The 288,358-nt window shown below is 48.2% G+C and overlaps 2 protein-coding genes across 7 annotated transcripts in view; one reads left to right on the top strand and one right to left on the bottom strand.

The window, feature by feature from the left end:
• Positions 1–32,710, top strand: part of LOC132381202 (DNA damage-regulated autophagy modulator protein 2-like) — an 84,510-nt gene extending 51,800 nt beyond the window's left edge. For both annotated transcript variants that reach the window (XM_059950499.1, XM_059950501.1), the window contains 4 exons: positions 14,207–14,384; positions 19,736–19,818; positions 29,270–29,362; positions 31,995–32,710. In XM_059950499.1, coding sequence (XP_059806482.1) covers positions 14,207–14,384; positions 19,736–19,818; positions 29,270–29,362; positions 31,995–32,105 — 465 coding nt within the window. In that variant the 3' untranslated portion in view covers positions 32,106–32,710. The remainder of the gene's footprint in view (positions 1–14,206; positions 14,385–19,735; positions 19,819–29,269; positions 29,363–31,994) is intronic.
• A 54,424-nt stretch (positions 32,711–87,134) lies between these two features.
• Positions 87,135–266,796, bottom strand: LOC132381201 (DENN domain-containing protein 2D-like). Of its 5 annotated transcripts, none has more exons than XM_059950495.1 (13): positions 266,778–266,796; positions 266,100–266,193; positions 207,044–207,198; positions 199,234–199,346; positions 180,213–180,282; positions 176,256–176,333; positions 167,983–168,123; positions 147,762–147,910; positions 137,804–137,981; positions 107,901–107,942; positions 100,144–100,228; positions 97,271–97,507; positions 87,135–90,105 (listed from the first exon to the last, which is right to left on the bottom strand). In XM_059950495.1, the coding sequence occupies exons 2-13, from the start codon at positions 266,176–266,178 to the stop codon at positions 90,056–90,058; spliced, it is 1,377 nt and encodes a 458-aa protein (XP_059806478.1). In that variant the 5' UTR covers positions 266,179–266,193; positions 266,778–266,796; the 3' UTR covers positions 87,135–90,055. The 5 variants fall into 5 exon arrangements, with proteins under 5 accessions (XP_059806478.1, XP_059806477.1, XP_059806479.1 ...); XM_059950494.1 differs by lacking the exon at positions 266,778–266,796 and adding an exon at positions 266,350–266,462; XM_059950496.1 differs by lacking the exon at positions 266,778–266,796 and having other exon boundaries at positions 207,044–207,195; positions 266,100–266,406.
• Positions 266,797–288,358: the final 21,562 nt, after the last annotated feature.

Below are 288,358 nucleotides of genomic sequence, written 5' to 3'. Positions count from 1 at the left end.
GAGAAGAGATAAGAGGCCAGAATGGGGAGTAGAAAAGGAGGGAGGGGGAGGGGAGAAACCAATAAAAACTTTTAAAATAATAATAGCTTCTTACCTCAGCTCCCACCCACCTGGCTTCACAGATCACCTATCACCTTCCTGCTCCTCCCCAACCTTTTTATTCTGGATTCTTCCCCCTTCCTTTCCAGACCTGACGAAGGGTCTCAGCCTGAAATGTTGACTGCTTCAGCCTGGACGGCTGAGTTCCTCGAGCATTTTGTGTGTGTTGCAGAAACTTGTAAACTCAGCCAGAATGAAAAATAAAGTGTGTGTGTGTGTATGAAGTGAGCAAATAGTGAGGGAGTGTTCATGAGTTCATTATCCATTCAGAAATCTGGTGGTGGAGGTGTTCTTCCATTCACCAGGATGCTGTTCCTAAAAATTTGAATGTTGGAATTAAGGCTCTTGTACCTCCTCCCTGACGGTAGTAATGAGAAGAGAGCATGTCCTGGGTATTGGGGGTCCTTACTGAGGCATGCTGTCTTTTGAGACATCACCTTTTGAAGGTGTCTTGGACGCTGAGGACCTTTGAGAGACTAGTGTTGGCTCACCTGAAGGACATCATGGGCCCCCTGCAGTTTGCTTATGGGGCAAATAGGTCAGTGGATGATGCAGTCAACATGGGACTGCATTACATTTTACAACACCTCAACAACCCAGGAACTTCTGTGAGGGTCCTGTTTGTTGACTTCAGCTCGGCGTTTAACACCATCGTCCCAGAAATCCTCCCCTCCAAACTCACCCAGCTTACTGTCTCCCCCACCATCTGTCAGTGGATCATAAGCTTCCTGACTAACAGGGTGCAGCAAGTGAGACTGGGGAGCATCATCTCTAGCACCTGGACAATCAGTACCGGTGCCCCCCAGGGATGTGTGCTCTCCCCACTGCTCTTCTCCCTTTACACTAATGACTGCACCTCACAGGATCCATCTGTTAAACGCCTGAAGTTTGCAGACGACACAACTGTCGTTGGCCTTATTCGAGTTGGTGATGAGTCTGCATACAGATGGGAGGTGGAACGGCTGGCCCTCTGGTGTGATCAGAACAATCTGGAGCTAAATACGCTCAAAACTGTGGAGATGACAGTGGACTTCAGGAGGATCCCCCCAATACTCCCCCCACTCACTATACTCAACAGTATTGTGTCTGCTGTGGAGACCTTCAGATTTCTGGGTGTCACAATCTCCCAGGACCTGAAGTGGACACCCAACACAGACACTCTTATCAAAGGCTCAGCAGAGGTTGTATTTCCTACGTCAACTCAGGAAGTACAACCTGCCTCAGGAGCTGCTGATTCAATTCTATTCAGGAATAATCCAGTCTGTTCTCTGTTCATCCATCACTGTTGGGTTTGGATCAGCTACCAAACAAGGCAAGAATAGACTCCAAAGAACTGTCAGGGCTGCGGAAAGGATTACTGGTGTGAAGCTGCCCTCGATCCAGGACTTATATGCATCTAGAGTCAGGAAGCGAGTAAGCAGCATTATTGTAGACCCATCACACCCTGGATATCACCTGTTCCACCTCCTTCCTTCTGGTAGGCGCTTTAGATCACTGTATGCCAGGACAAATAGGTACAAGAACAGTTTCTTTCCGTATGCCATCAGTCTTATGAACACTTGAATTTTAGTCTATTATAAATCAAGTCCATCTGTACATTCAATGAGGTGGACCTCATTGTATATAGTTTATGATTATAGTTTACTGTTGTTTTTGTTTGCTTTTAATTCTGTACAGAGAGAGCTCAGGGAAACCGGCATCAAATTCCCTGTATGTGTCCTCATACTTGGTGTTAATAAAGGATTCTGATTCTGAAATTAAAAGAATAATGCCCCTGATACAACTCTCTTCAATTCTGTGCAGTGACACCTCCAGACCACACAGTGATCAGCCAATTAAAATGCTCTCCACAGTGCATCTGAGAAATTTCTGAGAGAGTCTTTTGTGACATACCAAATCTCCTCAAACTCTAATTAATTATAGCCGCTGTTTTAATTGCAGCAATATGTTCAGTACAGGAAAGATCCTCAAAGATGTTGACACCCCAGGAACTTGAAACTGCTCACCCTTTGCACTGCTGATTCCTTGATGAGGACTTCATGTGTGTTCCTGACTTCCCCTTCTTGAAGTCCACAATTAATTCCTTGGTCTTGCTGTCATTCAGTGCAAGGTTGTTGCTGCAGTACCACTCAACCAGCTGATCTATCTCGCTCCAGTCAGCCTCCTCATCAGCATCTGAAATTCTACTGATGATAGTTGTGTCTATTGGAGTGTACTGACAGCACATAAGAAAGTAGGTGCAGTAGACACTCAACCCTTGAAGGATATCGCACATTCCATGTATTCCTGGGAGCAATCTAGTAAAGTCGCTGCTTCTGAGTGCCAGAGATCCAGGTTCCATCGATTTCACAAACTTCCAGTAATGCCTTCCCCTTCACCATTTCCCATCCCCTTTTCCTTCTCTCATATTATCTCCTTGCCCGTTCATCACCCCTCTTGCTCCTTTCACTCTTCCCCAACCTTATTTCTTTCATCCATGGCCTTCTGTCTCTTTCACCAATCAACTTCCCAGCTCTTTGCTTCATCCCTCCCCCTCCAATTTTCACCTGTAGCCTGGTGTTTCTCTCCCCCATCTTTAAAATCTGATCCTCAGCTTTTTTTCTCCAGTCCTGCCGAAGGGTTTTGGCCTGAAATTTTGACTGTACTTTTTTCCATAGATGCTGCCTGGCCTGCTGAGTTCTTCCAGCAGTTTGTGTGCGTTGCTCAGATTTCCAGCATCTGTAGATTTTCAGAGTACTCCAAATGAAGCCTCACCAACATCTTACACAATTTTAACATAACATCCCATCTCCTGTCCTCTGTTCTTCGATTTATGAAGGCCAATGTGCCAGAAGCTTTCTTTATGACCCTATCCACTTGTGACACTACTTTCAGTGATGTTTCCATCAGGAAGGAGATACAGAAGCCTGAAGACACACACTCAGCAATTCAGGAGCAGCTTCTTCCCCTCTGCCATCCGATTCCAAAGTAGACATTGAACCCGTGAACTGCCTCACTTTTTTAATATGAATTTTTTTCTGTTTTTTGTGTGATTTTTAATCTATTCAATATGTATACACTGTAATTGATTTACTTATTTTTTTATATTATGTATTACATTGAACTGCTGCTACTAAGTTAACAAATTTCACCACACATGCCAGTGATAATAAACCTGATTCTGATTTATGTACCTGTATTCCCAGATCCCTTTGTCCCACCACACTCCTCCTTGCCCTACTGTTCACTGTGTAAGCCCTACTCTGGTGGGTCCTATCGAAGTACAACACCCCACACTTGTCTGTATTAAATTCCATCTGCCGTTTTTCAGCCCATTTTTCCAGCTGATCCAGATCCTGCTGCAAGCCATGATACTGTCCACAACACCACCTGTCTTGCTGTCATCTGCAAATTGCTTGTCTAGTTAACCACATTATCAGCTAGATGATGAGTAGATTATGGCTGTACCCTTTGACAATAAGTACTCCTGTCTGAGTACTATTGGGGGGGGGGGGACAGCCTACCTGGGGGAAGCAACAGTGCCTCTGGCACAGAGTCCAACCCTGTAGCTCAGAAGGGTAGAGAAAGGAAGAGGAAGGCAGTAGTAATAGGGGACTCTATTGTTAAGGGGTCAGATAAGCGATTCTGTGGATGCAGTCAGGAGACCCGGATGGTAGTTTGCCTCCCTGGATGTTTCTAATCGTCTCCAAGATATCCTGAAGTGGGAGGGTGAGGAGCCAGAGGTCGTGGTACTTATAGGTACCAATGACATAGGTTGGAAAAGGGAAGAGGTCCTGAAAAAAGACTACAGGGAGTTAGGAAGGGAGTTGAGAAGAAGGACCACAAAGGTAATAATCTTAGGATTACTGCCTGTACCACGCGTCAGTGAGAGTAGGAATGGAATGAGGTGGAGGATAAATGCGTGGCTGAGGGATTGGAGCAAGGGGCGGGGATTCAAGTTTCTGGATCATTGGGACCTCTTTTGGGGCAGGTGTGACCTGTACAAAAAGGATGGGTTACACTTGAATCCGAGGGGGACCAATATCCTGGCGGGGAGATTTGCTAGGGCTACAGGGGAGACTTCAAACTAGAATGGTTGGGGGGTGGGAATCAAATTGAAGAGACTAGGAGAGAAGAGGTTAGTTCACAAATAGAGAAAGCTTGTAGACAGTGTGTGAGGGAGGATAGGCAGGTGATAGAGAAGGGGAGCATTCAGACCGAAGATGTAGGGGAGAAGGAAGAAAAAGAAGATAGTAAAGTTGTCGGCACCGTTAGGGATAAACAGAGAGGAAGATGTGGAGAATTTCTTAAATGCATTTATTTTAATGCTGGGAGCATTGTAAGAAAGGTGGATGAGCTTAAAGCTTGGATTGATACCTGGAAATACAATATTTCTCTATGGAGAGGGTGTAGATGAGATTTACCAGGATGTTGCCTGGTTTGGAGAAACAGTCATATGAAGCAAGGTTATCAGAGCTGGGACTTTTCTCTTTGGAGCGTAGAAGAATGAGAGAGGACTTGATAGAGGTCTACAAGATTATGAGAGGCATAGCTAGGGTGGATAGTCAGTACCTGTTTCCCAGGACACCAATAGCAAACACCAGAGGGCATATGTACAAAATTAATGGAGGCAAGTTTAGAGGAGACATCAGGGGTAAGTTTTTTACATAGACGGTTGTGAGTGCCTGGAATAACTTGCCAGGGATGGTGGTGGAGGCTAAAATATTAGGGGTATTTAAGAGCCTCTTGGACAGGCACATAAATGAAAGAAAAATGGAGAGTTATGGGGTAGTGTGGGTTTTGTACTTTTTTTTTAAGGATTATGTGGGTCGGCACAATGTGGAGGGCTGAAGGGCCTGTACTGTGCTGTAGTGTTCTATGGTTCTGTGATGATGTAGCTATTAGTGAAATATGGTTGCATGAGGGGTGTGATTGGCAACTAAATATTCCTGGATTTTGTTGCTTCAGGTGTGATAGAATCGGAGGGACAAGAGGGGGAGGTGTTGCGTTGCTTGTCAGAGAAAATATTACAGCAGTGCTCTGGCAGGATAGATTAGAGGGCTTGTCTAGGGAGGCTATTTGGGTGGAATTGAGGAATGGGAGAGGTGTAGTAACACTTATATGGGTGAATTATAGACCACCGAATGGGGAGAGAGAATGGAGGAGCAAATTTGTAAGCAGATAGCAGATATTTGTAGTATGCACAAGGTTGTGATTGTGGGAGATTTTAATTTTCCACACAGACTGGGAAGCCCATTCTGTAAAAGGGCTGGATGGTTTGGAGTTTGTAAAATGTGTGCAGGATAAATCGAAGCAACAGGCAGAGAGGGAAAAGGTAAAAGAAGCTTGGAGTGAAACTTTTTTTTAACTGATCGAGGAAAAGAGGCTGGACTGCACAGGCACGTGAGGTAGCGCGCCAAAGGTTTAAAAAAAAGACTGCCATATACAGCGGCCAATGTCGGAGTGGACCGAGGCAGAGTGGGATGGCTTTGGCTCAATTAGACTTTGGCGAGAACAGGCAGAGGCGAGGTTGAACGGGGCACGACTGCACAAGCACGTGAAAGTCGGCCTCTGAGATCAGTGGGGGATTTAAAAAGAGAGCAGAGGCTGAGTACGAGCTTCACTCCAGGTGAGGTAAGTCAGGGTAAGCTCCTTTAATTAATCTAATTAGCTTAGGAGTAGGTAATGGAGGCAGCAGTTAGGGTGGTTGCTTGCTCTGTTTGCAGTATGTGGGAAGTCAGGACGAGCACAGCTGTCCCTGATGACTGCACCTGGTGCATCCAGATGCAGTTCCTGACAAACCATGTTAGGGAACTGGAGCTGGAGCTGGATGAACTTCGGATCATTCGTGAGGCAGAGGCAGAGGCAGAAATAAACAGGAGTTTCAGGGAGATACTCACCCCTGGAGTCAGGAGACTGGTAGTTGCATGACTATCAGGAGAGGGAAGGGGAATAGACAGAAAGAGCAGAGCACCCCTGTGGGCGTTCCCATCAACAATAAGTATACTGTTTTGGATATTGTTGGTGGAGACGACCTACCATAGAACCATAGAACACAGTACACAGTACAGGCCCTTCAGCCCTCCATGTTGTGCCGACCCATATAATTCTTTAAAAAAACTACTAAACACACACTACCCCGTAACCCTCCATTTTTCTTTCATCCATGTGCCTGTCCAAGAGGCTCTTAAATACCCCTAATGTTTTAGCCTCCACCACCATCCCTGGCAAGTCATTCCAGGCACTCACAACCCTCTGTGTAAAAAAAAAACTTACCCCTGATGTCTCCCCTAAACTTCCCTCACTTAATTTTGTACCTGTGCCCTCTGGTGTTTGCTATTGGTGCCCTGGGAAACAGGTACTGACTATCCACCCCATCTATGCCTCTCGTAATCTTGTAGACCTCTATCAAGTCCCCTCTCATTCTTCTACACTCCAAAGAGAAAAGTCCCAGCTCTGCTAAACTTGCTTCATATGACTTGTTCTCCAATCCAGGCAACATCCTGGTAAATCTCCTCTGCACCCTCTCCATAGTTTCCACATCCTTCCTATATTGAGGTGACCAGAATTGAACACAATACTCTAAGTGCAGTCTCACCAGAGATCTGTAGAGTTGCAACATGAACTCTCTACTTTTGAACTCAATCCCCCTGTTAATGAAGCCTAGCATCCCATAGGCCTTCTTAACTACCCTATCAACCTGTGCAGCGGATTTGAACCCCAAGGTCCCTTTGTTCATCCACACTCTTAAGTAACTGACCATTAACCCTGTACTCAGTCTTCTGGTTTGTCCTTCCAAAATGCATCACCTCTCACTTATTCAGATTGAACTCCATCTGCCATTTTTCTGCCCAACTCTGCAGCCTGTCTATATCCTCTTGTAACCTTTGACCACCTACAGCTCCATCCACAACTCCTCCAATCTTCATGTCATCTGCATCTTCGTGTACCAGGGACAAGTTGCAGTGGTTGCATCTCTGGCACTGAGACTGGACCATCAGCTCAGAAAGGAAGGAGGGAAAAGAGGAGAGCAGTAGTGATAGGAAATTTGATAGTTCGGGGGACAGATTGGAGGTTCTGTGGAAGAGATCGAGAATCCCGGATGGTCTATTGCCTCCCTGGTGCCAGGGTCTGCGATGTCTCGGATTGAGTTCTCAGTATTCTCAAGTGGGAGGGTGAGCAGCTGGGTATCGTGATCCATGTAGGGACCAATGACGTGGGTAGGAAGTGTGAGGAAGTCCTGAAAGGTGAGTTTAGGGAGTTAGGCACCGTTAAAGGACAGGACCTCCAGGATAGCAATCTCAGGATTACTACCAGTGCAATGTGCAGGTGAGTTTAGAAATAGTAAGATAGTGCAGATCAACACATGGCTGAAGACATGGTGCAAGAGGGAGGGCTTCAGATTTATAGATAATTGGGCAGTTTTCCAGGAAAGGTAGGACCTGTTCCGGTGGGACAGTTTGCATCTGAACTGGAGGGGGACAAATATTCTTGCAGGTAGGTTTGCTAGAAAGGCTCCAGTGGATTGAAACCAGATACGGAGGGGGGGTGGGGGGGGAACCAGAGTGCAGGAACAGATGTATGGGAGAAGGAAGAAAAAGAAGACAGTAAAGTTCTTTGTACTGTTAAGAGATAAGCAGAGAGGAAGAGGTGGAGAATTTCTTAAATGAATTTAATGTCAGGAGCATTGTAAGAAAAGTGGATGAGCTTAGAGCAGGGGTCGGCAACGTTTACCACTGAAAGAGCCAATATGGACCCATTTCCCACAGAAAAGAAAACACTGGGAGCCACAAAACCCGTTTGACATTTAAAATGAAATAACACTGCATACAACGGTTTTTTTTTGCCTTTATGCTATGTATAAACAAACTATAATGTGTTGCATTTATGAAATTGATGAACTCCTGCAGAGAAAACGAAATTACATTTCTGCATGCAACAAAAACATTTTGAACTCCGAAAAAAAGACGTTGGGTTGAAGGTTACTCCATAGGTAGCCTACCTTGGATCGAAGAATTAAAAGAAAGTGCGCACTGGCGGGTGTCAGGCATTGGCAGTGGTGATGTATATTAATAGTGATAAAAAAACACGTTGTAGCGGTGTAGCGCTACATGCAGCGCTAAAATAAAGACACTGCAGTCAAAGTTAACTTTATTCGAACTAAGCAGCCTTGATTTAAAGCCTCCCTCAACCCGTCCCCGTGGGCGCGGATGCTCCAAAAGACACGTACTCACAAACCCCCGTAGGCTATCTCCCTTAGCCGGAACGGTGGCTAATTGTGAGCCGGTTCGGATATGCCAGGAAATGGGGTCTCCACAACGTTTTTAGATTGTACAAGATCATCATAATCTTCAAATTTCGAATTACATTTCAAAAACTAACAAACCACGGGGAGCCGCAGCACAGAGATCAAAGAGCCGCATGCGGCTAGGAAAGTTGACGAGGGTAAAGCAGTGGATGTTGTCTATATGGACTTCAGTAAGGCCTTTGACAAGGTTCCACATGGAAGATTAGTTAGGAAGGTTCAATCATTAGGCATTAATATTGAAGTAGCAAAATGAATTCAACAGTGACTGGATGGGAGATGCCAGAGAGTAGTGTTGGATAACTGTTTGTCAGGTTGGAGGCCGGTGACTAGTGGTGTGCCTCAGGGATCTGTACTGGGTCCAATGTTGTTTGTCATATACATTAATGTTCTGGATGATGGGGTGGTAAATTGGATTAGTAAGTATGCAGTTGATTCTAAGGTAGGTGGCGTTGTGGATAATAAAGTAGGTTTTCAAAGCTTGCAGAGAGATTTCGGCCAGTTAGAAGAGTGGGCTGAGCGATAGCAGATGGAGTTTAATGCTGATAAGTGTGAGGTGCTACATTTTGGTAGGAATAATCCAAATAGGACATACATGGTAAATGGGGGGGCCATTGAAGTATGCAGTAGAACAGAGTCATCTAGGAATAATGGTGCATAGTTCCCTGAAGGTGGAATCTCATTTGGATAGGGTAGTGAAGAAAGCTTTTGGTATGCTGACCTTTATAAATCAGAGCATTGAGTATAAGAGTTGTGATGTAATGTTAAAATTGTACAAGGCTTTGGTGAGGCCGAATTTGGAGTATTGTGTAGAGTTCTGGTCACCGAATTATAGGAAAGATGTCAACAAAGTAGAGAGAGTACAGAGGAGATTTACTAGAATGATACCTGGGTTTCAGCACGGAAGTTACAAAGAAAGGGTGAACAATTTAGGTCTTTATTCTTTGGAGCGTAGAAGGTTGAGGGGGGACTTGATAGAGGTATTTAAAATTATGAGGGGGTTAGATAGAGTTGACCTGGATAGGCTTTTTCCATTGAGAGTAGGGGAGATTCAATCAAGAGGACATGAGTTGAGAGTTAAGGGGCAAAAGTTTAGGGTAACATGAGGGGGAACACCTTTACTCAAAGGGTGGTAGCTGTGTGGAACGAGCTTCCAGTAGAGGCAGGTTTGATATTGTCATTTAAAAAAAAAATTGTGTAGGTATATGGGCAGGAAAGGAATGGAGGGTTATGGGCTGAGTGCAGGTCGGTGGGACTAGGTGAGAGGAAGCGTTCGGCAATGAGTACAAGGGCCGAGATGGCCTGTTTCCATGCTGCAATTGTTATATGTTTAAATATCATTGATGTCAATGACAAAAAACAATGGACCCAGCACTGATCTCTGTGGCTCTCCACTGGTCACTGGCCTCCACTCAGAGACATCTACTACCACTCTGGCTTCTTAAACAAAGCCAATGTCTAATCTTGGAGTTCGTTAGAAGGTTGGCACAACATCATGGGCCTATCATGATGCTGGACTTAGTGAGAAAGTGAAAACTCTCCTCAACTTGATTAGACTTGGGTTTAAAGGAGATCTTGATAGATCTTGAGATCTTGCTCTGAAAACACCAATGACCAAGAATGGAAAAACCCACAGAAAGTGGTGGATGCAGTCCAGTCCATCTCAGCCAAATCCCTCTCCAAAATAAACACTAGCACATCTGTAAGGTACACTGCCACAAGACCCTATCTACCTCTAACTCCACTTTCAACTCATTAAAGACCTGTTTTCGCAGATCGTTTTGTTCCACTGCACTCCTCAGTGCCCTTTGTAAAACCTGCCTGATTGTGTTACCAAAGTGCAACACCTTGTATTAAATTCCATCTGCCATTTTCAGCCTATTTTCCCAGCTGATTCAGATCCTACTGCAAGCCATGGTCATCCTCTTCACTGTCCACTGCACCCCAAGTCTTGGTATCATCCGTAAACTTGCTGATCCAATTGATCACATTATCATTCAGATCGTTGATAGAAACATAGAAGACCGACAGGCCCTTCTGCCCACAATGTTGTGCCAAACATGGCCCTATATTAGAAATTACTAGGTTTACCCATAGCCCTCTGATTTTCTGAGCTCCATGTACTTACGCAGGAGTCTCTTAAAAGATCCTATTGTTTCCGCCTCCACTGCTGCTGGCAGCCCATTCCACGCACTCACCACTCTCTGCTTAAAAAAAAAACAAACTTGCCTCTGACATCGCCTCTGAACCTGCTTCCAAGCACTTTACAACTATGCCCTCTCCTGCTAGCCATTTCAGCCCTGACTATCCACACAATCAATGCCTCTCATTATCTGGTACACCTCATCCTCTGTCGCTCCAAGGAGAAAAGTTCACTCAATCAATTCTCATAAGGTATGCTCCCCAATCCAGGCAATATCCTTGCAAATCTCCTCTGTACGCTTTCTATGATTTCCATGTCCTTCCTGTAGTGAGGTGACCAGAACTGAGCACAGTACTCCAAGTGGGGTCCTATATAGCTGCAACATTAACTCTCAGCTCTTAACCTCAATCCCATGATTGATGAAGGCCAAAGCATTGTATGCTTTCTTAGCCACAGAGTCAACCTGCGTAGCAGCTTTGAGTGTCTTGTGGACTTGAACTCCAAGATCTGTCTGATCCTCCACACTGCCAAGAGTCTTGCCATTAATGCTATATTCTGCCATCATATTTGACCTACCAGAATAAACCACCTCACACTTACCTGGGTTGAACTCCATCTGCCACTTCCCAGCCCAGATTTCCATCCTATCAATGTCCCACTGTAACCTCTGACAGCCCTCCACACTATCCACAACACCTCCAACCTTTGTGTCATCAGCAAATTTGCCAACCCATCCCTCCACTTCCTCATCCAGGTCATTTATAAAATTCACAAAGCGTAAGGGTCCCAGAACAGATTCCTGAGGCACACCACTGGTCACCCCCTCCATGCAGTATATGACCCGTCTACAACCACTCTTTACCTTCTGTGGGTAAGCCAGTTCTGGATCCACAAAACAACGTCCCCTTTGATCCCATGCTTCCTTACTTTCTCAATAAGCCTTGCGTGGGTTACCTTATCAAATGCCTTGCTAAAATCCATATACACCACATTTATGGCTCTACCTCTTTTGTTGATATAGATGATAAACAACAAAGGACCCAGCACTGATCTCTATTGCATGCCATTAGTCACAAGCACTATCATTCTCTGACTTCTCCGCCAAGCCAATGTCTAACCCAATTTACTACCTCTTATTGAATGCCAAATGACTGAAGCTTCTTTTCCACCTCCCATGTGGGACCTTGTCAAATGCCTTTCTAAAGTCCGTGTAGACAACAACCACTGCCTTGCCTTCATCAACTTTCCTGGTAACTTCCTCAAAAATCTCTATTGTATTGGTGAGACAGGTCCTACCATGCACTAAGCCATGCTGACTATTCTTAATCAGTCCATGACTATCTAAATACTCATATCTGGTTTCTTAGAATACATTTCTAACAATTTTCCCACTACTGATGTCAAATTCACTGGCCTAAATTTCATTGTTTATTTTTAGACCACTGCAGAACAACATAGACTATCCTCCAAACCTCTGCTACCTCACCTGTCGCATTTAAAAATCTCTGGTAGAACCCTGGCAATTTCTGCATTTACCTCCTGTAGGATCCAAGGGAACTCCTTGTCAGGCCCTTAGCCACTCTAATTTGCCTTAAGACAACAAACACTTCCTTTTCTGTAATCTGTATAGGATCCATGAAGTTGATGTTGCTGTGTCTCACTTCTATAGGCTTTTCTCCTGAGTAAATACAGATACAAAAAAATCATTTAAGATCTCCCCTTCTCTTTTGGCACTACGCATGGATTACCATTCTGGTCTTCCAGAGGACCAATTTTGTCCTTGCAGTCATTTTGTTCTTAATGTATCATTAGAATCTCCTTCACCTGTCTGCTAGGGCAACCTCATGCCTTCTTTCAGCCCTTCTAATTTCTTTCTTCAGTGTTCTCTTGCATATCTTAAACTCCATAAGCACCTCATTTGTTCCTACTTGCCTATGCCTGCTATGTCCATTTTTCTCTTAACCAGGGCCTCAATATCTCTTGAAAACCAAGGTTCCCTCGACTTGTTTACAAGGGAACATCCTCGGGATAGAGGGGTGTCCATTTAAAACAGAGATGCAGAGAAATTTCTTTAGCCAGAGGGTGGTGAATTTGTGGAATTGTTACCACAGGCACCTGTGGAGGCTAGGTTGTCGAGTGTATTTAGAGCTTGATCAGTTCTTGATTGGACGTGACATCAAAGGTTATGGGAAGAAGGCTGGGGAGTGGGGCTGAGGAGGGAATAAAAGTATCAGCCATGATCAGACAAGAACATTGCCAGGATTTGAGAACCTGAGTTACAGTGTAGGGAGACGTTAGGCAGGCTGGGATTGAGCTGTAGAATAAAAACCACAGAGGGCATGGATAGGGTGAAAGTCCTTTGCCAGGGAAAGGGAATCAAAAACTAGAGAGGTTGAGTTAAGTTGAGAGGTGGAAGATTTAAAAGACACTGATGGGCCAAATGGCCTAATTCTGCTCCTATGGCACGGTCTTTACCTTTTATTTTGACAGGCACATACAAGCTTTGTACTCTCTAAAGTTTCCTTTTGAAGGCGACCCACTTACCAAGTACACCTTTGCAAAAAAACAGCCTGAGCCAATCCATATTTGCCAGATCTTTTTTGATACCATCAAAATTGGCCTTTTTCCAATTTAGAATCTCAACCAGAGCCATCTTTATGCATATTTACTTTGAAACTGATATGTGTGGTGTGTGGCCAAGTGGTTAAGGCATTGGACTAGTGATCTGAAGGTCGTGAGGTTGAGCCTTTGCCGAGGTTGAGCAAGGCACTTAACCACACATTGCTTCAGTCTACCCAGCTGAAAATGGGTACTGGCAAAGTGCTGGGGGTTAACCTCGCAATAGACTGGCGTACTGTCTGGGGGGGGGCGGGGTGGTTGTCTTGTACCACTCCGCTTCACGCTATGGAAACTGGTGTAAGCACCGGCCTGATTAGCCTATAAGCCTCAGGACAGACTTTAACCTTAACTTTTAATTGATGACGTTATGATCACTAGATGCAAAGTGTTCCCTACACAAGCTTCTGTCATCTGCCATGTCTCATTCCCTAATAGCAGACCCAGAATTGTACACTCCGCCAGTGATTCTAATCTAATCAGCCAGTCATGTGGCAGTAGCTCAATGCATAAAAGTATGTAGACCTGGTCAAGAGGTTCAGTTGTTGTCCAGACCAAACATCAGAATAGGGAAGAAATGTGATCTAAGTGACCCTGGAATTATTGTTGGTGCCAGACAGGGTGGTTTGTGTATCTCAGAAACTGCAGGCCCCCTGTAATGTTCACACACAGCAGTCTCTGGAGTTTACAGAGAATGGTGTGAGAAACACGAAATATCCAGTGAGCGGCAAAACTGTAAGCAAAAGCACCTTGTTAATGAGAGTGGTTAGAGGAGAATGGCCAGACTGGTTCAAATTGACAGGAAAGCAACAGTAACTTGAATAACCATGCATTACAACAGTGGTGTGCAGAAGAGCATCTCTGAATGCACAACATGTTGAAGTGGATGGACCATAGCAGCAGCAGACCGTGAACATACACTCAGTGGCCACTTTATTAGATACAGGAGGTGACCACGCAGTAAATGTGAACCCAGTGCAGTGCCCTAGGCATGAAAGTTTTGCTACCAGAGGAGTCCATTGGTCTTGTAAGCATTAAATTTTATTTGTTCATTTTCCCTGCAGAAGACCACGTTGATTCAAGCCCATGTCGTCGGTGCTGTGTTGACCTTTGGGATGGGAATCATTTACCTCCTCCTCCACACCATCATAAGCTACAAGATGCAGCCTGTTGTCCATGGAGTGGGAATCTTCTGGGTCCGATGTGTCCTCCTAATCTGGTGTGCATCAAGCATCCTTAGCAGTATCCTTCATTACTTCCACTCAGTGGAGACCCCCACCTTCCCAACTGTGTCAAACAATTCCTCTCTGGCAAAACTTCCCAGGGTTAGTGAGAGTAATTGGGTGAACTTAACAAAGATGACATTTCTCTTCCCTAGAAGATCAGTTAGTTAGAATCAGAGTTGGTTATTATCACTGACATCGTCATGGAATTTGTTGTTTTGTGCCAGCAGTACAATGGTTCATTTTGTTATTGTGGAAGTATGCATGTACAATACAACTCTGATAGTTGTCTTCTCCAGACAGCCATGAAATACAGAGAGACCATGGCTGTTGATGGGAAAAAAAACACCAACTCTCCCCCAAACCAGCATGAAAAGAAAGGAAGCAAAACTCTCAGACTCCAAAATGCCTCCCTTTCCCGCAGCCTAAAAAACAGCCACAAGAACAATCAACGACCCCTACACATAACAATCCCCAAACCCCCTCACTCGCAGAAAGGAGCAGTGACAGTAGCACCCTACACAATCCCCCAATCTCCAATCCCCCTACACACAAAAAATTAACGATCACCCACCTGCCAATCATCCTCCAGAAAGAAAACTCCAAAAAACTGACGGAAACCAATATAAAGTACAGGCCAATAATCACATAAATCTCAGAATATCAGAAACATCTTTTCATCTGCATTCGAGAAGAGTGGCCGCACAAACTCAGTCCTTCCATAAAGAGTGACTGCCGACCCAGGTCGAATGTGCCAATCCAGAGCTGGATGCAACAGTCTAGCTGCTGACTGTCTCTGTTGGGAGACGTGCTCCACGTTTAGCTCAGTGGTCCCATCTTTCTCACTGCTTCGGGATGGAGTTGTTGGACGCAGCAGAGCGCTGGATCCTTCCATCGACTTCCAAGCTGTACGTCACAGGCTCCAACAATTTCCGTAACACAGACGAGACAAAAGGAAGGTGTAGGAAAAAAAAGTAATTGGAGAGATTAGTTATCTGAAAGATGTCACCTGTGGAATCCTTTGTTGGTGCCATCTTGACTGGATGTGTGTCTGGACAATACAGTGCAATGCATATGATAAATTAGAATAGGAAATTTAAAATGTATATGAATATGTGTATGTAGTGCAACAACAGGAAAATTAGTGAGGTGTTAGTGCAACAGAAGGAATATACTATAAATTGCAACAAGAAATGGGTTTATCCTGGCTGTTTTCTTGATTTAGATTTCATTCATTAAGTTATCCAAAATAAAGGGCTACTCTGATTAAATAATGGCTCAATTAACTGGAATTCACTGTATTTATATATTATATAATTGAGCCGTCAGTTAATCGGCATAGCCTTTTTATTTTGGACAACTTAATGAACAAAATTCAAATCAACAAAATAGGCAGGATTTCGTAGTTCATTTGGGTCACCAAATTTGGCTGTTACCAAATAGTTTCTAACTAGCTTCAGTCCTGTAGTCATTAGACACTACACTGAGCTTAGAGTGATGTTTTTAAGTGTGTCAGTTGCACATGTTTGTGTTCAAAAAGCAGTGATTTTTGTCATTGGTGAGAAATAAGCAGAAAGACAATTCAGAACTTTTCTGGTCACTGTGGTTTCAAGCATTCAGGAATGAGGATGTCAGAAATGACTGAGAGTGAAAACGAAACAATTTCACTAGTTCAAGGTAGGAATTACAAAGAATTTGAAGGTATCGACAATCATCTGGAATGTTACAATGAAACTGAATATTTGGAGGATGCCATCGTCGACAGCAGTTCATTATCTGCACTAGGTGTTTGTGCTGGTTTTGTTATGTACAGTCAATCAAAAGAATAGGAAGTGATGAATTTTTCTGTCACTATTAGGAACTAATATGCAGTTTTATTACACTGTAGCAGTATTGGTGCTGTAATTTTTTTCAGTATGTTATTTAAATACATAATTAGTTACTCCGTTTGTTTTTTTATATACATTTTTACTATTTCCATGAAACTTCAGCTGATTGGGGTAGCCGATTATCTGGGCCAAAATGTACTGGTTCCAATGTGTCTCAATTAACCAGAATTCTCTTTCCAGACCAGAATCATTCCAGGTACAGACTGAATGACTAAAAGTTTCCAGCATTCTCTATTCTTTCAGTTGTAGCTAAGAAATTCCCAGCTTAGTTGGAAATTCCCATCTGGGAGAGGCAGTTGGAAATTCCCCATCAAGAGGATTTCAGGGAATTTTCATCAGACATGATATTCCCAAAGGCAGTTCATTTGGGGGGGGGGAGTATATGGGAGAGATTTGGAAACTGTGTAATGTATGTGAATATGCTGGCAAAGAATGAGATGGTACTGGGAATCCAAAACACGCCCACTTCCTGTCACATCCCAGTGTGGAAATTCCACAAAAATGCAAAAAGTTCATTCAGAATTTCAGATTCTAGATTCATTTATTATCAAGGGATGTATAAATTATACAACCTTCAGATTTGCTTGCTCACAGATGGCTTCAAAGCATGAAACCTGAAATAACCCAATGAAGGAAAAAAATAAAAGACCAACACTTGATGCACAAGAGAAAGAAAACAAAAGATATTGTGCAAACAATTGAAGCGAGCAACAGTATTCTGAACAAGCAATGGAAGACGTGCAATACTTGGAGTAAGGGTTAAAGCTGGGAATAGCACTCTGGAATGTCAGTGTGTGACATGAAAAAGAATGTAAAATTCCAGTTGTGGGGTTAGGACAGAGTTCACTATGTCCTATACACACTGTGGCAAAACTTTCTCACCTCTCTCTCTTCCTCACCCCGCCACCTATGTCTCTCCACTCCTGTCTCATCTCTCTTATTCACCCCGATCTCACCCCCCCGTCCCCCTCTCACTCTTTCTCTTCACTCCCTCATCTCTCCCTCGATTTTCTGTTACTCTTTTTTATCTCCCTGTCTCTTACCCCCCTGCACCATCTATCCTTAACATCTCTCTCCCCGCATTGTTGTTGCAACAGTTCTCAGCCAGCTGATCTGTCTCAGTCCTGTATTATTGTGAAATTCTGCCAACAATACCTGTCGTCGGTAAGATGTAGATGGTGTGTTTGTGTACTGTCTGGCTCCACAGTCACCGGTGTAGAGAGAGTGCCAGGTCAGGTTGATCCTGGGAATGAAAGTGCTGATGTAAGAGGAGTGCTTGATAGCTTTGGGCCTGTACTTGCTGGAGTTTAGAAGAATGAGACAGGAACTCGTGTGGAGAGGATGTCCAACAGTGGGGGAGTCTAGGACCAGAGGGCAAAGCTCTGAATAGAGGCATGTCCATTTAGAGCAGAGATTAGGGGGAGTTTCTTTAGCCAGAGGGTATTGTATCTGTAGAATACATTGCAAAGTTGGCTGTCGAGGCCAGGTTATTGGGTATATTTATAGAGGAGGTTGTTTGGTACTTGATTAGACAAAGGTTATGGGAAGAAAATGGGAGAATGGGGTGACATCAGCTACGATGGGATGATGGTTCAGGCTCAATGGGCAAAAAGGCCTAAATCTGTTGCTCTGCCTTATGGTAGCCCAACAGGCTAGGATTGGGTGTGTGGGATAATACAAAATGGTAGAAACAGTTAGCAGGTCAGGCAGCATCTGTGGGGAGAGAAACAGTTTAATGTTTCAAATGTGAGATGCTTTATCAGACCAGAATAACAAAAGAGTTGGTCTGAGTGGCATCTAAGTGTGGGGGAGATGTCGGAAATAATGCCTTGTGTTGAACAGAAAGCGGAGGGACAATGTTAGCGGGCCAGAACTAAACACGGAGACAAAGACGATAAAGAGTGGGAAGAGGAAATGGCTGTTACTCTGCCATTCAATAAGATCATGGTTGATGTGCCAAAATGTAAAGATGTCAGTAAACACTCCAGCTTGTTGGTTAGTATATGTCCATGGCAAATTCATGGCAGATGTAATTTAATGTGGATAAATGTGAGGTTATCCACTTTGGTTGCAAGAACAGGAAAACAGATTATTATCTGAACAGTGGCCAATTAGGAAAAGGGGAGATGCAACGAGACCTGGGTGTCATTGTACACCAGTCATTGAAGGTGGGCATGCAAATGGTATGTTGGCATTCATAGCAAAAGGATTTGAGTACAGGAGCAGGGAGGTTCTACTGCAGTTGTACAAGGCCTTGGTGAGACCGCACCTAGAATATTGTGTGCAGTTATGATCCCCTAATCAGAGGAAAGACATTTTTGCCATAGAGGGAGTACAGAGAAGGTTCACCAGATTGATTCCTGGGATGGCAGGACTTTCATATGAAGAGAGACTGGATCGACTAGGCTTATACTCACTGGAATTTAGAAGATTGAGGGGGGATCTTATTGGAACGTATAAAATTCTAAAGGGATTGGACAGGCTAGATGCAGGAAGATTGTTTCCGATGTTGGGGAAGTCCAGAACGAGGGGTCACAGTTTAAGGATAAAGGGGAAGCCTTTTAGGACCGAGATGAGGAAAAACTTCTTCACACAGAGAATGGTGAATCTGTGGAATTCCCTGCCACAGGAAACAGTTGAGGCCAGTTCATTGGCTATATTTAAGAGCGAGTTAGATATGGCCCTTGTGGCTAAAGGGATCAGGGGGTATGGAGAGAAAGCAGGTACAGGGTTCTGAGTTGGATGATCAGCCATGATCATACTGAATGGTGGTGCAGGCTCGAAAGGCTGAATGGCCTACTCCTGCACCTATTTTCTATGTTTCTATGTCCTCTACTTGGCCAGGTACACTGTCTGGGCTGGGTTCTCCCTCCTGAAGGATGCCTTCACGTCACCCTCAGAGACTGAAATCACAGGGTTGGGGTTCATGAAGGTGTGTCCACGTTCTGTCAGTCAAAGTGAGTGAAAAGCCTCTGGTAGAGAAAGCTTGTCACACAAGTTGCAAAAATTCAAAGTAAATTTATTATCCAGGTACATAAACATCACTTTATACTCATTTTTGTGCAGACATTCACAGTAGAACAAAGAAATACAATCGAATCAATGAAAAACTGCACACAAAGAAGACAAAAGAAGACAAACTGTTATAAGTAAAGAAAAAAATAAGACAAGTTAATAATAAATAATACTGAAAGTATGAGTTGTGGAATCAGTGTAGTGTTGAGGTGAGTGAGATGGTTGTAGGGTAATAGTTGTTCCTGAACCTGGTGGTGTAGGAGCAATGAGGAGAGAGCATGGCCTAGATGGTGAGAGGTGGGGTGTAATTGTTGATGGACGTTGCTTTCTTGTGGCAGTGCCTTCCCTGTGATGGACTGGACTGTCATTCATGGCAGGAAGAAAGGGTGTTTTTTTCTAATGTCGGAGAACTCAGTCTTCAATCCATGAGTGCTGAATGTAATTTCTTTGACTCTTTCCTGCACAGTGTTTGTCTCCTCGGTAACTCTTTACATGACAGTCCCTACCATTGAGATGTCTAAGAAGCTGCACTGGAACCCATCTGATAAGGTAAGATTCGAAGGAGCAATGGTAGGAATCCACACTGCATCCTGTGTGGCTTGCATCTCCCAGAATTCCAAACATTCTCTAAGCACTGCTATGGATTGAAGGGCAGCAATTGTAGCCTCATCATTTAAGGAAGAGGTAAAACAGATCTTTCTCATTTCAATTCAACTTTGCCTTCTCATTCTGATATGTTGGGCCATGACCTCCTCTTCTTCCACGATGAGGCCACTCTCAAGTTGAAGGAGCAACACCTCATATTCTGTCTGGGTAGCTTCCAACCTGATGGCATGCACATTGATTTCTCCAATTTTTGGTAATTTCTCTGCACTGCCTTCGGCTTCTCTCTTTTTCCATTCTCCATTCTGAATCTCCTGCAACTTCTCCCTCCTTTGCTTTTGCCAATGGTCACCTATCCTCTAACAGATTTCTTCTTGTTCAGCCCTTTACCTCTTGCACCTATCACCTCCCAGCTTTTCACTTCATCCCCTACTTCTGGCTTCTTCCCCCTCCCCTTCCAGTCCTGATGAATGGTCTTGGCCCGAAACTTTATTCCTCTCCATCGATGCTGTTTGATCTGCTGATCTCCTCTGCCCATTGAGATCGCTGGTCCTATTTGCCTTGGAGCAGTAGTAAGGAATTTGCTGCTGTTTGTGTTATTAATGCCTGAGTTACAGGGATGGCTGAATAGGTTAGAACCTTATTCCTCGGAACATAGGAGAGTGAGGAGAGATTTGACAGAGGTGTACAAAGTTATGAGGGGTATAGATAGAAAAATGCAAGCCGGCTTTTTTTGCTGAGGTTGGGTGAAAGTTCTTCACTCAGAGGGTGGTGAGCATTGCTCGTAGAAGTGGTGGATGTGGACTCGATTTCAGCGTTTAAGAGAAGTTTAGGTAAGTACATGGATGGGAAGTGTGGTCCAGGTGTAGGTCAGTGGGACTAGGCAGAATAACAGTTTGCACGGACTAGATGAGCTGAAGGTCCTGTTTCTATGCTGTGGTGCTCTATGACTCATTACTCCATTTAGAACAGGGATGAGGAGGAATTTCTTTAACCAGAGGGTGATGAATCTGTGGAACACATTGCCACAGACAGTTGTGCAGGCCAAATCATTGGGGATATTTAAAGAGGAGGTTGATAATTTCCTGATTATTAAGGATGGCAAAGGGTGAATGAAGTTGAGAGGGATTATAAATCGGCCATATTTATCCTTTTTTTGATGCATGGCTGGCCTGGGATGTAAAATTTGGAACTGCCTTGTTGGGAGGAGTTTTGTTATGTGACATCCCTGCTTCAAGGTTCAAGGTTGTTTAAATTTATTTCTTGTACACATAACCCTTCAGCCTATGATGTGCTGGTCATTATAAAGACCAAGAGACATAGGAACAGAATTTGGCCATTGAGCCCATCAAATCTGTTCCACCATCAGTACTGGCTGATTTTAATGTCCTTTTCAATTCCATTCTGCTGCCTTCTTCCTGTAACCTTTGACACCTTTGCTAATATATATGGTGACATACACTGTACATATCTTGATAATTTTGACTTTGACTTTAACCTACTGGAAGATCAATCTAGCCCATCCTCCCCCCATTCTTCCATGCATGTACCTAAAAGTGTCTAATGTATCTGCCATCAGCACTGCAACTGGTGGTGCTCTCCACCCACCCAACACTCTTGTGTTAAAAAACACTACCTACCTCTCACATCATCCTATATTTAAAATTAAGCACCCTCATATTAGCCATTCCCATCCTGGCAAAAGTCTTTGCTGTCCTCTCAATCTGTGCCTCCTATAATCTTGTACACCTCTATCATAACAAAAATACAACTCCAGATGCTGTGGATCAAAGAATACGTACACAACGCTGGAAGAACTCAGCAGGTCAGGCAGCATCCGTGAGAAAAGAGTAGCTACTGACCTGCTGAGTTCTTCCAGCGTTGTGTACGTACACCTCTATCAAGTCACCTCTCATTCACCTTCACTTCAAAGAGAAAAGTCCTAGCTCGCTCAGACTATTCTCAAAGATCTGGGTGCCAGGCAGAATCATTCTGTTGCTAGGTTACCAGACAAAGCACCCTTAGACCCAGTGGGATGAGAATGGTGGAGAGTGAGTTTATGTAGCCCTTTATGCCTCTTTGTGAGGGCCCAGAGCGGTTGGGGTGGGGAGGGCCCGGAGTGATGGGGGTGCTATGCGAACCATGGCGACATTTGTGGGCTGCTCTCTGCATATCCTTGTGCTGTGTGGGTCACTGGTGCAAATGATGTCTTCCACTCATCCTGTCAATGTACAAACGTTTGTACATGTGACCACCTCAGGCGACTGATGAAGTATCAAGATGTTCTACAGGTGCACCACTGGGAGCCTCCTGACTGGCTGTATCCTGAATGCCTGGTACGGAAACTGCACCAGCTTTGATCGCTGAGCACTGCAGAGAGAGGTACAGACAGCCCAGCGCATCTGTGGATGTGAACTTCCCTCCATTGAGGACATTTTCAGCAGCAGGTGTGTAAAGAAGGCCTGGAAGATCGTCGGGGACACCATTCACCCCAACCATAAACTTTCAGCTGCTTCCGTCTGGCAAACGGTGCCGCAGCATTAAAGCCAGGACTACACACAGGCTACGGGACAGCTTCTTTCTACAAACCATTAGACTTTTAAATTCACATGTTTGTACATTGCAACAGAGTCATAATGCAAAGAGTTTTACTCTCTTATGTTTGTGGGACAGATGTAAGATATATATATATATATATATATATAAAAACTGAACTCAAATCTTTAAAGAATACAGGACTAAAGAGATAAAATGCTCCTTAGAGGCTAAGACTAATTCTCAGGCTCAATCTTGTGAACCTACAGGCCAGTACATCTTTCCTTAGATACAGGCCCAAAATGTGGTCTAACCAATGTCTAATAAAGCCTTAACAGTGCATCCTTTGATAATCTAATCCTCTGGAAATGAATGCTAACATTGCATTTAATACTAGCTCATCCTGCAAGTTAACTCTGCACCTCCTGATTTTTGAATTTACTCTTCCTTTAGAAACTAGTTTACACTTTATTCAGAGTATTGTCTGAACGGTGTAGAGTTAGGTAAGGGAGAAATGCAAAGAGACCTAGGAGTCCTAGTTCACCAGTCAATGAAGGTGAATGAGCAAGTGCAACAGTCAGTGGAGGGCAAATGGAATGTTGGCCTTTGTTACAAGGGGAATTGAGTACAAGAGCAAGGATGTCCTTTTGAATTTGTACAGGGCCCTGGTGAGACCACACCTGGAATATTGTGTACAGTTTTGGTCTCCAGGTTTAAGGAAGGACATTCTGGCAATTGAGGAAGTGCAGCGTAGATTCACTAGGTTGATTCCTGGGATGGCAGGGCTGTCTTACGCAGAGAGATTGGAGAGATTGGGCTTGTACACACTGGAACTGAGGAGATTGAAACGGGATCTGATTGAAACGTTTAAGATAATTAAAGGATTTGATAGGATTGAGGCAGGAAATATGTTCCAGATGTTGGGAGAGTCCAGTACCAGAGGGCATGGATTGAGAATAAGAGGTCAGTTATTTAAAACAGAGTTGAGGAAGAGCTTCTTCTCCCAGAGAGTTGTGGAGGTGTGGAATGCACTGCCTCGGAAGACGGTGGAGGCCAATTCTCTGGATGCTTTCAAGAAGGAGCTAGATCTGATGGCTAGGGGAATCAAGGGATATGGGGACAAGGCAGGGACTGGGTATTGATAGTGAATGATCAGCCATGATCTCAGAATGGCGGTGCAGACTCGAGGGGCCGAATGGTCTACTTCTGCACCTATTGTCTATTGTCTATTCTACCAGAGTGTTTGACTACACATGTTCCTACACTACATTCCACCTGCCACTTCCTGAACACCACCTGCCCCTTGGCCACAAAGCCATCGGTTCCATCATTTGGATCATTTGCACCTCTGATTTCTGAGTTTGTTTCTTCCCCCCTCCCAGGTTTAGAAAGTAGTATGAACATGAAGTGCTGGAGGAACACAAAAGTCAGGCAGCATCGACGGAGAAGAATAAACAAGCCAGTTAGGAGCCTCCTGCCCTAATAAAGTGACCACTGAAGTTACGTTAAGACTATAAGAGGTAGAGCAGAATCAGGCCATTCAGTCCATCGAGTCTGCTCTGCCATTACATCATGGCTGACTTAACTCTTTCAACCCATTCTCCCCTTCTCCCCTTCTCCCCTTAACCATTGATGCCCTGACTAATCAATCTCAGCTGTCCTGACTCAATGACCTGTGGCCTCCCGTGGCAATAAATTCCACAGATTCACTTTGGTCTGGCTAAAAAATCCATACATCTGTCCGTCCGTAAAAATCTTTATGTTCCGTCCCTGTCGCTATGTAGAATAGAGAGGGGCAGTGTGGGAGGATATTGCCCAAACACTAAGGTTGTATACAGAATTGTTTTGTATACATGCATGTACATTCAGATACAATGTACTGTCACAGTGTTCAGTCAGGCACAATGTTCAGTAGATAGTGTACAGTCAGACACAGTGTACAGTTAGAATGTACGGTTAGACAGTGTATGGTCAGAATGTATGGTCAGACACAGTGTACAGTCAGAATGTACAGTCAGACACGTTGTGCGGTCAGTGTACGGTCAGACAGTGTACAGTCAGACACAGTGTGCGGTCAGACGCAGTGTGCGGTCAGAGAGTGTGTCAAACACAGTGTACAGTCAGACTGTGTGCAGTCAGACACAGTGTACGTCAGTGTACAGTCAGACAGTGTGCGGTCAGACAGTGTACAGTCAGACAGTGTGCAGTCAGACACAGTGTACGTCAGTGTACAGTCAGACAGTGTGCGGTCAGACAGTGTACAGTCAGACACAGTGTATGGTCAGACAATGTACAGTCAGTCACAGTGTACGGTCAGACATTGTGCGGTCAGACACAGTGTACGGTCAGACAGTGTGTGGTCAGACACAGTGTGCAGTCAGACAGTGTACAGTCAGACAGTGTACAGTCAGATACAGTGTGCAGTCAGACACAGTGTGCAGTCAGACATAGTGTACGGTCAGACAGTGTACAGTCAGATACAGTGGGCAGTCAGACACAGTGTACGGTCAGACAGTGCGGTCAGACACAGTGTGTGGTCAGATACACACAAAATGCTGGAGGAACTCAGCAGGCCAGGCAGCCTCTATGGGAAAGAGTACAGTTGACATTTTGGGCCAAAATTCATCTGATGGCCTGGTGAAAGAAGCTGTTCCAGAGCCTGTTGATCCTGGCCTTAAAGCTACAGTACTGTTTGCCAGATGCAAGCAGCTGAATCAGTTTGTTTTGGGACGGCTGCAGTCCCTGATCCTCTGAGCCCTGTTGCTGTAAATGTCCTGAACAGAGGAAAGTTCACATCCACAGATGCGCTGGGCTGTCTGCACCAACCTGTTATTGAGGGGAGTAAATTTCCTGTAGCAGGCGATGACACAAGCCAGTCAGGATGGTGCCCCTGTAGGAAGTCCTGAGGATTTGTGCTGAACTTCTTCAGATATCTGAGGTGAAAGAGGTGCTATTGTGCTTTTTTTTACACAGTCGGTGTACAATTCAGATGACATCCTCGGTGATGTGTATACTGAGGAACTAGAAACTACTCACCCTCTCAACTGCAGTCCCATTGATGTCAACAGGGGAGAGCTGTTCCTCCTCTAGTCCACAATCAACTCCTTTGATTTTTCAACATTGAGTGAGAGGTTGTTTTCTTGGCTCCACTGCGTCAGGGCGTGGACTTCTCCTCTGTCGGCTATTTCATTATTATTGGAAATAAGGCTGATCAATATCATGTCATCTGCAAATTTGATCAGCAGATTGGAGCTGTGTGTGGCAACACAGTCATGGGTGTATAGGGAGTATTTGATAGATTCCAATGAGATCCCCCACTTAGTCTTCAAAATTCCAGCGAGTATAAGCCCAGAGCCATCAAGCGCTTTTCACATGTTAACCCTTTTGTTCCCAGAATCATACTGGTGAACCTCCTCTGGGCCCTCTCCAATGCCAGCATATCTTTTCTTATATATGGGGTCCAAAGCTCCTCACAATACTCCAAGTGTGGTCTAACCAGTGCCTTATAAAGTGCATTATATCCTTGCTTTTACTTTCTAATCCACTTGAAATGAATGCTAACATTGCATTTGCTTTCCTTACCACTGTCTCAACCTGCAGGTTAACTTTAGGGAATTCTGCAAAAGGTCTCTTAAGTCCCTTTCCACCTCTGATTTTTGAATTTTTCCCCTATTTAGAAAATAGTCTACTCTTTATTCCTTTTATACACTTCCAGATGCTATATTCCATCTGCCACTTCTTTGCTTATTCTCCCAATATGTCTGAGCCCTTCTGCAGACCCAGAGCTTCCTCAACACTTTTTGTCCCTTCACGTATCTTCATATTATCCACAAGCTTGGTCACAAAGCCATCAATTCTATCATCCAAACCATTGACAAAAACATGCAAAGGTGGAGTGCCAACATGGACCCCTGCAGAACACCACCACTCACAGCAGCCAACCAGAAAAGGCATGGTTTAATCCCACTGTTTGCCTCCTGCCAATCAGTCTATTTTCTATCCATGCTTGTTAAGCAGCCTCATGTGCAGCACCTTTTCAAAGGCCTTCTGAATTTAAGGAAACAACAACCACTAACCCTCCTTTGTCAATCTTCTTATTTCCTCAAAGAATTCCAAAAGGTTTTGTCAGGCAAGATTTTCCCTTAAGAAAACCATGTTGACTTTGGCCTATTTTATTATGTGCCTCCAAGTACCCTGAGTCCTTAACAATCGACTCCAACATTTTCCCAACCACTGAGGTCAAGCTAACTGGCTTGTATTTTTCTTGCTTCTGCCTCCCTCCCTTCTTGAAGAGTGGAGTGACATGTGCAATTTTCCACTCCTCTAGAACTATTCCAAAATGTAGTGATTCTTGAAAGAGATGCCTGCACTGTCTCTTCAGCCACCTTTCAGAATCCTGGTGTGTAGTCCATTGGGTCTGGTTGATTTATCTTCCTTCAAACCTTGCAGCTTCCCAAGCCCTGTCTCTTTAATGATGGCAATAACACTCGCTCTTGGTCTGTGGCTCTTGAATTTCCGCCCTGGGGAAAAAGCCTCTTACTATCCACACGATCAATGCCTCTCCTCCATCGCTCCAAGGAGAAAAGGCCGAGTTCACTCAACCTATCCTCATAAGAAATGCTCCCCAATCCAGGCAACATTCTTGTAAATCTCCTCTGCACCCTTTCTATGGCTCCACATCCTTCCTGTAGTGAGGCGACCAGAACTGAGCACAGTACTCCAAGTGGGGTCTGTCCAGGGTCCTATATAGGTGCAACATTACCTCTCGGCTCCTAAATTCAATTCCATGATTGATGCAGGCCAATATACTGTACGGCTTCTTAACCACAGAGTCAACCTGCTCAGCTTCTTTGAGCGTCCTATGGACTCGGACTCCAAGATCCCTCTGATCGTCCACACTGCCAAGAGTCTTACCATTAATATCATATTCTGCCATCATATTTGACCTACCAAAATGATCCATTCACACTTATCTGGGTTGATCTCCATCTGCCACTTCTCAGCCCAGTTTTGCATCCTATCAATGTCCAGCTGTAACCTCTGACAGCCCTCCACACTATCCACAGCACCTCCAACCTTTGTGTCATTGGCAAACTTACTAAACCATCCCTCTACTTCTTCATCCAGGTAATTTATAAAGATCACAAAGATTAAGGATACCAGGACAGTTCCCTGAGGCACTCCACTGGTGACCGACCTCCATGCAGAATATGACCCGTCTACAACCACCCTTTGCCTTCTGTGGGCAAGCCAGTTCTGGATCCACAAAGCAATCCCTTGGATTCCATGCTTCCTTACTTTCTCAATAAGCCTTACATGGGATACATCATCAAATGCTTTGTTGAAATCCATATACACTACATCTACTGCTCTTCTTTCATCAATGTGTTTACTCACATCCTCAAAATATTCAATCAGGCTCGTAAGGCCATTGACAAAGCCACACTGATTATTCCTAATCATAATATACCTCTCCAAATATTCATAAATCCTGCCTCTCAGAATCTTCTCCATCAACTTACCAGCCACTGAGGTAAGACTCACTGGTCTATAATTTCCTGGGCTATCTCTACTCCCTTTCTTGAATAAGGGAACAACATCCGCAATCCTCCAATCCACAGAAACCTCTCCCATCCCAATTGATGATGCAAAGATCATCATCAGAGGCTCAGCAATCTCCTCCCTCACCTCCCTCAGTAGCCTGGGGTACATCTCACTCAGTCCTGATGACTTATCCAGCAGGTCAGGCAGCATCCGTTGAAAGGAACAGTCAACGTTTCGGGCCGAGACCCTTCATCAGCCCTAAAGAAGGAGGGGGCGGGGCCCTGTAAAGAAGGTGGGGGGAGGGTGGAATGTACCAGGTGAAAAACCAATCAGAGGAAAGATCAAGGGGAGGGGATAGGCAGGAGAGGTGAAGAAGGAATCTAAGGGGAAAGCACTATGAGTAGCAGAAGAAGGCAGAGTCATGAGAGAGGTGATAGGCAGCTAGAAGAGGAGACAGAGTGAAGGTGGGATGGGGGAAGGGAGAGTGGGGGAATTACCGGAAGTTGGAGAATTCTACGTTGGTGAGACCCAACGCAGATTGGGGGACCACTTCGTCGAGCACCTTTGTCCGCCACAACAGACAGGATCCCGGTTGCTACTCACTTCAACACTCCTTCACATTCCCATTCGGATATGTCCATACATGGCCTCCTCTACCGCCATGATAAGGCCAAACTTCAGTTGGAGGAACAACATCTCATATACTGTCTGGGTAGTCTCCAGCCCCTTGGTATGAACATCGAATTCTCCAGCTTCCAGTAATTCCCCCCCCCCCCCCCCCGACAATTCTAGTTTCAACTCTCCCATACTGATACATCTGACTTCATCTTCTCCCTCTCAAACTGCAGGGGAAATTCGATCATATATTGATCACTGCCTCCTAAGGATTCCTTTACCTCCTTCTACCTAATAAGTGACCACTGACTGTATGTCCGTGGTCTTCTGCTGCTGGAGCCCATTAACTTTGACATGTGTGTTCAGAGATGCTCTTCTGCTCACTGGATTTTTCTGTTTTATTGTTCGCACAGACACCCAAGCTTCCCCATCTGGTACCAACAGTGATTCCATGATCAAAGTCACTTAGATCACTTTTCTTTCCCCATTCTGATGTTTGGTCTGAACAACAACTGAACCTCTTGACTGTGTCTGTATGCTTTTATTTTTGAGTTGCTACTGCATGATTGGCTGATTAGATATTTGCATTAAAGAACAGGTTTACCTAATAAAAGGAGCACTGATTAGAAAGGCTAGTGTGCAGGTCAGTGTGTCTGCGTTAGAGGAAGTGATGCTAACCAGTAATATCACTGTTTTTTCCCAGGGCTACTTGCTGCACATGGTCAGTACCATCTCCGAGTGGTCCCTTGCCTTCTCCTTCCTCAGTTTCTTCCTCACATACATCCGGGATTTTCAGGTGAGCTGTCCAGAGCACAGGAGTCGGGAGTGGGGCAAATTGTGTCCTCGAAACTCCTGGAAGTCCTTGATAAAATAATTATAATAATTTTATTTATAGAGCACTTTTCATACAGATGATGTAATTCAAAGTGATTTACAATGAGATAAAAGTACAAATATGAAAATATAATAAACTATAAAAATTAAAATGAAAATAAAAGACAAAAGTTGGCAGTTAAAAGCAAGGTTAAACAAAAAGGTTTTGAGCTGTTGTGTAAAAGATTCAACTGAGTCTGCATTGCTTATAGTTTTAGATATTGAGTTCCATAGTTCAGGAGTGTAGTTCAAAAGAGTTGACCAATGAATTATGTTTCAAGGGAAATTGTTTAAATTAAAGGGACCAGTGGAAGAAGATCTGAGAGCTTGAACCGGATTATAAAACAAACGTCGTGCTCGTGAAAAGTGCATTGTGGTGACCTAGTGTATTCAATGTAAAGGCATGAATTAGAATTGGATCCCAAAGTGTCTGAAGAACTGCTGAGAACATTGTGCATCATCAGATTATGTCAGGGTTTAAGGTTTGGACTGAATTTAGCCATACAGCTTTGTTTTGAAACAATGTCGGAATAGGCTTAGAGTCTTGAGTTTGAAAGTCATTGGATCTCAAGTTCAAGGTTATTGTCATCTGACTGCACGTTGATAGTAAGCTTTCTGTCGATTGAGGTTGAGCATGGATGTTGCATCTGAGCTGTCTCCACAAGCCAGGGCAGTACGATACGGAGAGCAAGCTGTTGCCCATGTGGCAGGCACCCCCTCTCCACGCAGCTGATGAGCACAAAGGAACGGCCATCACTTCTTTTTCTGTGACAACAGCCCAACTAGCCATTCAAATTCCTTCCTCAATGATTGAGGAGCCATCAATGTACAGAATCAGATCAAGGTTCAATAAAATAAAAGACTTATTAGTCATTTGCATCTTCTTGACATGCTATTGTTCTTACACAGTAATGATCATCATAGTCTTCCATGTCCTTTGGTTACAGTGTAGCTGGATTCGTTGAATGATGATATTTGGTGCCTCAAGAACTGAGGACCATTTGGACCACAGAGCAGCTGTCAGTTGAGAGGCCCTGTTCAGAGTTCACTGAATGCAGTCATCGAATGTATAAAGTCTGATCCAGCACGATGTTAAAAACAACCATGACTGTCAGATAAAATGCTTGCAGTGCTCACAGACATGAATCCCATCCTAATGCAACATTCACAAACTGCTGGAGGAACTCAGCAGGGCAGGAAACATTTATGGAAAAGAGGGAACAGTTGATGTTTTGGGCTGAAATTCTTCATCAGTCCTGACTGTTTACTCTTTTCCATAGATGCTCTTGGCCCCATCCAGCATTTTGTGTGTGTTGCTTGCATTTCCAGCATCTGCAGGTTTTCTCATTTGTGTTTCTAATGCTGTATTGTTCAATGTGGCAGAGTAATAACCAACAGGACACTTATGCTCTCCATGTTCTTAATTCAAAACTGCTGTCCTGCAGCCACACTTCTTGTTGAAAACAGGGTCAAATTTTAAGTTTGCAAAGTTTCATCTGTGCATCATTAAGAGTCACAGGGTCAGAGTGCTTGTTGCTTTTCAGCAAGGGTTGAGCAGTTACAGCATATGAACTGGCCCATGTGCTGTTGTAGTTGCACAAATCCTGACATGATCGAAGTTGCTGGACTGTTGTCGGTGATGTTGCTGATTTAATACCCTTTGCATGATTTTCTGTGATTTCTTGTTTGCTTTGGAAGATTTCCTGTCCCAAGTAAATCATTTACTCTTGTCGCAATTGTGCCTTGTCAAAATTTGCTTTGTGGCCCTTAAAGGCTCGCTAATCAAGCAAGTAGAACGTCTCCTGTTTGTGCTAATCCAACTGTGTGAGATTTGCTTTCTCTGAATGCAAGAGTGCAGTTTAAAGTCAATAGGGCATCCATTCTGAAAAGAGCTTGTGAGATGTCTCCCACTCAGAATTGAATATCTCGTAGATGAGGGCCAAATTGTACTTCAACTTTTGATTAAATCGATTCTCTGTCCTTCAGCACCAGGTACATATCAATAGATGATAGTCAACGGCCTGTGGCACTTTTGGGCAATAGCTTCAGTGATGGATGATAGTTCTGCTGCTGTGTTCAGTAAGAATTCAACACATTCATATCCAATTAAATTAACATATTGGTGTGAATTTCAGTTCCACTTATTCTGTTGGTTAACAAGTTAGACAGTTGGTTCATCTGTACCGATCTTAATTGGACTTTGATATCTGGCTCCACTTATTTGACAGTTTGCACGAGATCACTGCAGTAAACAGTTTTACTCCAATTTGCTCTGTTAGCACAGCTGGTTTCAAACCATCTGTCGTCCATGTGGATTTTTTAATATTACCTTCAGTTATTGCTTGAATTCCTGAGTGGCTGATCATATTCAGAAACATCCTCTGAAGCCTTTTGTTTATAATCAATCACTTTCTTGGGGTAAGTAACATAATCTCTGAATGGAGAAACAGGGCTGAGAAAAAAATTATAAATACGTACTGATGCACCATTTGAATGAAGTTGTGTTGCCTGGTTACAACTTCTCATCTCTTTCTCCTTTCTCTCCCTTTGAACAGAAAATCAGCCTGCACGCTGAGGTGGATTTGCACAATGACACGCTTTATGACTCGTTTCAGGGGCTTGAGCATAACGGAGAGTGTAGTGCACTGCTGGCGGGGAGTTTGTGATCGTGACACCGGCCCCTCCCCAAGATGTGGAGGCCTTTTCCAAACCTCCTCTGTCCCTTCTTCTCCAGATCAAATTATTTTTTTAACCCAGTCCTGCATCAAGTCAACTCATGACGTGTATGGAAATTCGCTCTTAAGTTCATACAGTGTTAACAAAACAATTTAATTGTGAACTTAATGGAAAAATCATGGTTTTGTTGATGTTTTTAACCGTCCTTTCTGGAAGTCCATGTCACCAACTGGAGGTGCAGCGACTTTAACGATATAGCTCAACCTCAAAGAACAGGAATAAGGAAACCCTCAAAATAAGGGAGTTGTCGGTCAGGAACTCTTTGGAAAGGCACTAACGGCACTTAGTAAAGTGCATTGACCTAATCTTCACAGCTTGGACTGAGAATTTTCCGGGTCACCTGCTGGATCCACAGAGGGTGAAATTTGGATGGAGTGTATCAGCATAATCACACCTGTTCAGCTGGATTGAGAATGCCAACTTGGGTCTTGCGTGCTGTCAGAAAGACGTGGACTAACCTTTATGTGTCAACTGCCAGTTGTGATGTTTCTGATAGTCCAACTTTAATAAATAAAATTTGGTTGTTATCCAGTGACTGGGAATTACCTGAAGGAGCAGAGGGTTGAAGATCTTACTCCTTAGTCTTGTCTCCCCATATAACAAAACATAAAGGGAGCAGCTTCAGGTAAATCCGGTCTTTTCTTGGTGGCTCAGGTACGGTCAGTGCAAGTAGGAATGGGGTGATACACAGATGAATGAGTGGCTGAGGAAGAAGGGCACGGAACAGGATTTCAAGTTTGTGGGTCATTGGAACCTTGAAGGGGTGACCTGTACATGAGTGATGGGGAGAAAATTCAAATATCAGAGGATGTTTCTTGAGTTTGGGGTGTCCAGAACCAGAGGGCACAGCCTCCAAATTCAGGGTGACCCTTTAGAACAGAGATGAGGAGGAATTTCGTTAGCCAGAGAGTAGTAAATCTGTGGAATGCTCTGCCACAAACTGCGGTGAAGACCAAGTCTGTGAGAATATTTAAGGTGGAAGTTGATCAATTCCTGATCAATCAGGGCATCATGGGATATGTGAGAAGACAAGTGAGTGGGATCTGGGGTCAGCCATGATGGAATGGTGGAGCAGACTCAATGGGCTGAATGGCCTAATTCTGAACTTAGAGCATGGATCAGTACATGGAACTATAATGCCGTGGCCACTATAGAGACTTGGTTGGGAGAGGGACAGGAATGGGTGGTTAATGTACCAAGTTTTTGTAGCTTTAGGAAAGACAGAGAAGGATATAAAAGGGAGGCACGGTGGAGTGTGAGTGAAGTTTCACTACCAGTAAGGGACAATATCACAGCTACACTCAGGGAGACATAATGAAGGGTTCAGACACTGAGTCCAGTTGGGTAGAACTCAGGAATAGGAAGGGTACAATCATACTGGTGGGATTTGTTGAAAGACCCCACCAATACTCACTGGAACATTGAGGAACAAATATGTAAGCAGATTAAGGAAATGTAGATGTGTTGGGAGTGGTTTAAATTAATATGGCAGGGATGTGATGGAACTGAGGATGAGCCAGCAGGTTTACAAGTAGGTGATGGATGTAACATGAATGTAAGGAAGGACAAGCCAATGACTCGGTACAAATGCAGACGGGGCTAAGAAGCAAAATTCAAAAGGTTGAAGAATGCAGGACTGAAGGTGCTGTATCTAAATGCACATAGCATTCGGAATAAGGTGGATGAACTCATGGGTGCAATTAGAGATTGGTTGTATGATATTGTGGGTACAGCTGGGTTGTGGCTGAAAGGAGGCCAAGGTTGTGAGCTTAACATCAAAGGATAAGCTTTGTATTGAAAGGACAGGCAGGAAGGCATAAGTGGTGGTGTGGTTCTGTTGGTAACAGATGGAATTACATCTTTAGGAAAGTGACAGAGGGTCAGAGAATGTTATGTCTATCTGGGTGGAGTTAAGAAATTGCAAGGGTTTAAAACCCATTATGGAAATCACATAAGCCTCCAGATAGTAGCCAAAATGTAGGGTTCAGATTGCAAAGGGAGCTGGAAAAGGCATGTAATATGGGTAATGACACAATTGTAATGGGAGTCTCCTATGTGCAAGAGAATTGGGAAAATTATGTTAGTGTCAAATCGCAAGAGAGGGTATTTGTTGAATGCCTATGATTTGGCTTTTTAGAGCAGCTTGTGCTTGAGTCTACTTGGGGAAAGGCCATCTTAGATTGGGTGTTGTGCAATAACCCAGATCCCATTAGGGGGCTTAATGTAAAGGAACCCTTAGGAGGCAGTGATCATAATATAATTGAATTTGTGCTGAAATTTGAGAGGGAGAAGCATAACTCATATGTATCTGTATCAATGAAATAAAGGGAATTGCAGAGACATGAGAGAGGAGCTTATCCAGGTGGATTGGAGGAGGATACTGGTGGGGATGACGGCAGAGCAGAGGTGGCTGAAGTTTCTGAAAATAGTTCACAAGGCACAGAGGAAGAAGTTCTCAAGTGGCATGGCTGACAAAGGAAGGCATAAAAGCCAAGGAAAGGGCATATAAGGCAGCAAAAGTGAGTGGGAAGTTGGATGATAGGGAAGCTTTTAAAATCCAACAAAAGGCAACTAAATAAGATACAAGAAGGGAAAAGATAAAATATGAGGGCACACTAGCCAATAATATAAAGCAGGATACCAGAAGTTTTTTCAGTTAAATAAAGAGTAAAGGGGAGTTGAGAGTTGATATTGGTCCACTGGAAAGTGGTCCAGGAAAATGATGAGGTAGTAATGGGGACAAAGAAATGATAGATGAACTGAATGGGTACTTCGCATCTGTCATCACTAAGGAAGACACTAACAGTGTGCCAGAGGTCTGTGAGTGTCAGGGAGTGACATTGCTATTACAAAGAAAAAATTGCTAGGCAAACTCAAAGGTCTTAAGGTGGATAAGTCAGATGGGCTACATTCCAGAGTCCTGAGAGAGGAGGCTGAAGAGATAATGGATGCATTGGTCACAAGCTTTCAAGAACCATTTGATTCTGGCATGGTTGTGGAGGACTGCAAAATTGCAAGTGTCACTCCACTGTTTAAGGGAGGAAGGCAAAAGAAAGGAAATTATAGGCCAGTTAGCCTGACCTCAGTGGTTGGGAGAGTGTTGGAGTCCATTATTAAGAATGAGGTTTTTGGGGTTCTGGTGACGTCATCGTCGAAAATGGCAGCTTAAGTCACTAGCTCCTCTGGAAAAACGCGTATTAAGCACCGTTATCCCATCAAATATAATATTTTTTGAAAAATATTTGAACTGAAAAGGGGCGTGAATGGGGAAAAGGAATGGAAATAAAAAAGCGACACTGTGGAGCCTGCGGCCGAGAGGAGCGCAGTGAGCAGCTCTCTGACCTGACCGCGTGCTAACAAGGTGGACGCTGGGCCTCGTTCAGATGAAGCGGTGAATGAAATCCTGAAAGAAATAATGGAGGTCCAGAAAGTTATAAAGCAGCAGCTCCGTGATATTAAGGCAGAGCTCGCCAGCGTTAATCAAAAAATAGCAGTGGCAGAGACTCAAATTGAGAAGGTGGAAGATCGCGTTCAAAACATGGAACAGATACTGAGTAAGACAATAAAAATATTAAATCACCAAAAAGGTAAACTGCTTGACCTGAAGGGAAGATCACGGTGGAAAAAATATCAGAATATACAACGTTCCCAAAGGAACGGAGGGCTCATCTATGATGGAGTTTGTCGAAAAGTTACTGCGGGATGCGCTGGATATTCCCTCTGCTATGAAGCTGGAAATCGAAAGAGCCCTCTGCGTGCTCGTCCCAAAACCTACCCAAGATAGAAAGCCACGCTCAATAATAATAAAATTCCTTTGGTACAGCACCAAGGCGAAGATTCTATGAAGGGCCTGGGGTAAGAAGAGAGTGTTTTTCGACAATAAATTAATATATTTCGACCAAAATTACCCCCCGGTCCTGCAGAAATGCAAAGAATACTCTGAAGTAAAGTGAGTACTAAAGCAAAAAAAAGATTAAATTTCAAACTCCGTACCCTGCTAAACTTCGAGGGTTTTATGACACTGGGACACGGTTGTATCAGACAGTGGAAGAGGCGACTACAGACATGAAGGGCAGAGGGTTGCCTGTCAGCATGTCCAAAATGAAGGGAAAGCCTGGCTGAGGAGTTATCCCACCGCTTGGGAAATAGTGTGAGAATCGAGAAGCCAGGAGACGGGAGGAGGCCGAGAGAAATATATCAGGAAGAGACCGGGAGTTTCGTAAAGACAGTCTTCACCCTCTTCAGAAGAGCCATAAGGTTTGGCCAACTTTAAAAATGTTGAGAAGCTAAATGGAAGCAAAAGTACACGGTGATATACCTATCTTGAGAAATACTTATTATAATGTGGATTTTGTATTACTTAGTTGTTATTCTTTATTCGCTCACTTACTCCTTTTTCCCCCACCAAGATGAGAATATATATATGTAATGTATCTGTGTGTGTGTGTGTGTGTGTGTGTGTGTGTGTATATATATATATATATATATATATATATGTATGCGAAGAGTACACAGGGAGATCTTTTCTGTGTAATGGATTTGTTCAATTACAATATCTCCCTCTAGTTTATATTCTTTTATAATAGTTTTCCATATTTTAAGAGTCCATTTCACCCACGGGTGATCAATACTATTTATGTACCTTTGCAGGTTGTTATCAGCCAAAATTGCCTGTATGGGGATGGGAAATATCCACTCCTCAATGTTTTTCCATTGAACATCATATGTTGGGTTGCACCAACATATCACAGCTCTCAACTGTGTTGCAAAATAATAATCTCTAAGAGAAGGTAGGCCTCATCCCCCATTTTCCTTGGCTAATTGCAAAGTTTTGAGATGAACTCTAGGGCTTTTACCTTGCCATATATATCTTAATAACATTTTGTTCCATTTATTGAATTGATTTTGATTAATCTCTATTGGTAGGGTCTGAAACTTATATACAGTCTGGGCAGTATATTCATTTTAATAGATTCAATCCTTGAAATGAGACTAAAAAAAAGAATTAGGTTCCATCTTGTTAACTCTTCCTTTTTTTATATATAGGCTGATAATTGCATTCTGATAATTTTGCCAAATCTTTTGGCATAATGATGCCCAAATATTTGAAAGACTCTGTTTGTGATGCCCAGAGATATCTGCTTTCAATTTCTCTTGGTGGGCTATAGTTATATGAAAGTAAATAGGTTTTATCTATGGCAACACGAGTGAATCTGCAGATGCTGGAAATAAATAAAAAACACAAAATGCTGGCAGAGCTCAGCAGGCCAGACAGCATCTATGGGAGGAGGTAATAACGACGTTTCAGGCCGAAACCCTTCATCAGGAGTGAAGAAACATGGGATGGTCAAGGGGGGGATAAGAAGTGGGGGGAGGGATGTAGAGAGCTGGGAAGTGATAGGCTGGAGGGAAATGGGCTAGGAGGAAGGTGGAGAATTATGGGAAATAAAAGAGAAAGAAAGGTAGGGCTGGAGGGAGAGATTATAGTGAGGGGGGAAAAAGAGAGAGAAAGAGAACCAGACTAAAATAATAGGGATGGGGGTAAGGGTGGGGGGCAGGGGTATCAACAGAGTATCTATGTTGATCTTGTATCCTGACCATATTGTTCAAAGGATTGCATCAATATAGGTACAGAGTATGTTGCTTGCCCCAGATAGATCAAAATGTCATCCGCATAACAGGCCAATTTATGCTCTGTCCCTTTAATACTAATTCCCCTGATATCTTCATTTTGTCTGATGTCTTGAGCTAATGGTTCCAGATATAATGTGAAGAGTAGCGGTGACCATGCACAGCTCTGTCTCCTGCCCCTTTCTAGGGTAAAACTATTAGATAAATATCCATTGATTTTAATCCTAGCAGCAGGGTTGTCATACAGTGCCTGTATAGTTTTAATAATTGTGTCATGGAAACCAAATCTATGTAAAACTCTGTAAGGAAAATTCCAATTAATCGAATCAAATGCCTTTTCAGCATGCACGCTATTGCTTCGATTTTATTTTTTTATATATGATCCATAATGTGAAGTGTCCTTCATATATTGTCTTGTGTTTGACATTCTTGTATAAAACCTGTCTGATCCTTATGTATCAGTATGGATAGGAACTCTTCTAATCATTTAGCCAGGATGGAGGTAAATAATCTATAATCTACATTAAGAACGGATATTGATCTAAATGACCCACATTCCATTTTATCCTTGCCTCCTTTCAGTATAGCTAGGATTCTCACTTCCTTCCGGCTGAGTGGCATTTGTGCCTTTTTTTAGAGCCCAGTTCAGTGTGGGGGAGTAAGACAGGAATTAACTAATTTTTAAATTCTTTGTACCACTCTGCCGTATATCCATCTGGTCCAGCTGACTTGCTTAATTTAAGCCTACTAATTGCAGCTTTTAGTTCAACTTCAGTTATGTCAGCAGTCATTGTTCTATTTTGTTCTTCACTTAAAGTGGGTAACTCTAGAGAATTCAAGAAGGTGTCAATTTGGGTTATACTTCCCCCTGGAATTTTGGAGTATAGAGTTTTGTAAAACAATTCAAAAGCTTCTTGAATTTCACTTAGCTTACTTCTTATCATTCTTGTTCTTGGATCCCTAATTCTATGAATTGTATTTTCAGCTATTTTTTTTCCAGTTTCCATGCCAGTATTTTCATAGACTTAGATCCACTTTCATAATGCCTCTGTTTCAGAAACATAAACTTTTTGCTGATTTCTTGTGTAGCCAAGCTATTAATTTCAATTCCTAATTTTTAAAATTTCCTCTAATGTATCCTGTGCCAAATTCAATTTGTGTTTTTTATCTAGTTCCTTCAGCCTATTTTATTATTCCTCTAATGTTTTATTTCTTATTTTTTTCTTATATGAAGATATCGATATAATTTTCCCTCTTCAAACAGCCTTCAGAGTATCCCATAGAATGGGAGGTGAAACCTCTGCATTATCATTGATTTCTAAGTCAAGAGCAATTTCTTGTTTAACTTGTTCCTTAAAGTAGGGATCATTGAGTAGACTTGAATTTAGTTTCCAAATAGTATTCCTTGGTTGTAGGTCAAAATCAACAGATACATATATAGGTGCATGGTCACTTATGTCTATTGTCCCAATTCCACAGGTGTTTATTTTGTCTTTGTCTTTTCCAAATGTTATATAATCCATATAACAATTACGGAAATAGGCCATCTCGGCCCTTCTAGTCCGTGCCGAACGCTTACTCTCACCTAGTCCCACATACCCGCACTCAGCCCATTCCTTTCCTGACCATATAACGATCCAATTTTACTTTAAATGATAATACCGAACCTGCCTCTACCACTTACACTGGAATCTCGTTCCACACAGCTACCACTCTCTGAGTAAAGAAATTCCCCCTTGTGTTACCCTTAAACTTTTGTCCCCTAACTCTCAACTCACGTCCTCTTGTTTGAATCTCCCCTACTCTCAATGGAAAAAGCCTATCCATGTCAACTCTATCTATCCCCCTCATAATTTTAATTACCTCTATCAAATTCCCCCTCAACCTTCTATGCTCCAAAGAATAAAGACCTAACTTGTTCAACCTTTCCCTGTAACTTAGGTGCTGAAACCCAGGTAACATTCTAGTAAATCTTCTCTTACTCTCTCTATTTTGTTCACATCTTTCCTATAATTCGGTGACCAGAACTGCACACAATACTCCAAATTCGGCCTTACCAATGCCTTGTACAATTTTAACATTACATCCCAACTCCTATACTCAATGCTCTGATTTATAAAGGCCAACATACTAAAAGCTTTCTTCACCACCCTATCCACATGAGATTCCACCTTCAGGGAACTATGCACCGTTTTTATTCCTAGATCACTCTGTTCTACTGCATTCTTCAATGCCCTACCATTTACCATGTATTTCCTATTTGGATTATAGAACATAGACTAGTACAGCACATTACAGGCCCTTCGGCCCACAATGTTGTGCCGACCCTCACAACCCTGCCGACCCTGCTTCCCATATAATCCCCCTCCTTAAATTCCTCCATATACCTGTCTAGTAGTCTCTTAAATTTCATTAGTGTAGTAGTCTCTTAAATTTCATTAGTGTATCTGCCTCCACCACTGACTCAGGCAGTGCATTCCATGCACCAATCACTCTCTGAGTGAAAAACCTTCCTCGAACATCCCCCTTGAACTTCCCTCCCCTTACCTTAAAGCCATGTCTTCTTGTATTGAGCCGTGGTGCCCTGGGGAAGAGGCGTTGGCTGTCCATTCTATCTATTCCTCTTAATATCTTGTATACCTCTATCAAGTCTCCTCTCATCTTCCTTCTCTCCAAAGAGTAAAGCCCTAGCTCCCTTAATCTCTGACCATAATCCATACTCTCTGAACCAGCATCCTGGTAAATCTCCTCTCTGTGCCCTTTCCAATGCTTCCACATCCTTCCTATACTGAGGCGACCAGAACTGGACAGTACTCCAAATGTGGCCTAACTAGTGTTTTATAGAGCTGCATCATTACATTGCGTCTCTTAAACTCTATCCCTCGACTTATGAAAGCTAACACCCCATAAGCTTTCTTAACTACCCTATCTACCTGTGAGGCAACTTTCAGGGATCTGTGGACATGTACCCCCAGATCCCTCTGCTCCTCCACACTCCCAAGTATCCTGCCATTTACTTTGTACTCTGCCTTGGAGTTTGTCCTTCCAAAGTGTACCACCTCACACTTCTCCGTGTTGAACTCCATTTGCCACTTCTCAGCCCAATTCTGCATCCTATCAATGTCTCTCTGCAATCTTCGACAATCCTCTACACTATCTAGAACACCACTATCCTTTGCGTCATCTGCAAACTTGCCAACACACCCTTCTTCCCCACATCCATGTCGTTAATAAAAATCACAAAAAGTAGAGGTCCCAGGACAGATCCTTGTGGGACACCACTAATCACAACCCTCCAATCTGAATGTACTCCCTCCATCACGACCCTCTGCCTTATTATTCCTACCAAAATGTAGCACCTCACACTTATCAGCATTAAACTCCATCTGCCATTGTTCAGCCCACTCTTCTAACTGGCCTAAATCTCTGTGCAAGCTTTGCAAACCTACTTCATTATCCACAATGCCACCTATCTTAGGTATCATCTGCATACTTACTAATCCAATTTACCACCCCATCATCCAGATCATTAATGTATGACAAACAACATTGGACCCAGTAGAGATCCCTGAGGCACACCACTAGTCACCGGCCTCCAACCTGACAAACACTTATCCACCTCTACTCTCTGGCATCTCTCATCCAGTCACTGTTGAATCCATTTTACTATAGAAAATACACAACAGACAGTAGGTGCAGGAGTAGGCCATTTGGCCCTTCTAGCCAGCACCGCCATTCACTGTGATCATGGCTGATCATACACAATCAGTACCCTGTTCCTGCCCTCTCCCCATATCCCTTGACCCAGCTATCTATAAGAGCTCTATCTAACTCTCTCTTGAATACAACCAGAGGCTTGGCCTCCACTGCCTTCTGGGGCAGATCATTCAACATATCCACCACTCTCTGGGTGAAAAAGTTTTTCCGCATCTCTGTTCTAAATGGCCTACCCCTTATTTCTTAAACTGTGGCCTCTAGTTCTGGACTCCCCCATCAGCGGAAACATGCTTCCTGCCTCCAGTGTGTCCAATCCCTTAATAATCTTATATGTTTCAATCAGATCCCCTCTCATCCTTCTAAATTCCAGTGTTTGCAAGCCCAGTTGCTCCAATCTTTCAACATATACTACTTCAATATTAATACCTAACAATTGAACCTTCCTAACTAACCTTCCGTGTGGAACCTTGTCAAAGGCCTTACTGAAGTCCATATATACAACATCCACTGCTTTACCCTCATCAACTTAACCAGTAATCTCTTCAAAAAATTCAATAAGATTTGTCAAACATGACCTTCCACACACAAATCCATGCTGACTGTTCCTAATCAGACCCTGTCTATCCAGATAATTATATATACCATCTCTAAGAATACTTTCCATTAATTTACCTACCACTGACGTCAAACTGATAGGCCTATCATTGCTAGATATACTCTTAGAATCCTTTTAAAACAATGGAACCACATGAGCAATACGCCAATCCTCCAGCACCATCCCCGTTTCTAATGACATTTGAAATATTTCTGTCAGAGCCCCTGCTATTTCTACACTAACTTCCCTCAAGGTCCTAGGGAACATCCTGTCAGGATCCGGAGATCTATCCACTTTTATATTCCTTAAAAGCGCCAGCACTTCCTCCTCTTTAATCGTCATAGTTTCCATAACTTCCCTACTTGTTTCCCTCACCTTACACAATTCAATATCCTTCTCCTTAGTGAATACGGAAGAAAAGAAATTGTTCAAAATCTCCTCCATCTCTTTTGGCTGCACACATAGCTGTCCACTCTGATTCTCTAAGGGACCAATTTTATCCCTCACTATCCTTTTGCTATTAATATAACTGTAGAAACCCTTCAGATTTATTTTCACCTTACTTGCCAAAGCAACCTTGTATCTTCTTTTAGCTTTTCTAATTTCTTTCTTAAGATTCTTCTTACATTCTTTATATTCCTCGAGCACCTCATTTGCTCCATGCTGCTTATTTTTATTGTAGATCTCTCTCTTTTTCTGAACCAAGTTTCCAATATTCCTTGAAAACCATGGCTCTCTCAAACTTTTAATCTTTCCTTTCAACCTAACAGGAATATAAAGATTCTGTACCCTCAAAATTTCACCTTTAAGTGACCTCCATTTCTCTATTACATCCTTCCCATAAAACAAATTGTCCCAATCCACTCCTTCTAAATCCATTTGCATCTCCTCAAAGTTAGCCTTTCTCCATTCAAAAATCCCTCTCCATGATTATATTGAAACTAATGGCATTGAGTTCACTGGACCCGAAGTGCTCCCCAACACATACCTCCGTCACCTGACCAATTTCATTCCCTAACAGAAGATCCAACACTGCCCCTTCTCTAGCGGTATCTGTATGTATTGCTGCAAAAAACTATCCTGCACATATTTTACAAACCATCCCTTTTACAGTATGGGCTTCCCAGTCTATGTGTGGAAAATTAAAATCTCCCACAATCACAGCCTTGTGCTTAGTACAAATATCTGCTATCTCCTTGCAAATTTGCTCCTCCAATTCTCGCACCCCATTAGATGGTCTATAATACACCCCTGTAAGTGTTACTACACCTTTCCCATTCCTCAATTCCACCCAAATAGTCTCCCTAGACGAGCCCTCTAATCTATCCTGCCAGAGCACTGCTGTAATATTTTCTCTGACAAGCAATGCAACACCTCCCCCTCTTGTCCCTCTGATTCTATTATACCTGAAGCAGCAAAATCCAGGAATATTTAGTTGCCAATCACATCCCTCCTGCAACCATGTTTCACTAATAGCTACAACATCATATTTCCAGGTATCAATCCATGCTCTGAGCTCATCCACCTTTCTTACAATGCTCCTAGCATTAAAATTAATGCAGTTAAGAAATTCACCACCTCTTCCTCTCTGTTTATCTCTAACAGTACAAAGAACTTTACTGTCTTCTTTTTCTTCCTTCTTCCAAACATCTGTTCATACATCTTTTATGAAATAGTCTATTCTTGTATATGTAGAATGGTGGGGGAGGGTGATGGCAGAATAATGAGTGTAATCCCTTCTGTTGGGGAAAGGGTCTCTCCATATATCAATTAGACCAACATCAAAAAGTGTATTAACTTTCTTATGTAAGGAGTTTGTTTCATAGGTTTTTCTATTGGAAGAGTCCAACTTTGGTGTAATTGTAAATATAAGTCTCCCCCACCTATCAGGAGACCTTCTGTTTCCGTTACCATAATATTAGTAATTTTCTGAAAGAAACTAATATCACTTCCTGGGGGTTCGTATATATTCTATAGAGTAACTGAATTTACCCCCTTACCAGAAAATATCTGCCCTCCTTCTCTCCTATTTCGAATACTTTTTCAAAATTTAGCTTGCTTGAGATAAAAATAGCAACTCTACTTCTATATCCTGATTTATATGAGGAGAAAAACACATTTCTGTTTCTCCATCCATTCCTGTCACTGTCCTCACCCCTGTTAACCCCCATAAATCTCCCCCCTCTCACTCTCCCTCTCACACACACTCACACACTCTCCCTCTCCCTCCCTCTCTCTCTCTCTCTCTCTCTCTCTCTCTCTCTCTCCAACTCTCTCACACACTCTCTCTTATGTTGTGATGTAAGAAATACAGCAGTCGACTTATCTGGAGCAAGTCACCTCTCATCTTTTGCTCCAAAGAGGAAAGTCAGAGCTCACTCAACCTATCCTCAGAAGACATGCACTCTAGGCAGTATCCTGGTGTTGTACAGAAGCACATTTGCAGTTTCGATAAGTGAAACAGCAGTATGTATAACAACTGTTATAACCATAAGATATAGGAGCAGAATCAGACCACTCAGCCCATCGAGTCTGCTCTGGCATTTTATCATGGCTGATTGCATTTTTATTTCAGCCCCAATCTCCTGCCGCCTTCCCATATCCCTCCACACCCTGACCAATCAAGAATCTATCAACCTCTGGCTTAAATATACATTAAGACTTGATCTCCACAGCTGCCTGTGGCAAAGAATTCCACAGATTCACCACTCTCTAGCTAAAGAAATTTCTCTCATCTCCATTCTATTCTGAGGTTTAGACTCTCCCACCATAGGAAACATCCTCTCCACATTCACTCCATCAAGGCCTTTCACATTCTATAGGTTTTAATAAGGTCACCCCTCACTCTTCTGAATTCCAGCAAATACAGGCCTTGAGCCATCAAATGCTCTTCATATGACAAGCCATTCAATCCTGGAATCATTTTCATGAATCTCCTTTGAACCGCCTCCAGTTTCAGCACATCCTTTTTAAGATAAGAGACCCAAAACTGTTCACAATTCTCCAAGTGAGGCCTCACCAGTGTTTTGAAAAGCCTCAGCATTACATCCTTGCTTTTATATTCTAGTCATCTTGAAATGAATGCATCATATTTGCCTTCCTCACCTGCAAATTAACCTTTAGGGAATCCTGCACAAGGACTCCCAAGTCCCTTTGTACCTCAGTTTTTTTTTTGTATTTTCTCTCGATTTAGGAAATAGTCAACCCTTTCATTTTTTTTACCGAAGTGCATGACTATACATGGTAAATGGTAGGGCATTGAGGAATGCAGCAGAACGGAGTGATCTAGGAATAATGGTGCATAGTTCCCTGAAGGTGGAATCTCATGTGGATAGGGTGGTGAAGAAAGTTTTTGGTATGCTGGCCTTTATAAATCAGAGCATTGAGTATAGGAGTTGGGATGTAATGTTAAAATTGTACAAGGCTTTGGTGAGGCCAAGTTTGGAGTATTGTGTACAGTTCTGGTCACCAAATTATAGGAAAGATGTCAACAAAATAGAGAGAGTACAGAGGAGATTTACTAGAATGTTACCTAGGTTTTAGCACCTAAGTTACAGAGAAAGGTTGAACAAGTTAGGTCTTTATACTTTGGAGTGTAGAAGGTTGAGGGGGACATAATTTTATGTTGACGTGGATAGGCTTTTTCCATTGAGAGCAGGGGAGGTTCAAACAAGAGGACATGATTTGAGAGTTAAGGGGCAAAAGTTTAGGGGTAACACGAGGGGGAATTTCTTTACTCAGAGAGTGGTAGCTGTGTGGAACAAGCTTCCAGTAGAAGTGGTAGAGGCAGGGTCGGTATTGTCATTTAAAGTAAAATTAGATAGGTATATGGACAGGAAAGAAATGGAGGGTTATGGGCTGAGTGCAGGTCGGTGGGACTAGGTGAGAGTAAGTGTTTGGCATGGACTAGAAGGGCTGAGGTGGCCTGTTTCCGTGCTGTAATGGTTATATGGTTATATACACTTCCCGGCATTTCTTTGCCCATTCTCCAAATCTGTCCAAGTCCTTCACCTAATTTCCTATCATTTGCAAACTTTTCAACAAAGTCATCAATTCCATCATCTAAATCATTGACATACAATGTAAAAAGAATCGGCCGAACACAGACCCCTGTGGAACACACTAGGCACTGGCAGCCAATGAGAAAAGGCTCCCTTTATTTGCACTCTTTGCTTCCTTCCAATCAGCCACTGCTTTATCCATGCTAGAATATTTCCTGTAATACCATAGGCTCTTAGTTTGTTAAGCAGCCTTAAGGCAACATTTTCCCTTGAGGAAATCATGATGACTATGGCCTATTTTATCATGTGCCTCCAAGTACCGTGAGACCTTACCCTTAATAATCGATTCCAACATCTTCCCAGCCACGGATGTCAGACTAACTACCTATAGTTTCCTTTCTTCTGCCTTTTTTATTCCTCCTTGAAAAATGGAGTGACATTTGCAATTTTCCATTCTTCCAGAACCTTTCAAGGATCTAGTGATTCTTGTTTGTCCGCTATTTCATTTATTCACAAGCAAGCAATGTTAGTCAAACAAGAACTCATCCAAGTCACCCAGACTATTGAAATTACAACACTAAACATTCCAATGTCCAGGTTACTCAACAAGATTAAGCAAGTCTTAACCAACTACTTAACTCGGTGCACACTCAAAACATGAGAGCTTCCTCTTCAACACACCTTCCAGATGGTTTCACCAGTGTTGCCCACGGTTCACTGGCTCAGGGTCGAGGGAGCTGCTGACACATATGCCTGAGGACCGGAAACCAGTTGCAGCATCACAGCAAGTGACATGGGGCCAGAAGCCAGTGCCACAGGACATGGAGGCGAACGAGTGGGAGGGTGGCTGTATACCTTGAACATATCTCAATGGTTAGCACACTTGAAGTGATTTTGGGAACTATGTTTGATCAGCAAATAATTTAACCAGTTAACCTTCCATATTACATGGTACCCCTTGAAAGATGAGACACCCTGCTAGCATGACCCTTACACTAACTGACTCCCAGCGAGCGCCCCACTGGACTATATACACGGTGTGTTCTACAAAGAGGATCAATAGCCCTTCACTTGATTTGAAATTATATGGTCAAACTCTTGAAGTGTCAGTGATAAGATTTCTAGGCATTTAACTGACATGGAAGCACCATATTAATAAAATAATTGATAAATGTAAAGGAGTATTAAATATCCTCAGGAGTCTGTGTGTGTATTCTTGGGGTGCTACACTAAAAGCTTTGTTAACCATTTATATTTGTTTAATTAGATCTGTTCTTGATTATAGCTGTGTGGTTTATGGATCAGCTTCATTTTCAGATGTAAAATGTTTGGATGTGATACAGGCACAGGTTTTAAGACTGTATTGTGGTGCTGTAAAGTTGTCCTCTGTTTCAGCTTTACTGGTTGAAATGGGACAATTGCCCTTACAGTTGCAGAGGTTGAAGTTGCCATTAATGTACTGGGTTAATTTGAGGGGCAGAGAAATCATCACCCTGTTAAAGGTGTGGTGGAAAACTGTTGGGAACATCACAAGAAGTGATGTTTTGGGTAGCTGGGTTTGTATCACACTCGTAATATGGGTTTCACAAACAAGAGAAAATCTGCAAATGCTGGAAATCCAAGCAACACACACAAAATGCTGGAGGAACTCAGCAGGCCAGGCAGCATCTATGGGAAAAAAGCAGTCGACATTTCGGGTCAAAACCCTTCGGCAGGACTTTAGCTGACTTTAGGTTGCATGTTTTAATGAAGTCCAAGGATCCTGATATACCTGAGGGTTTGATGTTTCATCAATATGTTAAGGAAAATTATTGTGATATGTTACACTGATATTTATACTGATGGATCAGAAGATAATTTAACTGGGAATGTTGGTGTGGCTGATTTTGCGTCTGAATTACAGGTGACAATAAAGAAATGTCATACTAACCAAAAAGACCCTAATGGGAGTTAATTACAGGCCCCCAAACAGTAGCCTGGATATAGGGCGCAAGTTGAATCAAGTTAAAATTGACATATCGCAAAGGTAATGCTGTGGTTGTTATGGGGGATTTCAACATGCAGGTAGACTGGGAAAATCTGGTTGGTACTGGACCCCAAGAAAGGGAGTTTGTGGAGTGCCTCTGAGATGGATTCTTAGAGCAGCTTGTACTGGAGCCTACCAGGGAGAAGGCAATTCTGGATTTAGTGTTGTGTAATGTACCGGATTTGATTAGGAAACTCGAGGTAAAGGAGCTATTAGGAGGTAGTGACCATAATATAATAACTTTTAATCTACAATTTGAGAGGGAGAAGGGAAATTCGGAACTGTCAGTATTATAGTTGAACAAAGGGGACTATGGAGCCATGAGGGAGGAGCTGGCCAAAGTTGACTGGAAAGATACCTTAGCAGGGAAGACAGTGGAACAACAGTGGCAGGTATTTCTGGGAATAATACAGAAGTTGCAGGATTAGTTCATTCCAAAGAGGAAGAAAGACTCTAAGGGGAGTAAGGGGCGACCGTGGCTGACAAGAGAAGTCAAGGATAGTATAAAACTAAAAGTATATAACATAGCAAAGATGAACGGGAAGTCAGAGGATTGAGAAACTTTTAAAGAGCAACAGAAGATAACTAAGAAGGCAATACGGGAGAAAAAAATGAGGTATGAAGGTAAGCTAACCAAGAATATAAAGGAGTATAGTAAAAGCTTCTTTAGGTATGTGAAGAGGAAAAAATTAGTTAGGACCAAACTTGGGCCCTCGAAGACAGAAACGGGTGAATTTATTATGGGGAACAAAGAAATGGCAGACAAGTTGAACAGGTTGTCACGTACCCCATGACCGGGTTACCAAACCAGAAGAAATGGAATAATATGTTGGAGTCTGGTATTACTGTAACTAAAAGTGTTTATTAGTAAACTAAGTAATACAGTACTATAAAATGCAAATATTTAAAACAGGTTAGCAATGATTTATACAGAAGTGTAGAAATAGGAATCAAAACCAAGCTCTATCAAAGTCTAGGGGTCTTACGATGGTGCAGAGTTCAGTTCACTTAGTTTAAGTCGAGGTAGTTGCTGTTGTACCATTGGGGGGGGGGAGAGAGAGAGAGTGAGAGGTGAGCAGTTGCAGCAAGCAAACCTTCCGTTGTCTTCTTGTCCTGTTGTGGTCACTTACTGTGACCCCTCCGTAACAGGCCAGACCATTCTTCAGTGGTGAGCCTGTCACCCAGGCGAGGGTGGACACACACACACAAGCTCCCACCAGTCTGCCTTCACACACTCTCTGATCAATTCCCCCGAATCGATCCTCCAAACCCCCACTTTCACGTGGGTGCACAACGTTCTTTCAGTGTCCCGTGGTGTGTCTGCCTGTGTCTCAGCAGACTTGACTTTTATCTCCCCTGCCAGGGTACCAGCCATCCATCAACTCCATGTCCATCACCTGGTACCGCCTTGCTGGCTCAGCAAGAATCTTACAAGCAGGCAAAGAAAGTATCCTTGGAGCAAAAGTGAATAATCAGCTATGGAGCCATAACTTTAAATCTTTGTCTCTCTCTCTCTCTCACATCTGTGCTGGGTGCCCAACCCCTCTTCTTCTCTTTCTTTCATTAGCAGCACAAACATTGTCCAAAAGCCAGTATCATTCTCCCGCCATTTTAAAGTGGTTGTCCACAGAAAATATGAACCCTAGGGGTACCTAACAAGGTACTTTGGATCTGTCTTCACTAAGGAAGACACAGACAATCTCCCAGATGTAATAGTGGCCAGAGGACCTAGGGTAACAGAGGAACTGAAGGAAGTTCACATTAGGCAGAAAATGATGTTGGGACTGAAGGCTGATACATCCCCAGGGCCTGATGGTCTGCATCCCAGGGTACATAAGGCTCTAGAAATTGTGGATGCATTGGTAATCATTTTCCAATGTTCTATAGATTCAGGATCAGTTCCTGTGGATTGGAGGGTAGCTAATGTTATCCCACTTTTTAAGAAAAGAGGGAGAGAAAACAGGGAATTATAGACCAGTTAGCCTGACGTCAGTGGTGGGGAAGATGCAGGAGTCAATTATAAAAGATGAAATAGCAGCACATTTGGACAGCAGTAACAGGATCGGTCAGAGTCAGCATGGATTTACAAAGGGGAAATCATGCTTGACTAATCTTCTGTAATTTTTTGAGGATGTGACTATGAAAATGGACAAGGGAGAGCCAGTGGATGTAGCGTACCTGGACTTTCAGAAAGCCTTTGATAAGGTCCCACATAGGAGATTAGTGGGCAAAATTAGAGCACATGGTATTGGGGGTAGGGTACTGACATGGATAGAAAATTGGTTGGCAAACAGGAAACAAAGAGTAGGGATTAATGGGTCACTTTCAGAATGGCAGGCAGTGACTAGTGGGGTACTGCAAGGCTCGGTGCTGGGACCACGGCTATTTACAGTATACATTAATGATTTAGATGAAGGGATTAAAAGTAACATTAGCAAATTGGCAGATGACACAAAGCTGGGTGGCAGTGTAAAATGTAAGGAGGATGTTATGAGAATGCAGGGTGATTTGGACAGGTTGGGTGAGTGGGCAGATGTATGGCAGATGCCATTTAATGTGGATAAATGTGATGTTATCCACTTTGGGGCAATAACAGGAAAGCAGATAATTATCTGAATGGTGTCAAGTACACCAAAGGGGAAATACAATGAGATCTAGGTGTTCTTGTTCATCAGACACTGAAAGTAAGCATGCAGGTACAGCAGGCAGTGAAGAAAGCTAATGGCATGTTGGCCTTCAGAACAAGGGGAGTTGAGTATAGGAGCAAAGAGGTCCTTTTGCAGTTGTACAGGGCCCTGGTGAGACCACACCTGGAGTATTATGTGCAGTTTTGGTCTCCAAATTTGAGGAAGGACATTCTTACTATTGAGGGAGTGCAGCATAGGTTCATGAGGTTAATTCCCGGGATGGCAGGACTGTCATATGTTGAAAGATGTTGACTGGGCTTGTATACATTGGAACTTAGAAGGATGAGAGGGGATCTCATTGAAACATATACGATTATTAAGGGATTGGACGTGCTAGAGACAGGAAACATGTTCCCGATGTTGGGGGAGTCCAGAACCAGAACTAGAGGCCACAGTTTAAGAATAAAGGGGTAGGCCATTTAGAATGAAAAATGTTTTCACCCAGAGAATTGTGGATCTGTGGAATGTTCTGCCTCAAAAGGCAGTGGAGGTCAATTCTCTGGATGCTTTCAAGAAAGAGTTAGATAGAGCTCTTAAAGATAGCGGAGTCAAGGGATATGGGGAGAAGGCAGGAATAGGGTAGTGATTGTGGATGATCAGCCATGATCATAATGAATGACAGTGCTGGCTTGAAGGGCCAAATGGCCTGCTCCTGCACCTATTGTCTATTGTTTAACCATTTATTAGAAAACACAGCAGAATTGGTTCCATCATTTTGAGCTTACAGTGGGTGAAGGAAACTTGTCCTGGAAAAGTTGTAATTTGTTCAGATTCTTTTTCAGTTTTGACTAGTCTTCAAACAGGTCATTCTTGTAGTAGGTCAGATTTACTGCCGGGAGCTCTTCAAACTTTATTTCATATTCAAATAATTGGTTTCCATGTCTACTTCCTCTGGGTCCCTGAGGGAAATGAGGGGGCTGAGTGTTCAGCTTAAAAAACTTTTAAAAGTTCAACTGTGCCCATGGAAGCTAAGGGGTTGGTGGGGCTAAAAATCAGAGAATTATGACAAGACTTGTGGGTAATGGGCATAAGGGAGACACCTTTACAGAATTTACAGAATGAGAATGACTTTAATTCACAGTATTGTCTTTCATTATTTACAATCTATAGGACTTTTTAGGGTAATATAGTTTTCAGTTGACAAAGAACTAGCAGGGGTTTTCTTTCCAACTCTCCACACCACACTCCAGTCCAGTTGGTGGCAGTAATGCACCTTTAAGTTGGACTGCCAACTGCCATTGAAAGTCAAAAGAAGTTGTCACTACCTACTGTACAACAGTCGACCACCATCCTCCCTTTGCCCCAAAAAACCTCAAACTTCCCCAGGAGTGTAATGGTTACAGAACTGGTCCCTTGTTTAATTTTAGCAACACACACAAAATGCTGGCGGAACGCAGCAGGCCAGGCAGCATCTATAAGGAAGAAGCATAGTCAACGTTTCGGGCCGAGACCCTTCGTCAGGACTAACTGAAAGAAAAGATCGTAAGAGATTTGAAAGTAGGAGGGGGAGGGGGAAATCCAAAATGATAGGAGAAGACTGGAGGGGTTGGGGTGAAGCTAAGAGCTGGAAAGGTGATTGGCAAAAGGGATACTGAGCTGGAGAAGGGAAAGGATCATGGGATGGGAGGCCTAGGGAGAAAGAAAGGGGGAGGGGAGCACCAGAGGGAGATGGAGAAACAGGCAAAGAGTGATTGTGAGAGGGGCAGAGAGAGAGAAAAAAAAGGGGGATAAATAAATAAATAAGGGATGGGGTAAGAAGGGGAGGAGGAGCATTAACAGAAGTTAGAGAAATCAATTTTCATGCCGTCAGGTTGGAGGCTACCCAGACAGAATATAAGGTGTTGTTCCTCCAACCTGAGTGTGGCTTCATCTTGACAGCAGAGTAGGCCATGGATAGTCATATCAGAATGGGAATGTGACATGGTCACATGGGAATGTGTGGTCACTGAGAGATCCTGTGGACAGAGCATAGGTGTTCAGCGAAATGATCTCCCTCCCAGCACTTATCCTTGTAAGTGGAACCAATGCTACACCTGCCTTTACACTTCCTCCCTCACCACCATTCAGAGCCCCAGACAGTCCTTCCAGGTGAGGCAACACTTCACCTGTGAGTCGGCTGGGGTGGAATACTGTGTACAATGTCCTGTGTATGTTAGTCAAAATGGCTCCTCTGGTTTGTTACGAGTAGGAATGCTTCTTTGTCAGGTAAGTTTTTCTCTCGCCGTTGTTTCGCTTTAGAATGGCTGATATGGTAATTGTATTCATTTGTTAATCAATGGAGAATGTTATTGTGTCTTGTGAGGCTGGGAACTTAGGGGAGGGTTTTTCGCGGGTTTTTGGTGTGAGGGGAGTCGGGAGGAAGACGCCGAGGAAGGTGGACGTGCGCTGGACTGCTTGTAAGACCACCGGGGTGGTCCCAGGTTTGACAGCGTGGCGGTTGGATGGGTCATTGGTTTGTTCATTGAGCTCCAACGAGTGCACTAAACAGACTGAACTTTGATAAGTTGGCGCCTTTTGTTTTTTTCCTTTTATATATATAGTATTGCCTAATACTCTTTTAATTTTAATAAACTCTTTAAAGTGTATTTCTTAACGGTATTTGTTGTGGGTTTGATATTGATGGCGGGCGCGAGGCATAAACTCGATTCTCACAGCATCTGTGCAAACGGGAGGTGGGTTGGTGAGTGGCTGTATCTCCGTTTCCCCTAGACATATACCAGTCTTTTGGGTAAGTGTTACATTTGTGGGGTACTCGTCCGGGATTGGATTGTCAGGGGCTGTGGAATCGCGCAGGCAGCAGAGAAAGATGGACAGAGATAAGATTGCTTGTTGGTCGAATTTGAAGGTGTACCGGTGCAGTACGCATGCATAGTGAGCGGAGTGGATTTTCGAGTTTTGGGAGACGCGATAGTGCGGGGCTTAAGTTTGGTGAAGGGTATTGGGCAGGTAGAATTGGTAGCTAGACGGTGTGGTAAAGAGGTGGAGTCTAGCTGGGTGTTGGTTAGTATGAGTGCTGACGTCAGGACGGTGGAACTGCCGGCGATGGTCAGTGTACCAGGGGGGGAGGGGCTGTGGGGGCTCCACTCCTTCTCCAAGGATGAGGCTGAGGAGACATCGGAGGAGGAGCTAGAGCTAGAGGTGGACCCCAGAGAGGTGCCTGGCACTAGTAAAGGGAGGTGGGAGGAGGGAGTCGGGACTAAGCCCTGCTCCCCAGGTAGGGTGGAAGCCTCGGAGCTGGCAACCGCACTTAACTCCCTGGTGCAGGTGGCCGAGAGGCCATGGCTGAAGCTGGGGGTGTTCTCCGGAGCCAAGCCTACTCCGGACGGGGAGGTGGACTATGAGACCTGGATCGAGCATACGTCTTTGATGTTAGAGGAGTGGCCAGGCTCGGAGGAGGAGAAGAGGCAGCGATTGGTGGGAAGTTTGAGGGGTTTAGCAGCCAAAACCGTCCGGGAGTTGAAAGCTGAGAAGCCTGGGGCCTCAGTGGAGGAATGTATAGAAGTTTTGGAGGGAGCGTTTGGGTTGTCACGGGAACCCTGGCTGCTTTTAGCAGAGTTCCAACGCCTGGAACAACGGAGAGGGGAAAAGCTCTCCGAGTACATATTTAGGATGGAGGGGATGCTCTCAGGGCTGCGGCGCCGGTGGGTAGTGAAGGCGACTGACGTGGCTAGCGTGAGGATGAGTCAGATATTCAGTGGCTCTCTGGAGGAGGACAAGGTGGCGTGGACTATCCGGCAGGCTTATAGAAAGGGCCCCCCTCCATCATTCGGGCAACTGATTAGAGAGGTGCGAGAGGAAGAGAAAGCGTTGGAGCAGAAAAGGGACGCGGGCCTACGGGAGCGATCCTCAGCGATACAGAAAATGGTGGCTGGGTGGAGGAATGACAACCCCCTGGGGAGTAGGGAACCCCCTCTGGAGGGGAGGGACAGGGGAGGTACCCATTCTCAGGGGCGATCAGTGCAGTGGGTTGGGAGTGGGAGCCGTCCTGGGAGAGGAGGGGCGGCAGGCAGCGTGTGCTTTAACTGTGGGAAAGAGGGGCATTTCAGGCGGGACTGTGGGCGGCCGAGGGTGTGCTATAGCTGTGGAGAGGAGGGACACTTTAGGTGGGATTGTGAGAGACAAGGAGTCCAGCGGAGGACGCCCCCCTACGACTAAAAAGGGAGAGGTGTCGGGAAACTTAGGAGAGGCTCAGTGAGGGAACGGACTGGAGCCTCTGGAGGAACACGTTCCCAGAGATCAGCCAGGGGACCACTGGGTGCACACGCCTCTATTCCGGATGGGCTGGTAGGACCCTGTGCCAGTGTGGGTCTACGGATAGAGGGAGTTTATGCAAAAGCCGTTCTTGATATGGGATCGCAGGTGACCTTATTGTACCGGTCTTTCTACAATCGATATCTAAAGCATTTGCCCGTAACCCCATTTGATGCCCTGCAGATTTGGGGTGTGAGCGAGGGTGACTACCCGTACGATGGGTACCTATCAGTGAGATTGGAGTTCTTGGTGGGCGATGTGAGAGTGTCCGAAGCTATTGAGACGTTGGTGTTGGTGTGCCCTGACCTGGTGGAAACCGGTGGTGCTGCTCTCCTGGTGGGCACTAACTCCCCCGTTGTGCGACGGCTCCTGGGAGCTTGTGAGGAGAAAGGGGGGGAGCACTTTCTGGAGACCCTCTCGGTGCATCCAGTGTTTCGAGCGGTGTTTGAAGAAGGGGTTTCCTCCCTAGGGCTGGACCCGGAGTGCAAACGAGGGACGGTGTGGTGTACGCAGGCGAGGCCCAAGGTGATCCGACCCGGGGAGGTAGCCCTAGTGATGGGGACCCCCAGATTCCCAGGAGTGCCGACGGGAGAAGCCCTGTTAGTAGACGCACCAGACGATCTTGAAGGGGAGACACGATTTCCGGCGGGGGCACTGGTGAGGCCCGAAGTGCAGAGACCAGGGGTGGTACATGCGAGGCGTATAGCTATAAATGTCAGGAACACCACGGCAAGAGAAATCACCCTTAAGAGGGGAATGCCGCTGGCACATCTGTTCCCGGTGACGTTAATGTCTAGCGCACCAGTGAGGACCCCTAATGGGGAGGGATCGGAGCATCGAAGGGAGCTGACTGCTGAAGTCTTTAACTTCGGGGATTCCCCTGTGTCGCCGGAGTGGAAACACCGGCTAGTGGAGAAGATGCTGAAGATGGAAGCTGTTTTTTCTCGGGGCGAGTTTGACGTTGGCTGCTCCAAAAGCACTCGCCAGACCATCTGGGTGACGGAGGACACCCCGTTCCGAGAGAGATCCCGGCGGCTGGCTCCAGCAGATGTTGAGGACGTGCGACAGCACTTGTGCAAGTTGAAGGAGGCCGGAATCATAGCTGAGTCCCGAAGTCCTTATGCGTCCCCAATAGTGGTGGCACGGAAGAAGAATGGGCGAGTGCGCATGTGTGTTGACTACAGGACGTTGAATCGGCGAACTGTCCCTGATCAATATACTGTCCCAAGAGTCGAGGATGCGCTGGTCTGCCTGAGCGGTGCGAAGTGGTTCAGTGTGCTGGATTTAAGAAGTGGGTATTACCAGATCCCGATGAGTGCGGGCGATAAAGAGAAGACCGCTTTTATCTGCCCGCTGGGGTTCTTTCAGTTCGAACAAATGCCCCAAGGCATATCAGGAGCCCCAGCCACCTTCCAGAGGCTCATGGAGAGAACTGTGGGGGATATGAATCTGTTAGAGGTGCTGGTGTACCTGGACGATTTGATAGTGTTTGGATTGACTTTGGAGGAACATGAGGAGAGGCTGTTGAAGGTGTTGGGCCGGCTTAATGAAGAAGGGTTGAAGCTTTCCCTGGACAAATGCCAGTTCTGCAAGTCTTCGGTTAGCTACGTTGGTCATATCATTTCGCAAGAGGGAGTGGCTACTGATCCAACCAAGATAGAGGCCGTGACCACCTGGCCGAGACCCCAGAAAGTGGGCGCTCTGCGCTCATTTTTGGGGTTCTGTGGGTATTACCGGCGATTTGTGAAAGGATACGCCAAAGTGTGTCACCCGTTGACTCAGCTGTTGTGTGGTTATCCCCCGGTGGGAAAGAAGAGGACGGGGGACCAGAGGCAGGACGCTGGAGGATACTGGAACCCGGCGGAACCTTTTGGCTCGAGATGGGATGATCGATGTGAAGAGGCGTTCCGATCTTTGGAAAGTGCACTGACCCAGACCCCGGTGTTGGCTTTTGCCGATCCCCAGAAGCCATATGTGCTGCACACGGATGCCAGCCGAGAGGGTCTCGGGGCTGTTCTGTACCAGGAGCATGGCAAAGCATTGAGGCCGGTAGCCTTTGTCAGCCGAAGCTTGTCGCCATCGGAGAGAAACTATCCCATTCACAAGTTGGAGTTCCTGGCGCTGAAGTGGGTGGTGGTGGACAAGCTGGGCGATTACCTGTATGGAGCCAAGTTTGAGGTGAGAACGGATAACAATCCTCGCACTTATATTTTGACTTCGGCGAAGCTGGATGCCACAGGACATCGGTGGCTGGCGGCCTTGTCTGTATATGAGTTTAGCCTGAGGTACCGCCCCGGAAGCAAGAATGTCGATGCGGATGCATTGTCTCGTCGGGAGCCGGGGGAGGAGGAGAGAGACGAGGAGTGGGAGAGTGTCCCTGCCCCTGGAGTGAAGGCGATGTGTCAGTTTGCTATCACCGTGAAGGCCGAGGGAAGAGGGAGGCTGGAACGAGCCGTGGACCATTTGGGGGTTTTTGATGACGCCATACCCCTAGTTTACTGTGACCTGACCGCACTGCGGACTAAACAGTTGCCGGAACTGAGTCCGGGGGAAGTGGCAACTGCTCAGCAAAATGACCCGGGCATTGGCACAGTGTGGAGAGCGGTCGAGAAGGGGGATGGGGCGTTGGCTGAGAAAGTGAAACACCCATTTGTGCCTCTGTTATTGAAGGAGTGGTCTCGGTTGAAGTTAAAGAACAAAATCTTGTACCGGGTAACGGCGCCTCCGGACCAACCCCGCTGTTGGCAACTGGTCCTGCCGGAGGAGTTTCGCCAGACTGTACTCCAGGCCTTACATGATTCTGGACACTTGGGGGTGGAAAAGACCTATGGATTGCTCAAAGACCGGTTCTACTGGCCCCGGATGAGGGGGAAGGTCGAAGAATACTGTCGTTGCATCCGGAGGAAGACCCTGCCAGCGTCGGCGGCTCCACTGTCGCACTTGCAGAGTGCGGGACCTCCGGACCTGGTATGTATGGATTTCCTGTCGATTGAGCCTGACACCAACAACACTGCGAATGTCTTAGTCATCACCGATCATTACACTCGCTATGCTCAGGCATTTCCCACCAAGGATCAGAAGGCGACGACAGTGGCGTAGGTGTTCTGGGAGAAGTATTTTGTGCATTACGGCCTTCCCAGGCGAATCCATAGTGATCAGGGGCGGGACTTTGAGAGCCGCCTTATCCATGAATTACTGACTATGCTTGGGGTTGAGAAATCCGGGACTACCCCTTATCACCCACAGGGAGATCCTCAGCCAGAGAGGTTTAACAGGACCCTGTTGGATATGCTCGGGATGCTGGAGATTGGGCAGAAAAGCAGGTGGAGTCATATTGGACAATTGGTTCACTGTTACAATTGTACTCGCAATGATGCTACAGGGTATTCGTCCTTTTATCTGATGTTCGGGCGGGAAGCAGGGTTGCCCATTGACTTGTGTTTTGGGGGTGGAGTGGGTGAATTACCCGGGAAGTCCCATCTAAAGTATGTGTCCGACATGAAGAGGGAGTTACAGCGGGCGTACGAGTTGGCCGAGGCGGCGGCTACCAAACAATATCAGAGGAATAAGATGCGGTATGATCGAGAGGTGAAGTTTGTCCAATTATTGCTGGGCGACCGGGTCCTTTTATGGAATTTGGGACTCCCTGGGAAGCACAAGTTGGCAGATCGATGGGCGGCCAGCCCCTATGTAATAGAGAGCCAGATGCCGAACCTGCCAGTTTACCGGGTGAAACCTGAGGATGGGAAAGGGCCTATCAAGGTACTCCATCGGAATCACCTGCTGCCACTGGGTCAAGCGGTGCAGGTGGATAAGGAGCCGAGTGGGAGGTTACGCCTAGTACAAGGACTCTGCGAGGGCGCGGAGAAAGGGAAGTGCCTGCTGCTGAAGAGCGGGGACGAGTCCCTCACCTGGGAATGGCTACCGATTCGGAAGAGGACGACTCAGATGAGTGACCCCTGTTCCCATTCGTTGGTGTTCCAGTACCAGGAGAGGAGGCTCCTGGCCCTTCCCATACTGAATTGGGTGAGAGGAGGGAAGGTCTTGAGGGTCAGATGGAGAGGCAGCCAACATTGGTGGGAGAGAGGGTGGAACCCGAGCGTGAGCCGGAGAGATTTCAGGTGAGGGAGGATCCCCGTGAGGAAGGGGGTGCGGGTCTGTCAGGTAGACCTGGGGTGTCCAAGACAGTGGGTTCGCAGGTGTCGAGGGAGCACAGTGGGGCAGAAGGGGTATGGAGATCTCAGAGGATTAGGCGCCCCCTGGAGCGGTTGACATATGTGGTACCGGGAGAACCAAGTGTGATTTCTACTGCTCTGGGTAGTTATGTCACTGCTTTCTGCACCTGGGTTGGGTTTTGTGTGTTGCAAGAAGCTTTGGGGAACTCTAGTAATGCCATGAGGGCATGACATTTGCTGGTGGGGAGAGAATGTACAATGTCCTGTGTATGTTACTCAAAATGGCTTCTTTGGTTTGTTACGAGTAGGAATGCTTCTTTGTCGGATAAGTGTTTCTCTCGCCGTTGTTTCGCTTTAGAATGGCTGATATGGTAATTGTATTCATTTGTTAATCAATGGGGAATGTTATTGTGTCTTGTGAGGCTGGGAACTTGGGGGAGGGGTTTTCACGGGTTTTTGGTGTGAGGGGAGTCGGGAGGAAGACACCGAGGAAGGTGGACGTGTGCTGGACTGCTCCTAAAACCACTGGGGTGGTCCCAGGTGCGATGGCATGGCGGTTGGATGGGTCGCTGGTTCATTGATTGAGCTCCAACGAGTGCACTAAGCAGACTGAACTTTGATAAGTTGGTGCCTTTTGTTTTTTTCCTTATATATATATATATATAGTATTGCCTAATACTCTTTTAATTTTAATAAACTCTTTAAAGTGTATTTCTTAACGGTATTTGTTGTGGGTTTGATACTTTGGCGGGCGCGAGGCATAAACTCGATTCTCACAGCACCTGCGCGAACAGGAGGTGGGTTGGTGAGTTGCTGGATCTCCGTTTCCCCTAGACATATACCAGCCTTTTGGGTAAGTGTTACATTACTGTGTCGGGTGCTCCCGGTGCGACCTTTTTATATATTGGTGGGACGACGCAGACTGAGAGACCGTTTCGCCGAACACCTACGTTCTGTCCGCCAGAGAAAGCAGGATCTTTCTCTGTCCGATTGAGAGAGAGGCATTGATCGTGTGGCTAGTCAGAAGCTTTTTCCCAGGGCTGAAATGGTAGCCAGAAGAGGACACAGGTTTAAGGTGCTGGGGAGTAGGTACAGAGGAGATGTCAGGGGTAGGTTTTTTACTCAGAGTGGTGAGTGTGTGGAATGGGCTGCCAGCAACCGTGGTGGAGGCGGATACGAAAGGGTCTTTTAAGAGACTTTTGGATAGGTACATGGAACTTTGAAAAATAGAGAGCTATGGGGAAGTCTAGTACTGTAATTTCTAAGGTAGGGACATGTTTGTCACAACTTTGTGGGCCGAAAGGCCTCTATTGTGCTGTAGGTTTCTGCAATGCCACCCTCGGGTCTCCACTTGCTCTGTGTGCTTGACAGCTCATTAGCCAGTGTTTCCATCACAGAGGTCATACATTAGCCAGCCCTGGGGTTAAATGTCGGCAGGTCAGACAGTTAACAGTGGCCATTTTATTCTCATCATACGTTAGTGCATTCTGCCCATTTTCTTGTCCCATCCACCCATGGACTAGTGTGCCCAGACTGCCAAGCAGCTGCAATCCTCTTCCGTGGCCCACACAGTGGCCGTACAGATCTGTGCTGCATTGCGTAAAGCCTCTGCAAGAGCTGTGGGATCTACATTGTGGGTTGTAACCTGCCCTGATATGTTCCCAGTAGGTGTGCCCCCAGAGAGGTCACTCATTCACTGACCACTGGCCCGGAGCTGGTATGGAGTCCTGTCCTCTCGTGGAGAGGCAGGGTTATAGCTACCAACTCAGCCAACTGGCTGGAATCCCCCCTCCCTCCTAACATTCCATGGCAATTTTTACCGAAGAGCTGTAACCTTCCACCACTGCTTGCCACCCCACCGTCAGCGAACCAAGCTTGTTTCTCCTCGGGGTCAGATTGTCAAATGGTTTACCCCACTCTATGGGTGAGGGAACTTCATTATCAGGCTCACTTCATCTCTGTCCTATCTGTGAAATACCATTTGCATTTCAAAATCAAGGACGTTGGGCACAGCCTTCCTTGTTGGATTTCACCCACTGCACGATAGGGAGGTGCACGACTGGCTCAGAGGTTGTCTTGTGTTCGGTAGGAGAGCCAAAAGCAAGCCAACACAGGCTGTAGGAGGGGGTATTCCACCTGGTCCAAAATCCGAAGGGGATGTGACACCCCTTCAACACTTGCCTTTTCAGATATCTCCTGCTGCCTGGAATGCCACTGTATTCCCAGGAATAAAATATTTTGACTGAGTTTAATAAACTTACTTCCCTAGGAAAGTGACCACTTCAACCCATCACAAACAAGGGAAAATCTGCAGGTGCTGGAAATCCAAGCAAGACACACAAAATGCTGAAGGAACTCAGTAGACCAGGCAGCATCTGTGGAAGAGTAAAGTCGATGTTGCGGGCAAAGAACCTTCATCAGGACTGGGGGAGAAAGATGAGAAGTCAGACTGAGAAGGTTGGGGAGAGGAAGGAAAAATACAAGGTGATAGGTAAAAGCGGAAGGGGAGAGGGTGAAATAAAGAGCAGGGAAGTTGATTGGTGAAAGAGATACACCTTGTATTCCATCTGCGTCGCCTCCAACCTGATGGCATGAATATCGATTTCCTGAAGTTCCAGTAGTACCCTCCTCCACTCCCCTTCACCATTCCCCACCCTCTCTTACCTTACCTCTTTACCTACCATCACCATCCACTTCCAACTCATTCTTTAAATTTGCTACCTCCTGCTCTTGTGTTGGTGCTTCAGGGAAACTGCCAGCAGCCAAAAAGCAACCCCTTGGCTTCCCTTAACATCTGGGAACCCTGACTCGGTTAGCAAGGACACAGTGTGGTGTCTGATCTTCTCCCCATGGGGTTCCAAGCTGTTTGACCAATCCAATGGCTTGCCATGATCTGACATTAGATTGGTGAGACTACCAAACCCAGCACTATTATTGGTCCATCCCGGGACTCAGCATTCCACGCACGTGGAATTCTTTTGCTTACTCTTATCCCTGAGCATTTTGAACTCATGCTCCCTGCTCGCAGCACCAAATGTTGTAGGAAAGCAGATCTGCGGATTCAGTAACACTGGCTGCGGTACATACAGCAACTGCTTCTTCACAACACTTTACTCATACATCAGTTGAACAAGCACTCATCCAAGTAGCCCAAACTATAGAAACTACAACACTAAGCATTCAATACAGACAGACATACTTTATTGATCCTGAGGGAAATTGGGTTTTGTTACAGTCGCACCAACCAAGAATAGTGTAGAAATATAGCAATATAAACCATAAATAATTAAATAATAATAAGTAAATTATGCCAAGTGGAAATAAGTCCAGGACCAGCCTATTGGCTCAGGGTGTCTGACACTCCGAGGGAGGAGTTGTAAAGTTTGATGGCCACAGACAGGAATGACTTCCTATGACGCTCAGTGTTACATCTCGGTAGAATGAGTCTCTGGCTGAATGTACTCCTGTGCCTAACCAGTACATTATGGAGTGGATGGGAGACATTGTCCAAGATGGCATGCAACTTGGACAGCATCCTCTTTCCAGACACCACCGTCAGTTCCACCCCCACAACATCACTGGCCTTACGAATGAGTTTGTTGATTCTGTTGGTGTCTGCTACCCTCAGCCTGCTGCCCCAGCACACAACAGCAAACATGATAGCACTGGCCACCACAGACTCGTAGAACATCGTCAGCATCGTCCGACAGATGTTAAAGGACCTTAGTCTCCTCAGGAAATAGAGACGGCTCTGACCCTTCTTGTAGACAGCCTCAATGTTCTTTGACCAGTCCAGTTTATTGTCAATTCATATCCCCAGGTATTTGTAATCCTCCACCATGTCCACGCTGACCCCTTGGTTGGAAACAGGGGTCACAGGTGCCTTAGGCCCACCACCAACTCCTTAGTCTTTTTCACATTAAGCTGCAGGTGATTCTGCTCACACCATGTGACAAAGTTTCCCACCATCACCCTGTACTCAGCCTCATCTCCCTTGCTGATGCATCCAACTATGGCAGAGTCATCAGAAAACTTCTGAAGATAGCAAGACTGTGTGTTGTAGTTGAAGTCTGAGGTGTAGATGGTGAAGAGAAAGGGAGACAGGACAGTCCCCTGTGGAGCCCCAGTGCTGCTGACCACTCTGTCTGACACGCAGTGTTGCAAGTGTACGTACTGTGGTCTGCCAGTCAGGTAATCAATAATCCATGACACCAGGGAAACATCCACCTGCATCACTGTCAGCTTCTCACCCAGCAGAGCAGGGCGGATGGTGTTGAACGCACTGGAGAAGTAAAAAAACACAACCCTCACAGTGCTCGCCGGCTTGTCCAGGTGGGCGTAGACACGGTTCAGCAGGTAGATGATGGCATCCTCAACTCCTAGTTGGGACTGGTAGGTGAACTGGAGGGGGTCTAAGTGTGGCCTAACCATAGGCTAGAGCTGCTCTAGAACAAGTCTCTCCAGGGTCTTCATGATGTGGGAGGTCAAAGCCACCGGTCTGTAGTCATTGGAGCCACTGGGGTGCGGCGTCTTCCACAGCACAGGAACCCTGTGCACTTGTTGAACCTGTTCTAGTTATACAATAAAATTAATCAAGTGATAACAACTTAAATAGGTGTACACCCAAAATACGAATCCAATTAATGCAGAACAGAACACTTTCCAAATGGTTTCTCAGCACTACCCGCAGCTCAGGGACAAGAGGGAGATGAGCACACGTGCATTCAATTTTATACACCTGAAGACTGGAAACCAGTTGCAGGTACGGCATGCGACCTGGGATGAGAAACCAGGTAATGGAGGGAGCACAGTGGTAGTGACTCTCAGAAAAATGTTTGATCAGCAAATCAGTTAACCTTCCCTATCACACCTCTCTAAGCTTTCACTTCCTTTCCATAATGACATGACCAGAACTGACACAATTGCTGACAGATTCCTTCCTGGCATGGTCTGAAGAACAGAAAACAGTGGATGACAAGCCAATGTGATGTGCCAGGTTTACTGAAGCCCACAATGGTGCTTGGAGTCCATGTAAGGTTTCTCCAATAATATCCAGCTCTCAAAAACACCATGACAATTCTTCTTTCCACAATGGTGTCTGTGGTACGGGAAACTGTGTGTCTCTACGGTCGGGGTTGGGTAATTGGAAACCCGTGGTAAGCGGAGGTGTGTGTCTCTACGGACGGGGATGGGTAATTGGAAACCCGTGGTAAGCGGAGGTGTGTGTCTCTACGGTCGGGGTTGGGTAATCGGAAACCCGTGGTAAGCGGAGGTGTGTGTCTCTACGGTCGGGGTTGGGTAATTGGAAACCCGTGGTAAGCGGAGGTGTGTGTCTACGGACGGGGATGGGTAATTGGAAACCCGTGGTAAGCGGAGGTGTGTGTCTCTATGGACGGGGATGGGTAATTGGAACCCGTGGTAAGCGGAGGTGTGTGTCTCTATGGACGGGGATGGGTAATTGGAACCCGTGGTAAGCGGAGGTGTGTGTCTCTACGGACGGGGATGGGTAATTGGAAACCCGTGGTAAGCGGAGGCGTGTGTCTCTACGGACGGGGATGGGTAATTGGAAACCCGTGGTAAGCGGAGGCGTGTGTCTCTACGGACGGGGATGGGTAATTGGAAACCCGTGGTAAGCGGAGGTGTGTGTCTCTATGGACGGGGATGGGTAATTGGAACCCGTGGTAAGCGGAGGTGTGTGTCTCTACGGACGGGGATGGGTAATTGGAAACCCGTGGTAAGCGGAGGTGTGTGTCTCTACGGACGGGGATGGGTAATTGGAAACCCGTGGTAAGCGGAGGTGTGTGTCTCTACGGACGGGGATGGGTAATTGGAAACCCGTGGTAAGCGGAGGTGTGTGTCTCTACGGACGGGGATGGGTAATTGGAAACCCGTGGTAAGCGGAGGTGTGTGTCTCTACGGACGGGGATGGGTAATTGGAAACCCGTGGTAAGCGGAGGTGTGTGTCTCTACGGACGGGGTTTTCTATTTTCTATATTTTCTATTTTCAGTGGGTGAACAGTGAATAAAACTCCTTAACTTTCAGGATTGGTATGGGTTAGCATCCTGTAGGTACAGTTGTTGATAAGTTTTAAATTGAAGTGGGGCAAATTACGAGTGCGTATGTCAGGAACTGTTCCAGAGTTAATAGGGAACACTTTTGTCTGGCAGGTCCATGTCAGACATGTGGAAGATAGTTGAGGATCAATTGCACAGAGTACAGGAAAGGTATGTTCCTGTCAGAAGGAAGGATGGGGATGGAAAGATAAGAGAACCTTAGAAGTGATGAATTTAATGAAGAAGAAAAAGGAAAAGTACGTGAAGCTTCAGAAGTCAGGGTCAAATGAAGCACTTGAGGAATATAAAGAAGCCAGAAAAGAACTGAGGAGTGGGCATTAGGAAAGTGTGAGGGGCCATGAAAAATCCTTTGCAAGTAGGATTAAAGTAAATCCAACGGCATTCACATCAAGAGCAAGAGGATAACTAGGGAAAGGGTGGGACCATTTGTTTGGATGCAGAGAATGTGATTGAGGTACCTAATGAGTGCATTGCTTCAGCATTTTGGAAGGAAAAGAACAAGGAGAACCAGGAGATCAGTGCTATGTTCATAAATACATTAGGGTGTGTAGGGGTCAAGGAGGAGGAAGTGTTAGGTCTTGAAATAAGGGATGTCCTCAGGACCTGATGGTATTCAGCCCAGGTTATTGAAGGAGGCAAGAAACATGATTGCTGGGGCCTTGACAGTATCTTTGTGTCCTCTCTAGCCACAGGCAAGGACTCGGAGGACTGGTGAGTGCCTAATGTTATACCTCTATTTAAGATGGGCACAAGGGAGAGTCCTGGAACCATAGACCAGTGAGTCTCTAGTCAGTTGTAAGGAAATTGCTGGATATCTTAGGGATAGGATACAAAAACATCTGGAAATTCATGGCCTAATTAGGGAGAGCCAGTGTGGCTTTGTGTGGGACATGTCATGTCTTATCAACTTGACTGAGTTATTTGACAAGACATGGTGTTGAGAGAGTTTGATGAGGGTAGGACATGGTGTTGAGAGAGTTTGATGAGGGTAGGACATGGTGTTGAGAGAGTTTGATGAGGGTAGGACATGGTGTTGAGAGAGTTTGATGAGGGTAGGACAGTGGAAGTTGTCCACATGGATTTTAGTAAGGTGTTTGACAAGTAGGGTAAGTAGGTTTTAGTAAGGTGTTAGCATGGAGGTTAATGCAGAAGATAAGGATGTATGCGGTCCGGAGGGTGCGTTGGCAGTCTGGATTCAGAGCTGGCTTACAGATAGAAGACAGATGGTAGTGGTTGAAGGGACATTCGAGCTGGAGGTCTGTAATTAACGGTGTTTGCAAGGATCTGTGCTGAGTCCTCTTGTTTGTGATGTATATAAATGACCTGGATGAAAATGTAGATGGGTGGTTTAGTAAGTTTTCAGATTATATCAAAAGTGCTGGAGTTATGGAAAGTGTAGAAGACTGGCAAAGAATACAGCACGATACAGATCAGATGCAGACATGGGCAGAGAAATGGCAGATGGAGTTAATGTGAGGTGTTGCACCTCAGTAGGGCATATGCAAGGAGACAGTACACTGTCAAGGGCAAATGGTACCTGGTATGGTGGTACTTTACTTTATTGTCACCAAACAATTGATACTATTGATACAATTGATACAATTGAATCATCACAGCAATATTTGATTCTGCACTTCGTGCTCTCTGAAGTAGAAATCCAAGTAAACATAATAAAAAAATTAAATTATAAATCATAATTAGAAAGTAGAAAAGGGAAAGTAAGGTAGTGCAAGTTAGGTCCAGATATTTGGAAGGTACGGCCCAGATCCGGGTCAGGATCCATTCAGCAGTCTTATCACAGTTGGAAAGAAGCTGTTCCCAAATCTGGCCATATGAATCTTCAATCTCCTGAACCTTCTCCCAGAGGGAAGAGAAGGCAAATACTTTAGAGTCTTTTAAGAGATGTTTAGATAGGCACATGGATATAAGGAAGATGAGGGATGCAGACACTGTGGTTAGGAGGGATTAATCTTTAGCTGGTTGGGCTGCAGGGCCTGTTCCTGCGCTGTACTCTTCTGTGTTCCATGTTTAGCGATAAATGCAGAACAGGCCCTTCCAGCCCACAGAGCCGAAAACGACCAATTTAGCCCTAGCCTAATTACAGGACTATTTACATTGACCAATTAACCTACTAACCAGTATGTCTTTGGACTGGGAGGAAACCAGAGCACTCAGAGGAAACCCCCACGCTCACAGAAAGAATATACAGTACAAACTTTCTTATAGAGGATGCTGGTATTGAACTCTGAACTCTGATGCCCTGAACTGTAACAGTGCCACATGGGTTTATAATCACTATAATCATGTTGTGTTTCCTGTTTTTCCTAGTGCAATGCCAAGGCATACACTCAGTGGTCACTTTATTAGGTACACCTGCTTATAAATGCAAATATCTAATCAGCCAGTCATATGGCAGCAACTTAATACATAAAAGCACACAGACATGGTCAAGAGGTTCAGTTGTTCAGACCAAACATCGGAATGGGGAAGAATGTAATCTGAGTGACTTTGACTGTGGAATGATTGTTGGTGCCAAGTCGGGTGGTTTGAGTATCTCAGAAAATGCTGATCGCTTGGGGTTTCAACACACAGCAGTCTTTAGAGTTTGCAGAGAATGGTGTGAAAAATATCCAGTGAGTGACAGTTCTATGTGTGAAAATGCCTCATTAATGAGAGAGGTCAGAGGGGAAAGGCCAGACTGGTTCAAGCTGACAGGAAGGCAACAGTAACTCAAATAAGAGCATAAGATATAGGAGCCATTAGGCCCATTGAGTCTGCTCCACTACTTCAAAGCAAATTTATCATCCAGACCATATATGGATACAGTTGAATGGGACAGTGTTCCTCTGGGAACAAGGGGCATAATATCCATGCAAAGTTGCAAGAGAGAGGGAAAAAGTATGCACACACACACACACTGTCACACACTGTCACACTCTCACATACACACACACACTGTCACACACTCACACACACACACACTCTCTCTCCTTTCTTCGGCTGTCCATCAATTTTCAATGATGACTGAGGTTGTATAGAAGACCTGCAGTTGCCCATGCTGCAAGTCTCCCCTCTCCATGTCACCGATGTTGTCCAAGAGAAGAACATTAGGACTCATACAGCTTGGCACAACACTCACTCACTCACACACGCATTCACATTGCTACATAAGAAAACACATATCTTTGAGTAACATGCATTTGTACAGCTCTTGGCAATGCAGCCTGTCATTCAGCTGGTCGAACACTGTAGGGCAGCTTGATGGGAAAGGCCAGCTCCCAACTTCCAGCGTCATCTCACTTGCAGCAGCAGCAGGCAAGTCCTTGCTACCACCGAGGCCATGCTGTCTTGTCACCTGTCTTGCCACCAAACAAGGGAAACTAACTTGTAGCATCTCACATTATTGAAGTCCAACAGGGTCTTGTAATTGCAAGAGAAACATGGCTGATCCAATTTTCCTCTCAGCCCCAACCTCTTCCCTTCTCCCCGTATACCTTCATGCCCTAACCAATTTAGAATCTATCAATCTCAGCCTTAAATAACGGCCTCCACAGCTGCTTGTGGCAACAAATTCCACAGATTCACCACTCTCTGACTGAAGAAATTCCTCCTCATCTCCGTTCTAAAAGGATGTTCCTCTATTCTGAGGATGTGTCCTTCACTTAGATTCTCTCACCAGAGGAAACATGCTCTCCACATCCACTCTACCAAGACTTTTTACCATTCGATAGGTTGCAATGAGGTCACCTCTCATTCTTCTGAATTCCAGAGAATGCAGGCCCAGAGCCTTCAAGACCCCTTCATATGACAAGCTGTTCAATCCTGGAATCATTTTCGTGAACCTCCTTTCAACTCTCTCCAGTCTCAACATATCCTTTCTAAGACGAGGGGCACAAAACTGCTCGCAATACTCCAAGTGAGGCCTTACCAGTGGTTTATAAAGTTACATTATATTCGTTTGCGGATGCAGCGTGTAGTGTAAATGTCTGTGATGGTGGGAAGAGAGACCCTGATGATCTTCTCAGCTGACCTCACTATCCGCTGCAGGGTCTTGTGATCTGAGTTGATGCAATTTCTGAACCAGGCAGTGATGCAGCTGCTCAGGATGCTCTCAATACAACCCCTGTAGAATGTGATGAGGATGGGGGGGGGGGTGGGAGATGGACTTTCCTCAGCCTTCACAGAAAGTAGAGGTAGAGATGCTGCTGGGCTTTCTTTGCTATGGAGCTGGTGTTGAGGGACCAGGTGAGATTCTCCGCTGGGTGAACACCAAGAAATTTGCTGCTCTTTACGATCTCTACCGAGGAGCCATCGATGTTCAGTGGGGAGTGGTCGCTCCATGCCCTCCTGAAGTCAACAATAGACTTCCTGACACTGTATTCCATCTGACTTTCTTTGCCCATTCTCCTGAGCTGTCAAAGTCCTTCTGTAGCCTCCCTTCTTCCTCAAAACCATCTGTTTCTTCCCCCACCACATACCTTCATATCGTCTGCAAACTTTGCAACAAAGGTATCAATTCCATCATCCAAAGCTTTGACATATAATGTAAAAAGTATCAGTCCACAAGACCATAAGACATATGAGTGGAATTAGGCCATTCAGCCTATTGAGGCTGATCCTAGATGCCACTCAACCCCATACACCCGCATTCTCGATATAACCTACGATGTCCTGACCATAAGGAATCTGTCAATTTTTGCTTTAAATGTACCCACAGTTTTGGCCCTCACAACTATCTGTTGCTGAGCATTCCACAGATTCACTGTTCTCTGGCAAAAAGAATTCCTCCTTATCTCTGTTCTAAAGGGACGCCCCTCAATTTTGAGGCTGTGTCCTCTATTTCTGGATACCCCCATCAGAGGAAACATCCTTTCCATATCCTCTTTATCTAGTCCTTTCAACATTTGTTAAGTTTCAGTGATATCCCCACACATTCTTCTAAGTACAGGCCCAAAACAGCCAAACACTCCTCGTACATTAACCCCTTCATTCCTGGAATAATCCTCATGAACCTCTTCTGGACTCACTCCAATGACAACAATCCTTTCTGAGAAATGAGCCCAAAGCTGTTGACAATATTCCAACTGTGGCCTAACCACACAATGAGACAATGCCTCAGCATTGTCTCCTTGCTTTTATATTATGTTCCTCATCTGTGGCACCTTATCAAATGCCTTCTGAAGTCAAAGTAAATGGCATCCACTGTCCACTCTGCTTGTTACTTCCTTGAAGAACTCTAACAGATCTTCCTTGACAGAAACCATGCTGACTTTGACTTTTGACTTTAATGACTTTATCATTAGTTCCTAAGTACCCCAAACCTCACCCTTAATAATAGACTCCAACACTTTCCCAACCACTGAGGTTAGGCTAACTGGCCTATAATTTCCTTTCTTTGCAATCTCAACCCCACATCTTAGCCACTATTTGGAGATCTATATATGATTCCCATAATGCTTTTTTCACCCTTGCAGTTTCTTAACTCCACCCACAAAGACTCAACATTGTTAAGCAGCCTCATATGTGGCAGCTTGTCAGAGGCCTTCTGAAAATCCAAGTACACACCATCAACCGATTCTCCTTTCTTTATCCTGCTTGTTATTTCAAGGAATTCCAACAGGCAAGATTTTCCCTTGAGGAAACCATGCTGGCCTATCATGTGCCTGCAAGTGACCTGAGACCTCATCCATAACAATGATGAGAGGCATTGATCGTGTGGATAGTCAGAGGCTTATTTTGCTTGGAAGTAGGTACAAGAGGAGATGTCAGAGGTAAGTTTTTTACACAGAGTAGTGAGGGCATAGAATGGGCTGCCGGAGACGGTGATGGAGGCAGATAGGTACATGGAACTTAGAAAAATAGAACGCTATGAAATTACCCTAGGTAATTTCTAAAGTAAGTACATGTTTGGCACAGCATTGTGGGCTGAATGGCCTATATTGTGCTGTAGTTTTTCTATGTTCTATATTCTGTGTTCTAATCGACTCCAATATCTTCCCAACCACTGAGGTCAGACTAACTGGCTGAGTTTCCTTTCTTTGTCCTGATGAAGGGTCTTGGCCCGAAACGTTGATTGTACTTCTTCCTATTTGCTGCCTGCCTGCTACGTTCCACATCATTTTGTGTGTGTTGCTTGAATATCCAGCATCTGCAGATTTCCTCATGTTTGAGTTTCCTTTCTTCTGCCTCACTCCCTTCTTCAAGAGTGGAGTGACATTTGCAATTTTCCAGTCATATGGAACCATTCCAGAATCTAGTGATTCTTGAAAGATCATTACTAATGCCTTCGCAATCTCTTCAGCCACCTCCTTCAGAACCCTGGGGTGGACACCATCTGGTTCATGTGACTTATCTACCTTCAGACCATTCAGTTTCCCAAGAACCCTCTCTAGTTATGGTAACTTCATACACTTCATGACCTCTGACACCTGGAACTTCCACCATACTGCTAATATCTTCAATAGTGAAGACTAATGCTCCTTTCCGGGGAACGCGCTAGACGGTAGCGCGATATTAATACGCAGCAGCTTCTCCAGACTCTGGATTGGGGATTGCCAAACGTTACGTGGATTTTCTGGTGTAGTCTGTTTTGTCATATACTTCTGTGATATCATTCTGGAGGAACGTTGTCTCATTTTTTAACTGCATTGCATTTGTGGTTTCTAAATGACAATAAACTGAATCTGAATCTGAAAATACTTATTCTGTTCATCTGCCATTTCCTTGTCCCCATTACTACCACTCCAGAATCACTTCCAGTGGTCTGACATCCATTCTCACCTCTCTTTTACACATTATGTAAAAACTTTTGGTACTCCCTTATTGGGAAGCTTACTTTCATATTCCATCTTTACCTTAATGACATTAGTTACCTTCTGTTGGTTTTTAAAAACTTCCCAATCCTCTAACTTCCCACTATGTTTTTGCTTTATTATATGTCTTCTCTTTGGGTTTTATGTTGGTTTTGATGCTCGTGTTAGCCACGGTTGTGTCATTTTGCCTTTAGAAAACTTCTTCTTCTTTGAGGTGTATCTATCCTGTGCCTTTTGAATTTCTTCCAGATATTCCAGTCATTGTTGCTCTGCCATCATCCCTGCCAGTGTTTTTTTCCAATCAATTCTGGCCAACTCCTCTCTCATGCCTCTGTAATTCCATTTACTCCATTGTAACACTGATATGTCTAACTTTAGCTTCTCCTTCTCACATTTCAGGGTGAATTAGGTCATATTATGATCACTTGCCCCTAAGGGTCGCCTTAAGCTCTCTAATCAATCCAGAGTAGCAGATCAGCCATGATCTGCTCTAAAAAACCATCTCATTGGTATTGTAGAAATTTCCCCTCTTGGAATTTAGTACCAACCTAATTTTCCCAATCTACAATCTCCTTTACCGTAGCATTGGAGAAGGATAGGAACAGACAATTTAGGAAAGCGTTTTACTGGAGTAAGGGGAAATATGAGGCTATCAGGCAAAAACTTGGAAGCACAAATTGGGAACAGATGTTCTCAGGGAAATGTATGGAAGAAATGTGGCAAATGTTCAGGGGATATTTGCATGGAGTTCTGCATAGTTATGTTCCAATTTGATAGGGGAAGGATGGTGTACAAGAACCATGGTGTACAAAGTCAGTTGAAACTCTAGTCAAAAAGAAAAGAAAGCTTACGAAAGGTTAAAAAAACTAGGTAATGATAGAAATTTAGAAGATTATAAGGCTAGCAGGAAGGATCTTAAGAATGAAATTAGGAGAGCCAGAAGGGGCCATGAGAAGGCCTTGGCAGATAGGATTCAGGAAAACCCCAAGGCATTCTACAAGTATGTGAAGAGCAAGAGGGTAAGACTTGAGAAAATAGCACCAATCAAGTGTAACAGTGGAAAAATGTGTATAGAACCGGGTATTTAATGAGTACTTTGCTTCAGTATTCACTGTGTAAAAGGATCTTAGCAGTTGTAGGGATGATTTACAGTGGACAGAAAAGGTTGAACATGCAGACATTAAGAAAAAGGATGCACTGGAGATTTTGGAAAGCATCAAGTTCGAGATATACCTCAGGCTACCGTGGGAGGTGAGCAAGGAGATTGCTGAGACCCTGGAAATGATCTTTGCATCATCAGTGGGGATGGGAGAGGTTCTGGAGGATTGGAGGGTTGCAGATGTTGTTCCCTTATTCAAGAAAGGGAGTAAAGATAGCCCAGGAAATTATAGACCAGTGGTTGGTTACTTAAGTGGTTGGTAAGTTGATGGAAAAGATACTTGCGAGGCAGGATGTATGAACATAATATGATTAGGAATAGTTAACATGGCTTTGTCAAAGGTAGGTCATGCCTTACGAGCCTGATTGAATTTTTTGAGGATGTGATTAAGCACATTGATGAAGGTAGAGTAGTAGATATAGTGTATATGGATTTCAACAAGACATTTCATAAGGTACCCCATGCAAGGCTTATTGAGAAAGTAAGAAGGCATGGGTTCCAAGGGGACATTGCTTTGTGGATTCAGAACTGGCTTGCCCAAAAAAGATGGGTCATATTCTGCATGGAGGTCGGTCACCAGTGGTGTGCCTCAGGGATCTGTTCTGGGTCCCTTACTCTTCGTGATTTTTATAAATGACCTGGAGTGATGGGTTAGTAAATTTGCTGGTGGTGTTGTGGATAGTGTGGAGGCCTGTCAGAAGTTACAGCGGGACATTGATAGGATACAAAACTGGGCTGAGAAGTGGCAGATGGAGTCAACCCAGATAAGTGTGAGGCAGTTCATTTTGGTAGGTCAAATATGATGACAAAATATAGTATTAATAGTAAGACTTGGCAGTGTGGAGGATCAGAGGGATCTTGGGGTCCGAGTTGACAGGACACTCAAAGCTGCTGCACAGGTTGACTCTGTGGTTAAGAAGGAATACGGTGCATCAGCCTTCATTAATCATAGGATTGAGTTTAGGAGCCGAGAGGTAATGTTGCAGCTAAGTAGGACCCTAGTCAGATCCCAGTTGGAGTACTGTGCTATCTGTGCTAGCTGCTATCTGGAGTATCTGGTCACCTCACTACAGGAAGGATGTGGAAACTATAGAAAGGGTGTAGAGGAGATTTACAACAATGTTGCCTGGACAGAGGATGAGAGGTGACCTGATAGAGGTGAATAAGATGATGAGAGGCATTGATTGTGTGGATAATCAGAGGCTTTTTCCCAGGGCTGAAATGGCCAACATGAGAGGGCACAATTTTAAAGCACTTGCAAGTAGATGTCAGGGGTAAGTTTTTTACGCAGAGTGGTGAGTGCATGGAATGGGCTGCTGGCGATGGTGGTGGAGGCGGATATGATTTTAAGAGACTCCTGGATAAGTACATGGAGCTTAGAAAAATAGAGGGCTATGGGTAACCCTAGGTAAAGACATGTACAGCACAACCTATTGTGCTGTAGGTTTTCTATGTTTCTACATTTAATAATAATAAATAAACAATAAATAACAAGAACATGAGATGAAGAATCCTTGAAAATGGATTGTCGAACAGTTTGGTGTTGGGGTGATGTTCAGTGAAGTTAACACAAAGTACACTGCAGGTGCTGTGGTCAAATCAAGTTGTGAGCAGTCAACGGATGCTGCCTGATCCAGCTTGTTTGTACATGTTGATCAGTAAAGTTATTGCCTCTGGTTCAAGATCCTGATGGTTGAGGGGTAATCACTGTCCCAACCTCCTCCCAACAAGTGGTGTTCAATAAAATATGTCCTTCTTTGCAACTTCATGTTCTGGTCTAACCTGAGGAAAGATCATCTGGCTTTGGAGGTGGTGCAGAGGAGGTTCACCAGGTTGATTCTGGAGATGAGGCAATTAGCCTTTAAGGAGAACTGAGAATGAGACAGACAGAGACAGAATGTTTTTGTTGTTGATGCAAATGACACATTTCGTTTTGTGTTCTGATTTACACACCAGGACTATAGACTTAAAAGCAATTACTTACCCCAAGTAGCAAGGCTGATCAGCACCTCCACCACTACATTCAGTTTACCGAGTGTCACTTTATGTATATAATCAGTCTATGTCCTTTTATTTGTACTTGTGTTTTATAGGATTGCTTTAATATTTATAATATATCTGTTCTGCTTTTTTCCATGATGAGTCCACTCTCAGGTTGGAAGAGAAACACTTCATATTCTATCCGGGTAACCTCCAAACTGATGACAGGAACATCGATTTCTTCTTCAGGTATTTTTCTTTTTTTCCTTCCCCCTTTTCTCTCTTCTTCTATTTCCCACTCTGCCCATCACCTTCCTCTGGGTCCCTTGCCTGTTCCCTTTCTCCCATTGTCCATTCTCCTTTCCTATCCGATTCCTTCCTCTCCAGTCCTTTACCTTCCTGGCTTCACCTATCACCTTCTAGCTTGTCCACTTGTCCTTCTTCTCCTCCCCATCTTTTTATTCTGGCATCTTCCCCCTTCCTGTCCAGACCTGATGAAGGGTCTCAGCCTGAAATGTCAACTGTTATGCTACCTCACCTGCTGAGATCCTCCAGCATTTTGAGTATGTTGCTCTGGATTTCCAGCATCTGCAGGATCTCCTGTATTTATGTTTTTTTAATTGTATTCTTTATACTTTTTTTTATTAGATCTTGACTGCAATCTTCTCATTTGTGTACTGAAGTATGACAATAAACAATCTCCAATCTTGAATGTGACAAGTAAAGCTGTGTGTGTGTGTGTGTGTGTGTGTGTGTTCACTGTGGAGAGAAAGAAACTGATCTTGAAATGATGAGTGTGTGTCTTCAGGCTGCTGCACCTCCTCCCTGATGGTAGCAATGAGAACAAAGCATGTCCTGGATGATGGATGTCACTTTTTCGAGGCACTGCCTTTTAGACCAGGAGACTTTGGAGCAGAGTTAGGCCATTCTGTTTGTCGAGTCTACTCCACCATTTGATCATGCCTGATCCATTTCCCTCTCATCCTCAGCATTACATCCTTGTTTTTATATTCTAGTCCTCTTGAAATGAATGCCTCGCATTTTAACCTCTGATTCAACCTGTAAGTTAACCTTTAGGGAATCTTACACAAAACTCCCAAGACCCTTTGCACCTTGGATTTTTAATTTTCTTCCCATTTAGAGAATAGTCTATGCTTTTATTCCTTCTACCAAAGTGCATGACCATGTACTTCCTAACATTGTATGCCATCTGCCAGTTCTTTGGCCGTTCTCCCAATCTGTCTAAGTCCTTTTGCAGTGTCCCTGCTTCCTCAACACTATCTGCCCATCCACTTCTCTTTGTTTCATTCACAAACTTGGCCATAAGGCCATGAATTCCACCATCCAAATCATTGACATGCAACATACAAAGAAGTGACCAAAACTGACTCTAGTCACTGGCAGCTAATCAGTGTCTACCAATTCTCCTTTGTCTATCCTGCTTGTTACTTCCTCAAAGAATCCCAACTGAAAGGAATCCCAAAGAGGAAATCATGCTGACTTTGCCCCATTTTATCATGAGCTTCCAAGTACCCCAAAGCCTCATCCTTAACAATCAGCTCCAACATCTTCCCAACCACTGAGGTTCTAACCTAAATGGCCTATAATTTACTTTCTTCTGCCTCCCTCTCTCCTCATCACATTCTACAGGGGTTGTATTGAGAGCATCCTGAGCAGCTGCATCAGCATCCTGAACAGCTTCCTGGTTCAGAAATTGCACCATCTTGGATTGCAAGACCCTGCAGCGGATAGTGAAGTCAGCTGAGAAGGTCATCGGGGTCTGTCTTCCCACCATCACAGACATTTACACTACACGCTGCATCTGCAAAGGGAACAGCATTATGAAGGACCCCATGTACCCCTCATACAATCTCTTCTCCCTCCTGCTATCTGGGAAAAGGCTCCAAAGCATTCAGACTCTCACGACCAGACTATGTAGCAGTTTCTTCCCCCAAGCTATAAGACTCCTCAATACCCAGAGCCTGGACTGACACCTTGCCCTATTGTCCTGTTAATTATTTATTGTAATGCCTGCACTGTTTTTGTGCAGTTTGCGCAGTCCTGTGTAGGTCTGTATTCTAGTGTAGCTTTCTCTGTGTTGTTTTTTTTTACGTAGTTCAGTCTAGTTTTTGTACTGTGTCATGGTCCTGAAAAAAGTTGTCTCATTTTCACTATGTGCTGTACCAGCAGTTATGGTCAAAATGACAATAAAAGTGACTTGACTTGATGCACTTTGGTAGAAGGAATAAAAGGTTTGACTATTTCCTAAGTGGAGAGAAAATACAAAAAATTGAGGTGCAAAGGGACTTGGGAGTCCTTGTGCAGGATTCCCTAAAGGTTAACTTGCAGGTTGAGTGTGTGTTGAGGAAGGCAAATGTGATGTTAGCATTCATTTCAAGAGGACTAGAATATAAAAGGAGATTATAGTCAATGTCGATTAGTAACTCAATTTAGATGGCCGATAAATGGTATAAGAGTTAATAATGATATAAATAATTTATATAAATTGAATTATTTGCCATTATTGGAAAAAAATTCAAAAAGATCTTGATAAATGGATGATATTACCAATAACATTAGTAGGTAGAGTTAATTTATCAAAAAATGAATATATTTCCTAGATTACAGTATTTATTCCAAGCATTACCAATACAACTGCTGCAGAAGTTTTTTTCAAGAGTTGAACAAATGTGTGAGGAAGTTTCTTTGGAAAGGTAAGATGTCAAGAATATTGTTGGAAAAATTGACATGGAAATTTGACCTAGGAGGGTTACAACTTCCAAACTTTAAGAATTATTATAAAGCAAATCAACTTAGATTTATTGCATCTTTTTTTTGATGAAGATAAACCGGCATGGATTAAAATAGAGTTAGATAAGATAGGAGAAAATATACCAGAAGATTTTATATATAAATGGGAATCAAAATGGATACGGGAAAAGAAAGAATCCCTTAGATTAAAACATTTGATTGATTTATGGAACAAGACAAATGATAAAGAAATCTTTATTAGCAAAGAGACCTCTAATTCAAAATAGACTCATTCCCTTCACAATGGATAACCAACTTTTATATAATTGGGTTCAAAAAGGGATTAGATATGTAGGAGATTGTTTTGAAGGAGGTATATTGATGTCATTTGATCAATTAAAGAATAAATATATCAAATAACATTCTCTTCTGTTATTTCCAATTAAGGGCTTATTTAAGAGATAAACTGGGTTTAAAATGCTAATGCCGAAACCTAATGAAATAGAAATTTTAATTCAGAAAGGAAAAATTAAAAAAATTACTTCTTGTATGTGTTACGCCTGCAGCCCCCTCCTTTGTGAGAATCACAAGATCACTGTTGGGTTGGGTCAGGAGGCCCAGGAAATGAGAGAGAGACGTGCGGAATGCCTCGTTCCCCCCCCCCGGCGATACAAAGCTACAGGACATGGCCATTGTCTCTTGGAGACGAACTTGTGGATTGGAAATACTATGCTACGTGGAAGCCCTCAGGCAGAGTGGGCTGGTTGAGGGAGGGATTGCATCACCCCCAACCTGATTGACATCTGCGACCCTGTGAGTCAGGATAAAAGAGGGTCTGTTGGAACAGCCCCTCAGACGCACCAGAAGAAATGCTAGCGATCCCGTAATAGCGGGAGCCAGTAGGGAGGAAGCCACGTGCGTTCGGTTCCATTCGCCACGGAGCCGGTGGCTCTTCTCACGGGAGACTGGCTTTTAGCTAACAACGGGGAAACCAACTCCCACGACTCAAAGGATTGGCATCATAAAAGACCTGGGCAAGTTTAACCCAAAACCCAAAACCCAAAATGCTCCGACAAAGTGCAACACAGCGACAACCAAAAGGCTGCAGCCTGAATGAACTGAGTGACTTTTATATTTCCATCGGACAATACATTATCCCCTAGACAACGATAGAGCTATTTCTTATTGGTTATTATTATACCCGCACTTTTAGATTTAGTATTGACAACGTATATTATCTGTATGTTTGCATTAATCTTACTTTTGTGCCCCTTTTTCAATAAATTCTTTTAAAAAATAGTACCATCAGACTTCAACGAACCTCTCTATCTTTGCTGGTAAGTGACCCAGTTACAGGGTTACGTAACATATGTATAATTTGATTCAAAAACAGACAATTAAACAAGGAATAAGATGGTCAAGACTATGTCTTGACAGTATGACAAATACAACAAATGTCCGACTTAGATTAGTACAATACAATTTTTTACCTCAACTATATATTACACCACAAAAAATAAATAGATTAAACCCAATGATCAATGTTTTCAACGTAATCAAGAAATTGGTACTTTTTTACACTCTACTTGGTCTTGTTTTAAAATTCAACCTTTTAGGATAAATTTAAGAGTTTTATTGGAACACAACTTCCACATAACCCAATATTATTTTTACTAGGTGACATTGAAGGGATAAAACCGAAACCTAAATTGAACAAATATCAGAAAGAATTTATAAAAATTGCATTGGCCGTAGCCAAAAAGGCTATTGCAGTTACTTGGAAATTGGATTCATACTTAAGTATGGATCGTTGGAATAACGAAATTTTTAGCTGCATTCCACTTGAAAAAATTACTTATAATTTAAGAAACAAATATGACATATTTCTGAGAATTTGGCACCCTTATTTACAAAAGATAGGATCAAATATATAGGTGCTCCAAAGATAAAGTTATTGGTCATCTGGGGAAAGAAAGAAATAAATACATATATTAAAGCTATTTTGAAATCCATGGAGCACGTGGGGATCTTCCGATTTCCAGGCAGTCTTTCTTTCTACTTTTTTTCTTTTTTTTCTCTTTTTAGATAGGGATGTTAAGGGGGGAGGGCTGATATTATATTACTTATTATTCTATGTAATTATCTTAAAAATTGAATACATTTTTTTAAAAAAAAGTGACGACTTGAAATGAGATTTACAGTTTTCCTGGAATCATGCCAGGATTCATGAAAGATCATTATTAATGCCTCCACCATTTCATCCAGGTGACTTATCAATCTCCAGACCTTTCAGCTTCTCAAGCACCTTCTCCTTAGTAATACCAACTACACTCATTTCAGTCCCGACACTCTGAAATCTGGCATACTGCTGGTGTCTGCCTTCTGCAGTGAAGACAGATGTGAAATACTTACTCAGTTCATCTGCCATTTCCTTGCACTGCATTGCTACCTCTCCAGCTTCATTTTCTTGTGGTCAAATATCTACTCTTGTGTCCCTTTCACTCTTTTATATATCTGAGAAAACCTTTATATCACTGAGATGCTTCCCTTCATATTTCATGTTTTCACTCCTTATGACTTTTTAGTTGCCTTCTGTTGGTTTTTAGAAGTTTCCCAATGCTCTAATTTCCCACTAATTTTTGCTCTATTATATACCCCTCTTTTGCTTTGACTTCTTTTGTCAGCTACGATTGCATCACCCTACCTTTAGAATACTTCTCCTTTGGGATGTATCTATCCTGTGCCTTCCAAATTGCTCCCAGAAACTTCAGCCATTGCTGTTCTACCATCATTTCCGCTAGTGTCCACTTCCAATAAATTTTAACCAGCTCCTCTCTCATGTCTCTGTGATTTGTTTTATTCCACTGTAATACTGATACGTTGCTTCTCTCTCTCAAACTGCAAGATGAATTCTACCATATTATGATCACTTCTTACTGAGGGTTCCTTTGCCTTAAACTCCCTAATCAAATATGGTTCATTACACAACATCCAATCTGGAATAGGTGATGGGCCCAAACAAGAGCTGCTGTAAAAATCCACTTCATATGCATTCTACTAATTCCCTCATTTGGGTTCCAGCAGGAAAAGACACCTTCCATCAGAGGCAGTGAGGAATTCCCTCCTTGATCCCTGAGTGACCAGCTCTGAAACAGAGACCCTGTTACCCATAGAGTGACAAAGGCAGGAGTCCTGTCATCACTGTCACAATGTCCAATTATGACCATTGAAATGTCCATTGAAAATTTTCAAGGATTGTGCCGGGACTTGAGGACCAGAGTTATAGGGAAAGGTTGAATGGGTTATCACTGTATTCTCTGGGGCATAGGAGAATGAGTGGAAGTTTGACAGAGTATACAAATCATGAGGGCTAAGTACAAACAGGTTTTTTCCTCTGAGGTTGGGTGAGATTGGAACCAGAGGTGATAGGTTACTTAGGTGAAAGGTGAACTTCACTCAGGGCAGAATGAGCTGCCATCAGAAGAGGTGGACATGTGTTTGATTACAACATTTAGTTGAAGTTTGGGTAGGTACATGGATAGGAGGTGTAGAAAGGGCTATGGTTGATGGGACTAGGCAGAATAACAGTTTGGCATTTTCTAGATGGGCCAAAGGGCCTGTTTCTGTCCTGTAGTGTTCTGGAGACCCTCTGTTTGTCGAGATCGGCCATAGATGTTGCATCCCAGCTGTCTATATGATATGCAAGCCAGGGCAGTATGACATGGAGAGCAAGATGTTACCCTTGTAGCAGGCTCCACCTTGCCACACAGCGGATGAATCTGAAGGACAGAGAGACTGATACAGTTCAGGACCAACAGCATCACAGCAGTTGCCAGTTAGCGTCAAACTCAACATAGGACTGCCTTAGAAAATATGACTCTGATTTTCCCTCAAGGTTTAATCCTGAAGTGGGTTTCCCCATGAATGGTTATACCTGGAAGGCAGTGGAAGTTCTCCTTCTGGATGAACTGGTAACTATGACTGACGAGCCCCATCTGCCCAAAGCAACTGGTTTTAAGGTGCCAGTAACCCCTCCTGTCAGTAGAAATGGTTCTTTTGGGCTTAGTAGCTAAGCCACAAGTGAAGGTCAGGACCTGGAATTGGTTGTCAGAGGCTACTTAAAATGCACACCACCACTGGCTATAGCAACCCAAGGAACTTGTAGTGTTCTGTGTTTCTATAATAAATCAGGCCATTACCATTTTCATGATTCATCCTCTTTAGCAGATTGGATCTTTGATGATTGTGACAGGACCCTAATTCTCCTGCTCACCTTGCCCAGTTAGTCACACTGCCTCGTTCTGCCCCTGGTCAAGACTTTGCCCTTCTGTTCTGCAGTTCTTGGGGCTCACTGTTTACACACCCCAACAGCAAAACAATCACTAGCTTGGCTAATCAAAACAATGTGCTCTACTGGTTTATAACTCATAAAAATAAGGATTCTAGACACAGGCATTGCCAACAGTTTCATTTATTTTCACTCACATCCTTACATTGGTTTGTAGACAGCAGAATGGCCTGAGAGGACCAGAGGGACAGAGCGGGTCATCCTGAAATAATGCCTGGGTTAGTGGGAGCAACGCCACTGGTGGGGAGGGGGAGGCATTATTCTTTTAGGTTTTCTTTTGTGGACACTAACTGAGGCATTTGTTAGACCATAAGACCATATGATATAGGCGCAGAAGTAGGCCATTCGGCCCATCAACTTTTCTCTGCCATTCAATCATGGGCTGATCCAATTCTTCCAGTCATCCCCACTCCCCTGCCTTCGCCCCCCTACCCTTTGATGCCCTGACTAATCAAGAACCTGTCTATTTCTGCCTTAAATACACCCAATGACTTGGCCTCCACAGCTGCTCGCAGCAACAAATTCCACAGATTTACCACCCTCTGACTAAACTAATTTCTCCACATCTCAGTTCTATAAGGATGTCCTTCAATCCTGAAGTTATACTTCTTGTCCTAGACTCCCCTACCATGGGAAGTAGCTTTGCCATACCTAATCTATTCAGGCCTTTTAACATTCAGAATGTTTCTATTAGATCCCCCCTCATTCTCCTGAACTCCAGGGAATACAGCCCAAGAGCTGCCAGACGTTCCTCATACGGTAACCCTTAAGAGGAATCCTGGAATCATTCTTGCAGATCTCCTCTGAGCCCTCTTCAATCCTTTCTAAAATAAGGAGCCCAAACTGCAAACAATACTGTGTGGTCTCACGAGTGCCTTATAGAGCCTCAACTTCACATCCCTGCTCTTATCTTCTATACCTCTAGAAATGAATACCAACATTGCATTTGCCTTCCTCACAAACAACTCAACTTGGAGTTTAACATTTAGGGTATCTTGCACAAGGACTCCCAAGTCCCTTTGCAAATCTGCATTTTGAATTCTCTCTCCATGTAAATAATAGTCTGCCTATTTATTTCTTCCACCAATGTGCACGGCCATACACGTTGTATTTCATTTGCCACTTTCCCATTCCCCTAAACTATCTTGTCTCTCTGCAGGCTCTCTGTTCCCTCAACACTACCCGCTCCTCCACTTATCTTTGTATCATCGGCAAACTTAGCCACAAACCCTTTAACACCGTAGTCCAAATCATCGACATACATCGTAAAAAGCAGTGGTCCCAACACTGACCCTTCTGGAACTCCACTGGTAACCGGCAGCCAGCCAGAATAGGATCCCTTCATTCCTACTGTTTTTCTGCCAACCAGCCAATGCTCCACGCACATTAGTAACTTCCCTGTAATTCTATGGGCTCTCAACTTGCTAAGCAGCCTCTTGTCAAAGGCCTTCTAAAAATCCAAGTACACCACGTCTACTGCATCTCCTTTGTCTACCCTGTTTGTAATTTCCTCAAAGAATTGCAATAGATTTGTCAGGCAGAATTTTCCTATCTGGAAACCATGCTGGCTTTGGCCTATCTTGTCACCCTTCTGTCTCCCACCCTTCCTAAATAGCGGAGTAACATGCAATTTTCCAGTCATCCGGTACAATGCCAGAATCTATCGATTCTTGAAAGATCAACGTTAATGCCTCCGCAGTCTATCCAGCTACTTCCTTCAGAATCTGAGGGTGCATTCCACCAGCTCCAGGATATTTATCCACCCTCAGACCATTAAACTTCCTAAGCACCTTCTCACTGTACAAACTTCACTTCCCTTACACTCTTGAATGTCCAGTATACTGCAGGTGTCTTCCACTGTGAAGACTGATGCAAAATATGAATTCAGTTCCTCTGCCATCTCTACATCTCTCATTACAATATCTCCAGCATCATTTTGTATTGATCCTCAACTCTCTTTTACCCAATATATACTTAAAAAAGTATCTTCTTTAATACTCAGCATTCTCTCATAATTAATCTTTTCCTTCCGAATTACCTTCTTAGTTTCTTTCTGCAGGTTTTTAAAAGCTTCCCAATCCTCTATCTTCCCACTAGCTTTGAATTCTTTGTATGCCCTCTCTTTTGCTTTTACTTTGGCTCTGACTTCACTTGTCAGCCATGGTAGTGTCCTTCTTCCCTTTGAAAATTTCTTATTTGGAATAAATCTGTCTTGCACTTCCCTCATTTTTCACAGAAACTCCAACCATTGCTGCTCTGTTGTCCTTCCTGCAAATGTCCCTTTCCAGTCAACTTTGGACAGGTCCCCTCTCATGCCATTGTAATTTACTTTATTCCACTGAAATACCAACACACTGGATTTTATCTTTTCACTGTCAAATTTCAAAGTGAACTCCATCATATTGTGATCACTGTTCTCTAAGGGTTCCTTAAGCTTAAGCTCTCTTTTCACTTCCGGATCACTGCAGAACTCCCAATCTAGCATAGCCAATCCCCTAGTGGGCTCAACAAGCTGTTCTAAAAAGCCAAACCTTAGACATACTACAAATCAAACACAAGGAAATCTGCAGATGCTGTAAATTCAAACAACACACACAAAATGCTGGTGGAACACAGCAGGCCCTGGCATCTATCTGTCGACGTTTCGGGCCGAGACCCTTCGTCAGGACTAACTGAAAGGAAAGATAGTAAGAGATTTGAAAGTAGTGCGGGGAGGCAGAAATGTGAAAAATTCTACAAATTCTCTCTCTTGAGGTCCAGTACTGACCTGGTTTTCCCAATCCACTTTCATGTTAAAATTATGACATGCCTTTTCTATCTCCTACTGTAACTTGTAATCCACATCTCGGCTGCTCTTTGGAGGCCTGTATACAACTGCCATTAGGGTCGTTCGGCATGGACTAGAAGCGTCAAGATGGCCTGTTTCCATGCTGTAATTGTTATACGGTTATATGGTCTTTTTACACTTGCCACTTCTTAACTCAACCCATAGAGACTCTACACTTTCCAATCCTATGTCATCTCTTTCCAAAGATTTATTATTTCTTATACACAGAGCCATACCACCCCCTCTGCCTGTTAACCTATCGTTCTGATACACCGTATATCCTTGGACATTCAGCTCCCAATGGCAGCCATCCTTTAGCCAAGTTTCAGAAATGGCCACAACATCATATTTGCCAATCTGTAGCTGATTTCAAGATCAACCACTTTATTCCTTATGTTGCGTGCATTCAAATACAATACTCTCAGTCCAGTATTTGTTGCTTTCTGTTTTAACTGCATCATGCCTCTATTGCCCTGTTACTCATCTCACTGGCTGTGGAATGTTAGCATGTAGCATGTTAGAACCCCTGTTTAAAATATTCCAATTCTGCTTCTGAAATAATTATTATGGTCTGGTTACATTATTCCCCTGCACCCCCTGCCCCATCCACAATCAACAGTAAAGTTTCTAGGCCAGGAGGAGGCAGAATTAAACTCTCAGTCTGGCTTTGCCAGAGAGGTATGGAGGCTGGATTCCATGGCGGTGAATAGTTAAATTGGAAAGAGAGAAACAAAGTGTGTCATGGAGAAAGCCTCTGTATATTTGTGTTTTGTACAGATGTGTTTGCTTTCATGTGTCTATTTGCAAATACTTTCTTTCTTCACAACTTTTGGGGAGCTTTTGCGATTTTTCACCTGGCACTAAATAAAACCACCTGCAGTAACGTGTTGCTGCAGCTCATCATTGTTTTTTACAACTGATGACCCTCGCCGTGTGCTCTTACCCACACCTGATAGTGAGGTGTGACAATGATATTTGCATTTTCATTGTTTTTATTGTGCTGCTTTGCTTTGCGGTTAACTGCCATAGCCAGAGGAGGGGTTAGGTGGATAAGTGCCCACTACTTATTAAATGCTTCGGGAGTAAATCCGGAGGAATACCTCAGAGTTGGAGTCCTTAGGGCATTCCTATATTGATTTCAATGCTGACTGGCAACACCTGAAATGCCGCTGGTGCCAAACTGGATTGGTCTCTGCTGTCCCGAAGGAGGGCCTAGTCTCGCTTGCAAAGAGATGAATCTCATGGTTGTACATGGTATAGTTAATAAATTTACTTTGAACTTTGAAACATCCAGCCACATTCCCATTCACCTGGTCTCATTTCCTTTCCAGTCCTGATGAAGGGCTTCTGCCGGAAACATTCCTCTCCATAGATGCTGCCTGACCTGCTGAGTTTCTCTAGCATTTTGTCTGTTACTCTAGTGATTTTTCTGTCTTGCACTGCACTGCATAACCACAAACATAGAAAACTTATAGCACAATACAGGCCCTTCTGCCCACAAAGCTGTGCTGAACTTGTCCTTACCAGAGAGATTACCCATAACACTCTATTTTTCTGAGCTCCACACGCCTGTCCTGGAGTCTCTTAAAAGACCCCGTCGTGTCTGCCTCCACCACCATCGCCGGCAGCCCATTCCATGCACTCACCACTCTCTGTGTAAAAAACTTAGCCCTAACATCTATCTCCTCTGTAGCTACTTCCAAGCACCTTAAAACTGCACCCTCTCCTGCTAGCCACTTCCTGGCATACGTTAGTGTTAATAAACCTAATTTTTGTTTAAACCCTTAAGACAGTGTTTAAGCACGATTCACACTGAGCATAGCAAGGCTGGAAATCTAAAAGATGAGGCTGCCCCAGACAGATACAGAACCTGGATAGGAAGACACTTCATCAGTTTTGTTTTCACTTATAGAAATACACCATGGTGTTTGAATCGGGCCTTTATTTTAAATCTCCATCTAAAAATTTCTTCACAAATTATGTACAAACAGTGTAATATGAATTAATAGAAATTTCACATTAAAATCTGAAGAACAAGTCAATGCAGATTGTACAATAGTCTCTCTCTATATACACCCAGTGGCCACTTTTATTAGATACAGCTGTACACTTGTTCATTAATGCAAAACTCTTAATCAGCCAATCAAATAGCAGCAACTTAATTCACAAAAGCACGCGGATATGGACAATGGGTTCGGAACAAACATCAGAAAAGGGAAGAAATGTCATCTGAATGACTGACCGTGGAATGATTGCTGGTGGCAGATGGGGTAGTTTGAGTATCCCAAAACTTGGGACCTTCTGGCAGTTTTGTGGGAGAAAACACTTTGTTCATGAGAGAGTTCAGAGGAGAATGGCCAGATTGGTTCAAATCGACAGGAATGCCACAGTAACTCGAGTAACCACGTGTTACAACAGCGGCGTGCAGAAAAGCAATTCTGAACACACATGTCAAACCTTAAATTTGATGGGCTGCAGCAGCAGAAGACTACAAACACACACTCAGAGGCAAACAGTAAGGAAGTACCCAATAAAATTGCCACACAGTGTATACGCTGTATAGAAAATATACAGTGTATAGAAAACTTTCAACACTGTTGGAACTGATGATATGTCACTGAAAGGCCTCAACAGGTTCAAAGCCCCAGGGTCTCCATTATCCTATGCCAGGCTTCTGGCTGTATTTCATTAGGACTGTGAGAAGGATTGGTATGTCGCCAAAGGCACTCACAAGTTTCTACAGACGTACCATGGAGAGCATGGTTGTATCACTGCTGGGGATCAGAAAGTTGTAAACTCAGCCACCTCCACCACAGGGTTGAGCATCCAGGACACTTTTAAAAAGTGATGCCTCAAAAAGGTGGCATCCATAATTAAGGACACCCATCACCTAGGACACACCTTTCTCATAGCTGCCATTAAAGAGGAGATACAGGAGCCTGAAGGCAGACATGTCTCAGGAAAAAGCTTCTTCCTGTCTGCTATCAGATTTCTGAATGGACAATGAACCCATGAACACTACCTCAGCATTTTCCCTTTCTTCATGTCCTACTTATTTAATTTAGTCAACCAATGGTGTAGAGGCATCTGCATCGGATTCAAAAGGCGAGTGGTCCTGGGCTCGAGTCCAGCAAGCTCTCTCTGTGTTGGGTTGAGCATCAAGCTAGCAACTCTGGCTTGTAAGAAATAGACAAAAATGCTAAAGAAATGGCATGGTTGCCACCTGATGTGCCACAATATATATACTGTACCTATTATAATTTATCATTTAATTATTATGTATTGCAAAACAACAAATGTTACAATATGCCAGTGATATTAAACCCGATTCTGATTCTGATTTTGGCTTTCCAATTCTCACTTGCAAAAGGTGACTCAGGAGAGATTTGGACTGATATGGCACCCCTTACCCACCCCAGGACATATCACCATTCTGAGAAAAAAGTGGCAACTCTCCCAGAAATATTTCACCAACTATCGATGTGGTGAAAGACAGTAAGACAAAGGAGCAAAGTCAGGCCATTCGGCCCATTGTCTGCTGTCATTCCATCATGGCTGATTTGTTATCTCTTACCTTCTCCTCATAACCATTACTAATTAAGAACCTATCAACCTGTGCTTTAAATGTTTGTAGCAATTAATTCCACAGTTTCACCACCCTCTGGCTAAAGAAATTCCTCCTCATCTCTGTTCCAAAGGGATGTCCTTCTGTACTGATGCTGTGTCTTTTGTCTAGATAGAGTGGATGTAAAAAAGGTGTTTCATGTAGTGGGGGATACTAGGACCAGAGGGAGAATGGATTGAGGGGGAAATAAATCAGCCATGATGAGACGAGCTGCCTAATTCTACTCCTATGTGCTATGGTTATGGTCTTTCCTTGGAGCAAAACAGGTGACGATAGATGTTACAGGGACCACAGAAATGATAGAGGTTAAAAATAAAAAACACAAGAAATTCTGCAGATGCTGGAAATCCAGAGCAACCTACACACAATGCTGGAGGAACTTGACACGTCAGGCAGCATCAATAGAGGGGAATAAAGAGTCAATCTTTTGGGTTGACCCTGCATCAGGACTGGAAAGGAAGGGGACAGAAGCCAGAATACGAAGATGGGGGAGGGGAAGGAGTACAAGCTGGAAGGTGATAGGTGAGACCGGGTGAGGGGGTAGGTGGGAGGGTGAGGGAGGGTGGATGAAGTCAGAAGCTGGCTGGTGATAGTGGAAGAGGTAAAGAGAGGAAGAAGAAGGAATCTGACAGGTGGACCATGGGAGACAGGGATGGAGGAGGGAATTAGGGGGAGGTGATTAGCAGGTGAGGAGAAAAGAAGGGGTGAGAAGGGAGCGAGAATAAGCAGTGTAGATGGATCAGCATGGTTACTATGAGCTGAAGCTGCACAATGTTACAAAAACAAAGATATCAAGCATACACTGCTCCGCTCCCGATCAGACACCAGGCAGTGTGGGCTTGCCCAGATGTTGGTACCCTCTCGAGAACACGAAGCCCAGAGGTGACAGGACTGTTGCTAGCAACAGGCAGAGACAATCTGGCATTGACTACAGTGTTTGCACAAGAAGATCACAAGAAGATCAATGAACAACCATGATGTTTTAAGTTTTTCCCCGGTCGCATCCTCTTTTCCACACAGTTCTTCCTGAAAATATTTCCAGTTAAATACAAGCAGTAGCATTCACAAGCTACTGAATGAGGCTCTGCCTATTTGTATGAACAGCAAGACATTGTTCTTTTGGTGTTGCAGCAGCCCATCTTTCAGCCACAGGCAGAGGTCAGAGACTTACATCAGATGGTCCCTAGAGATCATTTGCTCTGTCTGAAACCTGATCTATTTCACTTTTTTTTGTTCTCGTTATATTCCTTTATTTTCTGCTCAAAGAACCCTGTGGAGAGAACGAGAGAAAATGAGAGACTGAAGACAAACATTCCTCATATTACTTTACAGTTCTGTAGCTTAAAGGACTGAAGATTCATGATTGTTTGATTTGTTTCCTACAAGGCGAATGAAATAATTGTACTCCTGATCCGACGCAGCACAAAATACACAAAAGATAAAACACAAAACAATAAAAATACACACAATAAATATAAATGTAGTGCATAAAATAGCTTAAATACATAAATTGATTTTACATCCCTAAAGAGATGCCAGGTGACTGATTGGAAAAATCAAGTAGTTGCTGGAGGTGTTTATCAATCTTATTACTTGAGGAAAGTAACTGTTTATCATTCCGCTGGTCCTCGAATGGTTGGTACATAGCCTCCTCTCTGATGAGTGGGAGTGGGGCAGGAATCCTTCAGGATGTTATGGCACCTTCTGTATCTACGTCCTTGACACCAGGTAGGCTGGTGTAGGCACTGGTGATGCATTTCCCCAGATGCTGCCCGACCTACTGATTATTTCTAGCACAGTTTGTTTCTAGGTTTACCTGACAGAACTGTATAAAATTATGACAGGGAGACCATCCTTTACTGAAAGGGTAAAATGTCATTCTAGAAGGCACAGCTTCAAGGTGAGAGGGGGAAGTTTAATAGAATAAAAATGAATCTCGGGGTTGTATATGGTGACATATATGTACTTTGATACTAAATTTCCTCTAAACAAGGATATATGAAAACATAGAACATTACAGCATGGTACAGGCCCTTTGGCCCATGAAGTTGTGCCGACCCTTTAACCTAATCTAACCCTTCCATTTTTCTTTCATCCATGTGCATATCTAAGAGTTCCTTGACTGTCCCTAATGTTTCTGCCTCTATCACCACCCCTGGCAGGATGTTTCACACTCCGACCACTCTCTGTGTAAAAATCTTTCCACTATACTTTCCTCCAGTCACTTTAAAATTTGTATTCACCTTCTCCTCCCTGGCTGACCACTCTGTCTATGTCCCATTACAGAACTTCACACAAATATCCCCTGAACATTTGCCACATTTCTTCTGTACTTTTCCTTGAGAACATCTGTTTCCAATTTAAGCTTCCAATTTCCTACCTGATAGCCTCATAATTCCCCTTACTCCAATTAAACATTTTTCTAACTTGTCTGTTCCTATCTCCCTCCAATGCTATGATAAAGGAGATAGAATTATGATCAGTATCTCCAAAATGCTCTCCCACTGAGAGATCTGACATCGACCAGGTTCATTTCCCAATACCAAATCAAGTACAGCCTCTCTTCTTTAGGCTTACCTACATATTATGTCAAGAAACCTTCCTGAGCACACCTAACAAACTCCACCCCATCTAAACCCCTTGCTCTAAGGAGATGCCAATCGATATTTGGGAAATTAAAATCTCCCATCACGACAACTCTGTTATTATTACACTGTTCCAGGATCTGTTTCCCTATGTGGTCCTCGATATCCCTATAAAATATACTCAAAAAAAGCCTATAAAAAACACTCAGTAAAGTTATTGACCCCTCCCTGTTCTTAATCTCCACCCACAGAAACTCTGTAGACAATCCCTCCATGACGTCCACCTTTTCTGCAGCCGTGACACTATCTCTGATCAACAGTGCGATGCCCCCACCTCTTTTGCCTCCGTCCCTGAAACACCTGTCTATTTCTGTCTCTGCCTCACGAATGATCTGAAGTTCATCCAGCTCCAACTCCAGTTCTCTAACTCAGTTTGTCAGGAGCTGCAGCTGGATGCAGCTTTTGCAGGTGTAGTCATCAGGGGCAATTGTGCTGTCCCTGAATTCCCACATCCTGCAGATAGATCATTCGTCTGCCCTAACTGCTGCTTCCATTACCAACTAAGTTAATAAAATTAATTAAATGAACTTACCCAGCCTTACCTCACTTGGAGCAAGCTTGTCCTCAGCCTCTCAAACCAAATCCTCAAAGCTGCACTCCTACCCTGAGCCACTCACACCACTGGCTGCTCCTCTTCAGATACCTGTCCTTTTCTTTGACCCTGCCAATTATCTCACTCCTCTTCTTCCTGCTGCAACAGTTTCTCGATCACACTGTGATCGAGTATACAGTCGGCCCTCCTTATCCGTGGGTTCCGCATGCGTGGATTCAACCAACCGCGGATCAGGAAAACCCGGAAGTTCTCTCACCAGCACTCATTGTTTGAGCATGTACAATCTACTTTTTCTTGTCATTTTTCCCTAAACAATACAGAATAACAACTATTTACATAGCATTTACATTGTATTAGGTTTAATAAGTAATCTAGAGATGATTTAAAAGTACAGGCAGTCCCCGGGTTACGAACAAGTTCCGTTCCTGAGTCCAGCTTTAAGTCGGATTTGAAGTTGGAACAGGTACATCCGGTATTATGTAGCCTCAGTTAGTAAAACGTTTGTCTTAGTTTGTAAAATGTGTGCAGGATAGCTTTTTGCAGCAACACATAGAGGTACTGACTAGAGAAGGGGCAGCGTTCTCCTGTTAGGGAATGAGATAGGTCAGGTGACGGAGGTACGTGTTGGTGAGCACTTCAGGTCTAGTGATCACAATAACAATAGTTTCAATATAATTATGGAGGACTGGACCCAGGGTTGATATTTTTGATTGGAGAAAGGCTAACTGAGGAAATGCGAAAGGATTTAGAAGTAGTGGATTGGGACAATTTGTTTTATGGGAAGGATGAAATAGAGAAATGGAGGTCATTTAAAGGTGAAATTTTGAGGGTACAGAATCTTTATGTTCCTGTTAGGTTGAAAGGAAAGGTTAAAGGTTTGAGAGAGCCATGGTTTTCAAGGGATATTGGAAACTTGGTTTGGAAAAAGAGAGAGATCTACAATAAACATAGGCAGCATGGAGTAAATGAGGTGCTCGAGAAATATAAAGAATGTAAAAAGAATCTTAAGAAAGAAATTAGAAAAGCTAAAAGAAGATATGAGGTTGCTTCGGCAGGTAAGGTGAAAATAAATCCAAAGGGTTTCTACAGTTATATTAATAGCAAAAGGATAGTGAGGTCCCTTACAGAATCAGTGTGGTACATTAATGATCTGGATGATGGGGTGATAAGTTGGATTAGTAAGTATGCAGATGATACGAAGATAGGTGGCGTTGTGGATAATGAAGTAGGTTTTTAAAGCTTGCAGAGAAATCTAGGCCAGTTAGAAGAGTGGGCTGAAAGATGGCAAATGGAGTTTAATGCTGAAAAGTGTGAGGTGCTACATTTTGGTAGGAATAATCAAAATAAGACATACATGGTAAATGGTGCATAGTTCCCTGAAGGTGGAATCTCATGTGGATAGGGTGGTGAAGAAAGTTTTTGGTATGCTGGCCTTTATAAATCAGAGCATTGAGTATAGGAGTTTGGATGTAATGTTAAAATTGTACAAGGCATTGGTGAGGCCAAATTTGGAGTATTGTGTACAGTTCTGGTCACCGAATCATAGGAAAGATGTCAACAAAATAGAGAGAGTACAGAGGAGATTTACTAGAATGTTACCTAGGTTTTAGCACCTAAGTTACAGAGAAAGGTTGAACAAGTTAGGTCTTTATACTTTGGAGCGTAGAAGGTTGAGGGGGACTTTTTACTTTTCAATGCATATAAAACACTTAAGAATCATATGTATTTCAATAATTAAACCACTGCCTTGCTTAGTAATAATTGTAGCTTTCATCGGGGCAGGGTCTTTCAAATGCTCCATTAAAATTGTTCTGATCGTTGACCGACAGTAGTCTAACAGTTTTCTAATGACCAATGACTTTTCACCTCTTTCCGATCACTGAACTTAAGAGGGAGGTGTTGAGACTCAGCGATTCTCCCTACCAATTTCTGGGGTATGACGGTGTTGAACGCTGAACTGAAGTCTATAAACCTCAGTCTGGTTTCCTCTGTAGAGGAGACCTCAATCAATATTGAATCTTTGTGGATGGAATTAAGAAATTGCAAGGGTAAAAGAAAATTATAGAAATCATATGTAGGCCTCCAAATGATAGCCAAGACGTGGGGTTGAGATTGCAGAGGGAGCTGGAAAAGGCATGTAATAAGGGAAATAACAGAATTGTAATGGGGGACTTCAATATACAAGGGGATTGGGAAAATCAGGTTGGTGTCAGATCGCAAGAGAGGGAACTTGTTGAATGCCTATGAGATGGCTTTTTAGAGCAGCTTGTGCTTGAGTCTACTCGGGGAAAACTTATCTTAAGTTGTGTAATAACCCAGATCTTAACAGGGAGCTTAGTGTAGGAGGTAGTGATCACAATATGATTAAATTCAGACTGCAATTTGAGAGGAAGAAGTATAAGTTACATGTATCAGTATCACAATGGAATAAAGGGAATTACAGAGGCATGAGAGAGGAGCTTCCCAGGTGGATTGGAGGAGGATACTGCTGGGGATGACGGCAGAGCAGAGGTGGCTGAAGTTTCTGGGAATAGTTCACAAGGTGCAAGATAGATATATCCCATAGAGGAAATAGTTCTCAAATGGCAGGGGTAGGCAACCGTGGCTGACAAAGGAAGTTAAGCACTGCATAAAAACCAAGGAAAGAGCATATAGGGTAACAAAAGTGAGTGGGAAGTTGGATGATTAGGAAGCTTTAAAAATCCAACAAAAGGCAATCATAAAAGCTATAAGAAGGGAAAAGCTAAATATGAAGGCAGACTAGCCAATAATACAAAGCAGGATACCAAAGGTTTCTCAGTTATATGAAGAGAAAAAAGGTGAGAGTTGATATTGGACCACTGGGAAATGATGCTGATGAGGTAGTAATGGGGTCAAAGAAATAGCAGATGAACAATGGGTACTTTGCATCTGTCTTCTCTGTGGAAGAGATTATCAGTGTGCCAGAGGTCTGTGAGTGTCAGGGAACAGGAGTGAGTGCCATTGCTATTACAAAGGAAAAAGTACTAGGCAAACTGAAAAGTCTAAAGGTGGATAAGTCACCTGGACCAGATGGACTACATCCCATAGTCCTGAGAGAGGTTGCTCATGATTATTGGTCATGATCACTTGGTTCTGGCATGGTCCCAGAGGAATGGAAAATGGCAAATGTCACTCCACTCTTTAAGAAGGGAGGAAAGCAAAAGAAAGGAGGTTATGGGCCAGTTGGTTGGGAAAATGTTGGAGGCTTTTATTAAGGATGAAGTTTTGGAGTACTTGGAGACTAATGATATAATAAGTCAAAGTCAGCATAGTTTCTGTAGAAGGAAATCTTGTCTGACAAATCTGTTAAGATTGACTGTTTATTTCTCTCCATAGATGCTGCTTGACCTGCTGAGTTCCTCCAGTGTTTCAAGGAAGTAATAAACAGTGTCTACAAAGGAGAGGCAGTGGATGTAATTTACTTGGATTTTCAGAAGCACTTGATACTGTGCTCAGTTCTGGTTGCCTCACTACAGGAAGGATGTGGAAGTCATAGAAAGGGTGCAGAGGAGATTTACAAGGATGTTGTCTGGATTGGGGAGCATGCCTTATGAAAACAGGTTGAGTGAACTTGGCCTTTTCTCTTCGGAGCGACGGAGGATAAAAGGTGACCTGATAGAGGTGTATAAGATGATAATAGGCATTGATCGTGTGGATAATCAGAGGCTTTTTCCCAGGGCTGAAATGGTTGCCACAAGAGGACACAGGTTTAAGGTGCTGGGGAGAAGGTACAGGGGAGATGTCAGGGGTAAGTTCTTTACTGAAAGAGTGGTGTGGTGTGGTACTGGAATGGGCTGCCAGCAATGGTGATGGAGGTAGATACAATAGGGTCTTTTAAGAGACTTTTAGATAGGTACATTGAGCTTAAAAAAATAGAGGGCTATGGGTAAGCCTAGTAATTTTTTAAGGTAGGGGCATGTTTGGCACAACTCTCTGGGCTGAAGGGCCTGTATTGTGCTGTAGGTTTTCTATGTTTCTATGATATGGTGCCACACATGAGGTTGCTTAACAAGATAAAATCCTATAGTATTACAGGAAATATACTGGCATAGATAGTGGAATGACTGACAGACAGGAGTGGAAATAAAAGGGGCCTTTTTTGGTTGGCTATCAGCAACTATTGGGGTCAGTATTGCAACCACTGCTTTTCACATTGTTTGTCAGTTATTTGGATAATGGAATTGATGGTTTTTTGGTAAAGTTTGCGGATGATACGAAGATAGGTAGTGTTGAGGAAGCAATGCGATTGCAGCAGGACTTGGACAAATTGGAAGAATGAGCAAAAAAGTGTCAGATGGAATGCAGTGTTGGGAAATGCATGATAATGCATTTTGGTGAAAGGAACAATAGTGCAGAATATTATCTAAATGAGGAGAAAGATCAAACATCAGAGGTGCAGAGGGACTTAGGAGTCCTTGTGCAAAATTCCCAGAAGTTAATTTACAGGTTGAGTCTTTGGTAAAGAAGGCAAGTGAAATGTTGGCATTCATTTTAAGGGGACTAGAATATAAAAATAGGGAGATAATGCAGAGCCTTTATAAGACACTAGTCTGGCCACACTTGGAGTATTGTCAACAGTTTTGGGCCCCATAATTGAGAAAGGATGTTTTGTCATTGGAGAGAATCCAGAGGAGGTTCAAAAGGATGATTCCAGGAATGAAAGGGTTAACATATGAGGAGCATTTGGCAGCTTTGGGCCTGTACTCTCTGGAATTTATAAGAATGCAGAAGGATCTCATTGAAATCTACTGAATGTTGAAAGGACTCAATAGGGTAGATCTGGAGAGGATGTTTCCTCTGGTGAGGGTCTCCAGAACAGGAGGGCACAGCCTCAAAATTGAGGAGCAACCTTTTAGAACACAAGAAAGGAGGAATTTTTGAGCCAAAGAGTAGTGAATCTCTGGAATGCTCTGCCACCGACTGTAGTGGAGGCCAAGTCTGTGGGTATATTTAAGGCGGAAGTTGATCGTTTCCGGATTGGTGAGGGCATCAAAGGATATGGTGAGAGGGCAGGTGCATGGGGTTGAGTGGGATACGGGATCAGCCATGATAGAGGGGCGGAGCAGGCTCGATGTGCTGAATGGCATAATTCTGCTCATATGTCTAATGGTCTTATGACCAGAACCACACACAATACTCCAAATTAAGAACAACAATTTCTTATGTAACTTCATCCCAAACCTGTACTCAGTTACCCAATAATTCTCCTGCCTTACCTTCCTCAGAGAATGGGTGGCCCTGAAGGTCCTCAACAAACAACGAGAACATCTGGGTTGCCATGAACACTTTGAGAAACCTCCGTATGGACTTGGACGCAATGGATTTCCGGAAATCTTTCTCCTGGAAGATGGTGCAGTCCTTGTTTCGCTTGAGGTGTGCGGAATAGTGGCCAACAATTTTAACAAAAAAAAGCACAAAGGTGTTTTTCACCAATTCATTCAACTCCTCATTCGCTGTTGGGAAACAAGTGCAGAGGCATGTCAATAGTATCACTCTGAAGTCAATGTCATCTGAAAGATCAGTTCCATCCCCACCCACACATGCCCTAATTTACCAAGCCATTGGGTGTATTTAAGGCAGTTATTAATTGGTAAGGGGTGAAAGGGTATGAGAAGAAGGTGGGACAATGGGGTTGGGAAAATCAACCATGATTGAGTGGCAAGCAGACTCAATGGACCTATGTCTTAACGTAGAGAGAAGATAAGCCCCTGAATTAGAGAGCATGTCTTATAAGGAAAGGTTGAGAGAGCTAGAGTTTTCTCTTTGCAGTAAAGGAGGATGAGAAGTGAGTTGTTTGTAATGTACCAGATGATAAGAGGCATAGATCGAGTGGGCAACCTGAGGCATTTTCCAGGGATGGAAATGGCTAATATGTGGGGGCATAATTTTAAGGTGATTAGTAAGGGGGGAATGTCAGAGGTAAGTTTTTTAAACAGAGTGGTTGGTGCTTGGAATGTCATGCCAGGCATGATGGTAGAGGCAGACAGGTTAGGGACGGTTAACAGACTGTTAGATAGATACATGGATGATAAGCATTCCACCTATTAAGTCTACTCCACCATTCTATCATGGCTGATTTCTCAACCCTGTTCTATTGCCTTTTCCCAGTAACTTTGATGTCCTAACTAATAAAGATGTTACCAACCTCCATTTTAAACATACTCAATGACTAGGCCTCCACAGCTGTCCATGGTAATGAATTCCACAGATTCAACACCGTCTGGCTAAAGAAATTCCTCTGCACCTCTGTTCTAAATGAATGTCCCTCTATTCTGAGGCTGTGCCTTCTGGTCCTAGACTCACTTAGGAAACATCCTCTATCTAGGTATTTCAATATTCAAAAGAGATTCTACAGGTGCTGGAAATCAAGAGCAACACACACAAAATGATGGAGCAACTCAGCAGATCACAAAGCATTATGGAAATGAATAAACAGTCGATGCTTCGGGCCGAGACCCTTCATCAGGACTGGAAATGAAGGGGAAGACACCAGAATAAAAAGGTGGGGGAAGGAGGACTAGCTAGAAGATGATAGATGAACCAGGCGGTTGAGAAAGGTAAAGGGCAGAAGGTGAAGGAAACTGATAGGAGAGGAGAGTTGACCATGGCGGAAAGGAAAAGAGGAGAGGCACCATGGGGAAAATGATAGGCAGTTGAGGTCTGAGTGGGGAATGGAAGAGGAGGGAAGGGGGAGGGAAAAATACCAGAAGGAGAAATCAATGTTTATGCTATCAGGTTGGAGGCTACCTGGGGAGAATATGAAGTGTTGCTCCTCCACCCTGAGAGTGACCTCATCTTGGCACAAGTGGGGGCCACGTTCCGATGTGTTGGAATAGGAATGGGATAGCAATTAAAATGACTGACCAGTGGGAAATTCTGCTTTTGGGAGATGGAGCGATGGAGCAGAGGTGCTTGTCAAAGCAAGCACCCAGTTAATTCAGGTCTCACCAGTGTAGAGGAGGGTATACTGTGAGCGTCAAATACAATGGATGACCCCAGCAGATTCATAGGTGAGGTGTTGCCTCACTTGGAAGGACTGTTTGGGGCCTTGAATGCAAGTAAATGGGCAGGTGTAGCACTTCTATCACTTCCCCTGTGGAAAGTGGGGAAGGTAAAGATGTGTTTGGCGGTAGGATCCCATTGAAGATGGCAGAAGTTGCAGGGAATGATGTGTTGGTTGGGTAAGCTCATGGGTTTATAGTTTCAATATTCAATAGATAGGTTAAAGAGCTGGTACAACGTTGTGGGCTGAAGAGACTATACAACGCTGTATTTAATGTTCTTGGAGAACTTTTAAAGGTGTCACTCAGAGTGCTACTGAAGATCAGTTGAGACCAAGGCTGTGTGAGGGGGCATTGGAGGGCTGTGCCACTAGGCTCAAAGCATGATAGGATTGAAGCAAGGAAAGAAGGCGTCAGCCTCAATGACTCATTCTACTTCAGAAGGAGGCAGAAAGCTTAGGAAAATGACAGCGAACAGCTAGGGAGTCTGCAGAGATTCCTGTGTACAGAAAGGGGAGTGAAAGGGAAGGAAAAAACATCCAGCAAACCTTAGTTCTGTGGGCTGAAATGCCTTGTTAATGAGAGAAGTCAAAGGAGTATGGCCAGACTGGTTCAAGCTAACAGGAAAGCAACAGTAACTCAAATAACCATGCATTACAACAGTGACATCTCTGAATGTACAACACGTTGTGCCTTGAAGTGGAAGCTGAAGATCACAAATATACAGAAATACTCTCAGTGGCCACTTTGTCAGTTGCAGGAGGTTCCTAATAAAGAGGTCAATGAGGATTTGGAAAACCCCAAGGTGAAAAATTTCTGCAGAAGGAGTTGGAGAGAATGAACAGGTTGAGAAGAAAAGATGACAGAAAGATCTCAAAATGTGCTATGGCAGGAAAACAGGTGACATAAGAACATTAAGGAACTAACAAAGATTATTTCACCCTACAATTCTTTCTACAAGGAAGACGCTAGCCAGATTTGGCCAAACATGGATCTCCTAGCAGAACAAATCCAAGTATTGCAGGACAATATTCCATTGCTTGAGGATCTGACGATTTTAGACAAGGGGTAGCAACCAGCCCTCTTACATTGGCATCTCTGCCTCTCATTCTGCAAGGTGTTCAGAAGTTCCTTATAGAGCTTGTTGGGTAGAACCTCATGCTCATCTCCAACCTGCAGGGAGAGAAGCAGAAGTGGTGAGATGCCCTTAATCAGATCCCACCACTCTAACCACAACCCCCTGTCCTGAGGTACATGGTTCACTGAGCCCTCCAAGTGGAGTGGGTGGATTGGGACCTCCCGCCAGGGATCCAGATCTGGTTGGCTTGGGACCACCCAATGGAGGATCAAATCAAGCTGGTTCAGGACCATCCACAAGAGGTGCAGGTCTGGCCAGGTTGGGATCTCATGTCTGAAGTCTAGATCCGTCCGGTTCCGGACCACCTGCTGGAGGTCCAGGTCTGGCCAAGTTGTGATCTCCTGCCTGAGACCAAGTCTGGTTGGGATGAAGTTTCCCACTGGAGGACCAAATCTGGTTGGGTTCAGACCTCTCGCCAGAGTTGCAAGACTGGCCAAATTGGGACCTCCCACTGGTTGGTTGGTTTGGGATTTCCCACCAAGGGTTCCTGGTTTGGCTGGGTCAGGACCAGAGGTCCAGGTCTGCCTGAGGTGGGACCACCCGCTGGAGGTTCATGTCTGGTCAGATTCATCTCGTTGGCTTCCCATTTAAGATCGAAATGAGTTGGAAGCCTTGTCCCACCAATGCATTGCAACTCACTGTTGGCATGTCACATTCCACACTGTATCTGGACAGACAGTACCAATCTGGCACCGTTCACTAATGAGCTGCTGTCATCCACAGAGCGGACCGATGGTTTAATGCTCACTCTTGAGTGGGCATCTTAACACAACACCCTCTCTCTGTCCCAACTGAGAACTTGGTGCAATCCCCAAGTTCTCAGCACTGGCACCAGCCTACCCGCCATCAAGGACATAAATACAGAAAGGTGCTGGAAAAGGGCCAGTTACATCATGAATGTTCCTACCCACCCTGCTCATGGGCTGTTTGTCCCACTCCCTTCAGGAGTGTGGCATTCTCACCAGGGCCACCAGATGCAAAAATGGACTTTCCCTGAGCAGTAAGGCTGAACAACACCCCTTCCCACTTACCCACCCATCCACAGCCACAACCACCACTACGCTATAATCTCCTCTCAGTCACTTAATGTCCAAACTCTACTCTGCCCAGTGTCACTTCATGGACACACAATCAATCCATGTATACATGCTATCTTATATATTGATATTTATTCTGTTTTTTTATTATTCTGTTCTTGAATTTATTATGTTTTTTTTGTGCTGCATTAGATCCAGGATAATAAATATTTTTATTCTCCTTTACACTTGTGTACAGGAAGTTAAATGAAATAATCTTGAATCTTGAATAAGAAAGGAAGTGGGTGTGACTTCCACCCCTCCCATCCTCTGAAGGAGGAACTTGAGCAATTCTCACCCCTCCCACCTCATGGGAACTTGGTGCAATCCTTCCTCCTCATCTGATGGTGAATGGTGAAACTTCCCCAACCCTACTTCCTGTCCCCAGGAACAGATAATGGGGCCCCTATCCCACCTCACTACTGTTTCTCTGTTCTACAAGACTATCCTTATCTCAGCATGGGAAGACAACCTTCTGCAACTGTGATGAAACTTGTCTATGCAGCCAGTATTCAATGCAGCTGGCAGATTCCACGCCCCACCCCCCTGGCTCATTCAACACCCAACTCCCTGTCCCCAGCTTATTGTAGCCACCAGGACACAAGCATGGAGAACCTCATCTAAAACTTTGACAAATATCAATAGATGCACAGCGGAGAGCATCCTAACTGGTTGCATCACAGCCTGGTATGGTAACACCAATACCCAAGAATGGAAAAGTTTACAGAAAGTGGTGGATACTCAGTGGGTAAAGCCCTCCCAATCACTGAGTACATCTACAAACCTCATTTCCAGAAAAGCTGGGGTATTTTCCAAAATGCAATAAACAAAAATCTATGATATGGTAATTCACGTGAACCTTTATTTAACTGACAAAAGTACAAAAAAAAGATTTTCAATAGTTTTACTGACCAACTTAATTGTATTTTGTAAATATACACAAATTTAGAATTTGATGGCTGCAACACCTTGTTGCAGTTGGGACAGAGGCATGTTTACATGATGTGTTACATCACCTTTCCTTTTAATAACACTTTTTAATCATTTTGGAACTGAGGATACTAATTGTAGTAAATTTGCAATTGGAAATTTTGTCCATTCTTGCATGATATAAGACTTCAGCTGCTCAACAGTCCGTGGTCTCCGTTGTCTGATTCTCCTCTTCATGAAGCGCCATACATTTTCAATAGGAGATAGATCTGGACCGGTAGCAGGCCAGTCAAGCACAAGCACTCTGTGTCTACAAAGCCACGCTGTTGTAGCCCGTGCAGAATGTGGTCTGGCATTGTTCTGCTGAAATAAGCATGGATGTCCCGGGAAGAGACGTCGCCTTGATGGCAACATATGTCTCTCTAAAATCCTAATATACGCCTCAGAGTCAATGGTACCTTCACATACAAGCAACTCACCCATGCCGTGGGCACTGATGCACTCCCATACCATCACAGATGCTGGCTTTTGCACCTTTCGCTGATAACAATCAGGATGGGCGTTTTCATCTTTGGCACGGAGAACTCGATGCCCGTTTTTTCCGAAAACTAGCTGAAATGTGGACTCATCTGACCACAGCACACGGTTCCACAGTCTTTCGGTCCATCTGAGATGCGCTCGGGCCCAGGGAACTCACCGGCATTTCTGCATAGAGTTGATGTATGGCTTCCTCCTTGCATAATACAGTTTCAAGTTGCATTTCTGGATGCAATGACGGACTGTGTTAAGTGACAATGGTTTTCTGAAGTACTCCCGAGCCCAGGCGGCTGTAATTGTCACAGTAGCATGACAGTTTCTTAGGCAGTGCTGTCTGAGGGCTTGAAGATCATGCGCATTCAACAGTGGTTTCCGACCTTGTCCTTTACGCACTGAGATGTCTCTGAATTCTCTGAATCTTTTCACAATATTATGTACTGTAGATGTTGAAAGACCTAAATTCTGTGCAATCTTGCGTTGGGAAATGTTCCTTTTGAACTGACTAAAGGTCAGTAGGGTAGGGATAGAAGAAAGAGGACCATAGTAATAGGGGACTCGATAGTCAGGGGTTCAGACGGGCGGATCTGTGGAGGTGATCGGGAGTCACGGATGGTAATTTGCCTCCCTGGTGCCAGGGTTTGGGACGTTTCTGATCGCGTCCAAGATATCCTGAAGTGGGAGGGTGAGGAGCCAGAGGTCGTGGTACATGTAGGTACCAATGACATAGGTAGGAAAGGGGAAGAGGTCCTGAAACGAGAGTATAGGGAGTTAGGAAGGCAGTTAAGAAGAAGGACCGCAAAGGTAGTAATCTCTGGATTACTGCCTGTGCCACACGACAGTGAGAGTAGGAATAGAATTAGGTGGAGGATGAATGCGTGGCTGTGGGATTGGAGTAGGGGGCAGGGATTCAAGTTTCTGGATCATTGGGACCTCTTCTGGGGCAGGTGTGACCTGTTCAAGAAGGACGGGTTACACTTGAATGCTGGGGGGACCAATATCCTAGCGGGGAGGTTTGCTAGGGCTACAGGGCAGACTTTAAACTAGTAAGATGGGGGGTGGGGTGGGAATCAATTTGAGGAAACTATGGGAGAGGAGGTTAGCTCACCAGTAGAGCAAGTAAATAGACAGTGTGTGAGGGAGGAAAGGCAGGTGATGGAGAAGGGATGCGCTCAGCCTGAAGATGTAGGGGAGAAGAAAGAAAAGGATAATAAATTTGAATGCATTGTTAGGGATGGAAAGAGAGGAGGAGGTGGAGAGTATCTTAAATGTATCTATTTTAATGCTAGGAGCATTGTAAGAAAGGTGGATGAGCATACCTGGAATTATGATGCTGTAGCTATTAGTGAAACATGGTTGCAGGAAGGGTGTGATTGGCAACTAAATATTCCTGGATTTAGTTGCTTCAGGTGTGATAGAGTAGGAGGGGCCAGAGGAGGAGGTGTTGCATTGCTTGTCCGAGAAAATCTTATGGCGGTGCTTTGGAAGGATAGATTAGAGAGCTCCTCTAGGGAGGCTATTTGGGTGGAATTGAGGAATGGGAAAGGTGTAGTAACACTGATAGGAGTGTATTATAGGCCACCTAATGGGGAGGGTGAGTTGGAAGAGCAAATGTGTAAGGAGATAGCAGATATTTGTAGTAAACACAAGGTGGTGATTGTGGGAGATTTTAATTTTCCACACGTAGACTGGGAAGCTCATTCTGTAAAAGGGCTGGATGGTTTAGAGTTTGTGAAATGTGTGCAGGATAGTTTTTTGCAACAATACATAGAAGTACTGACTAGAGATGGGGCAGTGTTGGATCTCCTGCTAGGGAATGCGATAGGTCAGCTGACAGATGTATGTGTTGGGGAGCACTTTGGGTCCAGTGATCACAATAGCATTAGCTTCAATATAATTACGGAGAAGGACAGGACAGGACCTAGAGTTGAGATTTTTGATTAGAGAAAGGCTAACTTTGAGGAGATGCGAACGGATTTAGAGAGAGTGGATTGGGTCAAGTTGTTTTATGGGAAGGATGTAATAGAGAAATGGAGGTCATTTAAGGGTGAAATTATGAGGGTACGGAATCTCTATGTTCCTGTTAGGTTGAAAGGAAAGGTTAAAGGTTTGAAAGCACCATGGTTTTCAAGGGATATTAGAAATTTGGTTCGGAAAAAGAGGGATGTCTACAATAGATATAGGCAGCATGGAGTAAAGGAATTGCTCGAGGAATATAAAGAATGTAAAAGGAATCTTAAGAAAGAGATTAGAAAAGCTAAAAGAAGATACGAGGTTGGTTTGGCAAATAAGGTGAAAGTAAATCCGAAAGGTTTCTACAGTTATATTAAAAGCAAGAGGATAGTGAGGGATAAAATTGGCCCCTTAGAGAATCAAAGTGGTCAGCTATGTGTGGAGCCGAGGGAGATGGGAGAGATTTTGAACGATTTCTTCTCTTCGGTATTCACTAAGGAGAAGGATATTGAATTGTGTAAGGTGTGGGAAACAAGTAAGGAAGTTATGGAACCTATGACAATTAAAGAGGTGGAAGTACTGGCGCTTTTAATAAATTTAAAAGTGGATAAATCTCCGGGTCCTGACAGGATATTCCCCAGGACCTTGAGGGAAGTTTGTGTAGAAATAGCAGGAGCTCTGATGGAGATCTTTAAGATGTCATTAGAAACGGGGATTGTGCCGGAGGATTGGCGTATTGCTCTTGTGGTTCCATTGTTTAAAAAGGGTTCTAGAAGTAAGCCTAGCAATTATAGACCTGTCAGTTTGACATCAGCGGTGGGTAAATTAATGGAAAGAATTCTTAGAGATAGTATTAATAATTGTCTGGATAGACAGGATCTGATTAGGAGTAGCCAGCATGGATTTGTGCGTGGAAGGTCATGTTTGACAAACCTTATTGAATTTTTTGAAGAAGTTACGAGGAATGTTGATGAAGGTAAGGCAGTGGATGTAGTCTATATGGACTTCAGCAAAGCCTTTGACAAAGTTCCACATGGAAGGTTAGTTAAGAAGGTTCAGTCGTTAGGTATTAATGTTGGAGTAATAAAATGGATTCAACAGTGGCTAGATGGGAGATGCCAGAGAGTAGTGGTGGATAATTGTTTATCGGGATGGAGGCCGGTGACCAGCCTCCATCAGGGATCTGTTTTGGGCCCAATGTTGTTTGTAATATACATAAATGATCTGGATGATGGGGTGGTAAATTGGATTCATAAGTATGCCGATGATACTAAGGTAGGAGGTGTTGTGGATAATGAGGTGGGTTTTCAAAGCTTGCAGGGAGATTTATGACGGTTAGAAGAATGGGCTGAACATTGGCAGATGGAGTTTAATGCTGAGAAGTGTGAGGTTCTACATTTTGGCAGGAATAATCCAAATAGAACATACAGGGTAAATGGTAGGGCATTGAGGAATGCAGAGGAACAGAGAGATCTAGGAATAACAGTGCATAGTTCCCTGAAGGTGGAGTCTCATGTAGATAGGGTGGTGAAGAAGGCTTTTGGAACACTGGCCTTTATAAATCAAAGCATTGAGTACAGAAGTTGAGATGTAATGTTAAAATTGTACAAGGCATTGGGAAGGCCAAATTTGGAATATTGTGTGCAGTTCTGGTCACCGAATTATAGGAAAGATATCAATAAATTAGAGAGAGTGCAGAGACGATTTACTAGGATGTTACCTGGGTTTCAGCACTTAAGTTACAGAGAAAGGTTGAACAAGTTAGGTCTCTATTCATTGGAGCGTAGAAGGTTGAGGGGGGATTTGATCGAGGTATTTAAAATTTTGAGAGGGATAGATAGAGTTGACGTGAATAGGCTGTTTCCATTGAGAGTAGGGGAGATTCAAACGAGAGGACATGATTTGAGAGTTAGGGGGCAGAAGTTTAAGGGAAACACGAGGGGGTATTTCTTTACTCAGAGAGTGATAGCTGTGTGGAATGAGCTTCCTGTAGAAGTAGTAGAGGCCAGTTCAGTTGTGTCATTTAAGGTAAAATTGGATAGGTATATGGACAGGAAAGGAGTGGAGGGTTATGGGCTGAGTGCGGGTAGGCGGGACTAGGTGAGATTAAGAGTTCGGCACGGACTAGGAGGGCCGAGATGGCCTGTTTCCGTGCTGTGATTGTTATATGGTTATATGTTATATGGTTATAACAATTCTCTCATGAATTTTGGCAGAAAGGGGTGAGCCACGACCCATCCTTGCTTGCAAAGACTGAGCCTTTGATGGATGCTACTTTTATACCCAGTCATGATACCTCACCTGCTACCAATTAGTCTGCTTAATGTGGAGTCTTCCAAACCGGTGTTACTTGAATATTCTGTGCACTTTTCAATCTTATTTTAACTCTGTCCCAACTTTTGTTGAGTGTGTTGCAGCCATCAAATACTAAATTTGTGTATATTTACAAAATACAATTAAGTTGGTCAGTAAAACTATTGAAAATCTTTTCTTTGTACTTTTGTCAGTTAAATAAAGGTTCACGTGAATTACCATATCATAGATTTTTGTTTTTATTGCATTTTGGAAAATATCCCAACTTTTCTGGAAATGAGGTTTGTACATGAAGCACTGCCACAAGAGTACATCATCCATTATCAAAGAACCCCCACCACCCAGGCCATGCTCTCTACTCATCGGGCAGGAGGTATAGGACCCTCAGGTCCCAACAGCACTACTGGAACAATTATTACGCCTCAACCATCAGGTTCCCAAAACAGCGGGGATAACTTCATTCACCTCTTCACTAACTGACTCCATGACCTGTGGACTCAGCATTATTTATTTACTTTTTATTATTTGATGATTTGTCTTCTTTTGCACATTGGTTGTTAGTCAGTATTTGTCATTTATAGTGCTTAATAAATTCTATTATATTTTTTATTTTTCTGTAAAAGCCCACAAGAAAATGAATTTCAGGGACATGAATATAGTGACATGGTGACATGCTTTAATAATAAATTTACTTTGAACTTGAACATCAGTTCACATTCTCCCTCTCACGTCCATCTCACATTCAATTTAAATATTGCCCAAGACCCAGTTTAATTATGATGACAGGGAGCAGCAATACTGGCCAAGATAGTGACTGAAGATTGCAAACATTTATTGTCAACATTTTTGTGCAGCTTGCTGAGCTTTGCCAAGACCCAAGATTCAGAGGTCGGGTACTTACTTTTATCAGGAAAGCCCCTGCTTGTAGGTCAACCATTAAACCCTAAGAGAGAAGGATGTATTTAAATTAATCAAATCATTCATTCCAAAGACTCCACCAGATCAGTGGCACAGTGGGTAGAGCTGTTGCCTTGCAGTGCCAGAGATCCAGGTTTGATCCCGAGCTTGTGTGCTGTCTGCAAGGAGTTTGCACACTGTGTCTCTGTGACTGTTTGTGTCTGTTCCTACTGGTGCTCTGTTTTTCTCCCACCTCGCCTCTCATTCTACTCTGAGAAAAGCCCTAGCTTGTTCAACTTAGCTCACGAACACGTTCTCTAACACAGGCAACATTTCTAAAGCTTCCACATCCTTCCTATTGTGATGAGTGTAGGTTGATTGGTCCTGGATGCAAAAAAATGGGGGGGAAATAGCATTTTGCAGGACTACAGGGAAACAAGATGGGGAGGGAAGTGTTGGGACTTTTCCCCTGGGAGCTAACACTGATCTGATGAAATGAATGACTATGCTGTGTAATTAGGTACAAAAGTTGAGATTTTTATAAGTGACTTGGATAAATAAGTGGAAAGGTGGGTTAGTAAATTTACAGTTGACACAAGGTGGTGGAGTTATGGATAGTGTAAAACGTTGTTATAGGTTACAATGGGACATTGACAGGATGCAGAGCTCGGCTAAGAAGTGGCAGATGGAGTTCAACTCAGAATGTGAAGTGATTCACTTTGAAAATTTGAACTTGAAGGTAGAGTAGAGGGTTTTTGGCAAGTTTCTTAGCAGTGTGGAGGAACGGAGGGACCTTAAGGTCCATGTCCATAGATCCCTCAAAGTTGATTGGGCAAGTAACAAGGCTTATGGTGTGTTGGCCTTTAATAGTTGGGAGATTAAGAGCCACAAAGTTATGTTGCATTTCCATAAAATTCTGGTTAGACCACACTTGGAGTACTGTGTTCACTTCTGGTTTCTTCATTATAAAGGAGGTGGAGAAGGAGCAGCAGAGATTTACCAGGATACTGCCTGGATTAGAGAGCAAGTGAGCTAGGGCTTTTTTCTTTGCAGTGAAGGAGGATGACTGAAAGAAAACTGGTGGGGCTATGTAGGAGAGAAGGGTTAGATTGGTTAAAAAGTTTGCACAACATTGTGGGCTGAAGGGCCTGTATAGTGCTGCGAAGTTCCAGGTTCCAGGCTTTAAAAAGGTACCTGTTGTCAAGTTCCCTGCAACCCAGGATCATCACGATTTATTTTTACTTCCTATTTCCATTCAGCCCATCAAATCTATGCTGTCTCTCAATCCAATCCCATCAACTCACTTATATCGCCGTAACTTATTCCTTAACACAGGCTCCTGCCTGATGGTAGGGGTCAGAGATTGATGGATGGACGGAAGGAGGGATCATTGACAATGCTAAGGGCACTGCATTGGCATTCCTCCTGATAAATATGGGTAGGAGAGGGATCCTGACAATCTTCTCACTCAGTAGCCCTTGCAGAGCGTTGTAGGGATTTGCTGTCAGATGCCTTGCAATCCCCGTACCAGGCAACAACTGATTATGGCAAAAGGGATGGTGTGTATTCAGCTGGGCTGTGGGGTGTTGGATGGGAAGATGGAATAATCCGTGTCTACACGATGGCATAGTGGCTGTCTGACGAGGATCACGGCTGCTCACAATGGGCAGGCGGAACTGTGGTCTGACACAAAACCAGCATGGAGGGATTGCTGGGTGCAATGGTTAGCGCGATACAATTACAGCTCAGAGTTCAATTCCGACACTGTTTGTAAGGAATCTCTGTACGTCTTCCCTGCGGAATGTGTGGGTTCTCTCCGGTACCTCCCACAGTCCAAACATGTAAATTGTCCCATGGTTAGACTAGAGTTAAATTGGGAATGTCGGGGGTTGCAGGGTGCCACAGCTTGACGGGCTGGAAGGGCCTGTAATAAATAAAATTACATCACACACAGAGACACAGACACACACACACTGCAGGTATCATCAATGGAAATGAATAAACAGTTGGTTCCTTCTTCTTCAGGTCTGGAAAGGAAGGGGGAAGACACCAGAATAAAATGGTGGGGGAGAGGCAGGGGAGGAGGACCAGCTGAAAGATGACAGCTGAAGCCAGGTAGGTGGGAAAGGTAAAAAGCTGGAGAAAAATGAATCTGATAGAATAGGAGAGTGGACTATGGGAGAAAGGGAAGGAGGGGCACCAAGGAGAGGTGATAGGCAGGTGAGGAGAAAGGTTTAGAGATCAGAGTGGGGAATAAAATAGAATTTCAGGTTTTTGCTTAAGTGATGAAAGATTGCACCATACTGTTGTGCAGGGGGACTTGGGAGTGCTTGTGTATGAATTGCGAAAGGGTTGGACTGCAGGTTTAATTAGTTATCAAGAACACGAGTGGAATGTTGAACTTCATTGCTGGATGGATAAAATTTAAGAGCAGAGTTATTGTGTTCCAAATGTACAGGGTACACCTGGAGTAATGAGTCCAGTTCTGGTCTCCTTACTTGAGGAAAGACTTATTGACTTCGAAGGCAGTGCAGAGGAGTTTCACCAGGTTAATTCCAGTGATGAGGGGCTTAGAAAAATGAAGACAGACTGAGTCATCTAAGACTATACTAGTTGTAATTCAGAAGAATAAGAAATAATCTTATAAAACATAAGAAAGGGACTGGGTGCGATAGAAGAATGAGAATGGAATTAGGACACATTGCCTCAAGATTTGGGGGAATGTATTTAGGATGGAGATGAGGAGGAACCATTTTTCCCAGAGTGTGGTGAATCTCTGAAATTGTCTGCCCAGGGAAGCAATGCAGGCTACCTTATTAAATGTATTTCTGACACAGCAAGATAGATTTTTGCATAGCAGGGGAATTAAGGGTTATAGGGAAAAGGCAGGTTAGACCCTAAGAACATTAGACATAGAATGAGTCCATTTGGCCCATTGAGTTTGCTCCCCCATTCCATCATGGCGGATTTATTATCCCTCTTAATCCCATTCTCCTGCCTTCTTCCCACAGCCTTTGATGGCCTGACTAATCCAGGACCTATCAACCTCAGCTTTAGATATACTCAATGACTTGGTCTCCACAGCATTTGCAGCAATGAAATTCCACAGATTCACCACTCTCTAGCTCATCTCTATTCTGAATGGATGTTCTGCTATTCTGAGGCTGTGCTTCTGTTCCTGGACATCCTCTCCACATTCGCTTAATCCAGACCTTTCAAAATTTGAGAGGTTTCAATGAGATTTCCCCCTCTACCCACCATTTTACTAAACTCTAGTGAATACAGGCCCAGAGCCATCAAATGCTCCTCAAACTCTAACCCTTTCATTCCTGGAATCATTCTCATGAACTTCCTTTGGACCCTCTCCAATGCCAGCACATCCTTTCTTAGATAAGGGCTCACAATACTCCAAATGCAGTCTGACCAATTGCATCCTTGCTTTTATATTCTAGTACTAACACTGCATTTGCCTTCCTCACCACCAACTCAGCCTGCAGGGGCCACAACCAGAATAGTCATGATCTTATTGAATGGTGGAGCAAGCTCAATGGGTCAGATTCTGTACTCCTGATCCTGTTCCTTATGTTCTTCTTTTTAAAGGATTGACTGATGAGGTGAGGTGAGGTCAGACAGACTGGACTTGCACTTTCCTGGACGTGGAGGGTCAGAGGACAACCTCGCTGAAATGTGTACAAAGAACAAATTGGGTACACAGGGTATCCAAACCACGGAGTGCATTACCACCATCTACTGAGCATCATTCAAGCCCACCAAGTACTTTTGTAAGACTGGGGCCACGCCACCTTTCATCCTACTGCCTGTCTGCAAGGGCCGTCTTCACCGTGACTAGAAAATCACCAAATTAGGTGGGAGAATATTCCAACTTCTTGAGATTGAGGGTGGTGAGCAGTTCCTTGACTTCATAATTGCTACGGGTGCCACTGCCATTGCCGGAAAAGAGCTAGACTCCAACGACCCCTGGATTGGGCCAAATTCCACTGCTCCTTATTCAGAGGCCACTCTAGACAAAGCAGGTGAGCCCTGGATTTTACTGGGAACCAGGCCAGTTTAACTCCATGCTTGGCAGGGAATGTTGTAGGAAGGTGTAAGTGCTCCATCTCTCAACCTACATGGCAAGAAATCTAACTACTGAATAAATTGGATAAGCAAGAGCTTTCCCCACTCAGCTCCATCGCATGGGTCATCAAGGAACCAACAGTAAGTGATGAGACACTGCTGGCAGTTCCCCGCCAGTCAAGACTGCCAGTAGTTTCTCCCTGCCTCCACTCTGCCTTAAATGGGATAGCTTTCAGGGTACCTCTCGGGGCACAGGTTCCACTGTCTTCTCCCCCGCTGACTCCATCATCAGGAACATCAAGTGAAAGCTAAGTGTGACCGTTTGTTTTCCCGGCACTGAAGTCTCTGACAACGTACAAGCTTCATTGCCTGCTAACTGACTACCCCTCTGTGAACAGGCTTGTTCCCGTTGGCACAAATACCGTTGTTTAGTAACAACCTGAGCTGCTCAAACCTGACTCCAGTGGTCTCTCTGAATTTTTAAAAACTAGTAGTGAGGACCTTTATATCTCCAGACCAATTCCCACCCAGGGCTGTGGCTCTGGACATTTTAACAGGCTCCGCAGACTGCATGTTTGGCTTCAGACTTGATGTGGAATACTGAACTTTGGCTCCACTGACAATTTTAATCTATTTTGGGAATGTGCCACAGTTTTCAAACCCGATGGTCGTCACCCGGTCTGGGCTCACAGATGCTGTCTACAAACATATTCCACTGCACACTGTCAAACCCACACTGATGGCTATTTACAATCAATGGCGTGTGTGATCCTTCCCGAACTACTTCCTCCTCACTGTCCACCAGTTCTGTCCACGTTACCAATCCAATTCAGACCATTGTCTCTGAAAGGGTCCCCAGACTGAACTGCCCTATTGAATATGGTAACAGAAGTAGCCTTTACTCTTAAAATCTACCTCCCTGTTGCACCACTCCAAGCTGCTCTTCGGAATGTGACATCCCTTTCAAATAAGACTTTTATTATCTCTACAGACCTTGATTTTTTGTCCTTAACTGAGACCTGGTTAAAGCCAGTTGTCTGAAATGTATCCCCTTGGCTATGACAGTTTCAGCATACCGAGGCCCAGTGGCTGAGGTGGCAAGCTTGCCACAGTGTTCAAAAACCATTTTGGTGCTTTTTAAAAAAGTTTTGACACACGTATGTTTAAAATTTGTGGTATGGATCCTGTCTTCTGCGTTATCATTTATTGCCCACCTGAATCCAATGCTTGCTTTCTCTCAGAGTTCTAACGCTCTATTGTATTGAACCATGATAGCATTCTCTTCTCTGGTGATTTCATATTAATAATCTCTCAGATGCAAACTCAGTGACAGCTTAATTCTTGATGCAGCCCAGCATGTCACCCATCGACTTGCAAAGACTCTTGACTTAGTAACTGCAAAAATTTTATTGATGTCTCTATGTCTGATCATTTTTGTGCACTTTTTGCTGACCTACTGCCCCACCTGTAGCCAATACCATGAAAGAAATTACAGTTAAAAAACTGTTTTTTGGTGCTGCAAAACAACTTCAATTCTCTGAGTAGGCTAGTTTATTTGATCCATGTGACTTAAACTGCTCAGTAAATTAAATAATTGAATCTTTCAACAATAATTTGACAAATACAGTGGCCCCACTAAGGGTAAAAAAAATCACAGTAAAACGTCGCCACTGTTAAACAATCCTGTCAGGGAAGTCAAGAGGGCGTGAGGAGCAGCTCAGAGAAAATGGGAGGAAACTGGACAGGAAGTCTATCATAATATTTTCAAGTAAAAGCTCACCTACTTTAAAACTGCTATATCCTCTGCAAGAAGGGACCATTTTCCCAAGATTATTAGAAGATAGTTATGATTCAAAAATATTGTTCTCAACTATAGTATAACAAAGTATTCTTAGAGATGGTATATATAATTATCTGGATAGACAGGGTCTGATTAGGAACAGTCAACATGGATTTGTGCGTGGAAGGTCATGTTTGACAAATCTTAGTGAATTTTTTGAAGAGGTTACTAGGAATGTTGACAAGGATAAAGCAGTGGATGTTGTCTATATGGACTTCAGTAAGGCCTTTGACAAGGTTCCACATGGAAGGTTAGTTAGGAAGGTTCAATCGTTAGGTATTAATATTGAAGTAGTAAAATGGATTCAACAGTGGCTGGATGGGAGATGCCAGAGAGTAGCGATGGACACAAAGTACACTGCAGATGCTGTGGTCAAATCAACACGTCCAAACAAGCAGACAGAGACAGAGTGAAAGTGGGATGGGGGAAGGCAGAGGGAGGGAATTACATTGAATTCTCCATCTTCCAGTAATTCCCCCTCTCTCTTCCCCCATCCCACTTTCACTCTGTCTCCTCTTCTAGCTGCCTATCACCTCTCTCATAATTCTGCCTTCTTCTACTACCCATAGTGCTTTCCCCTTAGATTCCTTCTTCACCTCTCCTGCCTATCCCCTCCCTGCCTCCCCTCCCCCACCCCATGACCTTTCCTCTGATTGGTTTTTCACCTGGCACCTTCCCCCTCCTCCCACCTTCTTCATAGGGCCCCTGCCCCCTCCTTCTTCAGTCCTGATGAAGGGACTCAGCCCGAAACGTTGACTGCTCATTTCAATGGATGCTGCCCGACCTGCTAAGTTCATCCAGCTTGTTTGTACGTAGTGTTGGATAACTGTTTGTCAGGTTGGAGGCCGGTGACTAGTGATGTGCCTCAGGGATCTGTATTGGGTCCAATGTTGTTTGTCATATACATTAATGATCTGGATGATGGGGTGGTAAATTGGATTAGTAAGTATGCAGATGATACTAAGATAGGTGGCGTTGTGGATAATGAAGTAGGTTTTCAAAACTTGCAGAGAGCTTTCGGCCAGTTAAAAGAGTGGGCTGAAAGATGGCAGATGGAGTTTAATGCTGATAAGTGTGAGGTGCTACATTTTGGTAGGAATAATCAAAATAGGACATACATGGTAAATAGTAGGGCATTGAAGAATGTAGTAGAACAGAGTGATCTAGGAATAATGGTGCATAGTTCCCTGAAAGTGGAATCTCTTGTGGATAGGGTGGTGAAGAAAGCATTTGGTTATATATGATTATAAACCATCTGTTGAACCCTACCCCGACCTATAATGTCCTCAGTCAAGTGTCTGCCACAAAATATGAGAAATTTGCAATACTTTTCGTCAACAAATTAATTCCATTAAGGAAGAGTATAGCTATAGAGACTGGTGATCTCCACAGTCAACCCTGTAAAGGACGGCAACTGTCCTTTACATAGCTGCTATCTTTTTTGTGATGCAGAACTATGTAAGATTGTAACAAAGACTAAACCATCTGTTTGCTGCCTCGACCCTGCATGTGCACACAGTTTAAGGGCTCTGAGCTGCACTTTCAATTCTGTAGGAATACTATTAACACTTTCCCTTGAAACTGGAGTTTTTCCAGATTCCTGTCAAAACTGTGGCCATCAAATACCGGCTTAAAGAGCCAAGGCTTCATGGTGAGGCAGTAGCTAACTAAAGCCCTGTATCAAAACTTCCTTTCCTGAGAAAGTCACTTCCAACCAGCTCTAAATGAGAACAAACCACAGCACCAAAATCACAAGCAAGAGAAAATATGCAGATGATGGAAATCCAAGCAACAGACTGTCGAAAGAGCTCAGCAGCAGAGGTGGTAGCTATGGAGAAGAGCACAGTTGATACTTCTGGGCAAGTGGGGGGGAAGGGAGAAATAAAGAGCTGGGAAGTTAATTAGGCTGGAGAAAGGAGGGGGGAGGTATTTGATAGGAGAGGACAGAGGGCCATGGAAGAAAGAACAGGGGGGATGAGCACCAGAGTGAGGCAATGGGATGGGCAGGTGAGGAAATGTGAGAGAGAGAAAAGGGGATGGGGAATGGAGATGAGGGCATTACCAGAAGTCTGAGAAATGGATCTTCACGTCATCAGATTGGAGGCTACCCAGACAGAATGTAAGGTCTTGCTCCTCTGACCTGAGGGTGGCCTCATCATGACATTAGAGGAAGCATGGATTGACATGTCGGAATGGAAATGGGAAGTGGAATTAAAATAGGCAGCCACTGGGAGATCCCACTTTTTCTGGCAGATGGAACGTAGGGTCTCACCAATATACAGGAAGCAACACCGGGAGCGCTGAATACATATATAATCATATAACAATCACAGCACGGAAACAGGCCATCTTGGCCCTCCTAGTCCGTGCCGAACTCTTAATCTCACCTAGTCCCACCTACCTGCACTCAGCCCATAACCCTCCACTCCTTTCCTGTCCATATACCTATCCAATTTTACCTTAAATGACACAACTGAACTGGCCTTTACTACTTCTACAGGAAGCTCATTCCACACAGCTATCACTCTCTGAGTAAAAAAATACCCCCTCGTGTTTCCCTTAAACTTCTGCCCCCTAACTCTCAAATCATGTCCTCTCGTTTGAATCTCCCCTACTCTCAATGGAAACAGCCTATTCACGTCAACTCTATCTATCCCTCTCAAAATTTTAAATACCTCGATCAAATCCCCCCTCAACCTTCTACGCTCCAATGAATAGAGACCTAACTTGTTCAACCTTCCTCTGTAACTTAAGTGCTGAAACCCAGGTAACATCCTAGTAAATCGTCTCTCTACTCTCTCTAATTTATTGATATCTTTCCTATAATTCGGTGACCAAAACTGCACACAATATTCTAAATTTGGCCTTACCAATGCCTTGTACAATTTTAACATTACATCCCAACTTCTGTACTCGATGCTTTGATTTATAAAGGCCAGCATTCCAAAAGCCTTCTTCATCACCCTATCTACATGAGACTCCACCTTCAGGGAACTATGCACTGTTATTCCTAGATCTCTCTGTTCCTCTGCATTCCTCAATGCCCTACCATTTACTCTGTATGTTCTATTTGGATTATTCCTGCCAAAATGTAGAACCTCACACTTCTCAGCATTAAACTCCATCTGCCAACGTTCAGCCCATTCTTCTAACCGGCATAAATCTCCCTGCAAGCTTTGAAAACCCACCTCATTATCCACAACACCTCCTACCTTAGTATCATCGGCATACTTACGAATCCAATTTACCACCCCATCATCCAGATCATTTATGTATATTACAAACAACATTGGGCCCAAAACAGATCCCTGATGGAGGCTGGTCACCGGCCTCCATCCCGATAAACAATTATCCACCACTACTCTCTGGCATCTCCCATCTAGCCACTGTTGAATCCATTTTATTACTCCAACATTAATACCTAACGACTGAACCTTCTTAACTAACCTTCCATGTGGAACTTTGTCAAAGGCTTTGCTGAAGTCCATATAGACTACATCCACTGCCTTACCTTCATCAACATTCCTCGTAACTTCTTCAAAAAATTCAATAAGGTTTGTCAAACATGACCTTCCACGCACAAATCCATGCTGGCTACTCCTAATCAGATCCTGTCTATCCAGATAATTATTAATACTATCTCTAAGAATACTTTCCATTAATTTACCCACCACTGATGTCAAACTGACAGGTCTATAATTGCTAGGCTTACTTCTAGAACCCTTTTTAAACAATGGAACCACAAGAGCAATACGCCAATCCTCCGGCACAATCCCCGTTTCTAATGACATCTTAAAGATCTCCATCAGAGCTCCTGCTATCTCTACACAAACTTCCCTCAAAGTCCTGGGGAATATCCTGTCAGGACCCGGAGATTTATCCACTTTTAAATTTCTTAAAAGCGCCAGTACTTCCACCTCTTTAATTATCATAGGTTCCATAACTTCCTTACTTGTTTCCCACACCTTACACAATTCAATATCCTTCTCCTTAGTGAATACCGAAGAGAAGAAATCGTTCAAAATCTCTCCCATCTCGCTCAGCTCCACACATAGCTGACCACCCTGATTCTCTAAGGGACCAATTTTATCTCTCACTATCCTCTTGCTTTTAATATAACTGTAGAAACCTTTATACAGTAGATGGACTCAACAGACTCACAGGTAGCATTGTCTCACCTGGAAGGACTACTTGAGGCCTGAATGGTAGTGAGGGAGGTGGCATTATGGCAGGAATTATGGGAAATAAAAGAGAAAGAAAGGTAGGGCTGGGGGGAGATTATAGTGAGGGGGAAAAAGAGAGAGAAAGAGAACCAGACTAAAATAATAGATAGGGATGGGGGTAAGGGGGGCAGCGGTATCAACGGAGGTCTGTGAGTTGGATGTTCCTGCTGGCAGGTAGGAGGCTACCTAGGCGGGAGATAAGGTATCGACACATCGACCTGTGTGTGGCCTCACCTTGACGGTAGAGGAGGCCATGGACAGACATGTCGGAGTGGGAGTGGTCTGTGGAATTGAAGTGTGTGGCCATAGGGAGATCCCGCCACTGCTGGAGGACTGAGCGCCAGTGTTCGGCGAAACGGTCTCCCAGTCTGCGGCAGATCTCCCCAATGTATAAATGGCCACATTGGGAGCAAAGACTTATCAAAGACTGTTGGAGTGGGATACATAATGCCCTACAAGACATCTTTAAATGTGAAATACCCTTAGAGAGTAAGACCACATATTTTGGGTATATACCTCAAGAAAGGTTGAAAAGAGATAAATATTTAATGAATATACTGCTGGTGGCTGGTAAAAAGTGGTTATCACAGGAGAGTCCAACTTTAAATGTATGGATGGAAATTACAATGGACATTTACAAAATGGAGAAGATAACAGCATCTGTTAATCATAGGTTGGAACAATTGGATTCATGCTGGGAAAAATGGTTTAACTACATAACACTTCATAGGCCTGATTTTATTCTCACAAATCAATGAATATGTTGTAAAAAAAAAGATCACTCCCTACTTTGTACAGTTTTCTTATTTTGATTGTTCTTTCTCTCCTCTCCTTTCTACAAGTGTACACCTCAGATAATTATCATGTGGAGATCTGTGACAAATATGATTATATGATATATATGTACAGTATCTGAAATACATTGTTTGCTTGATGATAAACTTCAATAAAAAGTAAATTACAAAAAAAGGAAATAGACCACATAAATTTGAGGGCAGGGTGCAAGTTGGAGGCAAAGTTGATGAAGTCAACAAGTTCTGCATGGGTGCAGGATGCAGCACCAATGCAGTCATCGATGTGGCATAGGAAAAATTTTGAAGTGATACCGGTGTAGTCTTGGAACACAGACTGTTCCACGTAGCTAACTAGCAGGCGTAGTTAGGACCCATGTGAGCGCACATTGCTACACCTTTTGTTTGAAGGAAGTGGGAGGAGCTGAAGGAGAAATTATTGAGAGTGAGGACAAGTTCTGCCAGACGGAGGAGAGAGGTGGTGGAGGGGAACTGGTTGGGTTTGGTATCCAGAAAGAAACAGAGAGCTTTGAGGCCTTCCTGGTGGGAGTGAAGGTGAATAGGGACTGGACATCACAGTGAAAATAAGATGATAACGTCCAGGGAAGCTGAAATCATTGAAAAGGTCAAGAGCGTGTGAGGTGTCATGGATGTAGGTAGGAAGGGACTGAACTAGGGGGTGTAAAACAGCCGAGGTATAGATATATCAGTTTAGTGGGGCAGGAACAAGCTGAAACAATGGGTCTACCTGGACAAGCAGGTTTGTGGATCTTGGGTAAGAGATAGAAACGGGAGATGCAGGGTGCAGGATCTATGAGATTGAGTGGCAGGAGATGGGAAATCGCCAGTTAATAAGGTTGGTGATGGCGTGGGAGACAATGGCTCCTTAGTGGGGTGCTGTTTGAGGGGTAAGAAGGAGGAGGTGTCTGACTGCTGTCGCCAAGGCTCAGCAGCCAGACCACTACAGCACTCCCCTTATCTGCAGGTTTGATCATGAGGTTAGGATTAGTGCGAAGAGAGTGGAGAGCAGTGCACTTGGAAGGAGTGAGGATGGAATTGGAGAGAGGAATGATGCTTCCAACATAATGGCATGAACATCGTTTTCTCGAACTTCTCCCCCCACCAATCCTCATTCCTATTGCCCTCTCTCACCTCATCTCCTCACCTGCCCATCGCCTCCCTCTGGTGCTCCTCCTCCTTTTCGTTCTTCCATGGACTTCTGCCCTCTCCTATCAGATTCCCTCTTCTCCAGCTTCCCAGCTCTTTACTTTACCCATCTCCACCTCCCAGTTTCACCTATCACCTTGTCTTTCTCCCTCCCCTCCCCTCCCCTCCCCACACTTAATTACTCTAAATACTCCTCTTTTTTCCAGTCCTAGCGAAGAGTCTCGGCCTGAAACATCGGCAGCCGGTCTGCTGAGGAGCTTCAGCATTTTGTGTGTCACAACATAGAGATGGCTGTCACAAAGATTGTCAGCGTCTTTCGGCTCAGCACTCATTCTAACAGGGTCTCAGTTCTAATTCTTCAAGATCTAAGTGCTGCCTTCAAAACAACTGATCACTGCATTCTCCTAGATAACATTGAGAACTGCGATGGCCTCTCTGGTAGTGTCCTTAATTGGCTCTATTCATACATCTTAGAGGGAAAAATATTGTCTGGTTTTGGAGACCAGGGAAGCTGTCTTGGTCCCTTACTCTTCTGATATATGTTCCCCTTAGGAGACATCATTAGAGAGCATAAACTTGAACTCCACAGTTATGCAGGTTGTACATCTCCATTGAGCCTGGCAATGGTAACATCCTATCTTCTCTGAGCCCTGGTATGGCTGTAATAGAACATACAGCTTAACAACGGCCCACAATGTTGTGTCAACCATGTAACCTACTCTAGAAACTGCCTAGAATTTCCCTACCGCATAGCCCTCTATCTTTCTAAGCTCCATCTACCTATCTAAGAGTCTCTTAAAAGACCCTATTGTATCCACCTCCACCAACACTGCTGGCAGTGCATCCCATTTTCACACCATTCTCTGTGTGAAAAACTTAGTCCTGACATCCCCCTTCTACCTACTTCCAAACACCTTAAAACCGTGCCCTCTCGTGCTAGCCATTTCAGCCCTGGGAAAAAGCCTCTGACTATCCACATGATCAATGCCTCTCATGATCTTATAGACCTCTATCATATTATATCTCATCCTCCATCGCTCCAAGGAGAAAAGGCCAAGTTCACTCAACCTATTGTCATAAGGTACTCCCAATTCAGGAACAATCTTTGTAAATCTCTTCTGCATTCTTTCTGTAGTATCCACATTCTTCCTGTAGTGAGTTGACCAGAACTGAACACAGTACTCCTAGTGGGGTCTAACTAATGTCTTATATAGCTGTAACATTACAATAGACAATAAACAATAGACAATAGATGCAGGAGTAGGCCATTCAGCCCTTCGAGCCAGCACTGCCATTCAATGTGATCATGACTGATCATCCACAATCAGTACCCCGTTCCTGCCTTCTCCCCATATCCCTTGACTCCGCTATCTTTAAGAGCTCTATCTAACTCTTTCTTGAAAGCATCCAGAGAATTGGCCTCCACTGCCTTCTGAGGCAGAGCATGCCATAGATCCACAACTCTCTGAAAAAGTTTTTCCTGAACTCCATTCTAAATGGCCTACCTCTTATTCTTAAACCATGGCTTCTGGTTTTGGGCTCCTCCAACATCAGGAACATGTTTCCTGCCTCTAGCATGTCCAAACCCTTAATAATCTTATATGCTTCAATCAGATTCCCGCTCATCCTTCTAAATTCCAGTGTTTACAAGCCCAGTCGCTCCAACCTTTTAACATATGACAGTCCCGCCATCCTGGGAATTAACCTCGTGAACCTACGCTGCACTCCCCCAATAGCAAGAATGTCCTTCCTCAAATTTGGAGACCAAAACTGAACACAATACTCCAGGTGTGGTCTCACCAGGGCCTTGTACAACTGCAGAAGGACCTCTTTGGTCCTATACTCAACTCCTCTTGTTATGAAAGCCAACATGCCATTAGCTTTCTTCACTGCCTACTGTACCTGCATGTTTACTTTTAGTGACTGATGTAGAAGAATACCTAGATCTCGTTGTACTTTCCCTTTTCCTAACTTGACACCATTCAGATAGTAATCTGCCTTCCTGTTCTTGCCACCAAAGTGGATAACCTCACATTTATCCACATAAAACTGCATCTGCCCACTCACCCACCCTGTCCAAGTCACCCTGCATTCTCTTAACATCTTCCTCACATCTCACACTGCCACCCAGCTTTGTGTCATCTGCAAATTTGCTAATGTTACTTTTAATCCCTTCATCTATACCATTAATGTATATTGTAAACAGCTGCGGTCCCAGCACCGAGCCTTGCAGTATTCCACTAGTCACTGCTTGCCATTCTGAAAAGGACCCGTTAATCCCTACTCTTTGTTTCCTGTCTGCCAACCAATTTTCTATCCATTATAGTACCCTACCCCGAATACCATGTGTTCTAATTTTGCCCACTAATCTCCTATGTGGGACCTTATCAAGGGCTTTCTGAAAGTCCAGGTACACTACATCCACTGGCTCTCCGTTGTCCATTTTCATAGTTATATCCTCAAAAAATTCCAGAAGATTAGTCAAGCATGATTTCCCCTTCATAAATCCATGCTGACTCGGACCAATCCTATTACAGCTATCCAAATGTGCCGCTATTTCATCTTTTATAATTGATTCCAGCATCTCCCCCACCACTGATGTCAGGCTAACTGGTCTATAATTCCCTGTTTTCTCTCTCCCTCCTTTCTTAAAAAGTGGGATAATATTAGCTACCCTCCAATCCTCAGGAACTGATTCTGAATCTATAGAACATTGGAAAATGATTACTAATGCGTCCACGATTTCTAGAGCCACCTCCTTAAGTATCCTGGGATGCAGACAATCAGGCCCTGGGGTTGTACCAGCCTTCAGTCCCATCAGTCTACTCAACACCATTTTCTGCCTAATGTGAATTTCTTTCAGTTCCTCCATTACCCTAGTTCCTCTGGCCACTATTACATCTGGGAGATTGTTTGTGTCTTCCCTAGTGAAGACAGATCCAAATTACCTGTTCAACTCGTCTGCCATTTCCTTTTTCCCCATAATAAATTCACCTGTTTCTGCCTTCAAGGGCTTAACCTTGGTCTTAACTAATTTTTTCCTCTTCACATACCTAAAGAAGCTTTTAATATCCTCCTTTATATTCTTGGCTAGCTTATCTTCGTACCTAATCTTTTCTCCCCGTATTGCCTTTTTAGTTATCTTCTGTTGCTCTTTAAAAGTTTCCCAATCCTCTGGCTTCCCACTCATCTTTGCTATGTTATACTTCTTCTGTTTTAGTTTTGTACTGTCCTTGACTTCCCTTGTCAGCCACGGTCTCCCCCTACTCCCCTTAGAATCTTTCTTCCTCTTTGGAATGAACTGATCCTGCACCATCTGTATATTCCCAGAAATACCTGCCACTGTTGTTCCACTGTCTTCCCTGCTAGGGTATCCTTCCAGTTAACTTTGGCTAGTTTCTCCCTCATGGCTCCATAGTCCCCTTTGTTCAACTGTAATACTGACACTTCTGATTTTCCTTTCTCCCTCTCAAATTGTAGATTAAAACTTATCATATTATGGTCACTACCTCCTAAGGCTCCTTTACCTCGAGTTTCCTTATCAAATCTGGTTCATTACCTTGTGGCTCTTGAACTTAATCACATAGCTGAAGAAGGCCAACACACTGTACATCTTCTTAACAACACTGTCAACTTGCACAGCAGCTTTGAATATCCTATGGACACTAGACACTACACACCAGACATCAGAATACTACAGCATAGTACAGGCACTTCAGCCCTTGATGTTATGCCGACCCATATATTCCTTAAAAAAAAGTACTAAACCCACACTACCCCATAACCCTCCATTTTTCTTTCATCCATGTGCCTGTCCAAGAGGCTCTTAAATACCCCTAATGTTTTAGCCTCCACTACCATCCCTGTGAAGTCATTCCAGGCACCCACAACCTTCTGTGTAAAAAACTTACTCCTGATGTCTCTGCTAAACTTCCCTCCCTTAACTATGTACATATGGTGTTTGCTATTTGTGCCCTGGGAAACAGGTACTGGCTATCTACCCTATCTATGCCTCTCATAATCTTGTAGACCTCTATCAAGTCCCCTCTCATTCTTCTACACTCCAAAGAGAAAAGTCCCAGCTCTGCTAAACTTGCTTCATATGACTTGTTCTCCAATCTAGGCAACATCCTGGTAAATCTCCTCTGCACCCTCTCCATAGCTTCCACATCCTTCCTATGAGGTGACCAGAATTGTACACAATACTCTAAGTGCGGTATCACCAGAGATCTGTAGAGTTGCAACATGACCTCTCTACTCTTGAACTCAATCACCCTATTAATGAAGCCTAGCATCCCATAGGCCTTCTTAACTAGCCTATCAACCTGTGGTGACCTTGAGGTTTTGAATCCCAAGGTCCTTCTGTTCATCCACACTCTTAAGTAACTGACCATTAACCCTGTACTCAGGCTTCTGGTTTGTCCTTCCAAAATGCATCACCTCTCACTTATTCAGATTGAACTCCATCTGCCACTTTTCTACCCAACTCTGTATCCTGTCTATATCCTCTTGTAACCTTTGACAACCTACAGCTCCATCGACAACTCCTCCAATCTTCATGTCATCTGCAAACATACTCACCCATCCTTCCGCCTCTTTATCGAGGTCATTTATAAAAATCACAAAGAGCAGGGGATCCTTGCAGCACTCCACTAGTCACCAACCTCCAGGCAGAATACTTTCCTTCCACTACTACCATATACTTTCTTCCTGTAAGCCAAGATCTCGCTGATCCTCCACACTGCAAGTGTCTTACCATTAATATTATATTGTCTTCAAGTTTGACCTACTGAAGTGAACCACCACACTTACCTGGGTTGAACTCCACCTGCCACATCTCAGCTGAGTTCTGCATCCTATCAATGTTGCGCTGTAACCTCTGACAACCCTCCAGACTATCCATAGCACCCCCAACTTTGGTGTCATCAGCAAACTTACTAACTTACCCTTCTAATTTCTCATCCAGGTCTTATATAAAAATCACACAAGTCCCAGAACAGATCCCTGTAGAACACCAGTAGTCAATGTCCATCAAACAAATGGATGAGCAACAATTTCCAGAAACTAAAGGAAGAAAAAACATTATGAAGGACCCCATGCACCCCTCATACAATCTCTTCTCCCTCCTGCCATCTGGGAAAAGGCTCCGAAGCATTCAGGCTCTCACGACCAGACTATGTAACAGTTTCTTCCCCAAGCTATCAGACTCCTCAATACCCGAAGCCTGGACTGACACCTTGCCCTATTGTCTTGTTTATTATTTATTGTAATGCCTGCACTGTTTTTGTGCACTTTATGTAGTCCTGTGTAGGTCTATAGTCTAGCGTAGCTTTCTCTGTGTTGTTTTTTTAAATGTAGTTCAGTCTAATTTTTGTACTGTGTCATGTAACACCATGGTCCTGAAAAACGTTGTCTCATTTTTACTAAGTACTGTACCAGCAGTTATGGTCAAAATGACAATAAAAGTGACTTGACTTGATACTCCTGATTGGTCCCACAGCCAAAACTTTAGAACTTGGCTCTCCTTGTAAAACCACAAGTTAACTAGCCTGGGTCTTACCCTTGATTCAGATTTGAATTTTAAATCATGTAAAGAAAATGAACAAAGCAACATTTCTGCACTTAAGAAATATTGCAAAGGTACATTTGTTTTTGTCATGTAATGATGCTGAAAAACTATTTCACGTCTTTACATTGAATACATTAGGTTACTGCAATACACTTTTTACTGGCATTCCAATGCAATCTATTAATAAACCAACTCATTCAGAACACCGCTGATAGACTTCTAACCAATAAAAGGATGAGGGAGCATATCACATGGATGTTTTGCATTGGGTTCCTGTATCTTTTAGAATTCATCTTAAAAGTTCTCTTAATTGTTTTTAAACCTCTCAATGGTCTGGGACAAGAGTATATCACAAGTCTTTTTCCACTGGTTTCTTAAATTTAAACACTCTCACTCAAAATGTAATTGACAAGTTGGCTTTTTGGAACGATGGTCCTGAACTGTGGAATTCAATACCTAAAACTATAAGCAATGCAGACTCAGTTGATGCTTTCAGACAGCAACTCAGAACCTATTTATTTAACCTTGCTTTATATTGACATCTTTTTGTCTTTTATTTTCAAGTTTATTATTTTCATATTTGAACTTTTATCCTATTGTAAAGCATTATTTGTATGAAAGTGCTGTAATAAATAAAATTACCATTATTATTCTTTATATTTTTCTCAGCTCAAGCTGGTCAAACTTGAAGTACAGCCTCCCTCATTCCTCAATTGCTCAGAACATTCGGACTGTTAGAGACATAGAAAACCTACAGCACAATATAGGCCCTTCAGCCCACAAAGTTGTGCCGAACATGTCCCTACCTTAGAAATTACTAGTGGTAATTACTTAGAAATTGCTGTTCTGGTGGTGTTTTGTATTGTGGCTTTTTGCAGATTTACATAAATATTGTTGTGTGGGCACAACAAAATTGTTTAATGCTATTGTGTAGACTCTGTGGGATGATACCAGTTGTAGATATTAATATCAGGACAATGTAAACCCTGTTTATGTTCCACAGTCTTTCAATTTCCTCTTTTTTTGTAGGACTCTGAATCAGGCTTGTATAGTAAGGTATGGTTGTGGTAAACTATGTCTGGACACACCCCTCTGCTGACTGCTCCTGTGGCTCCTCCCACAGACCCCTGTATAAAGGTGATTGGAGGCACTGCTCCTCCCTCAGTCTCCAAGATGTTGTGGTCACGTTTGCAGCTAATAAAAGCCTATCTTTTGCCTCCCATCTCCGAGAGTTATTGATGGTGTATCAATGGTATCTTTAATGAGTTTGTATTTTAAAGCAAGACTGTGCTGAATGATGTTTGCCACTTGATTGTGCCTGTGTAGGTAATCAGACCGAGTTAAACTGCTGCAGGATCCTGTACTTTGTGGGATTGTTTCTGGTTTCTCTTGATGTTTTTTGCATTTTTTGTCTTGAATTTGTTGGTCTGTTATTATGCATTTTTGGTAATCTTTGAGTTAATCACCTGACTCTGTATTGCCACACAAGAACCCCTATGTGTCTGGGAAGAGGTCCCTGACTCTGCCAACATCTCATGGGAAAGTTTTCCATGGAGGATCATGCTCTTTCATTGGTTAACTTTTTCTTAAGTAGTGGTAATTTTTCATTTTCATATTTCTGCTTTTATTTACATTTAGCTGTGTGTATTTATCAGAAATTCATATGCTTGCATGAAGTGCTGTCTTGTTTTTATGATGAAAATATATCCTTAGAAGTTTTATCTGACTTGTGTATATATTTTTAATATTTGTTATTCATCTTCCTCCTTCTGTCCTAGATAGTGTTAATTCTAAGTATATTCAAGTGTTTTCTAAAATTTGTTATTTCAGTTCTTCTTTTTCTTTGTAAACTTTACAGTTCAATTTTGGACCAAGATATTATGCCAAAAGAATATATTAATTAGGGTCTAGAAAAAGTGTTTGTTGCCTTTGTTATATTTTTAATGTTGGGCTCTGTTTGGCAGATTTTCTTCAGCCTTCAAGTTCGTTCTGTGAAAAGTTTTACCTTTATCGCACTATGATCTATTTTCTCTGCATCTTGGTATCACAGATACCGATCTGTTTCATATTCATCCATCGGTTGTATTGCATCCTGCTGCTCTGTTTTCTATTCTATTAGCTCCATTGCACCTTTCTTTATGTTTATGTTACATGTATCCAGTACAAAGTTCATATTAATATTTTTAGAAAATAGATCTTCTATTTGGATTAGTTGCTTTATCTTTACTGAAGGAGCACATAATTTCAAATTTTCCATATAGGCATGTCAACATATAATTCATTTGGTTGTCTCTGATTTAATACTCAATTTTCATCTGATTCAGTAAATTAGAGAACAGGTTCAAAGCTAGACAAAACCATAGTGGCATCTTATAGTATGCCAAAGATTCATCAGATGTTGTAAGAATTTCACAAGTTCTGTGTGTAGTGTGTTTGAGTGTATGTGTATGTGTATGTATGATTTTGACCCAGTGACAATGAGGGAATGGTGACATGTTTCTAAGTCAGGATGGTGAGTAACTTAGAGGGGGATTTCCAAGTGAGGGTGTTCCCAGGTATCTGCTGTTCTCGTCCTTCTATATGGTAGTGGTTGTGGGTCTGGAAGGTGCTGCCCTAGGAACTTTAGTGCGTTGTTGCAGTGCATCTTGTAGATCTGTTGCAACTGAAAGAACTGCTGCAATCTGCTGCAACTGTTCGTCGATGGTGGAAGGGGTACCAATCAAGTGGGCTGCCTTGTACTGGATGGTGTCGAGCTTCTTGAGTGTTGATGGAGCTGCATTCATCCAGATGACTGGCTAATATTCCATTACACTCCTGACCTGAGCCTTGTAGATGGTGTACAGGCTTGGGGGAGACAGGAGGTGAGTTTCACGCCAGAGAATTCCTAGCCTTTGACCTGCTCTGGTAACCATGATGTTTATATGGCTAGACCATTTCAATTTCCTGTCAATGGTAACCCCCGGGATGTTGATAGTAGGGGATTGATTCAGTGATGGTGATGCCACTGAATGTCAAGGGACGTAGGTTAGAGCCTCTCTTGTTGGAGATGGTCATTGCCTGGCACTTGTGTGGCTCGAATGTTACTTTCCACTTGTCAGCCCAAGCCTGGATGTTGACCAGGTCCTGCTGCATTTGGGTATGAATTGCTTCACTATCTGAGGAGTTACGTTCAGAACATTGTACAGTCATCTGCGAACATTCCCACTTCTGACCTTAGGATGGAAGGAAAGTCACTGATGAAGCAGCTGAAGGTGGTTGGTCCTAGGACACTCCCCTGAGAAACTCCTTCAGTGATGTCCTGAGGATGAGATGATTGACCTCCAACCACCACAACCATCTTCCTTTGTGTCAGGTATGATTCCAACCAGCAGAGGGTTTTCCTCCTAATTCTCATTGATTCCATTTTAGCTAGGGCACCTTGATGCCATACTTGGTCAAATGTTGCCTTGATAGCCCTCGAGGGCTAATCTCACATCACCTCTGGTATTTAGCTCTTTAGTCCATGTTAGGATCAAGGAGTTGATGAGGTCAGAAGATGAGTGGCCTTGACGAACCCGAACAGGGTTATTGCAGGTTATTGCTGAGTAGGTGCTGCATGATAGCATCGTTGATGACCCCTTCCATTACTTTGCTGATGATTGAGAGTAGTAATTAGCTGGGTTACACACACAAAATGCTGGTGGAATGCAGCAGGCTAGGCAGCATCTATAGGGAGAAGCACTGTCAACGTTTCGGGCTGAGACCCTTCGTCAGGACTAACTGAAAGGAAAGATAGTAAAATAGTTGAAAGTAGGAGGGGGAGGGGAAAATGTGAACTGATAGGAGTAGACTGGAGGGGGTGAGGTGAAGCTGAGAGCCAGAAAGGTGATTGGCAAAAGGGATACAGGGCTGGAGAAAGGAAAGGATCATGGGATGGGAGGCCTAGGGAGAAAGAAAGGGGGAGGGGAGCACAAGAGGAAGATGGAGAACAGGTAGAGTGATGGGCAGAAAGAGAAAGTAAAAAGGGGAGTGGAAAAAATAACCAAATATATCAGGGGTGGGATGAGGAGGGGGCATTAACAGAAGTTAGAGAAGTCAATGTTCATGCCATCAGGTTGGAAGCTACCCAGCCGGTATATAAGGTGTTGTTCCTCCAACCTGAGTGTGGCTTCATCTTGACAGTAGAAATGCGTTCCACTGGCACTTTGTGTGTGTTGCTTGAATTTCCAGCACCTGCAGATTTCCTCGAATTAGCTGGGTTAGACTTGTCCCGTTTCTTGAGTACAGGACATACCTGGGCAATTTTCTACATTGCCGGGTAGTTGCCGGTGTTGTAGCTGTACTGTAACAGCTTGGCCAGTGGCGTGGCTGGAGCACAAGTCTTCAAGACTGTTTTGTCTGGGTTTTTGTCTGTCCCCTTGCAGTATCCAGTACTTTCAGCCGTTGCTTGATGTCACATAGAGTGAATCAGATTGGCTGCATACTGACATCTGGGATGCTGGGACTTCTGGAGGAGGCCGAGTTGGATCATCTACCTGACACTTCTGACTGAAGATTGTTGCAAATGCCTCAGCTTTATCTTTTCCACAGGTGTGCTGGGCCTCTCTATCATTGAAGATGGGGATATTTGTGGAGCTTCCTCTTTCAGTGAGTTGTTTGATTGTCCACCACCATTCATGGCTGGATGTGGCAGGACTACAGAGCATACATCTTATCTATTACAGAGCAGGTGCAGAGCACCCCTGTGGCCACCCCCTCTCACCAACAGGTGACCACAACGTTAATAGTTTCAAATTAAATATGCAAAGAGATAGGTCTAATTCTGAATTGGAGAAAGGCCAAATTTGATGGCATCAGAAATTATCTAGTAAGTATGGATTGGGACAGGCTGTTTTTATGGTAAAGATGCATTTGGAAAGTGGGAAGCTCCCAAAAATGAAATTTTTAGAATACAAAACTTCTATGTTCCTGTCAGAATAAAAGGTAAAGATAACAAGTGGAGGGAACCTTGGCTTTCAAGAAATATTGAGGCCCTGGTTAAGAGAAAAAAGGAGGTGCATAGCAGGTTTAGGCAAGTAGGAGGAAAATGAGGTGCATATGGAGTACAAGAAATGCAAGAGGATACTTAAGAAATGAATCAGGAAGGCTAAAAGAAGGCATGAAGTTGCTCTAGCAGACAAGGTGAGGGAGAATCCTCAGGGATTCTACAGGCATGTTAACAGCAAAAAGATTGAAGGGGACAAAATTGGTCCTCTGGAAGATCAGAATGGTAACCCACAAGTGGAGCCAAAACAGATTGAGGGGATCTTAAATGAATTCTTTGCATCTGTATTTACTCAGGATATGGATACAGAGTCTATAGAAGTGAGGCAAAGAGGCATCAACTTCATGGACCCTGTACAGAGGAGATGTTTGGTACACTGAGGCAAATCAGGGTGGATACATCCCCAGGGAAAGGTAGAATAGGTTTGGACTGTATTCCTTAGAACATAGAAGATTGTGAGGAGATCTAATAGAGGTATTATGAGGGGTATAGGTAGGGTAAATACAAGCAGGTTTTTTCCACTGATCTTGGGTGGGACTACAACCAGAGGTCAAGGGTTAAGAGTGAAAGGTGAGAAGTTTAAGGGGAACATGAGGAGAAACTAATTCACTCAGAGGGTCGTGATAATGTGGGATGAGCTGCCAGCACAAGTGGTCCACGCAAGCTCAATTTCAACATTTTAGATAAGTTTTGATAGTTACATGGATAGTAGAGATATGGAGGGCTATGGTCATTGGGAGTAGGCAGTAGAAATAGTTTCAGCATGGACTAGATGGGCTGAAGGGCGTTTCTGTGCTGTGGTTCTCAACGACTCTCTATAGTTTGTAAACAAATAATATTTGATGGGTCATTTGTGATTTCTCCTTTAGGCAAGAGATATGTTTTACCTTCTGTCAAAAATTCAGGCACTTTTTCAGGATTTTTCAGAAAATTGTGGTACATATTAATAGGTATGGATGAAAGTACTCTTTTAACCAATAATTACGAATATTATAGGCTTTTCCAGTGGTGGGTATTTTTTATAATTTATTGTAGCATATCCATTGTAACCAGGTGTTTGCATGTCTTCAATTGTGTGAGTTTTCAATTTTCTCTCCCTAATTCAGCTTGCTTTTTTTATAATTGATGAATGTTTGATTAGATATTAGACCAAAAGTTCATTATCTCAAATTTAGTTTCAATGTCCTGTATAAACCTTGTCCATGTTTCTGAACTGAAAATTCAGTTTTCTTTGCCTGGCACATTTCATGCATCTACTCAGTCTGGCTTTGTACGCATCCAAGCTTTTGTGTTAGTGTAAATTATCTTAATTGGCTGGCTTTATCTTGTATGAACCTGGTATTTCCTTAGCTTTCCTTCTCTTAACTTTCTTGCACAGATTATTCATTTTATACTCAATTAGGTGGGCTCAAGGTTTCAAATTTGTTTCTTAACCTTTTCTGCCATTTCTTATTTCATTACTTAGTCTTTGGTATCTATTAATGTGTGCCTCTACTTTGGAGTGATTGCACTGAACTGCTGTTAATGCAGTGCAGTATGTTATTATGTGTAGTTCTTCAAATTTTCAAGTTTTCCTATCATGGTAATAATATTGTTGAAAGTAACAACTTTGGACGTTGTGATCTGGTAATGTTGGGTCTTTTCATTTTTGTAGTACCCATATATTCTGTTAGTGTGATGTTAAGTGTAAGGATAACTTTGTCTGCAAGCTCAGCTTCACCATTCTCAGCATTCTGCGGAGGCTCTACATCTGCGGTTTTGCTATTACCATCAGGGTGTGTTGAAGAAATTCTATTTTTATCAATGGGTGGCATCTTTATTATTTCCTTGTGGTCTTTAGGTTGGTTTCTTTCTAGCTGTTGTGCCACAAGGGGTGATTGATACGTTCGTGGCCTAAGTTAAAAGAAATCAATTTTAGAAAACCTAGCACATTTATTTTTCAACATAGTCCCCTCCTACATTTACACACTTAGTCCAGCAGTTGTGGAGCATACAGATCCCTTCTTTGTAGAAGTCAGCATCTTGGACCTCCACAAAGTGGCCCACAGCAAGGGTGATTGATGAGTTTGTGGCCTAAGGTAGAAGGAGATGAGTTATACAGCTCTTGTTACATGCACGTGCAGTTCAACTCTGAGTGATTATGCAGAAAGTTTGAAGTTAATAACTCAATGGTACTCAAAGCTCCATTGCTATCAAGCAGAATCATTGATAGGATAGTTCTGTAGTACTTTATGTTCTTTGTATCAAGCAGTAACTTGTGACCATAAAAAAAAACGTACAGGACAAACAAATACACTTTTGATTGGAGCCAGAGTGGATTTTGAACACGCTGCCATCTTACCAGACGATACTTAATATCTGTCAGAAAATAATCTGACAATGTGCTCAATGTCCCATCTGCCTGTCCCCAACTTTGCCACCACCCCCCGCCAAACCTTCCCCCTTTCCTACTGCCCCTACCCTCTCCTCACCTACGATCCCAGCTGCTTATTTATTTAGAGATGCAGATTGTAATGGGCCCTTCCGGCCCAATGAGCTCATGCCATTCAATTACACCCAGGTGGCCCACTAACCCTCTTGTCTTTGGAAATTGAAGCACCCAGAGGAAACCTACGTGGTCACGGGGAGAAGGCACAAACTCATTGCAGACAGCGACAGGAATTGGGTTGCCAGCGCTGTAATAGTGTTATACTAGTCACCATTCTGTTCCCGACCTAGATCTCTGTATACACGCACACATACATACACAGACACACACACACAAACGCAGACACACATACATATATACATACACACACACACACACACACACACATACACACACACACATAGACACAAACGCAGACACACACACACAGCACATACACACAGCACATACAGAGATACACACACAAACACACACACATACAGACACACACACACACACACACACACACTGTCACAGAATGGTTGCAGCACAGAGGGTGGATGGATCACAGTGATGCAGAGATCATTCTCCCAAGGTGTTTTGCAAACTTTACATTACAGTGGATTCCAGTTCATTAGGTGTCAGTTAATTGGGGCAGTTGCTTATACACGACAAACACTAACTGAGAAAATTATTGGGATTCCCTTCATTTATTTGGGACATGATGCCGCTTGTTGGGGTAGGAGACGGTTGCCAAGCAGGTCCTAACTAGCATCAGTATTAGACGCTACACCATGCTTGCAGAAAACAGATTTTAAATAGTGCTAGTTGAGTGTGTTTTGTGTTCAAAAAGCAGCAGATTTTGTCACTGAGGTTTGCTGAGAAATAAACACTAGGACAATTCAGAACTGCTTTGGTTCACTGTAGTTTCAAGCATTCCAGCCATAAACAGCTGGGAGTGAAAATGAAATGATCTCACTAAATCAGCAAGTTAGGAACTATGAAGATTTTGAGGATGGCATTAAATGAAGGCACCCATCTCTACTAGGTGTTAGTGTGTTTTGTATTTGGCGTACACTGGAGGAACTGCTTCATTGATAATACACATTGGCATTGGTAGAGTTATACTACGTTCTGAATTTCATTTAAATACATCATTTGTATCTCAGTATGTCTGATTTATACCTTTTTAACTATTTCCATGAAACATCGCTAATGGGGCAGCTGCTTAATTGGGCCAAAATGTACTGGCCCTGATGCATTGCAATTAACTGGAATCCACTATGAAATCCTCTCGAAAGGCCACCATAGAACTTCCCTCCCAACCACGCTGCAGGAAGTGTGATCTACATTCCAACCACACACTCTTTGTTTTTAAATCTCACGTCACGCTTAATTCTCCTAGCCACGAGCTCCTATCCTCAACCCTGGCACCAACCAGCACTGTTCACTCTATCCTGAATTGGACCCTACTAAATGTCTTCTTGTTTTTCTACAAAGGAAGTAATAACTTTAATTATACAGCACTTTTCATACAGAGCACATAGTTCAAAATGCTTTTCAATGACAGAAGAACAAGTACAGAAATAAAATAAAAAATGTGATTCTGGAACTGTTGGGGCCTGTGTTTTGCTGTTTGGAGATCGTTTGGGTGCTTCAGAGCTCTACAGTCTCTGACAAGATTCTGGGAGGCAGAGGCAGAGGCAGTGTGCGGGAACCCCTCAGGCTGCAAGCTGATGTTTGGCAGATTGAAGCATCGAAGTGAGTACAGAGGGTGAACATGGCTGCTTGATTTTGATTGCTCTGTACCGGAGAGGGAAGAGCCTGCAGCTGCTCCCAGTGAGTGTTGTCCAGGACTCTCTCTTTCAGTCTTATGCTCTGTGCTTTTTTGACTAATCTTCTTGGGCTTTTATTGTGCAGGGTGGGGGAGGGGGGATTTGGGGGTAGCCTTTCTTTCCCTTCTTGGGTTCACAGCTACCCAGAGAAGAAGAATTTCAGAGTTGTATACTTTGATAAGAATGAACCTTTGAACCTACTATGAGCTCCTGGTTTTATTTAAAAGTCTTTCAGCGGCATTCTGAATATGTTGAAGTTTGTCAATAGATTGCTTTGGAAGGCCGGTATTGCAGAAATCTAGTCGATTTGATATAAAACTGTGAATTAGTTTTTCACAGTCACATCCTCTCTAATCAGTCCTTGTAACCACAGTCACACATCCCAAGGAACTTCATGTAAATATTTTCTGGACCCTCTCTAAAGCCTTTGCTAATTCCTTTCTGTGGCAACCTGAACTGAATACAGAAACTCAGTGCAGACTGGAGCAGTATTTTCAGTTTAATTTCCTTGTTTTTAAGTCCTTTTTGACAGAACACAGAAGTGCAGGCGCCTCATCAGTCACTTTCACTACCTGTCCATAAGACCATGACATAAGACGCCAATTTAGGCCATTCCATTATGACTGATTCATTATCACTCTCAACTCTACTCCCCTTCCTTCTCCCCATAACCTTTGACACACTCACTAATCAAAAACCTATCACCTCTGCTTCACATATACCCAATACTTGGTTTAATCCTTGAGGAGATCACCCTCTCCTTGTGTGGGCTAGGACAGTGATTACGTGTTCCCATACCCGCCGAGGGGGAGCATCAGCCTGCATATTTGTCCTCTCAGGAGGGGGAGGGGAGGAGGCTCAGGAATGTGGGGAGTGGGTGGAGATGGTGTAATGGACACCTTTGAGACAACAGAGCCCACAGAATTCTCCACTAACGAATTAATGAGCTTGGAGCAACACACACAAAATGCTGGAGGAACTCAGCAGGCCAGGCATGCTATGGAATAAAGTACAGTCAACATTTTGGGCCGAAACCCTTTGAGGGGAAAGGTCATTCTTCAAGCCCTCTGTGGATCAGGATACCTTTCGTCTTCTGCCACATTCCTCACCTTCCACTCAGGGTTCCCTGCAAAGGATATCAGCTAAAGTTTGCCAGCAGTGGGAATTGGGGGGTGGGGGGTGGGTTACTGCCTCATTGTTGTGGGTGGGCGGTCATTTAACCGGCATCCCTCTCTCTGTAAACAGAGTGTAAATGATGGAGGGATGGGGAGGGGTAGAGAGGGAGGGGGCGGGGTGAGAGTGGGGAGAAGGAGGGGAGGGGAAGGGTGAGAAGAAGAAGGGGAGGGGGATGGGGAGAGGGAGAGGGGGGAGATAGAGGAGGGGGAGAGAGGGGGAGTGACGGGGAGAGAGGTGGGAGAGGGGGCAGGGAGAGGTGGGAGAGGGGAGATAGAGGCGGGAGAGAGGGTGGGGGGAGAGAGAGGTGGAGAGCGAGAGAAAATGAATGGAGATAAAACAGAAAAAGAGAGATTATGGGACAGAGGGGATATGGGGAGGGGAAGAGGGGGATGGGGGCATGAGATTGAGAAGGGGCATGGGGAGGGGGGTGGATGGGGAGAGGGGGATAGGGAGGGGTGGATGGGGAGAGGGAGATGGGGAGAGGTGGAGAGCGGTGGGCGCGAGAGCGGCTGGCGGGGGGGGGCTGAACTATTTTTCTTTCCAATGTGGACGACTTCATATTTACCAGCATTGTATATTTGCCAGACCCTTGCCCACTGCCTTAAACTGTATCTCTCTGCAGATTTTCCACATCTTCTGCACAATTTGTATTTGCACTTAAGTCACACACAAAAATGCTAGAGTAATTCAGCACATCAAACAACATCTATGGTAAGTAATAAAATGATGTCTCATGCCCATTTCTTTTCATTAGGACTAGAAAAGAAAGGGACAGAAGCCAGAATAAAATGGTGGGTAGAGGGACTGGAGTATAAGCGAAAATGTGATAGGTGAGACCAGGTGAGGGGGATTGAAGTGAGAATCAATACAAAAACGATGGATGAACTCAGCAGGTCAGGCAGCATCCGTTGAAAGAAGCAGTCAATGTTTCAGGTCGAGATCCTTCATCAGGACTAAAGAAGGAGGGGGCAGGGGCCCTATAAAGAAGGTGGAGGGAGGGTGGAAAACCAATCAGAGGAAAGATTAAGGGGTGGGGGAGGGGAAGCAGGGAGGGGTTTCAGTCTCCAGCCCCTTGGTACGAACATCGAATTCTCCAGCTTCCGGTAATTCCCTCCCTCTCCCTTCCCCCATCCCATCTTCACTCTCCTCTTCTAGCTGCCTATCACCTCTCATGACTCTGCCTTCTTCTGCTACCCATAGTGCTTTCCCCTTGGATTCCTTCTTCTCCTCTCCTGCCTATCCCCTCCCTGCTTCCCCTCCCCCACCCCTTGATCTTTCCTCTGATTGGTTTTCCACCCTACCCCCCCACCTTCTTTATAGGGCCTCTGACCCCTCTCTCTTTAGTCTTGATGAAGGGTCTCGACCTGAAACGTTGACTGCTTCTTTCAACGGATGCTGCCCGACCTGCTGAGTTCATCCAGTGTTTTTGTACGTCTTGATTTGACCACAACATCTGCAGTGTACTTTGTGTTTGAAGTGAGAAGCTGGGAGGTGATAGGTGGAAGAGATAAAGGGTTGAAGAAGATGGAATCTGATTGGAGAAGATGGGTGGACCATGGGAGAAAGGAGGAGGACACCAGAAGGAGGTGATGAGCTAAAACTGGTCCCGTCTAACTAATGCATATCGTGTAGTCAGCCAGGGAGAAAGATACAGGGACCAATAAATCCTCAGAATTAACCACAGTGCTCCAGAGGCCCCCTTGGAACCAACCCAGTGCGCCTCCATGTTATGGTTGCCTCTGACACTGTATTCTGCTCCCTCCAGCATGCTGGGGTCCTCTTTCATTCCCCACACTCACCTCTTCGATGGGCATCTCCTGAACCTCTTCGAGGAACTGCCTCTGTACACCGACCACAAAGGGGGTGGGGGAGCACACTGTGTCCAGCATCACCCTGGGCAGCACGGGGATGTAGGTGTGTTGCCAGGTGAATGGGTAGAGCAGGGCGGCCAGTCCATGGATGCACTGTGACAGGGTGCTGTGGGCAGAGCAGGAACAGAGATCACCGTCAGTCAAAGTTCTTACTAAAGTACATGCACTCTGTGGCCAGTTTATTAGCAACAGGAGTGGAACCCAGTGTAGTCTTCTGGGAGAAGTCAGAGAGTGGTAGTGGAGGATTGCTTCTCTGAGTGGAGGTCTGTGACTAGTGGTGTGACTAGTGCTGGGTCCATTGTTAATTGTCTAGGAGCTGGATAGGTATCTTATGGATAGGGGAATCAAGGGATATGGGGACTAGGCGGGAACCAGGTATTGATAGTAGATGATCAGCCATGATCTCAGAATGGCGGTGCAGGCTCAAAGGGCCGAATGGTCTACTTCTGCACCTATTGTCTATTGTCTATTGCCTATCTATATCAATGATCTGGATGATAATGTGGTAAATTGGATCGGCAAATTTGCTAATGATACAAAGATTGGAGGTGTAGTGGACAGTGAGGAAGGTTTTCAAAACTTGCAGAGGGATTTGGACCAGCTGGAAAAATGGGCTGAAAAATGGCAGATGGAGTTTAATACAGACAACAGACAGACATACTTTATTGATCCTGAGGGAAATTGGGTTTCGTTACAGTCGCACCAACCAAGAATAGTATAGAAATATACCAATATAAAACCATAAATAATTAAATAATGCCAAGTGGAAATAAGTCCAGGACCAGCCTATTGGCTCAGGGTGTCTGACACTTCGAGGGAGGACTTGTAAAGTTTGATGGCCACAGGCAGGAATGACTTCCTACGACGCTCAGTGTTACATCTCGGTGGAATGAGTCTCCGGCTGAATGTACTCCTGTGCCTAATCAGTACATTATGGAGTGGATGCAACTTGGACAGCATCCTCTTTTCAGAAACCACCATCAGAGAGTCCAGTTCCACCCCCACAACATCACTAGCCTTACAAATGAGTTTGTTGATTCTGTTGGTGTCTGCTACCCTCAGCCTGCTGCCCCAGCACACAACAGCAAACATGATAGTACTGGTCACCACAGACTCATAGAACATCCTCAGCATCGTCCGGCAGATGTTAAAGGACCTCAGTATCCTCAGAAAATAGAGACAGCTCTGACCCTTCTTGTAGACAGCCTCAGTGTTCTTTGACCAGTCCAATTTGTTGTCCATTTGTATCCCCAGATATTTGTAATCCTCCACCATGTCCAAACTGACCCCTTGGATGGAAACAGGTCACCGGTGCCTTAGCCCTCCTCAGGTCCACCACCAGCTCCTTAGTCTTTTCACATTAAGCTGCAGATGGTTCTGCTCACACCATGTGACAAAGTTTCCCACCGTAGCCCTGTACTCAGCCTCATCTCCCCTGCTGATGCATCCAACTATGGCAGAGTCATCAGAAAACTTCTGAAGATGGCAAGACTCTGTGCAGTAGTTGAAGTCTGAGGTGTAGATGGTGAAGAGAAAGGGAGACAGGACAGTCCCCTGTGGAGCCCCAGTGCTGCTGACCACTCTGTCTGACACACAGTGTTGCAAGTGCACGTACTGTGGTCTGCCAGTCAGGTAATCAATAATCCATGACACCAGGGAAGCATCCACCTGCATCACTGTCAGCTTCTCACCCAGCAGAGCAGGGCGGGTGAACACACTGGAGAAGTCAAAAAACATGACCCTCACAGTGCTCGCCAGCTTGTTCAGGTGGGTGTAGACACGGTTCAGCAGGTAGACGATGGCATCCTCAACTCCTAGTTGGGTCTGTTAGGCGAACTGGAGGGGGTCTAAGTGTGGCCTAACCATAGGCTGGAGCTGCTCTAGAACAAATCTCTCCAGGGTCTTCAAGTGTGAGATATTGGACTTTGGAAGGACAAACCAAGGTAGAACATACAAGGTAAATGGTAGGGCACTTAGGAGTGCAGTAGAACAGAGGGATCTGGGAATACAGATACAAAATTCCCTAAAAGTGGTGTCATAGGTAGATAAGGTCGTAAAGAGAGCTTTTGGTACATTGGCCTTTATAAATCAAAGTATTGAGTATAAGAGTTCGAATGTTATGGTAAGGTTGAATTTGGAGTATTGTGTGCAGTTTTGGTCACCAAATTTCAGGAGGATATTAATAAGGTTGAAAGAGTGCAGAGAAGGTTTACAAGGATGTTGCTGGGAATTGAGAAACTGAGTTACAGAGAAAGGTTAAATAGGTTAGGACTTTATTCCCTGGAGCATAGAAGAATGAGGGGAGATTTGATAAGGGTATATAAAATGGGTACAACCATATAACCATATAACAATTACATAGGCCATGTCGGCCCTTCTAGTCCGCGCCAAACGCTTACTCTCACCTAGTCCCACTAACCTGCACTCAGCCCATAACCCTCCATTCCTTTGCTGTCCATACACCTATCCAATTTTACTTTAAATGACAATATTGAATCTGCCTCTACCACTTCTACTGGAAACTTGTTCCACACAGCTACCACTCTCTGAGTAAAGAAGTTCCCCCTTTTGTTACCCCTAAACTTTTGTCCCTAACTCTCAACTCATGTCCTCTTGTTTGAATCTCCCCTACTCTCAATAGAAAAAAGCCTAACCACGTCAACTGTATCTGTCCCCCTCATAATTTTAAATACCTCTATCAAGTCCCCCTTAACCTTCTGCACTCCAAAGAATAAAGACCTAACTTGTTCAACCTTTCTCTGTAATTTAGGTGCTGAAACTCAGGTAATATTCTAGTAAATCTTCTCTGTACTCTATCTATTTTGCTGACATCTTTCCTATAATTCGGTGACCAGAACTGTACATAATACTTCAAATTTGGCCTTACCAATTCCTTGTACAATTTTAACATTACATCCCAACTCCTATACTCAATGCTCTGATTTATAAAGGCCAGCATACCAAAAGCTTTCTTCACCACCCTATCCACATGAGATCCCACCTTCAGGGAACTATGCACCATTATTCCTAGATCACTCTAGTCTACTGCATTTGTCAATGCCCTACCATTTACCATGTATGTCCTATTTTGATTATTCCTAACAAAATGTAGCACCTCACACCTATCAGCATTAAACTCCATCTGCCATCTTTCAGCCCACTCTTCTAACTGGCTTAAATCTCTCTGCAAGCTTTGAAAACCTACTTCATTATCCACAATGCCACCTATCTTCATATCATCTGCTTACTTACTAATCCAATTTACCACCCCATCATCCAGATCATTAATGTATATGACAAACAACATTGGACCCAGTACAGATCCCTGAGGCACACCACTGGTCACCTGCCTTCAATCTGACAAACAGTTATCCACCACTACTCTCTGGCATCTCCCATCCAGCCACTGTTGAATCCATTTTACTACTTCAATATTAATACCTAACGATTGAACCTTCCTAACCAACCTTCTATGTGGAACCTTGTCAAAGGCCTTACTGAAGTCCATATAGACAACATCCATTGCTTTACCCTCGTCAGCTTTTCTAGTAACTTTTTCAAACAATTCAATGATTTGTCAAACATGACCTTCCACGCACAAATCTATATTGACTGTTCCTAATCAGACCTGTCTATCCAGATAATTATATATGCCATCTCTAAGAATACTTTCCATTAATTTACCCACCACTGACGTCAAACTTACAGGCCTATAATTGCTAGGTTTACTTTTAGAACCCTTTTCTTAAACCATTCTGTTGTTGATTTACTCTTGTGTTTCAGATTATTGTTTTGTTGCATCATCCAACTTCTATTAAGCTTCAGTTGACAGACCGCTACCCTGACATTCTCCTGTATAATGTCTTGATACAATTTTGAATTCATTGTTCCTTCAATGACTGTGAGCCATCCAGGCCCTGAGACAGCAAAGCAGCCCCAAACCATGATGCTTTTTCCACCATGCTTCACAGTTGGGATGAGGCTTTAGTGCTGGTGTGTAGTGCCCTTTTTCCTCTAAACATTGGGTATTTCTGTCTCATCTATCCACAGGACATTGTTACAGAAGCATTGTGGAGCATCCAGGTGGTCTTGCAAACTTGAGACGTACAGCAATGGTTTTTTTTGGTGTCCTTCCATGAATGCCGTTCTATAGTGGAGACATGAACAGAGACTTTGGAAAGTTTTAGAGGCTTCTGCAGGTCTTCTGTTGTTACCCTTGGGTTCTTGTTCACTTCCGTCAGCATTGCATGTTGTGCTCTTGGTGTGATCTTTGCAGGACACCCATTCTTAGGGAGAGTATAACAATACTAAATTTTCTCCATTTGTAGACAATATCACTTACTGTGGACTGTGGTCTTTAAAAATGCTCTTGTAGCCTTTTCCAGATTCATGCATCTCTACAATTCTTCTTCTAAGGTTCTCTATAAGTTGTTTTGATTGAGACATGGTGAAAATAAAGAGATCTTTCTTGAGAACCACTATCAGCTTCCTGAGAAGCTGTCAGTAACCTGACTTTGTGTGTCTTTTTTTTATATATATATAGGGCAGGGCACCTCTACAACCCACACCTCCAAACTCATCTCATTTATTGGAACACCTGACTCCAAATATCTTTTGTAGAAGGCATTACCCCAGAGGTTCTCATACCTTTGTGAACCTAGACTGTGATTGTTTAAATGGTGTACACAATAATGTTGAGAAGTAGTATAATTGTTTGTGTGTTTTAGTTTAGGCAGACTATGTTTGTCTTTTACTGTAACTTAGATGAGGATCAGACCACATTTTGAGTTATTAATGCAGAAAACCAGGTTTGTGAGCAAAGGGCTTACAAACTTTTTCTTGCAACTGTATACCCCTGTCGTCTGTCCTTCCTGATTGGCTAGTCCTCATCCAATCAGGTTTCTGCTGCCACGCCTTGTTTAAAATCAAATTCTAGTTCTTACTTAGAGTGGGACTTTCATCTTTGTTAAAAATTTTTTTCCCATAATTTCATTTCAATGGCTTCCTTCACCAGGCCGATGAGAAAGACCAGGAAATCTAACAAGGAGGAAGCCTTTGCTATTTTCATGGTTTCCAGAAGGATCACCAGGATCTTGAAGAAATACCAGATTAATACCATCCACAAATCAGTAAGGAAGCTCAAATCACAGCTGATGCGGGCCAAAGGTGACCTGGGACTCAGGTCGGCTGGCATGTACAAGAATCTCTGTGAATGCTGATCAGCCAAACGGGACACACAGTGAAAACCCACATCAAGGAGCACAGGTGATGTATCAGTTTGAGTTACCCGGAGAAATTGGAGGTAGCAGAACATTGAATTCACAATATCCATAGGATTGATTTTGGCACAGAACTACTGTGCTGTGCCAATGGCTTTTGGGACCTCCTGGTGAAGGAAGCATTGAAATTAAACTAGAGGAAAAGAATTTTAAACAAAGACAATGTTGTAAACAAGGTGGGAGAGTAGAAACTTGATTGGATGAAGACTAACCAATTGGGAGGGATGGGGGTGTAAATACCATCCGACTAGACATGCCCAGGCATCATCCTTGATGATGGCAGAGTTTGTCATCGAAATGTCAGTTATAACCGGCTGGAAGCCAAGAAGAGTTTATTCATCATATAGAATGGGGAAGTACTAGATCCTTTTTCACTTCAGATAGCTATATTCATAGTGCAGGAGCCATGCATCTGTATTCTATCTGTGTTGTATTCTGCGTTGTGTGTTCTGTTTACCATGGCAACTAGTCACATGACTGGTGGAATAAGTCATGTCTTCATGCTTTGTAGGAGCTGAGGGCCAGTGGATGTCATATCTTCTGCTGGCTGCTCAATCATGCTTAGCTTATGCTTTAGTTTCATCGCTTCAAGATTGTATGTTTGCTTTTGCAAATATAAAAAATCCGGAGTACACAGCTTGGACTTTTGGAGCAATCATTACAGGAGTGTGGGCACATCTTGCAATGGCCATTGTTTTGGTTCGGCCGTTACATTTTACATCTGAGGATCAAATGTGTGTGAGCCATGAGTTTGAGCCCCAAGGGGTAGTTCAGGGTGCTCATTCTCAACCTGCACCAAGGAGGCATTCTGAACCTCTCCCATATCCAATAGTACAAGGGGCTTCTGAGGACACTGATTTACAGTTTGATGACATGTGTTTCAGGTCTGGAGGCCTTAGGGATGCAAAAGGAAATAACAAGCATGGTGATGCAATAACGTATTACATCTTTGCGTAAAGAAAGACTCAAATCTTCAACAGTGATCCCCAGCATCATCTATAGAACCATAGAACATCACAGCACAGAAACAGGCCTTTTGACCCTTCTTAGCTGTGCCGAACCATTTTTCTGTCTAGTCCCCTGACCTGCATCTGGACCATATCCCTCCATACATCTCTCATCAATGTACCTGTCCAAGTTTTTCTTAAATGTTAAAAGTGAGTCCACATTTACTACTTCATCTGGCAGCTCATTCCACACTTCCACCGCTCTCCTTGTATGTTCTACCTTGGTTTTTCCTTCCAAAGTGCAATACCTCACACTTTTCTGTATCTACGAGGCCTTTCAAGAGTAGCATTGAAGACGAGACCGACAATTATGGTGGCTGTATTTTCTTGAACAGTTAACCTGGAGTTTGTCAAAAGTTGCCAGTGGGCTGATCCAGAGGAAAGACCCAAGCCTTTAGGAATATTTTGGTGATGAGAACAAAATTGCTGTGGCTTACATGGAAAAGGCTCTTCCTTGGTCACATATTAAATCAGAAGACTGAAATCACTTCAAGATTACAGGCCTTTTCTTACAAGCTGTTGCAATGCTATGGAAGATGTGCAGGACATGTGAGTTGGACATGCTTGATAATATGAAGATTGTTGTAGATAAGATGCCCGAACTTTGGGAAAAATGGAGATCGTTAGTCTAAAAACTGCCAGAAAGGCACAACTGTAAGGTTACTTTCACTGTCATTGTTGATTTTATTGAAAGCTAAGTAAAGATTGCTATTCACCCAATGTTTGGAAAAAAAATACAATGCTACATCACCAGCAGTAAGTGAAGGTGTGAACGAAACTGGGTCACAAACTGGCTGTCAAGCTAAAGGAAGCAGCTTTGCCACTACTGTGGCTACTGTGGAAAGCAAAGATAAAACTGAGCCTGGAACTGATGAAAAGGCTGCAGATTCAAAAGAAGCTGTGAATGAAGCAAACACAGCAGCGAATACTGCTTTAGCATCTAATGGCATTAGGGGACTGGTGATCATGATTGTAAACTTCCTATATTTCCAGTTTGGGTGAAGTCAAAGAAGAGTAACAAGACAGTGGTTATTCACACTTTCCTCGATCAAGGAAGTACAGCAGTGTTCTGCACAGAGAGCCTCATGAACAAGCTCAACCTGACAGGAAAAGGAACACTCGTTCAATTACGCATGAAGGGTCAAGAAAAGGTCGTGAGCAGCTATGCTGTTTTAGGATTGGAAGTGGCTGGCTTAAACTGTGAATGCTTATTGTGAATTGCCTAACATCTGAACACAGGAACGTATGCCCATCTACAAAGGGAACATTCCTCATCAGATCTCAGGAGTGGTCTCACCTGAAGCATATACTGTACATTTGCTGGAAATTGAGCTGGTGATGGGAGTGAATGTGTCCGAGGCTTTGGTGCGGTTGCAAGTGATTTGTATTGTTAATGATCGACCCCATTCAATCAGAACAATGTAGGGTTGGACTGTTTACGGACGTTTGAAAGGGGATGGTGATGGTAATCCAGGATAGTCTGCTTACCAAAAGAGGACATTTGTGTAAATGTTGAGATTTCATGTCTCCTGTGTCTTAGTAGTATGTAGCTGTAACTACTCAAGTACAATAATTAGGGGGCAGGAATGCAGGAGTTACACATCTGTATGTATCTGTAATCATTACATGAATGCAGGAGCCACACATCTGTATGTATCTGTAATCATTACAGGAATGAGGGCACACATCTGTATGTATCCGTAATCATTACAGGAATGCAGGAGCCACACATCTGTATGTATCTGTAATCATTACAGGAATGCAGGAGCCACACATCTGTATGTATCTGTAATCATTACAGGAATGCAGGAGCCACACATCTGTATGTATCCATAATCATTACAGGAATGAGGGCACACATCTGTATGTATCTGTAATCATTACAGGAATGAGGGCACACATCTGTATGTATCCGTAATCATTACAGGAATGAGGGCACACATCTGTATGTATCCATAATCATTACAGGAATGAGGGCACACATCTGTATGTATCTGTAATCATTACAGGAATGAGGGCACACATCTGTATGTATCCGTAATCATTACAGGAATGAGGGCACACATCTGTATGTATCTGTAATCATTACAGGAATGAGGGCACACATCTGTATGTATCCGTAATCATTACAGGAATGAGGGCACACATCTGTATGTATCCATAATCATTACAGGAATGAGGGCACACATCTGTATGTATCTGTAATCATTACAGGAATGAGGGCACACATCTGTATGTATCCGTAATCATTACAGGAATGAGGGCACACATCTGTATGTATCCGTAATCATTACAGGAATGAGGGCACACATCTGTATGTATCCGTAATCATTACAGGAATGAGGGCACACATCTGTATGTATCCGTAATCATTACAGGAATGAGGGCACACATCTGTATGTATCCGTAATCATTACAGGAATGAGGGCACACATCTGTATGTATCCGTAATCATTACAGGAATGAGGGCACACATCTGTATGTATCTGTAATCATTACAGGAATGAGGGCACACATCTGTATGTATCCGTAATCATTACAGGAATGAGGGCACACCACACAAGTAGAACAAATCCGTAAGGCTGCTGGCAGCGACTATTCATTTTTCTTGTTTTGGTATGGTTTGGCTACTAGGCTACTATTTTGTCCATGCTAGGCTGCACATAAGATGACTGACGGGAAATAATAAAGTAGTGGTGGGGTTTGTGGGTGAAGGTGTTGATCAGCCTTACTGCTTGGGGAAAGTAACAGTTGCCACACAGCCTCCTCCCTCATGGGAGTGGGACAAACAGTTCTGGAGCAGCATGGGTGGCATTCTTCTTCATGTTACTAGCCCTGTTCTCACCTGGCCTCATCTATCACCTGTCAGCTCATATTCCTCACCCTCCTACTCACCCTCTTCTGCCCCTTCCTTTCTTTTCCTCTACCTGCCCATCACTTGCCTCTGGCACTCCTCCTCCTTCCATGGTCCACTCTCCTCTCCTATCAAATTCCTCCTTCTTCATCCCTTTACCTCTTCCACCCATCACCTCCCAGCTTTTTCTTTCATCTGCCCTCCCCCACCCTACCACCCCTCACCTAATTTCACCCATCATCTGCCAACTTGTACTCCCTCTCACCCCCTCACCTTATTTTGGCTTCTGCCCCCTTCCAAACACAGGTTGGAGGAACAATGCCTCATATTCCATCTGGATGGCCTCCATCCTAACTGGGTGACACGGACAGCTACACAGCTAGCTTCTGGTAACTTGTTCACCCCTCCCCCTCCTCTCTTTTTCCATTCACTATTCTGGTTCACCTCTTACTTCTCATCTACCCACCCTCTTTTCATGTTCCCTTTCTCCAGTGCTCCGGCCTGTCCTATCAGATTGCTTCTTCTTTAGCCCTTTACTTCTTCCACTAATTCTCTCCCAGCTTCTGACTTCAACACACTCACTCACTTGCAGACACTTAAACAGTTGCATGCATGCACTCATAAGACACAGACACTCACACACATACTCAGACATACACAAAGACACACGTACTCACACACACACCACACCTTATTGCTAGAGTTGTGCCCATGCCTTGTGCTACATTTTGTTCCTGTTTGTGTACCTGAGCTCCTCAGCCAGGAAGATGACCCTCCTCTCGAGCAGCATTGAGGCAAATATGTCAATGATGTGTTTCTCTGATAAGTATTTGAAGAGTGACGCAAAGTCCACGTGTTCGAGGCGAGAATCCGATGGCCGCGTCAGTTCAATGATCTGAGGAGGAACAGAGGAACAAGACCCATGAGACATAGGAGCAGAATCAGGCCATTCTGCCCATTGAGACTGCTCTGCCATTCCATCATGGCTGACTTAGTATCCCCCTCAACTCATTTTTCCTGCCTACTCCCCATAACCTTTGATGCCCTGAGTACTCAAGAACCTGTCAACCTCCATTTTAAATACACCCAATGACTTGGCCTCTACAGTCGCCTATGGCAATAAATTTCTCAGATTCACCACCCTCTGGCTAAAGAAATCTCTCCTCATCTCTGTTCTAAAGGGACATCCTTCTATTCTGTGCTGTGCCCTCTGGTCCGAGACTCCCCTACCATATGAAATATCCTCTCCACATCCACTCTATCTAGGCCTTTCAATATTCAATAGGTTTCAATAAGATTAAAACCATTCTTCTAAATCTCAGTGAGTAAAGGCCCAGAGTTATTAAACACTCCTCATACATTAACCTTTTCATGCTCAGAATAATTCCCATTGACTTCCTCTGGACCCTCTCCAATGCCATCACACTCTTACTTAGATGTGAAGCCCAAAAATGATCACAGTGGTTAAACTATGGTTTTGCCAATGCCTTATAAACCCCAGCATTAGGTCTTTCCTTTTATATTCTAGTGCTCTCGAAATGAACGTGAACATCGTGTTTGTTTCTTCACCACCGACTCAACCTGTAAGTTAATTATTAGGGCAACTTGCAAGTCCCTTTGCACCCCTGATTTGTGAATTTGCTCCCCATTTAGAATATAGTCTAGGTTTTTATTTGTTCTACCAAGTGTATGGCCATTTATTTCCCTACATTGTATTCCATCGGGTACTTCTTTGCCCATTATTCTAGTCTAAGCCCTTTTGCAGACTCCCTGCTTCCTCAACGCTCCTTGCCCCTCCACCTCTCTTTGTATCATCTGCAAACTGCTGCCAGTACAGGAATGACACTGAGGCTCCTCAACAGGCAGTCATAGAGCCCAACTCATCACCACTAGGCACCAGGGATGTACGTAGAAAGGTGCCGAGAAAGGGCCAGTAACATTATGAAGGATCCCACCCACCCTGCTCTTGGACAGTTTGTCCCACTCTCATCAGGGTGGATGCATCCACTTTAGGACCACCAGACCCAAAAACAGTTACTTTCCCCAAGGAGTAAGGCTGATCAACACCTCCACCCATTAACCCACCCTTCTAAACCCACTTACCCGGCCTCCCCGCACCCACTAACCACCCCTCTGCACCCACTAACCACCCCTCTGCACCCACTAACCACCCCTTCGCACCCACTAACCACCCCTTCGCACCCACTAACCACCTCTTCGCACCCACTAACCCACCTCTTCGCACCCACTAACCACCCCTCTGCACCCACTAACCACCCCTCCGCACCCACTAACCCACCCCTTCGCACCCACTAACCACCCCTTCGCACCCACTAACCACCCCTCCCCACCCAGTAACCACCTCTTCGCACCCACTAACCACCCCTCTGCACTCACTAACCACCCCTTCGCACCCACTAACCACCTCTTCGCACCCACTAACCACCCCTCCCCACCCACTAACCCGGCCCCTCCGCATCCACTAACCACCCCTTTGCACCCACTAACCACCTCTTCGCACCCACTAACCACCCCTTCGCACCCACTAACCACCCCTCTGCACCCACTAACCACCCCTCTGCACCCACTAACCACCCCTCCGCACCCACTAACCACCCCTTCGCACCCACTAACCACCCCTCTGCACCCACTAACCACCCCTCCGCACCCACTAACCCGGCCCCACCCCACCCACTAACCACCCCTCCGCACCCACTAACCACCCCTCCGCACCCACTAATCACCCCTCCGCACCCACTAACCACCCCTCCGCACCCACTAACCACCCCTCCGCACCCACTAACCACCCCTCCGCACCCACTAACCACCCCTCCGCACCCACTAACCACCCCTTCGCACCCACTAACCCGGCCCCTCCCCACCCACTAACCACCCCTCCGCACTCACTAACCACCACTCCGCACCCACTAATCACCCCTCCCCACCCACTAACCATCCCTTTGCACCCACTAACCACCCCTTCGCACCCACTAACCACCCCTCTGCACCCACTAACCACCCCTCCCCACCCACTAACCCACTCCTCCGCACCCACTAACCTGGACCTCCCCACCCACTAACCATCCGTTTGCACCCACTAACCATCCCTCCCCACCCACTAACCATCCCTCCGCACCCACTAACCACCCCTCCCCACCCACTAACCCACCCCTTCGCACCCACTAACCATCCCTTCGCACCCACTAACCACCCCTCCGCACCCACTAACCACCCCTCCGCACCCACTAACCATCCCTCCGCACCCACTAACCATCCCTTTGCACCCACTAACCACCCCTCCACACCCACTAACCACCCCTCCACACCCACTAACCATCCCTTTGCACCCACTAACCACCCCTCCACACCCACTAACCATCCCTTTGCACCCACTAACCACCCCTTCGCACCCACAAACCACCCCTCTGCACCCACTAACCCACCCCTCTGCACCCACTAACCACCCCTCCGCACCCACTAACCACCCCTCCGCACCCACTAACCCACCCCTCTGCACCCACTAACCCACCCCTCTGCACCCACTAACCACCCCTTCGCACCCACTAACCACCCCTCTGCACCCACTAACCACCCCTCTGCACCCACTAACCACCCCTCTGCACCCACTAACCACCCCTCCCCACCCACTAACCACCCCTTCGCACCCACTAACCACCCCTCCACACCCACTAACCACCCCTTCGCACCCACAAACCACCCCTCTGCACCCACTAACCACCCCTTCGCACCCACTAACCACCCCTCTGCACCCACTAACCACCCCTCTGCACCCACTAACCACCCCTTCGCACCCACTAACCACCCCTTCGCACCCACTAACCACCCCTCTGCACCCACAAACCACCCCTCTGCACCCACTAACCACCCCTTCGCACCCACTAACCACCCCTCCCCACCCACTAACCCGGCCCCTCCGCACCCACTAACCATCCCTTTGCACCCACTAACCACCCCTTCGCACCCACTAACCTACCTCTTCGCACCCACTAACCACCCCTCTGCACCCACTAACCACCCCTCCGCACCCACTAACCCACCCCTTCGCACCCACTAACCACCCCTTCGCACCCACTAACCACCCCTCCCCACCCAGTAACCACCTCTTCGCACCCACTAACCACCCCTCTGCACTCACTAACCACCCCTTCGCACCCACTAACCACCTCTTCGCACCCACTAACCACCCCTCCCCACCCACTAACCCGGCCCCTCCGCATCCACTAACCACCCCTTTGCACCCACTAACCACCTCTTCGCACCCACTAACCACCCCTTCGCACCCACTAACCACCCCTCTGCACCCACTAACCACCCCTCTGCACCCACTAACCACCCCTCCGCACCCACTAACCACCCCTTCGCACCCACTAACCACCCCTCTGCACCCACTAACCACCCCTCCGCACACACTAACCCGGCCCCACCCCACCCACTAACCACCCCTCCGCACCCACTAACCACCCCTCCGCACCCACTAATCACCCCTCCGCACCCACTAACCACCCCTCCGCACCCACTAACCACCCCTCCGCACCCACTAACCACCCCTCCGCACCCACTAACCACCCCTCCGCACCCACTAACCACCCCTCCGCACCCACTAACCACCCCTTCGCACCCACTAACCCGGCCCCTCCCCACCCACTAACCACCCCTCCGCACTCACTAACCACCACTCCGCACCCACTAATCACCCCTCCCCACCCACTAACCATCCCTTTGCACCCACTAACCACCCCTTCGCACCCACTAACCACCCCTCTGCACCCACTAACCACCCCTCTGCACCCACTAACCATCCCTTTGCACCCACTAACCACCCCTCCGCACCCACTAACCACCCCTCCCCACCCACTAACCCGGCCCCTCCGCATCCACTAACCACCCCTTTGCACCCACTAACCATCCCTTTGCACCCACTAACCACCCCTTCGCACCCACTAACCTACCTCTTCGCACCCACTAACCCACCCCTCTGCACCCACTAATCACCCCTCCCCACCCACTAACCATCCCTTTGCACCCACTAACCACCCCTTCGCACCCACTAACCACCCCTCTGCACCCACTAACCACCCCTCTGCACCCACTAACCATCCCTTTGCACCCACTAACCACCCCTCCGCACCCACTAACCACCCCTCCACACCCACTAACCACCCCTCCGCACCCACTAACCACCCCTCTGCACCCACTAACCATCCCTTTGCACCCACTAACCACCCCTTCGCACCCACTAACCTACCTCTTCGCACCCACTAACCCACCCCTCTGCACCCACTAACCACTCTTCTGCACCCACTAACCACCCCTCTGCACCCACTAACCGCCCCTTTGCACCCACTAACCCACCCCTCTGCACCCACTAACCACTCTTCTGCACCCACTAACCCACCCCTCTGCACCCACTAACCAACCTCTTTGCACCCACTAACCACCCCTTCACACCCACTAACCCACCCCTCTGCACCCACTAACCCACCCCTCTGCACCCACTAACCACTCTTCTGCACCCACTAACCCACCTCTTTGCACCCACTAACCCACCTCTTTGCACCCACTAACCACCCCTCTGCACCCACTAACCCACCCCTCTGCACCCAATAACCACTCTTCTGCACCCACTAACCCACCTCTTTGCACCCACTAACCCACCTCTTTGCACCCACTAACCACCCCTCTGCACCCACTAACCCACCCCTCTGCACCCACTAACCCACCCCTCTGCACCCACTAACCACTCTTCTGCACCCACTAACCCACCCCTCTGCACCCACTAACCACCCCTTCGCACCCACTAACCCACCCCTCTGCACCCACTAACCACCCCTCTGCACCCACTAACCACCCCTCCGCACCCACTAACCACCCCTCTGCACCCACTAACCATCCCTTTGCACCCACTAACCACCCCTTCGCACCCACTAACCTACCTCTTCGCACCCACTAACCCACCCCTCTGCACCCACTAACCACTCTTCTGCACCCACTAACCACCCCTCTGCACCCACTAACCGCCCCTTTGCACCCACTAACCCACCCCTCTGCACCCACTAACCACTCTTCTGCACCCACTAACCCACCCCTCTGCACCCACTAACCAACCTCTTTGCACCCACTAACCACCCCTTCACACCCACTAACCCACCCCTCTGCACCCACTAACCCACCCCTCTGCACCCACTAACCACTCTTCTGCACCCACTAACCCACCTCTTTGCACCCACTAACCCACCTCTTTGCACCCACTAACCACCCCTCTGCACCCACTAACCCACCCCTCTGCACCCAATAACCACTCTTCTGCACCCACTAACCCACCTCTTTGCACCCACTAACCCACCCCTCTGCACCCACTAACCACCCCTCCCCACCCACTAACCCACTCCTCCGCACCCACTAACCTGGACCTCCCCACCCACTAACCATCCGTTTGCACCCACTAACCATCCCTCCCCACCCACTAACCATCCCTCCGCACCCACTAACCACCCCTCCCCACCCACTAACCCACCCCTTCGCACCCACTAACCATCCCTTCGCACCCACTAACCACCCCTCCGCACCCACTAACCACCCCTCCGCACCCACTAACCATCCCTCCGCACCCACTAACCATCCCTTTGCACCCACTAACCACCCCTCCACACCCACTAACCACCCCTCCACACCCACTAACCATCCCTTTGCACCCACTAACCACCCCTCCACACCCACTAACCATCCCTTTGCACCCACTAACCACCCCTTCGCACCCACAAACCACCCCTCTGCACCCACTAACCCACCCCTCTGCACCCACTAACCACCCCTCCGCACCCACTAACCACCCCTCCGCACCCACTAACCCACCCCTCTGCACCCACTAACCCACCCCTCTGCACCCACTAACCACCCCTTCGCACCCACTAACCACCCCTCTGCACCCACTAACCACCCCTCTGCACCCACTAACCACCCCTCTGCACCCACTAACCACCCCTCCCCACCCACTAACCACCCCTTCGCACCCACTAACCACCCCTCCACACCCACTAACCACCCCTTCGCACCCACAAACCACCCCTCTGCACCCACTAACCACCCCTTCGCACCCACTAACCACCCCTCTGCACCCACTAACCACCCCTCTGCACCCACTAACCACCCCTTCGCACCCACTAACCACCCCTTCGCACCCACTAACCACCCCTCTGCACCCACAAACCACCCCTCTGCACCCACTAACCACCCCTTCGCACCCACTAACCACCCCTCCCCACCCACTAACCCTGCCCCTCCGCACCCACTAACCATCCCTTTGCACCCACTAACCACCCCTTCGCACCCACTAACCTACCTCTTCGCACCCACTAACCACCCCTCTGCACCCACTAACCACCCCTCCGCACCCACTAACCCACCCCTTCGCACCCACTAACCACCCCTTCGCACCCACTAACCACCCCTCCCCACCCAGTAAACACCTCTTCGCACCCACTAACCACCCCTCTGCACTCACTAACCACCCCTTCGCACCCACTAACCACCTCTTCGCACCCACTAACCACCCCTCCCCACCCACTAACCCGGCCCCTCCGCATCCACTAACCACCCCTTTGCACCCACTAACCACCTCTTCGCACCCACTAACCACCCCTTCGCACCCACTAACCACCCCTCTGCACCCACTAACCACCCCTCTGCACCCACTAACCACCCCTCCGCACCCACTAACCACCCCTTCGCACCCACTAACCACCCCTCTGCACCCACTAACCACCCCTCCGCACCCACTAACCCGGCCCCACCCCACCCACTAACCACCCCTCCGCACCCACTAACCACCCCTCCGCACCCACTAATCACCCCTCCGCACCCACTAACCACCCCTCCGCACCCACTAACCACCCCTCCGCACCCACTAACCACCCCTCCGCACCCACTAACCACCCCTCCGCACCCACTAACCACCCCTCCGCACCCACTAACCACCCCTTCGCACCCACTAACCCGGCCCCTCCCCACCCACTAACCACCCCTCCGCACTCACTAACCACCACTCCGCACCCACTAATCACCCCTCCCCACCCACTAACCATCCCTTTGCACCCACTAACCACCCCTTCGCACCCACTAACCACCCCTCTGCACCCACTAACCACCCCTCTGCACCCACTAACCATCCCTTTGCACCCACTAACCACCCCTCCGCACCCACTAACCACCCCTCCCCACCCACTAACCCGGCCCCTCCGCATCCACTAACCACCCCTTTGCACCCACTAACCATCCCTTTGCACCCACTAACCACCCCTTCGCACCCACTAACCTACCTCTTCGCACCCACTAACCCACCCCTCTGCACCCACTAATCACCCCTCCCCACCCACTAACCATCCCTTTGCACCCACTAACCACCCCTTCGCACCCACTAACCACCCCTCTGCACCCACTAACCACCCCTCTGCACCCACTAACCATCCCTTTGCACCCACTAACCACCCCTCCGCACCCACTAACCACCCCTCCACACCCACTAACCACCCCTCCGCACCCACTAACCACCCCTCTGCACCCACTAACCATCCCTTTGCACCCACTAACCACCCCTTCGCACCCACTAACCTACCTCTTCGCACCCACTAACCCACCCCTCTGCACCCACTAACCACTCTTCTGCACCCACTAACCACCCCTCTGCACCCACTAACCGCCCCTTTGCACCCACTAACCCACCCCTCTGCACCCACTAACCACTCTTCTGCACCCACTAACCCACCCCTCTGCACCCACTAACCAACCTCTTTGCACCCACTAACCACCCCTTCACACCCACTAACCCACCCCTCTGCACCCACTAACCCACCCCTCTGCACCCACTAACCACTCTTCTGCACCCACTAACCCACCTCTTTGCACCCACTAACCCACCTCTTTGCACCCACTAACCACCCCTCTGCACCCACTAACCCACCCCTCTGCACCCAATAACCACTCTTCTGCACCCACTAACCCACCTCTTTGCACCCACTAACCCACCTCTTTGCACCCACTAACCACCCCTCTGCACCCACTAACCCACCCCTCTGCACCCACTAACCCACCCCTCTGCACCCACTAACCACTCTTCTGCACCCACTAACCCACCCCTCTGCACCCACTAACCACCCCTTCGCACCCACTAACCCACCCCTCTGCACCCACTAACCACCCCTCTGCACCCACTAACCACCCCTCCGCACCCACTAACCACCCCTCTGCACCCACTAACCATCCCTTTGCACCCACTAACCACCCCTTCGCACCCACTAACCTACCTCTTCGCACCCACTAACCCACCCCTCTGCACCCACTAACCACTCTTCTGCACCCACTAACCACCCCTCTGCACCCACTAACCGCCCCTTTGCACCCACTAACCCACCCCTCTGCACCCACTAACCACTCTTCTGCACCCACTAACCCACCCCTCTGCACCCACTAACCAACCTCTTTGCACCCACTAACCACCCCTTCACACCCACTAACCCACCCCTCTGCACCCACTAACCCACCCCTCTGCACCCACTAACCACTCTTCTGCACCCACTAACCCACCTCTTTGCACCCACTAACCCACCTCTTTGCACCCACTAACCACCCCTCTGCACCCACTAACCCACCCCTCTGCACCCAATAACCACTCTTCTGCACCCACTAACCCACCTCTTTGCACCCACTAACCCACCTCTTTGCACCCACTAACCACCCCTCTGCACCCACTAACCCACCCCTCTGCACCCACTAACCCACCCCTCTGCACCCACTAACCACTCTTCTGCACCCACTAACCCACCCCTCTGCACCCACTAACCACCCCTTCGCACCCACTAACCCACCCCTCTGCACCCACTAACCACTCTTCTGCACCCACTAACCCACCTCTTTGCACCCACTAACCACTCTTCTGCACCCACTAACCACCCCTCCGCACCCACTAACCCGGCCCCTCCCCACCCACTAACCACCCCTCCGCACCCACTAACCCGGCCCCTCCCCACCCACTAACCACCCCTCCGCACCCACTAATCACCCCTCCGCACCCACTAATCACCCCTCCGCACCCACTAACCCGGCCCCTCCCCACCCACTAACCACCCCTCTGCACTCACTAACCACCCCTCCGCACCCACTAACCCGGCCCCTCCCCACCCACTAACCACCCCTCCGCACTCACTAACCACCCCTCCGCACCCACTAATCACCCCTCCCCACCCACTAACCACCCCTTCGCACCCACTAACCACCCCTCTGCACTCACTAACCACCCCTTTGCACCCACTAACCATCCCTCCCCACCCACTAACCATCCCTTCGCACTCACTAACCACCCCTTTGCACCCACTAACCACCCCTCCGCACCCACTAACCACCCCTCCCCACCCACTAACCCACTCCTCCGCACCCACTAACCTGGACCTCCCCACCCACTAACCATCCGTTTGCACCCACTAACCATCCCTCCCCACCCACTAACCATCCCTCCGCACCCACTAACCACCCCTCCCCACCCACTAACCCACCCCTTCGCACCCACTAACCATCCCTTCGCACCCACTAACCACCCCTCCGCACCCACTAACCACCCCTCCGCACCCACTAACCATCCCTCTGCACCCACTAACCATCCCTTTGCACCCACTAACCACCCCTCCACACCCACTAACCACCCCTCCACACCCACTAACCATCCCTTTGCACCCACTAACCACCCCTCCACACCCACTAACCATCCCTTTGCACCCACTAACCACCCCTTCGCACCCACAAACCACCCCTCTGCACCCACTAACCCACCCCTCTGCACCCACTAACCACCCCTCCGCACCCACTAACCACCCCTCCGCACCCACTAACCCACCCCTCTGCACCCACTAACCCACCCCTCTGCACCCACTAACCACCCCTTCGCACCCACTAACCACCCCTCTGCACCCACTAACCACCCCTCTGCACCCACTAACCACCCCTCTGCACCCACTAACCACCCCTCCCCACCCACTAACCACCCCTTCGCACCCACTAACCACCCCTCCACACCCACTAACCACCCCTTCGCACCCACAAACCACCCCTCTGCACCCACTAACCACCCCTTCGCACCCACTAACCACCCCTCTGCACCCACTAACCACCCCTCCCCACCCACTAACCCACCCCTTCGCACCCACTAACCATCCCTTCGCACCCACTAACCACCCCTCCGCACCCACTAACCACCCCTCCGCACCCACTAACCATCCCTCTGCACCCACTAACCATCCCTTTGCACCCACTAACCACCCCTCCACACCCACTAACCACCCCTCCACACCCACTAACCATCCCTTTGCACCCACTAACCACCCCTCCACACCCACTAACCATCCCTCTGCACCCACTAACCACCCCTTCGCACCCACAAACCACCCCTCTGCACCCACTAACCCACCCCTCTGCACCCACTAACCACCCCTCCGCACCCACTAACCACCCCTCCGCACCCACTAACCCACCCCTCTGCACCCACTAACCCACCCCTCTGCACCCACTAACCACCCCTTCGCACCCACTAACCACCCCTCTGCACCCACTAACCACCCCTCTGCACCCACTAACCACCCCTCTGCACCCACTAACCACCCCTCCCCACCCACTAACCACCCCTTCGCACCCACTAACCACCCCTCCACACCCACTAACCACCCCTTCGCACCCACAAACCACCCCTCTGCACCCACTAACCACCCCTTCGCACCCACTAACCACCCCTCTGCACCCACTAACCACCCCTCTGCACCCACTAACCACCCCTTCGCACCCACTAACCACCCCTTCGCACCCACTAACCACCCCTCTGCACCCACAAACCACCCCTCTGCACCCACTAACCACCCCTTCGCACCCACTAACCACCCCTCCCCACCCACTAACCCGGCCCCTCCGCACCCACTAACCATCCCTTTGCACCCACTAACCACCCCTCCGCACCCACTAACCTGGACCTCCCCACCCACTAACCATCCGTTTGCACCCACTAACCATCCCTCCCCACCCACTAACCATCCCTCCGCACCCACTAACCACCCCTCCCCACCCACTAACCCACCCCTTCGCACCCACTAACCATCCCTCCGCACCCACTAACCATCCCTCCGCACCCACTAACCATCCCTTTGCACCCACTAACCACCCCTCCACACCCACTAACCACCCCTCCGCACCCACTAACCATCCCTTTGCACCCACTAACCACCCCTCCACACCCACTAACCACCCCTCCGCACCCACTAACCATCCCTTTGCACCCACTAACCACCCCTCTGCACCCACTAACCATCCCTCTGCACCCACTAACCATCCCTTTGCACCCACTAACCACCCCTTCGCACCCACAAACCACCCCTCTGCACCCACTAACCCACCCCTCTGCACCCACTAACCACCCCTCCGCACCCACTAACCACCCCTCCGCACCCACTAACCACCCCTCCGCACCCACTAACCCACCCCTCTGCACCCACTAACCCACCCCTCTGCACCCACTAACCACCCCTTCGCACCCACTAACCACCCCTCTGCACCCACTAACCACCCCTCTGCACCCACTAACCACCCCTCTGCACCCACTAACCACCCCTCCCCACCCACTAACCACCCCTTCGCACCCACTAACCACCCCTCCACACCCACTAACCACCCCTTCGCACCCACAAACCACCCCTCTGCACCCACTAACCACCCCTTCGCACCCACTAACCACCCCTCTGCACCCACTAACCACCCCTCTGCACTCACTAACCACCCCTTCGCACCCACTAACCACCCCTTCGCACCCACTAACCACCCCTCTGCACCCACAAACCACCCCTCTGCACCCACTAACCACCCCTTCGCACCCACTAACCACCCCTCTGCACCCACTAACCACCCCTCTGCACTCACTAACCACCTCTCCGCACCCACTAACCCGGCCCCTCCCCACCCACTAACAACCCCTCCGCACCCACTAACCAACCCTCCGCACCCACTAATCACCCCTCCGCACCCACTAACCACCCCTCTGCACCCACTAACCACCCCTCCGCACCCACTAACCCGGCCCCTCCCCACCCACTAACCACCCCTCCGCACTCACTAACCACCCCTCCGCACCCACTAATCACCCCTCCCCACCCACTAACCACCCCTTCGCACCCACTAACCACCCCTCTGCACTCACTAACCACCCCTTTGCACCCACTAACCATCCCTCCCCACCCACTAACCATCCCTTCGCACTCACTAACCACCCCTTTGCACCCACTAACCACCCCTCCGCACCCACTAACCACCCCTCCCCACCCACTAACCCACTCCTCCGCACCCACTAACCTGGACCTCCCCACCCACTAACCATCCGTTTGCACCCACTAACCATCCCTCCCCACCCACTAACCATCCCTCCGCACCCACTAACCACCCCTCCCCACCCACTAACCCACCCCTTCGCACCCACTAACCATCCCTTCGCACCCACTAACCACCCCTCCGCACCCACTAACCACCCCTCCGCACCCACTAACCACCCCTCCGCACCCACTAACCATCCCTCTGCACCCACTAACCATCCCTTTGCACCCACTAACCACCCCTCCACACCCACTAACCACCCCTCCACACCCACTAACCATCCCTTTGCACCCACTAACCACCCCTCCGCACCCACTAACCACCCCTCCGCACCCACTAACCATCCCTTTGCACCCACTAACCACCCCTCTGCACCCACTAACCATCCCTCTGCACCCACTAACCATCCCTTTGCACCCACTAACCACCCCTTCGCACCCACAAACCACCCCTCTGCACCCACTAACCACCCCTCTGCACCCACTAACCACCCCTCCGCACCCACTAACCACCCCTCCGCACCCACTAACCCACCCCTCTGCACCCACTAACCCACCCCTCTGCACCCACTAACCACCCCTTCGCACCCACTAACCACCCCTCTGCACCCACTAACCACCCCTCCCCACCCACTAACCACCCCTTCGCACCCACTAACCACCCCTCCACACCCACTAACCACCCCTTCGCACCCACAAACCACCCCTCTGCACCCACTAACCACCCCTTCGCACCCACTAACCACCCCTCTGCACCCACTAACCACCCCTCTGCACCCACTAACCACCCCTTCGCACCCACTAACCACCCCTTCGCACCCACTAACCACCCCTCTGCACCCACAAACCACCCCTCTGCACCCACTAACCACCCCTTCGCACCCACTAACCACCCCTCTGCACCCACTAACCACCCCTCTGCACTCACTAACCACCCCTCCCCACCCACTAACCCGGCCCCTCCGCACCCACTAACCATCCCTTTGCACCCACTAACCACCCCTCCGCACCCACTAACCTGGACCTCCCCACCCACTAACCATCCGTTTGCACCCACTAACCATCCCTCCCCACCCACTAACCATCCCTCCGCACCCACTAACCACCCCTCCCCACCCACTAACCCACCCCTTCGCACCCACTAACCATCCCTCCGCACCCACTAACCATCCCTCTGCACCCACTAACCATCCCTTTGCACCCACTAACCACCCCTCCACACCCACTAACCACCCCTCCGCACCCACTAACCATCCCTTTGCACCCACTAACCACCCCTCCACACCCACTAACCACCCCTCCGCACCCACTAACCATCCCTTTGCACCCACTAACCACCCCTCTGCACCCACTAACCATCCCTCTGCACCCACTAACCATCCCTTTGCACCCACTAACCACCCCTTCGCACCCACAAACCACCCCTCTGCACCCACTAACCCACCCCTCTGCACCCACTAACCACCCCTCCGCACCCACTAACCACCCCTCCGCACCAACTAACCCACCCCTCTGCACCCACTAACCCACCCCTCTGCACCCACTAACCACCCCTTCGCACCCACTAACCACCCCTCTGCACCCACTAACCACCCCTCTGCACCCACTAACCACCCCTCTGCACCCACTAACCACCCCTCCCCACCCACTAACCACCCCTTCGCACCCACTAACCACCCCTCCACACCCACTAACCACCCCTTCGCACCCACAAACCACCCCTCTGCACCCACTAACCACCCCTTCGCACCCACTAACCACCCCTCTGCACCCACTAACCACCCCTCTGCACTCACTAACCACCCCTTCGCACCCACTAACCACCCCTTCGCACCCACTAACCACCCCTCTGCACCCACAAACCACCCCTCTGCACCCACTAACCACCCCTTCGCACCCACTAACCACCCCTCTGCACCCACTAACCACCCCTCTGCACTCACTAACCACCCCTCTGCACCCACTAACCACCCCTCCGCACCCCTCCGCACCCACTAACCACCCCTCTGCACCCACTAACCACCCCTCCGCACCCACTAACCCGGCCCCTCCCCACCCACTAACCACCCCTCCCCACCCACTAACCACCCCTCCGCACCCACTAACCACCCCTTCCCACCCACTAACCACCCCTCTGCACCCACTAACCACCCCTCCGCACCCACTAACCCGGCCCCTCCCCACCCACTAACCACCCCTCCACACCCACTAATCACCCCTCCCCACCCACTAACCATCCCTCCACACCCACTAACCACCCCTTCACACCCACTAACCCGGCCCCTCCCTACCCACTAACCACCCTTCCTCACCCACTAACCCGGCCCCTCCCCACCCACTAACCACCCCTCTGCTCCCACTAACCACCCCTCTGCACCCACTAACCACCCCTTCGCACCCACTAACCACCCCTCCGCACCCACTAACCTGGCCCCTCCCCACTCACTAACCCACCCCTTCGCACCCACTAACCACCCCTTCGCACCCACTAACCACCCCTTCGCACCCACTAACCACCCCTTCGCACCCACTAACCTACCTCTTCGCACCCACTAACCCACCCCTCTGCACCCACTAACCCACCTCTTCGCACCCACTAACCACCCCTCCTCACCCACTAACCCACCCCTCCTCACCCACTAACCCACCCCTCTGCACCCACTAACCCACCCCTCTGCACCCACTAACCCACCTCTTTGCACCCACTAACCCACCTCTTTGCACCCACTAACCCACCTCTTTGCACCCACTAACCGCCCCTTTGCACCCACTAACCCACCCCTCTGCACCCACTAACCATCCCTCTGCACCCACTAACCACTCTTCTGCACCCACTAACCCACCCCTCTGCACCCACTAACCCACCTCTTTGCACCCACTAACCACCCCTCTGCACCCACTAACCCACCCCTCTGCACCCACTAACCACTCTTCTGCACCCACTAACCCACCTCTTTGCACCCACTTATCCACCTCTTTGCACCCACTAACCACCCCTCTGCACCCACTAACCCACCCCTCTGCACCCACTAACCACCCCTCCTCACCCATTAACCACCCCTTCGCACCCACTAACCACCCCTTTGCACCCACTAACCACCCCTCCTCACCCACTAACCACCCCTCCTCACCCATTAACCACCCCTTCGCACCCACTAACCAATCCTCCCCACCCACTAACCACCCCTCCCCACCCACTAACCACCCCTCTGCACCCAATAACCACCCCTTTGCACCCACTAACCACCCCTCCTCACCCACTAACCACCCCTCCTCACCCATTAACCACCCCTTCGCACCCACTAACCACCCCTTTGCACCCACTAACCACCCCTTCGCACCCACTAACCACCCCTCCCCACCCACTAACCACCCCTCTGCACCCACTAACCACTCTTCTGCACCCACTAACCAATCCTCCCCACCCACTAACCACCCCTCCCCACCCACTAACCACCCCTTCGCACCCACTAACCACCCCTTCGCACCCACTAACCCACCCCTCTGCACCCACTAACCACTCTTCTGCACCCACTAACCAATCCTCCCCACCCACTAACCACCCCTCCCCACCCACTAACCACCCCTCCGCACCCACTAACCACCCCTTCGCACCCACTAACCCACCCCTCCGCATCCACTAACCACCCCTCCTCACCCACTAACCATCCCTCCGCACCCACTAACCACCCCTCCCCACCCACTAACCACCCCTTCGCACCCACTAACCACCCCTTCGCACCCACTAACCACCCCTCCGCATCCACTAACCACCCCTCCTCACCCACTAACCATCCCTCCCCACCCACTAACCATCCCTCCGCACCCACTAACCATCCCTCCGCACCCACTAACCACCCCTCCCCACCCACTAACCATCCCTCCGCACCCACTAACCACCCCTCCCCACCCACTAACCACCCCTTCGCACCCACTAACCACCCCTTCGCACCCACTAACCCACCCCTCCGCATCCACTAACCACCCCTCCTCACCCACTAACCATCCCTCCGCACCCACTAACCACCCCTCCCCACCCACTAACCTCCCCTCCTCACCCACTAACCCACCCCTCCGCATCCACTAACCACCCCTCCTCACCCACTAACCATCCCTCCCCACCCACTAACCATCCCTCCGAACCCACTAACCATCCCTCCGCACCCACTAACCACCCCTCCGCACCCACTAACCCACCCCTCCGCACCCACTAACCCACCCCTCCGCACCCACTAACCACCCCTTCGCACCCACTAACCACCCCTCTGCACCCACTAACCACCCCTCTGCACTCACTAACCACCCCTTCGCACCCACTAACCACCCCTTCGCACCCACTAACCACCCCTGTGCACCCACTAACCACCCCTCTGCACCCACTAACCACCCCTCTGCACTCACTAACCACCCCTCCCCACCCACTAACCCGGCCCCTCCGCACCCACTAACCATCCCTTTGCACCCACTAACCACCCCTTCACACCCACTAACCACCCCTCTGCACCCACTAACCACCCCTTTGCACCCACTAACCACCCCTCCCCACCCACTAACCACCCCTCCGCACCCACTAACCACCCCTCCGCACCCACTAACCACCCCTCCGCACCCACTAACCACCCCTCCGCACCCACTAACCCGTCCCCTCCCCACCCACTAACCATCCCTCCGCACCCACTAACCACCCCTCCCCACCCACTAACCACCCCTCTGCACCCACTAACCACCCCTCTGCACTCACTAACCACCCCTTCGCACCCACTAACCACCCCTTCGCACCCACTAACCACCCCTCTGCACCCACTAACCATCCCTCTGCACCCACTAACCATCCCTTTGCACCCACTAACCACCCCTTCGCACCCACAAACCACCCCTCTGCACCCACTAACCCACCCCTCTGCACCCACTAACCACCCCTCCGCACCCACTAACCACCCCTCCGCACCCACTAACCCACCCCTCCGCACCCACTAACCCACCCCTTCGCACCCACTAACCACCCCTTCGCACCCACTAACCACCCCTTCGCACCCACTAACCACCCCTTCGCACCCACTAACCTACCTCTTCGCACCCACTAACCCACCCCTCTGCACCCACTAACCCACCTCTTCGCACCCACTAACCACCCCTCCTCACCCACTAACCCACCCCTCTGCACCCACTAACCACTCTTCTGCACCCACTAACCACCCCTCTGCACCCACTAACCCACCTCTTTGCACCCACTAACCGCCCCTTTGCACCCACTAACCCACCCCTCTGCACCCACTAACCACTCTTCTGCACCCACTAACCCACCCCTCTGCACCCACTAACCCACCTCTTTGCACCCACTAACCCACCTCTTTGCACCCACTAACCACCCCTCTGCACCCACTAACCCACCCCTCTGCACCCACTAACCACTCTTCTGCACCCACTAACCCACCCCTCTGCACCCACTAACCAACCTCTTTGCACCCACTAACCACCCCTTCGCACCCACTAACCCACCCCTCTGCACCCACTAACCACCCCTCTGCACCCACTAACCCACCCCTCTGCACCCACTAACCACTCTTCTGCACCCACTAACCCACCTCTTTGCACCCACTAACCCACCTCTTTGCACCCACTAACCACCCCTCTGCACCCACTAACCCACCCCTCTGCACCCACTAACCACTCTTCTGCACCCACTAACCCACCCCTCTGCACCCACTAACCACTCTTCTGCACCCACTAACCCACCCCTCTGCACCCACTAACCACTCTTCTGCACCCACTAACCACCCCTCCTCACCCACTAACCACCCCTCCTCACCCATTAACCACCCCTTCGCACCCACTAACCACCCCTTTGCACCCACTAACCAATCCTCCCCACCCACTAACCGCCCCTTTGCACCCACTAACCACCCCTTCGCACCCACTAACCACCCCTTCGCACCCACTAACCCACCCCTCTGCACCCACTAACCACTCTTCTGCACCCACTAACCAATCCTCCCCACCCACTAACCACCCCTCCCCCACCCACTAACCACCCCTTCGCACCCACTAACCACCCCTTCGCACCCACTAACCCACCCCTCTGCACCCACTAACCACTCTTCTGCACCCACTAACCAATCCTCCCCACCCACTAACCACCCCTCCCCACCCACTAACCACCCCTTCGCACCCACTAACCACCCCTTCGCACCCACTAACCCACCCCTCCGCATCCACTAACCACCCCTCCTCACCCACTAACCATCCCTCCCCACCCACTAACCATCCCTCCGCACCCACTAACCATCCCTCCGCACCCACTAACCACCCCTCCCCACCCACTAACCACCCCTTCGCACCCACTAACCACCCCTTCGCTCCCACTAACCCACCCCTCCGCATCCACTAACCACCCCTCCTCACCCACTAACCATCCCTCCCCACCCACTAACCATCTCTCCGCACCCACTAACCATCCCTCCGCACCCACTAACCACCCCTCCCCACCCACTAACCATCCCTCCGCACCCACTAACCACCCCTCCCCACCCACTAACCCGGCCCCTCCGCACCCACTAACCACCCCTCCTCACCCACTAACCCACCCCTCCGCATCCACTAACCACCCCTCCTCACCCACTAACCATCCCTCCCCACCCACTAACCATCCCTCCGCACCCACTAACCATCCCTCCGCACCCACTAACCACCCCTCCCCACCCACTAACCCACCCCTCTGCACCCACTAACCATCCCTCCGCACCCACTAACCCACCACTTCATTATTTTGTCAGTCACACTCCTGTGTCCAGCCTCACTTTATGGACATACAATCTATGTATATAAGCTTTCTGACATTATTGTTCATTTTTATTATCCTGTTCTTGATCTTGCTGTGATTTTTTTGTGCTGCATTAGATCTGGTGCAATAATTATCTCATTCTACTTTACACTTTTGTACTGGAAGTGACATGAAACAATCTCCAATTTGAATTTTTGAATCTTTGAGTAGTTTCCCAGAGAAGCTTTCCTCAGCACCTTGGTACACGTGACAAAGACAACACCACGATTCTGCATGGCAGGGCACTCTGGAGGCTCACCTTTCTCCACCACAGGGGACTTCCAGCACCTCAGTTTGAAAGCAGCAGATCACTGAGGGTCTCTCTTCCACCCATCTGAGATATTTATCAGGAGCACCTAACATACATTACCAATGATCCCCCCCCCCCCACCACCACCAGTCCAACAAACTCTTTGCCCCCGAAGCAAGGCAGGAGGTTCACAGCATTTGGACAAGAACTGTAAGAAGGGGAAACCGTTTCCACAGAACTCTGTGCCACCATCCAGGTCTCAACACGCATGAAGTGTCAGTAGCGTTAGACTGTTCCCTTTGGACCTGTGTGGCGGTTACACCACATTATTTGTGGCAATATCACTTTGTGTTGTGTGAGATGTAATGCATTGTGCACCTCAGTCTGGAGGAACAAACATCTGGCGGAGTGCCGGTATGTATTACCCACCTCCCCCCACCCATGTCAGGAACAACATCCCTGAGCTCCAGCTGCCATTGACTCACCTCTGTCCCTGACTCCGGGATGAAGCTCTTCACACGAACAGTCTTCCCAGGGGCAGGGAATGTGGCTTCCCGTAACCCTTGCATGAAGGGGTAAATGACAGCCATGCAGATCTGCCTCCGCTTCTCCACCTCATCCAAGATCTGGGAGGAGGGGAGTGAGAGTGGATCCAGTGAGAAACAAGCAGGCCTCCGCACTAATCCGCATTCCCAAAACATTCACAATGTTCATACCACGGTAATCCCTACACCAGGGGTTGGCAACCTTTACCACTGGAAGAGCCAATATGGACCCATTACCACGGTAATCCCTACACCCACACTCCTCTCCTTCTCCTCCTCCACCATCAGCCCTTCCACACCCGCACGTCCATGCCTGTAACCCCCTATATCCTCACGGATGTACCTGTAGCCCACCCACACCCACACGGATGTGCCTATAGCCCCCACCATCCACACGGATGTGCCTATAGCCCCCCCACACCCACACGGATGTACCTGTAGCCCACCCACACCCACACGGATGTGCCTGTAGATCCTCCTACTCCCACACGGATGTGCCTGTAACCACCCCCCACATCCACACGGATGTGCCTGTAACACCCCCTACACCCACACGGATGTGCCTGTAACACCCCCTACACCCACACGGATGTGCCTGTAACCACCCCCCACATCTACACGGATGTGCCTGTAGCCCTCCCACACCCACAGGGATGTGCCTGTAGCCCCCCCTACACCCACACGGATGTGCCTGTAACAAGCTACATCCACACAGATGTAACTGTAGTCCCCTACACCTACACGGATGTGTCTGTAGCCCCCCCCCCTACATCCACACAGATGTACCTGTAGCCCCCCCTACACCAACACGGATGTACCTGTAGTCCCCCTACATCCACACAGATGTATCTGTAGCCCCCTACACCAACACGGATGTGCCTGTAACCCCACCTACACCCACACGGATGTGCCTGTAGCCCCCACCATCCACACGGATGTGCCTATAGCCCCCCCACACCCACACGGATGTACCTGTAGCCCACCCACACCCACACGGATGTGCCTGTAGATCCTCCTACTCCCACACGGATGTGCCTGTAACCACCCCCCACATCCACACGGATGTGCCTGTAACACCCCCTACACCCACACGGATGTGCCTGTAACACCCCCTACACCCACACGGATGTGCCTGTAACCACCCCCCACATCTACACGGATGTGCCTGTAGCCCTCCCACACCCACAGGGATGTGCCTGTAGCCCCCCCTACACCCACACGGATGTGCCTGTAACAAGCTACATCCACACAGATGTAACTGTAGTCCCCTACACCTACACGGATGTGTCTGTAGCCCCCCTACATCCACACAGATGTATCTGTAGCCCCCTACACCAACACGGATGTGCCTGTAACCCCACCTACACCCACACGGATGTGCCTGTAGCCCCCACCACCCACACGGATGTGCCTGAAAACTCCCCCACATCCACACGGATGTGTCTGTAGCCCCCTACATCCACACGGATGTATCTGTAGCCCCCCCTACATCCACACGGATGTACCTGTAGTCCCCTACATCCACACGGATGTGCCTGAAAACTCCCCTACATCCACACGGATGTGTCTGTAGCCCCCTACATCCACACGGATGTGCCTGTAGCCCCCACCACCCACACGGATGTGCCTGAAAACCCCCCTACATCCACACGGATGTGTCTGTAGCCCCCTACATCCACACGGATGTGCCTGTAGCCCCCACCACCCACACGGATGTGCCTGAAAACTCCCCTACATCCACACGGATGTGTCTGTAGCCCCCTACACCCACACAGATGTACCTGTAGCCCCCTACATCCACACGGATGTACCTGTAGCCCCCCCTACACCAACACGGATGTACCTGTAGCCCCCCCTACACCAACACGGATGTACCTGTAGTCCCCCTACATCCACACAGATGTATCTGTAGCCCCCTACACCAACACGGATGTGCCTGTAGTCCCCTACATCCACACGGATGTACCTGTAGTCCCCCTACATCCACACGGATGTACCTGTAGCCCCCCACATCCACACGGATGTGTCTGTAAACCCCCCCCCCACACCCACACAGATGTGCCTGTAACAACCCCTACACCCACATGGATGTACCTGTAGTCCCCTACACCCACACAGATGTGCCTGTAGCCCCCCTTCACAACCACACGATTGTGCCTGTAAACCACCCACATCCACACGGATGTACCTGTAGCCCCCACCTACACCCACATGGATGTAACTGTAGCCCCCCCCTACACCCTCACTGATGGACCTGTAGCTCCCCCCACACTCACATGGATGTACCTGTACCCCCCCCCCTCCACAGCCACACGGATGTACCTGTAGACCCCTACACCCACACGGATGTACCTGTAGCCCTGCCCCACATGCACACGGATGTGCCTGTAACCACTCCCACATCCACACGGATGTGTCTATAGCCCCCCCACATCCACACGGATGTACCTGTAGCCCACCCACACCCACACGGATGTGCCTGTAGATCCTCCTACTCCCACACGGATGTGCCTGTAACCACCCCCCACATCCACACGGATGTGCCTGTAACACCCCCTACACCCACACGGATGTGCCTGTAACACCCCCTACACCCACACGGATGTGCCTGTAACCACCCCCCACATCTACACGGATGTGCCTGTAGCCCTCCCACACCCACAGGGATGTGCCTGTAGCCCCCCCTACACCCACACGGATGTGCCTGTAACAAGCTACATCCACACAGATGTAACTGTAGTCCCCTACACCTACACGGATGTGTCTGTAGCCCCCCCCCCTACATCCACACAGATGTACCTGTAGCCCCCCCTACACCAACACGGATGTACCTGTAGTCCCCCTACATCCACACAGATGTATCTGTAGCCCCCTACACCAACACGGATGTGCCTGTAGCCCCCACCACCCACACGGATGTGCCTGAAAACTCCCCCACATCCACACGGATGTGTCTGTAGCCCCCTACATCCACACGGATGTATCTGTAGCCCCCCCTACATCCACACGGATGTACCTGTAGTCCCCTACATCCACACGGATGTGCCTGAAAACTCCCCTACATCCACACGGATGTGTCTGTAGCCCCCTACATCCACACGGATGTGCCTGTAGCCCCCACCACCCACACGGATGTGCCTGAAAACCCCCCTACATCCACACGGATGTGTCTGTAGCCCCCTACATCCACACGGATGTGCCTGTAGCCCCCACCACCCACACGGATGTGCCTGAAAACTCCCCTACATCCACACGGATGTGTCTGTAGCCCCCTACACCCACACAGATGTACCTGTAGCCCCCTACATCCACACGGATGTACCTGTAGCCCCCCCTACACCAACACGGATGTACCTGTAGTCCCCCTACATCCACACAGATGTATCTGTAGCCCCCTACACCAACACGGATGTGCCTGTAACCCCACCTACACCCACACGGATGTGCCTGTAGCCCCCACCATCCACACGGTTGTGCCTATAGCCCCCCCACACCCACACGGATGTACCTGTAGCCCACCCACACCCACACGGATGTGCCTGTAGATCCTCCTACTCCCACACGGATGTGCCTGTAACCACCCCCCACATCCACACGGATGTGCCTGTAACACCCCCTACACCCACACGGATGTGCCTGTAACACCCCCTACACCCACACGGATGTGCCTGTAACCACCCCCCACATCTACACGGATGTGCCTGTAGCCCTCCCACACCCACAGGGATGTGCCTGTAGCCCCCCCTACACCCACACGGATGTGCCTGTAACAAGCTACATCCACACAGATGTAACTGTAGTCCCCTACACTTACACGGATGTGTCTGTAGCCCCCCCCCCCCTACATCCACACAGATGTACCTGTAGCCCCCCCTACACCAACACGGATGTACCTGTAGTCCCCCTACATCCACACAGATGTATCTGTAGCCCCCTACACCAACACGGATGTGCCTGTAACCCCACCTACACCCACACGGATGTGCCTGTAGCCCCCACCACCCACACGGATGTGCCTGAAAACTCCCCCACATCCACACGGATGTGTCTGTAGCCCCCTACACCCACACAGATGTACCTGTAGCCCCCTACATCCACACGGATGTACCTGTAGCCCCCCCTACACCAACACGGATGTACCTGTAGTCCCCCTACATCCACACAGATGTATCTGTAGCCCCCTACACCAACACGGATGTGCCTGTAGTCCCCTACATCCACACGGATGTACCTGTAGCCCCCCACATCCACACGGATGTGTCTGTAGCCCCCTCCACATCCACACGGATGTGCCTGTAAACCCCCCCCCCCACACCCACACAGATGTGCCTGTAACAACCCCTACACCCACATGGATGTACCTGTAGTCCCCTACACCCACACAGATGTGCCTGTAGCCCCCCTTCACAACCACACGATTGTGCCTGTAAACCCCCCACATCCACACGGATGTACCTGTAGCCCCCACCAACACCCACATGGATGTAACTGTAGCCCCCCCCTACACCCTCACTGATGGACCTGTAGCTCCCCCCACACTCACATGGATGTACCTGTACCCCCCCCCCCCCTCCACAGCCACACGGATGTACCTGTAGACCCCTACACCCACACGGATGTACCTGTAGCCCTGCCCCACATGCACACGGATGTGCCTGTAACCACTCCCACATCCACACGGATGTGTCTATAGCCCCCCCACATCCACACGGATGTGCCTGTAACCCCCCCTACACCCACATGGATGTACCTGTAGCCCCCCCCCCTACATCCACACGGATGTACCTGTAGCCCCCCCTACATCCACACGGATGTGCCTGTAGCCCCCTACACCCACACAGATGTGCCTGTAACCCCCCTACACCCACACAGCGTAGCCAATTCCTATTTACATGGCTGTGTAAGTAGCCCCCTCTATACCCACGTGCCTCTAACAACCCCATACAGCTTCAGGCCCACATCCAGCCCACCCACAACCACATGCCTAAAGTGCCCCACACAGACTGCTACACCCACATGGGATGTTAATCGGATCATATAACCACTCAACGGTCCACAGAATTTACAAGAACAAACAAGAAGTGTGAGATGGTACACTTTGGAAAGACAAACTCCAAGGCAGAGTACAAAGTAAATGGCAGGATACTTGGTAGTGTGAAGGAGCAGAGGGATCTGGGGGTACGTGTCCACAGATCCCTGAAAGTTGCCTCAAAGGTAAGATAGGGTAGTTAAGAAAGCTTATGGAGTGTTAGCTTTCATAAGTCGAGGGATAGAGTTTAAGAGTCGTGGGGTAATGATGCAGCTCTATAAAACTCTAGTTAAGCCACACTTGGAGTACTGTGTCCAGTTCTGGTCGCCTCACTATAGGAAGGATGTGGAAGCATTGGAAAGGGTACAGAGATTTACCAGGATGCTGCCTGGTTTAGAGAGTATGGATTATGATCAGAGATTAATGGAGCTAGGGCTTTACTCTTTGGAGATAAGGAGGATGAGAGGAGACATGATAGAGGTGTACAAGATATCAAGAGGAATAGATAAAGTGGACAGCCAACACCCCTTCCCCAGGGCACCACTGCTCAGTACAAGAGGACATGGCTTTAAGGTAAGGGGAGGGAAGTTCAAGGGGGATAGTAGAGGAAGGTTTTTCACTCAGAGAGTGGTTGGTGCGTGGAATGCACTGCCTGAGTCAGTGGTGGAGGCAGATACTCTAGTGAAGTTTAAGAGACTACTAGACAGGTATATGGAGGAAGTTAAGGTGGGGAGTTATATGGGAGGCAAGGTTTGAAGGTTGGCACAACATTGTGGGCCAAAGGGCCTGTAAAGTGCTGTACTATTCTGTTACATGTTGTGAGAGTAGGTGATTTTAACTTTCCACATATTGACTGGGGCTCCCATACTGTAAAGGGCAGGATGGGATAGAGTTTGTCAAATGAGTTCAGGGAAGTTTCTATAATCAGTACATAGAAGTCCCAACAAGAGAGTGTGCAATACAATATCTGCTATTAGGGAATGAGGCAGGGCAGGTCGGGGAACACTTTGCATCTAGTGATCATAATGCCTTTAATTCCAATGTAAATATGGAGAAAGGTAGGCCTGGTCCTTTGGTGGAAATTCTAAATTGGAGAAAGACCAATTCTGATGGTATCGGAAAGGATCTGGCAAGTGTAAATTGAGACAGGCTGTCTTTATTTTGGCAAAGATGTTCTTGGTAAATGTGAGGACTTCAAAAGTGAAGTTTTGAGAATGCAAAGCTTGTATGTGTCTGTCAGAATAAAAGGGAAGGAAAACAATTTTGGGGAACCTCGGTTTGAGAGATATTGAGGCCCTGGTAGGTGCACAGCAGATAGGCAAGTAGTAATGAATGTGGTGCTTGTGGAGTATATGAAATGCAAGAGAACACTTTAGATATCAAGAAGGTTAAAAGAGGGAACGGGCTTGCTCTCAAAGACAAAGTGAAAGGGAACCCTAAGGGTTTCTGCAGGTACTTTAAGAGTGAAAGGATTGCAAGGAACAAAATTGGTCCTCTGGAAGATCAGTTTGGTAATCCATGTTTGGAGCCGAATGAGACGGGGGAGATCTTAAATGGATTTTTTGCATCTGTAGTTATCGAGAGACAGACAGAGTTAATAGAAATTGGGCAAAGCAGCAGCAAGGTCATGGACCTATACAGGTTACAAAAGATGAGGTGTTTACTGTCTTGAGGCAAATTAGGATGTACAAATCCCTAGGGCCTGACAAGGTGTCCCCTTGGACCCTGTGGGAGGCAAGTACAGAAATTGCAGGGGCCCTGTTGTTTTAATAACGGCTTTAAGAATATACTAGGAAGTGCAGCTGAGCCTGACGGCAGAAGTGGGAAAGAAGGTATTCTAGGCAACTGGATATGAGTATTGGGTAGACATGGACTGATTAGAGATAGTCAGCATGGCTTTGTACACATAGGTCATGTCTAACGAGATTTTCAGGGAAGTTACCAGGAAAGTTGATGAAGGCAAGAGAGTGGATGTTGTCTACATGGACTTTAGTCAGGCATTTGACAAGGTCCCGCATGGGAGATTGGTCAAGAAGGTTCAATTGTTTGGCTTTCAAATTGGATTAGACATTAGCTTTGTGGGAGAAGCAAGAGAATGGTAGTAGAGGGCTGCCTTTCTGACTGGAGGCCTGTGACTAGTGGCATCCAAAAGAGAATGGTACAGGGCCTGCTGTTATCTATCATCTACATCAATGATGTGGTTAACTGGATCAGCAAACTTGCAAATAAGACCAAGATTGGGGGTGTAGTGGATGGCGAGGAAGACTATCATAGCTTGCAGTGGGATCTGGACCAGCTGGTTATATGGGCTGAAAATGGCAGATGGAATTTAATGCCCACAAGTGCGAGGTATTTCTCTTTGTGTGACCAATAGGTCTTACACAGTGAGTGGTGAGGCTTTGGGGAATTAGTAGAACAAAGGAATATGCGCATACAGGTTTAGTATTCATTGAAAGTGGCATCACAGGTTGATAGGGTCGTATAGAAATATTTTAGCATGTTGGCCTTCATAAATCAAAGTATTGCGTAAAGGAGATGGGATGTTATGTTTAAGTTTTATATGATGCTGGTGAGGCCTAATTTGGAATATTGTGTGTCGTTTTGTTCACCTACAGGAAAAAAATGTAAAAATAAGATGGAAAGAGTACTGAGAACATCTACAGGATGTTGCTGGGACAGGAGGATCTGAGTTATTAGAAAAGGCTGAACAGGTTGGGACTTCATTCCCTGGAAAGATCGAGGGGTGAATTAATTGAGGTATACAAAATTAAGAGGGGTATACGTAGGGTAAATGCAAGCAGGCTTTTTCCACTGAGGTCTTGGGCTGAAAGGTAAAAGGTGAAATGTTTAATTGGAATATGGGAGGAATCACCTTCACTCAGAGGGTGGTGTGATTTTGACTTCAACGTTGAAGAGAAGTTTAGATAGGTACTTGGAAGGAGGGGTATGGAGGTCAATGGTCCAGGTGCAGGTTGATGGGAGTAGGCAGCTTAAATGGTTTAGCATGGACTGGATGGGCTGAAGGATCTGTTTCTGTGCTGTAGTTTTCTATGACATCTGTGTCTGCTTGTAGCCACACCCCACCTACACCAACACACCCGCCTGTAGCCCCCTACACCCACACTCCAATGCTCGTCACCCCACCCCAATCCTACATGCCCACGGCTGTAGCCCTGAGGCCTACCTTGGAGAACAGGCCAAAGCATCCCAGGCAGCTGATGATACAGAAAACCTCCGGCAGCCGAGCATCACCTCCTCGAGGCTATGGTTGGACAGAATCACTCCATTATCCAGGGAAAGTTCCACAGACAGAAAACACACACCTCCGCTTCCCCAACCAGGAGAATGCCATCCTGCCCACCGAATCTATGCTGGCTCACAGTGGTACCACCAATCGCTGTAACTTGTAACCCATCTTTTATCGGGTAACTACCAGCACAGGGCTGGTGGGCTAAATAGCCTCACTCCTGGGCCACAGTCTTTGCAATCAAGCACACAAATATCAGGCAGTTCACCATGGAGTAATCACCATCAACCACAATGACAGACTTAGTAGAACACTGGCCTGGTGGAAGCCACTGCCCAAAATATAAACCATTTATTCCCCTTCATAGATGCTGCCTGACCTGCTGAGTTCCTCCAGCATTTTGTGTGTGTTACTCTGGATTTCCAGCAATCTCTTCCATTCAATTATACCAATTCACATCTGGTTGTGGTAAATTCATTGTAAATGATCCACAGACTGCAGACTCAACTTGTCAACATAACCCACCCAGTAAGATTTCCACACTGTGGTTGTTCTTCCATTCCCGTTCTCTTCTCTCCACCCCTCCTTCCCTTTCCCCCACTCCCCTGTGGTTCACTCACTTCTCCCATCAATTCCTTCTGCCCTTTACCTTTTCCACCTATCACCTCCCGGCTTCTTCTTTTACCCTCCCTCCTCTACCCTCTCAGCTGGTGTCACTCATCTCCTACTCGCCTGTACACCTCCCCTCCTCCATCTTATTCTGGTGTATTCCCCCTTCCTTTCCAGTCCTGATGAAGGGTTTTGTTCCAAAATGTTGACTACTTATTAAATTCCTTACATCAGGGCATTTTTTTCAATGCCATGGACCCCTGCCATTAACTGAGGGGTGTATGGAGCCCAGAATGGGAAACCCTCCCATGGGTGCTGCCTGACCAGTTGAATTACTCCAACTGCTCCCGATTTCCAGCATCTGCGGAATCTTGTATTCCATCAGAGAATAGAATTTTATTTTCATTTTGGGAGTGGCAAACTTGAGTTGTAAACTGAGTCTTAATCAGTAGTGAAAGTCTAAATTAAATTTAACTACTGTAACAATATTTTAATTTCATTTATTTTTATGTTACTTTTATTTATTTAGAGATACAGGCAGAATCGGCCCTTGCAGCCCACCAATTTAACCCTAACCTAATCACGAGACAATTTAGCCCCCGGATTGGCTGCAGTGCTGAACCGGCTCCCTGGCTGTGGCCAATAGCCATTGGGCTCCGGGATTGGCTGCAGTGCTGAACTTGCTCCCCGGCTGTGGCCAGTAGCCATCGGGCTCCGGGATTGGCTGCAGTGCTGAACCGGCTCCCCGGCTGTGGCCAGTAGCCATCGGGCTCCGGGATTGGCTGCAGTGCTGAACCGGCTCCCTGGCTGTGGCCAATAGCCATTGGGCTCCGGGATTGGCTGCAGTGCTGAACTTGCTCCCCGGCTGTGGCCAGTAGCCATCGGGCTCCGGGATTGGCTGCAGTGCTGAACCGGCTCCCCGGCTGTGGCCAGTAGCCATCGGGCTCCGGGATTGGCTGCAGTGCTGAACCGGCTCCCTGGCTGTGGCCAATAGCCATTGGGCTCCGGGATTGGCTGCAGTGCTGAACTTGCTCCCCGGCTGTGGCCAGTAGCCATCGGGCTCCGGGATTGGCTGCAGTGCTGAACCGGCTCGCCAGCTGTGGCCAGTAGCCATCGGGCTCCGGGATTGGCTGCAGTGCTGAACTTGCTCCCCGGCTGTGGCCAGTAGCCATCGGGCTCCGGGATTGGCTGCAGTGCTGAACTTGCTCCCCGGCTGTGGCCAGTAGCCATCGGGCTCTGGGATTGGCTGCAGTGCTGAACTTGCTCCCCGGCTGTGGCCAGTAGCCATTGGGCTCCGGGATTGGCTGCAGTGCTGAACCGGCTCCCCGGCTGTGGCCAGTAGCCATCGGGCTCCGGGATTGGCTGCAGTGCTGAACCGGCTCCCCGGCTGTGGCCAGTAGCCATCGGGCTCCGGGATTGGCTGCAGTGCTGAACCGGCTCCCCGGCTGTGGCCAGTAGCCATCGGGCTCCGGGATTGGCTGCAGTGCTGAACCGGCTCCCCGGCTGTGGCCAGTAGCCATCGGGCTCTGGGATTGGCTGCAGTGCTGAACTTGCTCCCCGGCTGTGGCCAGTAGCCATTGGGCTCCGGGATTGGCTGCAGTGCTGAACCGGCTCCCCGGCTGTGGCCAGTAGCCATCGGGCTCCGGGATTGGCTGCAGTGCTGAACCGGCTCCCCGGCTGTGGCCAGTAGCCATCGGGCTCCGGGATTGGCTGCAGTGCTGAACCGGCTCCCCGGCTGTGGCCAGTAGCCATCGGGCTCCGGGATTGGCTGCAGTGCTGAACCGGCTCCCCGGCTGTGGCCAGTAGCCATCGGGCTCTAGGATTGGCTGCAGTGCTGAACCGGCTCCCCGGCTGTGGCCAGTAGCCATCGGGCTCCGGGATTGGCTGCAGTGCTGAACCGGCTCCCCGGCTGTGGCCAGTAGCCATCGGGCTCCGGGATTGGCTGCAGTGCTGAACCGGCTCCCCGGCTGTGGCCAGTAGCTATCGGGCTCCCGGATTGGCTGCAGTGCTGAACCGGCTCCCTGGCTGTGGCCAGTAGCCATTGGGCTCCCGGATTGGCTGCAATGCTGAACCGGCTCCCCGGCTGTGGCCAGTAGCCATCGGGCTCCGGGATTGGCTGCAGTGCTGAACCGGCTCCCCGGCTGTGGCCAGTAGCCATCGGGCTCCGGGATTGGCTGCAGTGCTGAACCGGCTCCCCGGCTGTGGCCAGTAGCCATCGGGCTCCGGGATTGGCTGCAGTGCTGAACCGGCTCCCAGGCTGTGGACTTGCATTCTGAGACTCTGAGGTTCATTTTCTATGGATTGTTTTTTTTTGCAGGACTTATTCTTGCTTTTACACACATTGATGTATGACTGTCTTCGGGTGATGGGTTTTTGTGGATTCTACTGTGTTTCTTTGTTTTGTGGCTGCCTGCAAGATTATGAATCTCAAGGTTGTATATGGTATACAATAATTTCTAGTTAATCGGGGCAGATGTTTATTTGGGACAACTCTTAAAGGACCAAATCAAAATGTAGAAAATAGTCTGATTTCCCTTGTTTATCTGGGACAAAATGCCACGAAATTGGGGTAGGATACTATTGCTGAACAGTTTTTAACTAGTGTCGGTTGTGTGGTTGTTAGACATGACATTGTGCTCAACCAATCAGTTTTTAAATAGCATCAGCTGTGTGTGTTCAAAAAACAGTGAATCTTGTCACTTGTAGTTGATGAGAAATAAGCAGCAAAACAACTCAGAACTGTCTTGCTCATTGTGGTTTCAAGCATTCAGACTGGGAAATGCCAGAAACAGCCAGGTGAAAATAAAACAATTTCACTACTTCAACAAGTTAAACATTTTGAAGTTAACGACAAGCATCCTGAATGTTATAATGAAAATGAATATTTGGAAAATGCAGTCTTCCGAAGTGTTGTTTGCACAAGGCGACTGCACTGATTTTATTCATTTAAAGTCAATCAAAAGAACATGGCAGTGAATTCCTCCTTTGATAACTATTTAGAACAAATACAGTTTTATAATACCATTGTGTTTCGATGAGTTCTGTATTTCATTAATTATACATAATTTTTTCCCAGTTAAATAGTAGCTTGTCTTTTTTTTAATATGCCATTTTTAACTATTTCCACGAAACTTAGGCTAATTGGGACTGCAACTTAATTGGGCCAAATTGTACTTCTCCCGATGTGTGCCAATTAAGCAGAATCCATTATACATACTTTGATAATCAATGTACTTTGAACTTTGATCTTAATTTTCAACCTTGAATTAAAATCTACCCCATTACCAGGAGGCGTCGGCAGTATCCAAACTTCCGGCTTCCATCCACATTTGTAAGGACGAAGGAAAAGGTTTCACTGAAAGGAAACAAAAATCTTCAATAGACGAAGCCTAGGCAGGAATATGCAATTCTACACTCAGAGGCCACTTTATTAGGGACACCTGTACAGTAATGCCAATCTTGTGGAAGCAACTTGATGCACAAAAGCATTCAGATGTGGTCAAGAAATTTAGTTATTGATCAGACTAAACATCAGAATGGGGAAGAAATGTGATCTAAATGCCTTTGACCATGGAATAATTGTTGATGCCAGATGGGGATCAATTGTTGAATATCAAAGGAATTGTTGCTCTTCTGAGAGTTTCACACACAGATATCCAGAGCTATCTAGATATCTAGTGCGAAAAATAGAAAAGCATCAAGTTTTGAAGGCGAAGACACTTGTTAATGAGAGAGATCAGAGGAAAATGGCCAGACTGACAGGAAGGTAGCAGTAAATCAAATAACCATGTGTTACTCCAGTGGTGTGCAGAAGGTCATCACTGAACACACAAACTGAAACTTGAAGTGATGGGATACAGCAGAAGACCACGAACATACACTCAGTGGCCACTTTATTAGGTATCTCCCGTGCCAAATAAAGTGGCCACTGAGTGTATATCTGCTTTAATGTAGGAAGTGATCCGAAAAGTTGGAATTTTTATAAGTTCGTCAAAGTTTAGTGTAAAGTTTTAGTTGAAGTTTTCAGTCAAAGGAAAAGCAATAATATTCTACATTCTGTTATTACTGTTCCCCTTGTACTATCTCCTTAAGCATATCATCCCTACAAGGGCACAGGCCACTGACAGAAGCTCAGCAGGCTCCTCTGTCCTGGGCCAGTCTGGTGGTCCTGGATGATAAAAGGCCGATCGACCCTGTGGCTTCTGTTGACCTTCAGCCTTCACCACAATTCATACATCTTCTAGCTGAGGATCCTTCCTCTACCAGGGATGACAGCTTTGGAGTTTCTGTAGCACTGAGTTTTCATGGGATGCGATGGGATGGGATGGCTAGTCTCATGTTCAACCTTCTTCCTTTCACAGCCTAGCTTGGGACCATCATGGTGCAGTTCCCCTTATACAATAGCAACCTACTTGTGCTTTGAAATGATTCATGTGGATGGCATGTAAAACTAAGTTTGGTATTGGTATTAGTTTATTATTGTTACATCAACTGAGATACAGTGAATAGCTTGTCTTGCAGACATTTCATACAGATTAAATCATTTTGTTTAGAGATACAGTGTGGCGACAGCCTTTCCAGCCCAACGAGCTGCAGCACCCAGCAACCCCTCAATTTAACCCGAGCCTAATCATAGGACACTTTACAATGACCAATCAACCTACCAACCCATATGTCTTTTGGATTGGGGAAGAACTGGAGCACCCGAAGGAAACTCACACACAAATGGGAAGAATGTACAAATGTTCTTACAGTGGACACTGGAATTGAATTCGGAACTCTGGTAATGATTTGTAGTAGAGTGGTGCTGACTGCTGTGTTACTGTGGCACAGTGCATCAAGCCAGAATAAGGTCATACAATAACAATGCAGAATAAAGTGTAACAGCTACAGGGAAAGAGCAGTGCAGGTAAATAGTAAAGTGCAAGACCATAACAAGGTAGATTGTGAGGTCAAGAGTCCATCTTATTGCACTAGGGAACCATTTAATGGTCCGATACTGGTGGGATTGAACATGTCCTTGAGCCCGATGGTATGTGCTTTCAGGCTGCCCAATGGGAGAGGGAAGAAATGAAAATGTCTGGGGTGTGCGGGGTCCTTGATTATGCTGGCTGCTTTACTGAGGCAGTGTGGAGTGTAGACAGTGTCCATGGAGGGGAGGCTGCTTCCTGTGATGTGCTCAGCTGTGTCCAGTGTCCCAGGAAGGATGACATCATCAGGTCCTGAAGAAGATTCACAGCCTGAAAATGTGACTGTTTCTTAATCTCTGAGTAGAATCAGTCCATTTGGCCTATTGAGTCTGATCCACCATTTCATTACGATTCATCAGCATGAGGGGTATTAACATCTTATCCTGTGTTTTTTGATTTTGATTAACTGCACCTGCCCAGTGACTGCTGTTAAAGGACAGCTGACAACAAGGGAATATAAGGAATATATTGACAACAAGGAATACCTTGTATGGGAGGACAGCTGACAGGAGGGGATAGACCCCAATGGGGGCAGTCATGGGCTAGCTACCTATGGTTGTGGTCCTCAACGCTGTTTTAGCATGGTGGAGACACCCTGAGGGACCCGCCCAACCACCAACACCTCCCAAGGAGAGAAAGATCAAAGGGCACAGACTCTTGTGAAGTGGCCCAACACTGCTGAGATAGAATGGGAGACCATCAACAATGACAATGAAAACTGTGGAGCAATTAAAAGGAACAACAGGAAAGAAGTTAGATGCAATGAGAGGCATCATCTACTGCAATGGGGAAGAGCGGTTTGGAGTCAGTGCAAGGAAGAGTGGAAATTTTTGACATGATCACAATCAATAAATTCCAGGAGGCAGCAGGAGACTGAGCGATTGGTTCGAGAAATGAGACAGTGGAAGAAAGCCCCAGACAGTGAGACAGATGGCCTCAACCAACTTAGTTGTTTTACCAATTTAACATAGACTATTTACTCCCCTCCAAAGATGCTGTCTCACCTGCCGAGCTCCCCCAGCATTTTGCACATGCTTCTTCACAGTCAGTTGCCATATCAAACTGTGATGCAAGAGGCTGGAACCTTTCTTCCCCTACTGAAGTCCCTGCCTCCACCCAGGTCTCATCACAAAATCGTTATACCTTTGTACTTGTGTTGTGTTAAATGTCAATCTTCAGTAATATATTTATTATTTGTGGTAGTATTACATTATGTGCTGTGTGTGAGTTCTATGTACTCTGTTAGTCGGGGGACCATTGTTTCATTTGATGGTTATACATGTAGTGTGGTGGTGAGTGCAAAGCTGTTTGTGTTCAGCTCATGGGCAGTTCATTCCCAGTATGGAATGCACGGGTTTCCTCCCACAGTCCGAAGTCATACCAGTTATTAGGTTAATTAGTCATTGTAAATGGTCCTGTGATTAGGCTAGGGTTAAATTGGGGGGTGCTTGCAGTGCAGCTCGTTGAACTGGAAGGGGCTGTTCTACCTGAAGCTACATCCACACAGACCGGATATTTTTTGAAAAAGCCGGTTTCGCGTAAAAACGATAGGCGTCCACACTAGGCGTTTTAAAAAATATCTCCATCAACATTGAAACGGAAATTTCGGCAAATCTCCTTCTACTGGGCATGCGCAGGACACATCTATTGAAAACAAGCAACATGGTTGGTGTCGAATCTCACTGTGAATGTGCGCTTTTGTGTAGTTACAGACTAGAAAAGCTTAAAACGACGGACAGCTGTTGGCTCTTGCGCAGGAGAACTTAAAAGTTAAAAAAACACAAATACTGGAGCATATGGAGGCAACTGACAGGGAATTCATGGACAGTATGACCCGGCTGACGATGAACATTGAAAAACTGACTAACTCTGTTGCATTAATAAAGCACTTTGTTAAATGTATAAAACATGTCTGCATCAGTGTTATCTTATATTTCCATACAATGTTACATTAGGCTATTGTCAGAGAAGTACTTGCATTAATAGGTAAACCACCTTCATACGAGCAAAGACAGAAAACAGGGCAAAGTGAGTATACTTATTCAGTAAGTTATGGGTAAAAGTATTTGGTGAGTACATTTCTAACTCTTCTGGCATCAGTTTCATTGCCGTCTGTTCTGAAATTGTTAGGTTGCGTTCAGGAAAACAATGAAATATTGCGCTGCAATCTGACAACATTTTCAGAAGTTTCCGGTTACCCTGTCCACACTGCTCCTGCTAATCCAGCGTTTTCAAAAATACACACTTTGGAGAACGTTTCTGAAATTCTCCGGTTTCGGGGGATGAAAACGCTGTTTTAGTGTGGACGGAGGATAAAAGCGAAGAGAAAAAGCTTCGGTTACGGATTTATCTGGCATAGTGTGGACGTAGTCTGAATCTCTAGACAAAATAAAATGTAACTGATCTTGACCCTGAACACAGAACCTGACAAGGTGGTGGTGGCAGCAGGGATTTTCATGATGTTTAATCACCGTAGAAATCTATGGACCAAATGAATATACATGGGGCCAGCGTAGCAGGAATCTGATGGACCAAAGTGGCTGTTTCTGGCTACCACCGATGGAATGCATGGGGGCAGCAATGATGGGGATGGTAAACTGGAGGATCACAGTGATATGGAGGGCAGGACAGCTGTTGGAGGATTCAAGTGAGGGGGAACATACAGGCCCTTTTGCCCAAAATGTTGTGCTGACCACTTCACCTGCTCTATGGTCAAGCTAATCTTTCCCTCCCAGTGTTTTACTTGCCCTGGGAGGGTGTGTGGGGACAGTGTAGGGCGATTCTCTCTGTAAGCTTTTACCTGCTCTGGGAGGGTGTGTCGGGTCAGTTCAGAGAGATTCTGTCTGTAACTGTAGTGCTTTACCTGCCCTGGGAGGGTGGATGGGTAGGTACATTCCTTGTTGCATGGTGGACAGCTGGCACCTATCTGTTGAATTTGGCATCTATCTTGCTCGTTAAGAGATCTGTAGCATGACATGATTCACTCAGTAGAAGATGGCAGGCTCTTGTTTTTGTAAATGTGGAGACCAAGCCATTGGGTGCAGTTGAGAACGAGTTTGGTAGTTTCTTGATTAATCAGGGCATGGAAGGTTATGGGGAGAAGACGGGAGAATAGGGTTGAGAAAGAAATAGCAGTGCAGACTCAATTGGCGGAATGGCCTAATTCTGCTCATATTTTCAGGTATAGGGCATATACCTTTAGCAATGGACTTTAGCTACCAGTCTTCACAGCTGAGTATGTACTTGGAGAGTAGCTCTGAACAATGGGTTCCTAAAAACTGTGAATCTCAGCCCAGACAATGATGATGAAAATTCATTTGGATGTCTGTGTTGAGTGTGCAAGTCAGGAGGTGTAAAGTTTGTGTGTAGTTTCAAAGAAAGCATTGTGTATACATTGTAAATATGGAGTTGTCCTTTGATGCTTGACACATAACATATGGAGCCCCACTCTGGGCCAGCAGACCTTTCTACCAAAAGTGTCTCCACATGACGCCTGGTGTACTTTGCTTTGTCGAACAAAGAAACTGCTTTGTATCTACTGGTAATTTCCTCCAGTGACTTCATTTACAACACAACGATGTCATGGCCTTACTTTGAGATAGAGCACAGAACAGACCTTTCTGGCCCAACACCCAGCAACCTCTGATTTAACCCCAGGACAATTTACAACAAACAATTCATCTACTAGCACTCTTTGGAGTGTGAGGGGGAATCCAGAGCACCTGGAGGACCCCCACCTGCTCACAGGAAGAATGTCCAAGCTTTCCTACAGGAGATGACAGAACTGAATTCCAAACCCTGAGCTGTGTCACACTAACCACAGTCCACATCATTCCAATGTGACAGCAGTCCACACTGTCATTCAAAGATTCCAAAGATGGTGCCAGCCGACAACGGACCCTCAGTCGACATCCTCCAGATAGCTCACGAAAATTACTTTTTTTAAAACTTCATTTACGTTTAATTTTCAAGTTAAATATGTCTTTCAGACTGTTAGAGCCTGCGATTTATAGATTGGAGATTGATTGAGTGATCCTGCAGTTTGCTGTCTTCGAGAAGATTCCAGCAAATGAATGCATACTCAGACTGCCTCAATGTGAAAGAAACTCCGAGCCAATATTTGATTCCATTTTGCTGGTTAAAACACCCACTAATCACTGATTACAGTATCAAGGAGACACTGGACCAATGTGGAAGGTGAGTGAGAGTTCATAGCTGTTTGCCTTCCTTTTGATTGCTGCTGGGAATGAGTCTGCAGCTCAGTGTGGGAGGCAGGTAGGCCTCTGCACTTGTGTGGTGTCTCTTTTGATTAATATCAGTGATATCAGAGGATGGTATCATGGATTTGCATTTATGGATTGGATTATTGTGTTTATGGACCATGGACTTTTTTTATAATTTATTTTTTTATTGGAATTCATCATTAAACAAACATTTCCATAAGATGTATTTCAGATATTGTACATATATATCATATAGTCATATATACCACAAATCTCCACATAATATTTATCTGAGGTATACACTTATAGAAAAGAGAGAAAAGGAAGAACAACCGAAAGGAGAAAACTATGTATAAGTAGGGAGTGATCTTTTTTTACAACCTATTCATTGATTTGTGAGGATAAAATCAGGCCTATGAGGTGTTAGGTAGTTAAACTATTTTTCCCCAGTATGAATTAAATAGTTCCAACTTATGATTAACAGATGCTGTTATCTTCTCCATTTTGTAAATGTCCATTATAATTTCCATCCATGCATTTAAGGTTGGGTTCTCCTGTGATAACCATTTCCTAGTAATAGTCTTTCTACCAGCCACCAGCAGTATATTCATTAAATATTTATCTCTTTTCAACCATTCTTGAGGTATATACCCAAAATATATAGTCTTACTTTCTAAGGGTATTTCACATTTAAGGATGTCTTGTAGGGCATTGTGTTTCCCACTCCAATAGTCTTTGATAACTGAGTATTCCCAGAAATTATGATAATAGTTAGCATTTTGATTTCCACAATTTCTCTAGCAAACAGGGAGGTTACTATCATAATAGGATTTCTGAGAGGGTGTAATAAAACATCTTATCAAGTTTTTCCATCCGAACTCCCTCTATTTCTGTGAACTGGTACAGTTCCATTGATACCTCCATATTATTGTCCATTCTTCCTCAGGTATAACTATCCCTGCTTCCTTCTCCCATTTTGTTTTAATGTATGAAGTCGAATGTGTTTTAAAATTTGACAAACCCTTATACACGCTTGAAATGATACAACTACTTTATGTTCCTGTTAGGTTGAAAGGAAAGGTTAAAAGTTTGAGAGAGCCATGGTTTTCAAGGAATATTGGAAACTTGGTTTGGAAAAAGAGAGAGATCTACAATAAATATAGGCAGCATGGAGTAAATGAGGTGTTCGAGGAATATAAAGAATGTAAAAAGAATCTTAAGAAAGAAATTAGAAAAGCTAAAAGATACGAGGTTGCTTTGGCAAGTAAGGTGAAAATAAATCCAAAGGGTTTCTACAGTTATATTAATAGCAAAAGGATAGTGAGGGATAAAATTGGTCCCGTAGAGAATCAGAGTGGACAGCTATGTGTGGAGCCAAAAGAGATGGGGGAGATTTTGAACAATATCTTTTCTTCGGTATTCACTAAGGAGAAGAATATTGAATTGTGTAAGGTAAGGGAAACAAGCAGGGAAGTTATGGAAACTATGATGATTAAAGAGGAGGAAGTGCTGGTGCTTTTAAGGAAAATAAAAGTGGATAAATCTCCAGGTCCTGATGGGATAATCCCTAGGACCTTGAGGGAAGTTAGTGTAGAAATAGCAGGGGCTCTGACAGAAATATTTCAAATGTCATTAGAAATGGGAATGATGCCGAAGGATTGGCGTATTGCTCATGTGGTTCCATTGTTTCAAAAGGGTCCTAAGAGTAAACCTAGCAATTATAGGCCTGTCAGTTTGATGTCAGTGGTGGGTAAATTAATGGAAAGTATTCTTAGAGATAGTATATATTATATGGATAGACAGGGTCTGATTAGGAACAGTCAACATGGATTTGTGCTTGGAAGGTCATGTTTGACAAATCTTACTGAACTTTTTGAAGAGGTTACTAGGAATGTTGACAAGGGTAAAGCAGTGGATGTTGACTTCAGTAAGGCCTTTGACAAGGTTCCACACGGAAGGTTAGTTAGGAAGGTTCAATCGTTAGGTATTAATATTGAAGTAGTAAAATGGATTCAACAGTGGCTGGATGGGAGATGCCAGAGAGTAGTGGTGGATAACTGTCAGGTTGGAGGCCGGTGACTAGTGGTGTGCCTCAGGGATCTGTACTGGGTCCAATGTTGTTTGTCATATACATTAATGATCTGGACGATGGGGTGGTAAATTGGGTTAGTAAGTATGCAGATGATACTAAGATAGGTGGCATTGTGGATAATGAAGAAGGTTTTCAAAGATTGCAGAGAGATTTAGGGCAGTTAGAAGAGTGGGTTGAAAGATGGCAGATGGAGTTTAATGCTGATAAGTGTGAGGTGCTACATTTTGGTAGGAATAATCCAAATAGGATGTATATGGTAAATGGTAGGGCATTGAGAATGCAGTAGAACAGAGTGATTTAGGAATAATGGTGCATAGTTCCCTGAAGATGAAATCTCATGTGGACTGGGTGGTGAAGAAAGCTTTAGGTATGCTGGCCTTTATTATTATGTACAGAGGAGATTTACTAGAATGTTACCTGGGTTTCAGCACCTAAGTTAGAGAGAAAGGTTGAACAAGTTAGGACTTTATTCTTTGGATCATAGAAGGTTGAGTGAGGACTTGATAGAGGTATTTAAAATTATGAGGGGGATAGATGGATTTGACTTTGATAGGGTTGTTCCATTGAGAGTAGGGGAGATTCAAACAAGAGGACATGAGTTGAGAGTTTAGGGGTAACCATATAACAATCACAGCACGGAAACAGGCCATCTTGGCCCTCCTAGTCCGTGCCGAACTCTTAATCTCACCTAGTCCCACCTACCCGCACTCAGCCCATAACCCTCCACTCCTTTCCTGTCCATATACCTATCCAATTTTACCTTAAATGACACAACTGAACTGGCCTCTACTACTTCTACAGGAAGCTCATTCCACACAGCTATCACTCTCTGAGTAAAGAAATACCCCCTCGTGTTTCCCTTAAACTTCTGCCCCCTACTCTCAATGGAAACAGCCTATTCACGTCAACTCTATCTATCCCTCTCAAAATTTTAAATACCTCGATCAAATCCCCCCTCAGCCTGCTACGCTCCAATGAATAGAGACCTAACTTGTTCAACCTTTCTCTGTAACTTAAGTGCTGAAACCCAGGTAACATCCTAGTAACATGAGGGGTAATTTCCTTACTAAGAGGGTTGTAGCTGTGTGGAACGAGCTTCCAGTAGAAGTGGTAGAGGCAGGTTCGATATTGTCAATTAAAGTAAAATTGGATAGGTATATGGACAGGAAAGGAATGAAGGGTTATGGGCTGAGTGCAGGTTGGTGGGACTAGGTGAGAGTAAGTGTTTGGCACAGACTAGAAGGGCCGAGATGGCCTGTTTCTGTGCTGTAATTGTTATATGGTAATTACCATTATCTGAATTATATACTTTTCTAAATAGCTCTATCAAACATGTTCTTGCTTTGGTTACATTTTTAAGTGTCCTATTAACATATTGTCACATCTGTAGATACTGATAAAAGACTTGTTTTTCTAGTAAGTGTTTCTCTTTAAGCATTTCAAAACTGAAAAGTGTTCCTTCTTTCATTATATTGCAAAGAACTGTTATTCCTTTAGCTGTCCAGTCCTTAAATCTAGCATCCAGTTTATTCGGTGTAAAATCCAAGTCATTTGCACACCTTTAAGAATTGCAATATCTCCCTCTAGTTTATATTCTTTCATAATAATTTTCCATATTTTAAGAGTCCATTTCACCCATGGGTTATCAATAGTATTTATGTTCCTTTGTCGGTTGTATTCAGTCCAAACTGCCTGTATGGGGATGGGAGGTATTCCCTCCTCAATGTTTTTCCATTGAGTGTCACATGATGGGTTGCACCAACATACCACAGCTCTTTGCTGCAAAATAATAATCTCTCATCCCCCCTTTTCCCTTTTGAGACGAACTCTATAGGCCTTTTACCTTGCCAAATATATTGATTTTGATTAATCTCTATTGGTAGGGTCTGGAAGATATATAATAGTCTGAGCAGTACATTCATTTTAATATATTCAGTCCTTGAACTAAGACTAAGGAATTAGGTTCCATCTTGTTATATCTTCCATAATTTTTTTTATATATATATAGGCTGATAATTCCATTCTGATAATCTTTTTTTTGGCATAATCATACCCAAATATTTGAAACACTCTATTTGTCATGCCCAGGGATATCTACTTTCAATTTCTCTTGGTGGGCTATAGTTATATGAAAGTAATTGGGTTTTATCTATGTTGATCTTGTATCCTGATAATTGGCCATATTGTTCAAAGGATTGCATCAATTTAGGTAAAGAGTATGTTTGTAGCCCTAGATAGATCAAAATGTCATCTGCATAACAACCCAATTTATGCTCTGCCCTTTTAATAGTAATTCTCCTGATATCTTCATTTTGTCTGATGTATTGAGCTAATGGTTCCAGATATAATGCAAAGAGTAGCGGTGACCACGCACAACCCTGTCTTATGCCCCTTTCTGGGGTAAAACTATTTGGTAAATATCCATTGATTTTAATCCTAGCAGTTGGGTTATCATATAGTGCCTGTATAGTTTTAATAATTCTGTCATGGAAACCAAATCTATGTAAAACTCTGTAAAGAAAATTCCAATTATCTGAATCAAATGCCTTTTCAGTGTCCACACTTATCACTATTGCTTCGATTTTACTTTTTTTGTATATGATCCATAATGTGAAGTGTCCTCCATATATTGTCTTGTGTTTGGCGTTGTTGTATAAAACCTGTCTGATCATTATGTATCAATATAGGTAGAAACTCCTCTAATCGTTTGGCCATGATGGCGGTAAATAATCTATAATCTACATTAAGAACAGATATTGGTCTAAATGACCCACATTCCATTTTATCCTTGCCTTTTTTCGGTATAGCTGAGACTATCGCTTCCTTCCAGCTGGGTGGCATTTGTGCCTTTTTTTAGAGTCCAGATCAATGTGGGGAGTAAGACAGGAATTAACTCATTTTTAAACTGTTTGTACCACTCTGCCGTATACCCATCTGATCCTGGTGACTTGCTTAGTTTAAGTCTAATTACAGCTTTTAATTCAACAACAGTTATGTCAACAGTCATCATTCTATTTTGTTCTTCAGTTAAGGTGGGTAACTCTAGAGAATTCAAGAAGGTGTCAATTTGGGTTTTGCTTCCCCTTGGATCTTTAGAGTATAGAATTTTGTAAAACACTTCAAAAGCTTCTTGAATTTCACTTAGCTTATTTTTTTTTAATCATTTTCATTCTTGGATCCCTAATTCTATGAATTGTATCTTCTGCTATCTTTTTTTTCCAGTTTCCACACCACTATTTTCATAGACTTAGATCCACTTTCATAATGCCTCTGTTTCAGAAACAGAGGCATTATTTTATTCCTTATTTATTCCATTCTTTTATTCCTTATTTTTTTCTTATGCAAAGATATCACTATAATTTTCCCTCTTAAGACCACCTTCAGAGTATCCCATAAAATGGGAGGTGAAACCTCTCCATTATCATTGAATTCTAAGCAAAGACTAATTTCTTTTTAATTTGTTCCTTAAAGTAGGGTTCATTGAGTAGACTTGAATTTAGTTTCCAAATAGTATTCTTTGGTTGTAGGTCAAAATCAACAGATAACTATATAGCTACATGGTCACTTACATCTATTGTCCCAATTCCACAGGTGTTTATTTTATCTTTGTCTCTTCAAAATGTTTCAAAATAGTCTATTCTTGTATATACAGAATGGTGGGCAGAATAATGAGTGTAATCCCTTCCGTTGGGGAAAAGGTCCCTCCATATATTAATTAAACCAACATCCTCACAAAGTGTATTAACTTTCTTATGTAAGGATTTTGTTTCATAGGTTTTTCTATTGGAAGAGTCTAACTTTGGTTGTAATTGTAAATTTAAGTCTTCTTCACATATCAGGAGACCTGTTTCCATTACCATAATATTATTAACTTTCTGAAAGAAGCTAATCTCACCCCTTACCAGACTATGTCTGCCCTCCTTATTTCCCATTTCAAATACTTTTTCAAAATTTAGCTTGCTTGAGATAATAGCAACTCCTCTCCTATATCCTAATTTATATGAGGAGAAAAACAAATTAGTGAAGCCCATTCTCTTTAGTTTTCCATGCTCATTATCACTTGTGAGTTTCCTGTAAATATATACATGTTCTTTTTTCATTTTGGATAGACATTGACATTAAAAGAAATTAATTTTACTTTGTCCTTAGCCATGTGTATTTATCTGTCAATATATCATAGAAATTAGCAGAATAAAACTTAATCTACTCCCTGAACAAATAAGAACCAAGAAACAGGAATAATAAAAAAAAAGGCAATGAAGTTGTGATTCCAAGGCTGAGGTCTCTAGTAGATGACCCTTGGTTGAGCGAGAGGAAATGTCTAGCTGTAGGAGACAGCCCCTCCTACCTGTGAGTTGAAGTCCCCCATCGCAGTACCCATAAAAGTAAGTGAATAAAGCTATGTCCATTACACAGAAAAGATTTCCCTGTGTATTCCTCCCAGATATATATTCTCATTTAGGTGGGGAAAAAGGAGTGAATGAATGAATAAAAAAAAAGATTAATTGAGTGATATAAAATCCACATTGTAATAAGTATTTCTTCAGATAGGTATAACACCATCTATTTTTGCTTCCATTTTTGAAGTTAGCCAAACCTTCTGACTCTTCTGGAGGGGGTGAGGACTGTCTTCGGAAAACTCACAGTCTCTTCCTGATGTACTTCTCTCGCCCTCCTCCCGTCCCCTGCTTTCTCGATTCTCTATTTCCCAAGCACAGCGGGATAATTGCTCAGCCAGGCTTTCCCTTGGTTTGATCCCACTGACGGGCAACCCTCTGGCCTTCATGTCTGTAGTTGTCTCTTCCACTGTCTGATACAGTTGGATCCCATCTTCATAAAACACTAGCAGTTTAGCAGGGTACAGAATTTGGAATCTAATCTTTCCTTGCTTTAATATTCACTTTACTTCAGAGTATTCTTTACATTTCTACAGGACTGCCGGGGGGAGGGGAGTAATCTTGATCGAAATATATTAATTTCCAGTCTAAAAACACCCTCTTCTTTCCGCAGGTCCTTCGTAGAATCTCTGCCTTGGTATTGTATTGAAGGAATCTAGTTACTATTGAGCGTGGCTTATCTTCTCTGTCTCCAGTAGGCTGTGGGGCAAGCACACAATGCGCCCTCTCAATTTCAAACTCCATAGTCGAAGGAATCTCCAGCGCATCCCGCAGCAACTTTCCTACAAACTCTATCATGGACAAACCCTCTGCTCCTTCGGGAAAATTTTATAATCTGATATTTTTTCACCGTGATCTTCCCTCCTGGTCAAGCAGTTTATTTTCTTGTTGATTTAATATTTTTATTATCTTGCTTAGTATCCATTCCACATTTTGCACATGATCTTCCACCTTCTCAATTCGTGTCTCTGCCACAGCTGTTTTTTGATTGACGTTGGCAAGCTCTGACTTGATATCATTTAGTTGCTGTTTTATACTTTTTTGGAATCCCCGTATCTCTTCCAGAATTTTTATCATATTTACCATTTTGCCTGAACAAGTCCCATCGTCAGCCTCACTACCACGTGCTTGGGTAGGAGAACCTCTCGCTGCACCCCTCTCGTCCATAGGCTCCACAGAGATGCTTTTTTAAATCTCTATTCTTTTTCCCCATTCTTGCCCCCCCCTTAACAATTTAGATATTTTCAAAAGATCTTATATTTAATGGATTAACGGGGCAAAATATGTTTTTTTCCGGAGGAGCTATTGACTTAAGCTGCCATTCTGGACAATGACGTCACTGGAACGCCTGACTTTTTTCAGACTTATGGTTTTTGTATATTTGTATTTAATTTTTTTAATTGCCTGTTCTTCTGTTTTGTGAGGAGAGGATGTTTGGCTGTTGATGTTCTGCTAGTTTTTTTGTGCAGGAGAGGGTTATTTTTGGGGGGTTTATGTTCCTGTTCTGCTTTGTGCAGGGGAGGGGGCTTTAGGGGGTTGACGTTCTGAAAGCCATTTTTTTTGTGTGGGGGGGTGGGTTTGATGTTCCTCTCTGAATGACTTTCATGTCCTTTTTTGTTTGAAGGCCGTCAGGAGAAGACAAATTTCAAAGTTGCACATAGACACATGCTTTGATAATCAATGAACCTTTGGACAGAAGGTGTACAAAACCTTTATACAGAATGATGTTCGAAAAGGGCCAGAGTTCATGAAAAATCCCACCTACCCTGCTCAGAGACTGTTTGTCCTATTCCCAAAAGAGGAGGCTATGTAACAGTCACACCCGGACCACAGGACTGAAAAAGTTATTTTCCCAAGCAGTGAGGCTGATGAACACTTCCACTCACTAAGACCATAAAATATAGGAACAGAATTAGGCCATTTGGCTCAAAGTGTCTGCTCCACCATTTCATCATGGCTGATCTAATTTTCCTCTCAGCCCAATCTCCTGCCTTCCCCCAGTATTCCTTCATGCCCTGACCAATCAAGAATCTACCAACCTCTGCCTTAAATATCCATAAAGACTTGGCCTTCACAGCTGCCTGTGACAAAGAATTCCACAGATTCACCACCCTCTGGCTAAAGAAATTCCTCCTCATCTCCATTCTAAAAGGACACCTGAGGTTGTGTCTCGTGGTCTTTGACTCTCCCATCCTCTCTACATTCACTCAATCAATGCCTTTCACCATTCAATAGGTTTCAATTAGGTCACCCCTCACTCTTCTGAATTCCAGTAAATACAGGCCCAGAGCCATCAGACACTCTTCGTATGACAAGCCATTCAATCCTGGAATCAATGTCAATGAACCTCCTTTGAACCCTCTCCAGTTTCAGCACATCCTTTCTAAGATAAGGGGCCCAAAACTGCTCACAATACTCCAAGTGAGGCCTCACCAGTGCTTTGTAAAGTCTCAACGTTATATCCTTGCTTGTATATTCTAGTCCTTTTGAAGTGAATGCTAACGTTGCAGTTGCCTTCCTCACCAACCTGTAAATTAACCTTTAGGGAATCCTGCACAAGGACTCCCAAATGCCTCTCTTAGTGCCTCAGTTTTTTGTGCTTTCACTCCATTTAGAAAAGTCAATTCTTTCATTTCTTCTACCACAGTTCATGGTCATACACTTCCTGAAACTGTATTCCATCTGACTTCTGCCCATTCTCCTAATCTGCCTAAGTCCTTCTGTAGCCTCTCTACTTCCTCAAAACTACCTGGCTCTTTCCCTAACTTTGTATCATCTGCAAACTTCACAACAATGCCATCAATTCCATCATCCAAATCATTGACTTGTAACATAAAAAGAACTGGCCCCAACACAGACTCCTGTGGAACATCACCAGTCACCGGCAGCCAACCAGAAAAGGCTCCCTTTATTCCCACCCTTTGCTTCCTGCCAATCAGCCACTGCTTTATCCATGCTTGAATCTTTCCCGTAATACCATGGGCTCGTAGCTTGTTAAACAGTTTCATGTGTGACACCTTGTCAAAGGCCTTCTGAAAATCATAAGTACGCAACATCAACCAATTCTCCTTTGTCTATCCTGCTCGTTACTTCTTGAAAGAATTCCAACAGATCTGTCAGGCAAGATTTTCTCTTCAAGAAACCATGCTTACTATGGCCTCCAGGTGCCCTGAGACCTCATCCTTAATAATCGACTCCAACATCTTCCCAACCACTGAGATTAGACTAACTGGCCTATAGTCTCCTTTCTTCTGTCTCTCTCCTTCTCAAGGAATGGAGTGACATTTGCAATTTTCCAGTCTTCTGGAACATTTTGAGAATCTAGTGATTCTGAAAAGATCATTACTAACGCCTCCACAATCTCTTCAGCCACCTTTTTTAGAACCCTGGGGTGTATACCATCTGGTCCAGGTGACTAACCTGCCTACAGACCTTCCAGTTTCCCAAGAACCTTCTTTCCAGTTATGGTAACTTCACACACTTCATGATCCCCGACACCTGGAACTTCCACTATACTGCTATTGTCTTCTACAGTGAAGACTGGTGCAAAATATTTATTCAGTTCTTCTGCTATTTTCTTGTCCCCCATTATTATCTCTCCAGCATCATTTTCTAGCATTCCAATACCCTCTCTTATCTCTTTTACATTCTACTCTGTTATCAGAAGAAACTTATGGTATCACCTTTAATATTATAAGCTAGCTTACTTTCGTATTCCATCCTTACCTTCCAACTTTCCACCAATTTTTCCTCTATTTTATGCCCTCTTTTTGGCTTTAATGCTGGCTTTGACTTCTCTTGTTAGCTACAGTTGTATCATTTTGGGATGTATATATCCTGTGCCTTCCAAATTGCTTCCAGAAATTCCAGCCATTGCTCTCTGCCATCATCCCTGCCAGTGTTCTTTTCCAATCAATTCTGGCCAACTCCTCTCTCATGCCTCTGTAATTCCCTTTACTTCACTGTAATACTGATACATCTGACTTTAGATTCTCCAAATTTCAGGGAGAATCTGATCATATTATGATCATTCCACCATCACTACTTGATTATTTCCCATCAGTCACCTTATGTACATTCTGGTGTCACTTCCACAATGTATAATCAATGTATACAGCTACCATCACACTACCATCTGCATCCAACACATAATTCTCTGTAACTACTGCCATCTCCAAAGGATCCCATCACCAAGCACATCTTTCCCTCTTCTCCCTCTCCACCATTTCTGCAGCAATCACTCACTAAATTGCTCCCTTGTCCCTCCCATCCCTCCCCACTGATCACCCCCTTGGTACTTATCCTTGCAAGCGGAACACGTTCCACACCTCCTCCCTCACTATCATTCAGGTCCCAAACAATTCTTCCAGGTGAGGTGACACTTCACCTGTGAGTCTGTTGGGATCATCTCCTGTATCTGGTGCTCCCAGTGTGGTGTCCTGTACATCGGCGAGACCTGACATCGATTTCCACCAGAAAAAGCTGGATGTCCCAATGGCCACCCATTTTAATTCTACTTCCCATTAAGACCTGTCAGGCCATGGCCTCTTCTACTGCCTCAACGAGGCCACATTCAGGCTGGAGGAGCAACAGCTTAGGTGGAAGGTCCTGATGGGGTACCTGGTAAGGCTCTGAAAACCTGTGCCAACCAACTAGCGGGAGTATCAAAGGACATTTTCAGCCTCTCACTGCTATGGGAGAGTTCAACTCTATGCAAGTTCCCACTTGATTCAAAAAGGCAACAATTATACCAGTGCCTAAGAAGAGTAATGTGGGCTGCCTTAATGACTATCGCCCAGTAGCACTCACAACCACAGCGATGAAATGCTTTGAGAGGTTGGTCATTATTAGACTGAAATCCTGCCACAGCAGGGACCTGGATCATTGGAATTTGCCCATCAATGGCAGACACAATCTCAATGGCTGACACAATCTCAATGGCTCTCCACGCGGCTTTAGACCATCTGGACAACACTAACACCTATGTCAGGCTGCTGTTCATCGACTAGCTCAGCATTTAATAACATCATTCCCACAATACTGATTGAGAAGTTGCAAACCTGGGCCTCCGCACCTCCCTTTGCAATTGGATCCTCAGCTTCCTAACTGGAAGACCACAATCTGAGCCGATTGGTGATAACATCTCCTCCTCACTGACGATCAACACTGGCGCACCTCAGGGGTGTGTACTTAGCCCACTGCTCTACTCTCTATATACCCATGACTGTGTGGCTAGGCATAGCTCAAATACCATCTATGAATTTGCTGATGATACAACTATTGTTGGTAGAATCTCAGAAGGTGACGAGAGGGCGTACAGGAGTGAGATATGCTAGCTAGTAGAATGGTGCTGCAGCAACAACCTGGCACTCAATGTCAGTAAGACAAAAGAGCTGACTGTGGACTTCAGGAAGGGCAAGATGAAGGAACACATACCAATCCTCATTGAGGGATCAGAAGTGGAGAGAGTGAGCAGTTTCAAGTTCAAGGATGTCAAGATCTCTGAGGATCTAACCTGGTCCCAACATATTGATGAAGTTATAAAGAAGGCAAGGCAGTGGCTATACTTTATTAGGAGTTTGAAGAGATTTGGCATGTCAACAAATACACTCAAAAACTTCTATAGATGTACCGTGGAGAGGATTCTGATGGGGTGGGGGGGGGGGGGTGCTACTGCACAGGACAGAAAGAAGCTGCAGAAGGTTGTAAATCTTGTCAGCTCCATCTTGGGTACTAGCCTACAAAGTACCCAGGACATCTTCAGGGAACAGTGTCTCAGAAAGGCAATGTCCATTATTAAGGATCTCCAGCGCCCAGGGCATGCCCTTTTCTCAGTGTTACCATCAGGTAGGAGGTACAGAAGCCTGAAGGAGCACAGAGCAACTCAGGAACACCACACAGAGCAACTCAGGAACACCTTCTTCCCCTCTGCCATCCGATTCCTAAATGGACATTGAATCTTTGGACATTACCTCACTTTTTAAAAAAATATACAGTATTTCTGTTTTTGCATGTTTTTTTAATCTATTTGATGTACATATACTGTGATTGATTTACTTGTTTATTTATTATTATTAGTTTTATTTTATTCTTTTTCTCTACTAGATTATGTATTGCATTGAACTGTTACTGCTAAGTTAACAAATTTCACGTCACATGCCAGTGATAATAAACCTGATTCTGAGTATAGGGTAGCCTTCAACCTGATGGCATAAACTTCTGGTAACTGCTCTCCCCCGTCTCCTACCTTCTCCTTTGCCATTCCCCATTCCTGTTTTCCTCTCTCATCTTTTTACATTCCCGAGCAGCTCTCTATGGTGCTCCTCCCCATTCCTTTTCTTCCATGGTTTGTCCTTTCCTCTCAGAATTCCTCTTCTCCAGCCCTTTCTCTTCCACCAATCCATTTCCAGCTCTGTGCCTACCATCTTACCCTGCTTTCTCACTTCCTCTCTTGTATTTTGCTTTCCTTACACTTGCATATAGGAAATGATATTACACAATCTTGAACACACTTCCCTTTTGTAAATACTGTGGGCTGGCTAGAAACTCTTAATTGTGCATAAGAGGCAGGGAGGTTGGTGTCGCTGGAGGAATTGCCAGACTGTGAAGGAGACGTGTACAGACCTTTCGTACTCGGTGAGTGGGGCCCACGTGTTGCCATCGGGAAAGCAGAACAGCGGGATCGCTCTCAGGAGACTTTCCTCTTCCTCCTTCTGAGAACGGATCAGGTTCTCCCTCTGAATGGGATACAAAAAACTCTGGCAATAAGCAACATGTACTCTTACAACCCCTAAATACTCTTACAAACACCTGATACCTGGGAGCCAACACTGAGATGCAGTCACAAAGGCCAACTACTTTATTTCATTAAGAGTTAGCATAGAACATAGAACAGCACAGCCCTTCAAGATGTTGCGCTGAACATTCAGCTTCCCCTAAGATCAATCTGACCCTATCCTTCTACACTAGTGGTTGCCAACCTGTCAATTGCAATCGACTGGTCGATCTTTGAGACTTTCCCAGTAGATCCTGAAAAAAAAAAGAAAAATAAATACACAAATACTGTTGAGAGATTATTTCCGGGTTGCAGGGTTTTAGTTCCGTTCTTTCTGCCCAGTGCGCGTGCGTGTAGCTCCCCCGCCATGCACTACAGTGTACTTCAGTGGTGAGGCTGTCTAATGAGGCAATGAAGCACTCAAAACTGCTTCGGTACCCTGAGTCCAAGCACCCTGCACTTAAAGACAAACCCACACAGTTTTTTCAACGGAAAAAACGAGAGCAAGCCGGACAGAAGCTAGGTGCTGAGAGCCACGTAAATTGTGGAATAGACTGGACATAAGGAACCCCCTTTGAGTATCGCTGTATTCCGGTTGTGTTTAACACCACTGTGGTGCAAAAATGGGTGGTGACCCCTGGTGTACATATGTTATTTCTACTTCTGGGTTGCTGGATTTTACTTCCAGTCTTTTCTGCCTGGTGCGCATGCGTGTGACTGACTGATTTAGTAGGTTGATCTTGCCTTTCACAAAGGCCGAGGTAGGGGATCTTGGGCTTAAAAAGGTTGGTGACCACTGTTCAACACAGCTGTCCCTTTTACCACAGATGTAATGTAGACAGCATTCTGACTGCATGCATCACTGCCAGGTATGGAATGTCTAATGCACAGAAGTGGAGGGTTGTAGATTCAGTGAGCACAAGCCTCCTCATCACTGAGCACATCTTCAAAAGGAGGAGGCACCTATCATTAAGAATCCTTACCTTAAGACCATTAGATATAGGAGCAGAATTGCACCATTTGGACTATTAAGTCTGCTCCACCAATCCATCTTCTCTCTCAACTCCATCCTCCAGCCTTCTTCCCATAGCCTTTGACGTCTTGACTAATCAAGAACCTGTCAACCTGTGCTTTAAATATACTAAACGATGGCCTCCATCGCTTTTTGTGGCAAGAATTCCACAGATTCACCACTCTCTGGCTGACAGAAATTCCTCCTCACCTCTGTTCAAAGGGATGAGCTTCTAATCTGAGGCTGTGCTTTCTGGTCCTAGACTCCCCCACTTTAGGAAACATCCTCTCCACACCCACTCCATCTAGACCTTTCAATATTCAATAGGTTTCAATGTGTTCCCCTCATTCTTCTAAACTTCAGTGAATACAGGCCCAGAGCCATCAAATGCTCCTCATATATATAACATTTGTGGTGATTTCTTTTGAACTTATAGTCCTTTAACATCTTTGGATTATTTTTACCGTGCCCATGGTCTGTTTTTTATCAATTATGCTATTGTTTGCACTGTTATAACTATATGTTGTAACTATGTGGTTTTGTGCAGGTCTTGTAGCTTTAGTTTTTGGTCTTGTTTTGTCAGGTGGATTTTGGAGCTCCTTTCCGGGGAACATGCTAAGACGGTAGCATGATGTTAATATGCAGCAGACTCTTGATTGGGGATTGCCAAACGTTATTGTGGATTTTCTGGTGTAGTCTGTTTTGTCATACGCTTCTCTGATATCATTCTGGAGGAAAGTGGTGTCATTTTTTAGCTGCATTGCATTTGTGGTTTCTAAGTGACAATAAACTGAATCCTAATTTACATTCCTGAAATCCTTCTCGTGAACCTCCTCTGGACCCTCACATCTTTTCTTGTATAGGGGGTCTAAAACTGCTCACAATACACCAAGTATGGTTTGCCCAATGTCTTATACAGCCTCAGCATCACATCCATGCTCTTTTATCCGAGTCTTCTCGAAATGAATGCTAACATTGCATTTGCCTTCCTTACCATCATCTCAACCTGCAATTTCACCTGCATGAGGACTCCCACCCAAGTCCCTTTGCACCTCTGATTTTTGAATTTGCTCCCCATTTAGAAAATAGAACCATAGAACATGATAGCACAGAAACAGGCCTTTTGGCCCTTCTTGGCTGTGCCGAACCGTTTTTCTGCCTAGTCCCACTGACCTGCACCTGGGCCATATCCCTCCAAACCCCTCTCATTCATATACCTGTCCAAGTTTTTCTTAAATGTCAAAAATGAGCCCGCATTCACCACTTCATCTGTCAGCTCATTCCACACTCCCACCACTCTCTGCGTGAAGAAGCCCCACTTAATGTTCCCTTTAAATTTCTCCCTTTCACCCTTAACCCATGACCTCTGGTTTTTTCTCCCCTGGCCTCAGTGGAAAAAGCCTGTTTGCGTTCACTCTATCTATACCCATCATAAATTTATACACCTCTGTCAAATCACCCCTCATTCTCCTACGCTCCAGGGAATAAAGTCCTAACCTATTTAACCTTTCTCTGTAACTCAGTTTCTCAAGTCCCGGCAATATCCTTGTAAACCTTCTCTGCACTCTTTCAACCTTATTAATATCCTTCCTGTAATTAGGTGACCAAAACTGCACACAATACTCCAAATTCGGTCTCACCAATGTCTTATACAACCTCACCATTACATTCCAACTCTTATACTCAATACTTTGATTTATAAAGGCCAATGAACCAAAAGCTCTCTTTACAACCCTATCTACTTGTGACGCCACTTTTAGGGAATTATGTATCTGTACTCCCAGATCCCCCTGTTCTACTGCACTCCTCAGTGTCCTACCACTTACCTTGTATGTTCTACCTTGGTTTGACCTTCCCAAGTGCAATAGCTCACACTTGTCCGCATTAAACTCCATCTGCCATATTTCAGCCCATTCCTCCAACTGGTCCAAATCCCTCTGCAAGCTTTGAAAACCTTCCTCACTGTCCACTACACCTCCAATCTTTGTATCATCAGCAAATTTGCTGATCCAATTTGCCACATTATCATCCAGATCATTGATATAGATGACAAATAATTATGGACCCAGCACTGATCCCTGTGGTACACCACTAGTCTCAGGCCTCCACTCGGAGTAGCAATCCTCCACTACCACTCTCTGGCTTCTTCCATTGAGCCAATGTCTAATCCAATTTACTACCTCTCCATGTATACCTAGCGACTGAATCTTCCTAACTAACCTCCCATGCAGGACCTTGTCAAAGGCCTTACTGAATTCCATGTATACAACATCCACTGCCTTCCCTTCATCCACTTTCCTGGTAACTTCTTCAAAAAACTCTAATAGATTGGTTAAACATGACCTACCACGCACAAAGCCATGCTGACTATTTCTAATACGTCCCTGTCTATCCAAATACTTGTAGATCCTATCTCTTAGTATTCCTTCCAATAATTTACCTACTACCGATGTCAAACTCACCGGCCTCTAATTTCCCGGCTTACTTTTTGAGCCCCTTTTAAACAACGGAAATACATGAACTATCCTCCAATCCTCCAGCACCTGACCCGTGGATATCGATTTTTTAAATATTTCTGCCAGGGCTCCTGCAATTTCAACACTAGTCTCCCTCAAGGTCCGAGGGAATACCCTGTCAGGTCCTGGGGATTTATCTACTCTGATTTGCCTCAAGACAGCAAGCACCTCCTCCTCTTTAATCTGTATGCTCCATGACCTCCCTACTTGTTTGCCTTGTTTCCATAGACTCCATTCCAGTTTCCTTAGTAAATACAGATGCAAAAAACCCATTTAATATCTCTCCCATTTCTTTTGGTTCCATACATAGCCGACCACTCTGATCTTCAAGAGGACCAATTTTATCCCTTACTATCCGTTTGCTCTTAATATACCTGTAGAAGCTCTTAGGATTATCCTTCACCCTGACTGCCAAAGCAACCTCATGTCTTCTTTTAGCCCTCCTGATTTCTTTCTTAAATATTTTCTTACTCTTTTTATACTCCTCAAGCATCTTATTTCCTTCCTGTTGCCTATAAATGTTACACATCTCTCTCTTCTTCTTTATCAGAGTTCCAATATCCCTCGAGAACGAAGGTTCCTTATCCTATTCATTTTGCCTTTAACCCTGACAGGAACATACAAAATCTGCACTCTCAAAATCTCTCCTTTGAAGGCCTCCCACTTACCAATCACATCCTTGCCAGAGAACAATCTGTCCCAATCTACGCGTTTTAGATCCTTTCTCATTTCTTCAAATTTGGCCTTTTTCCAGTTTAGAACCTCAACCCGAGGACCAGATCTATCTTTATCCATGATCAAGTTGAAACTAATGACGTTATGATCACTGGAACCAAAGTGTTTCCCTACACACACTTCTGTCACCTGCCCTAACTTTTCCTAATAGGAGATCTAATATTGTATCCTCCCTCGTTGGTACATCTATATATTGATTTAGAAAACTTTCCTGAACACATTTCACAAACTCTAACCCATCTAGACCTTTAACAGTATGGGAGTCCCAATCAATGTGTGGAAAATTAAAATCCCCTACAATCACCACTTTCTGTCTCCTGCAGTTGTCTGTTATCTCTCTGCAGATTTGCTCCTCCAATTCTCGCTGACTATTGGGTGGTCTATAATACAACCCTATTAATGTGGTCATACCTTTCCTGTTTCTCAGCTCCATCCATATGGCCTCAGTAGACAAGTCCTCTAATCTGTCCTGCCGGAGCACTGCTATAATATTTTCCCTGACTAGCAAAGCCACTCCCCCCCACCCTTCATCCCTCTGCCTCTATCACGTCTGAAACATCGTAACACTGGAACATTGAGCTGTCAGTCCTGCCCCTCCTGCAGCCAAGTTTCAGTAGATATGCCTTTATTCTTTCTATGAAAGTTCATGACCATACACTTCCCAACATTATCTTCCATATAACAACTACATCCCGGAAACAGGCCATCTCAGCCTTTCTAGTCCGTGCCCAACGCCTACTCTCACCTAGACCCACTGACCTGCATTCAGCCCAGAACCATCCATTCCTTTCCTGTCCATATACCTATTCAATTTTATTTTTAAATGACAATATTGAACCTCTATCACTTCTACTGGAAGCTCATTCCACACAGCTACCACTCTCTGAGTAAAGTAGTTTATCCTCATGTTACTCCTAAACTTTTGCCCCTTAACTCTCAAATCATGTCCTCTTGTTTGAGTCTCCCCTACTCTCAATGGAAAAAGCCTATCCATGTCAACTCTATCTATCCCCCTCATAATTTTAAATACCTCTATCAAGTCCCCCCTCAACCTTCTATGCTCCAAAGAATAAAGACCTAACTTGTTCAACTTTTCTCTGTAACTTAGGTGCTGAAACCCAGGTAACATTCTAGTAAATCTTCTCTGTACTCTCTCTATTTTGATGACATCTTTCCTATAATTCGGTGACCAGAACTGTACACAATACTCCAAATTTGGCCTTACCAATGCCTTGTACAATTTTAACATTACATCCCAACTCCTATACTCAATGCTCTGATTTATAAAGGCCAGCATACCAAAAGCTTTCTTCACCACCCTATCCACATGAGATTCCACCTTCAGGGAATCTCTGAACCATTATTCCTAGATCACTCTGTTCTACTACATTCCTCAATGCTCTACCATTTACCATGTATGTCCTATTTTGATTATTCCTACCAAAATGTAGCACCTCACACTTATCAGCATTAAACTCCATCTGCCATCTTTCAACCCACTCTTCTAACTGGCCTAAATCTCTCTGCAAGCTTTGAAAACATACTTCATTATCCACAATGCCACCTATCTTAGTATCATCTGCACACTTACTAATCCAATTTACCACCCCATCATCCAGATCATTAATGTATATAACAAACAACATTGGACCTAGTACAGATCCCTGAGGCACACCACTAGTCACTGGCCTCCAACCTGACAAACAGTTATCCACCACTACTCTCTGGCATCTCCCATCCAGCCACTGTTGAATCCATTTTACTACTTCAATATTAATACCTAACCATTGAACCTTCCTAACTAACCTTCTATGTGGAACCTTGTCAAAGGCCTTACTGAAATCCATATAGACAACATCCATGGCTTTACCCTCGTCAACATTCCTAGTAACATCTTCAAAAAATTCAGGAAGATTTGTCAAACATGACCTTCTACGCACAAATCCATGTTGACTATTCCTAATCAGACCCTGTCTATCCAAATAATGAAATATACCATCTTAAGAATAAGTTCCATTAATTTACCCATATGCCACTTCTTTGCCAGTTCTCCCAATCTAAGTTCCTGGATGAGGACGTAGAAGGGTGGGTAGTAAGTTTGCTGATGACACAAAAGTTGGGGGTGTTGTGGATAGTCTGGAGGGTTGTCAGAGGTTACAGTCGGACATCAATAGGATGCAGAACTAGGCTGAGAAGTGGCCGATGGAGTCTAACCCAGATAAGTGTAAAGTGGTTCATTTTGGTAGGTCAAATGTGATGGCAGAATATAGTATTAATGGTAAGACTCTTGGCAAGTGTGAAGATCAGCACAATCTTGGGGTCCGTGTCCATAGGATACTGAAAGCTGTTGCACAGGTTCACTGTGTTATTAAGAAGACATATGGTGTGTTGGCCTTCATCAACCATGGGATTGAGTTCAAGAGCCGTGAGGTAATGTTACCGCTATATAAGACCTTAGCTAGACCTCCATTTAGAGCATTGTGTTCAGTTCTGGTCACCTCACTACAGGAAGGATGTGAATATTAAAGAGAGAGTACAGAGGAGATTTACAAAGATATTGCCTGGATTGGGGAGAATGCCTTCTGAGAATAGGTTGAGTGAACTTGGCCTTTTCTCCTTGGAGCAATGGAGGATGAGGGGTGACCCGATAGAGGTGTATAAAATGACAAAGGGCATTGATCATGTAGACAGCCAGAGGCTTTTTCCCAGCGCTGAAATGGCTAACAAGAGGGCACAGTTTTAAGGTGCTTAGAAGGAGGTACAAGGAGGATGTCAGGGGTAAGTTTTTTTTTACACAGAGAGTGGTGGGTGCGTGGAATGGGCTGCTGATGAAGGTGGTGGAGGTAGATACAATAGGGTCTTTTAAGGCACTCTTAGGTACATTGAGCTTATATGTACCTTTGAAATCTCCTTCGGCCTCCATGCTTCCTCAATACTACCAAACCCCCACCCCCCCCCACCAATTTGTGTATCATCAGCAAGCATGAGTACAAAACCATCAATTCCATTACCTGAATCATTGACATATAATGCGAAAAGAAATGGTTTCAAAAATGACCCCTGTGGAACACCACTTGTTACTGACAGCCAACCAGAGTAGGCCCCTTATATTCTGACTCTTTGTCCCCTGCCAATCAGTCAATCTCCTATCCATGCTCTCACTTTTCTTGTAATACCATGGGCTCTGATACACTCCTAACAGCTACTATTTCTAAGTATTGCTCCTGTAGATTGATACCTCATTTCACTTAAACCCATTTCAAAAGAATTGACACCCAGAAGGAAGTTACTGAGCAATCTTCACGACACAGATTACTCAACAACACACTTCACTTCCTCTCTCAGTCGAGAGAGAGGATGATTGACAGGATGTGACAACTAGATTCAGCAACATACCTTTGGAAACTGGTAAGCGATCTGTGGCTCATACACATCACCAGATTTCTTTAGCGAAACAACCACCAGGTATTCGAAGAAGAACTGGCTGGAACACCGGGACAAATCCTTCTCGGGCTTTGATTCTTTCTCAGAAACGGTCCTTTCGATGCCTGCTTTTGAAATACAGTGCATGCGTTTGGTAAACTTCCATTGCAAACTTGTTGATTTTACATCTGGCATTGCCCTTGGTCTCAGGAATGTTCTGTCTGACTAGTTTGCTCCAGCCTCTGGGATCCCCTGCCCAGTCTCCCAGACTCTGATCTTCCTGCTTGGTCTCTGAGACTCTGCAATCTCCTGTCCTGTGCTTTTCTTTATAAGAGAAATCAGCACATAGGGTTTTCCCCAGGGCCTCTCTCCACAGCTATTTACTATTCAACCTTTGGCAAGCGTACTACAAATTGAATAATTCAACATTCTAAACAGCATTTAGTAGAAATGAGACTGATAGCTCAGATGCTTCCTGGATTATGAGTCAGCGTTGGTTAATGTTAGAGGTGAAAGGATCATGGTTCACGACGTTTAATTTGCATGGACTTCAGATGATGGGGAGATCTATGCAGTCAGGGTGCCAGAACACGCACACAGTAATTCATTCAAAAATAACATAGCACAGTGATAAAGTACAGTCTAGGCAAACCCTTTAACCCTTTCCAAGTCCAATCTCACTCTTCCCTCCCATAAGGCACTCCATTTTTCTACCATCCATGTGCCTATCTAAGAACCTCTTATTACGAGGAATTTCTCAAAGAAACAATGTAGGACATACTTGTAAAAATATGTATGGACGTGGAAAACAGTACAGGCCCTTCGGCCCACAATTTTGTGCTGACCTTTAATCCAAGATCAATCTAAACCTTCCCTCCCACATAGCTCTCCATTTTTCTTTCATTCATGTGTCCATCTAAGAATCTCCTAAAAGTCTCTGAATTGATTTCATTTGATTTACAGACACAGTACGAAATAGGCCTTTCGAGCCACACCGCCCAGCAACCCCTGATTTAACCCTAACCTAATCACAAGACAATTTACAATGACCAAGTGATCTACTAACCTGTGCATCTTTGGAATGTGGGAGAAAACTCACACATTCCACATGGAGGATGTACAGATTCCTTACCGAGGAAGCTGGCATTGAACTCCGAAAGAGTATCTGCCCTCACCACCACCCCTGACAACATGTTCCATGCACCCACCACTCTGTAAAAACCCACCTCTGAATCCCCTCCATAATTTCCTCCAATCATTTTAAAATTATGCCCACTAGCAGCAGGACTTCATCTCACTATTTAGGGAATGGGATTGTGGATAAGGGATTTGGTCCAGGGGAGGAGTTTGCTGAGCTCATCTGAAACAAAAAAATCACATTGAGAGATCTGGGTGAGAGCAAGGAAATAGATTCAAAGTGGAAAATGAGGCATGATTCAGTCTGGTATGGGAATTGCGATATATCTGACCACGTCCCTACAGGATCATCAGGGTCTCTCTTCTACCCATCTGAAATATTTATAGTTCTATGCAAAACTCTTAGGCACACTACATTTTTAAATAGGTTTCAAATAGTCTGGCCTCCACAGAGCCCTGATCTCAACATCATTGAGGCCGTTTGGGATTACCTGGAGAGGCAGAAGCAAACACTACAGCCAAAGTCTGCAGAAGAACTGTGAGAAATTCTCCAAGATGCTTGGAACAACTGACCAGCTGACTTTCTTATAAAACTGCACGATAGTTTACCAAAGAGAAGAATACCCACGATCTAGGACATGTCCTCTTCTCATTACTACCATCAGGGAGGAGGTACACGGGACTAAAGATCCCTCTTCTCATTACTACCATCAGGGAGGAGATACAGGAGCAAAGTGCATCACCAGACACTTCGCAACACTATATTCCATCTACCTCTTCATCCATTCTCCTAATTTCTTCTGCAGCCTCCGTTTCCTCAACATGACCTGCCCCTCCACCTATCTTCATATCGTCTGCAAACTTTGACACAAATCATTGACATACAACACTACATGTCACAGGCAGCCAATCAGAAAAGTCTCCCTTTATTCCCACTCTTTGTCTCCTGCCATCAGTCAATGCTCTAGCCTTGCTAGAATCTTTCCTATGATACCATGGACTCTCAGCTGCCACATGTGTGGCATTTTAACCCAATCCAATAGGTTGCCTCCCTGATTGGAGGCCTGTGACTAGTGGTGTGCCTCACAGATCGGTGTTGTGTTCTTTGTTGTTTGTCATCATAATAATGTTGGTAACTAGATTAGCAAATTTGTGGATTACATGAGTTTGGAGGTGTAGTGGACAGTGAAGAAGACCATCATGGGTTGCAGAGAGATCTGCATCAGCTAGAAAATGGCTGATGGAATATAATGCAGACAAGTGCAAGATTTTCCACTTTGGTATGACCAACCAGGATAGGTCTTACACAGTGTAGGGAACTGAAGAGTGTGGTAGAACAAAGGGATCTGGGAATACAGGTCTATAATTCATTAAAAGAGGCTTCACAGATAGATAGGGCCATAGGGTCACATTGGGTGACATCTGTTCTACGGTAAATGCTCCCACGTTAGTACCACATGTTCCAGTGTAGTATGGAAAGTGATGGGCCAACAAGGAGTTTGATCCCTTTATGAGGACTTGGTCCTGACTCAATGTAATGTTATCTGAAAAATGGGAAACTAATGGAAGGTCCCAAGCCGGCCAGATCCAGACCTCTGGTGGCAGCCCCTGATCTGAACGCACCAAGACCTCTGTGGGGTGTCCCTTTGGCAGGAGGTCCCAACCCGGCCAGACTTGGATGTCCAGTAGGATGTCCTGACCCGGCCAGACCTGCACTTCTGGTGGGACGTCCCAACTTGTCCAGCCTTAGACATTTGGCAGGAGGGCACAACCCTTTTTAATAATTTCCTGTCAGAGTCACCTAATGTACAGGCACTCCTGTACCTAGCATCACTTAACGTACATACAATCAGGGAGGAGGCTAGGTTGCATCCACACCAAGACCAGCAGACTCAAAAGCAGTTACTTTTCACAAGCAGTAAGCCTGATCAACATCTTCACCCACTAACTCCATATCCCCAACCACCATTGCTTTATCATTTTCTGTCAACTGGCATTGGTGTGGGACTGTAAGTGTTCCTAAGCCTGTGGCACAACTTGACGGGAGAGAGGGAGACCAGTCAAACGCAGACAGAAGGCACTGAGTTTACACTCTCATCCTCAGAGATTTTCATCTTGCTTGATGCTTTAATCATCGCAAAGTAATAGAGCAAAATTCTAACATCAGTTATTAAAAGCGTACAACCCCAACGAAGGCCACCCTGGCACTCTCGAGTCTAGTTCGCAGAATTCCCCAGCGGATCACAAAACACCAGATCACTTAGTCAGTTCAAAAGTCCATCCTTAAAAGGGAAATGGCAGACTGCAATTGATCACATGTTAGACTATCTGACAGCTGTCTGCAATATTGGTTGCTGGCACCTTCTTACTCCAACATGCCATATAAATACATAAGGTACCTTCTGTAGTCTGATTATATTTCCATAAAGTGACACTAGGCACTCAGGACTGGTCTCCCTCTCTCCCGTCAAGTTGTGCCACAGGCTTAGGAACACTTACAGTCCCACATCAATGCCAGTTCTGCAGAACAGAAAGGGCTGCTGACTTTCAGCAGTTCTGTAGTTCACGCCCATGTGTTTTTGTCCATATTTACTATTTGTGCTTCAGTGCTGACCTGACTGGGCAGCTGTGGGCTGCGGCCATGGTCATCCTTATGCACTTCAGATCTGAACTGGCTACAGACTGTCCACTCACTTTCTGTTGACTCTGCAGTTAATGTTCTGTGTGATGTTTGATTATTTGACCAATTTGATCTTTGGACACTTGACAGTCTCATGGGGTTTTTTAAAATGGGTTCTATTGTGTTAGTTTTGTGGCCATCTCCAAGAAGATAAACCTCAATGCTGTAAACATACTTTGATAATAAATGTCTTGGAATTTCATTTATTGTGTTTTTATTCTTGTGTTCATGATCTTACTGTGTTTTCTTTTTGTGTTGCATTGGATTCGGAGTAACAATGATTTCATTCCTCACACTTGTGTACTGGAAATTACATGAAACATTTTGAAATTGGCATCTTCACTGGAGCATACAGCCTGAAAATATCTTCCAGAATTCGGCCAGACTGTTTGGACATTAAACCCGTGACTTCCAGGAACTAAGCCCAGTTCCACAATAGGAACACATTTTCCCGAGGGAAGGGCGGTACTGGGCTGGTCACAGGCATCATCGGCCCAGTGCAAATCTGTTCCTGGGGAGACTTGCCGGGCTGTCTTGGCAACTATACTCATCTTCTGTCAGTCCACAATCATCTTGTAAATATTCCCAGTGCTGATGGACCCCAGCTGTGGAATGCAAGGGATTTTCCAGCATTGCTGGAGGCCTGGAAACCAGGGGGGGGGGGGGGGGGGAAGTTCCCCATTACTCTCGGGGAGGGGTGGAGGAGAGGGAGGTGGGGGGGAGAGAGACACACACACACATACACTGAGGAGAGTGGGGTGCGCGTGGAGTGCGGGGGAGTCAGGGGCAGCTCAAAGGATCAGGGGATATTCCTCCTTCTTTCTCTTGATGGATGCTGACTGACCAACTGGCAATTTTTCTTTGTACATGGAGTTTTTGAACTGCGGTTATGTTGCAAATCTCAAAGTTGATGCTTTGCATTTGGTTTGCTGTGTGTAATTCTGTCCACCAGCGAGTTCACTGCAGATTCATCATGACGTGGCTGGATTGCAGGCCCTTTAACTGGGGTAGAGATTAGATATTCTGGACACAGTTGCTGGAAATCATGAAGCCAAAAGGAAGGTGACAGGAACATGTTATAAACGTGGTGTGCAGAAGAGCATTTCTGAAGACATAACATGCTGAATCCTGAAGCAGTAGGAGACAGCAGCAGACCATGAACATGCACAATGGCTACTTTCTAAAGTAAGGACATGCTCGGCACGGCATTGCAGGCCAAACAGCCTGTATTGTGCTGTAGGTTTTCTATGTTTCTGTTCCACTAAATATGACCAGAGTGACTTTGACTGTAGGTGCCAGATGGAGTGGTGTGTACTCCTCAGGTGCCTTCTGATCTCCTGGGATTTTCACACATAACACTTTGGAATTTACAGAGAATGGTGTGAAAAACAGAAAAACAAGAGGGCAGAGGATTGTGGCCTCACTGGTTCAAGCTGACAAAAAGGTGACTCTCTCTGCCCTCCACTCCTCTGAGGGTGGAAGGGGGCAAAGATAGAGGTAGGAGCGAGGGGGAGGGTGGGACTGAGGGAAGGGGAATCCAGGAAAGAAAGCTTTGCCTTGTGAGGAGTGTTAGATGGCTCTGAGCCTTACTTGCTGGAGTTTATAATAATGAGCGATATCATTAACTCCTCTTGAATATTAAAAGTCTTAGACAGCATAGATGTAGACGGGATAATTCCTGTTGTGGGGAAGTAAAGGACCAGAGAATCAAAACCTCAGAATAGAAGGCCATCTCTAAAAAAACACAGATGCGCTGTACAGTTCCACGTTCTATAAAAGTTCAATATGAGGAAAATGGAGGGATAAGAGCATTGTGCTTATAAGAGGAACTAGTTTTTGTTTCTTTTTCTTTAGAGCTGGGTGACAGAGAAATGCCCCGAATGCCCGCACTCACTCCCAGAACACGCTGAATGCCCGCACTCACTCCCAAACCTCCCTGAAAGCCCGCATTCACTCCCAACACACCCTGAACGCCCGCACTCACTCCCAAACCACCCTGAACGCCCGCACTCCCTCCCAAAACACCCTTAATGCCCACACACACTCCCAAAACTCAACGCATACAACCCCATTGACTCCCAAAACAACCTGAACGCCCGCACTCACTCCCAATACACCCTGAACACCCGCACTCACTCCCAAAAAACCCTGAATGCCCGCACTCACTCCCAAAACACCCTGAACGCCCGCACTCACTCCCAAAACACACTGAACGCCCGCACTCACTCCCAAAACTCCCTGAATGCCCGCACTCACTCCCAATATACCCTGAACGCCCACATTCACTCCCAATACACCCTGAACGCCCGCACTCACTCCCAAACCACCCTGAAAGCCCGCACTCACTCCCAAAACACTCTGAACGCTCGCATTCACTCCCAAAACACCCTGAACGCCCGCACTCACTCCCAATACACCCTGAACGCCCGCACTCACTCCCAAACCACCCTGAACGCCCGCACTCACTCCCAAACCACCCTGAACACCTGTACTCACTCCCAAAACACCGATTGCCCGTACTCACTCCCAAAACCCTGAATGCCCACACTCACACCAAAACACCCTGAACGCCCGCACTCACTCCAAAATACCCTTTTCTCCATGCCAACTCACTCCAAAACAGCCCTTTCATCCAGAAACTCCAAAACACCCTAAACGCACACACACACTCCCAAAACTCAACACAAATACCCCCATTGACTTCCAAAACACTCTGAACGTCCGTACTCTCTCCCAAAACCCAGAGAACACCTGCACTCACTCCCAAAACACTCTGAATACACACAATCTCTCCCAAAACATGCTGAACATTACCACTCACTCCCAAAACCCCCTGAATGCCCGCATTCACTCCCAAAACACACTTAACGCCCGCACTGACTCCCAATACACCCTGAACACCCGCAGTCAATCCCAAAACACCCTGAACGCCCGTACTCACTCCCAAAACACCGAGTGCCCGCAATCACTCCCATAACCCCCTGAATGCCCACACTCACACCAAAACACACTGAATGCCTGCACTCACTCTCAAAACCCACTGAACGCCTGCACTCACTCCCAAAACTCCCTGAACGCCCGTACTCACTCCCAATACTCCCTGAATGCCCGCACTCACTCCCAAAACACCCTGAACGCCCGCACTCACTCCCAAAACACCCTGAACGCCCACATTCACTCCCAATACACCCTGAACGCCTGCATTCACTCCAAAAACTCCCTGAACGCCCGCACTCACTCCAAAAACTCCCTGAACGCCCGCACTCACTCCCAAACCACCCTGAACACAAGCACTCACTGCCAAAACACCCTGAACGCCCGCATTCACTCCCAACACACCCTGAACACAAGCACTCACTCCCAAAACACCCTGAACGCCCGCACTCCCTGCCAAAACCCTGAGAACACACACACTCACTCCCAAAACCCTGAGAACACACGCACTCACTCCCAAAACCCTGAGAACACACGCACTCACTCCCAAAACCCTGAGAACACACGCACTCACTCCCCAACCGGGCAGACTGCCTGGCAATGTTTAGGGGGTATGTTCGTGCCCGGGTAGCTATTGAAAAGGAACACGCGCAGTCCACAGCGGCCTTGGAGGAGTTTCGAGACCGTTGGGCTCCGCGGGGTGTAAATGCCATTGTAGATAGGGATGGCAACATTCTTGTGTAATGTCTATTGTCTATTTGTAGTGCAGTAATTGTGTTTGCCACTGTTTTGTATATATTGTATAGCAAGGAAATTTGTAATAAAGGATTTTGTAATAAAAAAAAACAACCCTGAGAACACACGCACTCACTCCCAAAACCCTGAGAACACACGCACTCACTCCCAAAACCCTGAGAAAACACGCACTCACTCCCAAAACCCTGAGAACACACGCACTCACTCCCAAAACCCTGAGAACACACGCACTCACTCACAAAACCCTGAGAACACACGCACTCACTCCCAAAACCCTGAGAACACATGCACTCACTCCCAAAACCCTGAGAACACACGCACTCACTCCCCAACCGGGCAGACTGCCTGGCAATGTTTAGGGGGTATGTTCGTGCCCGGGTAGCTATTGAAAAGGAACACGCGCAGTCCACAGCGGCCTTGGAGGAGTTTCGAGACCGTTGGGCTCCGCGGGGTGTAAATGCCATCGTAGATAGGGATGGCAACATTCTGGTGTCTATTTGTAGTGCAGTAATTGTGTTTGCCACTGTTTTGTATATATTGTATAGCAAGGAAATTTGTAATAAAGGATTTTGTAATAAAAAAAAACAACCCTGAGAACACACGCACTCACTCCCAAAACCGAGAACACCTGCACTCACTCCCAAAACCCGGAGAACAACCGCACTCACTCCCAAAACCCGGAAAACACTCGCACTGACTCCCAACACCCTGAGAACACATGCACTCACTCCCAAAACCCGGAGAACACACGCACTCACTCCCAAAACCCTGAGAACACACGCACTCATTCCCAAAACCCTGAGAACACACGCACTCATTCCCAAAACCCTGAGAACACACGCACTCACTCCCCAACCGGGCAGACTGCCTGGCAATGTTTAGGGGGTATGTTCGTGCCCGGGTAACTATTGAAAAGGAACACGCGCAGTCCACAGCGGCCTTGGAGGAGTATCGAGACCGTTGGGCTCCGCGGGGTGTAAATGCCATCGTAGATAGGGATGGCAACATTCTGGTGTAATGTCTATTGTCTATTTGTAGTGCAGTAATTGTGTTTGCTACTGTTTTGTATATATTGTATAGCAAGGAAATTTGTAATAAAGGATTTTGTAATAAAAAAAAAACAACCCTGAGAACACACGCACTCACTCCCAAAACCGAGAATGCCTGCACTCACTCCATAAACCCGGAGAACAACCGCACTCACTCCCAAAACCCGGAAAACACTCGCACTGACTCCCAACACCCTGAGAACACTCGCACTCACTCCCAAAACCGAGAACGCCTGCACTGACTCCCAACACCCTGAGAACACACGCACTCACTCCCAAAACCCTGAGAAAACCCGCACTCACTCCCAAAACCCTGAGAACACACACACTCACCCCCAAAACCCTGAGGACACACGCACTCACCCCCAAAACCCTGAGAACACTCGCACTCACACCCAAAACCCTGAGAACACACGCACTCACCCCCAAATCCCTGAGAACGCCCACACTCACTCCCAAAACCGAGAACACATGCCCTCACTCCCAAAACCCTGAGAACGCCCGTAGTCACTCCCAAAACCCCCTGAATAACCGCACTCACTCCCAAAGCCCCCTGAATACCCACACTCACTCCCAAAACCCAGAGAACACTCGAAATGACTCCCAAAACCCTGAGAACTCTCGCACTTACTACCAAAACCCTGAGAACACTCGCGCACACTCCCAAACCCCTGAGAACACCCGCACTCACTCCCAAAACCCCGAGAAAACCCGCACTCACTCCCAAAACCCCGAGAAAACCCGCACTCACTCCCAAAACCCCGAGAAAACCCGCACTCACTCCCAAAACCCCGAGAAAACCCGCACTCACTCCCAAAACCCCGAGAAAACCCGCACTCACTCCCAAAACCCCGAGAAAACCCGCACTCACTCCCAAAACCCCGAGAAAACCCGCACTCACTCCCAAAACCCCGAGAAAACCAGCACTCACTCCCAAAACCCCGAGAAAACCAGCACTCACTCCCAAAACCCCGAGAAAACCCGCACTCACTCCCAAAACCCCGAGAAAACCCGCACTCACTCCCAAAACCCTGAGCAAACCCGCACTCACTCCCAAAACCCTGAGAAAACCCGCACTCACTCCCAAAACCCCCTGAATACCCACACTCACTCCCAAAACACTGAGAACACTCGCACACACTCCCAAAACCCTGAGAACACCCGCACTCACTCCCAAAACCCTGAGAACACCCGCACTCACTCCCAAACCGGGCAGACTGCCTTGCAATGTTTAGGGGGTATGTTCGTGCCCGGGTAAACATTGAAAAGGAACACGCGCAGTCCACAGCGGCCTTGGAGGAGTTTCGAGACCGTTGGGCTCCGCGGGGTGTAAATGCCATCGTAGATAGGGATGGCAACATTCTGATGTCTATTTGTAGTGCAGTAATTGTGTTTGCCACTGTTTTGTATATATTGTATAGCACCGAAATTTGTAATAAAGGATTTTGAAATAAAAAAAACCCTGAGAACACACGCACTCACTCCCAAAACCGAGAACGCCTGCACTCACTCCCAAAACCTGGAGAACAACCGCACTCACTCCCAAAACCCGGAAATCACTCGCACTGACTCCCAACACCCGGAGAACAACCGCACTCACTCCCAAAACCCGGAAAACACTCGCACTGACTCCCAACACCCTGAGAACACCTGCACTCACTCCCAAAACCCTGAGAAAACCCGCACTCACTCCCAAAACCCTGAGAACACACGCACACACTCCCAAAACCCTGAGAAAACCCGCACTCACTCCCAAAACCCTGAGAACACACGCACACACTCCCAAAACCCTCAGAACACCCACATTCACTCAAAAAATCCTGAGAACACACGCAATCACTCCCAAAACACGGAGAAAACTCGCACTCGCTCCCAAAACCCGGAGAACATTCGCACTCACTCCCAAAACCCTGAGAACACCTGCACACACTCCCAAAACACTGAGAAGACCAGCACTCACTCCCAAATCCCTGAGAACACACGCACTCACTCCCAGAACCCTGAGAACACCCACACTCACTCCAAAAACCCCCTGAATACCACACACTCCCAAAACCCTGAGAACACTCACACCCAAAACCCTGAGAACACATGCCCTCACTCCCAAAACTCCCTGAATACCCACACTCCCTCCGAAAACCCAGAGAACACCCGCACTCACTCCCAAAACCGAGAACACACACACTCACTCCCAAAACCCTGAGAACACTCGAAATGACTCCCAAAACCCAGAGAACACCCGCACTCACTCCCAAAACCCTGAGAAAACTCGCACTGACTCCCAAAACCCAGAGAACACCCGCACTCACTCCCAAAACCCGGAGAACACATGCACTCTCTCCCAGAACCCTGAGAACATTCGAAATGACTCTCAAAACCCTGAGAACACTCGCAGTCACTCCCAAAACCCTGAGAACACTCGCACTCACACCCAATACCCTGAGAAAACCCGCACTCACTCCCAAAACCCGGAGAACACTCGCACACACTCCCAAAACTACTGAGAATACCCGCACTCACTCCCAAAACCCTGAGAACACCCGCACTCACTCCCAAAACCCTGAGAACACACGCACTCACTCCCAAAACCGAGAACGCCTGCACTCACTCCCAAAACCTGGAGAACACTCGCACTCACCCCCAAAACCCTGAGAACACCCGCACACACTCCCAAAACCCTGAGAACACCCGCACTCAAGCCCAAAACGCTGAGAACACGCGCACTCACTCCCAAACCCCCTGAATACCAACCCACAGTCCCAAATACCTGAGAACACTCCCACTCACACCCAAAACCCTGAGGACACACGCACTCACCCCCAAAACCCTGAGAACACACGCACTCACCCCCAAAACCCTGAGAACACACGCACTCACCCCCAAAACCCTGAGAACACACGCACTCACTCCCAAAACCGAGAACACATGCCCTCACTCCCAAAACCCTGAGAACGCCCGTAGGCACTCCCAAACCCCCCTGAATACCCACACTCACTCCCAAAACCCTGAGAACACTCGAAATGACACCCAAAACACAGAGAACACCCGCACTCAATCCCAAAACCCGGAGAAAACTCGCACTGACTCCCAATACCCTGAGAACACTCGCACTCACTCCCAAAACAGAGAACACACAAACTCACTCCCAAAACCCTGAGAACACTCGAAATGACTCCCAAAACCCAGAGAACACACGCACTCACTCCCAGAACCCGGAGAAAACTCGCACTCACTCCCAAAACACGGAGAACACACGCACTCACTCCCAAAACACGGAGAACACACGCACTCACTCCCAAAACACTGAGAACACACGCACTCACTCCCAAAACCGAGAACACACGCACTCACTCCCAAAACCCTGAGAACACTCGAAATGACACCCAAAACACAGAGAACACCCGCACTCAATCCCAAAACCCGGAGAAAACTCGCACTAACTCCCAATACCCTGAGAACACTCGCACTCACTCCCAAAACAGAGAACACACAAACTCACTCCCAAAACCCTGAGAACACTCGAAATGACTCCCAAAACCCAGAGAACACACGCACTCACTCCCAGAACCCGGAGAAAACTCGCACTCACTCCCAAAACACGGAGAACACACGCACTCACTCCCAAAACACGGAGAACACACGCACTCACTCCCAAAACACTGAGAACACACGCACTCACTCCCAAAACCCTGAGAACACACGCACTCACTCCCAAAACCCTGAGAACACACGCACTCACTCCCAAAACCCTGACAACACACGCACTCACTCCCAGAAACCTGAGAACACTCGAAATGACTCTCAAAACCCTGTGAACACTCGCAGCCACTCCCAAAACCCTGAGAACACTCGCACTCACACCCAAAATCCGGAGAACACTCGCACTCGCTCCCAATACCCTGAGAAAACCCGCACTCACTCCCAAAACCCGGAAAACACTCGCACACACTCCCAAAACCCTGAGAACACTCGCACTCACCCCCAAAACCCTGAGTACACCCGCACACACTCCCAAACCCCTGAGAAAACTCGCACTCGCTCCCAATACCCTGAGAAAACCCGCACTCACTCCCAAAACCCTGAGAACACACACACTCACTCCCAAAACCCTGAGAACACTCGCAGTCGCTCCCAAAACCCTGAGAACACACGCACTCACTCCCAAAACACTGAGAACACCCGCACTCACTCCCAAAACCGAGAACACCCGCAGTGACTCCCAAAACCCTGAGAACACTCACACTCACTCCCAAAACCCGGAGAACACACACACTCACTCCCAAAACCCTGAGAACACTCGCACACACTCCCAAAACCCTGAGAACACCGCACTCACTCCCAAAACCCTGAGAACACTCACACTCACTCCCAAAACCCTGAGAACACTCACACTCACTCCCAAAACCCTGAGAAAACCCGCACTCACTCCCAAAACCCTGAGAACAACCGCACTCAAGCCAAAAACCCTGAGAACACGCGCACTCACTCCCAAACCCCCTGAATACCACCCCACAGTCCCAAATACCTGAGAACACTCGCACTCACACCCAAAACCCTGAGGACACACGCACTCACACCCAAAACCCTGAGGACACACGCACTCACACCCAAAACCCTGAGAACACACGCACTCACCCCCAAAACCCTGAGAACACCCGCACTCACTCCCAAAACCCTGAGAACACACGCACTCACTCCCAAAACCCTGAGAACACCCGCACTCACTCCCAAAACGCTGAGAACACACGCACTCACTCCCAAAACGCTGAGAACACACGCACTCACTCCCAAAACCCTGAGGACACACACACTCACCCCCAAAACCCTGAGGACACACGCACTCAACCCCAAAACCCTGAGAACACTCGCACTCACTCCCAAAACCGAGAACACATGCCCTCACTCCCAAAACCCTGAGAACGCCCGTAGTCACTCCCAAAACCCCCTGAATAACCGCACTCACTCCCAAAGCCCCCTGAATACCCACACTCACTCCCAAAACCCTGAGAACACTCGCACACACTCCCAAAACCTTGAGAACACCCGCACTCACTCCCAAAACCCTGAGAACACTCACACTCACTCCCAAAACCCTGAGAACACTCACACTCACTCCCAAAACCCTGAGAAAACCCGCACTCACTCCCAAAACCCTGAGAACAACCGCACTCAAGCCAAAAACCCTGAGAACACTGGCACTCACTCCCAAAACAGAGAACACACAAACTCACTCCCAAAACCCAGAGAACACCCGCACTCACTCCCAAAACCCGGAGAAAACTCGCACTCACTCCCAAAACCCTGAGAACACACGCACTCACTCCCAAAACCCTGAGAACACACGCACTCACTCCCAAAACCCTGAGAACACACGCACTCACTCCCAAAACCCTGAGAACACACGCACTCACTCCCAAAACCCTGAGAACACACGCACTCACTCCCAGAACCCTGAGAACACTCGAAATGACTCTCAAAACCCTGTGAACACTCGCAGCCACTCCCAAAACCCTGAGAACACTCGCACTCACACCCAAAATCTGGAGAACACTCGCACTCGCTCCCAATACCCTGAGAAAACCCGCACTCACTCCCAAAACCGAGAACACCCGCAGTGACTCCCAAAACCCTGAGAACACTCACACTCACTCCCAAAACCCGGAGAACACTCACACTCACTCCCAAAACCCTGAGAACACTCACACTCACTCCCAAAACCCTGAGAAAACCCGCACTCACTCCCAAAACCCTGAGAACAACCGCACTCAAGCCAAAAACCCTGAGAACACGCGCACTCACTCCCAAACCCCCTGAATACCACCCCACAGTCCCAAATACCTGAGAACACTCGCACTCACACCCAAAACCCTGAGGACACACGCACTCACACCCAAAACCCTGAGGACACACGCACTCACACCCAAAACCCTGAGAACACACGCACTCACCCCCAAAACCCTGAGAACACCCGCACTCACTCCCAAAACCCTGAGAACACACGCACTCACTCCCAAAACCCTGAGAACACCCGCACTCACTCCCAAAACGCTGAGAACACACGCACTCACTCCCAAAACGCTGAGAACACACGCACTCACTCCCAAAACCCTGAGGACACACACACTCACCCCCAAAACCCTGAGGACACACGCACTCAACCCCAAAACCCTGAGAACACTCGCACTCACTCCCAAAACCGAGAACACATGCCCTCACACCCAAAACCCTGAGAACGCCCGTAGTCACTCCCAAAACCCCCTGAATAACCGCACTCACTCCCAAAGCCCCCTGAATACCCACACTCACTCCCAAAACCCTGAGAACACTCGCACACACTCCCAAAACCCTGAGAACACCCGCACTCACTCCCAAAACCCTGAGAACACTCACACTCACTCCCAAAACCCTGAGAACACTCACACTCACTCCCAAAACCCTGAGAAAACCCGCACTCACTCCCAAAACCCTGAGAACAACCGCACTCAAGCCAAAAACCCTGAGAACACTGGCACTCACTCCCAAAACAGAGGACACACAAACTCACTCCCAAAACCCAGAGAACACCCGCACTCACTCCCAAAACCCGGAGAAAACTCGCACTCACTCCCAAAACCCTGAGAACACACGCACTCACTCCCAAAACCCTGAGAACACACGCACTCACTCCCAAAACCCTGAGAACACACGCACTCACTCCCAAAACCCTGAGAACACACGCACTCACTCCCAAAACCCTGAGAACACACGCACTCACTCCCAGAACCCTGAGAACACTCGAAATGACTCTCAAAACCCTGTGAACACTCGCAGCCACTCCCAAAACCCTGAGAACACTCGCACTCACACCCAAAATCTGGAGAACACTCGCACTCGCTCCCAATACCCTGAGAAAACCCGCACTCACTCCCAAAACCGAGAACACCCGCAGTGACTCCCAAAACCCTGAGAACACTCACACTCACTCCCAAAACCCGGAGAACACACACACTCACTCCCAAAACCCTGAGAACACTCGCACTTACTCCCAAAACCCTGAGAACACTCGCGCACACTCCCAAAACCCTGAGAACACCCGCACACACTCCCAAAACCCCGAGAAAACCCGCACTCACTCCCAAAACCCCGAGAAAACCCGCACTCACTCCCAAAACCCCGAGAAAACCCGCACTCACTCCCAAAACCCCGAGAAAAACCGCACTCACTCCCAAAACCCTGAGAAAACCCGCACTCACTCCCAAAACCCCCTGAATACCCACACTCACTCCCAAAACACTGAGAACACTCGCACACACTCCCAAAACCCTGAGAACACCCGCACTCACTCCCAAAACCCTGAGAACACTCACACTCACTCCCAAAACCCTGAGAACACTCACACTCACTCCCAAAACCCTGAGAAAACCCGCACTCACTCCCAAAACCCTGAGAACAACCGCACTCAAGCCAAAAACCCTGAGAACACGCGCACTCACTCCCAAACCCCCTGAATACCACCCCACAGTCCCAAATACCTGAGAACACTCGCACTCACACCCAAAACCCTGAGGACACACGCACTCACACCCAAAACCCTGAGAACACACGCACTCACCCCCAAAACCCTGAGAACACCCGCACTCACTCCCAAAACCCTGAGAACACCCGCAATCACTCCCAAAACCCTGAGAACACCCGCACTCACTCCCAAAACGCTGAGAACACACGCACTCACTCCCAAAACGCTGAGAACACACGCACTCACTCCCAAAACCCTGAGGACACACACACTCACCCCCAAAACCCTGAGGACACACGCACTCAACCCCAAAACCCTGAGAACACTCGCACTCACTCCCAAAACCGAGAACACATGCCCTCACTCCCAAAACCCTGAGAACGCCCGTAGTCACTCCCAAAACCCCCTGAATAACCGCACTCACTCCCAAAGCCCCCTGAATACCCACACTCACTCCCAAAACCCTGAGAACACACGCACTCACTCCCAAAACCCTGAGAACACACGCACTCACTCCCAAACCGGGCAGACTGCCTTGCAATGTTTAGGGGGTATGTTCGTGCCCGGGTAACTATTGAAAAGGAACACGCGCAGTCCACAGCGGCCTTGGAGGAGTTTCGAGACCGTTGGGCTCCGCGGGGTGTAAATGCCATCGTAGATAGGGATGGCAACATTCTGGTGTCTATTTGTAGTGCAGTAATTGTGTTTGCCACTGTTTTGTATATATTGTATAGCACCGAAATTTGTAATAAAGGATTTTGTAATAAAAAAAAACTCCGAGAACACACGCACTCACTCCCAAAACCGAGAACGCCTGCACTCACTCCCAAAACCCGGAAAACACTCGCACTGACTCCCAACACCCTGAGAACACTCGCACTCACTCCCAAAACCCAGAGAACAACCGCACTCACTCCCAAAACCCGGAGAACACTCGCACTGACTCCCAACACCCTGAGAACACCTGCACTCACTCCCAAAACCCTGAGAAAATCCGCACTCACTCCCAAAACCCTGAGAACACACGCACTCACTTTCAAAACCCTGAGGACACACACACTCACCCCCAAAACCCTGAGGACACACGCACTCACCCCCAAAACCCTGAGAACACACGCACTCACCCCCAAAACCCTGAGAACACTCGCACTCACTCCCAAAACCGAGAACACATGCCCTCACTCGCAAAACCTTGAGAACGCCCGTAGTCACTCCCAAAACCCCCTGAATAACCGCACTCACTCCCAAAGCCCCCTGAATACCCACACTCACTCCCAAAACCCAGAGAACACTCGAAATGACTCCCAAAACCCTGAGAACTCTCGCACTTACTCCCAAATCCCTGAGAACACTCGCGCACACTCCCAAAACCCTGAGAAAACCCGCACTCACTCCCAAAACCCCGAGAAAACCCACACTCACTCCCAAAACCCCGAGAAAACCCACACTCACTCCCAAAACCCCGAGAAAACCCGCACTCACTCCCAAAACCCCGAGAAAAACCGCACTCACTCCCAAAACCCCGAGAAAACCCGCACTCACTCCCAAAACCCCGAGAAAACCCGCACTCACTCCCAAAACCCCGAGAAAACCCGCACTCACTCCCAAAACCCCGAGAAAACCAGCACTCACTCCCAAAACCCCGAGAAAACCCGCACTCACTCCCAAAACCCCGAGAAAACCCGCACTCACTCCCAAAACCCTGAGAAAACCCGCACTCACTCCCTAAACCCTGAGAAAACCCGCACTCACCCCCAAAACCCGGAGAACACACGCACTCACCCCCAAAACCCTGAGAACACACGCACTCACCCCCAAAACCCTGAGAAGTCACGCACTCACTCCCAAAACCGAGAACACACACACTCACTCCCAAAACCCTGAGAACACTCGCACTGACTCCCAATACCCTGAGAACACTCGCACTCACTCCCAAAACCGAGAACACTCGCACTCACTCCCAAAACCGAGAACACACACACTCACTCCCAAAACCCTGAGAACACTCGAAACGATTCCCAAAACCCAGAGAACACCCGCACTCACTCCCAAAACCCGGAGAAAACTCGCACTGTTTCCCAATACGCTGAGAACACTCGCACTCACTCCCAAAACAGAGAACACACAAACTCACTCCCAAAACCCTGAGAACACTCCAAATGACTCCCAAAACCCAGAGAACACCCGCACTCACTCCCAAAACCCGGAGAAAACTCGCACTCACTCCCAAAACCCTGAGAACACACGCACTCACTCCCAAAATCCTGAGAACACACGCACTCACTCCCAAAACCCTGAGAACACACGCACTCACTCCCAAAACCGAGAACACACACACTCACTCCCAAAACCCTGAGAACACATGCACTCTCTCCCAGAACCCTGAGAACATTCGAAATGACTCTCAAAACCCTGAGAACACTCGCAGTCACTCCCAAAACCCTGAGAACACTCGCACTCACACCCAAAATCCGGAGAACACTCGCACTCGCTCCCAATACCCTGAGAAAACCTGCACTCACTCCCAAAACCCGGAGAACACTCGCACACACTCCCAAAACCCTGAGAACACTCCAAACGATTCCCAAAACCCAGAGAACACCCGCACTCACTCCCAAAACCCGGAGAAAACTCGCACTGACTCCCAATACCCTGAGAACACTCGCACTCACTCCCAAAACAGAGAACACACAAACTCACTCCCAAAACCCAGAGAACACCCGCACTCACTCCCAAAACCCGGAGAAAACTCGCACTCACTCCCAAAACCCTGAGAACACACGCACTCACTCCCAAAACCCTGAGAACACACGCACTCACTCCCAAAACCCTGAGAACACACGCACTCACTCCCAAAACCCTGAGAACACACGCACTCACTCCCAAAACCCTGAGAACACACGCACTCACTCCCAGAACCCTGAGAACACTCGAAATGACTCTCAAAACCCTGTGAACACTCGCAGCCACTCCCAAAACCCTGAGAACACTCGCACTCACACCCAAAATCCGGAGAACACTCGCACTCGCTCCCAATACCCTGAGAAAACCCGCACTCACTCCCAAAACCCGGAGAACACTCGCACACACTCCCAAAACTACTGAGAACACCCGCACTCACTCCCAAAACCCTGAGAACACCCGCACACACTCCCGAAACCCTGAGAACACACGCACTCACTCCCAAAACCGAGAACGCCTGCACTCACTCCCAAAACCTGGAGAACACTCGCACTCACCCCCAAAACCCTGAGAACACCCGCACACACTCCCAAAACCCTGAGAACACCCGCACTCAAGCCCAAAACCCTGAGAACACGCGCACTCACTCCCAAAATCCTGAGAACACCCGCACTCACTCCCTAAACCCTCAGAAGACCCACACACACTCCCGAAACCCTGAGAACACATGCACTCACACCAAAAATCCTGAGAACACTCGCACTGACTCCTAAAACCCTAAGAACACTCGCACTCAATCCCAAAAACCAGAGAACAACCGCATTCACTCCTAAAACCCTGAGAAAACCCGCACTCACTCGCAAAACCCCCTGAATACCCGAACTCACTCCCAAAACCCTGCGAAAACCCGCACTCACTCCCAAAACCCTGAGAACACACACACTCACTCCCAAAACCCTGAGAACACTCGCACTCGCTCCCAAAACCTGGAGAACACTCGCACTCACCCCCAAAACCCTGAGAACACTCGCACTCACCCACAAAACCCTGAGAACACCCGCACACACTCCCAAAACCCTGAGAACAACCGCACTCAAGCCCAAAACCCTGAGAACACGCGCACTCACTCCCAAAATCCTGAGAACACCCGCACTTACTCCCAAAACCCTGAGAAGACCCACACACACTCCCGAAACCCTGAGAACACAAGCACTCACACCAAAAATCCTGAGAACACTCGCACTGACTCCTAAAACCCTAAGAACACTCGCACTCAATCGCAAAAACCAGAGAACAACCGCATTCACTCCTAAAACCCTGAGAAAACCCGCACTCACTCGCAAAACCCCCTGAATACCCGCACTCACTCCCAAAACCCTGCGAAAACCCGCACTCACTCCCAAAACCCTGAGAACACACGCACTCACTCCCAAAACCCTGAGAACACACGCACTCACTCCCAAAACCCTGAGAACACTCGCACTCGCTCCCAAAACCCTGAGAACACACGCACTCACTCCCAAAACCCTGAGAACACCCGCACTCACTCCCAAAACCCTGAGAACACACGCACACACTCCCAAAACCCAGATAAACACACGCACTCACTCCAAAACCCCTGAGAACACCCACACACACTCCCGAAACCCGGAGAACACCCGCACTCACTCCCAAAACCCTGATAAAACCCGCACTCACTCCCAAAACCCTGAGAACACCCGCACTCAAGCCTAAAACCCTGAGAACACGCGCACTCACTCCCAAGCCCCCTGAATACCACCCCACAGTCCCAAATACCTGAGTACACTCGCACTCACACCCAAAACCCTGAGGACACACGCACTCACACCCAAAACCCTGAGAACACATGCACTCACCCCCAAAACCCTGAGAACACACGCACTCACCCCCAAAACCCTGAGAATACACGCACTCACTCCCAAAACCGAGAACACATGCCCTCACTCCCAAAACCCTGAGAACGCCCGTAGGCACTCCCAAACCCCCCTGAATAACCGCTCTCACTCCCAAAGCCCCCTGAATACCCACACTCACTCCCAAAACCCAGAGAACACTCAAAATGACTCCCAAAACCCTGAGAACTCTCGCACTTACTCCCAAATCCCTGAGAACACTCGCGCACACTCCCAAAACCGAGAACACACACACTCACTCCCAAAACCCTGAGAACACTCGAAAAGATTCCCAAAACCCAGAGAACACCCGCACTCACTCCCAAAACCCGGAGAAAACTCGCACTGACTCCCAATACCGTGAGAACACTCGCACTCACTCCCAAAACAGAGAACACACAAACTCACTCCCAAAACCCAGAGAACACCCGCACTCACTCCCAAAACCCGGAGAAAACTCGCACTCACTCCCAAAACCCTGAGAACACACGCACTCACTCCCAAAACCCTGAGAACACACGCACTCACTCCCAGAACCCTGAGAACACTCGAAATGACTCTCAAAACCCTGTGAACACTCGCAGCCACTCCCAAAACCCTGAGAACACTCGCACTCACACCCAAAATCCGGAGAACACTCGCACTCGCTCCCAATACCCTGAGAAAACCCGCACTCACTCCCAAAACCCGGAGAACACTCGCACACACTCCCAAAACTACTGAGAACACCCGCACTCACTCCCAAAACCCGGAGAACACTCGCACACACTCCCAAAACTACTGAGAACACCCGCACTCACTCCCAAAACCCTGAGAACACTCGCACACACTCCCAAAACTACTGAGAACACACGCACTCACTCCCAAAACCGAGAACGCCTGCACTCACTCCCAAAACCTGGAGAACAACCGCACTCACTCCCAAAACCCGGAAATCACTCGCACTGACTCCCAACACCCGGAGAACAACCGCACTCACTCCCAAAACCCGGAAAACACTCGCACTGACTCCCAACACCCTGAGAACACCTGCACTCACTCCCAAAACCCTGAGAAAACCCGCACTCACTCCCAAAACCCTGAGAACACACGCACACACTCCCAAAACCCTGAGAACACACGCACACACTCCCAAAACCCTCAGAACACCCACATTCACTCAAAAAATCCTGAGAACACACGCAATCACTCCCAAAACACGGAGAAAACTCGCACTCGCTCCCAAAACCCGGAGAACATTCGCACTCACTCCCAAAACCCTGAGAACACCTGCACACACTCCCAAAACACTGAGAAGACCAGCACTCACTCCCAAATCCCTGAGAACACACGCACTCACTCCCAGAACCCTGAGAACACCCACACTCACTCCAAAAACCCCCTGAATACCACACACTCCCAAAACCCTGAGAACACTCACACCCAAAACCCTGAGAACACATGCCCTCACTCCCAAAACTCCCTGAATACCCACACTCCCTCCGAAAACCCAGAGAACACCCGCACTCACTCCCAAAACCGAGAACACACACACTCACTCCCAAAACCCTGAGAACACTCGAAATGACTCCCAAAACCCAGAGAACACCCGCACTCACTCCCAAAACCCTGAGAAAACTCGCACTGACTCCCAAAACCCAGAGAACACCCGCACTCACTCCCAAAACCCGGAGAACACATGCACTCTCTCCCAGAACCCTGAGAACATTCGAAATGACTCTCAAAACCCTGAGAACACTCGCAGTCACTCCCAAAACCCTGAGAACACTCGCACTCACACCCAAAATCCGGAGAACACTCGCACTCGCTCCCAATACCCTGAGAAAACCCGCACTCACTCCCAAAACCCGGAGAACACTCGCACACACTCCCAAAACTACTGAGAATACCCGCACTCACTCCCAAAACCCTGAGAACACCCGCACTGACTCCCAATACCCTGAGAACACTCGCACTCACTCCCAAAACAGAGAACACACAAACTCACTCCCAAAACCCAGAGAACACCCGCACTCACTCCCAAAACCCGGAGAAAACTCGCACTCACTCCCAAAACCCTGAGAACACACGCACTCACTCCCAAAACCCTGAGAACACACGCACTCACTCCCAAAACCCTGAGAACACACGCACTCACTCCCAAAACCCTGAGAACACACGCACTCACTCCCAAAATCCTGAGAACACCCGCACTCACTCCCTAAACCCTCAGAAGACCCACACACACTCCCGAAACCCTGAGAACACATGCACTCACACCAAAAATCCTGAGAACACTCGCACTGACTCCTAAAACCCTAAGAACACTCGCACTCAATCCCAAAAACCAGAGAACAACCGCATTCACTCCTAAAACCCTGAGAAAACCCGCACTCACTCGCAAAACCCCCTGAATACCCGAACTCACTCCCAAAACCCTGCGAAAACCCGCACTCACTCCCAAAACCCTGAGAACACACACACTCACTCCCAAAACCCTGAGAACACTCGCACTCGCTCCCAAAACCTGGAGAACACTCGCACTCACCCCCAAAACCCTGAGAACACTCGCACTCACCCACAAAACCCTGAGAACACCCGCACACACTCCCAAAACCCTGAGAACAACCGCACTCAAGCCCAAAACCCTGAGAACACGCGCACTCACTCCCAAAACCCTGAGAACACCCGCACTCAAGCCTAAAACCCTGAGAACACGCGCACTCACTCCCAAACCCCCTGAATACCACCCCACAGTCCCAAATACCTGAGTACACTCGCACTCACACCCAAAACCCTGAGGACACACGCACTCACACCCAAAACCCTGAGAACACATGCACTCACCCCCAAAACCCTGAGAACACACGCACTCACCCCCAAAACCCTGAGAATACACGCACTCACTCCCAAAACCGAGAACACATGCCCTCACTCCCAAAACCCTGAGAACGCCCGTAGGCACTCCCAAACCCCCCTGAATAACCGCTCTCACTCCCAAAGCCCCCTGAATACCCACACTCACTCCCAAAACCCAGAGAACACTCAAAATGACTCCCAAAACCCTGAGAACTCTCGCACTTACTCCCAAATCCCTGAGAACACTCGCGCACACTCCCAAAACCGAGAACACACACACTCACTCCCAAAACCCTGAGAACACTCGAAAAGATTCCCAAAACCCAGAGAACACCCGCACTCACTCCCAAAACCCGGAGAAAACTCGCACTGACTCCCAATACCGTGAGAACACTCGCACTCACTCCCAAAACAGAGAACACACAAACTCACTCCCAAAACCCAGAGAACACCCGCACTCACTCCCAAAACCCGGAGAAAACTCGCACTCACTCCCAAAACCCTGAGAACACACGCACTCACTCCCAAAACCCTGAGAACACACGCACTCACTCCCAGAACCCTGAGAACACTCGAAATGACTCTCAAAACCCTGTGAACACTCGCAGCCACTCCCAAAACCCTGAGAACACTCGCACTCACACCCAAAATCCGGAGAACACTCGCACTCGCTCCCAATACCCTGAGAAAACCCGCACTCACTCCCAAAACCCGGAGAACACTCGCACACACTCCCAAAACTACTGAGAACACCCGCACTCACTCCCAAAACCCGGAGAACACTCGCACACACTCCCAAAACTACTGAGAACACCCGCACTCACTCCCAAAACCCTGAGAACACTCGCACACACTCCCAAAACTACTGAGAACACACGCACTCACTCCCAAAACCGAGAACGCCTGCACTCACTCCCAAAACCTGGAGAACACTCGCACTCACCCCCAAAACCCTGAGAACACCCGCACACACTCCCAAAACCCTGAGAACACCTGCACTCAAGCCCAAAACCCTGAGAACACGCGCACTCACTCCCAAAATCCTGAGAACACCCGCACTCACTCCCAAAACCCTCAGAAGACCCACACACACTCCCGAAACCCTGCGAACACATGCACTCACACCAAAAATCCTGAGAACACTCGCACTGACTCCTAAAACCCTAAGAACACTCGCACTCAATCCCAAATACCAGAGAACAACCGCATTCACTCCTAAAACCCTGAGAAAACCCGCACTCACTCGCAAAACCCCCTGAATACCCGCACCCACTCCCAAAACCCTGCGAAAACCCGCACTCACTCCCAAAACCCCCTGAATACCCACACTCACTCCCAAAACACTGAGAACACTCGCACACACTCCCAAAACCCTGAGAACACCCGCACTCACTCCCAAAACCCTGAGAACACCCGCACTCACTCCCAAAACCCTGAGAACAACCGCACTCACTCCCAAAACCCTGAGAACAACCGCACTCAAGCCAAAAACCCTGAGAACACGCACTCACTCCCAAACCCCCTGAATACCACCCCACAGTCCCAAATACCTGAGAACACTCGCACTCACACCCAAAACCCTGAGGACACACGCACTCACACCCAAAACCCTGAGAACACACGCACTCACCCCCAAAACCCTGAGAACACCCGCACTCACTCCCAAAACCCTGAGAACACCCGCACTCACTCCCAAAACCCTGAGAACACCCGCACTCACTCCCAAAACCCTGAGAACACACGCACTCACTCCCAAAACGCTGAGAACACACGCACTCACTCCCAAAACCCTGAGGACACACACACTCACCCCCAAAACCCTGAGGACACACGCACTCAACCCCAAAACCCTGAGAACACTCGCACTCACTCCCAAAACCGAGAACACATGCCCTCACTCCCAAAACCCTGAGAACGCCCGTAGTCACTCCCAAAACCCCCTGAATAACCGCACTCACTCCCAAAGCCCCCTGAATACCCACACTCACTCCCAAAACCCTGAGAACACACGCACTCACTCCCAAAACCCTGAGAACACACGCACTCACTCCCAAACCGGGCAGACTGCCTTGCAATGTTTAGGGGGTATGTTCCTGCCCGGGTAACTATTGAAAAGGAACACGCGCAGTCCACAGCGGCCTTGGAGGAGTTTCGAGACCGTTGGGCTCCGCGGGGTGTAAATGCCATCGTAGATAGGGATGGCAACATTCTGGTGTCTATTTGTAGTGCAGTAATTGTGTTTGCCACTGTTTTGTATATATTGTATAGCACCGAAATTTGTAATAAAGGATTTTGTAATAAAAAAAAACCCTGAGAACACACGCACTCACTCCCAAAACCGAGAACGCCTGCACTCACTCCCAAAACCCGGAAAACACTCGCACTGACTCCCAACACCCTGAGAACACTCGCACTCACTCCCAAAACCCGGAGAACACTCGCACTGACTCCCAACACCCTGAGAACACCTGCACTCACTCCCAAAACCCTGAGAAAACCCGCACTCACTCCCAAAACCCTGAGAACACACGCACACACTCCCAAAACCCTGAGAAAATCCGCACTCACTCCCAAAACCCTGAGAACACACGCACTCACTTTCAAAACCCTGAGGACACACACACTCACCCCCAAAACCATGAGGACACACGCACTCACCCCCAAAACCCTGAGAACACTCGCACTCACTCCCAAAACCCTGAGAACACACGCACTCACTCCCAAACCCCCTGAATACCACCCCACAGTCCCAAATACCTGAGTACACTCGCACTCACACCCAAAACCCTGAGGACACACGCACTCACACCCAAAACCCTGAGAACACATGCACTCACCCCCAAAACCCTGAGAACACACGCACTCACCCCCAAAACCCTGAGAATACACGCACTCACTCCCAAAACCGAGAACACATGCCCTCACTCCCAAAACCCTGAGAACGCCCGTAGGCACTCCCAAACCCCCCTGAATAACCGCTCTCACTCCCAAAGCCCCCTGAATACCCACACTCACTCCCAAAACCCAGAGAACACTCAAAATGACTCCCAAAACCCTGAGAACTCTCGCACTTACTCCCAAATCCCTGAGAACACTCGCGCACACTCCCAAAACCGAGAACACACACACTCACTCCCAAAACACTGAGAACACTCGAAAAGATTCCCAAAACCCAGAGAACACCCGCACTCACTCCCAACACCCGGAGAAAACTCGCACTGACTCCCAATACCGTGAGAACACTCGCACTCACTCCCAAAACAGAGAACACACAAACTCACTCCCAAAACCCAGAGAACACCCGCACTCACTCCCAAAACCCGGAGAAAACTCGCACTCACTCCCAAAACCCTGAGAACACACGCACTCACTCCCAAAACCCTGAGAACACACGCACTCACTCCCAAAACCCTGAGAACACACGCACTCACTCACAAAACCCTGAGAACACACGCACTCACTCCCAGAACCCTGAGAACACTCGAAATGACTCTCAAAACCCTGTGAACACTCGCAGCCACTCCCAAAACCCTGAGAACACTCGCACTCACACCCAAAATCCGGAGAACACTCGCACTCGCTCCCAATACCCTGAGAAAACCCGCACTCACTCCCAAAACCCGGAGAACACTCGCACACACTCCCAAAACTACTGAGAACACCCGCACTCACTCCCAAAACCCGGAGAACACTCGCACACACTCCCAAAACTACTGAGAACACCCGCACTCACTCCCAAAACCCTGAGAACACTCGCACACACTCCCAAAACCCTGAGAACACCCGCACTCAAGCCCAAAACCCTGAGAACACGCGCACTCACTCCCAAAATCCTGAGAACACCCGCACTCACTCCCAAAACCCTCAGAAGACCCACACACACTCCCGAAACCCTGAGAACACATGCACTCACACCAAAAATCCTGAGAACACTCGCACTGACTCCTAAAACCCTAAGAACACTCGCACTCAATCCCAAAAACCAGAGAACAACCGCATTCACTCCTAAAACCCTGAGAAAACCCGCACTCACTCGCAAAACCCCCTGAATACCCGCACCCACTCCCAAAACCCAGCGAAAACCCGCACTCACTCCCAAAACCCCCTGAATACCCACACTCACTCCCAAAACACTGAGAACACTCGCACACACTCCCAAAACCCTGAGAACACCCGCACTCACTCCCAAAACCCTGAGAACACCCGCACTCACTCCCAAAACCCTGAGAACAACCGCACTCAAGCCAAAAACCCTGAGAACACGCGCACTCACTCCCAAACCCCCTGAATACCACCCCACAGTCCCAAATACCTGAGAACACTCGCACTCACACCCAAAACCCTGAGGACACACGCACTCACACCCAAAACCCTGAGAACACACGCACTCACCCCCAAAACCCTGAGAACACCCGCACTCACTCCCAAAACCCTGAGAACACCCGCACTCACTCCCAAAACCCTGAGAACACCCGCACTCACTCCCAAAACGCTGAGAACACACGCACTCACTCCCAAAACGCTGAGAACACACGCACTCACTCCCAAAACCCTGAGGACACACACACTCACCCCCAAAACCCTGAGGACACACGCACTCAACCCCAAAACCCTGAGAACACTCGCACTCACTCCCAAAACCGAGAACACATGCCCTCACTCCCAAAACCCTGAGAACGCCCGTAGTCACTCCCAAAACCCCCTGAATAACCGCACTCACTCCCAAAGCCCCCTGAATACCCACACTCACTCCCAAAACCCTGAGAACACACGCACTCACTCCCAAACCGGGCAGACTGCCTTGCAATGTTTAGGGGGTATGTTCGTGCCCGGGTAACTATTGAAAAGGAACACGCGCAGTCCACAGCGGCCTTGGAGGAGTTTCGAGACCGTTGGGCTCCGCGGGGTGTAAATGCCATCGTAGATAGGGATGGCAACATTCTGGTGTCTATTTGTAGTGCAGTAATTGTGTTTGCCACTGTTTTGTATATATTGTATAGCACCGAAATTTGTAATAAAGGATTTTGTAATAAAAAAAAACCCTGAGAACACACGCACTCACTCCCAAAACCGAGAACGCCTGCACTCACTCCCAAAACCCGGAAAACACTCGCACTGACTCCCAACACCCTGAGAACACTCGCACTCACTCCCAAAACCCTGAGAACAACCGCACTCACTCCCAAAACCCGGAGAACACTCGCACTGACTCCCAACACCCTGAGAACACCTGCACTCACTCCCAAAACCCTGAGAAAACCCGCACTCACTCCCAAAATCCTGAGAACACACGCACACACTCCCAAAACCCTGAGAAAATCCGCACTCACTCCCAAAACCCTGAGAACACACGCACTCACTTTCAAAACCCTGAGGACACACGCACTCACCCCCAAAACCCTGAGGACACACGCACTCACCCCCAAAACCCTGAGAACACACGCACTCACCCCCAAAACCCTGAGAACACTCGCACTCACTCCCAAAACCGAGAACACATGCCCTCACTCGCAAAACCCTGAGAACGCCCGTAGTCACTCCCAAAACCCCCTGAATAACCGCACTCACTCCCAAAGCCCCCTGAATACCCACACTCACTCCCAAAACCCAGAGAACACTCGAAATGACTCCCAAAACCCTGAGAACTCTCGCACTTACTCCCAAATCCCTGAGAACACTCGCGCACAGTCCCAAAACCCTGAGAACACCCGCACACACTCCCAAAACCCCGAGAAAACCCGCACTCACTCCCAAAACCCCGAGAAAACCCGCACTCACTCCCAAAACCCCGAGAAAACCCGCACTCACTCCCAAAACCCCGAGAAAACCCGCACTCACTCCCAAAACCCCGAGAAAACCAGCACTCACTCCCAAAACCCCGAGAAAACCCGCACTCACTCCCAAAACCCCGAGAAAACCCGCACTCACTCCCAAAACCCTGAGAAAACCCGCACTCACTCCCAAAACCCTGAGAAAACCCGCACTCACCCCCAAAACCCGGAGAACACACGCACTCACCCCCAAAACCCTGAGAACACACGCACTCACCCCCAAAACCCTGAGAACACACGCACTCACTCCCAAAACCGAGAACACACACACTCACTCCCAAAACCCTGAGAACACTCGAAATGACACCCAAAACACAGAGAACACCCGCACTCACTCCCAAAACCCGGAGAAAACTCGCACTGACTCCCAATACCCTGAGAACACTCGCACTCACTCCCAAAACCGAGAACACACACACTCACTCCCAAAACCCTGAGAACACTCGAAACGATTCCCAAAACCCAGAGAACACTCGAAACGATTCCCAAAACCCAGAGAACACCCGCACTCACTCCCAAAACCCGGAGAAAACTTGCACTGACTCCCAATACGCTGAGAACACCCGCACTCACTCCCAAAACCCGGAGAAAATTCGCACTGACTCCCAAAACCCTGAGAACACACGCACTCACTCCCAAAACCCTGAGAACACCCGCACTCAAGCCCAAAACCCTGAGAACACGCGCACTCACTCCCAAAATCCTGAGAACACCCGCACTCACTCCCAAAACCCTCAGAAGACCCACACACACTCCCGAAACCCTGAGAACACATGCACTCACACCAAAAATCCTGAGAACACTCGCACTGACTCCTAAAACCCTAAGAACACTCGCACTCAATCCCAAAAACCAGAGAACAACCGCATTCACTCCTAAAACCCTGAGAAAACCCGCACTCACTCGCAAAACCCCCTGAATACCCGCACCCACTCCCAAAACCCAGCGAAAACCCGCACTCACTCCCAAAACCCCCTGAATACCCACACTCACTCCCAAAACACTGAGAACACTCGCACACACTCCCAAAACCCTGAGAACACCCGCACTCACTCCCAAAACCCTGAGAACACCCGCACTCACTCCCAAAACCCTGAGAACAACCGCACTCAAGCCAAAAACCCTGAGAACACGCGCACTCACTCCCAAACCCCCTGAATACCACCCCACAGTCCCAAATACCTGAGAACACTCGCACTCACACCCAAAACCCTGAGGACACACGCACTCACACCCAAAACCCTGAGAACACACGCACTCACCCCCAAAACCCTGAGAACACCCGCACTCACTCCCAAAACCCTGAGAACACCCGCACTCACTCCCAAAACCCTGAGAACACCCGCACTCACTCCCAAAACGCTGAGAACACACGCACTCACTCCCAAAACGCTGAGAACACACGCACTCACTCCCAAAACCCTGAGGACACACACACTCACCCCCAAAACCCTGAGGACACACGCACTCAACCCCAAAACCCTGAGAACACTCGCACTCACTCCCAAAACCGAGAACACATGCCCTCACTCCCAAAACCCTGAGAACGCCCGTAGTCACTCCCAAAACCCCCTGAATAACCGCACTCACTCCCAAAGCCCCCTGAATACCCACACTCACTCCCAAAACCCTGAGAACACACGCACTCACTCCCAAACCGGGCAGACTGCCTTGCAATGTTTAGGGGGTATGTTCGTGCCCGGGTAACTATTGAAAAGGAACACGCGCAGTCCACAGCGGCCTTGGAGGAGTTTCGAGACCGTTGGGCTCCGCGGGGTGTAAATGCCATCGTAGATAGGGATGGCAACATTCTGGTGTCTATTTGTAGTGCAGTAATTGTGTTTGCCACTGTTTTGTATATATTGTATAGCACCGAAATTTGTAATAAAGGATTTTGTAATAAAAAAAAACCCTGAGAACACACGCACTCACTCCCAAAACCGAGAACGCCTGCACTCACTCCCAAAACCCGGAAAACACTCGCACTGACTCCCAACACCCTGAGAACACTCGCACTCACTCCCAAAACCCTGAGAACAACCGCACTCACTCCCAAAACCCGGAGAACACTCGCACTGACTCCCAACACCCTGAGAACACCTGCACTCACTCCCAAAACCCTGAGAAAACCCGCACTCACTCCCAAAATCCTGAGAACACACGCACACACTCCCAAAACCCTGAGAAAATCCGCACTCACTCCCAAAACCCTGAGAACACACGCACTCACTTTCAAAACCCTGAGGACACACGCACTCACCCCCAAAACCCTGAGGACACACGCACTCACCCCCAAAACCCTGAGAACACACGCACTCACCCCCAAAACCCTGAGAACACTCGCACTCACTCCCAAAACCGAGAACACATGCCCTCACTCGCAAAACCCTGAGAACGCCCGTAGTCACTCCCAAAACCCCCTGAATAACCGCACTCACTCCCAAAGCCCCCTGAATACCCACACTCACTCCCAAAACCCAGAGAACACTCGAAATGACTCCCAAAACCCTGAGAACTCTCGCACTTACTCCCAAATCCCTGAGAACACTCGCGCACAGTCCCAAAACCCTGAGAACACCCGCACACACTCCCAAAACCCCGAGAAAACCCGCACTCACTCCCAAAACCCCGAGAAAACCCGCACTCACTCCCAAAACCCCGAGAAAACCCGCACTCACTCCCAAAACCCCGAGAAAACCCGCACTCACTCCCAAAACCCCGAGAAAACCAGCACTCACTCCCAAAACCCCGAGAAAACCCGCACTCACTCCCAAAACCCCGAGAAAACCCGCACTCACTCCCAAAACCCTGAGAAAACCCGCACTCACTCCCAAAACCCTGAGAAAACCCGCACTCACCCCCAAAACCCGGAGAACACACGCACTCACCCCCAAAACCCTGAGAACACACGCACTCACCCCCAAAACCCTGAGAACACACGCACTCACTCCCAAAACCGAGAACACACACACTCACTCCCAAAACCCTGAGAACACTCGAAATGACACCCAAAACACAGAGAACACCCGCACTCACTCCCAAAACCCGGAGAAAACTCGCACTGACTCCCAATACCCTGAGAACACTCGCACTCACTCCCAAAACCGAGAACACACACACTCACTCCCAAAACCCTGAGAACACTCGAAACGATTCCCAAAACCCAGAGAACACTCGAAACGATTCCCAAAACCCAGAGAACACCCGCACTCACTCCCAAAACCCGGAGAAAACTCGCACTGACTCCCAATACGCTGAGAACACCCGCACTCACTCCCAAAACCCGGAGAAAATTCGCACTGACTCCCAAAACCCTGAGAACACACGCACTCACTCCCAAAACCCTGAGAACACATGCACTCTCTCCCAGAACCCTGAGAACATTCGAAATGACTCTCAAAACCCTGAGAACACTCGCAGTCACTCCCAAAACCCTGAGAACACTCGCACTCACACCCAAAATCCGGAGAACACTCGCACTCGCTCCCAATACCCTGAGAAAACCCGCACTCACTCCCAAAACCCCGAGAAAACCCGCACTCACTCCCAAAACCCCGAGAAAACCCGCACTCACTCCCAAAACCCTGAGAAAACCCGCACTCACCCCCAAAACCCGGAGAAAACCCGCACTCACTCCCAAAACCCTGAGAACACACGCACTCACCCCCAAAACCCTGAGAACACACGCACTCACTCCCAAAACCCCGAGAAAACCCGCACTCACCCCCAAAACCCTGAGAACACACGCACTCACCCCCAAAACCCTGAGAAAACACGCACTCACTCCCAAAACCGAGAACACACACACTCACTCCCAAAACCCTGAGAACACTCGAAATGACACCCAAAACACAGAGAACACCCGCACTCACTCCCAAAACCCGGAGAAAACTCGCACTCACTCCCAAAACCCTGAGAACACACGCACTCACTCCCAAAACCCTGAGAACACACGCACTCTCTCCCAGAACCCTGAGAACATTCGAAATGACTCTCAAAACCCTGAGAACACCCGCACTCACTCCCAAAACCCGGAGAAAACTCGCACTGACTCCCAATACGCTGAGAACACTCGCACTCACTCCCAAAACAGAGAACACACAAACTCACTCCCAAAACCCTGAGAACACACACACTCACTCCCAAAACCCTGAGAACACTCGAAATGACACCCAAAACACAGAGAACACCCGCACTCACTCCCAAAACCCGGAGAAAATTCGCATTGACTCCCAAAACCCTGAGAACACACGCACTCACTCCCAAAACCGAGAACACACACACTCACTCCCAAAACCCTGAGAACACTCGAAATGACACCCAAAACACAGAGAACACCCGCACTCACTCCCAAAACCCTGAGAACACACGCACTCACTCCCAAAACCCTGAGAACACATGCACTCTCTCCCAGAACCCTGAGAACATTCGAAATGACTCTCAAAACCCTGAGAACACTCGCAGTCACTCCCAAAACCCTGAGAACACTCGCACTCACACCCAAAATCCGGAGAACACTCGCACTCGCTCCCAATACCCTGAGAAAACCTGCACTCACTCCCAAAACCCGGAGAACACTCGCACACACTCCCAAAACAGAGAACACACAAACTCACTCCCAAAACCCAGAGAACACCCGTAGGCACTCCCAAACCCCCCTGAATAACCGCTCTCACTCCCAAAGCCCCCTGAATACCCACACTCACTCCCAAAACCCAGAGAACACTCAAAATGACTCCCAAAACCCTGAGAACTCTCGCACTTACTCCCAAATCCCTGAGAACACTCGCGCACACTCCCAAAACCCTGAGAACACTCGAAACGATTCCCAAAACCCAGAGAACACCCGCACTCACTCCCAAAACCCGGAGAAAACTCGCACTCACTCCCAAAACCCTGAGAACACACGCACTCACTCCCAAAACCCTGAGAACACACGCACTCACTCCCAAAACCCTGAGAACACACGCACTCACTCCCAAAACCCTGAGAACACACGCACTCACTCCCAGAACCCTGAGAACACTCGAAATGACTCTCAAAACCCTGTGAACACTCGCAGCCACTCCCAAAACCCTGAGAACACTCGCACTCACACTCAAAATCCGGAGAACACTCGCACTCGCTCCCAATACCCTGAGAAAACCCGCACTCACTCCCAAAACCCGGAGAAAACTCGCACACACTCCCAAAACTACTGAGAACACCCGCACTCACTCCCAAAACCCTGAGAACACCCGCACACACTCCCGAAACCCTGAGAACACACGCACTCACTCCCAAAACCGAGAACGCCTGCACTCACTCCCAAAACCTGGAGAACACTCGCACTCACCCCCAAAACCCTGAGAACACCCGCACACACTCCCAAAACCCTGAGAACACCCGCACTCAAGCCCAAAACCCTGAGAACACCCGCACTCACTCCCAAAACCCTCAGAAGACCCACACACACTCCCGAAACCCTGAGAACACATGCACTCACACCAAAAATCCTGAGAACACTCGCAATGACTCCTAAAACCCTAAGAACACTCGCACTAAATCCCAAAAACCAGAGAACAACCGCATTCACTCCTAAAACCCTGCGAAAACCCGCACTCACTCGCAAAACCCCCTGAATACCCGAACTCACTCCCAAAACCCTGCGAAAACCCGCACTCACTCCCAAAACACTGAGAACACACACACTCACTCCCAAAACCCTGAGAACACTCGCACTCACCCCCAAAACCCTGAGAACACCCGCACACACTCCCAAAACCCTGAGAACAACCGCACTCAAGCCCAAAACCCTGAGAACACGCGCACTCACTCCCAAAATCCTGAGAACACCCGCACTCACCCCCAAAACCCTGAGAACACTCGCACTCACCCCCAAAACCCTGAGAACACCCGCACACACTCCCAAAACCCTGAGAACAACCGCACTCAAGCCCAAAACCCTGAGAACAACCGCACTCAAGCCCAAAACCCTGAGAACACGCGCACTCACTCCCAAAATCCTGAGAACACCCGCACTTACTCCCAAAACCCTGAGAAGACCCACACACACTCCCGAAACCCTGAGATCACAAGCACTCACACCAAAAATCCTGAGAACACTCGCACTGACTCCTAAAACCCTAAGAACACTCGCACTCAATCGCAAAACCAGAGAACAACCGCATTCACTCCTAAAACCCTGAGAAAACCCGCACTCACTCGCAAAACCCCCTGAATACCCGCACTCACTCCCAAAACCCTGAGAACACACGCACTCACTCCCAAAACCCTGAGAACACACGCACTCACTCCCAAAACCCTGAGAACACTCGCACTCGCTCCCAAAACCCTGAGAACACACGCACTCACTCCCAAAACCCTGAGAACACCCGCACTCACTCCCAAAACCCTGAGAACACACGCACACACTCCCAAAACCCAGATAAACACACGCACTCACTCCAAAATCCCTGAGAACACTCACACACACTCCCGAAACCCTGATAAAACCCGCACTCACTCCCAAAACCCTGAGAAAACCCGCACTCAAGCCTAAAACCCTGAGAACACGCGCACTCACTCCCAAAACCCTGAGAACACCCGCACACACTCCCAAAACCCTGAGAACACCCGCACTCAAGCCCAAAACCCTGAGAACACGCGCACTCACTCCCAAAATCCTGAGAACACCCGCACTTACTCCCAAAACCCTGAGAAGACCCACACACACTCCCGAAACCCTGAGAACACAAGCACTCACACCAAAAATCCTGAGAACACTCGCACTGACTCCTAAAACCCTAAGAACACTCGCACTCAATCGCAAAAACCAGAGAACAACCGCATTCACTCCTAAAACCCTGAGAAAACCCGCACTCACTCGCAAAACCCCCTGAATACCCGCACTCACTCCCAAAACCCTGCGAAAACCCGCACTCACTCCCAAAACCCTGAGAACACACGCACTCACTCCCAAAACCCTGAGAACACACGCACACACTCCCAAAACCCAGATAAACACACGCACTCACTCCAAAATCCCTGAGAACACCCACACACACTCCCGAAACCCGGAGAACACCCGCACTCACTCCCAAATCCCTGAGAACACTCACACACACTCCCGAAACCCGGAGAACACCCGCACTCACTCCAAAATCCCTGAGAACACCCACACACACTCCCGAAACCCGGAGAACACCCGCACTCACTCCCAAAACCCTGATAAAACCCGCACTCACTCCCAAAACCCTGAGAACACCCGCACTCACTCCCAAAACCCTGAGAACACGCGCACTCACTCCCAAACCCCCTGAATACCACCCCACAGTCCCAAATACCTGAGTACACTCGCACTCACACCCAAAACCCTGAGGACACACGCACTCACACCCAAAACCCTGAGAACACATGCACTCACCCCCAAAACCCTGAGAACACACGCACTCGCCCCCAAAACCCTGAGAATACACGCACTCACTCCCAAAACCGAGAACACATGCCCTCACTCCCAAAACCCTGAGAACGCCCGTAGGCACTCCCAAACCCCCCTGAATAACCGCTCTCACTCCCAAAGCCCCCTGAATACCCACACTCACTCCCAAAACCCAGAGAACACTCAAAATGACTCCCAAAACCCTGAGAACTCTCGCACTTACTCCCAAATCCCTGAGAACACTCGCGCACACTCCCAAAACCCTGAGAACACTCGAAACGATTCCCAAAACCCAGAGAACACCCGCACTCACTCCCAAAACCCGGAGAAAACTCGCACTCACTCCCAAAACCCTGAGAACACACGCACTCACTCCCAAAACCCTGAGAACACACGCACTCACTCCCAAAACCCTGAGAACACACGCACTCACTCCCAGAACCCTGAGAACACTCGAAATGACTCTCAAAACCCTGTGAACACTCGCAGCCACTCCCAAAACCCTGAGAACACTCGCACTCACACTCAAAATCCGGAGAACACTCGCACTCGCTCCCAATACCCTGAGAAAACCCGCACTCACTCCCAAAACCCGGAGAACACTCGCACACACTCCCAAAACTACTGAGAACACCCGCACTCACTCCCAAAACCCTGAGAACACCCGCACACACTCCCGAAACCCTGAGAACACACGCACTCACTCCCAAAACCGAGAACGCCTGCACTCACTCCCAAAACCTGGAGAACACTCGCACTCACCCCCAAAACCCTGAGAACACCCGCACACACTCCCAAAACCCTGAGAACACCCGCACTCAAGCCCAAAACCCTGAGAACACCCGCACTCACTCCCAAAACCCTCAGAAGACCCACACACACTCCCGAAACCCTGAGAACACATGCACTCACACCAAAAATCCTGAGAACACTCGCACTGACTCCTAAAACCCTAAGAACACTCGCACTAAATCCCAAAAACCAGAGAACAACCGCATTCACTCCTAAAACCCTGCGAAAACCCGCACTCACTCGCAAAACCCCCTGAATACCCGAACTCACTCCCAAAACCCTGCGAAAACCCGCACTCACTCCCAAAACCCTGAGAACACACACACTCACTCCCAAAACCCTGAGAACACTCGCACTCACCCCCAAAACCCTGAGAACACCCGCACACACTCCCAAAACCCTGAGAACAACCGCACTCAATCCCAAAACCCTGAGAACACGCGCACTCACTCCCAAAATCCTGAGAACACCCGCACTCACCCCCAAAACCCTGAGAACACTCGCACTCACCCCCAAAACCCTGAGAACACCCGCACACACTCCCAAAACCCTGAGAACAACCGCACTCAAACCCAAAACCCTGAGAACACGCGCACTCACTCCCAAAATCCTGAGAACACCCGCACTTACTCCCAAAACCCTGAGAAGACCCACACACACTCCCGAAACCCTGAGAACACAAGCACTCACACCAAAAATCCTGAGAACACTCGCACTGACTCCTAAAACCCTAAGAACACTCGCACTCAATCGCAAAACCAGAGAACAACCGCATTCACTCCTAAAACCCTGAGAAAACCCGCACTCACTCGCAAAACCACCTGAATACCCGCACTCACTCCCAAAACCCTGAGAACACACGCACTCACTCCCAAAACCCTGAGAACACACGCACTCACTCCCAAAACCCTGAGAACACTCGCACTCGCTCCCAAAACCCTGAGAACACACGCACTCACTCCCAAAACCCTGAGAACACCCGCACTCACTCCCAAGACCCTGAGAACACACGCACACACTCCCAAAACCCAGATAAACACACGCACTCACTCCAAAATCCCTGAGAACACTCACACACACTCCCGAAACCCGGAGAACACCCGCACTCACTCCCAAAACCCTGATAAAACCCGCACTCACTCCCAAAACCCTGAGAAAACCCGCACTCAAGCCTAAAACCCTGAGAACACGCGCACTCACTCCCAAACCCCCTGAATACCACCCCACAGTCCCAAATACCTGAGTACACTCGCACTCACACCCAAAACCCTGAGGACACACGCACTCACACCCAAAACCAAGAGAACACCCGCACTCACTCCCAAAACCCGGAGAAAACTCGCACTGACTCCCAATACCCTGAGAACACTCGCACTCACTCCCAAAACAGAGAACACACAAACTCACTCCCAAAACCCAGAGAACACCCGCACTCACTCCCAAAACCCGGAGAAAACTCGCACTCACTCCCAAAACCCTGAGAACACACGCACTCACTCCCAAAACCCTGAGAACACACGCACTCACTCCCAAAACCCTGAGAACACACGCACTCACTCCCAAAACCCTGAGAACACACGCACTCACTCCCAAAACCCTGAGAACACACGCACTCACTCCCAGAACCCTGAGAACACTCGAAATGACTCTCAAAACACTGTGAACACTCGCAGCCACTCCCAAAACCCTGAGAACACTCGCACTCACACTCAACATCCGGAGAACACTCGCACTCGCTCCCAATACCCTGAGAAAACCCGCACTCACTCCCAAAACCCGGAGAACACTCGCACACACTCCCAAAACTACTGAGAACACCCGCACTCACTCCCAAAACCCTGAGAACACCCGCACACACTCCCGAAACCCTGAGAACACACGCACTCACTCCCAAAACCGAGAACGCCTGCACTCACTCCCAAAACCTGGAGAACACTCGCACTCACCCCCAAAACCCTGAGAACACCCGCACACACTCCCAAAACCCTGAGAACACCCGCACTCAAGCCCAAAACCCTGAGAACACGCGCACTCACTCCCAAAATCCTGAGAACACCCGCACTCAAGCCCAAAACCCTGAGAACACCCGCACTCACTCCCAAAACCCTCAGAAGACCCACACACACTCCCGAAACCCTGAGAACACATGCACTCACACCAAAAATCCTGAGAACACTCGCACTGACTCCTAAAACCCTAAGAACACTCGCACTAAATCCCAAAAACCAGAGAACAACCGCATTCACTCCTAAAACCCTGAGAAAACCCGCACTCACTCGCAAAACCCCCTGAATACCCGAACTCACTCCCAAAACCCTGCGAAAACCCGCACTCACTCCCAAAACCCTGAGAACACACACACTCACTCCCAAAACCCTGAGAACACTCGCACTCACCCCCAAAACCCTGAGAACACCCGCACACACTCCCAAAACCCTGAGAACAACCGCACTCAAGCCCAAAACCCTGAGAACACGCGCACTCACTCCCAAAATCCTGAGAACACCCGCACTCACCCCCAAAACCCTGAGAACACTCGCACTCACCCCCAAAACCCTGAGAACACCCGCACACACTCCCAAAACCCTGAGAACAACCGCACTCAAGCCCAAAACCCTGAGAACACGCGCACTCACTCCCAAAATCCTGAGAACACCCGCACTTACTCCCAAAACCCTGAGAAGACCCACACACACTCCCGAAACCCTGAGAACACAAGCACTCACACCAAAAATCCTGAGAACACTCGCACTGACTCCTAAAACCCTAAGAACACTCGCACTCAATCCCAAAAACCAGAGAACAACCGCATTCACTCCTAAAACCCTGAGAAAACCCGCACTCACTCGCAAAACCCCCTGAATACCCGCACTCACTCCCAAAACCCTGAGAACACACGCACTCACTCCCAAAACCCTGAGAACACACGCACTCACTCCCAAAACCCTGAGAACACTCGCACTCACTCCCAAAACCCTGAGAACACTCGCACTCGCTCCCAAAACCCTGAGAACACACGCACTCACTCCCAAAACCCTGAGAACACCCGCACTCACTCCCAAAACCCTGAGAACACACGCACACACTCCCAAAACCCAGATAAACACACGCACTCACTCCAAAATCCCTGAGAACACTCACACACACTCCCGAAACCCGGAGAACACCCGCACTCACTCCCAAAACCCTGATAAAACCCGCACTCACTCCCAAAACCCTGAGAAAACCCGCACTCAAGCCTAAAACCCTGAGAACACGCGCACTCACTCCCAAAACCCTGAGAACACCCGCACACACTCCCAAAACCCTGAGAACACCCGCACTCAAGCCCAGAACCCTGAGAACACGCGCACTCACTCCCAAAATCCTGAGAACACCCGCACTTACTCCCAAAACCCTGATAAAACCCGCACTCAAGCCTAAAACCCTGAGAACACGCGCACTCACTCCCAAACCCCCTGAATACCACCCCACAGTCCCAAATACCTGAGTACACTCGCACTCACACCCAAAACCCTGAGGACACACGCACTCACACCCAAAACCCAGAGAACACCCGCACTCACTCCCAAAACCCGGAGAAAACTCGCACTGACTCCCAATACCCTGAGAACACTCGCACTCACTCCCAAAACAGAGAACACACAAACTCACTCCCAAAACCCAGAGAACACCCGCACTCACTCCCAAAACCCGGAGAAAACTCGCACTCACTCCCAAAACCCTGAGAACACACGCACTCACTCCCAAAACCCTGAGAACACACGCACTCACTCCCAAAACCCTGAGAACACACGCACTCACTCCCAAAACCCTGAGAACACACGCACTCACTCCCAGAACCCTGAGAACACTCGAAATGACTCTCAAAACCCTGTGAACACTTGCAGCCACTCCCAAAACCCTGAGAACACTCGCACTCACACTCAACATCCGGAGAACACTCGCACTCGCTCCCAATACCCTGAGAAAACCCGCACTCACTCCCAAAACCCGGAGAACACTCGCACACACTCCCAAAACTACTGAGAACACCCGCACTCACTCCCAAAACCCTGAGAACACCCGCACACACTCCCGAAACCCTGAGAACACACGCACTCACTCCCAAAACCGAGAACGCCTGCACTCACTCCCAAAACCTGGAGAACACTCGCACTCACCCCCAAAACCCTGAGAACACCCGCACACACTCCCAAAACCCTGAGAACACCCGCACACACTCCCGAAACCCTGAGAACACACGCACTCACTCCCAAAACCGAGAACGCCTGCACTCACTCCCAAAACCTGGAGAACACTCACACTCACCCCCAAAACCCTGAGAACACCCGCACTCAAGCCCAAAACCCTGAGAACACGCGCACTCAAGCCCAAAATCCTGAGAACACACGCACTCACTCCCAAAACCCTGAGGACACACACACTCACCCCCAAAACCCTGAGGACACACGCACTCAACCCCAAAACCCTGAGAACACTCGCACTCAGTCCCAAAACCGAGAACACATGCCCTCACTCCCAAAACCGAGAACGCCCGTAGTCACTCCCAAAACCCCCTGAATAACTGTACTCACTCCCAAAGCCCCCTGAATACCCACACTCACTCCCAAAACCCAGAGAACACTCGAAATGACTCCCAAAACCCTGAGAACTCTCGCACTTACTCCCAAAACCCTGAGAACACACGCACTCACTCCCAAAACCCTGAGAACACTCGCACACACTCCCAAAACCCTGAGAACACCCGCACACACTCCCAAAACCCCGAGAAAACCCGCACTCACTCCCAAAACCCCGAGAAAACCCGCACTCACTCCCAAAACCGAGAACACATGCCCTCACTCCCAAAACCGAGAACGCCCGTAGTCACTCCCAAAACCCCCTGAATAACCGCTCTCACTCCCAAAGCCCCCTGAATACCCACACTCACTCCCAAAACCCAGAGAACACTCAAAATGACTCCCAAAACCCTGAGAACTCTCGCACTTACTCCCAAATCCCTGAGAACACTCGCGCACACTCCCAAAACCCTGAGAACACTCGAAACGATTCCCAAAACCCAGAGAACACCCGCACTCACTCCCAAAACCCGGAGAAAACTCGCACTCACTCCCAAAACCCTGAGAACACATGCACTCACTCCCAAAACCCTGAGAACACACGCACTCACTCCCAAAACCCTGAGAACACACACACTCACTCCCAAAACCCTGAGAACACTCGCACTCACCCCCAAAACCCTGAGAACACCCGCACACACTCCCAAAACCCTGAGAACAACCGCACTCAAGCCCAAAACCCTGAGAACACGCGCACTCACTCCCAAAATCCTGAGAACACCCGCACTCACCCCCAAAACCCTGAGAACACTCGCACTCACCCCCAAAACCCTGAGAACACCCGCACACACTCCCAAAACCCTGAGAACAACCGCACTCAAGCCCAAAACCCTGAGAACACGCGCACTCACTCCCAAAATCCTGAGAACACCCGCACTTACTCCCAAAACCCTGAGAAGACCCACACACACTCCCGAAACCCTGAGATCACAAGCACTCACACCAAAAATCCTGAGAACACTCGCACTGACTCCTAAAACCCTAAGAACACTCGCACTCAATCGCAAAACCAGAGAACAACCGCATTCACTCCTAAAACCCTGAGAAAACCCGCACTCACTCGCAAAACCCCCTGAATACCCGCACTCACTCCCAAAACCCTGAGAACACACGCACTCACTCCCAAAACCCTGAGAACACTCGCACTCGCTCCCAAAACCCTGAGAACACACGCACTCACTCCCAAAACCCTGAGAACACCCGCACTCACTCCCAAAACCCTGAGAACACACGCACACACTCCCAAAACCCAGATAAACACACGCACTCACTCCAAAATCCCTGAGAACACTCACACACACTCCCGAAACCCGGAGAACACCCGCACTCACTCCCAAAACCCTGATAAAACCCGCACTCACTCCCAAAACCCTGAGAAAACCCGCACTCAAGCCTAAAACCCTGAGAACACGCGCACTCACTCCCAAAACCCTGAGAACACCCGCACACACTCCCAAAACCCTGAGAACACCCGCACTCAAGCCCAAAACCCTGAGAACACGCGCACTCACTCCCAAAATCCTGAGAACACCCGCACTTACTCCCAAAACCCTGAGAAGACCCACACACACTCCCGAAATTCTGAGAACACAAGCACTCACACCAAAAATCCTGAGAACACTCGCACTGACTCCTAAAACCCTAAGAACACTCGCACTCAATCGCAAAAACCAGAGAACAACCGCATTCACTCCTAAAACCCTGAGAAAACCCGCACTCACTCGCAAAACCCCCTGAATACCCGCACTCACTCCCAAAACCCTGCGAAAACCCGCACTCACTCCCAAAACCCTGAGAACACACGCACTCACTCCCAAAACCCTGAGAACACACGCACACACTCCCAAAACCCAGATAAACACACGCACTCACTCCAAAATCCCTGAGAACACCCACACACACTCCCGAAACCCGGAGAACACCCGCACTCACTCCCAAATCCCTGAGAACACTCACACACACTCCCGAAACCCGGAGAACACCCGCACTCACTCCAAAATCCCTGAGAACACCCACACACACTCCCGAAACCCGGAGAACACCCGCACTCACTCCCAAAACCCTGATAAAACCCGCACTCACTCCCAAAACCCTGAGAACACCCGCACTCAAGCCTAAAACCCTGAGAACACGCGCACTCACTCCCAAACCCCCTGAATACCACCCCACAGTCCCAAATACCTGAGTACACTCGCACTCACACCCAAAACCCTGAGGACACACGCACTCACACCCAAAACCCTGAGAACACATGCACTCACACCCAAAACCCTGAGAACACACGCACTCGCCCCCAAAACCCTGAGAATACACGCACTCACTCCCAAAACCGAGAACACATGCCCTCACTCCCAAAACCCTGAGAACGCCCGTAGGCACTCCCAAACCCCCCTGAATAACCGCTCTCACTCCCAAAGCCCCCTGAATACCCACACTCACTCCCAAAACCCAGAGAACACTCAAAATGACTCCCAAAACCCTGAGAACTCTCGCACTTACTCCCAAATCCCTGAGAACACTCGCGCACACTCCCAAAACCCTGAGAACACTCGAAACGATTCCCAAAACCCAGAGAACACCCGCACTCACTCCCAAAACCCGGAGAAAACTCGCACTCACTCCCAAAACCCTGAGAACACACGCACTCACTCCCAAAACCCTGAGAACACACGCACTCACTCCCAAAACCCTGAGAACACACGCACTCACTCCCAAAACCCTGAGAACACACGCACTCACTCCCAAAACCCTGAGAACACACGCACTCACTCCCAGAACCCTGAGAACACTCGAAATGACTCTCAAAACCCTGTGAACACTCGCAGCCACTCCCAAAACCCTGAGAACACTCGCACTCACACTCAAAATCCGGAGAACACTCGCACTCGCTCCCAATACCCTGAGAAAACCCGCACTCACTCCCAAAACCCGGAGAACACTCGCACACACTCCCAAAACTACTGAGAACACCCGCACTCACTCCCAAAACCCTGAGAACACCCGCACACACTCCCGAAACCCTGAGAACACACGCACTCACTCCCAAAACCGAGAACGCCTGCACTCACTCCCAAAACCTGGAGAACACTCGCACTCACCCCCAAAACCCTGAGAACACCCGCACACACTCCCAAAACCCTGAGAACACCCGCACTCAAGCCCAAAACCCTGAGAACACCCGCACTCACTCCCAAAACCCTCAGAAGACCCACACACACTCCCGAAACCCTGAGAACACATGCACTCACACCAAAAATCCTGAGAACACTCGCACTGACTCCTAAAACCCTAAGAACACTCGCACTAAATCCCAAAAACCAGAGAACAACCGCATTCACTCCTAAAACCCTGCGAAAACCCGCACTCACTCGCAAAACCCCCTGAATACCCGAACTCACTCCCAAAACCCTGCGAAAACCCGCACTCACTCCCAAAACCCTGAGAACACACACACTCACTCCCAAAACCCTGAGAACACTCGCACTCACCCCCAAAACCCTGAGAACACCCGCACACACTCCCAAAACCCTGAGAACAACCGCACTCAATCCCAAAACCCTGAGAACACGCGCACTCACACCCAAAATCCTGAGAACACCCGCACTCACCCCCAAAACCCTGAGAACACCCGCACTCACCCCCAAAACCCTGAGAACACCCGCACACACTCCCAAAACCCTGAGAACAACCGCACTCAAGCCCAAAACCCTGAGAACACGCGCACTCACTCCCAAAATCCTGAGAACACGCGCACTCACTCCCAAAATCCTGAGAACACCCGCACTTACTCCCAAAACCCTGAGAAGACCCACACACACTCCCGAAACCCTGAGAACACAAGCACTCACACCAAAAATCCTGAGAACACTCGCACTGACTCCTAAAACCCTAAGAACACTCGCACTCAATCGCAAAACCAGAGAACAACCGCATTCACTCCTAAAACCCTGAGAAAACCCGCACTCACTCGCAAAACCACCTGAATACCCGCACTCACTCCCAAAACCCTGAGAACACACGCACTCACTCCCAAAACCCTGAGAACACACGCACTCACTCCCAAAACCCTGAGAACACACGCACTCACTCCCAAAACCCTGAGAACACTCGCACTCGCTCCCAAAACCCTGAGAACACACGCACTCACTCCCAAAACCCTGAGAACACCCGCACTCACTCCCAAGACCCTGAGAACACACGCACACACTCCCAAAACCCAGATAAACACACGCACTCACTCCAAAATCCCTGAGAACACTCACACACACTCCCGAAACCCGGAGAACACCCGCACTCACTCCCAAAACCCTGATAAAACCCGCACTCACTCCCAAAACCCTGAGAAAACCCGCACTCAAGCCTAAAACCCTGAGAACACGCGCACTCACTCCCAAACCCCCTGAATACCACCCCACAGTCCCAAATACCTGAGTACACTCGCACTCACACCCAAAACCCTGAGGACACACGCACTCACACCCAAAACCAAGAGAACACCCGCACTCACTCCCAAAACCCGGAGAAAACTCGCACTGACTCCCAATACCCTGAGAACACTCGCACTCACTCCCAAAACAGAGAACACACAAACTCACTCCCAAAACCCAGAGAACACCCGCACTCACTCCCAAAACCCGGAGAAAACTCGCACTCACTCCCAAAACCCTGAGAACACACGCACTCACTCCCAAAACCCTGAGAACACACGCACTCACTCCCAAAACCCTGAGAACACACGCACTCACTCCCAAAACCCTGAGAACACACGCACTCACTCCCAGAACCCTGAGAACACTCGAAATGACTCTCAAAACACTGTGAACACTCGCAGCCACTCCCAAAACCCTGAGAACACTCGCACTCACACTCAACATCCGGAGAACACTCGCACTCGCTCCCAATACCCTGAGAAAACCCGCACTCACTCCCAAAACCCGGAGAACACTCGCACACACTCCCAAAACTACTGAGAACACCCGCACTCACTCCCAAAACCCTGAGAACACCCGCACACACTCCCGAAACCCTGAGAACACACGCACTCACTCCCAAAACCGAGAACGCCTGCACTCACTCCCAAAACCTGGAGAACACTCGCACTCACCCCCAAAACCCTGAGAACACCCGCACACACTCCCAAAACCCTGAGAACACCCGCACTCAAGCCCAAAACCCTGAGAACACGCGCACTCACTCCCAAAATCCTGAGAACACCCGCACTCAAGCCCAAAACCCTGAGAACACCCGCACTCACTCCCAAAACCCTCAGAAGACCCACACACACTCCCGAAACCCTGAGAACACATGCACTCACACCAAAAATCCTGAGAACACTCGCACTGACTCCTAAAACCCTAAGAACACTCGCACTAAATCCCAAAAACCAGAGAACAACCGCATTCACTCCTAAAACCCTGAGAAAACCCGCACTCACTCGCAAAACCCCCTGAATACCCGAACTCACTCCCAAAACCCTGCGAAAACCCGCACTCACTCCCAAAACCCTGAGAACACACACACTCACTCCCAAAACCCTGAGAACACTCGCACTCACCCCCAAAACCCTGAGAACACCCGCACACACTCCCAAAACCCTGAGAACAACCGCACTCAAGCCCAAAACCCTGAGAACACGCGCACTCACTCCCAAAATCCTGAGAACACCCGCACTCACCCCCAAAACCCTGAGAACACTCGCACTCACCCCCAAAACCCTGAGAACACCCGCACACACTCCCAAAACCCTGAGAACAACCGCACTCAAGCCCAAAACCCTGAGAACACGCGCACTCACTCCCAAAATCCTGAGAACACCCGCACTTACTCCCAAAACCCTGAGAAGACCCACACACACTCCCGAAACCCTGAGAACACAAGCACTCACACCAAAAATCCTGAGAACACTCGCACTGACTCCTAAAACCCTAAGAACACTCGCACTCAATCCCAAAAACCAGAGAACAACCGCATTCACTCCTAAAACCCTGAGAAAACCCGCACTCACTCGCAAAACCCCCTGAATACCCGCACTCACTCCCAAAACCCTGAGAACACACGCACTCACTCCCAAAACCCTGAGAACACACGCACTCACTCCCAAAACCCTGAGAACACTCGCACTCGCTCCCAAAACCCTGAGAACACACGCACTCACTCCCAAAACCCTGAGAACACCCGCACTCACTCCCAAAACCCTGAGAACACACGCACACACTCCCAAAACCCAGATAAACACACGCACTCACTCCAAAATCCCTGAGAACACTCACACACACTCCCGAAACCCGGAGAACACCCGCACTCACTCCCAAAACCCTGATAAAACCCGCACTCACTCCCAAAACCCTGAGAACACCCGCACTCAAGCCTAAAACCCTGAGAACACGCGCACTCACTCCCAAACCCCCTGAATACCACCCCACAGTCCCAAATACCTGAGTACACTCGCACTCACACCCAAAACCCTGAGGACACACGCACTCACACCCAAAACCCAGAGAACACCCGCACTCACTCCCAAAACCCGGAGAAAACTCGCACTGACTCCCAATACCCTGAGAACACTCGCACTCACTCCCAAAACAGAGAACACACAAACTCACTCCCAAAACCCAGAGAACACCCGCACTCACTCCCAAAACCCGGAGAAAACTCGCACTCACTCCCAAAACCCTGAGAACACACGCACTCACTCCCAAAACCCTGAGAACACACGCACTCACTCCCAAAACCCCGAGAACACACGCACTCACTCCCAAAACCCTGAGAACACACGCACTCACTCCCAGAACCCTGAGAACACTCGAAATGACTCTCAAAACCCTGTGAACACTTGCAGCCACTCCCAAAACCCTGAGAACACTCGCACTCACACTCAAAATCCGGAGAACACTCGCACTCGCTCCCAATACCCTGAGAAAACCCGCACTCACTCCCAAAACCCGGAGAACACTCGCACACACTCCCAAAACTACTGAGAACACCCGCACTCACTCCCAAAACCCTGAGAACACCCGCACACACTCCCGAAACCCTGAGAACACACGCACTCACTCCCAAAACCGAGAACGCCTGCACTCACTCCCAAAACCTGGAGAACACTCGCACTCACCCCCAAAACCCTGAGAACACCCGCACACACTCCCAAAACCCTGAGAACACCCGCACTCAAGCCCAAAACTCTGAGAACACGCGCACTCACTCCCAAAATCCTGAGAACACCCGCACTCACTCCCAAAACCCTCAGAAGACCCACACACACTCCCGAAACCCTGAGAACACATGCACTCACACCAAAAATCCTGAGAACACTCGCACTGACTCCTAAAACCCTAAGAACACTCTCACTCAATCCCAAAAACCAGAGAACAACCGCATTCACTCCTAAAACCCTGAGAAAACCCGCACTCACTCGCAAAACCCCCTGAATACCCGAACTCACTCCCAAAACCCTGCGAAAACCCGCACTCACTCCCAAAACCCTCAGAAGACCCACACACACTCCCGAAACCCTGAGAACACATGCACTCACACCAAAAATCCTGAGAACACTCGCACTGACTCCTAAAACCCTGAGAACACACGCACTCACTCCCAAAACCGAGAACACACACACTCACTCCCAAAACCCTGAGAACACACGCACTCACCCCCAAAACCCTGAGAACACACGCACTCACTCCCAAAACCGAGAACACACACACTCACTCCCAAAACCCTGAGAACACTCGAAATAACACCCAAAACACAGAGAACACCCGCACTCACTCCCAAAACCCGGAGAAAACTCGCACTGACTCCCAATACCCTGAGAAAACTCGCACTCACTCCCAAAACCGAGAACACACACACTCACTCCCAAAACCCTGAGAACACTCGAAACGATTCCCAAAACCCAGAGAACACCCGCACTTACTCCCAAAACCCTGAGAAGACCCACACACACTCCCGAAACCCTGAGAACACATGCACTCACACCAAAAATCCTGAGAACACTCGCACTGACTCCTAAAACCCTAAGAACACTCGCACTAAATCCCAAAAACCAGAGAACAACCGCATTCACTCCTAAAACCCTGAGAAAACCCGCACTCACTCGCAAAACCCCCTGAATACCCGCACTCACTCCCAAAACCCTGCGAAAACCCGCACTCACTCCCAAAACCGAGAACACACGCACTCACTCCCAAAACCCTGAGAACACACGCACTCACTCCCAAAACCCTGAGAACACACGCACTCACTCCCAAAACCCTGAGAACACACGCACTCACTCCCAAAACCCTGAGAACACTCGCACTCGCTCCCAAAACCCTGAGAACACACGCACTCACTCCCAAAACACTGAGAACACCCGCACTCACTCCCAAAACCCTGAGAACACTCGAAATGACTCTCAAAACCCTGTGAACACTTGCAGCCACTCCCAAAACCCTGAGAACACTCGCACTCACACTCAAAATCCGGAGAACACTCGCACTCGCTCCCAATACCCTGAGAAAACCCGCACTCACTCCCAAAACCCGGAGAACACTCGCACACACTCCCAAAACTACTGAGAACACCCGCACTCACTCCCAAAACCCTGAGAACACCCGCACACACTCCCGAAACCCTGAGAACACACGCACTCACTCCCAAAACCGAGAACGCCTGCACTCACTCCCAAAACCTGGAGAACACTCGCACTCACCCCCAAAACCCTGAGAACACCCGCACACACTCCCAAAACCCTGAGAACACCCGCACTCAAGCCCAAAACTCTGAGAACACGCGCACTCACTCCCAAAATCCTGAGAACACCCGCACTCACTCCCAAAACCCTCAGAAGACCCACACACACTCCCGAAACCCTGAGAACACATGCACTCACACCAAAAATCCTGAGAACACTCGCACTGACTCCTAAAACCCTAAGAACACTCTCACTCAATCCCAAAAACCAGAGAACAACCGCATTCACTCCTAAAACCCTGAGAAAACCCGCACTCACTCGCAAAACCCCCTGAATACCCGAACTCACTCCCAAAACCCTGCGAAAACCCGCACTCACTCCCAAAACCCTCAGAAGACCCACACACACTCCCGAAACCCTGAGAACACATGCACTCACACCAAAAATCCTGAGAACACTCGCACTGACTCCTAAAACCCTGAGAACACACGCACTCACTCCCAAAACCGAGAACACACACACTCACTCCCAAAACCCTGAGAACACACGCACTCACCCCCAAAACCCTGAGAACACACGCACTCACTCCCAAAACCGAGAACACACACACTCACTCCCAAAACCCTGAGAACACTCGAAATAACACCCAAAACACAGAGAACACCCGCACTCACTCCCAAAACCCGGAGAAAACTCGCACTGACTCCCAATACCCTGAGAACACTCGCACTCACTCCCAAAACCGAGAACACACACACTCACTCCCAAAACCCTGAGAACACTCGAAACGATTCCCAAAACCCAGAGAACACCCGCACTTACTCCCAAAACCCTGAGAAGACCCACACACACTCCCGAAACCCTGAGAACACATGCACTCACACCAAAAATCCTGAGAACACTCGCACTGACTCCTAAAACCCTAAGAACACTCGCACTAAATCCCAAAAACCAGAGAACAACCGCATTCACTCCTAAAACCCTGAGAAAACCCGCACTCACTCGCAAAACCCCCTGAATACCCGAACTCACTCCCAAAACCCTGCGAAAACCCGCACTCACTCCCAAAACCCTGAGAACACACACACTCACTCCCAAAACCCTGAGAACACTCGCACTCACCCCCAAAACCCTGAGAACACCCGCACACACTCCCAAAACCCTGAGAACAACCGCACTCAAGCCCAAAACCCTGAGAACACGCGCACTCACTCCCAAAATCCTGAGAACACCCGCACTCACCCCCAAAACCCTGAGAACACTCGCACTCACCCCCAAAACCCTGAGAACACTCGCACTCAATCCCAAAAACCAGAGAACAACCGCATTCACTCCTAAAACCCTGAGAAAACCCGCACTCACTCGCAAAACCCCCTGAATACCCGCACTCACTCCCAAAACCCTGCGAAAACCCGCACTCACTCCCAAAACCCTGAGAACACACGCACTCACTCCCAAAACCCTGAGAACACACGCACTCACTCCCAAAACCCTGAGAACACACGCACTCACTCCCAAAACCCTGAGAACACTCGCACTCGCTCCCAAAACCCTGAGAACACACGCACTCACTCCCAAAACACTGAGAACACCCGCACTCACTCCCAAAACCGAGAACACCCGCAGTGACTCCCAAAACCCTGAGAACACTCACACTCACTCCCAAAACCCGGAGAACACACACACTCACTCCCAAAACCCTGAGAACACTCGAAATGACTCCCAAAACCCAGAGAACACCCGCACTCACACCCAAACCCGGAGAAAACTCGCACAGACTCCCAATACCCTGAGAACACCCGCGCACTCTCCCAAAACCCTGAAAACACCCGCACTGACTCCCAAAACCCTGAGAACACCCGCACACACTCCCAAAACCCTGAGAACACCCGCACTCAAGCCCAAAACCCTGAGAACACGCACACTCACTCCCAAAATCCTGAGAACACCCGCACTCACTCCCAAAACCCTCAGAAGACCCACACACACTCCCGAAACCCTGAGAACACATGCACTCACACCAAAAATCCTGAGAACACTCGCACTGACTCCTAAAACCCTAAGAACACTCGCACTCAATCCCAAAAACCAGAGAACAACCGCATTCACTCCTAAAACCCTGAGAAAACCCGCACTCACTCGCAAAACCCCCTGAATACCCGAACTCACTCCCAAAACCCTGCGAAAACCCGCACTCACTCCCAAAACCCTGAGAACACACACACTCACTCCCAAAACCCTGAGAACACTCGCACTCGCTCCCAAAACCTGGAGAACACTCGCACTCACCCCCAAAACCCTGAGAACACTCGCACTCACCCCCAAAACCCTGAGAACACCCGCACACACTCCCAAAACCCTGAGAACAACCGCACTCAAGCCCAAAACCCTGAGAACACCCGCACACACTCCCGAAACCCTGAGAACACACGCACTCACTCCCAAAACCGAGAACACCTGCACTCACTCCCAAAACCTGGAGAACACTCGCACTCACCCCCAAAACCCTGAGAACACCCGCACACACTCCCAAAACCCTGAGAACACCCGCACTCAAGCCCAAAACCCTGAGAACACGCGCACTCACTCCCAAAATCCTGAGAACACCCGCACTTACTCCCAAAACCCTGAGAAGACCCACACACACTCCCGAAACCCTGAGAACACAAGCACTCACACCAAAAATCCTGAGAACACTCGCACTGACTCCTAAAACCCTAAGAACACTCGCACTCAATCGCAAAAACCAGAGAACAACCGCATTCACTCCTAAAACCCTGAGAAAACCCGCACTCACTCGCAAAACCCCCTGAATACCCGCACTCACTCCCAAAACCCTGAGAACACACGCACTCACTCCCAAAACCCTGAGAACACACGCACTCACTCCCAAAACCCTGAGAACACACGCACTCACTCCCAAAACCCTGAGAACACTCGCACTCGCTCCCAAAACCCTGAGAACACACGCACTCACTCCCAAAACCCTGAGAACACCCGCACTCACTCCCAAAACCCTGAGAACACACGCACACACTCCCAAAACCCAGATAAACACACGCACTCACTCCAAAATTCCTGAGAACACCCACACACACTCCCGAAACCCGGAGAACACCCGCACTCACTCCCAAAACCCTGATAAAACCCGCACTCACTCCCAAAACCCTGAGAACACCCGCACTCAAGCCTAAAACCCTGAGAACACGCGCACTCACTCCCAAACCCCCTGAATACCACCCCACAGTCCCAAATACCTGAGAACACTCCCACTCACACCCAAAACCCTGAGGACACACGCACTCACACCCAAAACCCTGAGAACACATGCACTCACCCCAAAACCCTGAGAACACACGCACTCACCCCCAAAACCCTGAGAATACACGCACTCACTCCCAAAACCGAGAACACATGCCCTCACTCCCAAAACCCTGAGAACGCCCGTAGGCACTCCCAAACCCCCCTGAATAACCGCTCTCACTCCCAAAGCCCCCTGAATACCCACACTCACTCCCAAAACCCAGAGAACACTCAAAATGACTCCCAAAACCCTGAGAACTCTCGCACTTACTCCCAAATCCCTGAGAACACTCGCGCACACTCCCAAAACCGAGAACACACACACTCACTCCCAAAACCCTGAGAACACTCGAAACGATTCCCAAAACCCAGAGAACACCCGCACTCACTCCCAAAACCCGGAGAAAACTCGCACTGACTCCCAATACCGTGAGAACACTCGCACTCACTCCCAAAACAGAGAACACACAAACTCACTCCCAAAACCCAGAGAACACCCGCACTCACTCCCAAAACCCGGAGAAAACTCGCACTCGCTCCCAATACCCTGAGAAAACCCGCACTCACTCCCAAAACCCAGAGAACACCCGCACTCACTCCCAAAACCCGGAGAAAACTCGCACTGACTCCCAATACCGTGAGAACACTCGCACTCACTCCCAAAACAGAGAACACACAAACTCACTCCCAAAACCCAGAGAACACCCGCACTCACTCCCAAAACCCGGAGAAAACTCGCACTCGCTCCCAATACCCTGAGAAAACCCGCACTCACTCCCAAAACCCGGAGAACACTCGCACACACTCCCAAAACTACTGAGAACACCCGCACTCACTCCCAAAACCCTGAGAACACCCGCACACACTCCCGAAACCCTGAGAACACACGCACTCACTCCCAAAACCGAGAACGCCTGCACTCACTCCCAAAACCTGGAGAACACTCGCACTCACCCCCAAAACCCTGAGAACACCCGCACACACTCCCAAAACCCTGAGAACACCCGCACTCAAGCCCAAAACCCTGAGAACACGCGCACTCACTCCCAAAATCCTGAGAACACCCGCACTCACTCCCAAAACCCTCAGAAGACCCACACACACTCCCGAAACCCTGAGAACACATGCACTCACACCAAAAATCCTGAGAACACTCGCACTGACTCCTAAAACCCTAAGAACACTCGCACTCAATCGCAAAAACCAGAGAACAACCGCATTCACTCCTAAAACCCTGAGAAAACCCGCACTCACTCGCAAAACCCCCTGAATACCCGAACTCACTCCCAAAACCCTGCGAAAACCCGCACTCACTCCCAAAACCCTGAGAACACACACACTCACTCCCAAAACCCTGAGAACACTCGCACTCGCTCCCAAAACCTGGAGAACACTCGCACTCACCCCCAAAACCCTGAGAACACTCGCACTCACCCCCAAAACCCTGAGAACACCCGCACACACTCCCAAAACCCTGAGAACACCCGCACTCAAGCCCAAAACCCTGAGAACACGCGCACTCACTCCCAAAATCCTGAGAACACCCGCACTTACTCCCAAAACCCTGAGAAGACCCACACACACTCCCGAAACCCTGAGAACACAAGCACTCACACCAAAAATCCTGAGAACACTCGCACTGACTCCTAAAACCCTAAGAACACTCGCACTCAATCCCAAAAACCAGAGAACAACCGCATTCACTCCTAAAACCCTGAGAAAACCCGCACTCACTCGCAAAACCCCCTGAATACCCGCACTCACTCCCAAAACCCTGCGAAAACCCGCACTCACTCCCAAAACCCTGAGAACACACGCACTCACTCCCAAAACCCCGAGAAAACCCGCACTCACTCCCAAAACCCCGAGAAAACCCGCACTCACTCCCAAAACCCTGAGAAAACCCGCACTCACTCCCAAAACCCCCTGAATACCCACACTCACTCCCAAAACACTGAGAACACTCGTACACACTCCCAAAACCCTGAGAACACCCGCACTCACTCCCAAAACCCTGAGAACACCCGCACTCACTCCCAAAACCCTGAGAACACCCGCACTCAAGCCAAAAACCCTGAGAACACGCGCACTCACTCCCAAACCCCCTGAATACCACCCCACAGTCCCAAATACCTGAGAACACTCGCACTCACACCCAAAACCCTGAGGACACACGCACTCACACCCAAAACCCTGAGAACTCTCGCACTTACTCCCAAAACCCTGAGAACACTCGCGCACACTCCCAAAACCCTGAGAACACCCGCACACACTCCCAAAACCCCGAGAAAACCCGCACCCACTCCCAAAACCCCGAGAAAACCCGCACTCACTCCCAAAACCCCGAGAAAACCCGCACTCACTCCCAAAACCCCGAGAAAACCCGCACTCACTCCCAAAACCCGGAGAACACACGCACTCACCCCCAAAACCCTGAGAACACACGCACTCACCCCCAAAACCCTGAGAACACACGCACTCACTCCCAAAACCGAGAACACTCGCACACTCTCCCAAAACCCTGAGAAAACCCGCACTCACTCCCAAAACACTGAGAACACTCGCACACACTCCCAAAACCCTGAGAACACCCGCACTCACTCCCAAAACCCTGAGAACACCCGTACTCACTCCCAAAACGCTGAGAACACCCGCACTCACTCCCAAAACCCTGAGAACACCCGCACTCACTCCCAAAACCCTGAGAACACCCGCACTCACTCCCAAAACGCTGAGAACACACGCACTCACTCCCAAAACCCTGAGGACACACACACTCACCCCCAAAACCCTGAGGACACACGCACTCAACCCCAAAACCCTGAGAACACTCGCACTCAGTCCCAAAACCGAGAACACATGCCCTCACTCCCAAAACCGAGAACGCCCGTAGTCACTCCCAAAACCCCCTGAATAACTGTACTCACTCCCAAAGCCCCCTGAATACCCACACTCACTCCCAAAACCCAGAGAACACTCGAAATGACTCCCAAAACCCTGAGAACTCTCGCACTTACTCCCAAAACCCTGAGAACACTCGCACACACTCCCAAAACCCTGAGAACACCCGCACACACTCCCAAAACCCCGAGAAAACCCGCACTCACTCCCAAAACCCCGAGAAAACCCGCACTCACTCCCAAAACCCCGAGAAAACCCGCACCCACTCCCAAAACCCCGAGAAAACCCGCACTCATTCCCAAAACCCTGAGAAAACCCGCACTCACTCCCAAAACCCTGAGAAAACCCGCACTCACTCCCAAAACCCCCTGAATACCCACACTCACTCCCAAAACACTGAGAACACTCGCACACACTCCCAAAACCCTGAGAACACCCGCACTCACTCCCAAAACCCTGAGAAAACCCGCACTCACTCCCAAAACCCTGAGAACACACGCACTCACTCCCAAAACCCTGAGAACACACGTACACACTCCCAAAACCCTCAGAACACCCACATTCACTCAAAAAATCCTGAGAACACACGCAATCACTCCCAAAACACGGAGAAAACTCGCACTCGCTCCCAAAACCCGGAGAACATTCGCACTCACTCCCAAAACCCTGAGAACACCTGCACACACTCCCAAAACACTGAGAACACCCGCACTCACTCCCAAATCCCTGAGAACACATGCACTCACTCCCAGAACCCTGAGAACACCCACACTCACTCCAAAAACCCCCTGAATACCACCACACACTCCCAAAACCCTGAGAACACTCACACCCAAAACCCTGAGAACACATGCCCTCACTCCCAAAACTCCCTGAATACCCACACTCCCTCCGAAAACCCAGAGAACACCCGCACTCACTCCCAAAACCCAGAGAACACCCGCACTCACTCCCAAAACCGAGAACGCCCGTAGTCACTCCCAAAACCACCTGAATAACCGCATTCACTCCCAAAGCCCCCTGAATACTCACACTCACTCCCAAAACCCTGCTAACACACGCACTCACTCCCAAAACCCTGAGAACACACGCACTCACTCCCAAAACCCTGAGAACACCCGCACTCACTCCCAAAACCCTGAGAACACACACACTCAGTCCCCAAACCCTGAGAACACACGCACTCACTCCGAAAACCCGGAGAACACTCGCACTCACTCCCAAAACCCGGAGAACACTCGCACTCGCTCTCAAAACCCGGAGAACACCCGCACTCGCTCCCAAAACCCAGAGAACACCCGCACACGCTCCCAAAACCCGGAGAACACCCGCACTCGCTCCCAAAACCCTGAGAACACCCGCACACACTCCCAAAACCCTGAGAACACCTGCAGTCACTCCCAAAACCCCCTTGGACACCGGCACTCACTCCCAAAACCCCTGAACGCCCCTAGTCACTCCCAAAAGCCTCTGAATGCCTGCAGTTACTCCGAAAAACCCCTGAACACCTGGACTCACTCCCGAAGTACCTTCTCCCCACCCTCACTATTTTGACACACTCCAACACCTGATTATTCTCTGGTCAACCTCCACTAACCTGCCCTTTTCAAAACCCTGTATCCCTTCTCCCACCCCTCTCTGTGGCCAGTGACCCCACCCCAAACCCAAGTGTTTTCCTCGGGTCACCCCCCTGCCCAGCCTCCACCCACTCACCCTTCTCTCTCCCCAGACTCTTCTCCTGTCTCGCTGTGGTCTCTGCTCTATCTCCTCGTCTGTCACCGCCCTGTCTCCCCCACCCATCTCTCCTCTACTCTTCCCAACCTCTTCTTCCCCTTGATCTCTCCCCTGGTGTTTCCTCCCCAGAAACACACCCACTCTCTCGTACAAACCCCACCCCTCCCACAATCTATCACTCATTTCCCAGCATCCCCCCACGGTACCACCTCGGTTTCTTCCATACCCGATTCCCCCTTTTCTGGTCTCTCCCCCCAGGTGTACTCACTATGCCGGGGCCGCTGGTGGCCAGCATGCCAGGTCAGCCGCCTGACGCTCCTGCGGAAGGCCGACTTCAGCTGGCTCATGGTGTCCCGCCGCCCCTGCACACCAAAACAGCACGGATCAGTCGGGGCACCGGGGTTGGGAGCGACACCCCGGGGGAGAGTAGGGTGCCCGCAGCGGAGAATGCAGGGAGAGAGAGAGCGATAGACAGCCGAGAATTGGTGGGGCTCTACTGTCCTCACTCCAGCCCTCACCTGCTGACCGCCTCCCCGCTCAGGTGCCGGGTTCCGGCTTGGGCGGGTCCTCGGCGCTGTGGGGCAGGACCGACTCCAGCTCCGCCCTCCAGCCCTCGCCCCATGTGGTGGGGCGAGACCCACGATCTATATCATGAGAGCGAGATCGCAGCACCATCCGGCAGTGGGTTAGGATGGGAAACAGTTTCTTCCCCCCCAGTTGAACTCTGGGCCACTCGGGTCTCCACGTATGAAATGCCAGTAACGTTATAGTTTACTTTTTAACTTGTATCGTAGATGCACCTTATTATTTGTTTTAATTTATTTGCCATATTGTTACTTTATGTGTGATGTGTACTGTGTTGTGCACCTTGGTCCGGAAGAACGTTGTCGCGTTTGGCGGTTTAAATATGTACAGCCGATTGACGATAAACTAGAACTGGACCTACCACGGTCTCCGCTGCGCACTACATGCGGCCACATCATTCCTGGAGCATGGAAAACGAACATGGGTCGTGGGTGCTACACTGTCACATTTCAGAATTGAGACGCCAGCGTAAGAATGACATTAACAAATTGCGAATCAGTCTTGCCCAGAATTTATCTCCACCTCAGCTAGTGGGGCGGAGCATCGCACTCAGCAGTTGACGTCGCAACCCGCCGAAAGCAGAAAACTTATTTTTTGAGCAGGGGGAGTTTCTCCGGTGAATAACGCAGGATATAGTTATTCGTAAAAAAAAGTGTGTGCATCGAATCCTACTTGATTCAGAAATTTTATTGCAACTGGGGAATTTCTTCTGTGAACAATGCGTGATATAAACACGAGATTCTGCAGATGCTGGAAATCCAGAGCAACTCACACAAAAAGCTGGAGAAACTCAGTAGGTCAGGCAGCATCCATGGAAATGAATAACCGGACGATGTTTCCGGCGGAGACCCTGCATGAGGAGTTCAGATCAATTTGTAAAGGGGTTGCATCGGCCCATTGGTCCTGTTACAGTACTGCATCTCCCAGTAAATAAACACACCACTGGAGTCCCCCCGACTGTATAAATACACCACTGAAACGCCCCCCCCCGACTGTATACCCACACCACTGGAGTCCCCCCCCCCCCCGACTGTATACCCACACCACTAGAGTCGCCCCCCCTCCGACTGTATACCCACACCACTGGAGCCCCCCCCCCCCCCCGACTGTAAAAACACACCACTGGAGTCCCCCCCCCCTCGACTGTATACCCACACCACTAGAGTCCCCCCCCCTGACTGTATACCCACACCACAGGAGTGTCCCCCCCCCCCCCCGACTGTATACCCACACCACTGGAGTCCCCCACACCGACTGTATAAATACACCACTGGAGCCCCCCTCCCGACTGTATACCCACACCACTGGAGTACCCCCCCACCGACTGTATACCCACACCACTGGAGCCCCCCCCCCGACTGTATACCCACACCACGAGAGTCCCCCCCCCCCCGACTGTATACCCACACCACTGGAGTACCCCACCACCGACTGTATACCCACACCACTGGAGCCCCCCCCCCCGACTGTATACCCACACCACTGGAGTCCCCCCCCCAACTGTATACCCACACCACTGGAGCCCCCCCCGACTGTATACCCACACCACTGGAGTCCCCCCCACCGACTGTATACCCACACCACTGGAGTCCCACCCCCTGACTGTATACCCACACCACTGGAGTCCCCCCCACCGACTGTATACCCACACCACTGGAATCCACCCCCCAGACTGTATACCCACACCACTGGAGCCCCCCCCACCGACTGTATACCCACACCACTGGAGTCCCCCCCCCCGACTCTATACCCACACCACTGGAGTCCCCCCCACTGACTGTATACCCACACCACTGGAGTCCCCCCCCCCGACTGTATACCCACACCACTGGAGCCCCCCCCCCGACAGTATACCCACACCACTGGAGTCCCCGGACTGTATAAATACACCACTGGAGCCTCCCCCCCGACTGTATACCCACACCACTGGAGTCCCCCCCACCGACTGTATACCCACACCACTGGAATCCCCCCCCCAGACTGTATACCCACACCACTGGAGCCCCGCCCCACCGACTGTATACCCACACCACTGGAGTCCCCCCCCCCGACTGTATACCCACACCACTGGAGTCCCCCCCACCGACTGTATACCCACACCACTGGAGTCCCCCCCCCCGACTGTATACCCACACCACTGGAGCCCCCCCCCGACTGTATACCCACACCACTGGAGTCCCCCCCCGACTGTATACCCACACCACTGGAGCCCCCCCCGACTGTATAAATACACCACTGGAGTCCCCCGACTGTATACCCACACCACTGGAGTCCCCCGACTGTATAAATACACCACTGGAGCCCCTCGACTGTATAAATACACCACTGGAGTCCCCCCCCCGACTGTATAAATACACCACTGGAGCCCCCCCCCCGACTGTATACACACACCACTGGAGCCCCCCCGACTGTATACCCACACCACTGGAGCCCCCCCCCGACTGTATACACACGCCACTGGAGCCCCCCCCGACTGTATACCCACACCACTGGAGCCCCCCCCCGACTGTATGCACACACCACTGGAGCCCCCCCCCCGACTGTATACCCACACCACTGGAGCCCCCCGACTGTATACCCACACCACTGGAGCCCCCCCCCCCGGACTGTATACACACACCACTGCACACCACTGGAGCCCCCCCCCCCCCGACTGTATACCCACACCACTGGAGTCCCCCGACTGTATAAATACACCACTGGAGCCCCCCCCGACTGTATACCCACACCACTGGAGCCCCCCCCCCGACTGTATACACACACCACTGGAGCCCCCCCCGACTGTATACCCACACCACTGGAACCCCCCCCCCGACTGTATACCCACACCTCTGGAGTCCCCCCCCGACTGTATACCCACACCGCTAGAGTCCCCCACCCTCCGACTGTATACCCACACCACTGGAGCCCCCCCCCCCCGACTGTATACCCACACCACTGGAGCCCCCCCCGACTGTATACACACACCACCGGAGCCCCCCCTGACTGTATACCCACACCACTGGAACCCCCCCCCCGACTGTATACCCACACCACTGGAGCCCCCCCCCCCGACTGTATAAACACACCACTGGAGTCACCCCCCCGACTGTATACCCACACCGCTAGAGTCCCCCCCCCTCCGACTGTATACCCACACCACTGGAGCCCCCCCCCCGACTGTATACCACACCACTGGAGTCCCCCCCACGACTGTATAAACACACCACTGGAGTCCCCCCCCCGACTGTATACCCACACCACTGGAGCCCCCCCCCCGACTGTATACCCACACCACTGGAGTCCCCCCCCCGACTGTATACCCACACCACTAGAGTCCCCCCCCCCGACTGTATACCAACACCACTGGAGCCTCCCCCCCTCCGACTGTATACCCACACCACTGGAGCCCCCCTCCGACTGTATACCCACACCACTGGAGTCGTCCCCCCCCTCCGACTGTATACCCACAGCACTGGAGCCCCCCCCCGACTGTATACCCACACCACTGGAGTCCCCACCCGACTGTATACCCACACCACTGGAGCCCCCCGCGACTGTATACCCACACCACTGGAGTCCCCCCCCCGACTGTATACCCACACCACTAGAGTCCCCCCCCCCCGACTGTATACCCACACCACTGGAGTCTCCCCCCCTCCGACTGTATACCCACACCACTGGAGCCCCCCACCGACTGTATACCCACACCACTGGAGTCCCCCCCCCGACTGTATACCCACACCACTAGAGTTCCCCCCCCGACTGAATACCCACACCACTGGAGTCCCCCGACTGTATAAATACACCACTGGAGCCCCTCCCCCCGACTGTATAAATACACCACTGGAGCCCCCCCCCCCGACTGTATACCCACACCACACGAGTTCCCCCCCCCCGACTGGACTGGATACCCACACCACTGGAGTCCCCCCCCCGACTGTATACCCACACCACTGGAGTCCGCCCCACCGACTGTATACCCACACCACTGGAGTCCCCCCCCCGACTGTATACCCACACCACTGGAGCCCCCCCCCCGACTGTATAAATACACCACTGGAGTCCCCCGACTGTATACCCACACCACTGGAGTCCCCCGACTGTATAAATACACCACTGGAGCCCCCCGACTGTATAAATACACCACTTTAGTCCCCCCCGACTGTATAATTACCCCACTGGAGTCCCCCGACTGTATAAATACACCACTGGAGCCCCCCGACTATATAAATACACCACTGGAGTCCCCCCCCGACTGTATAAATACGCCACTGGAGCCCCCCCCCCCCGACTGTATACCCACACCACTGGAGTCCCCCCCCCCGACTGTATACCCACACCACTAGAGTCGCCCCCCCTCCGACTGTATACCCACACCACTGGAGCCCCCCCCTGACTGTATACCCACACCACAGGAGTCCCCCCCCCCCGACTGTATACCCACACCACTGGAGTCCCCCCCACCGACTGTATAAATACACCACTGGAGCCCCCCCCGACTGTATACCCACACCACTGGAGTACCCCCCCACCGACTGTATACCCACACCACTGGAGCCCCCCCCCGACTGTATACCCACACCACGAGAGTCCCCCACCCCCGACTGTATACCCACACCACTGGAGTACCCCCCCACCGACTGTATACCCACACCACTGGAGCCCCCCCCGACTGTATACCCACACCACTGGAGTCCCCCCCCCCGACTGTATACCCACACCACTGGAGCCCCCCCCGACTGTATACCCACACCACTGGAGACCCCCCACCGACTGTATACCCACACCACTGGAGTCCCACCCCCCGACTGTATACCCACACCACTGGAGTCCCCCCCCACCGACTGTATACCCACACCACTGGAATCCCCCCCCCCAGACTGTATACCCACACCACTGGAGCCCCCCCCACCGACTGTATACCCACACCACTGGAGTCCCCCCCCCTGACTGTATACCCACACCGCTGGAGTCCCCCCCACCGACTGTATACCCACACCACTGGAGTCCCCCCCCGACTGTAAACCCACACCACTGGAGCCCCCCCCGACTGTATACCCACACCACTGGAGTCCCCGGACTGTATAAATACACCACTGGAGCCTCCCCCCCCGACTGTATACCCACACCACTGGAGTCCCCCCCCCCCCGACTGTATACCCACACCACTGGAGTCCCCCCCCCCCGACTGTATACCCACACCGCTAGAGTCCCCCCCACCGACTGTATACCCACACCACTGGAGCCCCCCCCCACCGACTGTATACCCACACCACTAGAGTCCCCCCCCCCTCCGACTGTATACCCACACCACTGGAGCCCCCCCCCGACTGTATACCCACACCACTGGAGTCCCCCCCCCGACTGTATACCCACACCACTAGAGTCCCCCCCCGACTGTATACCCACACCACTGGAGCCTCCCCCCCTCCGACTGTATACCCACACCACTGGAGCCCCCCCCGACTGTATACCCACACCACTGGAGTCCCCCGACTGTATAAATACTCCACTGGAGCCCCCCCCCGACTGTATAAATACACCACTGGAGCCCCCCCCCCGACTGTATACCCACACCACAGGAGTTCCCCCCCCCCCCCGACTGGACTGGATACCCACACCACTGGAGTCCCCCCCCCGACTGTATACCCACACCACTGGAGTCCGCCCCACCGACTGTATACCCACACCACTGGAGTCCCCCCCCGACTGTATACCCACACCACTGGAGCCCCCCCCCCGACTGTATAAATACACCACTGGAGTCCCCCGACTGTATACCCACACCACTGGAGTCCCCCGACTGTATAAATACACCACTGGAGCCCCCCGACTGTATAAATACACCACTGGAGTCCCCCCCCTGACTGTATAAATACGCCACTGGAGCCCCCCCCCCCGACTGTATACCCACACCACTGGAGTCCCCCCCCCGACTGTATACCCACAGCACTAGAGTCGCCCCCCCTCCGACTGTATACCCACACCACTGGAGCCCCCCCCCCGACTGTATAAACACACCACTGGAGTCCCCCCCCCCGACTGTATACCCACACCACTAGAGTCCCCCCCCTCCGACTGTATACCCACACCACTGGAGCCCCCCCCTGACTGTATACCCACACCACAGGAGTCCCCCCCCCCCGACTGTATACCCACACCACTGGAGTCCCCCCCACCGACTGTATAAATACACCACTGGAGCCCCCCCCCCGACTGTATACCCACACCACTGGAGTACCCCCCCACCGACTGTATACCCACACCACTGGAGCCCCCCCCCGACTGTATACCCACACCACGAGAGTCCCCCCCCCCGACTGTATACCCACACCACTGGAGTACCCCCCCACCGACTGTATACCCACACCACTGGAGCCCCCCCCGACTGTATACCCACACCACTGGAGTCCCCCCCGACTGTATACCCACACCACTGGAGCCCCCCCGACTGTATACCCACACCACTGGAGACCCCCCACCGACTGTATACCCACACCACTGGAGTCCCACCCCCCGACTGTATACCCACACCACTGGAGTCCCCCCCACCGACTGTATACCCACACCACTGGAATCCCCCCCCCAGACTGTATACCCACACCACTGGAGCCCCCCCCACCGACTGTATACCCACACCACTGGAGTCCCCCCCCCCGACTGTATACCCACACCGCTGGAGTCCCCCCCACCGACTGTATACCCACACCACTGGAGTCCCCCCCGACTGTAAACCCACACCACTGGAGCCCCCCCCCGACTGTATACCCACACCACTGGAATCCCCGGACTGTATAAATACACCACTGGAGCCTCCCCCCCCCGACTGTATACCCACACCACTGGAGTCCCCCCCCCCCCGAATGTATACCCACACCACTGGAGTCCCCCCCCCCGACTGTATACCCACACCGCTAGAGTCCCCCCCACCGACTGTATACCCACACCACTGGAGCCACCCCCCACCGACTGTATACCCACACCACTAGAGTCCCCCCCCCTCCGACTGTATACCCACACCACTGGAGCCCCCCCCGACTGTATACCCACACCACTGGAGTCCCCCCCCCGACTGTATACCCACACCACTAGAGTCCCCCCCCGACTGTATACCCACACCACTGGAGCCTCCCCCCCTCCGACTGTATACCCACACCACTGGAGCCCCCCCCCCGACTGTATACCCACACCACTGGAGTCCCCCGACTGTATAAATACACCACTGGAGCCCCACCCGACTGTATAAATACACCACTGGAGCCCCCCCGCGACTGTATACCCACACCACAGGAGTCCCCCCCCCCGACTGTATACCCACACCACTGGAGTCCCCCCCCCCTCCGACTGTATACCCACACCACTGGAGTCCCCCCCCCGACTGTATACCCACACCACTGGAGTCCGCCCCACCGACTGTATACCCACACCACTGGAGCCCCCCCGACTGTATACCCACACCACTGGAGCCCCCCCCCGACTGTATAAATACACCACTGGAGTCCCCGACTGTATAAATACACCACTGGAGCCCCCCCCCCCGACTGTATAAATACACCACTGGAGCCCCCCCCCCGACTGTATACCCACACCACAGGAGTCCCCCCCCCGACTGAATACTGAATACACAATCCACTGGAGTCCCCCCCCTCCGACTGTATACCCACACCACTGGAGTCCCCCCCCCCGACTGTATACCCACACCACTGGAGTCCGCCCCACCGACTGTATACCCACACCACTGGAGTCCCCCCCCCCGACTGTATACCCACACCACTGGAGCCCCCCCCGACTGTATACCCACACCACTGGAGTCCCCCCCCCGACTGTATACCCACACCACTGGAGCCCCCCCCCGACTGTATAAATACACCACTGGAGTCCCCCGACTGTATACCCACACCACTGGAGCCCCCCCGACTGTATACCCACACCACTGGAGCCCCCCCCCCGACTGTATACACACACCACTGGAGCACCCCCCCCCCCCCCGACTGTATACCCACACCACTGGAGCCCCCCCCGACTGTATGCACACACCACTGGAGCACCCCCCCCGACTGTATACCCACACCACTGGAGACCCACGACTGTATAAATACACCACTGGAGTCCAGCCACCCCCGACTGTATACCCACACCACTGGATCCCCCCGACTGTATACCCACACCACTGGAGCCCCCCTGAGTGTATACCCACACCACTGGAGCCCCCCCCCGGACTGTATACACACACCACTGCACACCACTGGAGCCCCCCCCCCCCGACTGAATACCCACACCACTGGAGCCCCCCCGACTGTATACACACACCACTGGAGCCCCCCCCCCCCGACTGTATACCCACACCACTGGAACCCCCCCCCCTGACTGTACACCCACACCACTGGAGCCCCCCCCGACTGTATAAACACACCACTGGAGTCCCCCCCCCGACTGTATACCCACACCGCTAGAGTCCCCCACCCTCCGACTGTATACCCACACCACTGGAGTCCGCCCCACCGACTGTATACCCACACCACTGGAGTCCCCCCCCCGACTGTATACCCACACCACTGGAGCCCCCCCCGACTGTATACCCACACCACTGGAGTCCCCCCCCCGACTGTATACCCACACCACTGGAGCCCCCCCCCGACTGTATAAATACACCACTGGAGTCCCCCGACTGTATACCCACACCACTGGAGCCCCCCCGACTGTATACCCACACCACTGGAGCCCCCCCCCGACTGTATACACACACCACTGGAGCACCCCCCCCGACTGTATACCCACACCACTGGAGCCCCCCCCCCCGACTGTATGCACACACCACTGGAGCACCCCCCCCGACTGTATACCCACACCACTGGAGACCCACGACTGTATAAATACACCACTGGAGCCCAGCCACCCCCGACTGTATACCCACACCACTGGATCCCCCCGACTGTATACCCACACCACTGGAGCCCCCCTGACTGTGTACCCACACCACTGGAGCCCCCCCCGGACTGTATACACACACCACTGCACACCACTGGAGCCCCCCCCCCCGACTGAATACCCACACCACTGGAGCCCCCCCGACTGTATACACACACCACTGGAGCCCCCCCCCCCTGACTGTACACCCACACCACTGGAGCCCCCCCCGACTGTATACCCACACCACTGGAGCCCCCCCCCCCGACTGTATAAATACACCACTGGAGTCCCTGACTGTATAAATACACCACTGGAGCCCCCCCCCGACTGTATAAATACACCACTGGAGCCCCCCCCCCGACTGTATACCCACACCACAGGAGTCCCCCCCCGACTGAATACACACACCACTGGAGTCCCCCCCCTCCGACTGTATACCCACACCACTGGAGTCCCCCCCCCCGACTGTATACCCACACCACTGGAGCCCCCCCCCGACTGTATACCCACACCACTGGAGTCCCCCCCCCGACTGTATACCCACACCACTGGAGCCCCCCCCCGACTGTATAAATACACCACTGGAGTCCCCCGACTGTATACCCACACCACTGGAGCCCCCCCGACTGTATACCCACACCACTGGAGCCCCCCCCCGACTGTATACACACACCACTGGAGCACCCCCCCCCGACTGTATACCCACACCACTGGAGCCCCCCCCGACTGTATGCACACACCACTGGAGCACCCCCCCCCGACTGTATACCCACACCACTGGAGACCCACGACTGTATAAATACACCACTGGAGCCCAGCCACCCCCGACTGTATACCCACACCACTGGATCCCCCCGACTGTATACCCACACCACTGGAGCCCCCCTGACTGTATACCCACACCACTGGAGCCCCCCCCCCGGACTGTATACACACACCACTGCACACCACTGGAGCCCCCCCCACCGACTGAATACCCACACCACTGGAGCCCCCCCGACTGTATACACACACCACTGGAGCCCCCCCCCCCCGACTGTATACCCACACCACTGGAACCCCCCCCCCCTGACTGTACACCCACACCACTGGAGCCCCCCCCCGACTGTATAAACACACCACTGGAGTCCCCCCCCCGACTGTATACCCACACCGCTAGAGTCCCCCCACCCTCCGACTGTATACCCACACCACTGGAGTCCGCCCCACCGACTGTATACCCACACCACTGGAGTCCCCCCCCCCGACTGTATACCCACACCACTGGAGCCCCCCCCGACTGTATACCCACACCACTGGAGTCCCCCCCCCGACTGTATACCCACACCACTGGAGCCCCCCCCCCGACTGTATAAATACACCACTGGAGTCCCCCGACTGTATACCCACACCACTGGAGCCCCCCCGACTGTATACCCACACCACTGGAGCCCCCCCCCCGACTGTATACACACACCACTGGAGCACCCCCCCCCCCCGACTGTATACCCACACCACTGGAGCCCCCCCCCCCGACTGTATGCACACACCACTGGAGCACCCCCCCCCGACTGTATACCCACACCACTGGAGACCCACGACTGTATAAATACACCACTGGAGCCCAGCCACCCCCGACTGTATACCCACACCACTGGATCCCCCCGACTGTATACCCACACCACTGGAGCCCCCCGACTGTATACCCACACCACTGGAGTCCCCCCCCCTCCGACTGTATACCCACAGCACTGGAGCCCCCCCCCGACTGTATACCCACACCACTGGAGTCCCCCCCCCCGACTGTATACCCACACCACTAGAGTCCCCCCCCCCGACTGTATACCCACACCACTGGAGCCTCCCCCCCTCCGACTGTATACCCACACCACTGGAGCCCCCCTCCGACTGTATACCCACACCACTGGAGTCGTCCCCCCTCCGACTGTATACCCACAGCACTGGAGCCCCCCCCCCGACTGTATACCCACACCACTGGAGTCCCCCCCCGACTGTATACCCACACCACTGGAGCCCCCCGCGACTGTATACCCACACCACTGGAGTCCCCCCCCCCGACTGTATACCCACACCACTAGAGTCCCCCCCCCCGACTGTATACCCACACCACTGGAGCCTCCCCCCCTCCGACTGTATACCCACACCACTGGAGCCCCCCACCGACTGTATACCCACACCACTGGAGTCCCCCCCCCGACTGTATACCCACACCACTAGAGTTCCCCCCCCGACTGAATACCCACACCACTGGAGTCCCCCGACTGTATAAATACACCACTGGAGCCCCCCCCCCGACTGTATAAATACACCACTGGAGCCCCCCCCCGACTGTATACCCACACCACAGGAGTTCCCCCCCCCCCCCGACTGGACTGGATACCCACACCACTGGAGTCCCCCCCCCCGACTGTATACCCACACCACTGGAGTCCGCCCCACCGACTGTATACCCACACCACTGGAGTCCCCCCCCGACTGTATACCCACACCACTGGAGCCCCCCCCCCCGACTGTATAAATACACCACTGGAGTCCCCCGACTGTATACCCACACCACTGGAGTCCCCCGACTGTATAAATACACCACTGGAGCCCCCCGACTGTATAAATACACCACTGGAGTCCCCCCCGACTGTTTAATTACCCCACTGGAGTCCCCCGACTGTATAAATACACCACTGGAGCCCCCCGACTGTATAAATACACCACTGGAGTCCCCCCCCTGACTGTATAAATACGCCACTGGAGCCCCCCCCGACTGTATACCCACACCACTGGAGTCCCCCCCCCCGACTGTATACCCACACCACTAGAGTCGCCCCCCCTCCGACTGTATACCCACACCACTGGAGCCCCCCCCCCGACTGTATAAACACACCACTGAGTCCCCCCCCCCGACTGTATACCCACACCACTAGAGTCCCCCCCCTCCGACTGTATACCCACACCACTGGAGCCCCCCCCTGACTGTATACCCACACCACAGGAGTCCCCCCCCCCGACTGTATACCCACACCACTGGAGTCCCCCCCCACCGACTGTATAAATACACCACTGGAGCCCCCCCCCCGACTGTATACCCACACCACTGGAGTACCCCCCCACCGACTGTATACCCACACCACTGGAGCCCCCCCCCGACTGTATACCCACACCACGAGAGTCCCCCCCCCCCGACTGTATACCCACACCACTAGAGTACCCCCCCACCGACTGTATACCCACACCACTGGAGCCCCCCCCGACTGTATACCAACACCACTGGAGTCCCCCCCGACTGTATACCCACACCACTGGAGCCCCCCCGACTGTATACCCACACCACTGGAGACCCCCCACCGACTGTATACCCACACCACTGGAGTCCCACCCCCCGACTGTATACCCACACCACTGGAGTCCCCCCCACCGACTGTATACCCACACCACTGGAATCCCCCCTCAGACTGTATACCCACACCACTGGAGCCCCCCCCACCGACTGTATACCCACACCACTGGAGTCCCCCCCCCCCGACTGTATACCCACACCGCTGGAGTCCCCCCCACCGACTGTATACCCACACCACTGGAGTCCCCCCCCGACTGTAAACCCACACCACTGGAGCCCCCCCCGACTGTATAAATACACCACTGGAGTCCCCCGACTGTATACCCACACCACTGGAGTCCCCCGACTGTATAAATACACCACTGGAGCCCCCCGACTGTATAAATACACCACTGGAGTCCCCCCCGACTGTATAATTACCCCACTGGAGTCCCCCGACTGTATAAATACACCACTGGAGCCCCCCGACTGTATAAATACACCACTGGAGTCCCCCCCTGACTGTATAAATACGCCACTGGAGCCCCCCCCCCGACTGTATACCCACACCACTGGAGTCCCCCCCCCCGACTGTATACCCACACCACTAGAGTCGCCCCCCCTCCGACTGTATACCCACACCACTGGAGCCCCCCCCCCGACTGTATAAACACACCACTGGAGTCCCCCCCCCCGACTGTATACCCACACCACTAGAGTCCCCCCCCTCCGACTGTATACCCACACCACTGGAGCCCCCCCCTGACTGTATACCCACACCACAGGAGTCCCCCCCCCCGACTGTATACCCACACCACTGGAGTCCCCCCCACCGACTGTATAAATACACCACTGGAGCCCCCCCCCCGACTGTATACCCACACCACTGGAGTACCCCCCCACCGACTGTATACCCACACCACTGGAGCCCCCCCCCGACTGTATACCCACACCACGAGAGTCCCCCCCCCCGACTGTATACCCACACCACTGGAGTACCCCCCCACCGACTGTATACCCACACCACTGGAGCCCCCCCCGACTGTATACCCACACCACTGGAGTCCCCCCCGACTGTATACCCACACCACTGGAGCCCCGCCGACTGTATACCCACACCACTGGAGACCCCCCACCGACTGTATACCCACACCACTGGAGTCCCACCCCCCGACTGTACACCCACACCACTGGAGTCCCCCCCACCGACTGTATACCCACACCACTGGAATCCCCCCCAGACTGTATACCCACACCACTGGAGCCCCCCCCACCGACTGTATACCCACACCACTGGAGTCCCCCCCCCCGACTGTATACCCACACCGCTGGAGTCCCCCCCACCGACTGTATACCCACACCACTGGAGTCCCCCCCCGACTGTAAACCCACACCACTGGAGCCCCCCCCCGACTGTATACCCACACCACTGGAGTCCCCGGACTGTATAAATACACCACTGGAGCCTCCCCCCCCCCGACTGTATACCCACACCACTGGAGTCCCCCCCCCCGAATGTATACCCACACCACTGGAGTCCCCCCCCCGACTGTATACCCACACCGCTAGAGTCCCCCCCACCGACTGTATACCCACACCACTGGAGCCACCCCCCACCGACTGTATACCCACACCACTAGAGTCCCCCCCCCTCCGACTGTATACCCACACCACTGGAGCCCCCCCCGACTGTATACCCACACCACTGGAGTCCCCCCCCCCGACTGTATACCCACACCACTAGAGTCCCCCCCCCGACTATATACCCACACCACTGGAGCCTCCCCCCCTCCGACTGTATACCCACACCACTGGAGCCCCCCCCCCGACTGTATACCCACACCACTGGAGTCCCCCGACTGTATAAATACACCACTGGAGCCCCCCCCGACTGTATAAATACACCACTGGAGCCCCCCCGCGACTGTATACCCACACCACAGGAGTCCCCCCCCCGACTGTATACCCACACCACTGGAGTCCCCCCCCCTCCGACTGTATACCCACACCACTGGAGTCCCCCCCCGACTGTATACCCACACCACTGGAGTCCGCCCCACCGACTGTATACCCACACCACTGGAGCCCCCCCGACTGTATACCCACACCACTGGAGCCCCCCCCCGACTGTATAAATACACCACTGGAGTCCCCGACTGTATAAATACACCACTGGAGCCCCCCCCCGACTGTATAAATACACCACTGGAGCCCCCCCCCGACTGTATACCCACACCACAGGAGTCCCCCCCCCCGACTGAATACACACACCACTGGAGTCCCCCCCCTCCGACTGTATACCCACACCACTGGAGTCCCCCCCCCCCGACTGTATACCCACACCACTGGAGTCCGCCCCACCGACTGTATACCCACACCACTGGAGTCCCCCCCCGACTGTATACCCACACCAATGGAGCCCCCCCCGACTGTATACCCACACCACTGGAGTCCCCCCCCCGACTGTATACCCACACCACTGGAGCCCCCCCCCGACTGTATAAATACACCACTGGAGTCCCCCGACTGTATACCCACACCACTGGAGCCCCCCCCGACTGTATACCCACACCACTGGAGCCCCCCCCTGACTGTATACACACACCACTGGAGCACCCCCCCCCGACTGTATACCCACACCACTGGAGCCCCCCCCCCCGACTGTATGCACACACCACTGGAGCACCCCCCCCGACTGTATACCCACACCACTGGAGACCCACGACTGTATAAATACACCACTGGAGCCCAGCCACCCCCGACTGTATACCCACACCACTGGATCCCCCCGACTGTATACCCACACCACTGGAGCCCCCCTGACTGTATACCCACACCACTGGAGCCCCCCCCCCCCGGACTGTATACACACACCACTGCACACCACTGGAGCCCCCCCCCGACTGAATACCCACACCACTGGAGTCCCCCGACTGTATAAATACACCACTGGAGCCCCCCCGACTGTATACCCACACCACTGGAGCCCCCCCGACTGTATACACACACCACTGGAGCCCCCCCCCCCCGACTGTATACCCACACCACTGGAACCCCCCCCCCCTGACTGTACACCCACACCACTGGAGCCCCCCCCCGACTGTATAAACACACCACTGGAGTCCCCCCCCCGACTGTATACCCACACCGCTAGAGTCCCCCACCCTCCGACTGTATACCCACACCACTGGAGCCACCCCCTGACTGTATACCCACACCACTGGAGCCCCCCCCGACTGTATACACACACCACTGGAGCCCCCCCCGACTGTATACCCACACCACTGGAACCCCCCCCCCCCGACTGTATACCCACACCACTGGAGCCCCCCCCCCCGACTGTATAAACACACCACTGGAGTCACCCCCCCGACTGTATACCCACAGCGCTAGAGTCCCCCCCCCCTCTGACTGTATACCCACACCACTGGAGCCCCCCCCCGACTGTATACCACACCACTGGAGTCCCCCCCCCCGACTGTATACCCACACCACTGGAGCCCCCCCCGACTGTATACCCACACCACTGGAGTCCCCCCCCCGACTGTATACCCACACCACTAGAGTCCCCCCCCCGACTGTATACCCACACCACTGGAGCCTCCCCCCCTCCGACTGTATACCCACACCACTGGAGCCCCCCACCGACTGTATACCCACACCACTGGAGTCCCCCCCCCCTCCGACTGTATACCCACAGCACTGGAGCCCCCCCCCGACTGTATACCCACACCACTGGAGCCTCCCCCCCTCCGACTGTATACCCACACCACTGGAGCCCCCCCACCGACTGTATACCCACACCACTGGAGTCCCCCCCCCGACTGTATACCCACACCACTAGAGTTCCCCCCCCCGACTGAATACCCACACCACTGGAGTCCCCCGACTGTATAAATACACCACTGGAGCCCCCCCCGACTGTATAAATACACCACTGGAGCCGCCCCCCCCACTTTATACCCACACCACAGGAGTTCCCCCACCCGACTGGATACCCACACCACTGGAGTCCCCCCCCCGACTGTATACCCACACCACTGGAGTCCGCCCCACCGACTGTATACCCACACCACTGGATCCCCCCCCGACTGTATACCCACACCACTGGAGCCCCCCCCGACTGTATAAATACACCACTGGAGTCCCGAGACTGTATACCCACACCACTGGAGTCCCCCGACTGTATAAATACACCACTGGAGCCCCCCGACTGTATAAATACACCACTGGAGTCCCCCCCGACTGTATAATTACCCCACTGGAGTCCCCCGACTGTATAAATACACCACTGGAGCCCCCCGACTGTATAAATACACCACTGGAGTCCCCCCCCCGACTGTATAAATACACCACTGGAGCCCCCCCCCGACTGTATACACACACCACTGGAGCCACCCCCCCCCGACTGTATACACACACCACTGGAGCCCCCACTACTGTATAACCACACCACTGGAGCCCCCCCCCCGACTGTATACACACACCACTGGAGCCCCCCCCGACTGTATACCCACAACACTGGAGACCCCCCCCCCGACTGTATGCACACACCACTGGAGCCCCCCCCCGACTGTAAACCCACACCACTGGAGCCCACCCCGTCTGTATAAATACACCACTGGAGACCCACGACTGTATAAATACACCACTGGAGCCCACCCCCCCCCCGACTGTATACCCACACCACTGGAGCCCCCCGACTGTATACCCACACCATTGGAGCCCCCCTGACTGTATACCCACACCACTGGAGCCCCCCCCGGACTGTATACACACACCACTGCACACCACTGGAGCCCCCCCGACTGTATACCCACACCACTGGAGTCCCCCGACTGTATAAATACACCACTGGAGCCCCCCCCGACTGTATACCCACACCACTGGAGCCCCCCCGACTGTATACACACACCACTGGAGTTCCCCCCGACTGTATACCCACACCACTGGAACCCACCCCCCGACTGTATACCCACACCACTGGAGCCCCCCCCCCAACTGTATAAACACACCACTGGAGTCCCCCCCCCGACTGTATACCCACACCGCTAGAGTCCCCCCCCCTCCGACTGTATACCCACACCACTGGAGCCCCCCCCCGACTGTATACCCACACCACTGGAGCCCCCCCCCGACTGTATACACACACCACTGGAGCCCCCCCCGACTGTATACCCACACCACTGGAACCCCCCCCCCGACTGTATACCCACACCACTGGAGTCCCCCCCCCGACTGTATAAACACACCACTGGAGTCTCCCCCCCCCGACTGTATACCCACACCGCTAGAGTCCCCCCCCCCTCCGACTGTATACCCACACCACTGGAGCCCCCCCCCCGACTGTATACCCACACCACTGGAGTCCCCCCCCCGACTGTATACCCACACCACTGGAGCCCCCCCCGACTGTATACCCACACCACTAGAGTCCCCCCCCCGACTGTATACCCACACTACTGGAGCCTCCCCCCCTCCGACTGTATACCCACACAACTGGAGCCCCCCACCGACTGTATACCCACACCACTGGAGTCCCCCCCCCCGACTGTATACACACACCACTAGAGTTCCCCCCCCGACTGAATACCCACACCACTGGAGACCCACGACTGTATAAATACACCACTGGAGCCCACCCCCCCCCGACTGTATACCCACACCACTGGAGCCCCCCGACTGTATACCCACACCACTGGAGCCCCCCTGACTGTATACCCACACCACTGGAGCCCCCCCCCGGACTGTATACACACACCACTGCACACCACTGGAGCCCCCCCCCCGACTGTATACCCACACCACTGGAGTCCCCCGACTGTATAAATACACCACTGGAGCCCCCCCCCCCGACTGTATACCCACACTACTGGAGCCCCCCCGACTGTATACACACACCACTGGAGCCCCCCCCTGACTGTATACCCACACCACTGGAACCCCCCCCCCCGACTGTATACCCACACCACTGGAGCCCCCCCTGACTGTATACCCACACCACTGGAACCCACCCCCCGACTGTATACCCACACCACTGGAGCCCCCCCCGACTGTATAAACACACCACTGGAGTCCCCCCCCGACTGTATACCCACACCGCTAGAGTCCCTCCCCCTCCGACTGTATACCCACACCACTGGAGCCCCCCCCGACTGTATACCCACACCACTGGAGCCCCCCCCGACTGTATACACACACCACTGGAGCCCCCCCCCTGACTGTATACCCACACCACTGGAACCCCCCCCGACTGTATACCCACACCACTGGAGCCCCCCCCGACTGTATAAACACACCACTGGAGTCCCCCCCCCGACTGTTTACCCACACCGCTAGAGTCCCCCCCCCCTCCGACTGTATACCCACACCACTGGAGCCCCCCCCCCGACTGTATACCCACACCACTGGAGTCCCCCCCCGACTGTATACCCACACCACTGGAGCCCCCCCCGACTGTATACCCACACCACTGGAGTCCCTCCCCCCGACTGTATACCCACACCACTAGAGTCCCCCCCCCCGACTGTATACCCACACCACTGGAGCCTCCCCCCCTCCGACTGTATACCCACACAACTGGAGCCCCCCACCGACTGTATACCCACACCACTGGAGTCCCCCCCCCGACTGTATACACACACCACTAGAGTTCCCCCCCCCCCGACTGAATACCCACACCACTGGAGTCCGCCCCACCGACTGTATACCCACACCACTGGAGTCCCCCCCCGACTGACTGTATAAATACACCACTGGAGTCCCCCGACTGTATACCCACACCACTGGAGTCCCCCGACTGTATAAATACACCACTGGAGCCCCCCGACTGTATAAATACACCACTGGAGCCCCCCCCCCGACTGTATAAATACACCACTGGAGCCCCCCCGACTGTATACACACACCACTGGAGCCACACCCCCCCCCGACTGTATACACACACCACTGGAGCCCCCCCGACTGTATACCCACACCACTGGAGCCCCCCCCCCGACTGTATACCCACACCACTGGAGTCCCCCCCCCGACTGTATACCCACACCACTGGAGCCCCCCCCCGACTGTATACCCACCCCACTGGAGTCCCCTCCCCGACTGTATACCCACACCACTGGAGCCCCCCCGACTGTATAAATACACCACTGGAGCGCCCCCCCCGACTGTATACACACACCACTGCACACCACTGGAGCCCCCCCGACTGTATACCCACACCACTGGAGCCCCCCCCGTCTGTATAAATACACCACTGGAGCCCCCCGACTGTATAAACACACCACTGGAGTCCCCCGACTGTATACCCACACCACTGGAGTCCCCCGACTGTATAAATACACCACTGGAGCCCCCCGACTGTATAAATACACCACTGGTGTCCCCCCCCGACTGTATAAATACACCACTGGAGCCCCCCCCGACTGTATACACACACCACTGGAGCCACACCCCCCCCCGACTGTATACACACACCACTGGAGCCCCCCCGACTGTATACCCACACCACTGGAGCCCCCCCCCGACTGTATACACACACCACTGGAGCCCCCCCCCCCCGACTGTATACCCACACTACTGGAGCCCCCCCCCCCGACTGTATACACACACCACTGGAGCCCCACCCCCCGACTGTATACACACACCACTGGAGCCCCCGACTGTATACGCACACCACTGGAGCCCCCGACTGTATACCCACACCACTGGAGCCCCCCTGACTGTATACCCACATCACTGGAGCCCCCCACCCGGACTGTATACACACACCACTGGGGCCCCCCCCCGACTGTATACCCACACCACTGGAGTCCCCCGACTGTATAAATACACCACTGGAGCCCCCCCCCGACTGTATACCAACACCACTGGAGCCCCCCCGACTGTATACCCACACCACTAGAGTCCCCCCCCCCGACTGTATACCCACACCACTGGAGCCTCCCCCCCTCCGACTGTATACCCACACCACTGGAGCCCCCCCCCGACTGTATACCCACACCACTGGAGTCCCCCGACTGTATAAATACACCACTGGAGCCCCCCCCGACTGTATACCCACACCACAGGAGTCCGTCCCCCCGACTGGATACCCACACCACTGGAGTCCCCCCCCCAACTGTATACCCACACCACTGGAGTCCGCCCCACCGACTGTATACCCACACCACTGGAGTCCCCCCCTGACTGTATAACCACTCCACTGGAGCCCCCCCCGACTGTATACCCACACCACTGGAGTCCCCCCCCCGACTGTATACCCACACCACTGGAGCCACCCCCCCCGACTGTATACCCACACCACGAGAGTCCCCCCCCCCCGACTGTATACCCACACCACTGGAGTACCCCCCCACCGACTGTATACCCACACCACTGGAGCCCCCCCCGACTGTATACCCACACCACTGGAGTCCCCCCCGACTGTATACCCACACCACTGGAGCCCCCCCCGACTGTATACCCACACCACTGGAGTCCCCCCCACCGACTGTATACCCACACCTCTGGAGTCCCACCCCCCGACTGTATACCCACACCACTGGAGTCCCCCCACCGACTGTATACCCACACCACTGGAATCCCCCCCCAGACTGTATACCCACACCACTGGAGCCCCCCCCCACCGACTGTATATCCACACCACTGGAGTCCCCCCCCGACTGTATACCCACACCACTAGAGTCCCCCCCCCTCCGACTGTATACCCACACCACTGGAGCCCCCCCCGACTGTATAAACACACCACTGGAGTCCCCCCCCCGACTGTATACCCACACCGCTAGAGTCCCCCCCCCTCCGACTGTATACCCACACCAATGGTGCCCCCCCCGACTGTATACCCACACCACTGGAGCCCCCCCCCCGACTGTATACCCACACCTCTGGAGTCCCCCCCCGACTGTATACCCACACTACTAGAGTTCCCCCCCCGACTGAATACCCACACCACTGGAGTCCCCCGACTGTATAAATACACCACTGGAGCCCCCCGACTGTATAAATACACCACTGGAGCCCCCCCCCGACTGTATAAATACACCACTGGAGCCCCCCCCCCCGACTGTATACCCACACCACAGGAGTTCCCCCCCCGACTGTATACCCACACCACTGGAGCCCCCCCCCCCGACTGTATACCCACACCACTGGAGTCCGCCCCACCGACTGTATACCCACACCAATGGAGTCCCCCCCCCGACTGTATACCCACACCACTGGAGCCCCCCCCCGACTGTATACCCACACCACTGGAGTACCCCCCCGACTGTATACCCACACCACTGGAGCCCCCCCGCCCCCGACTGTATAAATACACCACTGGAGTCCCCCGATTGTATACCCACACCACTGGAGTCCCCCGACTGTATAAATACACCACTGGAGCCCCCCGACTGTATAAATACACCACTGGAGTCCCCCCGACTGTATACACACACCACTGGAGCCACACCCCCCCCCGAATGTATACACACACCACTGGAGCCCCCCCGACTGTATACCCACACCACTGGAGCCCCCCCCCCGACTGTATACACACACCACTGGAGCCCCCCCCCCGACTGTATACCCACACCACTGGAGCCCCCCCCGACTGTATACACACACCACTGGAGCCCGCCCCCCGACTGTATACCCACACCACTGGAGACCCCCCCCCGTCTGTATAAATACACCACTGGAGCCCCCCCCGACTGTATACACACACCACTGGAGCCACACCCCCCCCCGACTGTATACAC

Source organism: Hypanus sabinus, chromosome 25 (assembly GCF_030144855.1).
Source record: "Hypanus sabinus isolate sHypSab1 chromosome 25, sHypSab1.hap1, whole genome shotgun sequence".
Taxonomy (NCBI): domain Eukaryota; kingdom Metazoa; phylum Chordata; class Chondrichthyes; order Myliobatiformes; family Dasyatidae; genus Hypanus; species Hypanus sabinus.
Note: the sequence above shows the minus strand (reverse complement) of the source record. Positions and strands in the feature narration are given on the sequence as shown.

Bases quoted from the DNA above. Each gene is read 5' to 3' on its own strand.
- LOC132381201 (XM_059950495.1), bottom strand. From the start codon at position 266,178: ATGAGCCAGCTGAAGTCGGCCTTCCGCAGGAGCGTCAGGCGGCTGACC. The intron at 137,982-147,761 runs GTACACAAACAG...CTCTGCCCACAG, and splicing joins TTCCTGGCTGAGGAGCTCAG to CACCCTGTCACAGTGCATCC. The intron at 90,106-97,270 runs GTAAGGCAGGAG...TTCTCTCCACAG, and splicing joins CCACCCATTCTCTGAGGAAG to GGTTCTTTGAGCAGAAAATA.